At 48.1% G+C, this 288,358-nt stretch overlaps 1 protein-coding gene and 2 long non-coding RNA genes across 16 annotated transcripts; 2 read left to right on the forward strand and 1 right to left on the reverse strand.

Annotated features, from left to right (window-relative positions):
* Positions 1–48,845: 48,845 nt before the first annotated feature.
* On the reverse strand, positions 48,846–183,692 carry AFDN (afadin, adherens junction formation factor). Of its 14 annotated transcripts, none has more exons than XM_057527525.1 (34): positions 183,267–183,692; positions 144,192–144,387; positions 140,865–140,977; positions 139,007–139,167; positions 135,838–135,998; positions 128,732–128,889; positions 121,910–122,021; positions 120,587–120,754; positions 113,598–113,692; positions 112,079–112,341; positions 105,989–106,058; positions 102,338–102,456; positions 99,497–99,558; positions 99,166–99,371; positions 97,190–97,210; positions 96,308–96,453; positions 95,885–95,979; positions 95,209–95,474; positions 93,306–93,449; positions 91,642–91,840; positions 87,561–87,664; positions 85,466–85,552; positions 72,930–72,995; positions 72,669–72,742; positions 72,172–72,290; positions 70,552–70,746; positions 69,861–69,952; positions 69,344–69,529; positions 66,568–67,494; positions 64,516–64,551; positions 58,359–58,475; positions 54,765–55,044; positions 51,622–51,706; positions 48,846–50,796 (listed from the first exon to the last, which is right to left on the reverse strand). In XM_057527525.1, the coding sequence occupies exons 1-34, from the start codon at positions 183,369–183,371 to the stop codon at positions 50,643–50,645; spliced, it is 5,382 nt and encodes a 1,793-aa protein (XP_057383508.1). In that variant the 5' UTR covers positions 183,372–183,692; the 3' UTR covers positions 48,846–50,642. The 14 variants fall into 14 exon arrangements, with proteins under 14 accessions (XP_057383508.1, XP_057383506.1, XP_057383507.1 ...); XM_057527523.1 differs by having other exon boundaries at positions 139,007–139,170; XM_057527524.1 differs by having other exon boundaries at positions 140,865–140,980.
* A 36-nt stretch (positions 183,693–183,728) lies between these two features.
* Positions 183,729–185,857, forward strand: LOC102998273 (uncharacterized). Its single transcript, XR_451324.2, has 2 exons — positions 183,729–183,862; positions 185,148–185,857. It is a non-coding gene; the product is annotated as an uncharacterized LOC102998273 (long non-coding RNA).
* Positions 185,858–255,473: 69,616 nt separating this feature from the next.
* LOC114238350 (uncharacterized) lies at positions 255,474–256,606 on the forward strand. The gene is made up of 3 exons (XR_003623743.1): positions 255,474–255,555; positions 255,705–255,801; positions 256,440–256,606. It is a non-coding gene; the product is annotated as an uncharacterized LOC114238350 (long non-coding RNA).
* Positions 256,607–288,358: the final 31,752 nt, after the last annotated feature.

Below are 288,358 nucleotides of genomic sequence, written 5' to 3' on the forward strand. Positions count from 1 at the left end.
AAGCTCAGCTCAGGAACCTGCCTGCCGGGACAGACAGCCTGGTGCGGGACAGAGCCCCCATCGAGTTCCCCCCCATCGGCCCGGAGCTTGAGCTGGTGAGGGCCAACGTCGTCAGGTCACCTCGATCCCCAAACCCACAGCCTGATGCTTCAACAGCCCCGAGGGTCGCCCACACTTCTTCTAACTCAGTCGGGTCTCTGGCACCTGCAACCAGGAGTCCAGCCTCCACGTGGCCAGCCAGGGCGCACAGCCCAGAGCAGGGGCGTCCGTGCAGGTGCGGTGCAGTCCCACAGCCCAGAGACCCCCTGTGTGTGCCACACCCCTAGGACCTGGGAGCCCAGCCGGAGGGGCAAGCTCCCCTCAGCCTCCCACCCGCTGAGGCCCCTCCAGCTCCGTCCCAAAGGCCAACACCTCACACAGAGCAAGACCCTGGTTGGCTTCATCCCTTCCTCTTAAACACTGACAGGAAGGGGGCCCAGTGACCCCGAGGGGATCCTCTGGGTAAAATAGGAAAGAACAGGCAGGAGAGAGCATTTTTCACTGTTGAAAGCTGAACTAATGCCTACGTAGTTCCAAGAAAATGAACTAAGGTTTGTTAGAAAGACTTGGTAATGACATTAATTAAAATCCCAGTCCGAAAAATCTATTACCTTATAGAAACAAATTCTACAATTTCTGTTTAATAATACACCACAGAAATTCTGAGAAAGTCTTCTTCATGTTGATGTACATATCAGTTTCATCGTGTGTTATTCCTAAACAGACTTTTTAAAAAGATTTTTTTTTAAAACCCTAAATAGTGTACCCCTATGTAGAAAACAAAGAAAACACACTTCAGTAAAGTTTAGGAAGAACATCAGAACGACTCTGAGCTCACCGCCTGGGCGTGCCCAGCCTCTTCATCTGTGGACCTGACTTGCGGGCACGAATAGCCAGGGCTCCCTCGGCGGCGCTGCCCGCCTGGCCCTCCTTGGGGGTGAGGCCGGCTGGCGGGTGGTTAGTAATCCGGGCATCGCCTTCCCCTCTCTGCCCCCTTGCCTGGGCCATGAGTTTCAAGTGAGCTCGAGACAGGATGGGTCAGGGACGTAGCACACACTGGCCTGAGACGGGAGTGAGGACGCCCTTTCTAGGGTGAACCCCGGGCCCGGAGCTGCTTTGTGATCTTTGTTACTGAGTGTAGGCCCTAGGCCAGTGGTTCTCCACGGCGGCTCTGGGTCCGTGAGCGTGGAGAAATGCACGTCCCTCCGCCTCGCCCCAGCCCTGGGGCTGCGATCACAGAGTAGGGTGAGGGGTGTCTGTGTTTCCACAAACCCCACGGGTGACCCCACATGCGCTCCCCTAGATTTTCTGACCAATGATGACCTACAGACCCTGGCGACACGTGCATGATTTTCTTACACGACTGGAATCATTTATATACTGGTGTGTAACTTTCTAAGCCCAAATCACAATTACAGTGTCACTCATGATGAATGCGTCACATTCCAAGGTAAAAATATGCCATTTCCTTCTTGTGCTGCATCTTATTTAACAAAGCGCCCTCCTCCCTCCCAAACCCCCCCCGCCTTCTCAGCCTGTGGTCCCCGTGGCTCTTGGGTTTGGGTTCCAGACCCTCCGAATGTGTGGCTTCAGTTCCTCCCCAGGGCTCTGTGTGATGCCCAGAGCCTACAGGTGCGCGGATTCTATCCTTCGCACGTGGCTTTCTATTACAGGCAACTGACCAGAGGCAGACGGCCGCTCGCTGGTACCGCGGGGGAAGCGGCTGTGGTAGAGGCACCGTGGTCAGCAGGTGAGATCTGGAGAAGTCGGCAGGCACTGTGGTGGCCGCCTCGCCCGGAGCTGCGGACCCCACCACGAGCGTCACGAGCCCACCGCACTGCGGGCAGACCCCGAGGGTGCCCAGGGCGCACGAACGTCCCCGAGTGACCGGGGAGGCCCACCTGCACGTCAGCCTCTAACTCTCCGCACAGAGACCTCGCGTACAAGCTAAGCGTACCCAGCTCAAGAAAGCAGCACATCTGAGACAAAATTAAACATCGTAAATCAGATTTTTACTGTTATGAGGCCTAACTGCCTTATTGTATCTCTAATGGCTTCACCCTGAAATAATCAGCTGTTTTGGAACCAGATGGAGGTTCCCAGTCTTTTCAACATCAAGCGTTCTTTTAGGTACAGCACCCTCAGGAACCTCGAGACTTTAAAATACTTTGTCTATCAAATCAAATTTATGAAATAAAAATTTAATTTACTTTCCTCTTTTAATTAATGAGATATGACAGCTAAGTAGAACTTTTGATCTGCAGGAGACAATATTTTGATCCTATTGTCTATTAGTCAAAAGCTGACAGTTTTGGATAACTTGTGTAAACTTACCGTGATTTCCTTTAGGCTTTTTCAAGTGTTAGAAATAGCTTGCAGACCCTTCCCTCGATAACTTCGAGACCGCAAGACACGGGCAGCATGACCCTGACCCTTTATCGCTTCTCCTCCCTGTGTGGTCAGTCAGGTGACCCCCCGCTTGGAGCAAACCTGATTCATGAACACGGATTTAAGAACACAGAGCTCTGAGGAGGAGATCTAATTAAGACGAGGCGCTGTGCTTTTTCACAGGAGGGTTCCTTAGTGCATTCGGTAAAATACTGATATGACAAGTGGGGCCCAAGGATACTGGGCTTAACTGAGTGACCTCGGGCAAGTCCTGTGACTTCTCCACACCTGTTCCCTCAGCTGAGCTGCGGGGATAACACCTGTCCCATCAACTCTTAATGGAGATATTCTAAAGGATTAATTAATTTGTTTTCATTGTGATTTTAAAAGCTCACTTCTAAAGCAAATTGAAAATCGTGAACCACACACTAAGCAGTGAAACACAATGGACCATCTCTCGGGGAGAGCACCGATTCGGATGACGTGGCTGGTTCTACGTGGGGCCCCTTGAAGGTGCAGTTGTTCCCAGAGCTCGGCACCTGGACTACTCACTCGTAGGTCAGCCCAGAGATCTCCTTCCCTTCCTGGGCTGTCGGCACCTGCCGCTCCAGACGCCTCTCGACACCTGTCATTGGCCAGGAGGTCACAAATGTCATTGTTATAAACTTCCATTATGGAAACTTCCACCTCGGGGCTCCTTGACGGATCTTCTGAAATCAGCCTGGAGAAGGGGCAGGGAGGGACACACAAGTGACTAAACCGTCAGAGGAACTTAGATAACCCCGTGGACAAAGTGGTTAGAGAATGATTTCAACGAGAGACAGTCCTGGAAAATGGGCAGCAAAACTCATGATTCATGAGCACAGGGCAGCATCTCACTAATCAAGACCACGCAGGAAGAAGGGAATGTCCTCCTTAAGTTGCAGAGAAAAATAACTGTCTTGGGAATACAGACGGTTGTATCTGAGTTGTATCTAAATCAATGATTTCAGCATTCGGATTCTAATCACACTCTATAAAGATACTTGAAGAGCCCAGAGCCTTGATTCAGAAGTCACCACACCCGAGTTTAATCCCACCCAGAAGCCCAAAGCAAGCTGCAAAGGCTTTGAGCACTGGTCCAGCAACTGGGCTTGTTTATTTTAAAATCTGTTCTGTTTCAGGGGAGATTGAGTCCATGGAACTGAGTCAGTTCCACTGGTATAGTGCCTTCCAACTAAGCCCTGACCATGACCTCTCTAAAACCCACCCAGGCTCTTAAGAAAACAACCACACATCTTATTTTGTTTCAGGTTTTAAAGTACTACATGCAGATTGCAGATCAGTTTAAAAATAAAGACACTACACACTTAGAGCAAAACCCCAGAGTCCCACCCCAGGGAGAAGTGACCCTGACCCTGGGTTTCCTCCCAGACGCCCACGTCCCTGCGTTGTCCCTTTGACAGAGAACACAGTCACCAAGGAACAAACAATTTCATCTTGGACACTTGCCCAGCAAAGCCTGTCTGATTTTGACTACTGTGCTTTTTCTTGTCCATAAAGACATTCTGAGCACTGGCCTGGACGGGTCCTACTCAACCATTGCTGGGTTGGGTTTTTCATCAGCATCCACAAGAGAGCTATGGATAAAATGAGCCATTAATGTCTTCTAATGATAATCAAGAAAATTGGGGGCTTCCCTGGTAGTGCAGTGGTTAAGAATCCGCCTGCCAATGCAGGGGACACGGGTTCAAGCCCTGGTCCGGGAAGATCCCAGATGTCACAGAGCAACTAAGCCCGCGAGCCACAACTACTGAGCCTGCGCTCTAGAGCCTGTGAGTCACAACTACTGAGCCCGTGTGCCACAACTACTGAAGACCGCGCGCCTAGAGCCCCTGTTCCGCAACAAGAGAAGCTACCGCAGTGAGAAGCCCGTGCACCACAACGAAGAGTAGCCCCCGCTCACCACAACTAGAGAAAGCCCGCACACAGCAGTGGAGACCCAGTGCAGTCAAAAATAAATAAATAAATACATTTTAAAAAAAGAAAATCAAAAAGACGACAATGAAAGAAAAATAAACTAAATTCTCTGATGAAAATAATTGCTGGCGAAGAGTTCAGATTTGGGTTGTTCTCAGCACTGGGGTTTGCTGAGAACATTGTAAGAAGAATATCTGTCTGAAAAGTGAAAACCCAAGGTGCGCTAAGCTACAGATTGTACATCCCCTCTGCCACACATTAGGAAAAATGCACACAGACCCCCTCTCAGCCCTCGGCTCCATCCCTCCCAGGGGCCCCAAACCTGAATTACATTTCTTATCTATACAATACCGGGGAGCTAATGGGAAAGATTTTTCTTCCATTAAACTAAGTACTTGATTTGTTTAATGCATTGATTTATTCCTCACACAAGTATTACTCAGTTAGTGGCTAGATTCTGGGAACAATGTTAAAACTAGTCTTCATTCTTGGCTTTGAAGAAACAAAGTGTTTAGTAGGCAAACGATTCCAATATAGTGTGATACATTTTATATAAAATACGCAGAGGCTCCCATGAGACGCAGGACAGGCGCTGAGCCCAGAGTCAGGGTGGAGGGAGGTGGCGGGTCGATCACACCCCCCGCCAACGAGCACCCCCTCCAGGTGTCCTCGGCCACTTTCGTCCTGTTCATCTATTCCTGCCCAGGTCCTCCTGGGTCCTGGTTATTTGTCTGTTTCTGTTCTAGACACCTTGAGGGCTGAATATGATCACGTGTGCCTGCAGCGGTGACTAGCAGGTAGAAAAGCCTTGTAAATGCCGTGGGTAAGAATGACAGCCGAGGTCACTGGAGAAGAGGCAGGCCAGCAGCCGGGTTCCCGAGGACGCAGGAGAGGGTGTTAGGCAGAAAGAACCCCAACTAGAATTTTGCTTTATTGAAAATGGCAGGGGAATACCTTCCTTTGGTCCCCTTAGCAATTTAAAAGTAACCTTTTTTAGGGTAAAGGGTTCATATAAACATCCTCTGATACCGATGCCCGAGGTTATTATGGTTTTGTGCTGCACTTTGAGTTGGACACAAACTCACCCGTGAATAGGGCTGCACGTGTTCCTTTCTGGATCTTGTCCACTTGTGATTAGAAAACAAAGAGGTAGAAAATTTTCCATGTTTGGACTATCATTCTCATTTTGCAAACGATGGCAGTGAGGCCTGGGGAGGTAAGCCTCGCCCGTGGCCACCCACTCGGAAGAACAGAGTCAAAATCCCATCTGAAGGCTCCGAATGCTATAAGACACCGAGCTCTACGGGAGCACCTGTCACAATTTAAGTTATCATTTCATGCCCAAGACTCAAAACATGAATAAACCCACTATAGAAACGAGGTGACTTAATAATGTGTCAATGTGATGTCCCTATTTGGTGAAGCTGTGTGTCCCATCTCTAGAGAGGCTGACTGTCCAAGTGTAGTCCTAATGGGCCTCTTTCCGGACACCTTCAGCAGCCTCTGTCCTGCCCTGAGTCCTTGGCCTCTGTTTGCTGCCCTCGTGGACAAGCTCCAGAACCAAATACACATGACCTGTACGTTATTTGTCTGCAAATCCAGCTTCGTCTGGAACAGACCTGTAAGCAGGTGCACAGCTCACACCACGATTCAATGAAGCAAAACTCTGCTTTGCCTGCCCCCTGGGGTCCCCAGCACAAGACGAGAAGACGGCGGTCGTGTGAGGCCCGGGGGAGGACTCTCTAACTCCCCACTATTCTGGCCCCGTTTCTGACCTGAGCGCTTCTTTCTATCGCCTCACCTCTCTGTTTCTGGGCCTTGAAGTACGCTTAGCAGGGAGGTAAGGTACCGGTCAGTGCTCGGATACCAGGCATCAGCCATGCTGCTCCACTCGCCTGGACACTTGTGAGCGTTAGCAGCGCAGGTGCCGCTCGGAGCAGCCACTTCAAATGTGGGTAAGGAAATGAGGGCCGGGGAGATGGGAGGAGTGGACACAACACCACCCTCTCACCCACTACCCATCTCTCCCGTGTCCCTCTTTCATGACACCCAGGAAAGCCACATGCTGCTGCAGCGGTCCTGCCACATTATCCCATGGTGCTACCCAACTTCCAGCAAGCATGGCTGTGGCCAGCTGAGGGGTCCCTGGAGAGAGACCAGGTGACACCCCTGGCAAGTGCCAGCGGCTCTGCAGAGAAGTTCTGACTCACACCGAAGCCTCTGTCTCTTGAATCTGAAACAGACCCAAATGCTTCACGTGGTGTGGTGTCCCCAGAGGAGGGCTTCACCCCTAAACGAGTGGCCCCTGTGTCTGGGAGGGCTGCTCTGTTCCCCCAAGCGTCCTGCCCGTGGAACTCAGGCCTGGCCCTCTGCCTTCTCGGGCCGACGAGACAGGCAGGGTCCGCAGGGCTGGCCTCATCCCCAGGCCTTCTCCATGCGCTGTCGTGGCCACACTGAGCACAGCCCTCGAGGGCCTTGTGGCCTCAGAGACTTTCAGGATGCTTGTTACCGCAGCAGCAACTCACCAGTGCTGACGGGTTTGATCTCCTAGGAAACGATCTGATTCTGAAAATCACAAGAGACAATTGGAGAACAAGAACTACCAAAAATTGGGAAATATTTCACCAAGGTTTTTTTTCAGAAGGGGTTAGTAGAAGTAAATTAACAAATACATCTTTCATGTGCACGAATAATGAAAGAATATTGGTTTCAAGAGGAACCAAAATATCAGGCTTTTGTGGGACTTCTTATGTTTTGGCTCTGATTTTAAGACACAAAAGGATGACGTAAGAAGATATGGAGACAAAACCTGAATTCCAGGGGTTATAGGAGCACAGAGGGCCAGCTGGCTCCACTGAACACCTGCTGCAGGAGACGCCTTCCCTCCAGGGGCTGACAGGCTCTGGGGACATACGGCACGCACGCAGGGTGAGCCATAGCTCTTACGAAATGGTGAGCAAAAGTGAAGATGAGCTGGGGCTTCCTTGGCGGCACAGTGGTTAGGAACCCGCCTGCCAATGCAGGGGACGTGGGTTCGAGCCCTGGTCTGGGAAGATCCCACATGCCTCGGAGCAACTAAGCCTGTGTGCCACAACTACTGAGCCTGAGAGCCACAACTACTGAAGCCCGCGCACTTAGAGCCTGTGCTCCACAACAAGAGAAGACTCCGCAATGAGAAGCCCACGCACCGCAACCAAGAGTAGCCCCCGCTCGCCTCAACTAGAGGAAGCCCGCGCGCAGCAACAAAGACCCAATGCAGCGAAAACTAAATAAATTAATTAATTAGTTAATTTTTTTTTAAAAAGTGAAGATGAGTATCTCACACCGGGACTCCCCAAGGGCGGGAGGTCAGTGACCAACGGGAGGAGACACTGGCACCACGGCCTCCTGGACCACTCGGGGCAACTGTTACCGGTTTTTTCTAGCAGTGACTGTAGTGGGAAAATCGTGACAACAGCAGGGGACGTGCCTCTGTGGCTCCTGGGGCCGCGTTAGTGGCACAGGAGACTCTTCAACACACGTTCGCTGTCACCCCACAAAGAGGACCAGGCGTGTCTGCTCTTCCCAGGCAGGAAGCAAGGGCAAGCCCACAGGTTCTCACTCTGCCCCCTCCCCGCTCTGTCTTGCATCCGCCACCCTCCCTTGACCGGGGAAGCCGTCTATAGAGATCTCCTCGAGAAGTGTCGTCTCACTGATAGAATTTCGACATAAATGTGTCATAAGCATTTCTAGCATGTGTGGTAATAACGCCCAGGAGTGAACGCTCAGCAGTTCTGAACGTGTCCTGATAGAGGATGGGACGTGGCCTCCCGCACAGTCACTCCCACCACCTGCGTCTATTGTATCTCTGCTCGTCCTCACCGCCCGCCGGTACCTGAAGAGTTCTCCAGCGGCTCTGGGGATGACGCCTGAGTCGCCGAGGGCTTCCGGCTGTGGGGCCGGCTCCCCCTTGGAATGCGGGCCCAGCGCGGTGAAGCTCTTCCCACTTCCTGTCTGTCCGTAAGCCATGATGCAAACATTGTACCTAAAACGCAAGCCGGACTTCAGGACAGAAAGACCCACAGTGGGCCTAGTGCCATGACTGGACTCTCAGAAGAGTGCCACGTGGGAGAAACTCCTGAGCCCACTTCCCTCTGAATCCTCTGTGCCTCTGTTCCTGAGAATCCGGGCCTTCATTTAACTGCAACTGCCTTTTGCATAATCCACCCTTGTGGTTATTTGGTTACACATTGGATTAAATCATATTCACGTTTACACACACACATGCAGCTTAGCGTTACCTGTTTCTCGCAGGTGTCTCCACAGTTCCTCGTGGGAGACCACGGCTGGTGCTCGTGCCCTCAGAGCCCACCCGAGGGTGCCCTCCTAAGACAGGCCCTCCTCCTAAATTCCACTCATTCGAACTTTCGGAGTTGCCTGAAGTAAGCTCATCTTCATAAACTCAGGCTAACTAAAATGTATATGAAATGATATAAAAGTTGGCATATTTTCTTTTGATGCCCTAAAAATATTTTTCCCCATTACATTTATGATTGCCAGTATTGCTGACTACAGTTAAACTTAAGGTTGTGAAGTATTCTTATACTTTGTTTCTCCAAGGGCCTTGGGGTTTTCATTTCGGCCAGACTGTGCCGACACGCTCTCAGGGCCAGGCCGGCCTGCCCACCACAATCCTACAGTTTGGGGTTATTCTGGTGCCTGCCCACCACAATCCTACAGTTTGGGGTTATTCTGGTGCAGCTTACTTCACAGAAGACAAGAACCATTGAAGGATCCGTAAGTCTTCTTCCATTTGTGCTATTAGCCCAAGACGTCAGTGAGAAGATGGGAAACACCTGAAGTAAGTTTACGATACACGTTTATATGCTTGGCCGTGAAGGTGCAGGTGATCCTGGCCCACAAGTGGCTGAAGCTAAGCCCCGACCCCCTTTCGTGTCTCCTGGGAGATTAAACATCCAAGCACAGGCCCCACCCGGAGAGATTCTGATTCCACTGATCAACCTTTAATCAGACCCCTCCCCTCCCCCAGTCAAACAAAGGCTGTGGCTCTGATAAAATGACTTCGAAGAGTTCTTATGGGTTCTGACCTTGAACGGTGACACGAAAAGCCCTAGAGATCCTGGAGGCCTCCGCCTCCAAGGCTGACTGTTCCCTGAAAAGATGATGGAACCCATATGTGGGGGCGAGAACTGATCAAAGCCCTCTCTGCTACCATCCTGTGTTTTTTTCTTCCGGAACTGAAGAGTCTCCAGGCATTTAGAACATAACCCCACAGCATTCCACATCTCTTACACCTTCCCCGAGAGATGCATGTGTATTTGGCGGGGGAGCGGGGGGATGTCTTTGACTGCAGTGGGTAAATGAGCTCTTCAAGGGATCTTTCAAACCACTGAGGAATGCAGAGAGGAATGAACTGGCCCAGGACTTAAAATATGCCATCTGTTTCGTATTTATTATGGAAAAGGCAACTCAGGCAAAGGTTAACTCATTTTAACCACGATGCCATTTTTTATTTCTGGAATCTGCTTAATTAGATGCCTACTTAGGAAAAAAAGAGAGAGAGAGAGAGACTCCTATCGTTTTCAATGGAAGAACTTTTGTCAGATGGACATTAAAAACCCCAATATTCCAGAGGAGGAGCCGGGTAGGTGTGTGCAGTTGACAACACGCGGTTTCTGTGCTGACCCGACCTCTGGGTCCGCGAGCCTTCCCTGTACCCCATGATGGCAGATGCTGCAGCGCTGTGGTTGGATCCAGCCCTATAATTACAGCTCCCATTTTGTTGGATTTGGCCGTGCTGGACAAACACAAATGCATCTCCTTCAGGACGCTTGATGTCAACTTCTCCGCCAAACCGAGATTCTTCAAAATGCCCCGAAGTGGAAAGTCTTGGCTTATTGTGTGTCAGTTAAGTCGACAGAGCTGTGTGCTTTACTGCTGAAAAGTGACCCTTATTCCTAGGTCATGGCCACTGCCTTGGAAACCAGTAGTAGTTTCCATGGGGAAAGGCTCCTTCCCACAGGGACAAGCCCCTTGATCTACTGTCAACATTGTTAACAGACTTTAGAAAAGCCTGAAACGTACAAAGAATCCCAGAGTGAAGAAAGCTGCTGCCATCTCAGTCTTAAGGCAGCACGTGATGCAACTGAATGATCATCTGGACCCAAGGCATATGTGTTCCTTTAACAATTATTCCTCAAATCGCCTTTACGTCTCCTCCTAGGAGAAGGGCCATGGAGGCTGGGCTGTGGGTCTGCTCTACATGCACATAAAAGGCTCAGACGCTCATGTTCAACTCTCGTGTGTGGCACGAATGAAATCTACTTACATTTACATGTAGCTGTGATAATTGACCTCAGAAATACTTTAACTCACCCATCTAAGAAGGACGTCAGAAGGGGACACACATCCTCAAACACCGCGTTCTGAGGTTCTGCTGGACCATAAACTCTGAGAGGCAAAGTGAAAATGATGCATTCTTGGAAGAAAAAGAGATGTACTTTACTATCCAAATACAGAAACCTGAGAAACAAAATATCCTTATGTACTTCTCACGTGAACCCCAACAGTCAAGATTCATACATTTTTAAACAATGAAAGATTAATTTTATTACTTTTCAAGCTAACAGAGGTTAAGAAAGAATGAAAATTGTTTCCTCTGCTATAAAAATGTAATAAGCATAAGCAAAGTTATAAATGCTTGCAAAGCAGAAAGAAAAAGCAAGCAAGAAAAAAAGAGAGGATACCATATAATTATCCCATAACTAAATTAGTTCCACTTAAGTGGGTCCAACAACAAGGATGTAAAAATCATACTCCGGCAATATTTGACATGTAATACTGAATTTTTATGTTCAAGCTCTTAAAAATATTGTTCTCCTAGGCCCCAGGTTGGTTCAGCCAAACATTAATACACAAAATGGGACTGGAATGCCGGCTATGACAGGGACAGTCTGTGTGTTTATAAACATGTACAAATAAACCCAAGTAGGAAGTGGCTTCCAGAAACCATGGTTCATTGCACAGTGTGAAACAAGATGGGAACAACGCCCCAAGGGCAGAGGCAGCGATGGGTCGCCCATTGCTGACAAAGCCACAGTGTGTCATGTGTGAATCGAATATACTTAGATTTCAAGCTTAGTTTTCTGAAATACAGGTTTTTACTTAACTGGAAGCAAACTTTTCTTTCATTTTCAAAATGTGTCCTAATGCTCAGTTGAGCCAGATCATGTCTAGAAGCAGGACTGATTTTAAACTTGAAGGGCCTTCCTTATAAAATGCTGCTTATTATACATGATGAGGAGGGCTTTTTTTTTTTTTTTTTTTTGCCGCGCCACGCGGCATGCGGGATCTTAGTTCCCCGACCAGGGATCGAACCCGCACCCCCTGCAGTGGAAGCGTGGAGTCCTAACCACCAGACTGCCAGGGAAGTCGCCGAGGAAGACATTTAGAACAAGAGGGACAGGGCTGAACTCTTAAATTAACTTTTCACCAAAAAAGTCCCACCAAAATACAAAAGCAGGAAGAACAGTGAATGAGTGCAGTCTGTGCACCACCAGCTCCTACAATCGCCGACTGTCCCCAGCCTCACCTAACAGCCACCCCTCACCCCGGAGCCCTCTGAAACTGACCTCAGGTCCAGCTCGTCCATAAATGTTCTGTATGCATCTCTAAGGGATGGTGACTCCTAAAAATCATCACAATGTTACCATTGTCACACTTTTACAAATTAACAGTAATTCCTTTATATCATCCAAGATGAGGGTAGTGTACACATTTCTCCAGTTCTCTAATAAGTTTATTTATCCTGTCAGTTTTTTTTAATCAATTTATTTTATTTTATTTACTTTATTTTTGGCTGCGCTAGGTCTTCGTTGCTGTGCGCGGGCTTTCTCTAGTTGTGGCGAGTGGGGGCTACTCTATGTTGCAGTGCGCAGGCTTCTCATTGTGGTGGCTTCTCTTGTTGTGGAGCATGGGCTCTGGTGCGTGGGCTTCAGTAGTTGTGACTCGCAGGCTCTAGAGCGCAGGCTCAGTAGTTGTGGCGCACGGGCTTAGTTGCTCCGCGGCATGTGGAATCTTCCCGAACCAGGGCTCGAACCCATGTCCCCTGCATTGGCAGGCGGATTCTTAACCACTGCACCACCAGGGAAGCCCTTCTTGTCAGTTTTTAAGAATCATTGCAGTGGTTGAATGTCTTCATAGCTATTCAGGGGTAGCAAACTTCTTCTGAATAGTAAATATTTTAGGCTTTGTGAACATCTTACTTAAAGAGACACTGGAGCCTTTCTCACCAACAGGAGGAAAAGGTGGCAGGCCTGCCACTGCACCACTACTCAACATGGTACCAAGTCCTCGTTAGCTAACTTGGGACACGAGGATCACAAAGCAGAGGGAACCACTGACAGCTTAGAGACGATACGGCCGGACACCTGGGCAATGCAAAGTCACATGCTGAAGAAAATTACCAAATCAACCACAGAATTTAGTAAAGTAGCAGGTTGTACAATTCATGTATAAAACCCAATAGCATTCATATATACAAACAAAATGAGCTCCCTGATATAATGGGAGAAAGACTGTATACATGATAGGAAACGAGAAAATAAAAAACCAAGGTGTAGATTTTAATAAGAAATGTCTAAATCCTTTATGAAGAAAACCATAAGCCACTCCTGAAAGACACATAATTCAACTCAATGAATGAAAAGATATGCAGCACCATGTCCTTGAATATGAAGTCCCAATAAGATGTTAGTTTTTCCAAAGTTAGCTTATTAACTGAGCTGAATGCCCCCAAAAATACCACATATACTATCAGTTTTTTTTTTCTGAGGCTAGACAATTTGATTATAAAACTTATTTAGCAAAATCAAAGAGCAGAATAGAGAGGAGAACCCTGGGGGAAGAGCAGTGGGGACGTGGAGCTTGTGGTGGAGCCCATGCTTCGGGGAGCGTGGTCGGCACGTGGTGAGTAGACAGACCCTGGGGCAGGAGAGAAAATCCAGAAACAGACACAGCCGCAAAGAGCGATGTACTCTCTGAGAAAGGGGACGGACGTCCCAGGTTAGGGGGAAAGACGTGTTTTAATAGGTGGTACTGAGGTAACTGGATAGGCACATGAAAAAATAAAACTGGAACCATTCCTCATACGGTTCACTAGGTCTCATTCCAAATGGGTCATGAGGTTTGATTAACGTAAGAAACCGGGCCACAGCAACTGCTAAAGCACACAGGTATATTTGTCTATTACCTGGCAGCCTTCATAACGACAATTAGGTTAAAGGGGAATAAAAGACTTTTGCATGGCTGAAAGATATCAGAAGCAAAGAAAAAAATACAAGTGACAAACTAGGGAAAATAGCTGCAACTTCAATCACTGACAAAAGGTTGATTTCCCTAATATATCAAGTGCCCCTAAAAATAGAGAAGAAAAAATTTAGAGTATAATAGAAAGAGTAGCCCTTATATTCCTTAAATTTCTTATATATTCCTTCTATTAGAAATCCTTTCTGTATTTTTATAGGAAAACACCTAGAGATATGAAGAGTTCACAGAAAAAAAGAAATGCCCCCAACTCAACCACATGAAAGGACGTGGGGTCTGACTCACAAGGGAAGCCATGGAGAGATGTGGTTTCTCGCCGCAGCCGGCAGCCACCCCGAGGCCAACAACGGGCCCCCTCAGGGGAGGGATGGGGAAGCGGGTTCTGACAGGCAAGCTAAGCAGGTAGAGGAAAGGCAGGCCCGGGTGGCCGGGGGAGGCCGGCCCTTTCTCTCCTTCTCTCCCTGGCTGCTCTCGGTCAGCTGACTGTGGAGACCCAGTGGCCAGCGCACCTGCATCTCTGTGCTGAGCCCCGCGTCCTCTGCTCCCCGGCACGGTGCCCACGTGCAGCTCTGACCGTGGGGACTATCTTCGCCTTACCTGTGCCCGTCGTACCTAATAGGGTGTCTTGCCCATAACCGGGGGTCAGTCAACGCTTGAACTTGAACGACTACACGTAGAAATTACTACAAATAAGTTGGTAGATACATCACGGCATAACCACACACAGTAAAAGAACACAGCCAAGAGGCCTCCAGCTGCCTGATACACAAATTATACTCAAAACAATAAAAGTGACTTATTCTTCCCATTGCATTTTGGGTCAATTCCTGTTACTTTTAGTTTGCTTTTTTTTTAAATAATAATATTTTATTCTACTTACGAGACCACTTTCTTCTGACCATGGAGCCATTTATAGTTTCCCAAGTGGTAAAGCCCGTGCTTTCCCCTGCACCCACGTTTACTTTTAAAAAGGAGTTAAGTGCTGAAACTGTTGAGATTTTCCTTCAGAACTGAAATAAAATATTGTGACATTTACCAGTTCCATAAAAAGCTGTTAGAAAATAAACAGCGTTGTTGTTTGCTAAGACCCACATGGTCCACCACCTGTAAAGTCAGCTGATCCTGAGTCCCGAGACTCCAGAATCAGCCCTGAGTGCAGAGTTAAATTTCAGTTTTTCCGCTCACCTAGTTGTACAGCAAGTTACACACATTCCTTCCTTCCCCTTTGGGCTCAGCCCAAGCGCCACAGCGAGGACTCTCCCTTTCAACCTGAACCCTGTGTATGGCCACCGAGACGCCAACCAAGGAGGATGTTCCCCTCTCAGCTGACGGAGCTGGTGCCCCCTCCCCGACCCCCAGACGCGGCGGGTGACCACTGGCGACTTCCCCGCCTGCAGTGGCCGCGCGGCCGTCTCCTCCTCTGCTAAGAGCTCGGCCACGGGCAGCTGTGGGAGTGGGTGCTGCCACATTTGGACACTGCAGGGTCTCCTGGTGCGAAATGCTGGCATCCCCAGAGAGGTGATCCTTTGCTGTCCCAGCATCAGAGGGAAGATGCCCCGGGAATCATTCCTTGGCCGCATGCGGTTGTTGACTCAGCCTTGACTTCATCTGAAGCATCTTGATTGGTCCCCTTCTCCACACCTGCTAAGGGGCTAGCTCGTCCGCCACCCAGGCTGATGCAACGGCCCCTGACCATCCCCCGGCTGGTCACTCCGTCCCAAGCCTACGGCCCTTCTAGCATACTCTTGACATCGCTCCCTTAGAGGTATTTCCAAAATGCAAATTAAACAAGGAGGGAGTGGATGAAATCACTGGGGCTGGAGAGAGAGGTTTGAGGAGGAACGAGTGACGCAGAGTGTGTCACCGTGGGGTCACTTAGGTCCTGATGGCAAGTGACCCGTTGGATGTGTCCTGGGAGGTCCTCTACTAGCATAATGAACACCCTGAGTCCCTTCGGTAGGGCGGATGGGGGTGGACACCAGTCACGGCGGCTTCAGCAGCGAGGGAGAGGTGGGCTCGGTGATGCGGGCCTTCGACCACGGCACAGCCGCCGAGATGGCCTCCTCTGATGGACACAGGGAGGCGTGGGTGCCTGGGTTCTAACCCGCTTACCAGGGGAGTCACTGACTGAGACATTGTCTCTCCATGGAGCCCTCGTCGGACGCCGGAAATCTGTTTCAGGAGGTGTAATCCCGATATAACGCCAGCGACGTCCCCAACGGCAGTAGGAGCTCTTACATCCTTTCCGCTCCCAGACTCTGGAGGAAGGTGGGGGAGGGGAGCTCAGACGCTCACCAGGATCGAGGCTCTGACGCAGGTGGGAGGCCCGGGCCCCCGATTGCGGGCTCCTGGTCCTGGACTCTGTCCACCTGCCCGGGCCCCGCCCCGCTCCACCAACCGCCCCCAGGGCGCACTTTCCTTCTTCTGTTGCCTGATTATGACACTGCTCCTTTAACATCAGGCCAAAATGGAACCCTAAGGATGAACTGCCCAGAACACACCCCCCAAAGGGTTTTACGGGTGTCCTCAAATGCCTACGTTTTAACCATAAAGAAAAACAAGCGAAAAATGCTAAGGTTTACAGTGTCTCACCCAAAAGCTCAAGGGACACAATATGAGGAACATACAAAGCCATAAAAACAAGCCTGAATCCAAAATCTCCCTACGACCGTTTAGAATGGCATCTCACAGTGTGATCACTAGATTTTAAACAACGTCTGAGATGATTCCAAGAGCAGAGTTTAATTTTCCAAACACAGCTTCAATGTTTTCCCTGCCTGTGCACACCCCACAAACAAGAGTCTTCCCCTTGGCCTTTTAGAGTAACTCCCTCTTATCAAAATCCTCAAGCTCTTGACCGCTAGGATCCTTCCTTTCAGGATGCACCTGGGCTGTGCAGAGCCATGGGTCTGGACACCGGGGTTGGTCTCCAGAACTCACTTACAGCCTCCGCCTCACAGAATGGCTCAGACGGAGTAACACGGCAGGGGTGCCTGGCTCAGAGCCAGTAATCAATGCAGGTTATTTCCCTTACGTTTAGCTGCTGTATCGTCTATTTTCTTATTTGTATCCAATTCCTTAGGAAGCTTTCAAAGCATCTGGGGCATAAAATTCTTTGGCATCAACTCAGTCATCAAGTTTTCGAGCTAAAAGTCAACTTGAATCCAAATCCCACATTTTCCAGAAAGAAATCTGAGGCGGAGGTAAGTGAACCACATCCGGAAGGAAAGCCCAGGCCTCTGCTTCCCCTGCAGGTTCTCCCCAGCCCCTGCCTCTCTCAGGCTGTCTCAGCGTTTCTGAGCCTCTGAAGTCTCCCTCGCCAAGGTCAGTGGGCCTCAGTCATGCCCTGATCCATGTGCAGCAGGGAAAGTTAGTCTCCACCTTCCCGGGGGGGGCGGGGTAGGGGGAGCGCTGTGACGTCACAGCAGGAATCGGAGCCCTCCCTTCCCTGCAGGCAGCACTTGGCACCACCTTTGGGGGTGCACATCCTTCTCCTGTGACGGGCCCTGAGTTTGCAGACCTAGAGGGATGATCCCCTCCTAGGAGGGGACGTCGAGTACCAGGGCCCAAAGAAGACGGCCTCCAACGTGTCACCGCGCCTTTGCCGGGCACCTGCACCGGTATGGATAAGTCTCAGCAAAGCCAAGTTGAGTATAAAGACTCAGTCCCCCCAGAATACAGCTAAAACCAACCAATGGCTTCTTGCGAGCAAATACAGACAGGTCCATACCGGGTGATGGATTCAGAGATATTTGGACATTATTAAAATAAATATGCAGGCACAGACTTTGAATCACCCTAAATTTCCACATCAAAAAGCTGAGCGACCAGATGGCAAAACCAAAGACCCACGATATTTACTATAAAAGTGAGTGACCTGCAGACCCCGAGCGGGTGGGGAGGTGGTGGCTGGACGTGAGATCGGGGTGGACCCACAACAGCAGCAGGTCCCCCGAGACCCTGACACGGCAGTTCCCATGGGGTGGGATTGGAGTAGCTCCCGTTGGGCAGAGATGGACAATTCGGGCGCCAGGACTACTGCTGTGGATGAAAACCCACCCATACGCTTTGATCCACAAAATCATAATGATGCTCAACATAAACCTTCACCAGTGGCCACTGCAGGAAGCCAGGAACCACCTCCTCGTCTGAAAGCTGACCAATAACCAGGGAAGAGTGGAGCGTCGTCCCGCCGTCCCTGGGTGACGGTGCTGCGGGAGGACCAGGGCGTGGGGAAAGCAGCTCTTTAAGGGGTTCCAGGAAGAGGTGACTGCACCACGTCAGCACGTGTCGCATCCTCGCTGTTGATGCCACCACCAGAGCTGCCACCTTCCCCCTTGGGATTGAACCCGGTCTGGCCAAGCCTCGGGGTCCACCTGCCACTCCGCCATGCACAGAGGACAGAGGAACAGGCTGAGCGGCAGCAAGGACACGTCGTGAGCATCACGCGGACGGTGCGAAACCCCCAGGTCCTGGGCCCCGACTGCTCCACAGACAAACCACAGGGAAGAGAGGAGAGGGGCGAACCAAAGGCCAAGAAGACTTAAGGACTCAACCTGAAAGCGGGCGAGACTGAACCATGCTGTTTGGGGAGGTGCCCTCGGGCAACAGACCACAAGGATCTGAAACCGGGCGCGTCTGACCAGGTCCACGCGGTTTCCACCCCGTTCCCCAGCAGCCACGCCGGGTCACACACATCCTCCTGCCCGGAACCGGCTCGCCCAGCGTCCAATGCCCATGTGGGCCTTCCCACCACAAGCACGAGGCAGCAGACAGGTGCTTCCACGCTGCAGGACAGCGGGATCCCTCCCGGGGTGGCCATGAGGACAGACACCAAACCAAAGCCATTTGCACCAGGACCTGTGACCACATAGTGAAGGGCACAGAGCCGGGGGGCCCAGCTGGGTTGTCTGTCTTGGTTTGTAGGCACTTTTCCACATGTCCCGTGAGTGTGGAACCTTCTGGAAGCCTGTTCCTAGTCTGTGCTCTGAATTCCAGCGGGTGATCCATCTGTTGATCTGTCGACTGCTCTGCGTGTCCACTGTCGCCCTGCGCACCTCAGCTCGGAAAGACGGGCAACCTGCCGCTGGGGTTGTTTACATCTTTCTTCCTCTTGTTTGTGAATTTCTGCCTAACGGGCAAATCCGCTTCACTAGTTGGTTCTCGTCTTTGGGAACACGATGTCTGTCACCTTATAGCTGCTATGTGTAGGACGGGCGGCTGGGGCTCTGCCCGGAGCACCCCTGTCACTCATGGCTGGTCTTGCACCTGCATCCCTGTCCTTGTCAGGGCCAGGAAAGTGACACCCACTCCCTACCTCCCCAAATCGACCTCTGCTCACAGCTCCCTGGCTTCAGTTGTAAGGCAAAGACCACACGTACGGTACCGGACACCAAGTGCCAAAGGATACTAATACACTTCTTATGATGACCTCAGAATAAAGACGCTTGGTGTAGTGCTGATGGCAACCAAGAGGGTTAGTTCCAAGCACATCGCTCATGATACTCATGTATGGTACACAACAAGCTTCTTTTTTTTTTTTTTTTTTTAAATAAATTTATTTATTTATTTATTTATGGCTGTGTTGGGTCTTAGTTTCTGTGCGAGGGCTTTCTCCAGTTGCGGCGAGCGGGGGCCACTCTTCATCGCGGTGCGCGGGCCTCTCACTGTCGCGGCCTCTCCCGTTGCGGAGCACAGGCTCCAGACGCGCAGGCTCAGTAATTGTGGCTCACGGGCCCAGCCGCTCCGCGGCATGTGGGATCCTCCCGGACCGGGGCACGAACCCGTGTCCCCTGCATTGGCAGGCGGATTTCTAACCACTGCGCCACCAGGGAAGCCCAACAAGCTTCTTTTTAACTTAACTACTTAACTTATGTAGCAATAGTAATTAATCCTGTTTTACTGCTAAACTAATGAGAGAACACAAGGGATGATGTTCATTTCCTATTGGAGTTTTTTTTAAGCAGCTGTAAGAATAGATTTATTAATACTTTTGTGTGTTACTAACACATGTTATTATGTAGCTCCTGGTTCCTTCTGCTTTCACAGTGTGGTGGTGACCGAGAGGGGACCCTGGGCAAGGTTCCTGCACGTCCAGGTGTCCTCCTATACCCTATGAGATCAGGAACATGGTCGGGGGAAGGTCCGCTCTTGCAGCTCCGTGTGCGTATGTGTGTGCGTGGATCACGGTAAGGAGGGCTGAGCAGCATTCCACTGTGTATGTAGACAGATACCACGTCTTCTTTATCCGTTCCCCTGCTGATGGACACTCAGGCTGCTTCCATGTCCTGACTATTGTAAATGATGTCTCTATGAATATTGGGGTTCAGGTATGTTTTCAAACTAGGTTCTTGTTTTCCCCATACCCAGGAATGGAATTGCTGGATCATATGGTATCTAATATAACATTGTAAGTCAACTATACTTCAATGTTTAGAAAGGTAAGAAGGGAAAATGATTCTCAAAAATAGATGCTGGTAGATTTCCACAGTGGCTGAGAGGGGACAAGACAAGAGACAACACCGGGCTCGCCCATGGACCGTGGTGTCCACTTGGCCTCAGGCCATCCCCTAAGGCTGAGCAGGGCCTCCTAGAAGCTTCCCGGCTGCAGCTGTGTGCAGTCTCCCCTGTTCTTCAAGATCCCCGGGTAAGGAACAGCCACAGATTTCTTCAGAACTGGTATAAAACCTCTTTGCTAATTCCAAATCTGCTACCAACTAGTTATGTGACCTTGAGCAAGTCGTTTATCTTTTTAAAGTCTCGTTGTCTGCCGTCAGCCAAATGCGCTGGTGTGCAGGCTAGTCCTAGAGGGGCCTTACAATTATATGGTTCGTTGAGTCTGCGGATCTAAAATTTGGGTTAAATTCTTTCATAAAACAAGAAAATATTAGGAACTTTCACTACAGTAAAGGAAAACACTTCTACAGGCATTACGCAAGAGAAGAGCATTTCCCAAAACAAACTGGTATAAAACACAGCCTACGCCACGTGTACACAGAGCACTGTGCAGAAGACTCGGCCGAAATTTCTGGAAGAATAGCAACGTCCTTCCCTGAACACAGGTGATGAGGGACAGATCCTTTCCGTCAATCTGATTTAAAGATATAAAACAACCAATCAGTAGGAGAAGAAAATGTAAAATATAGAGAATCAGTTTGAAGTAAACTGATGGAAACTGAAACAATTTCTTCCTTAAATCCTTATAATACCTTAAAAAAATCCAAGTCTTTCTCTGCCCACAGTCTGTGAAAGCCATACTTGGTATTATAACAATTTTCAATTCCTCAAAATGGTTCATATTTGAGAAACTAATCTTGATTCTAGCAAAGCCCCTTTTAGACGTAGAACTTTACAGCAGGAAAGAGCAAAGCTTCAACCGTCCTGGAGAAGTAAAGTGACAAGAGTCACACATTCGGCCCGTGACTCGGGTCTTATTTCCATGGAAATCTCTCTGTCACGGTGCGGATGAGACACGCCAGGGCCCTGGGATGAGCTACGTGGTATACTGGTTTGGTATGATTTCAAATCCACTTGCTGATGGCAAAAGTGAAATTGTTTTCCAGAGTGAAGTTGTTTTGATCCCACAATGAAGTTGCTTCTAGAAGTGAGGTGTTTTGCTGTAAGGATGAGGTAAGCTGTGTCAGGGTGCTGTCCTATCATCTTGTCACTCATCCAGCGGCCGAGGGGCCCCTGCTGGGGGATTCTTCTCCATAAGAACAGAGGAGACAGCATCTTTGGGGAAGGGACACTTGGGACCATCCAAATGTGTCCCTTCTGGACAGGCGGCCTTTCGCTGACCCAGCTCCGGAAGATTTTGGGGCAGTAGCTCCGGCCGAGGTGAAGGCTGGATCCAGCCACGTGCTCCAGCCACAGCGACTCTGGGTTTGTGGCGTGTGGTTGGTGAGGCCGCCCCTCCCAAGAGCCAGCTTCTAGAAAGGCTCACCTCGATCTGCACTTTCTTTCATCCCCCTTGCCTGGAACAATGTGTGATCAATCTGTCCTTTGTTTGTAGTGTGTTACTTCCTTACTGGCTTTTTAAGAGACATTATCCTGTGTGCTATGGGCTTATGAAATTATTTTCATTCCCACAGTGAACCTGGGTTAAGTAAATTATTGGCAAAGACAATCTCAGTCTCTGAGGATAATCTGCCCAGAAACAGAACAAGCTAGAAATGTGCGTTTCATCTTTTTAGTCACTCATGTGGCAAGTACGTTTGGAGAAGCGTCTGTGCCACACCCTTAGCAGAGTCTCCAGGTGGACAGAAGAGACGTCAGCCTGCCTGGACCAGCCTCAAGGTCTGGCGACACAGACAAATTTAACAAAAGAATCATACGAAATACTATGAAGAACCTCGAAGAAAAATGCAGATACGGTGAGACTGTATGAGAGAGTGTCCTCGTTAGACTGGACACCAGGAGAGGTCTTCCTGAGCCCGTGATGCTTACTGTGAGGGTGGGCAGGTGAGCCAGGTGGGTGGGGGGAGCATCGGGCCAGGGAGGGCGTGTGTCAAGGCTCTGAGGCAGCACAGGGCTTGTCGCGTTCAAGGCCATCAGAGGGACAATCGAGAATTCGGTCTAGAAAGTTTATGTCTGAGACCCGAATGAGCCATCCCAAAGGCTCTCACACAAGCCAGGAATCTGTTCTTCCACAGTTGATTATCAAACAAGCAGGTGCAAACTAAATGAGAAACGCAAATGGGTAACACTGACGGCAGTCCCTGAGAACTAGGGCAGGACCCGGACTCTCCAGCTGAGACTGATTTTATTCATAGGCTGAATCCAAAACGCTTCAGTGTGGAATTCGATTGCACGTTGAGATGAAGTGCTGTGCTACACGCCCAGTACAAACGCAAACTCTCTTTAGACTTTTGGAAATAAAAACAACGTGGGAGCCAAGAGCTACAGTGTCACAAAACAGTTCACTTGCGTGCTCAGCAGATTTAATGATATGAAGTCTTTTAACAAACAAGTCAATGAAAGTTAAAAAACAACTTGGATTCTGCTGATTTTCTAAAACATAATCCAAAATGCCCCAATCAAAAGAAATTTTCTTATCATGATGGGTAAAATATTTTTTTAAACCCTCAAACTTCTGAATTTGAAGATTCCGTGGAAATTTGACAGGGACGGGAGGGCCCGTCAGGACGATGAAGATATAACCAAGCACAGCAACAGGGATGAGCCTCCACCGCGTGCTGGGGGCAGAGGGGGGAGGGGGAGGGGGAGGGGGAGGGGTGGGGAAAGGGGGGAGGGGAGGGGAGGGGGAGGGGGAGGGGAGGGGAGGGGGGAGGGTGGGGAAAGGGGAAGGGGGGATGGGGAAGGGGGTGGGGAGAAGGGGATGGGGAGGGGAGGGGAGGGGAGGGGGGAGGGTGGGGAAAGGGGAAGGGGGGATGGGGAAGGGGGTGGGGAGAAGGGGATGGGGAGGGGTGGGGAAAGGGGGTGGGGAGAAGGGGATGGGGAGGGGTGGGGAAAGGGGGAGGGGATGGGGAGGGGAGGGGTGGGGGAGGGGAGGGGAGGGGGAGGGGGAGGGAGTGGGGAAGGGGTGGGGAAAGGGGGGAGGGGTGGGGAGGGGAAGGGTGGGGAAAGGGGAAGGGGGATGGGGAAAGGGGTGGGGGGAAGGGGATGGGGAGGGGTGGGGAAAGGGGGAGGGGAGGGGGAGGGGAGGGGGAGGGGAGGAGGAGGGGGATGGGGAAGGGGAGTGGGGAAGGGGTGGGGGAGGAGGAAGGGGGTGGGGGAAGGGGGAGGGGTGGGGAGGGGGAGGGGGAGGGGGAAGGGGATGGGGAAGGGTGGGGAAAGGGGAAGGGGAGGGGGAGGGGAGAGGGAGGGGGAGGGGTGGGGAAGGGGGAGGGTGGGGGAGGGGGAGGGGTGGGGAAGGGGTGGGGGGGAAGGGGGTGGGGGAAGGGGGAGGGGTGGGGCCGATATCCTCCCACTGAAAGCTCCTTGCATTGACCAGGATGCCCTCAGAGCTTGGAAAATGTAGAAAAGGCAGTAACTTAACCACAGATACTCAGTGTCTTCACCTACGGGTGAGGTAGTAAGACAGTCCCCAGGACCCCCTCTAACCCAAACTCCTAATAATGAGGATTAATTGGTCTCCTTCTTCTCACGTCAATAATACTGGTACTGAAGGAAACATACAGGCATAAAATGATAGAAGAAAACGTACTTAAAAACAAGGAATTTTTAAAGCGTTCGTTTTATAAGGAAGTTTACAATCAGCTACAACAATTTTCACGGCTTCCTTGTAAAAAAGCCATCAATCCATTAACTGACACTACTTTAAAAAGAGTTGCTGAAGTTCACGATGTGTCACCATAATAAGACTGATTCAGACGACAGGCCTTGTGGACGAGGGCCGGGATTTAGAGTAACCAAGACAGGACAAAAACACCTTCAAAATGGTCATTGTCTTCTAGGGGGCCTGGGACTTTCACGTTCAATGAAAATGATCAATAGTAACTAAAACGTTAGCATTTCGTATGCTTTCCAAATTCATTTTGTGACCGTCATAATAAAGCTAGAATTAAGTATAAGCGCAACATCTTTTTAAACTTTTATTTATGGAGATTTTCAAATATATACAAAAATGGATGAAGCAGGATAATGAACGCTCACCCAGCATCTTTAACTTTTGGCCAATCTTATTTTATATATATTCCTACTCTACCCGCCTCCCTGTTGTCTGGCATATCTTTAATTAAATATCAGACAACATATCATTTAATTTCAGTCTGTATATCTAACTGATAGGACCTTTTTTAAAAATATAACCACCAGGCCATTAATCTTACCTTATAAAGTTAAAACCACCCAATACGTGTGAATTCTTCCTTGGAGACATTTTGTCTCCAAAATGTCTTGGCAGTGGCTCCTTCAAGTCAGGTTCAAAGGAGGCCCCACCACGGTGGTCCTAGGCCTCGTAAGCCCCCTGTCCCGCAGCACCCTCACTCCCTCACTCCCGCCTACTGACGTTATTCATCAGTTAGAGGAATCAGGTCATTCGTCCTGCGAAATGTCCCCATTCTGATTTGGCTGATTGTGGATGGACGCTGAGATTGACCAAAGGCAGCAGCCTCAGTTACGGAGGCCGTGGGTGGCCTACGGCATCCACCTCCAGCCCCTAATGACCGTGAGGCTTGCTTCCAGTGAAACCAGAGTGCTTAGGCGGTCCAGAGGGCTCCCCCCACCGTACAGATCCCGTCAGCCCTAGTGGTCTGACACCTGTTGATGACCATTACCTAGAGTCATTAGGGGTTTCAGATCGTGATTTTCTAATTTTATCATCTACTCTGAGTTTATTCACCAGACTCTCCTAATAAAGAAGAATTTTCCCTCATCAATGCAGGAAAGGCATCACAATGCTTAATTCTTTAGCATTTTTTAGAATAAAGGACTGATGCTCTAGCCCTCTCCCAAGGTGATCCATGAGATTTTAAAATAACAATAACTATGAACTGAAGGTTTTCACAGGAGTGTGTATTTCACTCTGCTTCAGGCACTTCCTAACCTCCATTCTTCTATCCGACGTCTGGGGGCGCCCCGCTAAGTGGGTTCTGCGTCCTCTGACACGACCCCACTGTCCTGACACGTCACTTCCTGTCCGGCACAGCCCTTCCGGCACCCGAGGACCCGTGCCCACTCGAGGAGTCCCACAGCCCCGTACCTAGAGACCACAGTCTGGGGTCCCCACTGCCACTTCTAGGCCTTTTCTAGAGATAAAGATAAGAAACAGGTGGGTTTTAAAGGGAAAACACAATCATGACTTCATAGTAGAAATACCTGTTTCAGATTTAAAACTACTAAGGTCATACTTAACTTTATTAGTTTTATGCTTGTGTGTCTTTTCTTATGCTACAAATTTTAGGACTCACACGCGCACTGATTGATTTGGGGGCTGGAAAATTAATGAAAGCGAAGTGACTTTCCTCACGCTGAGCTACAAGTGAGCAGCCTTATGGGTTCACGTGGGAAAGTGCACCCAATGCCTCATTAACTTCCCGTCTGATAGAAATCAAGAAACAGAAACAATCTTTTTTTTTTTTAATTTGTATTTATTTATTTATTTATTTTTAGCTGTGTTGGGTCTTTGTTTCGTGCGAGGGCTTTCTCTGGTTGCGGCAAGCGGGGGCCACTCTTCATCACGGTGCGCGGGCCTCTCACTGTCGCGGCCTCTCTTGTTGCGGAGCACAGGCTCCAGACGCGCAGGCTCAGCAGTTGTGGCTCACGGGCCCAGTTGCTCCGTGGCATGTGGGATCTTCCCAGACCAGGGCTCGAACCCGTGTCCCCTGCATTAGCAGGCAGATTCTCAACCACTGCGCCACCAGGGAAGCCCAGAAACAATCTTCATTAACTAAGAAAGCATGAATAAAGGAGGAAATTCTTGTACATTCATTCAACCTCTGAATCACTCTCAGTGGTGGGGATATTTGAACCATCCAATAGAAAGCTTCCAAATACAATGTGTTAGGAAACTTCACTCACATCATCTACTGTGTGGACCACTCCTCCAGACACAGAGCTGAGGGGGTGAAACAACATTTAAAATACACATTACGGGGCTTCCCTGGTGGCGCAGTGGTTGAGAGTCTGCCTGCAAATGCAGGGGACACGGGTTCGAGCCCTGGTCGGGGAAGATCTCACATGCCACGGAGCAGCTGGGCCCGTGAGCCACAACTACTGAGCCTGCGCGTCTGGAGCCTGTGCTCCGCAACAAGAGAGGCTGCGATAGTGAGAGGCCTGCACACCACGATGAAGAGTGGCCCTCACTTGCCACAACTAGAGAAAGCCCTCGCACAGAAACGAAGACCCAACACAGCCAAAAATAAATAAATTAATTTAAAAAAAAAAACATAAAATACACATTACGATGGAACTCTTTCTGAAGTCCCTCTGTTTCTCCAGCATTGGGGTTTATTTCCTGCTTCCTCCCTTCTGTTCCCTGACATCTTCTCGCACCCAGGTCTCGATTTTTCTGTCCTTTTCCTATCTTCATCCTCCTCCCTCCTTTTTACCTTCCCTTGGCATTTCTTCTCTCATACCTCTGCTTTGTTTCGTATTTTTGTATTCCCTAGTTGTGTGATACATGTGTCTATATTTAAATACCTCACAAATGTACAGCCTGAGGTTAGAAGCTTGGGGGCGACTGAGACAGAAGGAAAGTTATACCAAGGTCTACGCCTTCAGGAGCTCAGGTATTTGAAGGCAATCATGAATCCGGAAAGAGGCAACATGTTTCAAAACTAAAATTAGGGACTTCCCTGGCGGTCCAGTGGTGAAGACTCTGTGCTTCCACTGCAGGGGGCAGGGCTTCGATCCCTGGTTGGGGAACTAAGATCCTGCATGCCAACAGTGCGGCCAAAATAAATAAATAAATAAATAACCTAAAATTAAATGAATGTAAATAATATAGGAGCATAAAAAATAGTTTACGAAGCCTCTTGTGAACCTTTGCGAAGTTGATCAGCTCACGGCAGCGCCGTCCGACAGAGCTTTCTTGTGATGATGGAAACGTACCACGTGAACTGTCCAGCAGCGCACCTGAGATGTGGCCAGTGCAACTGAGAAACTACACATCTAATTTTATTTAACTTTTATTCATCTAAAGTCACAAAACTACATGTGGCAGGAAGCTACCTTATCAGGCAGCACAGAAGTAGATTAATAATGTGACAGGGCACTCCGTAAACACCACTCCAAAAGCACGTTCACGGAGACGTCACATTTTAGGACCACTGACTGCTGGATTGCACTGCTGTACTAGACACGTCCTATTGTCAGGACCAGTCAACAAAGGATGCTAAGGACTAAAGAAGCAAAATCAAAGTCTTGAAGGAAAAAATGTTGCATCACCTTTGAAAGATACAAATTGGTTGTTTCACACTATAGGACTGACCAAGCTTTCTAAAGACTTTCTAAAGTCAAGTGTTAAATTATATTATATGAAGATAGGTGTGACTGGGGCTAGGCCCATAGAGAAGAGTGAAATTTGGACAGGGTAACGGGAGGGCCCTGAGATAACACAAGCAACATGAGCAAAATTATAGAAGCAGGAACGAGCACTCAGTGGTCAGTGTGAACCCACTGATGGGCCTGACCTGATGGAAGTAGAGGAAACCTGCAGGATGTACGGGACGTGGAACAGGCAGGGGGCCTGGAGTTGGGAGTTGCGACGACAGACCACGGAGTGGAGACGTCCACGGGAGATTTGTTTCATTGGGGAAAGAAGGAAAAGTCAGCAGTATGATTTTCCAGTAAACAAATTTCAGATAATTTTGTGTTATTCCTCAATACCATCGAAAGTTTCTCTAAGTCAGAAGTATTAGCCGAATCAGCACTAATGACCTCCCTGCACCTCTGAAGGGTCTCTGGAGGGAATCCAGAGGGATGCCCCCTGCCGCATAGAGGGGAAGGACCAGCAAGTGCCTGGCCCTGCAAATCACTAAAAGAAGCCTGACCCCTCGGCCAGCAGAACCCCTGCAACACCTATCTTTCTTGCTCAGATATTTTGGCCACATTCAGCCACATTCCAGAGGGTCTGCTACTTATTATTAGCAAAGCAGCTCTATCCAGAAAAGAGAACCTCACCCAGAGCACTGGAATATAGGAGGCATGGGAAATTGTTGCCACTTCTATACTTTTTCCCTTAAAACGCATGCGCACGCGCGCGCGCGCGCACACACACACACACACACACACACACACACACACACGGTGTAAAAGCAAATTACCTGTTCTGTAAAACCGGGTCTTGAGATTCATCATCAAAAGGCAGCAGAGGACGGATCTGACAGTGACCTCTGATATTGCCTTTCAGCCCCTACAACAAGAAGAAGCTTCCGGGCTTCCCTGGTGGCGCAGTGGTTGAGAATCTGCCTGCCAATGCAGGGGACACGGGTTCGAGCCCTGGTCTGGGAAGATCCCACATGCCGCGGAGCAACTGGGCCCATGAGCCACAACTGCTGAGCCTGCACGTCTGGAGCCTGTGCTCCGCAACAAGAGAGGCCGCAATAGTGAGAGGCCCGCGCACCGCGATGAAGAGTGGCCCCCGCTCACCGCAACTAGAGAAAGCCCTCACACAGAAACGAAGACCCAACACAGCGAAAAATAAATATAGCTAAATAAATAAAATTTAAAAAAAAAGAAGACGCTTCCCCGTGGGCACAGGAGCCGCACTGAACTGATGGACCATTTCCTCAAAGAAGATCTACTGAAAAACGTTTCCCCAAGATGTGAGCACTGGAGTTCCTACGAAGCCTTGACTTGTGAAAAAACCCCGTGGAGCAGTGAGTGTCCGTATTATTTTAAGCTTTAAAACAGTTCATCCTTACGTTTGTTCACGTGGCACACTCGGTTGGGTGTATCAAGACGATACCTTTTAACGGCATCCTGGGCTAAATCTCTCAGGCATTTCAGGAGGTTTCTGAGACGTGGTACCTTTGCTCATTATCCAGACCTTCTGAGGGGCTCGTCTCAGCGCTGAGACGTTGCAGAGACGGAAACAAAGACTCAGACCCGGGCTGAACCTCCACCCGGCCCAGAGATGAAGCCGCACCTTCCTGCATTCTGGGGACTAGGAAAGCTGCGGCTTATGTCATCTTAGGGATGAATTCATGTCAAGATCGTGGTGAGTCAGGCACATAGACGTGGCTCTGCTTCCACCAGGCCGGGCCTGGGCCGCTCTGACGACGAGCAAGTCACCGTCCCCGGGCGAGCTGCGACTCACCGCTGCACAGCGCTTCCCGGGGCTGCGCTGGCATCTTCTACCCGCTGCCCTCTGCCAGCTCTGGGGCCACACTGCAGGGGCCCCTTCCTCCTCCACAGGCCAGCTTGTCGGAAACCGCTCGGCGCCCTCCAGAAACCACACTCCCCCCTCCCCCCACGGGCCCTCACTGCTCTGGGCCGCGTCCACCATCGTCCCGAAACGGCTACAATCTACCCAGCCTGTTTGTGCCCTTCCTGAAGCATCGTGTCTGGGATGAGAAGCACGTCTCTAGCTGCGGGTAACGGCGAGGAGCGGGAGCCTCCCCCCACTTCTGGCACTCGTACATTCTTCCGTCCACGCAGCTGGGCAAGCCACTAGCTCGCTCGGCAGCCACGGCCGTGAAGGCCCAGGGCCCGGCAGGGACCCCACGGACACCCTACGCCCTTGGTGCCCAGGGAACTCTGGACCCACCCAAGGGAGCCGTCAGCTCCTGCCCCGTCCCTCAGGCTATGGAGACGTTCCCGGGAAAGCAGGAGAAAGAGCAGGAGGAAGGCAGACCCGCCAGAAGCCTAGCCCTGCCCCAAGCCAGAATCCCGAGCGCCGACTCACAGGACAGAAGAGACTTCGGCAAAGGAGGGGGAGGGACCAGGCAAGGGAGGCTGGGACAAAGTGGATGGATGGGTGACGTCCGGTGACCTGGGAGGTTATTACACCTGTGGAGTGACGGGTGCCACCTCCCAGGAGGGGACGGCCGCCTTCACGCCATCTGCGCCTGGGCGGCCAGAAGCCGGTGGGAGAAGCCTGGAGGGCGAGGGACAGCGACCCCAGAGGGGGCTTGTCATCCAGGCTTTGGCCGCAGTTGGCGAGAGGGTCCACTGGCGACGACAGCGCAGATGGTGGTGACGATGTCAGTCCCAACGTGTTCATTTCTACTTAAAAACTGACTGCAGGGCTTCCCTGGTGGCGCAGTGGTTGAGAGTCTGCCTGCCGGTGCAGGGGACACGGGTTCGAGCCCTGGTCTGGGAGGATCCCACGTGCCGCGGAGCAGCTGGGCCCGTGAGCCACAGCTACTGAGCCTGCGCGTCTGGAGCCTGTGCTCCGCAACAAGAGAGGCCGCGATAGTGAGAGAACCGCGCACCGCGATGAAGAGTGGCCCCCGCTTGCCGCAACTAGAGGAAGCCCTTGCGCAGAAACGAGGACCCAACACAGCCAAAAATTAATAATAATAATAATAAATAAATAAATAAAATTTATAAAAAAAAAAAAAAAAAAAAAACTGACTGCAGCTCAAGCAGTGCCACCGTTGCTGGCGGGACCGCAGTCTCTCTCCTGCACCTGTGCACTTGGCATTTTGGGGACAAGTCAGTAGAGGCTGCCACTCTAACCTGTTGAACTATTTTGATATTCAACATATTTGCTATCTATTCCTTTCAAACTTGTATCTTCAAACATAATCAACCTGCCTTTTTATTTCCATCAAGTCACATGTAATTAGGACCCAAAGAATCAGGGGCAGAGCCCAGAGGACGTCCCTAGGAGCCTCACCCTGTTGTCACCTGTGCCTGGATCGCTGGCCGGGTGGACGGGGGCTCCTTGCGGGAAGGAGCTCTAACCCTGAGTTAGAGCAGCTCCCGGACGGGTCCCCAGCCCCCTTCCACCACCCCCTGCACCCAGTGCACCCTCGGCACCCAGGCCACTTGAAATGCAACGTGTCAGCCTCGTAGCAGGACACGCGTCTCAGGACGGTGGCCCGTGGACGCTGACCCCATCCTCACAGCCCGCCCCACGGTGTGGACGGTGGGGGGGGGGACGCGGAAGATTCCTGGGGCGCCACCAGGTGGGGGCGGTTACACCTGCGGGCGTGAGGTCCAGGGGTTTCAGGTCACGATGCATCCTGGGTGAGCAGGGCGGGGTTCTCAGGGAGAAGGCAGAGGGGATTCCACAGAACCAGAGCCCTCGCACATGCCCAGGGGGACCTCGCACAGAGGGCCCGGATCAGCCGCAGGGCAAGGTCGTGAAGGCCCCCCTGAGATCAGCCCAGAGGGAAGGAGCATTGCTCTCGGTGGGGCGCGGGGAGAGCAGGAGGGCGGGGGGCGCTTCCCAAGCCGGGGAGGCCGGGGCTCAGTCCTGCCTGTGAGCTGGGCCGGAGCTCGGGGCTGAAGGAGCCAGGCGCCCACGCCCCAGGCAGGCTGGCTGGCGGACCTGCGGGACCCCTGCCTCTGCGTGAAGCAGACTGTCCTTGGTCAGGGTCCCCGTCCTACGTAGGTAGCAGAGCCGTGCGGTGGAGGCGTGCTGCCCGACACTGTCTCAGGAAGACAGTCCCAGTGCTCACCCCGGTAACTCCTGCAAAGCCCCCAAGAAGAGGAGTGAAGCTCCTGTGTGTGTTGTCTCAGCTTCTACAAAACAAGAACGTGCACGACTAATACAATGCCTGTGATTACTAATCATCACAGCATAACCACAAAGCTTCTGTAAAATAAGGACACAGCCTTGACACAGTCAGACATGAATTGATCATGAACTAAATCTGTTCAAAGCTGACATCCTCAATCACAGACACACGCACTGTTGCCGGCCGAGGGTGTGGGTGACGTACATGCCTGGGCTCACTTCAGACGTTCGGAGCCAGGAGATCCGGGCTTTGCACTTTGCAAAGCAGCACATGTGATTTTACTACTTACATAGTTGGAGTATTTAAGAAGATCAGGTCTGTCTCCCGCGTCCATAGGAAGCAAAGCTCATCCCATGGTGAAAAGCTCGCCTAGGACGTTTTTCCGCCTGCTGTTTACTTCCTGTGACTCCCGCCCTCCCCTCCTGGGAACAAAGCTCTAATCTACTATCCAGACCACCCCCTGGAAGCCAACGGATCCTAAGCCATGGGGAGAACAATGCACGCCAGGGATATAAATGTGCACAATGGAATTCCAGGCACATGAACACTACAGTTTCCAGAGACCTTTGGGAACAATGCAACAATGCAACAAAATAGTATCCTACACGTAAGGTACTCTTTCTTCTTCCTGAAATTACTTGAAGGATTTTTGGCTTGAGGACAGGTCCATGGAATGAAAGAACGGAGATACTACTGTTTAATATCACTCAACTCATGGCACCTTAACTGAACTTAAATAGATGTTCTTTGTCTCTTTTGTTAAGTCTTTTCTTGCTATAAAATGGAGATCACTTAAGTATGTTTGGGAAACATTTTCATAAAACGTCAAAATTAAATTGAATTAAAGTATTTTTACTATACGGAATGCAGATAAAGTTATATACTTTATTCAGTGATGGATTAATTTTAGCCAGGTGGAAGAGAATGAAGAATTAGTTCTATATAAACCCATTCTAAACATACTAAAGCAGTTCATGCGGGGTAGGGGTGGGAACCCAGAACAAATCACCCCTAAGGGCAAATTAATCCTGTTTACAGATGGTGTTTCTGTTGTTGTAATAATTTTTTTTTTTCCTTCTAATCTTTACCCTGGTCACATTGTTTGTAACAAAAGGTGAAAAATGCTCTTAAAAGCATCCGCCTTGGAGATCTGCCAGCGGATTGTGTGGAGAGTTTTCCAGCTTCTTCCAGAAGGCACGGTGGTTTGAAAGGAGTTGCTTTCTTTGATGACCCGCTGTATTAATACCACTTAATCAGACACATACAAACCAGTTTTCTACCATTTGACATCGAAATGAAAATGAGAGCAACTGCGATGTATGAAATTCAACGACCAGGTAAATGCAGCAATTCATCTCATGGCCAAAATGCATTTTCCTTCCTATTTTTGCTCAGGACCCCAATCATGTTTTGAGGCTTAGCCTTCTATGTAGTTTTAGAAAGAACTCCCAAAGTGAACTCCATCTACAATTGATTATAAAAATGGTAACAATTTTATAATTTAATAAACAAGGCCAGATCAGTCACTTGGAATGGAAAATCTATATCTAATACGCGGAGGGGCTTTACTTCCTAAAATTAAGGCTTCTTTTAATTCCATAAGAGTAGATCTACTGTGATAAACCATAATGGAAAAGAATATTTTAAAAGAAGAATGTATATATATGTATAACTGAATCACTTTGCTGTACAGCAGAAATTAACACAACATTGTAAATCAACTATACTCCAATAAAAATAAATACAGAGTAGATGTATTTTGACAGGCATGACTTACACAATTCACCAGAAGATAATCACTCTCACTGCTGAACAGCAGCATTCATGGTGTAAATGAAGACTGACTTCCAGGGAAATTCTTCCTACCTGGGCAACGCGACAGGGCTGGGTCAAGGCCGAGCGCGCGTCTCCACCGACGCCCCTGCCGCCCGTGAAGAATGCGCACCTGTGCGCCCTCACTGCTGTTCTTTCCAGTTATTTCTTGGCACCGTTGCCCAGAAAAAAGCAAAAGGTGATTTAGAGCCTTGGAACTGAAGCAGGTGCCTTTCCTCTGCGGGAAGAACACGTCTTGATTGCCCGCTGGGCCCCAATCTGCCCACAAGGCGCCACCGCCACCCAGGCCGCGGGCAACCTCAGCGGCCGCGGGGCACTGGCCACCAGAGCAACCCCGCGTGTGACCTGGGCTGGCCCCACAGGGCCAAGGTCAGAGCCGCATCCGGGGGCTGGGCCTGAAGGCCCCGGGCAGGGCCTGGTGCACGGGGAGCAGCGCTTGGAAAGGCCCCGGAGGTGAGGGGAGAGGCCAGCGGCTGGAAGGACAGCCTGAGAGGCCCAGAGGCTCCCACGGCCTTGCTGGCGGCGGGGGGGGGGGGGGGCAGCGACACACCTGAGGATTTAAGGATGGTGCCGAGCCAGCGGACGACTTGTAGCCCAGGTCCGTGTTGAGAAAGATCACTCCAGGTGCTTTGTGGGGAGGACGGGAGGGAAGGGGCAGACCGCTCAGACTACGGACAGAGGTCTGTCCATGGTGGCCTGGACGTCAGACTGTCACAGTGGGGACGGATCGATGGATCAAACCCTCGGGACGGGACAGGAACGAGCCTCTGGCCTGAGCCGCTGGTGGGGAGATGCCACAAGGTACTGGGGCAAAGGTCATGAGCTTGGGATTTCGCTTCATTTTGTTTGGTTCCCACTCTATTTATTTAGGTGTTTATGCTCTCACACTACATCCTTATAAGCCAGTGAACATTGCAAACAGTTTCTCCCCCAGAACTGCAACCACATGTTCCCGTACAGTGACAACACCTGGTTAAACTACCAATACCACCCACCCTCATGTCATCACCTGCATAATAAGACAGAGTTACCATGTACCCAGCCCTGAGATGCACAGCTCAAAAGCCATATGAGATACAGGATACGCGCTCACTTCGTAAGCGGGAACCCACTTCTCATCTTCGGGAGGCGCAGAGGGCAGAGGCATCTGGGTGGTGACGGCGGGGGGAGGGATGCCATGTGACACTGTCCATGGGGGGCAGGCGGGGGACACAGAAAATAATGCCAGCCGCAGGGGGAGGCCAGGACAGAGGGCCCAAGGCACATGCTTGGAACAGTGGACATGGAATCGTGAAGGTGGAGCCAGGACTGAGCTAGGACGGGAACCAGACGCTGACCCCTGCGCCAGAAGCCCCTGCCAAGGGACGGGTCTCAGTGGCTGAGCAGCCGGGGTTACAGGGTGGGAGGCTGGTTCCCGCAGGAAGGGCATGCCCACCTCAGTGCTCCAGGGACGCAAGCTGACACAGGTGTCCTGACCTTGGAGAGGCAGGAAGCCCGACTATGCAACAGGAGGCCAGCGTCTCTGCCAGGAGGAGGGGATACTCGGCAGTGGCTGGGTGAGCAGAGACGGGAGAAGAGCAGAGAAGATTTCAGATGCTTCTCATGGAGGGCGCACACCAGGGAGAGGCAGGAATCAGACTGGATGAACACAAACACCGTCACTCGGGCAAAGGGTCCTGGACTTACTTTAGGCAAGTGTGAAACTGAAAACAGGAGTATTAGTCCCGGGCAGGAAGAGGCGCCCTGGGGAGGTCGGTGGGCAGGAAGGGCTGCAGTAACCAGCGACATTATCTTAGGGTCAGGACGACAGCTGTCCCTGGCTGCACGGTTGGGGGTGAAAATGAGAACACCATTTCGTGGCAGAGTCCTTAGTGCTGGACACGCCATCCACACACACACCGTCCGCTCCCACTGCGGTTCGGAGGGGCTGAGGCAACGGTGTTGGATGCTGGGACGGTGCAGGGGGTGTGGGCCACAAACATGAAGACATTCTGTTATTTAATTATCAAAAAAGAATATAGGGGCTTACAATACAAAGGCCCCAAATGTTGCAGACTTCACCTGGCATTCTGTAGCTAATGGTCTTAAACGTAGAACAAACATTTTTCTTGGTCTCAGTGATGCTTGGAAAAATGGTTGGCATTTCACATCTACCCCCCACTGGTAGCACATCACAGACAGGTCTGAATAGATCTACTCTGTCTGCGCTAACCTTGCAGACAGACGTGAAAACCCCAGAACACGGGCTGGAAGTTTGAGGGGTCGGCAGCTACAGCCACAAGGGATTCTGGGTAGAGTGACCAGCGCTGGCAGGTGGCCTGGGTCCGGGACGCCGGCCTCACTGGCTGTGAAGCGCCGTAGGGGTGTGATTTCAGGGTGTCACCTTCCGGCAGCTCAGGTCCCGGCTGGTGGCTGAGACAGGTCATGTCATAAATGTGCCCAAAGTGCCAGAAAATCACGAGCTTAAAAATGAGCTAATAAATTAATATGTACTTAATTTAAGAGGTAGTAGGAACAGCCCTAAATTAATAGGCAAATTTAGTGCACCGATTTTTGTCGCGGAAACTCGACAGGGTGATTCGAGGGGGGCGAGGAGTCGGAAGGCCGCCTCCACCAGGAGGCCCTCAGGAGATGCCCCAGGGGCCGAGTTTAGAGAGGAGGAGCCCCACGGCGTGAGTCACCTGACGGCGGCGCGTTCCTTTTCTATTGCCGCTGCAATAAAGCGCCACGACCTGGGAGGCTGAAACAGCAGACAGACAGACGTGTTTTCTCTCCGTCTCGGGGGCCAGACAGCCAAGATCCAGGTGTGGGTGCAGCCGCACCCCCTCCGAGGCTTGGGGGTCCTTACTGCCTCTGTCGCCTCTGGGGTCACCGACGCCACCACTGCGTGTGTTGTGTCAGCCCCCGTCTTGGGTCAGCGTCTTCAAACACCTCCCGGCTTCGTCTTCACGCTGCCGGCTGCCTCTGTCTTATAAGGACGCTTGGGAAGGCACTGAGGGCCCACCTGGATAACCCAGGATCGGCTCCCACCTCAAATTCAATCACGTCTGCAGAGACCCTTTTCCCAGAGAAGGTCACATCCACAGCGTCCAGCATTGGGACCTGGTATCTTTGGGGGTCACTTTTCAGCTGACCAGAGGCAGCAACGGCAAATCGCGTACAAATAAAACGAGTCAATATCCACCGAACGTTCCCCATCTGTGTCCCCTTGTTTTTCAAAGTGAAGAACTAACCTGCAAGGGAAGGTGGGCAGAGGCGTCTTTGAGGCCTCCCCCCAACCTGCTTCTCCTTTTGGTGAGGTAGCCAGATGACGTGGGCAGAATCCTGCAAAGGTTTATCTTTAGGGGCGAAGGGAAAGTTCCAGAGTTGATTGCAGTGGTGGGGATGCAACCACAAACTTACTAAACACTGAACCGTACGCTTAACTTGAGTGAATTTCTGGTACCTAAGTTATTCCTCAATAAAGCTATTTTGAAAAGCACAGGTACCTCATTAATTTATTACTCACTAAATACTTGTGAGCACAGAGATAATAGGAACTTAGAACTTAAGCTGGTTCAGTATAAGAAGATACTTTAAACTTCGACTAAAGGGTCCTCACTGGGTGGGGAAAAGGAAAAGTACAAGAGCACCTCAATTGCTTTCTTCTGCAGAGACTGAAAACAAACTTGGGCGCTGGACATAGTTCAGCTCAATCCCAAAACATGTAAAAATACTACCTCCGCCAATTTCAGATGAAGAAAGGCATTTTCAGTTTCCAGTTCAACTATTCTCTCTTCTTTGGCCTACATCCAAGGATCCAGAAAGGAAAATGATCAACGTCAGTGAAATTCACCAGCAGTCACTTCCATCCTCACAAAGAAGACTTACGTCCCAGGATGCAAGCACACAGCCAGCAAAGAACGAGGGAGGAGGTGGGCTGGAGGGGCACCTCGGACCCTGATGGGCGCCCAGGCCCTGTGTCCACATCCCCTGGCCCCAGGTGTGGGTCCTAGACCAGCAGCTCCTGGGACTTGCTAGAAACCCAGAATCCTGGACCCTCCCACCCCAAATGGACCCGAGTCTGCATTTCAGTAAGTTCTCCAGGTGACCGTTGTGCGCATGTAAGTTTGAAAGGCACGTTCCGAGGACCCTGCTCACCAAAACCCACCATTTCTTTCCTTTTTTTCACTTATTCAAAATACACTTGTTAGAAATCTATCAGGTGCCAGGCGCTTGTCCAGGTGCTGTGGAGTCTGCACCCCCGTGGAGAAACAGAGGCACACGTGGATGGAACAGACAAGCGGGGACAGAGGCGGCTCTGCCAGAATGGAAACAGGGTGATGTGAGCGCGGACAGGCGGCCCCCTGAGAGGGAGGGGGGCTGAGGGAAGCCCGCACAAAGGCCCTGCAGCGGGAGTGAGCTTAGCAAGCCAAGGAGCAGAGAAGATCAGCCAGCCTGAGGCCCAGCGGGCGGGCAAGGAAGAAGGCACTGCAGGGTTTTAGGCAGAGGCGGTTAAGTATTAGCCGCGTACAGTAATGCTGAGAAAGGCAGCACCTGGAGGCCTTAGTGGAGAGGAAAGCACCAGTTCCCAGGAAGGCAGGCTCAGGTGTGGTCTCTCCTGCTGGGGAGCCCTTCTCCCCCAGGCTGCTGACACGCAGCTCACAGAGAACTGGGGTCACTTCAGGACACTCTCTCTGTGATTGGTTGGAAAACCAGAAACCTCGGAGCCATCTAGGTTTCTGTTATCACGTTCAGTCAATTTTACCTCTTAAAAAATAATCCCTCGAATATTTCCCTGGGAGTCCACTTAATTCTAAGATCCCACCACCTCCTACCTGTACAGGTGCAGTGGTCAGTGCCCGCCCCTGACCACAGCTTCACTGAGTGACAATTCACTCTCACGCCATTCGGCGTGCTGAGTGGACAATTCAGGTGCTTTAGGTATATTCAGGGCTGTGCAACCATCACCAAAACTAATTTTAGAATATCCTCATCACCCCCAAAAGAAACCCACACCCCTTCACCATCACCCCTAACATCCAACCCTGGGAAACCACTAGTCTACTTTCTGTCCTTACAGATCTGCTAATTCTGGACATTTTACATAAATGGAATCCCACGCTATGTGGTCCTCGGTGACTGGCTTCTTTCACTTAGCACCATATGCTTTTAAGGCATCACCGCGCTGCAGCATGCATCGGTATTCCATCTCTTTTTATTGCCTGATAACATTCCATTGTATGGAGAGGTCACACTTTATCCACTCATCAGCTGAAGGACATTTGGCTTGCTTCCTCTCTTTGGCTAATATGAATAGTGCTCTGACATTTCCGCACAAGCTTTTGTGTGGACATATTTTCCTTTTGCTTGAGTACACACCTAGGATTGGAATTGCGTACAGTTACTATGTTTAGCATTTGGAGGAAATGCCAGGCTGTGTTCACTTTACGTCCCCACCAGCAGCGTGTGAGAACTCTAATTCCTCCGCCCCTTGCCAGCTCACCCTCTGTGGTTCTGACAAGTGCCCTCCTAGGGGGTGTGAAGTGGTACCTCACAGTGGTTTGATCTGCATTTCCCTGGTGGCTGGCGATACCGAGCATCGTTTCAGGGTACAAGCCTTGTCCTTCTTTGGTTACATTTCTTCCAAAGTATTTGGTTACATTTCTTCCAAAGTATCTGGTTATCTTTGATGATACTGCTGATTGCTATGGAATAGAAGTACACTTGATTTTTGCGTATCGATTGTGTATCCCTCAGCCTTGCTGACCTTACTTATTAGTGCTAATAGGTTTTTTTTTGGGTTTTTTTCGGGGGGCAGGGATGGATTCCTTAGGATTTTCTATATGTGAGATCATGTCATCTACAAACAGAAATAGTTACTTCTTCTTTTCTGATATAGATGGCTTTTCCCCCCATTATCTTGCCTAATGCCCTGATTAGCACCGCCAGGACGACGTTAAACAGAAGCGGGGAGGACGAACACGTTTCTCTTGCCCCTTTCTCCATTAAGGACGATGTTCACTGTTTGTTTTCCTTGATGCCCTCTATCAGGTTGAGGAATTCCTTTCTATTCCTAGTCGTTGAGTACTTTGGTCATGAAGGGGAGTTGAATGTTGTCAAATGCTTTTTCTGGGTCTATTGGAATGATCATGGGGGTTTTGTCCTTTATTCTATTGATATGGTCTATTACATTAACTGATTTTTGTTACTAGATCAACTTTGCATTTCTGGGATAAATTTCTCATGGTCATGATGTATAATCCTTTACATGTATTGCTGGATTCAGTTTGCCAATATTTCTTTGAAGTTTTTTGCATCTATATTCATTAAGAGATATTGCTCTGTAGATTTCTTGAAACGTTTTTGTGTGGTTTTGGTATCAGGGTAATTCTGGCCTCATGGAATGGGAAGTGTTCCTTCCTCTTCTATTTTTTGGAAGTTTGTGAAGGGCTGGTGTTAATTCCTTTTTAAATGTTTGGTAGAATTCCTCAGTGAAGCTGTCTGGGCCTGGGCTTTACTTTGTGAGAGATTTTTGATTATTAATTTCTTTTTTTAAAAATTTATTTTATTTATTTATTTTTTGGCTGCGTTGGGTCCTCGTTGCTGTGCGTGGGCTTTCTCTAGTTGCAGTGAGCGGGGGCTACTCTTCGGTGTGGTGCGTAGGTCTCTCATTGCAGTGGCTTCTCTTGTTGTGGAGCACGGGCCCTAGGCGCAGGGACTTCAGTAGTTGTGACACATGGGCTCAGTAGTTGTGGCTCGTGGGCTCAGTAGTTGTGGCTCACGGGCTTAGTTGCTCAGTGGCATGTGGGGTCTTCCCGGACCAGGGCTTGAACCCATGTCCCCAGCATTGGCAGGCGGATTCTTAACCACTGCGCCACCAGGGAAGCCCCTGATTATTAATTTCTTTACTTCTTCCAGTTCTGTTCACATTTTCTAGTTCTTCCTGAATCAGCTTTGGTAGTGTTGTCTTTAAGGCATTTGACTATTTCATCCAGGTTGTGTAATTAGTCAGCAATGTTGTTCAGAGTGTTTTCTTACAATCCTTTTTATCTCTGCAAGGTTGGCAGTCATGCCCTCTCTTTTATTCTTGATTTTACTAATTTGAGTCTTCTCTCTTTTTAGTCTGTCAAGCTAAAGGTTTGTCAGTTTTGTTGATCTTTTCAGAGAGCCAACTTTTGGTTTCGTTGATCTTCTCTATAGTTTTCCTGTTCTCTCTTTCATTTATTTCTGTTCTCATCATTATTTCCGTCCTACTGCTAGCTTTGGGTTTCATTTTCTTGGCTTTATCCAGTGTCTTGAGGTGGAAGGTTAGGTTGTTGACCTGAGACCTACCTTCTTTTCTAAAATATAGGTGTTTACATCTGTAAATTTCCTTTTAAGCACTGCTTTGGCTGCATCACATAAATTTTGGTGTGTGGAACCTTAATTTTCATTCATCTCAAAATATTTCCTAACCTCTTTTTTGATTTCTTCTTTAATCTCTTGGTTATTTAGAAGTGTCTTATTTAATTTTTACATATTTGTGAATTTATCAATTCCTTGTCATTAACTCCTAACTTCCCTCTACTGCAGTAAGAGAACATTCTTTGTACGATTTCTGTCCTTTTTCATTACTTCAGGCCCGGCTACGGCCTCGCCTGTTGTCTACCCTGAGCCCACCCTGCTCCCCACCCAGCCTCATTCACTCGCTCCCCCGCGGTTGGGGGGCGCGGTTCCTTCCTCACCCACCTCCCCAGGACTCAGCTCCACCAGCTCTGCAGGTGACGCTCCCTGATGGCTCAGGCGAGGCCCCCCCCCGGGCCGCACCAGAACCGCTGACCACACGGAGTGTCTCCCCTGGGCGGCGTTTATCTGTTCCTCTCATAGTTTACGTTTCCTTTGTGTTTCCTTTTGTATTAATCTTTCTCTGATTCAACCGTGCACCCCAAGAGGGCGGAGGTTAGACAGCTGTTGTTGCTTGACTGCCTACATTTAGCACAGTATTTAGGCCACATTCAGTAAAGGGGGGGGGGGGACGTCCCTGGTGGGAGGGCAGAGGAGGCCCGGGAGGGGGAGGCCCGGGAGGGCGTAGAGGGGGAGAAGTAGGGGTGGGGCGTGCGGCCCAGCCGCCCACCGCCCAGCACAGAGCGGGAGGCCCCCCTCCCCTGTCGCTGACCTGCAGCTGCCTCGCCCGCAGCTCCCAGAAGACCCCCCACCGCCCGCCCCGCCCTAGCCTGAGGGCCCCGCATGGTTGCCAAGGCGACGCGGGGGGGTGAGTGGGGGCCTGGGTGGGGCGTGGGCGCCAGCGGCGGGGCGGGGGAGGGGTCCCCGGGGGAGGGATCGGAGGTAAATTTGCAAACCTGAGGACCAGCTGGCCAAAGCACCCGAAGGAAAAGACACAAAGGAAGCAGAGCGCCGGGCGAGGGGGGACAGGCCCCCAGCAGAGGCCCCCGGGCGAGGGGGCGGCCCAGCAGAGCAGCTGTCAGCACACCTGCGAGGGGACAGGGGGACAGGGGACGGTGTGGGTGTGGCCCCTCCCAGCGGCCCCCTGCGGAGCCTGGCGGAGGACCGAGGGGCAGGACCCCCTCCACCCCAGACCCTAAGAGCTGGGGTGACGGCTCACCCTGCAGGGAGCCCGGGGCCTCTGGGGGGTGAAGGTCAGCGCAGCCCCCTGCCTGGCCTGCCCCTCCTCCACCCAGCAGGGGAGGTGGCGGGTCCGGCCCGAGGCCAAGTCCAGGGGTCTCGGCTTAGAGGGCGCCGGCCGTCCAGGTTTCCCTCCGTCTCACTGGGGCTCCTTCTCCGTCTTCTCAGCCACTCTCCAGCCTACAAGTGCCACCTGTATCCTGCGGACATCCACGTCTGGGTCCAGCTTGCCCTCTCCCTTGCATCATAGCGCCCCAGGGGATGTCCACACAGATTCCCCGCCCGGCCCCCCGCAGCCCCAGGCCCCTGCTCACTCGGACCCCAGCCTCGGACCCGGTCTTCTCGTGGTCTCTCAGCCACATCCCATCTGTCGACTGACCCCACTGGACGCACACAGGGATGGCCCCTTCACCACCCCATCCCTGCAAAGCCACCTTTGTCCATGGCCTGATTGTTACAATAGCCGTCTGTGGTCTATTCTCGATGGGGTGCATTTAGAAGTCTAAGGTCACTTCCTCCCAGCAGCCTCTCATTCTTCTGGCATAAAACCCAAAGCAGCCTGGGGGGCCTGGGCAGCTGCTCCTTCCCTGCCCACCCCCGGCTCTGCCCACGCCCCCCAGCGCTCTCCGCCCACAGTTCTCTCCAGACAGTCCCAGGGCTCCCTCCCACCCTCTGTCTGGTCGGACCATCCCACCTGAGACTCCCTAGCCGCTCTTATCCTGCTGCCCTGTTCTCAGGGCTGGTGGCCTCTGGCAGAGGAGATGCAGAGCTCCTTGGTCGTTGCAGCTCCAAAGGACGGGGGCTGATGACTCCCCAGAGGCTACAGTAGTGTTGGCATGTAACAGGAGCTCGGTTCAATTAGTTATTCCGTGGAATAACTGAATCAAACATAGAGGCAGCAGGGGATGGAGAGGACCTGCCAACAAGCTACGTGCTCATCTGCCACAGTATGTTACTCAGAAGAGGCTGCCTAGAGAAGATAAATACCCCGAGAACGGTATAGAGTTGGGTGTAACTGCAGCAGATGTGCTGGGGGGATGCACTCCGGGGGCTGGCAAGGCCACTGCGGAGCGCCTGCTGGCACTGCCTCGTGAGATGCAGTGTGGGCACAGGTGTGATGTGCACGTGTATGGCCCACGTGTGTGTGCTGTGCACGTGTGAGACAGCAGTCGTGCTCCTAGAGACCTCCCCTGGGTGCCTCGGGGACACCTGCGAAGACGCTGCATGGGTTTTGGCAGCAGGGCATTGCAGGGAACCTAGAAGCCCGTCACTGGGTGTGAGGCCACACGTGGCCACCGTGCACTGCCTGGGCCTCTGGCCTAGAGAGAAAGGACAGCCTGGAAGGCCACACACAAGGGCATGGACTGTGGAGGGAAGTGGTGGCCGACACCATCTCTGCCACTCACACCCGCAGCACTGCACGCGCTGCCCCCCACAGTAAGCAGCCCCGGCGGCCCTGTCTGGAGTGGGGCGCTGCGAGGAGAAGCCCTGTGTGAGCAGGTACTTATGTGCCGTGGACAGAGCGGTATCTCGCGCATTTTAGGTCCAAAACGAAAAGGAAAAAAACGCTTGCTTTTCCCTTTAGGTAGAAGGACGGGGGCGTGGGGAAGACTGCAGAGGAGCTGTGACTTGCTTTGTAAGCCTCTCTGCACGTTGATTTTTTTTTTTTTAATAATATAAGCACTGGCTTATTTTTTTTAACAGTTAACTTTATTTTATTTATTTATTTATTTATTTATTTATTTATTTATTTATTTATTTATGGCTGTGTTGGGTCTTCGTTTCTGCGCGAGGGCTCCCTCCAGTTGCGGCAAGCGGGGGCCACTCTCATCGCGGTGCGCAGGTCTCTCTTGTTGCGGAGCACAGGCTCCAGACGCGCAGGCTCAGTAATTGTGGCTCACGGGCTTAGTTGCTCCGTGGCATGTGGGATCCTCCCAGACCAGGGCTCGAACCTGTGTACCCTGCACTGGCAGGCAGACTCCCAACCACTGCCACCAGGGAAGCCCTGCACGTTGATTTTTATAAATGGCATGCATGCATTTCTTAAACAGCATTAAACCAAAAAAAAGCAGAAACATGTCACTTAGAACCTGGTAAACATTTTTTCAACAGTTATGTAATTGCAAGCTTATCTTATTTTTCTAGAGAGAAAAAAACTGATGCCCGGGAAGATGAGAAATAAAATTTGACCTCTTATGATGGTATCTGTATACCTCTAAAAGTTTGCAAGTGACTAGAATTAGGTTTTTCAAGATGGCATGCAACCCGTGCAAAGAGTGACAGCCCGTGACAGCTGGGGTCTTGGGCTCCCGAACGCCCACTCCACGCACTGAGTCTGCGGACTCCACCCAGGTTTCCATGCTCCGGGTCACCTCTGCCTCTGCACTGCTTGTTCTTCGCAGAGTTTACAGAACGATTCGCAGGGATTCCCGGGAAGCCAGAGGTCCCGGCACCGTCTGCCCTCAGCCCCGCCGCAGGCCCTGGCCCTGCGCCTGCCCCGGTGTTCCCCGCAGCCGCCGGAGGCTGTGCTCCCAGAGGACGAATCCCAGTGCCGGCAGGAAAATGTTTGTCCCTTGTCCTGGGTCTTCAGTTTGGGGCAGGAGAGAGCATTCAGGTGAGAGGTAGGAAGGAGAAGTCTCTGGAAAATCCCTCCAGTCTCTGAGCAGAGCCTCAAATGGTAGGTGGGATTTTGGTACAGTGATATGCCAGGAGTAACTTTATTCCGCCGGGGAGGAGACAATACCGAGTTCTGTACAACTTTTATTTTATTCTATTTTTTGGCCGTGAGGCATGCAGGATCTTAGTTCCCTGATGAGGGATCAAACCCACGCCCCCTGCAGTGTGAGCACGGAGTCCTAACCACTGGACCGCCAGGGAAGTCGCTGTGCAAATTTTAAATTGTCACCTTCAAAGGAGTAATAAGCCTTGAGAGTATATATTAATTTCCGGCAGATAAATTGTCATTGTTTTTCATATTTAAGAGCTTCTGAAGTCTGTGCCAGTTGTTGCCATCAACTGATTAAGCTGGAACCGTTTGCTAATGTTCTCTTAGTTTACATCAGCAGCTCAAGAAGCAAGTGCACTGAAGCGTCCAGTAGTGTGGAGTCGGGCAGCCAGGACCAGCCCAGGGCTCCGGGCCCATCTTCTGCTGACTTGCCCTGTGGGCCTCACACTGTCTGGCCCGGACCACCAGCCAACAGCGTGAGCCGAACTCCTGGCCTCGATTACCCTGTGTGTCCAAATACGAGCACGGTTTGCCTAATGTAACGCAGAAGTTGGATTCAGATACACAGAAAAAGCCCTTTGACGTGAAGTTATTAATAAACAGTCAACACCAGTGGCCAACACTTAGGAATGCCCGTCCGTATTTTAGCACGTGGCCTGGTCACCAGGCTGCTCAAGCACATCCGCCTGCTTCCGTCAGCACCGGCCCTTGGAGCCCGGTGACCCGCAGGTGCTCGGCACGGCCGGTCCACACGGAGACAAGCTGAGTGCAAAACACACTCCGGATCGCCGGGCTGCATGAGGAGGACGTGGAATAGCTCACGGATCCATCTTACACTTCTTGGATATATTGGGCAAAATAAGTTATTTCACCCATTTTCTAAGTGGCTACTGGAAGATGTAAAGTTTCCTAAGTGGTTAGCAGCGTGTTTTACTGCACCCTCCTTTACCTTAGGACGCGGGAACGGGGTCGCAGAGCTGAGGTGCCGGCCTCAGTGCAGACCCGGGGCCCGTCTCCCACCCAGCGCCCCGGACCCGGGTCCTCACCGCTCCCTCGCCCCACCCTCGCGTCTTTGTGCTGCAGCCGGCGCCGAGGAGGAGGCGCCTCGGTCCCCGTGGCAAGGCGATGACCTGGCAGTGACGGCCTGGCACGTGACAGATGGCGGGCAGGGGTCGTGAGCAGCGCGGACCAAGCAGAGAGACTTCTGTGTGTCTCCCGGCTCCACGGACAGATGGGCGCTCTCCTCGATGGGGGAGGGGGGTAAGCCTGATCCAGCTCCTGCTGCGTGTGCAGCGACACTGCATTGCCCGAGCCCCCCGTCCCCGCCGCATCTGGAGCTGAGCCCCGGCTGCACGTCACCCCCACGCTGCAGCGGCTCCGGAGCGAAGTGCTCCCACCGCCGCCAGGCGCGGCTACTTGGCATCACCGGCCCGAGGGTCCGCTCCCACCGCCAGCCCCGCCGAGGGGCGTCTCTCTGCTACGGGGGCCAGACTCCGTCAGCGCCGTGCTTGCCGGATGCCACCCGGGAAAGTGCCCGCGAGACGGAGGCTCCGTCCTGGTCACCCGAGGGCGGGACCCCCATCCGCAGGCCACTCTTCCCCCCGAGTTCCTGGGGTTGACTGGACTCCACTCGTGTCTTTGGTTGCCACAGGAGATGGGGAGCCTTTCTGAGAGGAGACCTGAACGGACTATTCAGGGGGAAAGCAAGCGGCACCCAGTTTCTTCTGTGCCATCGCTTTAACTGTATTAAAGGTCAATTCAACAACTGGGAAGAATGAGCAAGAAACACCACCGACTACCAGGAGAGACGGGTTCACTGAAATACGTCAAACTCTATGTCCCAAGATCGGGAGGCTTTGGGACAGTTTCCATGTCCGTCAGTAATCTTCAAGTACTCGGGTAACGACAGGTAAAGAACAGAAATCAGGACAACCAACAAGGAGGCCCCGATCCCCGGCGACGCCTCACTCCCTGTTCTGGACACGCCACGTGGCGCGTATCACACCTCCTGCTCAACTCAGGCTGTCCTCGTGTTTGGGCCCATCCCCACGGAGGAAAAACCTGGGGGAGACAGGGCTTTTTTCAGGCTGTACAATTAACCTAGTGTTTTTCAGGTCTCTCCTTTCTCTGTTGTTAGATTACTTAATGTTTCATACTGTGTTTTAAAAATCCCAGTTTGAAGTTGGAACCATTGTCACCAGTTTAGATTTAGGCCATTTGCACCTGTCTTCTCCATAAAGAATAAAATACAAGCTTTACAAGAGCAGTAAAAAATGAGGCTTAACCCACGGAAGACACGTGAAGATACTGCCGTGGCCCTGCAGACACCCTGCCCACGCTCCCTGGCAGCACCTCCATAAACTCTGCCGACTTCCCCCCTCAGCTGTGCCCCCGCCCCCGGCCCCTCCTCTTCCCCATCTCCATCAGCAGCCCATCGTCCACTTGGTCATTCAAGCTGGAAACCCGCTGTGGGCAAGCCCCAGACGTGCGTGGTCCCCGTCACCCCGCAGACGCCGCCTGCCCTTTCTCCCCACGGCGGCCAGAGCCGCCCTCAGGAGGGCGCTGGCTTCCTCCCTCACCTGCTCAGATCCCACAGGAAGCTGCATGCCCACCCCGCGCCCCCTGGTCCCCCTGCACTGCTCTGCCTGGGCTCGGGCGCCCTGGCCCGTTGCTCTGAGGGCAGCAGCCTTACCTCAGGGTCCCCTTTTGCCTGTAACAGTCTTGTCTCCCAAAGGGAGGGCTGTTTTCTCAGTCTACCATCTCTGTGATTTCAACTGGGTCCTTCTAGTAAACCTTCCAAGTGCCCTGGACATCTTCTTTATGCAAATTCATAGTTACTATGTTTATGTAAACGAACTATGTATTCCTGTCTCCCAAGATCTGCTTTGGGATACCTGGGTGACCAGGGACTCACAGGTAGGCACTCATATTTGTTGAATAAATTGTGCAAGAAATTGGCTTTTATATCCCAATTTCAAGTTGATTATGTTATCTTTGGGGTTACATGACTTCTTTGAATAAACTGGATGAATACAGGCATGAGAACTGGTCACTTTTTGTACCTATTTCCCTTCTGCAAGCCATTCCACCTCAGTTTTGCCAGGGCCTAATGTTACCCTAAATGTATAACTAAATCCTTGAAATCAGCTTTCCACAGGCAAAGCAGAGAGGAAACCGCTGTCCCACGGCCACACTGGAAAGCTGTCCGGTGCTCGCTGACCCAGCGGACAGACCCCTGGGGGGCAGAGTCATTACTGCCATTAAAAGCAACAGAACTGTGGCCCTGGGATGAAACAGAATCAGCATTAACACCGTCTTTTTTAAGTTTTCGTCCTCCCGACTGCAAGTACCTTTTTGGGCGTTAAAATATACTAAAAGTGAACACTTCCAGTCCCAACACGTTACCAGCCGGTGCTACGAGAAGGTCTCCCGAGTTTCTACCACCGAGATGCCCCTTCCTTCGGGAAAGTCTTTCCTGAAACCCGACAGCCCCGCTCAGAGGCCACGGTGAAGGTGAACTGGACACGCAGGCGCCCACGAGCGCCCGGTGGGCGGGCCCCTGCCCTCAAGCACGTGGCACAGGCATTCTGTTCACACACGGGCAACGGTGGGAGGGCGTGGCTGAGCAGCAGCCTCGGTGCCCGGCAGGACAGAGCGGCCGAAGCGCAAGGCCAGTGCTGGACGCCCGCAGGCTGAGCGCTGGGGCCGCGGAACAGGGGACCTGGGCCCTCCGTTCGTCCGGCCGTGCGAGCGGGACGGAGAACGTCCTCCCGACTCGGGAGTGATGCCCGGTGGGCGGATGAGTGGACGGGAGGGGGAGACAGGGGAGGCGGACTGATAGCACAGTCTTTTCAGCACTGTCAAAATAATAGCAAATACACTTAAATACATACAAAGTTTATTAAAAATAGGTTGCCAATGAAATACAGTAGAAATGGAAAACTACAGCAGTTCTGATGTCTTCTCCATAGTAATGCACAGTTATGAAAAGCACTTTTACACATATTCACATTTGACCTAATCGTCCAAGGACGGCCAAATCCACGTGTACGGGTTTACAACCACACATACCAATATCCCTGCGTGTAAATATTTACATGTTCTTGCATGTACTTAGGTGTATTTGTTGTTTTTCTATATATTAACAGAATAATAGTTCACCTGCATCTTCTTCTTTAAGGAAGGTGTGGATTTAGTCCCCAAAAGGCTGCCAGTGTTCTCAAGACGTCTGGGAGAAGCAAGCATGCAAATCCTTCATAAACACTTAGAACCACTTCACACTCTCTTACTTAACAAGGGAAATGGTAAAAGCACACTTCCAAATAAGAACCCTGACAGACACAGAAACTATTTACACTCGCATTTTAATGACTTGTCATAGAGCTCTCATGAAAGCGTGCGTATTCTCCTAACACACATACTGGTAAGAGAACAACATGGTACAGAAAAATCATCTAGACCCACAGCAGGGCTTGTCAAATAGAAAATCTGCTCTTAATCACAAAGTAATTTACTGTTTGAACATCACATAATATAAAACAAAGTGAGGTCCGTTTCCCCAACACCAGCCACGTATTCACAGCTGAAGAAGTGACAGTGGTAACTAATAATTCAATACATGAAAATTAAATAACTCTATTAGAATGTAAAAAAATAGCCTGAACTGCCATACGAACTTTTCTTACAGTATTTAAATTACAGATGCCATATGCAATCGAACCCCTTCCTTTCCCTGACAGCAGATCGATGTAAATCCAGTTCTTTTTCAAATTTTAAATTTGAGTTGTGCTCAAGTGTCACCTACTAAGCTCTCATTCTTCTTAGATATTTTTGTTCCTATTCATGTCAACACTGTTCCGTAAAGATGTCCTCTTTTATAGATTCCCTTGGAATATATGAAACAGTTAACTTTCTAACGTAACTGCCATCTTCAAAATCACCAATGACTTACTGGTATAATAATAATCTGATATTTATAAAAATAAAATTTCCTAAGCTTAAATCCTCAAAATTTTCTTCTTGGAGAAACTTGTTTTAATCAAACACTAGAGCTGATCCGGAGGGCTGTCCCTGTAGGGAGCCGGATGGAGCATCTTACTTAGAGGACGCTTGGGTCTGGGCTGCTTCCTGGCTGCAGGGACAGGACGCCAGCTCTGGACTCCTCAGCACACAAGCGCGTCTCCGCGTGGTCTCTCCTGGAAGGTGAAACCTGACTCTCCCGCAAAACAGACTGCAGGTGCCGCTACACAGTGCAAACGACAGTCTGGGGAGTTCAAGCTACTCTGTCTGATAAGCGAACATAAGGTTTCAGAAAAAGAACAGAAATAGGACTTCTTTGTGCTCCCTGGGGGAAGACAGGGGAGAAGAAGCATCTCATTATCCTCTACTGCCCTTCATTCTGCCCCCTTTCAAGCCCAGACTCTAAAAGAGAAACACTAACAGAAAAAGTTATCTTCGTGGGAGTCAGATAATTAAGAAAGCAGACAGGGTCTAAATTGTAGAAATGACACTCTCTTGGTAAAATAAAATGGAATTTCTTAGCGCTGGAACGCTTCCAAATGCCAACGCTTCTAGAAACAGGAATCACCAGTGGCTTGGGAAGGTGACCCGCCCCATCCTTCAGGCAGGCGCAGCCTGGAAGCACAGCGAGAGGCCTGGGCTGGACACAGGGGCCTTCCTCACTTCGTGTTCAGCTCGTTCTCCAGCTCTGTTAATTTGCGAGAGGCTTTCACTTTATTGGAGACGTCGTGGCCTTGGGAGAAGAGGCGCTGGCGTTCTCTGAACGTCAGGTTTTCCGGGGCTCCAGGACCCCCAGGTACATCCGCGTCTTGGCTGCATTGGAAGGAAATGCAAAGGGTTACTGTTCAAAATAGGAATAACCCATCAATGAGTAGCTAAGTTTACATAATGGGCAATTAAGTAAAATTTTCTAAGGGAGAGACGCATTCTTTGTTAAATTTTGTCATACCCCTGCCTGTGGGCTGTATTTAAACCCATGTAGAAAAAGGGCGAAACGTTCTCCTCACTAAAATGTTAACTTCTTCCAGTCATACCCAACTCTCAAAAAGCTAGTAACTTCAGTTTTAGCAAGCAGATAATGCTCAGTAGTTAACTGAAGAGGTATAGTTTTAAAATCCAGCATTTTAATGAACCCTACATGTATCCGAGAGGCATCTATCAATATACTAACTTAATAAAAAGTTACAGGAAGATGCTAAAGATTTTCTGGATTAGTTCAACGTCAATGACTTAAGAACTGTTTGGGCATCAGCCGTTCTGACTAAAACCTAGTTGAGGACGTTCCCTGAAGACAGACGGGGCGGCCTTTCGTCATCCATCAGGACACCTGGGCTTTTTGCCCTGGACTTTTCGACCTTCTCTGGTGGAAGCAAACAGCAATGTGTCCAGCTGCTTCTAAAGTTCTGACCAGAAAGCCTGGTACCTACGCACCGTCTGAAGCAGAACTATGTTAGCAACAACACAAGATAAACAAAGCCTCTGTGCTCACACAATTCTGTACAATGAGAAACACCTGAGCTGACAACGAAGTCTGAAATTTCAATCCAGCCTCACAAACAGTGGTGCAAGAAAACAGTCCTTAAGGACAACGAGACACTCGTCCGGCACGACTTCAGTTTTAGCAAGCTTTAGCAATACCTTTTAGACAGTTTCTCTCTCGGATCCCGATAAACGTCATGGGCCCCCATCAGTGTTCCAGCAGATCCCACGTAAGAGTTTGGTCCTTTTCCATAAAAGGAAAAGTCAAAGTTAAAGTACTTGCATTATTTCCAAAACTTCACTCATGATGAAGATGCAGTGCTCGTGACGTCTTTAAGTCCTGAATAAAGAAGCAGCCAAAGGCTCTTCAAATCAGTAAAGGATCCATCAATTGGAGGGACTGGATCCGTCACATCCCTCAGTGGCCTGAGCAACCCAATCAGGACCCTCACAGGTGCTAAGTACCTGGCCTGCTGCCTTTTATTATTAGAGAGGAAACCAGCCTAAGTCTTAGGGGGGTAACAGCCAAAGAGTTCAAATCAGGTAAAATGTGTAATTATCATGAATTCACAATAAAAATCCACAGAAGACTGACTTAAGTGGGGAGATAGCAAAATTTTTCAGACACTCCTGACACTAAGAATTTTCTTACAAGATCACAGAGAGCAAATGTAACCCAAAGATTAAGAAGTAATGCTCCTCTTTTCAGGACAGCTACTGAATTGTTCCCCCACAAAATAAATGGCTATAATTCTTAAAACAAAACTTTTGGGAAAAAATGAGGTACTAAAACCCCCTAATGTTTGATACTAACGCTGCATATACAAAATCACTGACAAAATAAAAAGGAGACCTGAAGCAGCACGGTGTGACTGTCAAGACACCCGGCCTATGGCCCGGCCAGTAACTGTGGGCGAGTGACATGGGCCGGCCTGGGACCAGCCCCACCTGCTCATCTACTGCAAAGGGCTGTTGAAGATCAAAAGAGATGATGCATGTAAAAAGCTTCAGATGCATCCAAATATGAGGTAATAATGCCGCTAAGGATGTACGATTAAATCAGTACCAAGGTATTTCAGTTAATTGTTAACATCAGCAAGAAAATGTCACACTTTGAAGAATCTTTTGCTTATAACCTAGGGTGGAGGAATAAACGCTCTAAGTACTCAGCAAACACTGACAGTGTCGTGCACTGGATTTAACAGGCCACAAAACTATCACAACATTTCAACACTAAAATTATCCTTTTCAGACAGGCTGAACAGAAATGAATGTTTATGTTTCTTTCCTCCCTTTATAAAAGGAGCGTGTGATGTGCAGCCACGTCTGATGCGTCCAGGACGGAGCTCCGCCACTCCTGACAGGTCCCCCCACGCACTGCATCTTCCCTCATGAGCCAGCGCAGGCCACCGCATCGTGGCCTGGGAAGCCATCCTCCGCAAAGACTCAAAAGATCAAAGAGAAACACATCTCTAACTTAAAGTAATCTGCTCCGGGCCTTTAGATAAATTATTTGCAGAGTGGAAAGCTTTCAAATTTAATTCTACATTTTTCCTTCATTTTGCTTTAAAAACGTTGTGTTTTATCTTTTGAGCTTTGATTTAAGAATACTCGCTTCTTCCCACTGGTGAAAATCAATTCTTGAAAAATTTCAGAATTTTTAATCAGAAAATCAAATAGTTTCAGCTGACTATATACGAAGTGACACTACACATTCTTCCAATCGTTTTCAAAGAGCTTTAGGAAAGCACATTTGTCACATGCTGCTATGCTAGAACTTGACATCATTCACTCCAATCCGTATCCCAATCCTACTCCTCACAGCATTAGGGCAAGAACCAAGCCCCGGCCACAGAGGCTCAGGGCAGAGGGAGGAGCCCAAAGGGCGAGACGATGGGAGAGAGACGGCGGGTGCGAGGCCAGAATGCAGAGCGCTCTGCACTTTGCGAGGAATCTTCAAGAAGCAGGAGCGACGAGACGCAGGGTGTACCCTGCTCCCATGTGGTACTTGTGGTGTGAAACAGAATAAGGGTTAGTGATGTGACTGAAAGCCCAGATGGTTAGAAGTGACACCTCACTACAGTATCCCTCACCAAACCTCCTATTTATCTGTGTCACGACACTCACAAGATATCTGAGGTTCAGCCTGTAATCTGATGCAAGGAGACTGATGGCATCTTGCTTCAAAAATTGCTATTGTCACACAGGTATTTAAAGGTACCACATTCCGGATAGTTGCAACAGAAATTTTACAAAAAGATTTAATGTTGGCTTCTAAGTGACTCGACCTAAGGATTACCTACTAAACTTTCCAAGTGAATCAAAGCTCTGACTCAGGTGGCAAGAAAGAGCCTAGTAAAACTCATTTACCTAAGAGTCACGGTTACTTGAGTTTGATTATTCAGTTCTTTTAGAACTGCCAGGAGCCCGATGCACGGACTCTGCAGAACCGAGAAGACTCAATTTGAGAATATTTACTGCCAGCCTCCCAATGTTGTTTAAAGTGGCCAGATCAGGCTGAAGTTTGAATCTTGCTAACGCGTAGTTGTACTTTCAATCTGACTTTCAGTGCTGTCTCCAAAGCTGATTAGGAACACGGGCCTGCAGCACCCGTGGGTGCGCTCTGCGGTCCACGGAGGGTCACGGCCAGAGGCAGCCGCACGCCCCCGGGGCCTGGCCAGCAGGGCCGGGACGTGTGAGCGTGGGAGGGAGCGGGAGGGACGGGGCCGGCTGGGGCGGGGGTCGCCTCACACCCAGCCCGACAGGGCGGCTTAGCCGGTAACACAAAGTTCTGCGTGTGTTAAACAGCTGGAAGTACACAGGGGCCGACGGCACTAGCGACAAGAAGAAATTTAACTGTGGACACCGAGATGCTCGACCGCGCACACACTTATTTGAGGCAGGGGACGAAGGCCGGGACCAACAGCACTTCAAGCGGTCAGGGAGATGGAGGAGGGCTGCCGCCGCCAGCTGGCTGAGGAAACGGGGCGGTTTCCAGTGCAGAGATTACTGCAGGCGCCCTGAGAGGGCCTGCCCCAGAGCAGGAGCGCCGGCCTGAGGCTGCGGGTAGAGCAGATCACCAGGCCCAGCCCGGCGATCCAGAGACGGCCCCGCTCCACGGCGGGCGGCGCGTGCCCAGCGGAGCGGAGGGGCCGGCCGGACAGACGGCAGAAGCTCGGTTTGTTGGGAGGGGGCGGGCGCAGTACCGCCGGCAGCGGCCGGGGGGTGGGCTGGAGAGAAGATGCCATCGCAGGCCGGGTGCCGGGCGGGGGAGGGCCTGGCGCTGGAGGGCGCGTCCTGACCTGCCGGGCCGCCGTCCTCCTCCTCCTCCTCCTCCTCCTCGGTGTAAGCCACGAGCTTGGCAGTGTACAGGGCGTCGGGGGAGAGCACCTGCGCCTGCAGGTAGGAGGCGGTGCGCTGGGGCGGCGGCGGGGGCCCGGGGGCCAAGGGCTCGTAGCCCCGCGGGAGCGGAGGGCGGCCCAGGCCCAGCTCCTCGGGCTCCAGCAGCTGGCGCTCGGCCTCGTCGTGCTGTCGGCGCCGCTCGGCCTCCAGGCGGCTGTAATACCCCTCCTCCTGTCGCCTCTGTGGCAGGGGACAAAAGCGCAAGGTCAGCGGGCGGGAGGGGACGGGCCTGCCCCGGGTCCCCCAGCACCACGGCGGATGGACCCGGACACCGTCTTCCCCTGGGACTCGAGTCTCCGACGCCAGACCGCGTGGGGACGGGGGAGGGAGGAATGAAGGAGCTGTCAGGGCCCCAGCCCCAGGTACCACATGGCTGTCCCATCCAGGGTTCGGCTGCGGAACTCGCCAGCCGCTGCCCTCTCTCTCTCTCCTTCTGTTGCCGGTAGGACAGTAACTTACCTGTCACTCCTGAGTTTAAAGACAAAGGCACACCAAAACTAGGCTGCAACTGCCTTTCTACAGCTGCCACTTCCAGAAGTGCAGCCCTGCGTGCTTCTCCACCGAACCCCGGTAAACTCAGAAGAGCGGTCCTTCCTTGACAAGAAGGACGTGATCACGTCACCTGGCTGACTTCTAGGTATTCAGAGGGAAGCGAATAGGAAACCCCAAACTGTAAAAAACAACACTCATCTTTCCAAGGTCACAAGTAACCAATATGCTTTCCATGGTTCTTAATTGATATTTCAAATCTTAACTCCCTGCCAGACAGAAAATTGAGAGAGCCAGGCAACAAGATATTCAAATATATTTTGACACAGACTGTACATTTTTTCTGACATACATCTGCACAAACTACAGTTGACAGTGTTAATTTAACATTAAAAAAGGTAACAGCACAGTTTTGTTAAAGATTGACAAAAGTTGCAGAACACAAGAAAAAAGTGAAAAAGAAAGGAGATGAAAGATCAAACAGAATAATCTGCCTTAACTTGAGGAATGTTCAATGTACAATGTTCAATGTACAGAATGGAAGTACAATGGACTTTAAATTCATTCAACGGAAGATGACTAATTTTAGGGGCCTTGCTGGCATTAGGATTAAAGTTTTTAGTCCCCATTTCACTCTGCACACTGTGTCTTCCCCCTACTCTCTCCACACACACATACACACGAGTACACAGTGGGCAAAGCTTCACCTTCTGAGGGAGAAAACGCTAAGAACAAATGCCAGCCTCAATCCTGGCCCTGGGCCCCATTTCTCACTTTATCTTCTTACACTATGTTGAGACACCCTGAAGGAAAAACATTTTTACCTTATTTTCTACACAAAATGAGCATTCTCTTAGAGTGGGACATTGAATATGGAATGACCTCTGCAGAGTTTAAGTGGAGTTGTGAGAAATTTTAGTATTATGTGAACAAAGCTCACTTGGTAACATTTTAGGGAAACCAAAACATGTTCTTTCAGTTACACTAAGAGCAGGTATACAGTCACATGAACCGAGAAGACTTCATTCTACCCAAAAAGTGAACGGCACGTTTTCCTATGACAGAGCAAACCCATCAATTTTAGACATTCTATATAAAAAATAGGTTATTCGGCTTCTTTTTACTCTGAGCGCTCAATTATAGAAGCAGTTACCCACACACAGGTGCATCTGACATGATCACAAATTGTGAGAATGCACACCGGAAAAAAAGCAAATAACCCAGGAGTTTCCCAACGTGGAGAACACGGCCTGGCCACCTCCCCGCGGGCACTACTCCCGGGTGGCCGAGGGCTCAGGCAGAGGTGGGACAGCTGAGGGGCCCAGCCAGGAAAGCACCCCCCTGCGAGCAGCCCCGGGACAGCAGCGCGACAGACACTGTAAAACCCGGGTCTAGCGGCCCCAACTGTGGAAACCCCATTTCCTTAGACGCATCACTGGCTCTGACAGGCTCGAGGGGAGCCTCACCACGAAACCCCGGGCTCTGGGAACAGCGCACAAGCTCGAGGCACAGCCGAGAGCACGATGACAGGAACGGTAAAGGCCAACAGACTGCAGACATGGCTCGTTTCAGTGCAGGTGTGCCCACGTCATCCACCTGGCTCGCATTTAACCGAGTCATCCGTCACGTCCACGGTCTTACTCTCTGCCTGTCGCGTCCCCACAGACCCTGCCACTACCAGGGCCCCCAGGCTCCCTCCTGCAGCCTGGGCTGTGAGGGTGCTCGCTGGACTTTTCCCACCGGGAGCCGTGGCCTCAGAGCTCCCGCCTTCACGGAAGGGAAGTAACGGAAGGCCGGCTTCTCCCACACCTCGTCCAGGGACCGGCCGGCCCTGGAGAGACCCGGAAGCGAGCCCAGAGCCGCGGTGACGCACCCACAGACGGCAGGGCCTGGAGGGCAGCGTCACCAAGCGCCCATTTCTCAGGGGAGCTCAAGTGTGCTGTCATGTTAAAAGCAATTAAAAGGATTACCTGAATCTCAGAAACCCACAAATGGAAACAAAGCAATAACTCAGAATATCTACCAGATTACACACTAAATTAAATTTCCTTGTATAGTGTTTTCTATAAGCCATTTGCTCTCTTTACCATTGACCAGAATTAAGTCATAAAATAACCTATTTGAAATCCTTAAGGTTAACAGAGTGACTTCCTAGTTTCCTGTCCTTCCCACGGCCCGACCTCCCTGTGAACAACTGGACACTTGTCGCCTTCACAGTGACAAGCTGGACCCCGTCCAGCAAAGACCAGAGCCCCGAGCACACAGAGGCCCCACAGTCCACAAGCTTGAGCGACAAGACTCGGAGGAGAGGGAGAGGGGGAAGAGCCAGGAGGGGGAGGGGAAGGGGGAGGGGGGACAGCCGGGAGGAGAAGGGGGAGGGGGGAGAGCCAGGAGGAGAAGGGGGAGGGGGGACAGCCGGGAGGAGAAGGAGGAGGGGAGAGAGCCCGGAGAAGGGGGGGGGAGAGCCCGGAGGAGAAGGGGGAGGGGGGAGAGCCCGGAGGAGAAGGGGGAGGGGGGAGAGCCCGGAGAAGGGGGGGGAGAGCCCGGAGGAGAAGGGGGCGGGGAGAGAGGCGGGAGGAGAAGGGGGAGGGGGGGGAGAGCCAGGAGGAGAAGGGGGAGGGGGAGAGCCCGGAGGGGGAGGGGGGAGAGCCCGGAGAAGGGGGAGGGGGGACAGCCAGAGGAGAAGGGGGAGGGGGGAGAGCCGGAGAAGGGGGAGGGGGGACAGCCTGGAGGAGAAGGGGGAGGGGGGGGAGAGCCAGAAGGAGAAGGGGGGGGGGAGCCCGGAGGAGAAGGGGGAGGGGGGACAGCCGGGAGGAGAAGGAGGAGGGGAGAGAGCCCGGAGAAGGGGGGGGAGAGCCCGGAGGAGAAGGGGGAGGGGGGAGAGGCGGGAGGACAGGGAGGGGGCGGGGCTGGCCGGCGGGGCTCCATCATCAGGAGCGCCCCCCCACCCCCCCACCCCCCCCCACCCCCCCGCCGCGCAGCCCCAGCCCTCAGGGCACCAGGACCTTTTCTTCGGCCTCACGTCGGCCCCGTTCGTGCTCCTCCTGCCGGGCCCGCTGCTCAGCCTCGCGGGTCCGCATCTCCTCCAGCTGCTGCTGCCGCCGCCGCTCCTCGTCCTGCAACTAAGGACAGGGCCCCTCAGTCTGCGCCCGGAGCGTCCCAGCGCCAGACACAGGACGCGCACACGACACGAGCACACGCACAGCTGAGGACAGACACCAGGCGGAGGTCACGGCGGACACCAGAGCCCGCCGCCTAACGACTCTGTCCCCACCGCTCCAGAACTACGCTTGCATCAACTGCGGCTCAAAGCGGGAGGGCTTTATCCTGGACGGTCACACGTGAAACAAGCACAGTTCCTTCACTAGAATAGACTCAGCTTCGGCAGCTCACGTGGAGGCAGAGACGGACTCCAGCGCATGGAGCCGTGAAACACTCGGCCACCCCCGTCCTCCGCCCCAGTTTAGTCTCCACTGTGAAGGTCAAGAAAGACTCCCCACTCTCGCGGGCCGTGGCAGGTGAACACTAGCCTCTGGATGCGGTGGGGTGAGGCTCACGTGGCGGCAGAAGCTCCAGCGGGCAAGCGGCCTGCCTCGCCTTAGGGACCAGGCTTCTAGCTTTCCTCCCGTCCGTCCTGGCCCTTTGCCATCCGTTCCCTCTGGGTCCCACCCCAGACTCCAAGAATTCCTTCCCAGTTCAGGGATCCCCCAGAGTCTGATTCACAGAACGTGAAGCTGAAATTTGGGAGGAACCTCATTGGAACTCTGTCCTGCTACATGTCTGCCAAGTAACTGTCCATTCTGTTCGAGCACCTTCAGCGTCTGGGGCCTACAGCCTGCCTCCCAGGACAGTGTACTCCATTTTCTGGTAACTCCTAGTCCAAAAGCTTTCCTGCTGTTCTAAAATCCATCACCTCATCGCTGTCTATTTTTCGTCCTTCAGGTTCTGCCTTTCTGAAATAATACAAAACAAATTTAATATCTGTCCTTCATACCATTCAAATACTTAAGGACACCTTCAAACACCTAAAGACACATTCTACTCGGCTTTCAGCTCCTGTACCCTCCTGGTCACATTTCTCTGTACAGTACAGGTCGAAAACGCCTTAGGGAGCCGTGAATTAAAAGCGCATTTGACTAGCAGAGAACTCTTTTTACCATGTCCGTAGGCTATAGCTACTTTTGTAGTCACAGCCTAAGGTAATGGCGACTTGGAAAAGCTCGCATTCTCCATTTACTTCTTCTCTGTTCCAAGCCTGGGCGAGCGTGGCACAAGAGGTGACTCAAAATTTTAAATTAAAATAGCACTGAGGCCAGTTCCTCTAACGACTGCAGGAATCCCTGACATAAAATCACTCAAGGTGTACTTCAGCATCTATATAATCACTAGTTATTCTATAGATTATTCATAGCAAAACCAGAAAATGTTAACTTCTGGATCTGAACTGTTGGAGTGTATTTTTTTCCTAAACGAAAACAAAAACAAAAACTGAACAACGTGACTCTTGCTTGGTTTCTGTGGAACAAAAACTGTATCTGGTGGGAAAGTAACTAACTTGTGTCATCACGCTTTTTCATGTCAGCGAACAAAAATAAAACACCTCAGAAAAAAATTAAAATTCCCTTCTCAAGGAGACAAATTAATTTAACTGCCTCTTTAGTATACTCTAGGTATAAGCCCAGAGGGATGCTAGGATAATTATTAGGTTTTCGAAGTTTTGTAGCAGGAGTAGATGCTAATGATTAAGAAGCAAAGAAGCACGGAAGCAGTCAGAAGTGCCCTGCTGCGTGGAAATGCAGAGGAAAGGACTCACCACGAATTTTAGAGTCATCAGCACAAATTATGGGAAACAGCACCCAAATAAAAATAACAAAATAAAACAGCAATTGATCACATTAAACATCTACAGAAAAGTAATTTATGGAAGAATGTAAAATTGCATGAATGCAACAGAGGTGTTTCTGTTACCCAATAAAGCAAAAACTAATTTCATTATGTTATCAGTACTTTCTAGACCTAATTAAAAACAAGTTCTGAGCAAGAAAAGCAGTGTACACTGAATTAGTTCTTTTAAGTTAAATAAGAGTATAATTTTAAGAAATCAGAACAATTTCAATTCTCATAATTAAAGGTACAGAACTCTATCTTATAAATCTATAAACAGGCATTTTCTCTTCAAACCCTGACGGTGGTAAACAAGGAGCCCTCCGCTTGTGCTCAGTTTCACTGGTTTCTATTTTAAAGTAGCAAATGAACCAGTGCTGTTAGAACTAAGGCAGTTTCTTTCCACTCCTGGGTAAGCTGTTTCACGTATTTTCATTTTCAAAACACAGACTGTTTTGTTTTTCAAAAATATGCTGCTTTACTCAAAAAAAAAAAAAAAAAAAAAAGAGAAAAGAGACTCTCACTTTTCCCCCACATAAGAGACCCCCCGGGGGTACACTGAGGTGTACGGTCACATCTCACAACAGTTAAAGGGTACTTCAACCTAAGTCGGGAAGTTAACGGTTCTGAGCGCCGCTGACTGACAGGGCACGAACGCTGTGAGGTTACATGAGAAGCAGACAAGCTCGCTGCTTCACATTAAAGGAATGAAAAGTCGCATGCTATCAAAACAGTCTCCGAGGAAACTCTACTTGGGGAAACTGGACCTGAATAGACATCGTAATCATTCTTATAGAGTGAGTCAATACAGCCCAGACTGAAGCTACTCCAACCAAGAACTAGGCTGGGATTCTGAAAGCAGCACGCAAGCCTGACCCAAGGCCTTGCGATACTGAGGCAGTCCGAAAAAAATAGTTAAAAAAATAGTATGTTGAGATGTGTATGTTTACATTTTATACTTTTGTACCACAAAAATACGGTAACTTGTATCTTTAATTTCATGTTGAAATATCTGAATACAAAACGGGGCCAAAACATCCTTTACTTCTTGACATTTTCTCTGAAAAGCAACTACAGGTCGGTTAAGCACGTTACCCTTTCTCTCTGCAGGCCTTTTTTGCTTATGCTGCCACCCGTTAAAAATACTCACCCTAAAAAAACTTTAAGGCCCCCAGATAAAGAGGCCCCCTGATAGGCCACTTATTAGGACAGGACTCTGGCGTCCTGTCCTAGCACTCGAAGCTTCCTGCCGCGTCTCGGGGAGGAATTTCCCTCTGGAGGGAGGGCCCTCCCCGTCAGCAAACAGGGGAAGGGCTGCCGCTGGACGACACCAGCTCTCGGCCCTCAGTCAGTGGGGCTCCCTTCCCCGGGTGCAGGCGTCCCCTTCTTTGTAACTGAAGGAACATGATTCTGTCCAGAGTCCTAAGGGAAGACCTACAGGTGCTGGCCTACTCCAGTGGCAGAGACAGGTAAGAAGTGCGGCTCACAGCAGCCCAGAGCAGACATCTGAAGTTCGCCTAGGGCAACTGTTCTCCCCTGACACAACCACAGGAACTTTGTGTTCTACTCCCAAACGCACACATGCTGGTTTGAGTATGAACTGATTTCTCCTCCTTGAATAAAACTGACGCTTCCCGAAGGGGGGCTGTGTCTACCCTCCAGCCTCAACATCCTGGGCAGGGTCTCCCATCTGAACAGGCCGAGAACGCTCTGCTGCCTTCTGAGACAGGCCCCTCTGCAGGTACCACTCTCCACTAGGGTTCCTACTGATTCTTGCTTGAAGTTGCTACAAAGCCTCTAATGCAACTGCTTCCATGCCTGGGACGCTCCGGAAGGCCATGGCCAGTTTCTACACGAAGGCCAAACAGGAAGGCAGCCCACAGCGTCTCTGAAAACACCCCTCCCTGCTCTACCCAAGGGGGAGGGATTCTTCCCGTGAGCTCTCGGGTCATCTGAGTCGGAAGATGAACCACTCAATTGGCAGCAGACGAAGCTGCGACAGGCCAGCTGAGAGACCGCTGGTCTCGGAAGCGTCTCCTTGAAAGACGGTTCGCAGTAACCGTTTTATGAGCAGCAGACATTTTCGTGAAGCACAAAGAATACTAAATATGAACCCAGAATATTCTGGTCGTGATCTCGACTCTCAGTCTACACAATATCGGGTACTAGGCCTGCCCTGCTCGTCTGCGCACATCGCAGGTGGTCACGAAGGACGAGAGGGCCGCAGAAGCGGCCACCCAGCCGCCTAGAGCAGCGAAGGCTGAGCTCCCCTCCTGTCTGCAGGGGGCAGGACCGGCCGCCCCTCCTCTGAGGTCAGCAGGGTCGGCAGGCGCGGCCGCAGCGCCGGGGGCGGCGGGTGGGCCCGGGAGGCGTCCTGCGGGCCGGGAGACCCGGGGCGCTTCTCGAGGGGCAGGGGGCCGCTGCGGGGTCGCGGGGCTTCTGCGACCTGCCGGGCGGCGGCGGCCACGTGCAGGAGAGCCTGCAAAGGGAGCACGGCCCGAGCGAGCGAGCCACTCCGCAGGTGCTCAGGGTCCGAGGAAGCTGGGAATCCCTCCGCAGGGAGGGGAGAGGCGCCATGGCAACCGCAGGCTCCCCAGACCGGCGACTGGGAGAGACTGGGAGAGCCGGCGCAGCGGGGAGGCCGCAGGGACAGCTCGGGTCGGGGAGGAGGTAGGTGAGCGCAGGGGAGGGCGGCCCCGGGCCCACGCGGGGCGACGGGCACTCAGGGGCCGGGGACCACAGCCGCCAGGGCAGCCTCGCCACCTCTCTGAAGCTCCCATTTATCCCACGCGTCAAAGCCTAGGGAAAGGCCTTACAGGCCGCAGGGGCAGGGCCCTACACAGGTGGGCACACGCCTGCACCCGGTCCCCATCGTCCCCGGGGGGCCCGGTGCCTAACAGCCCCCGGGACAAGGCAAGAGCTCAACCTCTACTGGGGACTCAGGCTAAGAAATGCTCGGAAACATGGTGCTGCCAGTCAGCATAAGCACTCGAAATAATTATCTTTTAAAGGAAGAAAAACCCCGAAGTACGCCTTTGAAATAAAAATCTTAGTGCACCCTTTACCCTTGGGTATTGTCACGCACCTGTCACCCCCACGCTCCCCGCCCCCCCCCCCCCCGCCTGCCGCGACACAGGATTCTCTTGGAGCCGCAGTAGGCGCATGTCAAAGCTGAGGCCCCAGGCCGCCTGGCCTGCACACGTGTGACAAGGACCTGGTACCTGAGGAGACGAGTGGGACTGACTGGTGTCCCCCACCCCCTACCATACGGACACCTTAACACACAGAGAGGCGGGGAAAGAAGCAGATACTTCTTATCTCCGTCTCATGCGGAGAAAAACGCAAAGCCCAGAAAATACGCCTCTCAGTCATCGAGGAGAGGAGATGTTTTCAAGAGAGGTTTCCCTTTGGAAACATGCTATTTAAATTGAATAAACAAAACACAACAAAAAAAGGAGGGATGTTATTTGGTGAAAAGGCCATTAGAGTCAAACCTGGATTCAGAGATTTTTTAAAAAGTATTGTCAGATACTGGCCTTATATCATTTAAAAGCTGACTATCAATAAATGTTGACTTAAAATCAGTATCAATACACCAGAGCATGAGTGTCTGGCAGATGACAGAGGTACCGTCCTCGAGCATGAGGGGCACTAAATGACCAACTCAATTTCCCCAATATGGACATAAAACACATTACAGTTACAGCAGAATGCGACCTCAAGTATTTTTTGGTAATGAACTGGTATGGCCTGTAAACTAAACTAAAATCATGTGGTGTTACTGAAGAAAACACAGAATAAATGTTTACTGGAAATTCCTCTTTCTCTACCAATAGACAGTTACACCCTAGACAGTTACATCTTAATTGGCAAACAATGTCAACACCAGCTGAATTGAGCTTCTAATAATGAATACTTAAAATGTATTTCTAATGTAACAAGAAAAAAATAGATTACTCACTGCAAAATTTCTCATTTGCCCATGTATTTATGAGTACGTTAAGAATACAGAGTACGAATTCTATGACTAAAACTGAGTAAAGGTCAAAACCATAAACAAACAGTAAGTAACACTTAAAAAGTAACAGAGAAAAGCAAAGAATAACTAAATCTAAACACATTCAAAGGCATGCTTCTAGAGTCAGGGAACTACAGATCCTGATCTAGGACACCCCTGAGAACCAGATCTACTGAAAACATAAAACCACCACCACTAAAAGGAAAAAAAGGAAATCAAGACAGGAAAAAAGTACCCAAGGGAAAGAAACAAGAACATACCAAATCTAGAACAGAGATTGCTGGCATAGCAGTCTGCTGCAGGTAACAGAGAAGGAAAAAAAAAAAGAAAGATGAAGTGTGAAAAAAAGGTTCAGTTTAGATCTGTATCCGCCACCAGCGTATCTTGTGGTTCTCATGCTTCATCTGTGTTTGAAGGACAACCCAGTGAGAAAAGTAAGGAAACTACAGACCAATTTCCAGTATTCAGAAATAGAAAAATGCCCACATGGTATTAAATCCTTGAGCTTTATTATTAAGACACACAGAAACTAAAAAGAGTAAAATTTCCCTTAGCTCTCTTATTTGGAGACTAAGATATTAATCTTAAAATAAGTAATGATAAACACACAGATACTTTAAGCTATCGTAAAATATCGTAATTCATACTAAGAGGCTTTGAAATACTCAGTGTTTTAATCATTTGGAAAAACTGACAGACATTCAATAAAATTTTAGCCTTCAGAGAAAAGAATAATTATAGAAATATTGCAACGTGGTTTCTAACTTTTCCCTCAACAGTAAATATTAATGACGTCCACTTATTTACCACGAACATCAGCTTTGGATTCAGAGCTAAGGCTGCGGCAGAGGTACGCCTTCTTGCCTCGCATTGTGGGGACAGAGCCCCAGGGCCACGGCCACAGCAGCCTCTCGCGGAGCCCACCTGCAGCGCGTCCACTAGGACCCGGGTAGAGCAGGGGTGGCGGCCGTGACGGGCACACAGCTAACCACCTACAGACGGGCCAGAGTGCTGACCAGAAGGTGGAAATAGTTCAAAGGATCCTTATGCTGAAAGTAATCAGTTCTTCATCAAACAGTTGCTCTTTCAAACTAAACAGTACTGATGGTAAATACAGTTGTTGAGGACGTTTACTACTGATGACTTGGAAAATACTAAAAAAAAATGTAATGTTTATCATTTAGACCTTCACTTAAGAAACTTAAGTTTCCTCAGAGGGATTCCAGCTGAATTTTGGACCAAGTTACATATACGTCTGCTTGAGAACACGTAGCTAACAAGAAGTGTGTGCAGTGACATTCCAGGAAAATAATTCACAAAGCAAAGTGAAAAGGCATCACAGTGCCGGCTCAAGGCACTCACTGCCGAGGGTCTAGGATTGAATTTCATCCTGAGCTGGAAAGATTCAAGGGTCTGATGGGACAGGAGACCCTTGGTTGAGGTCTCCAGTACAGATGGCATCAGAGGTGGAATTAGAAACAAAATCCAAAAGACAAGAAGGACATGCCCTTTGCGGTCTTTTCTCAGAATACTGCATTATATCTGGGGAAAAAAAAAATCACTAAAGTGCATTAACGTAAAATGGTCCCTAGCACTCGCTGCAAATTAATACCAGTAAGTGCTTCTCTGTCGACAACTCTCCTGATACACAGGGTAACAGAGAATCTCAGACGTGGCATTTTAACAAGCGACTGCGTTAACCTAATATAAATTTAAATTTTCTTCTCTGACTTGACACAAAAGGAATAGAAGTTATTTTTATAACATGGAGAACCATGAATAAAATCTTAAGTTCTCACTCTCTTTAAGCTACCACTGAAATAGAATTGCTCAGCACTTTAATAACACTCAGAGTCTCCGCCTATGTGGGCCGTGACGTCGGACCTGACCCTGCAGCTGTGAACCGCCCCTCTGCTACCCCCGGGGAGCACGGACCATGGAGACCAGGGGCCGCCCGTCCCGGCATGAAGCTTCAGGGCACAGCACGCCTGCCTCCCTGTGCCGTCGACGGCGGCAGAGCGGGGCAGTGAACAGCCGGTCCGGCCCCCAGAGCGTGAGAGACGTTTACTCTGCGGCCGATGAAAGACACGTTGCCAACCCCTGATCACGGCGATCACGGGTTATTAACGCGTCTTCCCCACCCACGCGCCAGCCAGCCGGCCGCAGCCAGGGGGCGCCTCTCAGCGCGCACGCCCAGAGCATCGGGCCCCGCGCCGCAGGACAGCAGCTCCGGCCACGCCCACGCCCCGCGGAGGCCGGGAGGCCGGGAGCCCGCGCCCGCGTGCCCGCCCGCCGCCCGCCCGGCCCGTTACCCGCGCTCTGCGCTCGGCCTCCAGGCGCTGCATGAGCAGCACGGTGTCCACGTCGTCGTCCTCCTCCTCCTCGTCGTCCTCGTCCTTCTGCTTGGACTCCTGCAGCCGCTTCTGGAACTGCCACTCCAGCATGAGCTTGCGCAGGCGGTCGCTCTCCTCGGCCGAGCGCTCGGCCTTGCCCTGCAGCTCCTGGATCTCGCGGCTCAGCAGGTCCACGATGTGCAGCTGCTGCTGCTTCTCCAGCTTCTCCCGCGCGTCCCGCTTCCAGGGGTCGGGCGACAGGCTGTCCCCCGAGGCCAGCTCCTCCCTGCTGACCGTGATGTACTGCAGGTCCCGGCGCTCGATGGTGCGCGGCTGCTGCTGGGGCTGCAGCTCCCGGATGACGGTGTCCGGGCCGCGGGCGGGCGCGGGCGGAGCGGCGGGCGAGGGCGGCCCGGGGGGCGGGGGCCCGGGGGGCGGCGCCTGCGCCCGCAGCTGGCCCAGCCTGCGCTCCTGCTCCCGCCGCCGGCGCTCGCGCTCCTCCTCCAGCCGCGCCTTTTCCTTCTCGTACCAGCGCTGCTGCTCCTCCCGCTTCTTCCGCTCGGCGGCCACCTGGGCGCCGCTGGGTGGGGGCGCGAGGGGCGAGTCCAAGGGGACTCCGTCCCCGTCGCCGTAGTGCCCGGGGGGCGGCTCGGTCCGCACCGGCGTCGAGGCGGCTGGGGTCTTCCAGCGCCCAGGGCCGCTCTTGGTGAGCGTGGACGCGGGGGTGCCCGCCTTGGACGGGGGGCCCAGGTGCTCCTGGCTGGACGTGCTGGAGCCCAGCGAGGAGCCCTGGTTGAGCCACGCGTCGCCGCCGTCAGACCTGCGCTCCATCGCCGCCCCCACCCTCTGCCGCTCCAGGTGGCACCCGACATCCTCCCGGAGTTCCTCCTGGGACCGGGTCACACGCTGGAAAACGAAAACGGGAAACCGTTATGTTTCAGCCACCGGCAGAAGTCCCTGAAAGTAAACAGTTCAGCTCCGGAAGAAAGGAGCGTTAGGGAAAGCGTGCGGTGAGCGTACAGGACGGGCTGAGGCTGCCCGCAGCCAGCGCCACTCCCGCGGCAGCGCTTTCCCAGAGGACGTCTGTTCTGTACAAAGCTAAAGGGGAAAAGGGAAAGCGGCGCGTCCTCCCCGCATCCATGGCCAGACAGCGAAATGCACGGAGGCTCGGGCGCTCCACGTCCAGCACCGTCCTCGCTCTGGGGCCTCACGGGCGTCTGCGCTGCGGTGCCGGACACGGGCTGACGTTGAGCAGAGGAATGTGCTCAGTCCGGTGTCGTGAAGAGCGACAAGAACTACTTCTCTGCAGTACAATTCTAATTAGCATTCAGACTAAGTATCAAATCCTGGCCACGGGATCCATCCGCGACTTTCTGAGTCCCGCCAGCTGACCGCGGGCCCAGGAGCACGTAGACAGAGCGGGGCGCGGCGACGGGGAACGAGCCTGTACCCGAGTCTCAGAAAGGCGGCGGGGTAACCTGCGGGACACACCCGCTGCACGTGTACGAGACAGTGAGTACGCCTGCCTCCGAGGCTAGTCTTGCGCGTGGAAGGGGCATGTCTGAAAATAGCATGATGTGACAGAAAATGATCTGCTACGATGTCCCAGCCAAACAGCTTTTTTTCCAGCCCTAGTGAGTAGAAATGGAAGACACAGATCTGGAAAATAAACTATTTCCCTTTTCTCAAAAGGCACACCAAGAACAAAAAAAATGAAATATATCACTTGAAAAACCAGCAGCCTGATAGAAAAATGGAACACTTACTTCCAACATTTTCTCCAGCTTTGCTGCTGTGTGTGCAGAAGCACAGCCTTCTGACGACTGGGCGCACGACCTACAGCCCACGTAGAAGCACGACTAGACTGCCGGCTACGCGTGGAAGGTGCTTCTCGAGCACAAAGCTTTGCAGTTCGTGCATCCAGACTACACGCCTGCTAACCCTCGGAGTCCAGTGATAACCGAGTCATCCTTCGCTTTCCTCGAAGACTTCACTTCGCTGCTGGTGCCCACTCACCGCCCCCCCCCCCGGTAAGTCCTGTCAAATTCTCAGTCATTTCAACATCCACGCAAGTGACCCTTCAACTCCCTGGCCCTCCTCCGGTGCTTATTACCCACGCTGTGAGGCAGAGGCAAACAGCACGCACAGGCCGTAGGCACGCAGGTTCCTGGTGCTGTCCAACCCCCGTACCTCCACGCACGGAAGGAGGTCTGCCTAAGGGCGAACAGAACACGCCAGGCGACTCGTGCCCAGGGCCATCAGACGGGGGTCCTCCCCGCCTCGCTCACGCTGCCCCTGCAGAGACGACCCTCCTCGGGCCTCTTACCCTCCGGGCTCAGCTCAGAACCCAGCTCACGTAATTACGGTCTAGGTGAGCATCCCACCCCAGCTTCAGCTTCACGGGCGGAACCACGGCCGTCTCAGCTTTCCCGGGGCGTGGAACAGCCGCCGATGCGCGCCGAGTGCCGGGGACGCCTCCTGCTTCCCCCCCCTACCCTGCTCGCTCTCCAGGATCAGTGAGCCTCGCCTACAGACCCTAGTTAGCCTTCAGTAAGAGAGCAGAGAACCGCCTTTCACGCTCAATAGTCTCTCCTATGCCCGCTTTTCCTCAGGTGACCCCAAAACCCATGAGAGAAGCAGGAACAGGAGCAGTGCAGCTCTACAGAACGTGTCACCTGTGCCTCGGAAGCCCCTCCGTCCTCCCGCAGGCTGGTCCCCTTGAGGGCCCAGGACGCGCCGGAAGCCCCCCCCTCACCTGGGCTGCAGTACTGGAGTGGCTGCTGTCCGTGTGCACGTGGGGCTTCTCCTCGTAACGGGGCCACTGGTCCTGAGGCGGAGCCGTGCGGTCCTGGGACTTGGAGGCCGGGAAGGTGAAGTACTCCCTGGTGTAGGTCTGCGTCGGGATGGGGTAGGCCTCGGGTCGGGGCGGAGGGGTCAGCTCCTGCAGATGGGGAGAGGGAAGGAAGCTGAGCTTTCCGCAGTCTGTACCACAGACTGACCTAATTTCCAATGACCTCTTTTAAAGTAGGATCCGCGTATTTTAAAAACGGTGTTAAAAATTTAAAGTGTTCGATCCTGTACTGAGAATAATTAAAAAACATTTTATTTTGCCCCGACTTACTAATTTAAAGCTCATTTACCCATTATATTAAAAATTCAAAACCCAAACACTCAGGAACCAGAAACAATGAGAACATTTTCCTAGATAACTCAGGCCCCTGGGGGAACCCAAGGGTCTGCTGTCGGAGCATCTGTGTGCTCACGTCTCAGACCTCAGCGCAGAGGTTTCCAGTGGAGACGGACGTTATCTTGGCCGCTGTCCCAGAGGCATAGGCGCCTTTCCCGCCGGGACTAGGGGGCTCCTCTGTTGGTAGAAAACAGGAAAGAAAGCTAATATTAAACAAACAAGCCCGACGTAACATCGTGAGAGCTCTTTACGGGCAGTAACCTCGCGCCAGGCACGTTCACGCCGCCAGCGAGGTGTCGAGCACGGACACAGAAACAAGCGCGTGGAGGTGAGGGCTCACCTCGCCCACTCCCGCCTCCTGAATCATCAAGAGCCCGGAGCCACGAAGCTGTACGTGCGAACCTGGTATCTGGGGCATGTCTCCTACCGCTGCTGCTTCCTGCTGACAACCCTTTAACACCATAAAGACCGTCTGCTGCCCCGCGGGGCATCCACCAACCTGCGCTCTTCCTCATCAGTGTACCTGCCCAGAGCGTCCAGGAATCAAAGTTCCCGGGCTAGTTTTTATCTCCTGTTAGAACCTTAGCTGTAGCATCTTTCATGAAAAACACATCCCAGTTAGCTTATCTACGCAGGTAATAATGTTCTTTTAATGCGCAGCAAACCCGGGGCACCCTCCTCCCTCTGGCTGTGAGCAGGCACGTGCCGGGGGGTGGGCAGGCGGACGGGGGGGGGTGCGTGCCTCGACGGGAGAAGGGCCGCGAGGCTCCTCTTACTTGCGACGTTGGGGCTGGAGCGGTGGTCAGCCCTGTTCTTCATCAGCCTGTCGTCGCCGGGCAATTTCTTTGGTTCACTGTATTCTGCCCAAGGCATCTGAGGGCTCTCCGGGGACCCGTTTTGAGCTGAATTATTATAGAGCTCAAAACCTTCACTCTTTGGTCGGGGTTTACCTGATCCACGACGATCTGAAACTGAAATCAAAACACCTTCAAGATCTGTTCCTTTGTTCAAGATCTTATCTTAAACACTGTTTAGTTTTAAAGGAAAGGTGAATCTACAAATATTTAAAATTCCACAAGTAAGAATCTGTTTTTACCAGAAGAAATGAGGTGACTTTTATATAAAAGTAAAATCTTTCTAAAGAATCTCTAGGAAGTTTTCAAAGAAAGCAACGTTTAAGGGTCACTGATGAGAAAAACACTACTCTTTCAAAGCTCATTTTCTCACAAGCTTACCTGCTTTAGATAACAGGATTACTGTTAAAGTGACTTCTTTGGCTGCAACATAAATACACTTCCCTCACTTTTAAAAATGTGCATTAACTCCTTTCATCACTCAGGGCTGTTGTCCTCATCGTGAACCGCTGTCACTGCCGTGATTACTCACTCCTTACTTTTTAGCTTTCCTGTCCTTTCGCTCGATGGCCCTGACCTATTATTTATTCCAACAGTTTCCCTCGTTGGTCCTAAACTCATCATCTAGTTTGCTTCTTTCAAATGACTATAAACTAAGACATTAGACAACCAAGATGTTAAGTATCATGTCATGAAAAAAGCAAAAACACAGTGCTGTGTGAAGGCCTTGTGTTTGCCTGGTCCAGGCTCTCAGTGCTTCAGCTGCAGTCACTATTAGGCATGGGCTCTGGGCTCGCCCAGGGCACCGGCTCTGGGGATGCACACAGCCAGCCAAGGACATGCAAAGTATGTGGTGATTTAACAGACAATGGGAATCATAATGGTTTTCCCCTGGTTTCTCAACTAATTCTTTACAAAGCCCCACATTTATATTGATTTTATTCTGAGGTTTTTGATGTACCTACAAAAACTGTGGTTCCCACCAACAAATTATTTATTCAAAAACTGATCTTTTTAGTTAAAGTGAACTCTCTACACAACAATCATGCCCTATCTCAGGGCATGCAAGACTGAAACAACTATTCATACACACGCGTGTAAACATTCCTTCGGGAGAGAATTCTACTCGTTCTCTGACGGCTTTACATCCCGTGTCTGTTTGTCTGTCAAAGATGAAAAGTCATTCCTCCACTTACTACCGACCAAGTGCCCCAAGTGCTGGCATGTGGAACATGTGGGGTCCCCTGCAGTCACCAGGCGTGTGCACGTCGTCAGTGGCTCTTGGGGGGGGGGCCCTAATAAACTACCACCACCGTAGCGCGACTGGCCCCAGCAGCCCATGATCTAGTAATCCCGGGCACCGCGCTCAGCCTCGCGTCCTTCTTTAAAGCCAGGGTAGTAACGACAACAGGGCCTATTCCAGAGTATTAGAAGAGGCCACGACTGGGAAAAGCCTGGCACACGGCGGCTGATCGGTAAGCATGAGCCACGACAGGCAGCAGTCGATGGAGGCGGCAGCGCCCCCCGCCCCCCAGTCCTTACTTCTCTGCATCATGGGGGACGGCTGATTGAGCAGGGTAGCGAGACCGTGATAAATGGCTCCTTGCTTTGCTACTTCCAGCGTCACCACGGAGCTTGTCCTTGTCATCAGTTCTGCTGCCCTGGGAAGAGAGCATCACAGCTGTAAGAGAAGTGATTCAGGCACCTGTCCTGTCACCACGGCAGCCTGTGGACAGAGCGAGGCCAACACGCCCGCCGGCCTCACCCGCCAGCCTGAGTCAAGTTCTGACAGACTCCCTCCCTCTGATTATCAATAAGAACAGTAGATGATTTCCAGAAATTTCAACAAGTGCTAAGTAAGAGTCAAAGAAATGTATTCAGACTAAAATACATAATTTTCATGTACACCAAGACTTTTACACTTAGAGAGGAAGGGCATAGTTTTTAGCATGGTTTTTCGTCTGCCAATTCCAAAATTTAATATGAAACATCCCTAAAAAGTGCTCTTCTGAAGCTTTAAACAAATAAATAAACGATACCTTTCTTGCGAGAGTCCTACCAGACTGCGTCCGTCCACACTGAGGAGCTGGTCACCTGCAGCCAGCCGCCCGTCCTGGACACACCCGGAAGGCATGTGGACAGGACGCGGCGGGGGGACGGCAGGGGGAGAGGGGAGAGGAAGCCAACGATAAGTACGCTCAGACTTGGGTTTTCCACACGCTAAAGCATCCACAACACCGCCTGTCGTTTGTTAAACACACGGCGCGCTGAGAGCTGGCCGCTCTAAGAGTCATACCCACCACATCAGCAGCACCTCCTTTTACAACAGACTTGACGTAGATTCCAAGTTTGTCTTGACCAGCACCCTAAACAAAAACAAGGTGGAAAACACCGCACTGAAAATACACAGTAAGAAACGTAAAAATAAAACATGCATATAGATTACTGCAAGAAAAGTCTTAGCTCTTGTTTTTACATGAAAATTAGAATTGCAGGGCTTCCCTGGTGGCGCAGTGGTTGAGAATCTGCCTGCCAATGCAGGGGACACGGGTTCGAGCCCTGGTCTGGGAAGATCCCACATGCCGCGGAGCAACTGGGCCCGTGAGCCACGATTGCTGAGCCTGCGCGTCTGGAGCCTGTGCTCCGCAACAAGAGAGGCCGCGATAATGAGAGGCCCGCGCACCGCGATGAAGAGTGGACCCCACTTGCCGCAACTGGAGAAACCCCTCGCACAGAAACGAAGACCCAACACAGCCATAAATAAATAAATAAATAAATAAATAAATAAATAAATAAAAAAAAAGAAACTGGGATTAAGAAGCGAAGCAGTGATGGGTCCATATACCCATCTTGACATTCATTAAAAAAAAAAAAAATTAGAATTGCAAAAACTATACTAATAGAATTAACACTCCGGTAAATATAAAGAAACTAACAGGAAATGCACCTACTTTGTCTTTCCAAATTAGGAAAAACTACTCCTGAAAAATCAGTCAATTACCAGTCAGCTGGTGAGGCGACCACGACCGACCTGCAGTCCTGAAGGCAGAGATGAGTCCTGACAGCACAGGTGTACATGGGCCACGCTCACAGAAAGCGCTACTACTCGCCTGAATACGAAAAGCAGCTCACCAGCGGGTTTCTGCATTCCAAAACTTACCCACCTCCCCTTACACCCTTATTCTTTACACACATATAGTTTAAAATCTAAAACAAGAAAAACCTTCTTGTGGCAAACAAGAAGAGGGACTTAGGTAGAGACAATTATGCAGAAAATACCCTACATTGCCGCAGTTAATGGATCACGCATTGTAACCCTAAGGAAGTCCTGAAGCTACAAGCACCAGCCCACGCAGCACGCGCGCGCACGCTAGTTTCATTGCATGTTACATCACGGACGGGCAAGGAACCTCCGTGAGGCGGATGTAAGAAACAGATACAATTGCCTTACAGAATCGCCCGTGTTCTATTTGGACGTTACAACTACAATGTAACATCAAACTTTTAGATAATTTATGAGGGCCACAAAAGGAAGCATTCATACGTATGAAACGTCATTTGTATGTCACTACCAATATTCTGCAACTGAGAACATATTTCTCGGCTCGAACCTCAGTACTTATGAAATACTGTATCACAAAAGCAAAAATACAAGGTATCACAGAACGGTATAAAGACAGTTCAACAAATGACTTAACTGACACCAATTTTCTACAACACTCTGGAACTCCCAAACTTCCACTTGAAAACGCATTTTTCCCTTTAGTTACCAGAACAGGTTTAAAGAGGACAGTCGACCCACCAGCACTGCTAGTCGTCGCCCTGCTCCCGCCTCAGGGGAAACCCGGCAGAGGTGCCGTTCTGTGAGCCTAGAAGCACCTACCGCTGACCTCCTTCTGAAGACCATACACATTGCCTCAGCGCAACAGCTCCACTCCAGGTTTCCTGGGGTTACATTCCCTGGGAGCTGAGTTTAGAAAAGCTCTACACAAGGTAAGTAAAATCCGAATTCTCCTCAGCAGCTCCTGACCCTCTGGCTGAGGTTTCCCGACTGTTCCCCTCAAGACCCCTCTCCGTCTCTTTCTGTCTGTCTATCTGTACGTCGACATCCACCCACCCTGCCTCATTACACGTCTCCTGCCCGGTCCAGACACCCAACCACACACCCCGAGGACTCAGCTGGCCCTTCTGCCTCACGTACAAAATTACTGGGATACTGGGGAAATACTGTACTTTTTTGGGCACATTTGAAATTTCACACACACACGTGTGTGTGTACATATATGTATATATAATCACTCAATAAACGGGAACTTTCTGAATTTTAGCCTATTACTTAGCAAAAAAGCAATAAATACAGCTTTCACCTGACTTCCCTTATGCCAATATGGTTTCCTTGAACCTGAAGACTAAGACACTCCGTGGGACACTACTTCTAGGGCAGCCCCGCTGCCCCATTTGTTAAAGTGGGCACGCCTCCTTTATTACCTGATTAAATGACTCCTTCAAATAATATTCTATACTTTGATGTAATCTATGATGAATTACCTAGTTGGGCTGTTTGAATAACAACTGCGTTCATTCCGCAAATGGTCACTGCCTGCCTGTACCGCCCTAAGCTCTCTGCGTACGTGAATGAACAAGACAGACACCTCCCCACGTCCCCTCCCCCAAAGGAGCTTATATTCTAGAGGAGTTTTCTTTGCGGTTGTCAAATAATATTTCTGACCGGGGTACTGAAAATCCCTCTTTATCTTTTTCTGCAAACGCTGCGTGATCATTTCCTTGTAACTAGGCCAGATTTTTTTGGAAAGGTTCTAAAAGCATAGTTACTTTTTTCTTCTGCTCTCTGTTTGACTGATGCGAAAGCAATGCTTCTAAACTTCAGAATCCCAGATTTTAGTGTGAATGGACACACTACATTTTCACAAGTATTATTTTTTGGGAATGCGATACTGTCCTTGTAATTTAGATAATAAAAATTGTACTTTTAATAAGATAGTCAATCACCACTACCTTTGACAAAAGAAATCTCTAGCAGTAATACCCGTAAGACAGTATTTTTAGTAACTGATGTAAACAAAATACCAAATACATATTTGGATATTTTAAAACAATAAATCAAGCCCTCCTCCCCATTTCTGGTATGAAGGATTATTATTAATAAAGAAAAAAAATCTCATTTATTTAGACAAACCGTGATAAGAAAACTTTAATCTTTTTAAAGTCACAAAATAGAATGTATAAGAAAACCACGAAAATACTGTTCTGCTTCCTCCTGATAAACCAAGAACTCGCAAACGCGCTTTTCGCCGCATATCCGTCAGGGCCTCTGTTAGTCACAGCTTTCCCTCCAGGAAGATGCCCTGGCCGCACATCCACGATAAACTGTAGCTTCACTACGTTACTACTTCCCGTCTTCAACCTCTTCATTTAGACCAGTAATCACACACCTGAGGGTAACCACCGAGCTCTAGGATTTCACAACCGCTCTGTATTTTAGACAACTAATACACAGGCTTAAATTCAGCAGACTCCATATGAGCTGCGAGTAGCACTGAAATAACCCAAAGTCCTAACGTTTTTAAATAGAAAATTTATTACGCATTATATGCAATATGAAATTTAATAAATCTAAGTTTAAGTATTCAAGTAGCCAATCCTGTAATAGATATTTGATAGCATCATTTAAAAAATTTTTTTATTGAAGTCACATCTTTAAACAAGCATTAGTTTACATTATAAATTTCAGAAAAATTCTGGCAAAATGAGGAAACTCTCCTTATGACTGACCCGCTGGCCCCCTCTATCCAACCTGCCTTAGAAACTTCCCCTTCCGGAAGCGCATGTCTCCAACAAAGCCCTCCTGACCCAGCAGGTCACCAGCTACCTGTCAGTGAGCAGAAGCCGCCTGCACAGGGCGCCCAAGTTCAAGTTCAAGCACACCACGCCCACCTGATTGCCCTGCACATCCCCCCTGCCACCCCCGATGCCAGGTCCTTGCTTTTATTTATGCTGTTCTCACCACACAAAACGACTTTCTGATGCAATGGCTCTGCCAAAATCCTTTTGTCATCGGATCCCTAGGCCCACCTGCCAGCCCACTCACCTTGCCAAGGCCAGGCAGGATGTGACCTCTTGCTCGCTCATGTTCCCATGGGATTTCCTGTGTTCCCTCAGACGGTTACAGGCAGCTCCTCCCCCAGCTCCCTGCCAGGGCCGCTTCCCAAATCCCTGCAGTCAGGCTACGACAACGGGGTCAACTCCTTATTTTAAAAACCCTCTCTGGGGAAATCCAGAATCTTACTGAATGAATACGTTAGCAGGCTAAGAAGCAGCTGATATGTCCATTATCTGTGAGCTGGCAACATAACACTGATAGCACTGCGGAACTACTGGTGTAAAAAGTTAGAAACCTCAAGCATTTCTGACTGTGACACTCGGATCCACCACTGCCAGGCAGCGGGTGATGAGGAAGGCACGGCGCTGAAGAACTGATGGACATTACTGTCTCGCATGACGGGAAGTTATCTAAATTCTAAGTCACAGCGCTCCTTTTAATTCCAAGTAAGTTCAATTTATGCTTCCTTGTCACAAGGAAGAAACGAGAGGTCGTGATTATTAGAGACCTCAATTCAAAAGACCACGAGCATCTAAAAGCTCTACTGAAGGTTGGTCATAAAAACTGACTTTAATTAAAAGTCATCAACAAAGCACCATGAAAAAAGATTATCTTTTAAAAAGACTCTCGGGGGTAGGGAGGTACATAAGTAATATTCGAAGACAGGGGTCCCCAGCGGCCGGGCCGCACAGCAGGAGGTGAGCGGATCCTCTACCCCGGACCCCCCCACTGCTCCGATCCAATCCCACCCCCCGCCCCCGCCCCGGTCCGTGGAAAAACTGTCTGCCACGAAACCGGTCCCTGGTACCAAAAAGGTTGGGGACCGCTGCTCTAAGAGGTATCCAAACTTTGGTTGGCATTTGGATCTTCCAAATGTGGTCTCGACCTCACACTATTTACCTAGTGAATACGCCTTACTTAACAGAGCACACTGCCTGCATGTCTGTCAGCGTGTCCCCTTCTGCAGGCTGCCTGTCTCTGTGGGGAGGCCCTTCCCTCTTTCCAGGCTGGATCCCTCCCATCTCTCCTTATTTGAATCTTATCTGTACTTCGTGGGTAGCTCACGGCTATAAACTGGCCATAAAAATATGTAAATGCAACCGCTCTACAGATAAATTACAGTTCCACTGGTAACTATTTTAGAAAAACAAAATCAAAGATGAATGTACCACCTGGAGATGAAAGAACTGTAAGGAATTTCTAACTCTCTCTCTGAAATCGACACGGATAGTTACTTTCCACCCCAAAGACCGCAATCTTTGAGCGACGCTGAGGCGATCCAAGGTCTCAATCTGGCCAAAGCAGCCCTGGCTGGAACGGCCCCCGTGACTGGGGAGCTGGGGAGCTGTGTGGGTCCCTGCCCGCTACCACCTACACTGGGAGCAGGTCAGCTCGCGGGAAAGACGTAATCGTTCCTTAACATTGCAGAGCTCTCTGCCACCCACCCCACTTCATCTGAATAAAAATAAAAACGTTATAGACTACGATAAAAAAATGAATAAAACAAAATTTATTAATTCCAGAAATATTAAACCTCTTATGTCTTATTTCTACACAATAATGCACACACTAGCCCAGTAAGACTGAACTTTAAAAAAACTTACTAAACAAATTCTATTAAGTTCCTCTTTTATTTACATATGCACAAAGTTAAAATTCATTTTATGGTAATTCTACTTTTCTAATTAAGAAATAAAAACGGAGTCCACAAGTCATACCTTTTTGCTGCTACGTATCAAGGCAGCGCATCCGTCATTAGAAGAATATAAAGACGAGCTGCCTGAGCACTGACCAAAAGCCCACGAGAGGAACATACGCAGGGAGCTTTCCAGACGCTCACTCGTGAAGGTACGTGAGGCGTGTCGGGCGGGACAGCCACGAGGCCCAGGGGCTGCTGAGCGCTGGGATGCAGCTCGTGCAAACCGAGACGTGTAGTTCAGTGCGAAGTGCACCCGACTTCAAAGACTGAGCGTGCAAAAGAAGAATCTGAACTATCTCACAAACGACTTACACGACCACACGAAACCATAACCGCATAACAGAAGACACACTGTTAAAGGTAATTTCAGTTTCGTTTATTTTTGTAAATGCAGCTAATAGAAAATTCTGAATCACCTACACGGCCCACGTACTCTATTTCTATCGGACAGCACTGCTCTAAAACTCTAAGCTTCTCATAGTATATCTATGTTATTAGTAACCAAAGATACTAGCAATAATCTATAATTAGGCAGATAACTGGGTAAAAACAAGATCTAACTGCAACACAATATATATGCTAACATTATATGTCCTGATTTCCAACCATGAGAAGAGAACCACAGTATAATAAGTAAATATATAAAGAGTAAAGTATTTTAAGAATTACTTGCCTAAAGTTGTCTAAACCGGCATTTGAAAAGATATTATTGTATTTTTGTCCATGTTATTTGTAAAATTAAAATGAACACAATAAGCATAACCACTTGGAATTATCCATTCCTCACCTGACAAATCAAATTCCTTTTTAAAAACTGTCTTCTGGAAAGCAGTTATATGTTCCAAAGGCATCAGGAATTATGAATTTCACTAGATACGACTTTGGAATTAAATATTAAAAGTACATTTTAAAAAATCAAAACCACATTTTCCCTTCCAGAGGCACCGAGGAGAGTCACACGCAGTACAGCACTTGAGCTGCTGTCTGGCATTTGTGGTCTTTAACGTAATTTCAGGCGGGTAGAGAATGGTGACCACACACAGCAGCCAGGGGCACAAAAGAAGGCAGAGGGCTAGATCCTCAGTCCTGAAAAAAGCAGTTAAAGTGAAATAACAAAGGTCACTCCTGTGTGATCTCAGTATTTAACCTTAAAATGCATCTTGAAGCTGCTTTCCTTTCCCTTAAAAGGGAGAGAAGGAGGCTTGAGGAGAAGGAGTCTGAGAGGAGGAGGAGAGAAGGAAAGGGCAGAGGTTGAAGGGGGTGAAGCAACACCACACCTGGAATTTACCTGCAGAATAGGTACACGAGAGAACAGCGGTCAGCTGACAAAAATGATGCCCGAGTAGAAGGACAGACAGCAGAAGCCACACTGCGCTTTCCCCAGAACCGAAAGAAACACGCACCTATCAGTCAGCTGCCTTATGCATCCGATGAGAACCGGCTACAAGTTTAGAAAAGGCTGCTCCCAAATACCTTGTTTGCTCTAAATCTTCTAAGGCACCTTGGGAAAGGCTGAAGCACAGGTGCTCTCACCTCCCGCTCAGAGAGACTCAATCAGAAGCAACCCCGCTTCAAACATTCCAGCTGCAATTTCTGAGTGAGTGTGGGAGTGTGATATGAGTTACAGCATAAAAACATCATTAAAACACAATCCCCCCCCCCCCCAAAAAAAAAAAAAAGGCAGCAGCAGGAGGCAGACAGACTGGCCGGCCACAGCAGCCTGAGTTCAGCCTATTGTTCCCGGCGTGGAAACAGCCTGCTCTCTGGCGAAAGGCTTTCAAACAATCAGTGGGCTGGGCTGACCTGAGAGCCAGGAGTATTTAAAACTCATCAGGCAGATTCAGTACAATGCTCTGCCTACCCGCCCCTTTCTCAGTGTTTGGAGCTGCTTTAGTTCTAGTCAGACAAGAGTTCTGATTCATAAACTACTAAAATTCAGACTAGAGTTTTAAAAACATTGTCAGGCTCTCTCTTTTTGGTAGGAGTTACCTTAGTTCTGAAACAATCAGTTTTCAAACTCATGCCTGAGACACTCTCCCCCCAGCAGCCTGGACGGCACTCGCGGGGTAAGCGCCCTTTCTGCCAGAGAGGCTCCAGGGTCAGCTCTGCGCATCTGTCTACCGTTTGCATAAAGCACAAACAAACAACACCGTGTCATCTATCTCTTCACTCTCCGTAAAGTAAAGGAAGCAAACCACAGCGATTCTGGACTGGGCCCTACAGACGGGCTGCAGGAGGCCTCGGGGCCCGGAGGCGAGGGCGCACGACCCAGGGTGCGAGGAGGGTTCTCCAGGGCGAAGGGGCAGCTTCCCCGGGAGCCTCGGAGCGTCTGTAGCTCAAGAGTGAGACAAGGAAGGTGACCCGTCGGTCCCTGCACGGCTCAGGCAGGTGCCCCGGGGCTGTCTGGGCCTCGCCAGGCTGGGCTCCTCCACAGCCAAACCCTCCACCCGGGGACCCTACAAATACCGCCGTTCTCTACGTGTACCAACCACCGCGTGAAAAGATGGCTCTGCTTTAGAGGGTTAACATGACTCTTCCGATTACATTATTTTATTATTGTAATTGAATCCAGTTATTTCGGTCGACCCAAGATGTTTGCACGTAGGCCGTTACTGTAAATGTAGAGGTAAAACACTGTTCTTTTATATAATTTATGATTAGGACAAAAATATAAAACATTGTTTCCAAATTCACAAGCGACAGCCACGCAGGGCACTCGGTCGTTTCGCACAACTTAACGGAAAGTTATTCCTGGCATGTCCACGGGAGAAACTGCAGTCACCTGGTACACTTTGGAATTGATCTTAAAAGGGAACTGAGAATTTCCCGACTCACTTCTTTGACTAGGTCTTTCCCACCTGGTCTCAATAAAGTCACTAAGGAACACAAGGGTGAGGGTCTCAAATTCCTTAAAGGACTAAACTTGTAGTTCAAACTCACTTTTCAAGTGGTGAAAAGGCAATATTATCAATAAACACTGCTTTTATCCTCTCCTTTTTAAGGCACAGGAATTTTACTTTGTGTTTTAAGCTAAGTAAGTAAGATTTTAAAACTTAAAAACCGTATATAGTCAAAGCACAAACTAAGATTCAATTAACCATTCATTTTTAAATAAAATAGTAAAATATCCTAAGTACCTTTCAAATTGTCACTTGTATGTTCACTTTTAGAAAAAACAGGTTTTGGAGAAAGCCTGCAGTAAAAAGCACCTAAAACGGCCAAAAAGAAGTTGCATCGTGGATATTCCTGCACGTCCTTGGCAAACTCTACAGCAGCAGCTACCAATATTTCAAGCAACTTCCACCGTACCGTAACCAGCAGGAGGAGATTAATGGTTTTTTCTTGTATAAAAAGTACATAGAAGCCTTACACAGTTTCACGAACCTCAGGAATCCACAGTGCTGAGCTGCAGAGCAGTCAACATCTGGGTATGTAATTACGAGCTCCCTACACGGCGGCTTCACGGGCAAGCGAGTCCCGGACAGGCTGAAGCGCGTTACCGTGGAGGGAAAGCAGCCTCTAAAGAGACCAGCCACGGCCACCACAGCCCCCGAAGAGACTCACCACAGACTCTGCTCTCCCGACGACAGAGAGCCACATCTTGGTCCCTCGGGCGCACCAGCTTCTCCCGCTGAAACACAACCGTCCACCTCCCCGGGTGGCAACAGCGGCACACAGCTGGCCTCTCGAGGCTCGCCACCACGAAGCTGAGCTGGACGCCACAACCCGGACGGCACCGAGCAACTCCAGCCAGACCGATGCAAACTCGGACTCTTACGTAACCGGGCAAGCTCAGATTTTCGTTTACTCTGTACTTTATTAAACTTTAAAAAGAGCTAGAAAAATAAAAAGGAGGGAACGGTTTCTATTTTAAAAATCCAAGTTAAACAGGAAGCACCGTGCCGGCCCTCAGCTGAGTGAGAAGTAGCGCCCCAAACTTCCCCAAGGCAGGGTTTCACAGAGTGGACGGTGCACAACGGTTCCAAGGCATCTGGATTCCATCAAACAGCCGCGGCCTGGAAGGGGCGTCGGCGGGCTGACATCAGAACCCTGCCCAGGCTCATGGCCGCGAGGCCACACGCTAATTAGGAAGAAGTAAAGAAGAGCGGAGCCGAACACAAAGGCCACAGCAGCTCACAGAAAGGACCAAAACACACAGACGCAAGCAAGGGTGACGGGGGTAGAATTTAACACGGCGGCCTGCAGGCTCCTTTCCCCAGACTCGAGGTGCGGCCACGCTGAGCGTGTGGGGGGGAAGCGCTCTGCCCCGGGCCGCACGCGTGGAGCGGGGGGCAGTCTGAGCCCGGGCGCCCGCCACGGAGGACGCCGAGCTCTGCGAGCAGAGGCCCTGCACCCCGGCTGCCCGCACTCACTGCACGGCCTCGGAGTCCCCCGAGGCCACCTGCGCTGTCACGCGGGCTGACACAGACCTAGCCGGGCACCAAGCACAGAGCGCTGTTTCAGCAACGTGTGTCCATTACAGGACGTGTTCACTCTTGCTCAACACTGCTTTGCGAGCACCGAAGAGACTACAGCTCAGCTGGAGGAAAAGCCACGGAGTCCACAGGTGAACTGTTAGAGTCGTGTCTCATTTTAAGAACAGACATTGCCACACTTTTCCATGCCTGAAAACGGCACGCCGTCCGGCTGCTAGAGCATGCTCTTACCCCCTTAGAGCAGCCCTATGCCTCCGACCCTCCCTCCGAGTTCCACCCACGGGTACCCAGCGACGCATGCGATAGCGCTCGCTTGTCTAGCTCAACAGGCATCCTGCTAGCTCTCAAGTCTAACACGCTCAAAACTGAGCTCTCGATTCTCTCCCTGCCGCAACGTGCTCCTTTTCAGGAGCCCCACCTTCAGTCAACACTCCCACACGCCCAGCTGCTGAAGACAGACCCGGGATACACTGATGTTTCTCTCTTCCACTCACTACATCCAGTTCAGCAACCAAGGTGAAAGCTGCCATTCAACGAATACACATCCGCGCCCAAGATGCACCAGAAGCTGGCAGCCCTGCAGCGGCGGACGAGCCGGGGCCCGGCTGCCTGCAGGGGCGTCGGTCCCAGCGACGCCACACTGCTCCACGAGTAAACGTGCTGCCGCGGCTGCCTGGCCTCCGTCTCCGCTGCCACCTCCTTCCCCCACTGAGCGGACACTCCTGCCACTTGCAAAACCAGGCGTAGCTCCCTCACTAGCCCCTGGCTGCACTTCTGAGCCCCTCGGACCACGCTCCCCAAGGCAGGAACAATAAACTCTCAGGACTGCACTCTGATCCCACCACGTCTTACGCGAGCCCTTCAGCGGCTACTCCCTCTAAAGCCTGCAACTGCAGCAAGCCCTTGGGCTTCTTGGAATCAGTCTCCTGGGGACCCGGCCACACGCCTCACTGACCACTGCCCTGCCCGCTTTCCCGCTGTGACCACACGCCCGCCGAGCAGTGTCTGCCCGCCTGGGCCCCGTGGGGGGCCTGCAGACCCTGCTCCTCGGCGTCCGGTCTCGCCTCCTCTCGGGTCACCTCCAAGGGCTCCCCTCGCCTCCGCGCTCTGGCCCCGGGGCCGCGAAGTCTGCGCCCGCCCCTCCACCAGGCTTCACGGCTCACCCTCCGAGGGCCAGCGCACGAAGCATCTCCTCAGAGGGCCTGCGCTGATCCCGACTACGCTGCCAGGGAGAGGGTTTCCTGCGGCTGCTCTTCACCCGACCCCGGCCACGTGCTTGGGGCGACGGAGCCCTGGGGCTGGCGTCCCCTGCTCCCGCCTCTCACCGGCAACCGCGGGCACGGGAACAAGGCTGGACGGTGACCCTCAGCCCGGCTCCTTGTCCTAACTGCCCACCGACGCCTGGCAGCTGGGCGAGCCCAGAGGCCAGCCAGAGGGGGTCTGGGGGGAGCCCACGCGGGGCCTCACTGCCTGCTACACTCAGGACTCGGGCCAGAGGGGAGGGCCCAGAGACACTTAAGTAGATCCAACTTAAACCTACAGAAAACAGGTAGCTTTGTATTGGAAGAGATAAGGAGAATTTCAAATCTCAAGTAAGACAAGCATCTGAAATAACGATTTTTATATACATGTATACATGTAAAAATCAGAAAATACAGGGGTTACATTTTTTCTGTATACTGGAGTGTGGTGGGGTAATTTTTATCCTAATAAATTTTTTTTTCCCTGAAAATGGGCATCTGACTCGGTGAGCAAAGAGGAAAACAGTCTGCAGCCTGTAACTTCCCGCTCACATCCCCCAGTGTTCTGAGCTGTGGGCCCACCCGATCACGACAGGCTGCAAACGTGGCCCACGAGCAGGACCGCGTCGGAAGGGGTGAGCGTGAGTCCCGGCCTGCGGGCCTGGCTCCTTGGCCTCCCTGGGTGAGCCCAGGTGATGCGGTGCTTCAGACCCAGGCTGCCGTGCCCCAGACCACACCTGCCTTCCACGTGCTAATACAAAGGCTCAGCTCCTCTGGCTGCTTTAGTCCCAGGGCTGTACTTCCTCCTGCACACCAATGCCCTAGAGTCTCGGTTTCACCATGTCCCTTTCTTCTTCCAAACCCTTTCGTTTCTCTGAGAAACAGAACACCCCACCTGTCAATCACAGTCTTTAAAACGAGCGAAGCGCCTCTTTCCCCTCCGCTCTCCCCGGACAGGGCCGTGCGGAGCTCCCTTGCTGCAGCTCCCACGTGGTGCCCGCACGCGGGTCGCGGCCTCCAGGACCCCTGCTGCCAGGAGCTGCAGCCTGCGGGGGGCCACGGACCCGGGGGCCCGCTGCACACAGACGCGGGAGCGGGGTGTCGGGCCCCTCCCGCCCTGGCTCCCCGGGAGCACCCCCTGCCCAGCTCGGGGAGCTCGCACCCTGGCCCGTCCGCGGAGCAGTCACCCCGGGAACGCAGCGAGCCCGGGGCTCCATTCCCACGCCCTCGCCCCCTCCCAGGCGCAGAACCAGACGCGCAGCTCGGCCCCGACAGCTGCTGGCCCAAGACTTAGAAAGGATGAAGGCCGGCAGCTCTGCCACCACCTGTCCCGCCCTACCTTTGCTGCGACAATGCTAAGGCCCATTCCGTTCTGCTTTTTGAGGGTCACCGTGATTACTTCTGGTTCTTTCCTCAGAGGCTGAGCCTAAGGGATGGAAACAGAACTTTACTACAGGCCTGAAATGCAAGTACCGCCATTCGGTCATTCGTTTTCTCTCCGGTAGTGGGGAGAGGAAACCAACGGAGAGTGGAAAAGGAAACAGTAAAAATCAATGAATACAGATACTCCTCATGGAGTAATCTGGAAAAGTAAATACCAATAGTCTTGACTCCAGAGCCTTAAAGATGAATCATCACAGATGCTATTTATATGTTATTTAAAGAACTTAACTTATAAAATACAACTAACCTTGCATTACTATCACATGAGAAGAACCTGATCATAAAGACCAAATTAAATTTTTACTTTATTATCTTTCAGCACCAATTACTAGGTGTTTTTTTAAAAAGAAATCTACGCTGACTTTACACTGTCTATGGGGAGGACTGCAAAGACAGTGAAGACAAAGATGACCTCACATCTCTGTCTCCTGGGAAAGTTCAACAGCAAAAATACAGCAGCCACAGGCTTCAGACAGGGGGACCCGAAGTTCTGCATGATTCTGTGAAGCCCGTGGCTGGGGAGTAAGTTACTGACCAATAAGATAGGCCAGTTTTTGAACAGATCCACAAACAAATGAGAAAGTGAAATTAGCCACTGAAGTTACATGTCCTGTACGTGTCAAGCCTCATGTGAAAGAGTTAACAAAAGTAAAGAAGAAAATTCCCAGTGCCCACACTGAGAGAATTTAGTTAAATACATAAGTATGCAGGCACATGGCCAAGAAATGGTAATTGTACACATGGCTTGTTAATTTAGAACCAAAGTCTGGATGAGAATATTTTAAGGGAAATAAGATTAGGTGACAAAGCTTTTTAAAATATCAAGACCTGAAATCTTCTCAGGGATCCATGAATAAACTAGAAAGTTGAAAAAAATCAGTGATTCCATCTAAGGTACTTGTTTTCCTATAAAATCTGGGAATTAGAAATTGCTGCTATTACTTGCTAGTAGCTAAACAACAGCTAATAAAGAGTACTAGCGGCACATTCACTGTATCAGTAGTTAAATATGATCTATTTGGCGTAACAGCAATCACCAACTAATTCAATTTTTGGAGATGCTCAAATCTAAAGTTTGCTACTAAGCAAAAATACTTTGAATTTAATATACAAAACACACCTCACACTGTTCACCTTACATTAAGTGTTGTCACCTTACATACTCTTGTTTTCTTAGAAATTAGGTAAGTATTAGGCACAATGTTTTGACTAAGGAATAAGTTAGGACACCACAAGGAAGTTTCTAAAGCTTCAGAAGACTCGTGGCTGTTTTTCATAGAGGAGAATCCCCAAATCTTGGCCCGGGCACACCGGTATCAGGGCCAGGGGACTGACTGCCACGTCCATCGCACGTAACACACTGACCCCGTCCACAGTAACCTGCCAAACGTGTGGTCACATCTGCTTGGCTCCTCTGAACCCTTACGTGGCTTAAGAGGGAATTACACGTTTAAGGTAAATGGAACGGAACAAACAAGTTCTAAAAGGAAAAATTTCATTTGTTTGTATTTTTCCTGGAGTGACTTGCTAGTGTACATAGCATACGACAACTCTGGTCTGGCATCACTTTCTAAGACACGGAAAAGCACCCTTTCTTGTTTAAAACTCTCTGTGGGAAGCAAGGCAGAATTTTCCCTAAAATCTATGAGGCTAGTGAATGCTGGGATGACCGCTCTTTCAGAAAGATACAAAATGTTAGTAAATGGTTTGGCACACATTTAAGACAAGGTAGAACTGAGTAGAAAAAAGAAAATACTTTTACCAAAGAAAAATTTTCTAATAAAACCCATTAAGACTACCATATTAATATATTTTTAAAATAGGTATTATGGTTGATGCAAATGTGGGTATAAGTATGCTTTATTTTTAAAAGTACCATTTGTTTACAGACAAAACTATATAGACGTGGCCTGAAAATAAAAAAAAAAATTTTCAAATCATAAGGAACACGTTTCCTTTTCTTGTCCATCTGTCATTCTCACAATACTTGCCAGTTCTGTGTTCTCCCGCATAAGGTGACTCTCATAATCTGCACCTTCAAAATATATTGTCCAAGTGCCTGGTGAACGTGGGTGAGGAATTAACCTGCAAAATCCTGGGGAGAAAATAGGCAAACTGTTAAGAATGAAAAGCACACCACGTCAGACCCATCATCTTCAACAAGGGAAGCAACAGAAAGCAGCAACTGCATGATACCTAATGACAACATTTATTTTTCTTAATTACTTTTACTCTCTCTGAAAACTGAATTATCAGACATTTAAAATTGCGTATTTGCTTTGGTCCAGTGGAATTTCAACACCAAGCAGAGAAGTGAAATTGGTCTCCCCTCTTCTTTATTCCGAAGACTTCTTCCCTTACATCAGTGAAAAATTACAGAAGTGCACTGAAATCGCCTCCTTGCAGATTGGTCTGCTCTGCTCAACTAAGAGAGCCTCAGTCACACCGAGAATCTCTAACACAGGAGACGAAAGAGGGGCCAGAGAACGGCACCAGCACAGACGTCTGCGCACAGGCTCACACGCTGGGGTAAACGATTTATTCCACTCGTATAGCAATTCTGGGGTAGGACTGGCCTCCTTCTCATCACTCTTTGCCCAAATTTTCTGACAAGTCACACTCACTTAAATTTCTTCCAAACGAAATTTAGAATCATTTTATACTGTTTTAAAGAATATCTCTGATATTTTCATCAGGGACAAATGACATCTTTACAAAAGTAAGCCTATGTCATTCCTCATTTGTCAGCTCTTACAGAGTTTCTCAGAGATTTCGTGACAGAGTCAGATCACACAGGCCCTGCACAATTCTTCTGTTCTCCAAAGTGGTCTTATTAGCAGCAGCTAACAATTACGAAGAGCACACTGCTTGCCAGACACGCCCTGGTCCCGATGACCTGGGCGCTGGGCGGCGGGCGGCTGGGGTCCTGGCTGGCCCCTGCTGGTACCCGCATCCACGCTAGTGTTCCACCAGCAAGGGTCACTTGGGCTGTTATCTTCGGACAGTTATGAGGTTGTTTGTGGTAGAGGGAAAAGAAGACGTCACAAATATACTCAATTAAAATATGGGTACAAATTATTTTTACTTAGTTTTAAGTCCTTTTTTTTTTTAAAAAAAATCACTGTTTCAATCCAGTTTCATTGAAATATTACCTACAATTTACTTCTCTTTCCCATGTTTTAGGGAATCATAATTATCACGGTTTTGAAACGTCAACAGCTGTAATTTTCTAATTTTTTAAACATCAGGTTTGCACGACGTCTGGACCATGTGCACACAGACGGTTTACTTTCTCAGCATCAGAAACGCATCTCAGGTCAGGTGTGAGTCCGTGCTGGCTTTATGGCTTCTCTCATAGAATCGTATTACACGAAAACGCCAAAGGAACATAAATTGAGAGCACACAGCGGTTCTTTATTTGGCTTACAAAAAATTGAGCATGAAGCATTAAAACCGCTGACGTCATAGAAGAAAACACCCAGTTGTCTGTAAGTCTTATTTAAAAGCAGCTTTGTACTTGGCTGCATTATCATCTAAGATGTATGAAACAGCGTGGGGCTGCCTAGACCATGAGGAAATACCACACACGCCCTACAACGAATCATTCGGGAAAGCCTAAGGGGAAGTCACGGAGAAAATGGCATCATCCGGTCAGGACCGCACTGCCCCCAGGCTGGCAAAGACCTTCTCCGCAGCACCTACTGTGGAGCCGGCAGCTGGGTACCCAGCACGCCTAGCTCGTCCGACGGGTGCTGGTGAGTCAGACTCCGCAGGCTTATTCACAAGGTCCTGAAGAGCAGCCCTGCCAGCACGTGGCCCCAACGGCCCTCCGCCTGGCACTGAGCAGGCGGAGACCAGGGACGACCGGCAGCCTGTCCTGCCGACTCCCACTCCAACACGCGGACGGACGCACGCGGACGGCGCAAACGCTGGTACCAAGCATCACCACAGAAGGGGAGACCCACGGGCGGGGAAGGCGGCAGCCGTGTGAGGGAGAGGCTGAGCCCCCAGACAAAGGGGTGCTGGCTGGAATTTCAGAAAACAGGGCCACTGCCAGGAGTCAGGCAGCGGGAAGCGGAGCAGACGCGGGGCGCGACCACCTGGGTGCACAGCACACGGTCCAGTGCCGGGAACACGGCTCGTGCACTTGCAGGCAGGGGGCCAGGACTGGCAGGGGGTGGCGCCGCGCCCAACGGCAGGCGACGGGGACCTTCGGAGCAGGAGAGCAGGCACGAGCCCGGCGGTGAAGGCGCAGAGCTGCTGCGTGAGTGCTGGGGAGCCCACGGGAGCAGGGAGGACACCCCAAAGCAGCCCCACGGCCCCAAAGCGGCTGCCCCGGCCACCACCTCCCTACCAGGCCCCCGCTCAGGCCGCTGCGGCTCAGGGACTCCCGCTGCCCGACTGAAGCTCTCTCAGACGTGACCACAGCCCGCACCCCTTCCTTCCGCCCGCTCGTCCCAGAGTCAGGGCTGAACTGAGGGCTCTGCCGGCCCACCCCTGCCCCCGCCCCTTCATCCTGCACACACACGGATGCTTTAAGAACCACATCCCACCCTGCCTGTGCTTCTCCCAGGACAGCACCATGAGCTCAGTCAGCGCTCCTGGAAGGGTCACAGACACACCTGCCAGCTGAGGTACAAACACATTTCGTTACAAGCAGCAGCCTTTATAAAATGAATTTTTTAAAACGATCAAAACCTTTGAAGATGTAAAGACCTATTGTGGTGAGTGAAACATTCACTGAAGTTAAAAATCACACTCACTAAGTTTATATATTTATATATCTACGGACCTTAATTTAAGCAAATAAAAAAATAATAATAGAAAAGTTAACTCCTAAATTTTGCATCTCTTTTGCTACTCATCTGAGCTCCACATTACAAAAAAGCAGCAGACTAGAAGTGAAATCTGGTCTAATTTAAAAGCTCGTGGTTCAGGTATAACTGTGGTACAGGCAGACCTCATTTTATCGCGCTTTGCAAAGATTGTTTCCGCTACAGATTGAAAGGTCTGTGGCAGCCCTGCATCAAGCAAGGCTATCGACGCCACTTTCCCCACAGCATTTGCTCACTTCATGTCTGTGTGTCGCGTTCTGGTAATTCTTGCACTCTTTCAAACTTTTCCATTATTATCATGTCTGTTACGGTGACCTGTGATCTGTGATGACTAAGACTTGTTGAAGGCTTGGGCGGTGATCAGCATTTTTCAGCGATAAAGTACTTTTTTACTGAAGGCACGTCCACTGCTTTTCAGATGTAATGCTTTTGCACGCCTAACAGACGGATTACAGCACGGTGTGAACGTAACTTCCACACATGCACTGGCAACCAGAGCTTCACGCGCCTTGATTTCCTGCGGCATCCTCTTCATCGCCGTGGCCTGGAACCAGACTCACAACGCCTCCGAGGTCGGCCTGCGTCTTCCTCGGCACACATCAACAACAGAGTGGACAGAGGGCATGGAGTAAAAGCGGGAGACGCGCTGCGCTGTGCCCAGGCGTCGGCATACACGCGTGTGCGAGCCTGGCGTCGTGACGTGCCCGGGCTCGCCCCCGTGCCACAGTGCCAGGGGCTCCACGCTCAGCACCTGCTCAGTCCTCAAGACAGCCCCGTGGGGTGGCACTGTCGACACGCCCACTGCACGGGGGAGGTCCAAGGTGACAGAGGTCAGAGCTCAGGCCGTCTGGTTCTAGCGCTGGGGCTGCTCTGGACGGCTCTGCTCTGGGGGCCCCAACGAAACTTACGGTCCGGGTCTGTAGGACAGATGGAGCTCCCAGGCTCACACAGAACCCAGAAGGGAGGAGAGCCACGGTCCCCCCTGCTGTGACGGCGACACGAGGCGAGCAGAGACGTGCTCCCGGGCACCGGGGCAACACCCGGGACCCCGCGGTCAGCACGCTTCTGACCCCACCTCCCCACGGGACGCTCCCTTCCAAGCCACCGGACCCCCAGCTTCTTCAGAAGCACACAGGGCGCACACAACACGGGTGGGCTGACACACACCAACACACGCGCGCAAGGCTCACTTGCACGCGGGCCAGCTCGGGTGCCAGGCGTGGGCCCCGCCACCCACCTCTCTGGCACAAAGGGTCCAGAAACTCCTGCAAGCCGTTTGGGATGTTCCTGACGACGTCGCAGGAGTAGCCGTCCTCGGGCAGAAGGAACGGCAGCTGCAGGTCGGGGTCCTCCTCCAGCTGCACCTCCCGCCCGTCACTGCGTGCCAGCTCGTCGGCCGTGTTCTCTGCCACACCAACCACGTGCTCCATCAGGTCCTGGTTGGGAAGCAGACACAGAGCTAAGGGCCCGCTCGGCGACGGGCGCAGCCGACCAGCAGCTGGTAGAACGACGTCCGACCACGCGTAGCGTGGCTACCTACACACACGCAGCGAGGGCGGATGTATCAACGGTTCAAATCAGCTCATGAAGCAGTAAAACACTAGCACAGCACATACTCTGAATATGTCAGCTACCATATTAATTATTAATTTCAAAAGATCTGTAGTTTTAAATAGAAAGAAATTGCTCGATCACGAGAAAACGGTCTTTCTCCCTTCTCAAAAATAATTTTTTCCTTGCACAATTTTTTAACATCCAGTTGCTAATAACCTTATTTTTATACTTAACGACATCGGAAAAAGCTCACACAATGTTACATGTAAAAAAAATCAGGACAAAAATACCTATTCCCAGCTTACGCAGAGGTTATTGCCTTATTATGGGTTTATGGGTGATTCTTGTTTAAAAACTTTCCGTTAGGGAGATAACGTACACACAGGACGGTTCACAAATCCTGACTGTACAGCCGAGCACGCGAACACTCCGCCCCCACCAACCAGCCCGCTCGGGGGACCGAACCACACCCACTGCCCCCACCACCGCCCTCACTGCCCTGACCTCCGTCCCCAAAGTCTCGGCCACCCAGGCTTCTAGCCCGCCTCCTCCTGGGTCCCCAGGCCCGTGCAAAGGGAAGCCCAGGGTGCAGAGCTGGCATCTGACCTCCCGTGTCGCCGTGCAGCACGTTAGGCTCCTTTCCCGGACTGCGACACGGTCTATTTGGGGACAGGCAGTGGCTTCCAGGTTTGGGCGATGCTGTACCTGTCTTCTGCAGGCATACACCCCACACTGGAGATCAGTCCAGCCATCCAGTTAGGTTGCCTCTCTACCGAATTCTCAGGGCAGCTGCGTCCAGCCGAGGCTGACTGTGGCAGTGAGCGCACGCAGCGTTCCTCTCCGTAAAGAGCCAGCTGCGGCACGTACTGTCTTCTGTCTCACCCTCGGTCCCTTCTAGGAGGCATCCCCAAACAGCAGACTCCGTTCTGGACAAGAACCTGGGTTTTACCGGGCAGACCCCTCTGCACAGGTTGGGAGGCCCTGCAGCTGCTGCTGCTTGAACACAAGGATGGCACTCGGGGTCTCAGGTCACAGCACCGCGCCCGAGAACTCAGACGTCAGGGCAACTTCCTCACTCCCCGGCCCGGCTTTCCAACCATTTTCCAACAACCTCATTCCCCGAATTAAATCCCTTTCTACTTAACATGCTTATGTAGTTTCTACTTCCTGCACCGACCCGTAACTCATACAGACATCAATAGCAAAAGTGACCTCGTGAGATGACCAAGTGAATTATCTTATTTACTAAAGAAATAAGGGAACTGATTACATAAACTTTCCTTTTTCTCCACATTTCCCTGTGCAGACACGGCCCGCGTGGAGTGGCAGTGTGGTGTTGTCACTTACTGTAGGGACAAAAGGCTCATCGGGTGCACAGTGGTAATTCTGAAGTAAGGCTTGAAGTTGCAGTGAATTTAACTTGAAGCAGGTACTGTTTATACTTGGGATGTCTTCGGGTGCGTACTTATCCATCGTGAGCAAAGTGGTTGCCTATTTTAGAATAAGCAACATGAAATATCATGATTTAAAAGGATTTCATAAATATTCCCCTCTACATAAAATTTGTAAAACTGCAATAACTTGCTAATTTGATTTTGAAATGCAGGGTGTTTTTAAGAAAATACAGTTCCATTAACGTTACCTATATGTGTTAAACTGAACTCAAAGCATCGTAAAGGTTTTTAGATGAACTCTTTATTAAAATATATATTTATAATGAGACTCAATAATTTATGTTCAGAGAGCATTTAAAACTTCTTAGAAACTTAAACATTTATATAACCATTAAGATCACCAATTACTAAGGTCTGAGTAAAATACCATTGTAATGACTTCTTTTTTAAAAGATTTATTTATTATTTATTTATTTGTTTGTTTTATTTATTTATTTTTGGCTGCGTCGGGCCTTAGTTGCAGCACGTGGGATCTTCGTTGAGGCACGCGGGATCTCCCGTTGTGGTGGGCAGGCTTCTCTCTAGTTGTGGTGCGCGGGCTCCAGGGCGCGGGGGCTCTGTAGTTTGCGGCACGTGGGCTCTCTAGCTGAGGCGCACGAGCTCAGCAGTTGTGGCACGCAGGCTTAGTTGCCCCGCGACATGTGGGATCCCAGTTCCCGGACCAGGGATCGAACCCACATCCCCTGCACTGTAACGTGGATTCCTTCCCACTGGGCCCCCAGGGACGTCCCTGTAATGACCTTTTTAATAACGAGCTGATTCAATCCAAGTAAGAGGGCAGAAACCTCTTTCGAAACGAAATCTTTTTAAGAGACTGAGAAAAAAAATACAAAATTATACACTGTAATAATACTAAAAAAATGTCCTAGGGTATGAGGCTCTAGATACTCATTTCCTTAACTGTAAAATACCAGTTCCTAGTCTTTGAATACCTAGGAAATTCCTAGAACTGGTTAAGCCATTAGGACATGGCTCTTCTGTACTCCTTTGTTCCTTTCTTCTTCTCTTGCTCTGTTCCTGGTGATTTGATGATTTTCTGGAGTGGTGTGCTTAGATTCCTTTTTCTCTTTATCTGTGTACCTGCTATAGGTTTTTGCTCTGCGGTTACCTGGCTTTGTATTCTTAAAGAGGCAATCGTCATCCATTTTCAAATTGGAATTTATCTTTCAGTATGGAGCTTTATGAAATATACCTTACTATTCTCAATTTAAAAAACCCTTTAAGGTATTTATTCTACTGAGTGCCACCTGTTACGGGCTGTACTGCGTCCTCCAAAATTCAAATGGGGAAGTCCTAACCCTGTTTACCTCAGAATGTGACCTTATTTGGAGACACGATCCTAACAGAAGGAATCAAGTTACATCAGGTCAGTAGGTCTGGCGTCCTTATAAAAGGCGGGTGTTGGACACAGATGTGCGTCCAGGAAGACAAAAGGCAGAGACGGGGAGTGGTGGTGTGTCCACAAGCCCGGGGACACCGAAGACTGCCAACAGCCAGCAGAGCCCACGGAGGCCTGGAGCAGATTCTCCCTCGCGGGAACCAGCGTGCCCTGACCTTGCTCTCAGACTTCTGGCCTCCAGAGACGATAAATTTCTGCTGTTTAAGCCACCAAATCTGTTGTACTTTGTTCAAGCAACCCAGGCAAACTAATAAACCACCGTTTCATTATCCGTACATGTGAAAAACCCCAAAAGGAGGGTGCTGAGTTCCGCGGAGTCCGCGTTCCCCCCGTGACAGAACCAGAGACGTGTACGACAGCGCCCGCTGAGCGGGGAAGCGGGGCCGGGACCACCCACCTGCACGACCCTGCTGAGGTGACAGTCGGCTGCCAGCTCCAAGCCCTGCTTCTCCGCCCAGGCCTCCACGCGCCCGAGCCGCTGGCGGATGATGACGCCCCAGTAGTGGGAGCACAGCCCCGACTCGGGGTCGGTCACCAGCCTGTTGAACAGCCACATGTTGACGAAATGGAAGAGCTGGGAGAAGAGCTGGATGGTCAGCGCAGCGTTGACCCGGCAGCGGCGCAGCAGCGCCATGGCCCCCGTGAGCGTGTGCAGCACGTCGTCTGTGCAGAGAGACGGCACTGCGTCACCGAGGGGGCTCCAGAATTAGCGGTAAACGCGCGTTAACGTCTGCTCAACCTCTTTAGGGCAGCAATCTCATTCCAACAGGAAGCAGAGACGTGGTCTCGAACTACCAGTACGTAGCGGTGTGAACTGCATCTACTTAAGTTCACCCGGACAGACTTCTGGGAACGTCTGATGTCGCACCAGCGTGATGCGACAAAATGAGAACTCTTCTTAAACAAGACACATTGATGGTTACAATTTATTATTTAAAGAATGCGAAATCCAATAGGATGTCTCATTTACTTTCATAATACCTCCCTCTCACATACAGCAAATATTAAAATGAAGCTAAACAAGCAGGAGAAGGAGGGAAGGAGGGGACGAAGGAGAAAAAGAGAATCCTAACCTATTTTTGGTCTTTGCAGACTGTTCTCTTCGGGGTCGTCCAGAAAGGCTGGCATGTAATTATTCAGTTCTGACTGAAGACAGTGAACCAGGTATCTGAAAATACATAAACAATTTTAATAATCTCAGAATGACGCCCTGCTATTATCAGACATAATATCACAAGTGAAACAATTTGTACTGTTTAGAAATATCTTCCATGTAAAAAATATATGTAATAGTTCTACTCTCAGGATTCTTGAAACATAGATAATTGAATTAAATTTATTAAATCAACACATCTTGCATATAGTTATTTATGCTTCTTGATATCCATCTTCAATTAGGGTAAATAAAAACCCTTAAAATTAGTTTTGAAAATTTAACCAGAAAACATGATTTAAATCTTTACAGAACAGTATCATCTCCAAACACATGTTCTTACTTAAAGGCCATTTGAACCAAGTGTGCTAGAACATCCTGGGCGTCCAACGTGATTCGACTAAGATCTCGGTCCTGCTTTATGAAGTTGAGAAGCTCAGATGCATTTGCCATCCAGAAAGCAAGTGCCCCTGCAATATTCTTCTGTTTCTGTAGACAGAACACGTTTCCATAAGCAACCACAGGACAAACAACAATAATAAAAATAAAAAGGAATGCTCTTGAAAAGCTGCTGAAGATAGACCAGTACCTTCCCATTTTCACCAAGGTATTTACCACAGATACCAGATACTTGCAGAGGAATTTGGGTACATACATAGCAATGGAAAGTAAAAACCCACTGCAACTTCTTAGGATTCATGTATAGACACACGGATCTAATGAGCTACAATTTATGGAGTCAGTGGGGGAAAGGAGGTATCAAATAATACAACACCAAATCGGAGATTGTGCATTATCTGGTAATCTGTGAAGTATACACACATGTATCCATGGTTACCCAACAGCCACCCTGATACTCGAAGTCACTGGCTTGGACACCAAGCAACTCGGTATCAAGTACTGATCTATCGTGTCATCTCCCGACCACATGTGCAGGCCAGGCAACCTCAGATGAGATCCAAAGAATAGGAACCAAGGATAAACAATAAAGAGAAGAAACAGAACTTCTGTCATTTCATATCCACACTGAAGTGCATTAAGCAAAAGTTATGAAATGCTGATAAAGGTTGCACAGTCAAAAAAGGATTTTAGTACTGCATGTTCCAGCTGCCAAATGAGTGTTATGAGCCTCGGTCCAGTTGTTGTTGTACTTTGACATGGAAGCAGCATGAGAAACTCAGCTAAGCCAACACAGCCAGGATTGGCTCCCAGCAGTATGTCCTACCTGATCAACCTGGTCTACTTCCTGGAGAAAAACAGACGCGGGGAAACCAAGCAGAACGAGAGAAAGAAACTTGTAAACAATCATGACAGTTAAAAAAAAAATCAAAACACTAACATGAAGGTACGACATGAGGGTACGACATTTAGTTACGTTATTCCCATGTTACACACTCATTTACAGTTCTGAGGCAGCTTTGGAAGTCTAGGGCATAAACGATTAGTTTCATGTTCTTAAAACTGGCACAATAACGAAGGGAATTCCTAGAGTTTATCTATAAAGAAGATGTTACAATAAACAAATGAATACACTGATCTCTTTAAAAGATTTACAAAGAAAAGAACTTCTTAACATCTCTTAACAACGTTGCGTGTTTGAGACGACTTAAACATACACAACTTGAGAGTCTATTCTCCTGGATCAGTTAATAAGAATGAAGAGACGAGAAAGACCAGCAGAAACAGTAAGAGCTGAGAACTTAAAAATGTATTAAAAACATATTATTTCTATACTAGAAAGGAGTAACTTGTTTTTTGAAAGTAGGTTTTTACAAATTAAAGAATTTTAATTATTCCATAATTTCTCTCTAAAAATTGAAGATTTTTAGATCTCCAATCACATACTGAACCTAAATCTGAAGTCTGAAAGGCTTGTCCTGATAATGGTGATTTCACTGCCTAGTTAAGAAAAGTCCATCAAAAGTCGTTTGCTGATGGGAGTTTGATAATTTGAAATCCAAGCGTGATGGAAGACAGACAATGGCTCTGATGACAACTGGAAAGGAAATCCACATCTGTCTATAAAATAATAAGAGTAACAAAATGGTATCCAAATAAAACGACTTTCCTTTTTATCTACTTCCTCACTTGGGTAAAAGACTCATAACCTCCTCAAATTCATAGGCTAACCACTCAAACATAAAAGAAACCTTTCTTGAAAACGTTTGGCCTTTTAAAACAGTTCTGAGGGAATTAAAAGACTAGTTTGCCTCAAACTAGTCTTTTCTAGTTTGAAAAGTATCCTGACAGGAGAAAAACAATCAAACCATCTAGCCATGTTACATGACCTTATATACCTAGAGTTTCACAGCTGAATAATAAATAGTGTTGACAAGTGATTTAGGAACACTTTTTAAAAAAATCTGTAAATTTACTTTTAAGGACTTTAAATCTCCAAGTTACCTAAAAGTTTGGAAAACTGTCATGCCAATTTTATCAACTATAGACAAGACAGTACTAAAGGAAACAAACCATTCTGCCAAGAAAATATCCTTGTTTCCTGAAAATTTAAAAACTGGTTTATGAATTTGAATCTGATTTGCATCGTAAGTGAGAAATGTCACGATGTCCATTATACCTACACAAGTGCTGTCAAAACACCCAGATGCTAGCTACCAACATCCTAGCAGGCTCATTATAAAAGAACAAGTCCTTCTTCAGAACCACTGAAAAATTCCAAGACGGTGTCAGGAGCTGATGGGGCGGGGAGTGGAGAGAACCCGCTCGGTGGGTGAGGGGTTTGCCTGGAGTGACGGAAAAGCGATGGAACCGAGTTCAGGAGGCTGCACAACACTGTCAATGTACTGATGCTGCCCAGCTCCTCACTTTAAAATGGTTCCTTTTATGGTATGTGAATTTCACCTCAGTAATTTATCATTATTTTTTAAATTCTCAATGCCTTCTCACAACTAGTGTAATTTCAAGGGTCTTTTTCATGATCATTATGTTACCATGTACAGTTTCTCTTCCCGTATTTTAAATTTTGTAGGGAAGAAACAGAAAAGAAGTTCACATTTCTTTTCAACGTTTAAAGCTATACAATTTCTAATCCTACTTATGTAACTTTCGTCTTAGAAAAAATTCTTAAGATGAAGTCCAACACGTAAACAAATCTGAAATGTTAAAAAAAACTAACTTAATTGATTTAAAAATTATAAACGCGGTCACTGAACTGGCACGGCTTTGCAGGCTGGCGCTTACCTGAATGACCCCTTCCATCATGCTCACCATCTTGTTGACAATGGCAATCACTTTGTGCGTCCGTTCTGCGGGACTGACGTCGGGTCTGTGCTGGCTGGACAATACATACCGACATGCCATATATAACACGTATGTAGGTGACAACTTAAAATGGACTGTAGAGCTATTAGTGTAATTTATAATGGCAGATAAAAATGAATCTTCAGCTGTGAAAAGATTTCAAAGAAGAAGAAGAAGAAAAAAAAAAGAACAAAAAAAACCCCATGAAAATCAGATGGAGAAAAATGGAACAAGAAGTAATTCACTACCAATGGAATCTGAAATTACTCACAACTTTCCCTGAATTCAATGCTTGCAGGCAGTATCAGGTCAGGCCCAGAAGTGTCCTGAGTTCTGAAAGAGGAAAGTGGCCATTTCTTAAAATCCAGTCACATTAGCTAATAACATCACTGACAACCAGTGCAGATTTCTGCAACTATTTCTTAAATGTCTATATATAAAATTTTTTCAAATAATACACAGCCCGATGACTGGTTTTCATGTAGAACCTATTCAAATGTTCAGATGAGTGAACTGGGAGTGACCGCGTCCCAGCTCCTCACAGAGGTCAGGTCCTTGAAGTATCTGCTTCCGTCAGGAGAACAGATCTGACCCTGTTTCTTTATTATTGATGAAGACGTCGTGTGGAGCAGAGAGACCAGGCTGCCAGGCACCTGCTGCCGCGATGGCTCAAGTGACAATGAAGAGACACTGCTGGGAGACACAGAGAAAATCTAAACCACACTGAGCTTGAAACTGAGCTCTCACACAGGAAAAAGAAAAGTGTCCTCAGAGCTAGACATCGCCTTTCTCTCCCAATAAAGGTTAGACACGTGACCCCTGCCGGTCCAGGTCCCCTCGGCCACTCAGTGTTCGCGTTTGTACACGCGCACAGCGACCACATAGTAGGATGACTAACACAGCTGACTACAGGTCTGCAGGTGCAGACGGGCGAACTAAAGTCATTCCTTTCCAACAACAAATGTTCTGGTCCCTCCGTCCTCATCTTCTCCACGCACCAAGAGATGAATAAGGAGAAACATAATGTGAGTTCATTCAAACTATCATAAACATGAAAAGTAAAAACAAAAACCTTCTTTTCACCAAATTACATGCTTCAAAAGTTTATTATCCAGTCTATGATTTATTAATTTGGATTTAACTCAATAATTTAGGTATAAAAATGCTCTTAGAAACAGAAGTAATTCAAAAGCTCAATTATTTTAATATGTCTTTTGCATGCTGCCGTATTTGTAAACATCTGAAATTGTAGCTAAGCAGTTATTTTCAATTTAATACCCATAACGTGAACCTGGATAAATTTTACCAATTTTTTTTAATGCTTCATCACTTCAACAAATCTATTAAAAATAAGAAATTTAAATTCTCATTGAAAAAAATTTAAAAATGTGTCAGTGATACTTTAGAAGTCTTTTCCATCATTCATAATTTTTTCCTTGACTAAAGTTAGTATTTAATAGCTCATGAAAGCCACTTAGATTTTTATGACCACACCAATGAAGAACTGCTTATACTAACAATGTATTATATGCACGAAAAATACAGAGACTGAAAATGGGAAGAACCATCTGTTTCCATCACTGTCTTCATATCAACAAAGCAACACATATTTATAGTTCCAATAAAACTTAAACAAGTCTTAGCAAAACAAAAGAATATGACCTTGCAAAAAACTTAATTAAAATATATGCTCACAGGAAAAAATAATTTCTGACATACAAATAATCATCATATGGCTATTCTGGCACTATATTACCATATATTTACTTATTAACTATATTAATAAGTTAATAAGTATATACTTATTAATTTTGCATACCCTAAAAACATTATCCTAATCAATCTTCCCCTCCCCTATCGATTATCTGCTTATTCAAGTATTTATGGGCTAAGAACTCTGATACACACCTCTTGATCACCTTACAAGTAAATGGAGGGTAACTCCTTATAATACTAATTCACCGTCTGAACGTCTAATTCTAGAATACACTACCAAAAACAAGCATGGACACAGAAACTAGGCTATTTGTTATTATATCTAAAAAAAATTCGCCATGTATAATGATTCATATTGTAATTGTAAAAAAATTCACAAAAAAATACTGAATAATAACCAAAAGCCCATAATAAAAATGAGGTAAAAACTTGAGATTCCCAGATGAGTCTACAGATTTAATTACTATGATGAATGATATTAAAATCTTATAATGTACAGTGCCCTCTGCTGCAAGACAGAAAACTTAATAACTGTATCAGTCGCTTGTCACCAAACTGGTAAGTGACCTGCCTCAGCTAATGCCTTGGTTACTGGATCTGTGAAAGGGAACAGGCAGAATGGCCTCATCAAAAATCTGAATAGCACCAAAAGTCGAGCGTTCCTGGCTCCACTGCTGATAATCACAGTACTCACACCACGCTCCCCTGTTTCCGTCCGAGCAGAAGCGCTCAGCACCTACAACGAACCACCACGCTTTCCAACACTGACGCAATTGTAGAAGCCACAAGGAAAGAGAATTCTGACTTAAGGTGACATATATTTAAAAATCTTAAGGAGAGGAAATAACAAAAGGTCTAAGTTCCCTGTTCAAAAACACTAGGCAAGACCGATGCCAGCAGAGAAAAAGATTCATCTCCGGCTATCAACAGGGGGCCATCAGAGCGTGAGACAGAGTAGGACGGCACTCCGGAACTCTGGAACACTCAACTTCAACGTCATTTTTGGCTCTGGGTATTTTTAAACACGTGAGGATTTCCTCTAGAAATGGGTAAAATGATTAGTCTTATCTAAATATCAAAATGATCAAATATTAAAATCCTACAAAAATTCCCTTTCTCCCTGTTTTTACCAAGTAGCACATTTAACATCGAAACATCTTAATTCAAACTGCCTCCCGTTTCAACTGGATGAGGCCACGGCACGTAAGTGAGGGATAGAACTGTCGATGAAGCATTTTTTCTTCAATTCAGTAACATGAAAAGGAAATAACCTTAAAGTACTGCTAACATTCTAAGAATGTCAGCTAAACCTCTAGGGTGAGAAGCCTTTAACCCAAACCCTCTCCAGGGTTTCACTTTCACTCCCTTCATAATGAAAAAGGCACCCACTTCCCACCTGCTTTCTTGCCTGCGGTCGTCCGGTTGCTGCTCCACTCTGACCATGGGCTTCACCATCCCTCGCTCGGCGGTGCTGGTGGCAGACGGCCCCCTGTCGCCGTCCAGCCGGGAGGAGCTCTAAGTCCAGGGGAAACACAGGGCGTTTAAACACAGCACGCGGACCAACCACGCTTCACACTCAGTCAGCGTCGCGGGGAAGGCAGGCGGGGGACGCAGAGGGACAGCAGAGGCCAGGAGGGGCCCGGCAGTGCCGAGGACGCCACGTCCACAGCAGTGTGCCCAAGAGCACAGTCACCGAGAGCATAACAGCACACACGGCCACTTTCCCCACCTGGCTCTAAAACACAGGCACGCAGGCACGGGGCACACACACCGGGGCCCTGCAGAAAGTACAGTAATAGCAGCGGCCTGACTCCACAAAGTTCTCTTGGGTCAGGACACAGTGGACAGGGTATGTGCACAATGTGAGGAGGCAGGTCTTTGTTCACTTGTGAGTTTTAAGGAAGGATGTAAAAATTCACTCATCACAGCTCAAAACCTAGTGAAGAATTCAGTACAGAAACTGGCTTACTTCTTGCCCTTCATCAACACAGGGAAAAGACACCTGTAAAGCAACCCAACACAGGACATTTAAGTCCCTCCAAGCAGTGCCACTCCTAGCCAGCCTGTGGCTGACAGAGGGATGAGTTACCGATATTCAGAAAACAATCAGAACAGAATCAATAAATTTAGGTAAAAAATCCACTGCAGCAAAAAATTTATGTAAGACTTCTTGCTACATCCCTTACTGTAGAAACTGAGCACAGATAAGTAAATAAAAATCATCCTGGCCTTACCAACCAGAGATTAACACTGTGAAGGATGACCTTTCCATTCTTCATATTTCCCATAAACGACATTACACAGCCTATACTCTGTAAAAGATACTTTTCTTATGTTGTAGACATCTTGTAATATTATTTTCATGTTACAGAATTGTAATGGCTGTATTAACATTTTGATGTCTGTTCATCAAGGTTCATTAAACCAATTTTTATTAGGTTGTTTAAAATGTTCATCAGTATAAAGTGTCAGGATAGCTGTGCTTGTGTGTGTGTGTGTGTGTATATATATATACATCTATACACACACACACACACACATATATATATTCACACACAGTAATTAATTACTTCGTTAAGGTACAGCTACAGAAATAAAATTGCTTGGTCAGTGGATGGCAGTATTTAGACTACAAAAAGTTGTTATAAATGAATAATGGTAAGGCAATGAACAAATAAATTGATATGTTTATAAACTAACATGTTACAAAACCACTTTAGCTGTTTTCAAATGATTTTTAGAACAAATGCTCACAAAACAGCTGAAGGAAGCAGGAAAGAAAGGTGTGTATCTGTGTGTAGAGAAGGATTTAATCATGTTAAAATACACACATGAACACACACATGAACACACACATGCATAAAAGAGTTCAGAAAAGGATCTACCAAAATTTTAGCAAAAGCCAACCACGAACTGTGGATGAACTGTTTTCGTTTTTTTTTACATGTTTTCTCAATTTAACCAAGTTTTCTATATTGACTATGCATTTTTATAAGAAGCAAAATTTTTTATAAAGAGGGTTATTATACTGGGTTCTGAGAGTACTTATTCATTAAATTGCTTAGTAGATCTTTACTGAGACTTTTATGTACTACTAGGCACTTTTCCAAGCAGCAAAAGCGCAGCAGCGAGCACGCAGGCCCCGCAGCGAGCGCACAAGCCCAGCAGCGAGCACACAGGCCCTACTGCCCTCACAGAGCTCACACTCCACAGCCAACCAACAAACAAGCAGCGTCCGGTATCAAGGCTGCACAAAGAATTTCAAGGACGGTGTGTACTAGCGCCAGGGCGCTCAAGGAAGGCTCCTGCATGGAGGAGACTTCCGATGAAGTCCGAGGTAAGAAGGGGCTCGCCGGGGGACAAGCAGCGGAGAGGGCGCCCCACGAGAAGCGGGCCCACCCGGCCTTCGGGCGGGACGGGGGCGGGCGTCCCGGGAACCGAAGCAGCGGCGGCACGTGCTGAGCTGAGAGGGAAGGGGGCCAGGCCCCCGGAGCTGTGGGACACGGAGCGGCGACCGTGGGCCAGCGGGACAAGAAACCTCCCGGAGGCTTCGGAAGCAGGGCAGTAGCAACGTCTACTTCACGTCTCTAATCCCTCGGCCCAGCTGCCGGGAGGAGAATGACGGGCCGGGGAAGAGCAGAGGAGGGGCTGCCGTCTAGGAAGCTCTGCGGTCCCTCCGCCACGGGACGGCTGCAGCCTGAGCCAGACTCTCCCGGGGACGACAGCGAGGACGCTGGAGGACGGGACGTCGGGCCCCGAGGTGGGGAAGGGTGAGGGAGAGAAGGTGCGTGAGAAAGAAAGTCTCCGTCTGTCTCAGCTGAGTTGAATGTGACGGGCGCTGCAGAGTCTGGGGGGTTGGCGCCCAAGACGGGAGTGGCACGCACACACAGGGCATCCAACTGTCTAAGGTCAGCTGGGGAACAGGTACCAACAGAAGAGGGGGGCCCGAGGTCTGAAGCCTTGGCCCCCAATTTCAGAATCAGGCGGTGGCGGGGGACCCACCAATCAAGACTGAGGAGGAAGGTGCCCTGAGACGGGGGCGAGAGAGGCGCGGGGGCGGAGGGCGCGCACCCGCTGGGTGGTGCTGGCAGCGCCGAGACGGACCACGCGGGACCCGGAACCGGGGGCGTCGGTGCCCGAAACAGGCGCGTCCCCATGAACGGGCAGGGGTCAAACGGGAGCGGGAAAGGAGAGGGAGCGCAGGCCGCGGACACGGCCACCGCCGATGATCCCTGCCAGAAACCGTGCTGAGAACACGAGTAGGAAACGGGCAGTGGCTGGAGAGGACAGGGAGGGTTTTAAAAACCTGTCCCGGTGCCGGGAGATGACCCACACGTGAGCAGCTCCTGCCCCCGAGCCTGGGCCCCCCGTGAACGGCGCGTCGGAAGGAGCAAGGCCGTGCCCGCTCCAGAACCCCGCCCCAGCAAGGCCTGGAAGCTCTGGGCTTCTCGTGAGGCACTAAGACGGCCGCCGCCCCCGTGGAGAGAGATGGGCGAGGGGTCCCGGCCACCAACCATCGCACACAAGGAGCCACCAGCAAGACCGGCAAGCAGACTGAGTCCAAACCACTCCGCACAGCTACAAAGAGACGAAAGGACGGCTGATTCAGTCCACCAAGCTTGGGCGTGGGGTGTCACCCAGCAGTCGCCAACCAGAACGGGGACAGAAGTAAACCAACCGTGCAAGAGAGAGTGCGCGGCGCCCACGGACGCGCAACGACAGGCGGCAGCTGGGACCCAAGCTGAGGCAGGAGGAGACGGAGCCCGTTATCCTGGGGGTGACCTGACCGAGAAAGGCTGGTCACACAGAGGGCAAGCCTGGGACACACTGCTTGGGAGAGAAAGCACAACCTCCCGGCCTCAGGGGAAAAGACAGTCTGCTGTTCACGTATCACCGCGGGAAACCCAAGCGGTTAGGACACCCACACGTGGGCCACTATTAAAGTCCGTCTGTACAATACTTCTACGAGTATGTTACCAACAATTCACCAAGGACGTCCTGTTGTGTCAAACACACACAGTCCTGCAGGCAAGAGACAAGCACCCACCTTGCTCGCTGGTAACGCTGCTCCACTGTGAACATCTCCTCCTACATCAAAAGTTGTCTCCTGAACAATTCTGTCGAGGTAAAAAAAGGAATACATAGAATTAGTAACTGTCCAATGATAAGAGGTAGTCTCTTCTCTAGAATACAAAAGGAATAGTTAGCTAGGTATCCCAATGTTCAAAGATCTTCAAGAAATCACTTTACTGTCAGAATGTGAACTTAACGAATTAAAAAAGTACTGTAACTTTATGAACTTTTCCTACCAATGTATACTGAATACTCTCAAGATCAGATTTTTGAAAACTAGTAACAAAAAATTGACAGGAAGCATAAAGAACAAAAGAGAAAGCTGTTCCATCAGTGAGTCTCTCTAGGCTGCAAATGGCATGTAAACACAGCACAGACGCCCGAGGTGCCAGGAGCCCACGTGTGGACTCAGGGAAGGCCGGGCTGGGAAGGGGGGTGGAGTGGGCGTGAAGACAGGGCACAGGCCCAGCTGACTCCTGCCTGAAAGCCAAGCTGAGGGTTTTTTAAAAGCTCACGGATACCACTATTAGGCTACAAATAAAGAAATGGAGAAATGTTTGATAATGTCAATAATTAGATCCAGAGTAATTCTAAACAGTTTTTAAGAATATCTCAAAAATACCAAAACTGTTAAACTTATCATTATGAAAAATTAGTTCAGAATATAAACAAAATCTCATTTTAAAGAGTCAGCAATCTGAGGCAAGCTACAGCTCTTCGGCACAAATGAAGGGTGAATGCAATCCATTTATTCCAGTTCATGAGAGAGGCCCAACCAAAGGGGAAAAAGAGCCCTAAAACACCTGTTAAGAGGCTCATACACTGTGATCAAGTGTGATTTATTCCAGGCATGCACAGATGGTTCAACAGCCACAGATCAATCAATGTGGTAACACCACGTTAACAAAAAGGAAGGATAAAAAAATCACATGATCATCTCAACATATGCAGAACAAGATTTGACAAAATTCAACAGCCATTTATGATAAAAACTCTCCACAAAGTGGGTACATTAGAAACATCCCTCATCATCATAAACACCATGTATGACAAACCTAAGCTAACATCATACTCAACAGTGAAGAACTGAAAGCATTTCCTCTAAGATCAGGAATAAGACAAGGATGCCCACGCTCACCAATTTTATTCAACAAAGCCAGAGCAATTAGGCAAGAAAAAGAAATAAGAACCATCTAAATCAGAAAAGAAGGGAAACTGTCACTATTTGCAGATGACAAGATGTTACATACAGAAAACCCTGAAGACGCCACTAAAAAAAATTTGTTAGAATAAGCCAATCCAGTGAGTTTGCAGGGTTCAAAACCAATAACAAAAATATGTTGTGTTTCTATACACAAGTAATAAAATATCAGAGACATTAAGAAAACAATGCCATTTACAGCCACATCAAAAAGAATAAAACACCTAAAAATAAATTTAACCAAGGAGGTGAAAGACCAGTACACTGGAAACCCCAAGACACTGATCAAAGAAACAGAAGAAGATACAAATAAATGGAAGATATTTGTTATTTTGTGCTCACGGACTGGAAGAATTAATATTGTTAAAATGTCCACACCACCCAAGGCGATCTACACATTCAGTGGAATCCCTATCAAAATTCCAACGGCATTTTCCACAAAAATAGAACAATTCTAAAATCTGTGTGGAATCACAGAAGACCCCAAGCAGTGAAAGCAACCTTGAGAAAGAACAAAGAAAAAGAACAAAGGACAAATCACTCCCTGATTTCAAACTATATTACTGTACAAAGCTATAGTAATCAGAACAGAATGATATCAGCATAAAAACAGACACACAGATCAATGGAACAGGAAAGAGAGCCCAGAAATAAACCCGTACATATATGGTCAATTATTCTATGACAAAGGAGCCAAGAATATACAATGACAGAGAATATATAGGACAGTCTCTTCAATAAAAAGTGTTGGGAACACTGGACAGCCACATGCAAAAGAATGAGAATGGATCACTACCTTACACCAAACACAAAAATTAACTCAAAATGGATCAAAGGCTTGAGTAAGATCTGAAACCATAAACTCCCAGAAGAAAATATAGGCAGTAAGCTCCTTGACACTAGTCTTGGTGATGAGTTTTTGGATCTGACAAAAAAGTAAAGGCAACAAAAGCAAAATAAACAAGTGGGACTGCAGCAAACTAAAAGCTTCTGCACAGCAAAGGAAACCTCCGACAAAATGAAGAAGCAATGTGTGCAAGGGGAGAAAATATTTGCAAACCATATATCTGATAAGGGGTTAATATCCAAAATATATAAAGACTTCATACAACTCAGTAACAACATCTCCTCCCAAAACAAAAAACAATTAACAAACGGGCAGAGGATCTGAATAAACATTTTCTAAAGACATACAGATCACCAACAAGTACATGACGAAATGCTCGACATCATTAATCACCAGGGAAACGCAAATCAAAACTGCAAGGAGGCATCACCTCAAACCTATCAGAATGGCCATCATCAAAAGGACAAGAGGTATGTATCGGTGAGGGTGTGGAGAAAAGGGAACACTCGTGTACTGTTGGTGGGAATGGAAATCGGTGCAGCCACTGTGGAGACCAGTAATGGAGGTTCCTCAACGATTAACACTAGAGCTACCGTATGACCCAGCAATCCCACTGCTGGGTGTATATCCGAAGACAATGAGAACACTGACTTGATATGATATCCTCACCTCATGTTCACTGCAGCCTTACTCACAATAGCCAAGATATGGAAGCAGCCCAAGTGTCCACTGATGGAAGAATGGATAAAGAAGATGTAGTGAGTGAGTGTGTGTGTGTGTGTGTGCACGCACGCACACCTGTATCTGTGTATACAAACTCACAGGAATATTATTCAACCGTAAAAATGAAGGAAATCTTGCCATTTGTGACAACATGGATGGACCTTGAAGAAACTGTGCTCACTGAAATAAGTCAGACAGAGAAAGACAATTACCATATGATCTCACTTATATGTGGAACTTAAAACAAGTCAGCCATAAAAGGAATGAAATTTTGCCATTTGCAGCAACATGGATGGACTTGGAGGGCATTATGCTAAGTCAAGTCAGACAGAGAAAGACAAATACTATAGATACCACCTGAAAAATACAACAAACTAGTGAATATAAGAAAAAAGAAGCAGACTCACAGACACTGAGAACAAACTAGTGGTTACAACGGGGGTGGGGAGAAGGGCAGTACAGGGGCTGTGGGATGGGAGGCGTAAACTACCGGGTGTACCACGGGCTCAAGAATGTGTTGTACAACGTGGGGAGCAGAGCCAATATTCTGTCATAACTGTAAATGGGAAGTGACCTTTGAAAACTGTATATAAAAAAACAGTAACAACAAAAAAGCCAAGCTCACAGATACAAACATATTGGTGGATACCAGAGGCAGGGGCGTCCGGGTGGTGGGGGGAATGCCAAAACGGGTCAAAAGGTACAGGCTTCCAGTTTTAAAATAATTAAGTCCTGGGGATGTAACGCACAGCACAGTGACTACCGTTCGTAAGACTGCGCGGCGTAACTGAAAGCTGGTAAGAGAGGAGATTCAAAATTTCTCATCACAGGAAAAGACTCCGCAGAACTATGTGTGGCGATGGACGTAACTAGACGTACTGTGATCATTTCACAATACATACAAATACTGAATCACTATGTCACACACCTGAACTAATATGCCAGTTATAGCTCATTTAAGAAATACACATACATGTCTGAAAAAAAGGAATACATGAGTTATCTACCTAGAAATCTGCGTAATAGTTTAACATGAGAACAGTATTAATTTTTATAAAAAAGTAAAGTCCGTTCTACTTTATGGATGTACGTGTAAGTACTGGTATATTCAACCACTGAGCAGTTTTGACTAGTTTTGCAGGAAAAAGATGCAATAAAAATAAAATGTCACAGCAGCACTACCCCTCAATGAGATGTTCGCCACGTCCTTACACGATCTCCGCTTTCAGCCAGAGACAGGATGAGAATTGACAACCGCAGGCCTACAGAGCAGGAACCATTAAGGCAAAAAGCAGTAGGAGACGGATGTTCTCACACAGAAAAACATCACCTGCAAGACTGAAGGGCCGACTGCAACAGTGAGACAGAGACAGTTTGTAGAGCTGTGTTTATGACGGTAACACCACCAACTAACACCATCAAAATAAATATGATATAAAACCTAGAAGTAAAGCCCAGCTGCACATAAGAGGCAGTAATCGTAGGCACTGCTGAGAGACGATACACAACACACCAGAAGAACTGCTCACACGGTAAGTTCTCTGGAGCAACTTCCGAGGAGTCAGTGTGAGGCCATCAAGCAGGTGGGCTTTACCCTGTCCAGGTGTCTGGTGCTGAAAGGAAGAACTGGGGCGAAGGAAAGCTGCTAATTAACATGGAAACCATTGGAGCAAGACGATCTGCTGAAGAGAACAGCCAGTGGGAAGGTCGTGAGGAGGGACAGGAAACGGGGAGACGGCTGATAAACAAACACAACTTGAAGAAAGGAATTTTAAAAAACTGGTCCTGCCAGACACAGAAGGGAAGGATGGGCTTATCGCGCGTCCGGTTTAAAGCTGGAAGACAGGGGTCTTCCTGTGAAGTGCAGACCCACGCCGGTTTTCTCAGGGACCAGGAGCACGGCCATCTGCTGAACGCTGGCACTGAAGGCGAGAGGCTGGGACGCCAGATCCCCACACCTGCACGGCAGTCCCTACATCCACCCTGCTGATGCGAACGTGGGCGAACCACGGAGCGTCCACCTGGGAGAGGTGTTACGTCTTATCTGCACCAACCGCGACTGCCCTTCACCCTTCTCCACCACCAGGACTCAATGCGGACAGAGTGAGAAGAGAGGCCAAGACGTCCTCAACAGCCTGGCAGCAACCATCAGGGTAGAACTCCCAGTGCCGGCAGTGAGCTGGCGAAGGGCCAGCACAAGGGAACGACGGTAACGATCCCCACGTGGCCCCAGCTGGAAGCTCTGAGCGGCCAACCAGAGGCTGGTCACGCAGGAAACCAGGGCAGAGGAACAAGGAGGACCCCCACCGGCATGCTACAGGGCGGGGGAGAAGCTGCTGCCCGTTTTCCCCAGATCCACACCCTATCAACCTGCAGAGTGGGCAATAAAGTCACTGGGCAGTATATTCATGAAAACAGTGTTAGTATCAAAAAGGAAGTCTTATTCCCTCCCCCTCAGAGAAGTTTTCCCAGGCAGTAAGGAGTTTCCTTTCCCAGCACCAGGCCCACGTTGCAAGTCCTCAGACAGGCACTAGGTGGAGCCAAACACCTTGAATTCCTTAACAAAGAACAATGTGTTTCATTACCAGTAATAGAGAAGGTACACCTCAACAAAAACACCTCGGTGACGTAAGGCTCATTACACAGAACACCATAATTCAAATAAAGTGTTGTTTTAAAGTATCAGCTGGGGCTTCCCTGGTGGCGCAGTGGTTAAGAATCCGCCTGCCAATGCGGGGGACACGGGTTCGAGCCCTGGTCCGGGAAGATCCCACATGCCGCGGAGCAACTAAGCCCGTGCGCCACAACTACTGAGCCTGCGCTCTAGAGCCTGTGAGCCACAACTACTGAGCCCACGTGCCACAACTACTGAAACCTGCACACCCGGAGTCCGTGCTCCGCAACAGGAGAAGCTACCGCTGTGAGAAGACCACACACCGCAACGAAGAGTAGCCCCTGCTCGTGGCAACTAGAGAAAGCCCATGTGCAGCAACGAAGACCCAACGCAGCCAAAAATAAACAAATAAATTTATTTTTAAAAAAGTATCAGCTATAAAACAAAATTTAAAAATAATTTAAAAACCAGCCACAACTTCCAATTTCAAGACAAAGTCAAGACCTTTCTTTCTTCTTCTCTGAAACCAACCCAAATCAACAAGAACCTGAACCACAAACTTTGAATTTTCAAAAATTAAAATAAAAGACAATAAAACGCATCATCTATGGCTAATTCGTATCATTTTCAGCATGATCACACCACTCTGGAATCCTTGAAGGTGACGGACGCTCCTTACCCAGGCCTCTGTCTGGGGCCCTTCGCCATCAGGCCTCCATCCACGGACCTCTTGGGCAGCGCGTGGTCCTGGCTGGGGTCCACGAACTTAAACACGTGGGACGCCCCAAACTGCACCTTCATCCCGCTGTGCAGCATCGTCGTCTCTGAGATGCGCTGCCCGTCCACGTAGGTCTCAGCATCCATGCTTCTCGGCGTGACCGTGACCACTCCATCCATGTTTGTGAGGTCGCAGTGATGGGGCTCGATGCCTGAACCAAACAACTAAGAAGAAGGGAAAATCAAAGGGACTTCCATCATCAAGTACAGAGGGTTTAAAAACTGAACTTTAAGACTGTGAGTCCCCCTTTTATGATAAATATAATCTAATAAACTCTGGATTTTTGGTGCTTTTAGGGAATTTTCCCTGAATTTATTAATTAAACACTGTCAAGATAACTGAGTATTTTCACCATCCAGCAGCTTGATTTAAGGGGTACTATAACTCTGCATTAAAAAGCATATGGGGGCTTCCCTGGTGGCTCAGTGGTTAAGAATCCACCTGCCAGTGCAGGGGTCACGGGTTCGAGCCCTGGTCCGGGAAGATCCCACATGCCACAGAGCAACTAAGCCCAACAGCCACAACTACTGAGCCTGCGCTCTAGAGCCTGCGAGTCACAACTACTGAGCCCATGTGCCACAACTACTGAGCCCGCGTGCCACAACTACTGAAGCCCATGCGCCTAGAGCCCGTGCTCTGCAACAAGAGAAGCTACTGCAATGAGAAGCCCGCGCACCGCAACAAAGGGTAGCCCCTGCTCACCGCAACTAGAGAAAAGCCCGCGCGCAGCAAAGAAGACCCAACGCAGCCAAAAATAAATAAATAAAATAAATAAATTTATTAAAAAAAAAAGCATGTGGTCATCTTGAATATTAGACAATTAATGGGTAAATATACACAGATCATCAGGGCTACAAATCCCTGTTCACCTGTTTTACTGCTGTGCTGAGGAAGGGGTTAGAACTGAAAATGGCATTAGTAATCGGGCCCCTCATTCCACAACTGAGAAGTGAGAATACAGAGAAAGGGACATCTGCCCAAGCTCAAGCCCCAGGAAGCGAGCAGCCCTGACCTTCCTAACGCACAGACACGCTAAGCTCTGTTCTAATCCAGTCCGAGCACTGCGGCTCAGCTAACATTTTCACTACACTTCACTGAACGCCTCCTACTGCATGTGTGCGACCCAGTGACAGGCACTTCCATGTACGTTATCCCCCTTAATCTTGTACTCTTGAAACAACCTATAAAACCATCACCATCTTTTGGAGGAAACAAACAGCCCTGGAGGTCTGGGGGTGGGGTGGGACAGAAACTCACACTCCGCTCTGTTCACAATGAAGCAGAGAAGTGACCCAGAGCAAGCAAGCTGCTTACGTTAAAGTACAAAGGCTTTCACTCCCTCCCGCTCACCCACAGCGCGGCAAGCCCGCACGCTGCCCTACGACCCACCGAAGCGGCACGGCGGCAGCAGGACACGCACCTGGATGGAGCCGTCGTCGAACTTCTCTGTCCCGACCTCAGTGACACTCAGCTGAAGGCGGTAGAGCTTCGGCTTGTCTCTGGAGTCGGAACCATCTGCGGCGAGAGAAGGACAGGGCTTCACTAGCCAAGTCGAATGTGCTCATCATGTTATTTGAAACGAACAAGCAAACAACAGGTTACCTTTGAAGCAACACTACTGTTCTCAATTCTCAGGATTTCTATTCAAAGAACTCCCCAAATTTATATCCTGCAACTTAAGTAACTGAATACACAAAATTCAAAGTAAGACATAAGCACATCAGCTTCTGTTTAAAATATAATTCAAGGTACTAACACCGTCATTCATACCGATGTTTTCTTATCACATAAAAAAATGTTTCCCCATCACATGGTCCTGGACTCGTGTCTGATTCTAAAGAAGACAGGGAGACCCTCCTTCCAGACCGGACCTCCTCACAGAGGAACCACCGATGGAGGGAGTGTGACCTCCCAGCTCACCCCGGACCTCCTGGACCAGACCGACCCCGGGGATGAGGCCCCAGCTCGTGTCCCCACATGATTCTGATGGCCACCACTGGCATGAAGTTCCAGTAAGAACTGCCGTGAAAAGTGCTCACCTCCACGGAGTGGAACTGGGGTGAAGGACAAAAAGAGAGACTGAGTTTTTTATTTCTGTGTCTTTTTATACTTCCGGGAACTGCTGAGATTTCCCCCTCGCCTGTGTATGACTTTCTCTGATGGGCTGGCTTTGGGGGGACAAAGCGGAACCACAAGAGCCGCGATCCCTGCCCACTGACACCCGGATGTGCTCCGCCTCTGCTCGCCTGCTGACCCACCCCACCTAACACAGAGGGTCATCCTGACCTCAGCGCTACCGCACAGGAGGAAACGGGCCTCGGCATCCACGCACCAGGACGCCATCTCAGGGCCGTGACAGCAGCAGCCTTGCTGCGCCCATGCTGTGCAGGCCCCCGCTGCCCCAGAGCCTCAGCGACTTCAGAATCGCTCACTGAGCTGCAGTTAAAATCTCTAGTCCCCAGGATCAGGAGTGTAAACACCGCAGTGCACACAGAGTGCAGACCGCTAAAATCGTAGTGTAGTGTGGTCTCCGCTCTCACAGACCAAAGACACCAGGAACATGGCTGTGCAAGCTGTTAGAACGGTTGCCAATTTGAGAGTGCACAAGATAACACGCTAACGACAAATTTTCAGCAATCTCTGAGATCTGGGTGAAGGTAAGATGAGACTGAAGCAGCATTCGAGAGACACCACATCTCACAGGCACTAAAAACCGGGCTTCACAGCACATCCTCATCAGATTTGGTGGCAGCTGAAGCCTCATTTAAACAACTTTATTTCAACTCCAAGTACTGATCCAAAACGGGGCCTCAGAATCACGTGGGGCTTTCCCTGGGCAGGACCAGTTCCCTTCTAGACCCGCTGAGCCCAAATCCCTGAGGGACGCTTATCATTCTGCTGGCTTTAAACACCACAGGCAGCCCGAAGGACAGTCCTTGTCGAGAAGCATTCTCTCCAGCATCCACAGCGCCGCGAACCACTTCGTCTCAACCCCACTGCCCATGTCTGATGAGGGTTTCTGCTCCCTCACCTCTCCCAGCCCTGAGCTCCCAGGCGGCTAGGTCTTTAAAACAATCTCTCTACACCTGGTGCCCAGTACAGCGTGCGGGCCACAGCGTGCGCTCAATAAAGCGTTAATGTATTAACAGTGAAGAATTATTAACTAAAAATGCGGAAAACAGAAAATGCAATACGGTCACACAAATTTATACAAGTGAATTATAAAGAAAGCAAAAGAAGCAAGTAAGTGATCAAGAACAACTGTTTCAATTACAATGTTTAAAAAAACAGAAGAACATGAAAAATATGTCTGTTTAGGGGTGAAAGAAAAATCCACATTCGCTTTCTTCTGAATTTTGAATGCTTCTGAAGGGTATCTTGTGAGCTAATAAATGGGTATTATATACTTTTCTGCATCAACATTTACATCCACAAATTTAGAAATATAAAAAGGGAGAGATACAAACTTTCTCAGTCTCTCCTTTCTCACCTTTCACTGTAACAGAAATCTATCGACAGACGGATCAGAAGTAAACCTTCCCAATCCCTTCTTTCTTTCTGCTTCACAGTAATAATAGAAAGCAAAGATACCTTTACAGGTATACCCTGAATAACCTAAACGATGGCCACTGATGTCATAGATAAAACGGAGTTCTGGGACCTCGAGCAGAAAACAGAAACGGGGAGGCGAGTCATGTTCACAATGGAACTGACAGCTTCTTATAGATCCAAGGCCCCTCCTTAGTAAAAGCACAGTCATCCCACAGGCAGTAACAAACGTGTAAAACTGTGGCTTAAAACAAAAATCTTAAAATTTTATCCGCTTCCGCAACAGGGATTCTACAAATGCTCTATTTCTGGCTCAAGTGCTGGGGCACATTTCTCCTCACTTGAGAGCTATGACAGATCCGGAGTGCCTCTGAAGGCGGAGGTAAGTCTTCCGAAGGGTGGTAACCCTACCACACAGACGAGTGCTTCTTCCAGAGGCTTTAAATGCTATTTAGAAACATTCTATACTTTTGCCTTAAAAATACATAACACATTCATATGGTGCGAAATTCAAAAGGCACAAAAAGGACATGGTGAAACGTACCCTTCCCCACCTTGCCCCCTGCGTAGTCCTCCCCCCAGCCAGAAGCAAATCTTCAGAATCTATTTTATGCGTATATAATTAAACAACCCGATACTCATGTTCTTCTTTCTCCTGGCTTGCACAGGCGTTAGAATACTATTTCGGGTTACCAAACGGAATACGCAACATCCAGTCAAATGTCCAACATTTGGGACACACTTAAAATAGACCACTCTGAGCAAAGCCTAAGAATGTTTTTCAGGGCACTTTTGGTTTCACTGCACAGCATGTCCACACATCCAGACCTGCTTCTGCCTCTGGCTGCCCCCAGGGCAAACCTCTGGGCAGCTGGGTGGACGACGGCCTGGGGCGGCTCTTTGCCGCCCGCTTGCGAATGGAGGGCGGGGGACTCACGCGTTTAACGAGTGCTGACCAGTGCTTCTGCGTCCCAGGCGCTGCGCTGACGCCAGAGGTTTGCGGTGAGAAAGTGAGCTCACGTCCTGGCCCCCAGAGAGCTTACGTTTTAGCGAACCAGTACAACAGGGAAGAAACTGTTTTCGGTACATACCAGGTAAAAAAGGAAACGTATTTGTCTCTCTATTTGCTCCATTCTTTTACAGTATGAAAGTAACCAACATGTGAAAACGTTAAGGAATCCTTTTCAGGAATAAAATAACAACAGAAACTTGTCTTAGACTCTACTTCATGTATTATATCAAAATAGGTACTAAATATCCCTTGTTTCCATTTTTCTTTAAAAGAACAAAAAACCAAAACTCCAAGTTTGGTTAATATCCAATGAACACCTGTATGATCAGTTTGGAGAAAATTCAACACACCGATATAAGATGCTGAAAGGTTGAGTAAACTTTATATGTGAGAAAGTTGTGATTGTTACATTCGACATGTAAAAATGACCCTTAAAATATAAAAACAGACAAAGCAAGTATTCCCATGTACTATTTAAGATGATAGACTCTAATGCACAAAATCTGAGAAACAAATTCCAAGTAAGAAGGTACAGCTCTGCCAACCAGCAATGAATCTCAAGCAGGAGAGCAAGCAGAGGCCAAGGACACCCTAAACCTGCTCATGATGGCAGCGAGCGCCTCGCGAGAAAGATACAGACACGAGCGGCACTCGGTGTTCCTCCTCAGCCTCCTGGGGTCACCGGACACGTGGCCCCGATCGGCGCTCCCTCCCCCACCCACCACCCCCGCTCTCCTTCTGTCTCCCCCCCCACCCCCCATCCGCACCTCCTCCTCCCCCTGCGTCTCCCCCTCTTCCTCCTGGGGGCGCGTGGGGTCGAAGGACAGGAAAACAGCTCTCTCCCTCCTTTAGTCCAAATTCTCACTTAAAACTTAGCCTGAACAAAGACACTGGACATTTCTGCAAAATAAGCTTCTATTAAATAAAATGAATTCTGGATACGGAAGAATTAACTAGACAGGGATAAAATGAAAGTACATTAACCTCTTTAAGAAAAGTTATCTATGTTAACTGAAAAGCCAACACACCCAGCACCTGGCCGGCTAACGCTGTTCTGCCCGTGAGGCTGACCGGGCTTGAGAGAAGACGGCAGCAGGAAGCACAGCATTACCTTTGGAAGCGTGCCAGTCGTAGCAGGCAAAGCGACCCCCTCTCCCTGGGGTTAGCATGCATGCGCAGGACCCAGGTGAAGGCGGCAGCGGCAGACAGAGGCCATGCAGACGCGTGCAGGGGAGAGAAGGAGAGGGTGAGCTGCAGGGAGGCGGCCGTCCAGGGGGAAAGGCACGCCCCGCCCCAGCCCTGGGCTGGGGGACACGGCAGCCGTGCTCCACGCGGCATGGGCAGACTGCTGAGGGGACACCGAGACGACAGGGAGTCCCCGAGCAGCAGGAGAGCGGCCGTCAGTCCATCACAGGGAGACCCAGCCGCTCCTTCCGCTGAGGAGCACAGCCCAACCCAGAGCAAGGAACAAAACGACCTTCACCCTCGTCCCTCCAAAAGACAGCGGAAGCGCCCACCCACATCTCAAAAGCCTCCAACGACACCTACAGGACCTCGGCCCGAGCCCGAGGACACGTGCTTGGCTGACAACGTGCCCAGGGAAAGAGTCGTTCGTAACCAGTCAGCATCCACGAACACAGGGAAAATAAGTCCACTTCACTCCGCGTGCCGACTGGGCTCGGTCAGCAACGACACCTTAAAAAGACAGCGTGACCTGGTGAAGAGAACAGCTCTGGAGTGAGACAGACCCCGGCCGGCATCCAGGCCTCCTCCACCGCACCTGCTCACCTGCTCACCTGCGAGTGCGGCGCGGAGCTGAACTTCGGGCACCTCTCCAGCGGGCAGCCCCAGCGCTCGGGCGCGTGAGGCTGACGGGGGTCCCGGCTGCCCAGCTATTCGGACTACGAGTCTCTCGGGAAGCAACCCGAGTCACCTACGTACCTACTGCACAGCCTAAAGCAGCAGCTCGGTAAACGCTGACTAAAGCAGCAGAGGGCGGTGAAGGAAGCCGTGTTTAACAAGCGTCTGACAGATGCTGTTGCTAGTACCTGGTGACAAGTAGGACACAACTAGCATTTATCTCGGATCCATCAGTTTCTCACACCGACAAAAAACTTCTACATGTTTTATTACCCGGGAGACCGTAAGGATGAAATAAGCAGTCAAAACAGCAATTCTCACTAGAATACAAGTTCCCAAGGTCAGAGGGTTTAATCTGTTTTGCTGGTGTTCTTCTATCTCCAAGGTCCAGAACAGTGTCTGACACATAGTAAGCATTCAATAAGTACTTGTCAAATAAATAAATGGATGAATTCTCATCCTGTCTCTGCTACCCACCCAAGTCAACTTTCCACTATTCATTTGAAAATTATCCTATGTCAGTTGCTATTTATCAACTCTCTCTGGGTTAATACTCCTATTTTCAAAAATTTCCGTTTGGGAGAAAACAATCATTAGTTTCTAGCACGTAATGCAGAATCTTGAAGGGCAGACCCAATGCCCAAAGATCCTAAAAACTTCTAAGTTCAAAAACAAATGGCTGTCCTCCAGCTGCCGTTCACTGCCTCGGACCACTGAGCGCCAAACCCTCACCACTATCACGTCTGCAAACCGCTGTGAGAAACCAAAGTCTCATGAACTTTCAGCCGGAGAACTGAGAGACCAGGCAACATTCACATCTCCCTCACAAACAGCTCATCAATTTAAAAAACCTTCCAACGTAATTAAGCGTAAAAACTACTACTTGCAGCACACGGCCACGGACTACTAATCATGGCCTATCAGTCAGAACAACAGCATTTCCCCCAGATCAGTATAACACAACCCAGTCGTGCCACGGAGACCACTGGACCACAAGTACCACATCTAATCATCAGTTAGTTCTAATCTTGTGAACAAAAATAAATACTCAAGAATCAAAGAGAAAAACATAATTCCCGCCCAAGGAACCACAGATTACCTACATAACCAGTTTGTTTCTAGCTAACTTTTTCTATAATTACTTACTGAGCTTTATTTAAAAAGCAGTTCTGGGTGGGAGGGACAACACTCTCTTCTTCACAGCATTTTACAATAAAGGTCACATACCATCATTTTAACCAAATAAATAAGAAATGATGCAGTTCAGCTGAATGGTAAACAAACGTGTCACACATACACTAAATATGTGTACAAATACGTACACTACATACGATGTATGTGTATAAAACATTTCCTTAAGAATGTCAATGTATTTCTCTACCTGATGGCTAAGTTATAACAACAGCTTTAGCTTAAGAGAGCTCAACAAACGAAATATTTAGAAGGCTACCATGAACATAAACTTAGTCTATTATAATTTTAAAACTAAGCAAATATCACTCCTCTTACAGCTGGACTTCTTAGATGTACTTAAATTCATAGATATTCTTTTGACATTGTTCATACATTAAGCAACAGTGTGATAAATACACACACACCTGCCTCTATGAAGTCTGTCCTAAGAGGAGTACATTTCAGTTTGTCATTTTTAGTAGTTTAAGTATTTTACAGGGTTATTTTGGAAAAAAAATTTTAAAGGGAGTATATCATTTAAACTTCTTAAACTCTCTATATTCACTATTTAAAATTTTGTTTTTCAGTATTCATTTCTGTGCATGTGAAGTTTATTTTTAATGCATGAATATACATATCCTATAACCTTAATTAAGGGTTTTTGTTTTTTTAATAAATACCATCTTATGACGGCTACTTTTTTAAATAAATGATCTTAAAATAAGGTTGTCAGTCAAAAGAAAGACCAGTTAAATAACATTCATTAAAAAGAATAAAATGCAAAGCTGAGAATGCACATTTGTAACGCCTCTCACCTGGGCTCAGCTCTACAAGGTAGGGCAGCTTCTCCGGCGGGAGTGCAGAGCCGTAGCCAGACCCATCAACTCGCTCCTTTCCATGCAGGGGCTTCCCATCCACGTGCTTCTGGCTTTTCTTGGGGATGTAGTCTGGTGGCCTCCTCTTCAGCTGAAAGACTAAAATCCCTAGAACAGTAACACTGTAAATTATCAACCAGACTCGAGTGTAGACGGCCAGCTGACTGGCAATCAACTGTTCAAAGATTTATCACGAAAATGTAATTTAATAACATCTCCCAGGGAATAATTAAGTAAAAGCTTACCCAATTTACACTTTCCCTCAACAAAGGAAATACTACTCTCTTGACGTGTTCTTGAAAACTCTAGCAAGCAATTTCCAACGATTATTTAAAATTAACACCTACCCAAGCATAGTACATGCATGAAAGACAACACTCCAGTTTCAGAATAAATGAATGTTTCTATTGGTAAAGAACCCTATGATCAATAAATACATTCATACACACATGTAATAACACATGCACACACAAATACACATACACGTACATTCTTAGTTAACCTGATTTTATTTAATTCAATTGAATTAACTCAGAATTCAAAGCAATCTGACTTTAATAAAGTGTAACTTTATACTGTCGAGAAAAGGTACTAAGCAAGTGTATGTTTAAAACTCGCAATCCACATTCAAGTATGACAGGATTAACTGGCAGTCAGTTTTTATGTCTTTATTAATGCAAAGGCCCTCCACTGAGCAACAGGTAGCTTAAGATGTGTATCTGAAAGCAAGAAAACTGTTTCATAAAAAACATACCTTTAAACCCTCACTGCTTTGACATGATTAGGAGAAATCGTTCGGATGGTGAAGAGTCTGGATGCATTACATGAAATGACTAAATCACTAGATGGCATTTAGGGCTGAAGGCTATTTTCCCTATCACGACAAATCCGTCCAAACATCACCAGTGCAGGGGGTCAGCAGGGAAAGGATCCCGCTGCTGACAGATAACCATCTCCCACGTCCTGACACGGGGCGCAAGTCCAGCTTCTTCAGGACACGGCACTCCTGCTGCCACAAAACGGTCTGTGCCGCGTCTCCCGCTAGACTCACCAGCAGAGAGCGGCCCTCAGGATGCGGGGACCCCCTAGGAACCACCCAGCAAGTCCAAGAAGGGGGCAGAAACCTGCACAGCAAACAGCCCTCAAAAGACGCTGCCACGCGCACCCTCCTACACCTTCCCAGTAAGTTAAACGACTAATATTCCAAGTCGGAGTGTAACGCATCACAGAGGTACTTCTTTGACAAATAAGACTACTCTTTACCTCTGTCATTCGGCCACTCCCTGAAGATCTGTAAAGGACACTCATCATCATCAAGGATAATTTCTTCAGCAGCTTTCTCATCAGAATGCTGGGCCCCCGGAGGAAGCATCACCTAGGAGGGAATAACAATGAACTGTGACCACACCCGAAAAATGAATTAGCAGATATTTAAAAGAAAGAATTTATTGTTTTTGAGGAAATAAAAAAGTCACTGTAGATAGAACTAAATTGGTCAAACACAATAAACAATTCTCAAAAACACGGACAGAAGTGAAGGAAAATCGTTTCCAATTAAAAGCTTAGCCAGCCGACTGGACCGTCTTCATCCACCTGCTTCTATGCTCTCCGCCCTGCTCCCCGCCCTGCTCCCCGGCCCATACTAGTCTGAGTCTGCTCTTTGACAAACTCTCTTTTGGAAAGATTGCATGCAACAGTCAACCTGCACGTAATTCCTTCAGGAAAGGTGACTGCAGAACCCACCTTTCATAACCAAACTTTTTAATACGGTAGTTTCAGCTAACATGTAACCTTTTAGGATAACCATCACATAACAACACAAGAGATTAGCTTTCTTTTTCTTGTAGAAAATTCGTTTTTATGATTAAATTTTAATCAGATCATTTAGATGTATTACTGGGCCATTGATTCAACAAATGCTTTAAGATACTGCATTCACCACACTCAAAAATTTGTAACACTGTATTACTCTTTAGTCTATGTTTTTACAGCAAACGATTTTTCTCAATCGTTCGAGAAAACCCTCTGTAACACAGAGAAAAGAGCCAGTGACCAGGGGTCAGTCTCCGACGCCCTGCTGACTTCTGCCCCACCGCTCACACCAACCAAACCACGGTTACAGAAAATAGGAGACGCCAGTCACTGGCACCTGAAAATTATTTTCAACCTGGAGTTAATGTAATAATGTTATCCTAATAGACCTTACTCCCAATTAGATCATCATGCGCATACACCAAATGGGTTAGACTTCCGTAGAACTGCAAAACTTCTCTCTGCACTGCTGCAAATTACCCTAAAAAGACAAGTTTATTACAACACACGCTTATGCTAAAGTAACCAACCTTTCCTCACAGCGTCTTGTATTAAATGTAGTGTAGTGGGCTTGGAACACACACTGCTTCAGGATCTGACCCTCACTCATCTCTTTAGTCGCAGTCTTTGTCATGTATCCTCATAGATCCAGTCACACAAGAACTCCTCCGAATTCTCGACTGGGCCATGAAATCTCATGCTTCCACGATCCCTTGTGCCTGAAAGGCCCGTCCCCAGCTTTCGGGTCTAGCTAGCGTGCCCTCTCACCTCTCAGCCCAAGTACAACTCCTCCAGGGAGCCTTCTCTGACCTCCGTTCTAATTTCAAGCTCCTTGCCTGTATTTCTTTCTCGGACTCTCTGTCTCCCTTTACTGTAACGTCTTTTGAAGGCAGCTCTTATTTTTGCATCCCAGCACAGTATCTAACAAATTAGAGGAACCTACATATTTACTGAATAATTCACTGAATAGATATAATAGATGAATGAATGAATACGAAAGAGCTACATGTTACATGATGGATGAGATGGCAAGGAAACAAAGGATTTCTATCTCAAGGCTAAAACAATAATCAACTCCTAATTTATCCTGCCGAAAGCTTGCGAAAGAAGATGCGCAAGAACAGAGAAGAACACCAAAACGAGGCGACCCTCAAAAGAAATCATCACATGATCTCAACAGGGACTGTCAGTAAAAGCCCAGTAACTTCATGACGCTGAGTAACGTGTTCTTTCACTTTCTGATGATTTTCATCAGTAAAAATACGGCAGAAATTAAAGAAAGGAAAAAAATGTCATAAAGTTCGCTACCACATATCCTATCGAATGCACCTTTATGGAACTGAGGATTATTTAATAGATTTATATACACTTAAAATTTAACATTCCCCCTGGCGAACACTTGAGCGATCCCAAGTGTTCGGCAGTGGTAACTAAGCTCCTGCCCTTGGGCTCACAGCCTAACAGGGACCCAGCTGGAAAAGGGTCAGCCCTCTGTTTAGCAACGCAGACCCTATTTATACCACTGTTTTACTGGTTTTATCCTAAGAACAATTTTTACAGCAGTTATTAACCAAAACTATGAGGAACATGTATCAAAATCTACCATTATCCATGGACACAATTATTCTTTAGGTGTAAATGTATTTTCCATACATACACTAATGCTTGCTCCATATTGCTATTTCTCCTGAGCAGGAAAGCAAGGAAGCCAGCATGACAACAGGGCCCCCCTCTGTTTCAAACTCACCTGCAGGAGGAAAACGCCCAGCGTGGCCTGAATCTCAGGTTCTTTCCCTTTAGAGAGAATGCGTGATTATCCCGATGACCTATCCTCCCAACCTCGCCCTCCCAGCCCCTCCCCAAAGTAAGGCAGGTTTTCAGTCTCTTTCCTAATAAGACCAAAAGAAAGAAAAGGTGCAGCAAAAAACAAATACTCGTGAGCAACCATCTATCTTCCTCCACCCTACAACGAAATGAGCTTTGCTGTATTTCTTTCTGAATTCTAAATAACACAGGCTCAACGTAAACAACTCAAATACAGAAAAGCATAAGGAGGAGGGGAAAAAAATCTGTGAGGTAAGTATATTTTCCTGATCATGCTTTCTATAATTATGCATTTATTTTACATAAGAAGGTGCATGGCTTGATCACATGTAACATTTTAAAGTCTTCTGTTCCTCTCCCTCCCCTCACGTAGATAGTTAAGCTGGTGTGTATCCTTCCTACGCATGTACCTTTCTTGGTGCTCACGTATACATACACACAGAATTTTGTTGTTTGGTTTTATTGTATGGTGACTTTTTCCAAAAATAGGGTATTTTATAAAACGTAAATATGTCAAAATGTTTCATAATGACAAGGTATTCAAAATATTCCTTAAGTGATGAGTATTTAGTTTATTGCTATAACACAACACTGGGGAAGAAAGTCTTTACAGAAATACACTCAGGAATTTACTGGCTATTTGTTTATTTTGACGTTATAAGTAATATTTACCACCGTACTTCGAAAGAATATTTTCAATCTCAGACAGCACCTCCACTCTGAAACGGGTGCTGCGGAGGATGGCCACACAGTGATCCCCCAGACGCTCCTTCCCCGTCGCCGGGGACTACCTTCTGCCGTGCTAGAGTCTGTTCTGCGATACCCTGTTTTTCTCTTTCTTGGCCTCCGCCATGATTTTGCTGGAGAATGTCCTCCAGCTCCTTACTGAGAAAGGCTGCGCGAGTGGTAAATTTTTGCCGTGTGTGTCTTGAAACGTCTTTATTCCACCCACCCAATGCTTGACTGAGAGTCTGGGCTAGAACTCAGTTCCCTCTGCATCAGAAAGCCCTGCTTCACTGAATTCCAGAGTCCATGGTTACTGCTGAAGTGACTGGTGCAACTGTGTCCCCCAACCCTTTATACAAGCCCTGAATCTTCTTCTTTGGGATCATTATCCTCTCTTTTTCTCTAGTTTCCTGCAGTTTCACTACACCTTGGTTTGGGCCTTTTTCAAAGCAACTGTCCCATTAGTTAGTGGGCCTGACTTTCAACCTAGAGACTCAAATCCTTCAGTCCTGGGAGATGGTCTAGCATTGTTTCTTTGGTAACTTCTCTCTCTCCATCTCCTGTTGCTTTTTCTACCTGGTCCTCCCTGGGCTAAATTTTGAGATATTCTGCACCGATAATCTAAATTCCCGACCCCCTCTCTTTCTGTCCTCTGGCAGATTTCCTCCGCTTGCTCCTTCATCCCTCCATCGACATTCTGCCCCCACCCCCTATTTACCTGGGCTTCTCGGTCCCCAGGAGCCCCCCGCACGCTCTCCTCCCTGAGCTCCGGATGCACCATCCGTCCTGCCGCCGAGCCTCTTAGCTTCCCCACACTTCCATCTGCTTTGTCTCTTGTATCTCCGGGTTCTCTGATCTGTCTGTGTTGGTCTGTCTTTCATTTTAAAGGCATTTGCAAATGTCTATTGAGTCTGGGCCGTCCGCTCACACGGACAGCGAGTCACAGGAAAGCGGACGGCACCGGCGAGGACGGCTGCTGGACCAGACGTCCGAAGGTCAGCTTCCGTACAGACCTTTCTTCTCTGACCAGAAAGTGCCTTCTGGGAGGAATCCTTCAGTCTTCTGGGCGCAGCCTTCCCCTCCATCCTCCTGCTTGTGGTAAAGACCCTGCTATGCCAGTGACCCCCAAAGCCAAGGCCTCCTCCCCCATCGGTTTTACTCTGGCCTTCGGATGGAGAGACGACGCAGTAGCTGGATGGGAAGGCAGTCTGCTGGAGGCTACTACTGCTTATAAAAGCTTTCCACCCAATTTGTTTTCAGCCCAATTTTCAATGCCGCCTCAGAACGTGCTAGAGCCCCTCATGCCTGAGTCTGCTGGGGGCTGGGATACAGGCAGCTGCGTGCTTCCCCTCGGCCGGCCCCCTCTGCAGGTCCAGCAACTTAGATACGAACCCGCCCGCTTCCTCAAAATCTCATCGACAACGGCTCTGCCAGCCCTTCACTCATCTCTTTGTCCTCGCGCACGTCCACAGGGCTTTATTCCTTTACTGTCATCTCAGTGGAATAAAAACATCCGTTTCCTCATCTATTTCCAGATGAAAACTGGGCTTTATTCATAAAATTACACATCTACCAAATGGTTTTTCCAACTGAATATAAAGTCTTAGCTTTTCAGCAAAAAGAAAAAAGCCATAAAACTCAAGGCCTTTTATTTAATTCTCTCTGTAGCAACACTAGAAAACACTGCTGAGAGCTTACAGAAGACCACTCACTCTGTCCACAGCCTGGAAGACTGAACATTGTTAGGATTCTGATTCATCTACAGAGTCAATGCAAACCCAGTCACAACTCCAGCAGGTTTTATGTAGAAATTGATAAGTTGATTCTAAAATTTATTTGTAAATGCAAATAACCTAGAATAACCACAGCAATTTTTAAAAGCAAAAGGAGAAAGCAAAATTGGGACTTTATATGATTTTAAGACTCACCATAAATCCACAGTAATCAAAACAGTTTGGTGTTGGCGAAAAGATATAAGATATATAAATGAAACAGAATAGATTCCAGAAATAGAACCAAACATATATGGCCAATTGATTTTCAACAAAGGTGCCAACGCACTCAGTGGGAGAAAAGAAAGTCTTTTTTCCTCTATCTGTACAGAAAAAAATGAGCATCGACCCTAATCTCACACCATACACAAATGTTTCCTTGAAATGGAACACACAGACCCAAATGTAAGACCTAAAACTATGAAACTTCTAAAATAAAATATAGGTAAAAGTGTCTGCAGCCTTGGAGGAAGCGAATTCTCATACAGAAAGTACAGAGCACTAAAAAGTTAACAAGTTGGACTTCAACAAAATTAATAAATTGTTACTCATTGAAAGATACCATTTTAAAAATGAAAAGACAAGCCAAGCCACAGACTGGGAAAAAAATATTCGCAGTACATGTATCATACACAGGACTTGACATGTATATAGATAGTCAGGGAAACTCAAATTTCTTCCACAATGAGATACAGCTACACCCATCAGAATGCCTAATAGTTAAAGTGGTTGACCAAACCAAGCGCGGGTGAGGGGCAGAGCAACGGGACCTCTCACACATGACTGTGGGGAGGCGAATGGTATAATCAGGTTGGAAAAGAGTTTCTTTAAAAGTTACACGTGCGCCTCCTATGGGGCCAATCACTTGCGTATTTACTCAAGAGAAAAAGTGCTTCTATGAGAGGACCTGCACGTGTATGCTCACAGCAGCTTTACTGTAAGAGCCAAACGCTGAAAACTGGAAACAATGCAAACTCTATCAACAGGTAAATGGATGAACAAAGTGTGACATAGCCATACAATGAAACACAAAAATACAAAGAGGCGTAAGGAAACTTCTGAAGGTGAAGGAAATGTTCATTGTGCTGACATGCCCAAACTGATGGTATTATAAACTTTAAATACATGTAATACATTGTACTTTAATTATTTCTCAATAATCTTGGTGAGGGCAAGAACTAAAACCACCACTTTCATTATTTAATAATCAATTGCTAAGATGAGAGAAAGAAGGATATCTTCTTAAAAAAATCTGCTTCCAATGAGATTTTGACAGAAAAATAATGGTTATAAAGAAGTTATTATATACTTGTGACTGACTTAAAGGTTAATAATTTTCCAAAAAGTTTGTCTTAGAATAGAAAATCTGCTTGATTTTACTTAGTGTCACCAATTCAACTCTGAGGCATAAAATTTCACTGTATTTCTTGAGTACCAGGGTCAAAGATACACCCTTTATCTCCAAGAAATTATGGATGACTACTAAACCTATCAGCCAAATGTTGGTTAATGATGAACAGCAAACCAAGATTTATTTAAAGTTGGGTCGTTACGACACATCTTAGTAAAAACCCTAAGAAAAAAATCATTAAAGCAGATTTTACTAAAATAAAATTGTTACCTATATATATGCAAAATAAAAACTGGAAGGATATATATCAAAATGTTAATAGCGCTTATCCTTTGGTATTAAAACTATAGAGGATTGTCTTCAATTTGCCTTTTTATACTTTTCTTAGTTTACAGCAGGAACACATATTACTCTTGTAATGGAAAGGAGAATGTTGTTTCTTATATATATTTATGCATGGTTTCAGTTTACCAGATTCTAAGTGACACAGTGTGGAGAAATTCAGCCTAAGTTTAACTTCATTTAAAGACTATCTTTCCATTTAAATGCAAAGTTCTAGCACGTGTAATATGGGTAAGTACCGACGTGGCAGGTACTCACGCGGGCAATGCAATAATCCTTAGGATTTTCTTTCTCCAGACCGTACTTCTCTAAAGCTTCAGCCACAGCGAAGTCTGCAGGATCTGTGGTAGACAGCAGGATCGTCTTGTAGGGAATATTTGGTTTTAAACTATCGGCATAAATTCTCAATGTTCCACCTGAAAAAAACATTGTGACATCTTTGATCACAACTTTTATTCCAATAACAGAGATCTGTATACTAATTCTATCCCCACTTCCTGGTAGGTGACACATACTGGCAGGGACATGCTGACCCAGTGATCCTGTGCTAGACAGGGTGAGTAATTCTGTGTGACTAGGCTGTTTCTGTCCTCCCTTCAAGCCTACGCAGTTTTTATAATGACGAACTGATGTCCACTGTGGGTAAAGGACAGAAAGGGAAGAAACCCCGGAGTCTCTTGAAAGTGCTGTTCTTTCTTTGATTGCTTTCTCATTGCCTTACCTATACAGCGTTAGACATCTACTTTCCCCATTTCCGCTACTTCCTGACCAACAATCTGAAACTTAAAAACCCCAAACAATATTAATCCCACTAAATAACTCAGTTTTTTAAAAAGTGAACCAGAAATCAGGACATTTCAGGTGCTGGAGTCCAAACACATTTCATAAGGAACCTGCCACCAAGGCACTGGGCTCTATATACATTTCCAGGTGCTGCAAACCAGAATGTCATTTCTAGCTGTGAACTCATTTGGGAGGAAAGAAAGTCAACTAGAGCAGAGCAATTTGGATATCCTTAGCTTTTCTTTTTGTTAGTATATTTCTTTTTAATGCAATCCTACATATGCTATATTACTGACATTTTTGGTGTCATAATTTGCTTTTTACTTATGATCTAAGATTTTTAAGCCCTAAACTCTTAAGTCTAGCTGAAAGACTACTGGGGGCAGGCAGGCAACTCAGGCAAGGGGCCACAGCCCCATGCTACGTGCGACCTCGGGGAGGCTTCCCGACTTCCTTTCCTCACCTCTAAGTTAAAGAGCTAGATTAAACATCTGTGGATCTCTTGAAGCAAATTCTAAATTTCTAGGACTCCTTTTTGCCTCTTCTGAATTCTAATGCAGTGATTCTGGCTACTGAATATTTCTCACGCCCTCGTTTTCAGTAAGTCGGGCACACCCTGCATTGTGACAACTTGACTACAATAAAATAATGCTGGTCTTTTAAGAATAATCAGCAGTGACACGGGGAGGGGGGAGGGTAAGCTGGGACGAAGTGAGAGAGTGGCACGGACATATATACACTACCCCATGTAAAATAGCTAGCTAGTGGGAAGCAGCTGCATAGCACAGGGAGATCAGCTCGGTGCTTTGTGACCACCTAGAGGGGTGGGATAGGGAGAGTGGGAGGGAGGGAGATGCAAGAGGGGGGAGATATGGGGATATATGTATATGTATAGCTGATTCACTTTGTTATACAGCGGAAACTAACACACCACTGTAAAGCAATTATACTCCAATAAAGATGTTTAAAAAAAAAAAAAAAAAAGAAGAATCAGCAAGCCCAGGCTGGTATTAGACTGCGGACCTGCTGACACAGGCCAGGGGTCAGGCTGTCTCCAAACTCACAGGGATTAAGGCCCCCCCACCGCCCGTCCCCCCCCCACCGCCCATCCCCCCCCCCCCCCACCGCCCGTCCCAACGCTGAGGACGCAGCACAGACTGGTCACTGTCCTCGGCGCCAAACAGCTTGCAACCTGACTGCGGGGTCGAAATCAGGGGGAGAAAACGAACAAGAAACAACATGAAGACATAAAATATGATATCAGAAACACAAAACGTAGGGGAGGGAAGTAAAAAATGCAGATCTTTTACAATGTGTGTGAACTAAATGACTACTAGTTTACCACAAGTAGATATAGATCAACATATACGAACCCCATGGTACCCACAAATCAAAAACCTACAATAAATACACAAGAACTAGAAACAAAAAGACACAAGAGTACCACTAAAGAAAATCATCAAAATACAAGGGAAGAAACAGAAAGAAGACATGAACAGAGAAGTACAAAAACTAGCAGAAAACAAGTCATAAAATGGCAGTAAGTACATACCTATCAATAATTACTTCAAATGTCAATGGACTAAATGCTGCAATCAAAAAACACAGGATGGCTGATTGGATAAAAAACCACAACCACCTATGTGCTGCTTACGAGAAATTTACTTCAGGGCTAATGACCCATACAGACTGAAAGCGAGGGGAAAGAAAAAGGTATTTCATGCAAGCAGAAATGACAAGAAAATGGGGGTGGCAATACTCCTATCAGACAAAATAGACTTTGGAGCAAAGTCTATCACAAAAGACAAAGACGGGCATTATAAAATGATAAAGGGATAAATACAAGAAGAATACTCAATTCATATATATGCACCCTATACGTGAGCACCTAACTATATAAACAAATACTAGCAGACATTAAGGGAGGAACTGACAATAACACATTAGTAGCAGAGGACCTAAATCCCACTTACATCCATGGACAGATTAATAAGTAAATAAATGGATACAGTCTAATTTAAGAGGTTTTTAGTTTAAAAGCATAATACCATAGTATCATCACAACAGAAATACATACCTCCCAATTTCCTAAGGAAGGAGAGATAGAAGAAAAGTTAACATTTTAAAATTCTACCATCGACTAAAATCTGTTTGTATAAATATACATTTCAGTTCTAAAATTAAGGGAGGATTATTCCCCTCTTCAGAAGATGAAGAAAGAGTGGCCCACGGAACACAAGGGTCCCTACCGGAACCAGCTCCAGACTCCGTGTCCTAGCACTCCACACCTCCAAGGCTGTTCACAAGAAAACTGAGGCAGAAGGGCTGACTCCCAAGGGCATTCTGAGGTCAATTACACTTGGAAGACATCAAGAAAGTAAATACATCTGAGTGTTGAAAATACTTTATGAGCTCTGGGGCCAAGGCTTGTTACAAGTCGTGACTTCTGATGTGCTGTGAAGTGAGTCAGACAGATCTCTTTAAGTACGTCATCAGAACTTGGGGAACCAATGCTCGGGTTAACAAGACAGGAAAATTACAGACTCGGCTGTTACTCTCAGGGAACCTTACCCACCCGTGACAACATTCTTCACCAACCTGAGAGCTAAGCTAACAGCCTCAGTAGGTTATAAGGATAGAGTTTTCTAAGTTGTTTATTAAAAACCAACCAACAGGACACTTGAACTTACTATATTTGACTGCCTTAATATTAACCACAAACAGCTATTCTGCCAACAGTATCCAGTTTTTTAGGGTTTCCTAGGAGCTTGTACAGAAGAATGTTCCTTCCACCCAACCATCCCTGTAACAGACAAGCTCTACTCTAGTGGGTGTTTTGCTGTTTCTTCCCCTAATTCTCTGGAGGTTATGTTCCTGTTTTCTCGGCCTACTTCCCAACAATGGCCGTGTATTACCTGTATACTTCCTACCTCCACCAAATCTCTTCCATGCCCACGATGTTGCATTCCCAAGAACAGCTTGCTCCCGAATCTCTCTCTCCACCTGGCACCGCTGACTAGTACTCCGCCACCGAGCTGGCAGCCTAAAGGCATCCCCCCGCACCACGCCGGCCCCTCCCAAGACACACAGACGATGCCCGTCTTCTCCTCCGGATGCTCCTTCATCCACAGACCCACATCCATCCTGCTCAAAGCAGGGCGTCATCCTGAAGGCCTCCTCTCCTCAGAAAACTCAGGCTGGTGCTGCTTCCAGATCATCCTCTCTCTTAACATCGCTCCCGCTTTTCTCTCTTCATGGCCACTGGCCCCGACTGAGCTCAGAGACTCGGTCCTGCCGGGGCCACACAAGCCTTCGAAGGGGGACACCTGCTTCTGACCACAATTCCCTCAAGTCAACCCTCGATTCTGCTCTCAGAGTAACCGCTCCAGATTGGAGGCCTGGGCTAAACTGAAAGCGTTCTCAATCCCTAGCTTAAAACTCTTTCAGCGGTTTATGAACCGATCGTATCAAGTATTTCCATCAAAGTACCCCCATTGGCACAGGAAAACAAATGTGGATCTCTGGGGACACAGGCGAAGTTACCTGCAAAGAGTTTCCTGCTTTATCTTAACAACATACGTAACGTTGCATCCTGACCCACATTAAAGACACACTTTTTATAAAAAGATTTTGTTAGGTTACTTATAAAAACAGACACTCTAAGCCAGCTATCCGTAGTCTGACTCACATACCCCTGAGCCTACACTTGAATATCCCTCAAGGGGCCACTGAGGAGGTTACTTCCGGAACGACGCCAGACTCCTCCCCGTGCTCGGAAGCGCGGTCAACACGTGGCAGGTACCGCTGAGCGTTCCTCTCGCCCTTCCTAAGACTTTTACTGCATTTCTCCCTCCTCACCTTTGTAGTTTCTCCCTCCTTTCTCCTTACTTTCTTTTTCTTGTCTTTTTCAATTCCTGATTGAATAAGACAGAATATATACAAACAGATAATCATTTAGGTCTCAAAAGCCATCTATCAAATTATTTATAGAACTAATAAGTCTCTCAGTGTCCTAGTTTTTTTGAATCACCGATACTATAATTCCCATGAAACGTATAATTAAGACTCAGTTCACACAGGCACAAAGGGTCAAAACAAACATGTGACGCTAGAGAGACAACCAGGTTTCAGGGCCGGCTCCCACCGTGGCTGGTGCTGTATGACACGCCACCCTAACACAAAGCTCTGAGCGAGCTCACAAGAAATGGGGTCACCAGCAATCTCTGTCAAGTGGGCAGAATCAAGCAACCACGCATTTCAGAACCATGGTCCACAGACTACCTCGTGAGTGGAGATAAGGTAAGAGAGACCACTAATAAAATAGAGAATAACGCCGCTCCCACGAGTATGACGCAAGTGAGGGCACAGCTTCCCCTGACAGATCCAACCTGCTGCCACATAAACATATCGGATAATAAGAGGGTCTGGATAGGGACTAACACCCTTTGACTCAGCCTTGGAGCCGAGAGAATGGCCCACAATTAAGCAACCTTCCCAACCAAAACTGCTATAAATCCGGCTTCAGAGAAAAGCCGCCAGTCCCAACACTCAAACCCTAAAACTAGTGAGTAAGCTAGCAGGTGCGCAGCATGCAACAGGGTGACGCTCCGCCCTTAACTGCTTGAGTGCAGCGCTCCAAAAGAGCCACAGAGGCGATGACTTACCAGGTCACACATCTTTAGGAAAGCCTGGATCAACGATACAGCCTTCTAATACAATGATTTTTTTTTGAAACAAATGATTATGCTATTATTTTTTAACAAGTAAAACGACTTTATTTTACTTGCTGAGTATAATTACAGGTTAATTACAAATAATAGTTTTATATCAAATGGCTAAAAATACACAAAACCAATTTATAGCTCACAGAGTAGTCATGTGTTTTAACTTCTCGTTTTAACCTTTATTTCCCTCAGCAATACAGGGTGATCTCCAGGAAACATCACAGTGGGACATGTGTACAGGATGTTGCCTTTGATTCAAGGGGTCCACAGGGACAAAAAAGCTGGACTTCTCTAAATGTACCTTGTTAAACAACACTAAATTTTAAAGAAGCAAACCTTCAAAGTCAAAAGGAAAATAAAACAAATAAACTTAAGTGCAAATCAATGTGGGTATATAATCACATACACAGGAATCAAATATGCGATTTCAAACACAGCACAGATTTCACAAAAGGCTTAAAATGTTTTCAGTATCATATTGTTATTAATAATAGCCCTATTTTGATTTTGGTATTATAACTGATTAATATAATTATGTTGTAAATAATTATTCTGTTGTTCTTAGGAGGAAGAATTTCACCTTGAGAAAAGACACCCAGATTTTCTAAAATCAAAGTAGTAAAAAACCAAGTATTTCCTAAGCTCTGTCCGCTAAACAGGCTTAGAAGCAAAGACTAACCAGTAACAGGGAGCACTGCTAGCAACCAGATACTCATCCCAGCAAAAGGAGCAGGAATCCTCCGGGGAAGAGCCGACTCCTAGGCTGGGGCAGGAGAGCACGAGGTGAGCAGACACCCCATCCTACAGGGAAGCTCTCAAGATCACTGGGCCATGTCACAGACTCGGGTGCCAGCTGGATGACAGCCCCGCTGGCTCGAAGCGACCATTCAAGAATCAGCAAGGTCAATAACCGCGACAGATGGACAAACATTGAGAAGCTTTATATCCATGAGCTTATTAAAATTTTACAAACCACTGCTCACCTGCGGATGACACTAAGGTGAGTATTTCTGTCCCACCGCCTCCCACCAAAAACCCCAACCCTGTATCTGTATCTAATCAAGGAAAACAAGAGGAAAAAAGCGGTAAACCGCACAACAGGATGCCGTCAGCAAAACCTACAAGACATTCAACCTAGGGTTTTAAAACAAACCAACAAATAAGCAAAAGTGAGAGGTAAAATACAAGAGAGGAGAGGGGACTTTAGAATGAAAGACATAAAAGACAAATTAACCAATTGCAAATGCAATATTTAGGTTTTATTTGTATCCTGACTCAACTAAAGGAATTATCTGAGGCAATCAGGAAGATCTGAACAATGACCAGGTATCTGATGATTTTTAAGAAATTACTGTCAATTCTTCTCTATGTGATAATGGTACTATGGTTTGCTTTATTTTTGTTTTTGCTTTTTTAGAATTGTTACCTTTCAGGAAAATGTATCAAAATATTTATGGATGAAATAATGAGAAAGTTGGGATTTGATTCAAAAATAACACAGTCTGGGAATGAAAGCAATATCTGTAGAAGCAGAGATGAAACGTGTTAATTATGAAAGCTTGCTTGGTAATAAACACATGGGAAGTTCATTATATCTCTATTATTTTGTATATATTTGACATTTTCCAGAATTAAAAAAAACAACAAAAAAACAGCCACACTGGGGATAAATACGTAACTAAACGTACTGAAGGCAAAACTGACTTTGCACCAGACGCACGTGGCGCCCACTTGCTATGAACAGGCTACGTCACCCATTAACTGTACTTATTCAAGGCCTCGTGCATACATAAAAAGGATCATTAAATTAATAGACTTCACAACAGATATAACAGAAAAACAATTCAAAGTCTGCACCTGAATCAGGTCGCCCATCTGAGCTCCGAAATTCCTGCATTCTCTTTTCCAGTTTTTGTTGTCTCCGTCGTTTCATAACCACCTCGGGATTAGAAATTGTTCGGGTAAAGCTAGTTTCAGGCATGTCTTTGTAAACCTCAGCAGCCAGTCGAGAATTTTCACTGTAAGGAAAAAACGGCAATCACAAGATTTTTTAAATTTTATATTAGAAACAATTATACTGAAATCATACAAAACTCAAAATGGCAGATGTTATTTGGCTACATAGTTCTGCCATGTACCATTCACCATGTGCTAATTACTACGGATAAAGAATAAACTTCCTCTCAATACAAGCTAAAATACTGAACTAAGCAGAAATTTATAATTACAATTTTATAGTGAGTTTCTAGAACTTAATTATTGAGTATTCATTAATAAAGCTAGAAGAAAAATGTATAAATTATACATTTCAGTTATCTCTACCACGGTTATCTTAAAATAGACTAAATGAGGGATACAACATGCCAACCACTAGAAATAAAAGACTGAACATACTTTAGTTTAGTAAAAATCTGTCTTCAAATTACAGTAAATCTTGAAGAACTCAAACAGCCTGATTTTTTAACAACTAAGAGATTTACCACCATTCACTCTCTTGAAGCTAAAGTTTTAAAAGGAAATTGCTCCAAAAGTTCCTATAACAAGTCAACTGTATAGAATGATGAGTTGAAAACTAAATATTTAGGTAAGATTGATATGCTTGACTAAATTTTGATAAATATACTTTAAGGATGCCATTTTTTTTTTTCCACACACACACACTGTATTTTATTTTTACAAGAGATAGATAGACTGACACCAAGCATTGTACATGGATGACCACAACAAAAGCAACAATGATTGCAATTACCAAACATGAAACACACTTATACTATGTCATAACATTGACATTCAGTCCAGTAATCCTCCACTGTAACAGCTCCTTTACTTTGCAGTGAAAATTGATTTGTATATTCTTTTCCTCTGAGTCCTTGTGGGATTTTTTTTTTTTTTTAATTCAGACAGAAAGTCACAAAAATTATACTCATCCTCATCAGTTCACTCAGTCCCATGTAATTAATTTCTTTTTTTTCATCTTGATATTTTGTTAGCACTTTTATGAGTTCATCAGTTTTTCATTAGAGTTCTGAAAATGCTTATTCATTCAGTTCAGCAGTACAGTCAGTTACCAGAAACCTGTACTTGTCAGAGTCTTTTCCATGAATTTCTTGAAGATGAAACTCTTTTATAGGAACATATTTGAAGGATGCCATTTTTAAAATCATAAAATAATTTCATTAAGTCACTCAAGCTTCGAATCAATCAAGTTAAACTTAACTCATTTTAAGTAGCTCATTTCCTTAACACAAATAATTTATCCCCCTATAAACTAAATAGAACAAACTGTAGCCGAAGTTCTGAACTCTGCTTTTCCTTGATATTTTTCATATATGCACAATCTATGTATACAAGTTCTTTCTCTTGCATAAATACACTAAGTAGAGCCTTACTATGTAATACTATAGTCAAGAGTTCATGTGCATCCCATAGGCATCTCTGCCTAACAGATTAATATCTAAATCCATTTGGATGCACTCTACAATGGGCTCAAATTCCCCTCTAAAATAAACTCCCTTCACCGACAAATGGTTAATATCCTCAAGACACACACAACACTTAGAATCAACCAAAAAATGGAAAAAAGACTTGAAGAGGTCACCACAGCAGCAGCAGAATATAAACAGTTAATAAACGTGCAGAGCGACATCTACCTTGTTAATGATACAGTAAGCTCGAGTTATTGAAGGTCTCACATACTGCAGAGACCGTACTCTGCTCTGTTACACTCAGCAGTACTAAGGGTATGGAAATGAGAGGGCACGTGGGCTGTGGAGACCTTTCCAGGGGCTGTCTGGCAACACAAGCATCCCAAGGTGTCTCTGAGCCATTCTTCCAGAACATTTCCTTAGGAAATATTCACCTGAGTCCTCAAAATTGTAAAAACAAGGATATTCACTGGAGTATCATTTATAATACCAAAAAAACTCTGTAAACTATCCACAAGTACATGAAAAGGGCTGGTTTCATAAATTATGGGAAAACTATATGATAGAATACTGCACAATCATTTAAATTATTTAATATGTATGTTTTTTGGTGAAAAAATATATATTTTGACTATGTGTATTTATGTGAAATACATATAATTTTAGTGGAAAAATGTCATGTGAAAAGTTCTGGTTTCAAAAGACTGATTATACTTGTTTAAAAACTCTCTACATAGATATATGAAGCGTACATATTTGTGTCACATAAACAAACTACGGCTCTCTTTGGGTTCATACGTGACAAGAAACTCCTTTTCCCTTTCTGGCAAATCTACCTACTCTGACTTTCTAAAATAAGCTGTAAACAGAATACTACGCCATCAACTCCAAGGCAAGGAAGAGGCCTAAGAGAAACCACGGTAACAGAATGAACTGAACTGAACGCTGACGAGGCCGCACCGAGGCCGGGAGGCTCCGCGTGAGGAGGAAGGCCAGCTTCCGCTCACGTCTCCTTTCCGTTACAGCGAAACACAGCGGTTTCCCTTATTCCCTCAGCTCCGAGGTCAGAAGCTCAAACCCCTCCAGACAGGTAAAGACACCGGTGATGGGGTTGCTGGGAGAGAATAAGGAAGCGGGGCGGGCGGGGGCTGGAGTGAGCCTGATGGTGCATTCGAGCCTGAAAAGCGAACACCAGCTTTTCTCACTGGCCTCGCCAACCTCTGATCAGGTGTTAAGCGTACCCGAGGTGTCTAAGAATCCACTGCTGCCTTAAGGACCAAAACAACGGCAATGAGAAGAAAGGCCAGGCAGAGGTGAAGAGCACCCTGACACCCACGGTCTCCCCAGGAACAGCAATACTGTCCGTCAGGCCGCATCTTTAAGAAGACCGAGCACCGCGAGGCCGGTTCTGTGAGCAACGCGTGCTGCGCAGTCGGAGCCCCACCGGCTTCCCTCGACGCCGCGGAGCCAGCACACGCCCAGCGCGCTCCACTGACACGCACCCTCTTCGGCCTTCACCTGGTAGCTCAGTGAGGTCCGCTGCACGAAAAACACTGGGCTTAGAACACAAAGAAACAGGAATATTTCCTAAATTAACTTACGTGTCATCCCCATGGAAAGGTCTATCGTCTCGATCAGACGCCTGCCTCATTGCCTCTTTTTCTCTCTTCTTTTTTTCCTTCTTTTCTTTCTTTGAGAGAGTTCTCTTGAAGTTCTGGATAACACCTTCTTTTTCCTGCTTTTCAGGTCCGTTACTTTGAGCCTTCTGATAAAAGTAACATTATCACTACACTGGCTATGACACAGAATGACATAAAGCTGTCTATGGCTTAGCTAACTTCACCTCACACGCTGCGGCCAGAAACAGAGCCACTGGAACAGGGGAAGGTCTGGGCTGAGAAATGCTCTTTGTCTCGATGGGCCGGCAGTTCCGTGAGTGTACTGATCAAAACTTACACATTCAAGATCTCATTTCACCGTGTGTAACTTTTATCTTAATTCAAAACTAATAACCAAGGAAGCAAACACACAAGAAAATCCAAACCCAGTTAGAAAACTGGGGTTGGAATCACACCAGTTTATTTATTATTTTTAATAAATAAAAATCCAAATAATTTACATGAAGTAACTTAAATAAAAGGAAACTAATGAAAATATGGAAATAACTGTTTGAATCATCATCTACTTTAAATATGTCTTCTTTAACTTCAAAAGAAATGTTAAGAGTAGCCCTAATAAACTGGCTTTTATGAAGCAAAGTTATAAGTATTGTGTTTGTGCAAAAACTTTTAATTTCTTTTCCAGATCGTACTTATTTGTTTCCTTATTCTTAATTTATAACTTGGCCTGCCAGCCGATGACACAGAGACAGATTATTTTTTATATGACTTCACAGGTTGGCTGGTAAAGAATCACGGAAAATAAAAGATTATCTTATTGGGAAAGAAAACTGCCCTCTGCTTTGTGAGTGAGCATCTCCGTTTCCCTGCAAGCTACTCCAGCACCCTGCTGTCATCCTGACCCCAGAAGAGTTCTACTACATAGCAAGCAGGGTCTGTGGCTCTGTGAAAAGGTACATCAGCTGACAGCATGGTGCAGAAACAAAATAAAACATGGACACACACACACACACACACACACGTTTCCATTCTTGTATCATATGTATTCGCCACAAAGGCAATAAAAGTCCCTGGAGCGCAGGAACAGGAACACACAGGACACGGCACAGACAACGTGAAAACCGCTGCCGAAAGTAAATAATGGTACTTTCCCCTCAGTCTGCTGGGGCCAAAAATTAAATACAAGATTTTTCTCAAAATATTCTTAACCTCTGCATTTGCTCTCACTTGTCAATACTGAATTCTAGTGTAAGAGGCCACTTGACTTAAAACAGAATTATAATTATTTTAAAATTGTATCAATATTTCATAGTATTCCACATAAAAAGAACAGTAGCACAGGAATTCCAGACATCCTACTACCTGAGAAAGTTTTAGACTCACTCCATTTCATCATCCAAAGAAACTCAAGAAAGTTTACTAATTTCTAACCTTACACATATAACATGAAAAGGGTCTTAAATATGCCTTATTAAGTTGTATCTAAAAGTTCACATATAAATAGGTTATTAAAGTTTTATTTTCCCATCTGATTCTTATTAAAACCTATTTTGACTTTATAATTTAGGGAAAAAAACCTGAAGCTGATTTGAACATTAAGCCTCTTAGGAACAAAAGCTTACATAACTCTTCTTTGAAAAGGAAGGAGTAATATTTTGGATTATTCAGTGAAACAGAGGATGAAGCAGGGAGAAGCTGGGCTACTTTTAAATTATGCTCCAGGACGGGGGTAAAAGGGTAGTTTCGGGAGAGAAGCGAAACAGAGAATGAAGCCCTCCGACACGACACGCGGTCAGACACAGGCCAGGCACAGCACGGCCGAGACCCAACAAGGCCTCACCTTAGCAGGAATGGCATCGTTCTCATTCTTAAGAACAAATCTGCCCTCTCGATCATCCTTATTCCAATTCAACTGCACAACAAGGGGTTTCTCGTCTATATCCAATCTTCTTTCTTCTTCACAACATGAAAAGAAAAAAAAATAAGCCCTGGTTATCTAATGGCACTAGCCAATACAACATTCTGATACACATTAAATTTTATAGACAAATAATACCTAATTACCTTGATTACTTACCGATAGGCTGAAGTGTAATTCACAACGTGAAGTTAGAGTTCCAGTGACTAATTCAGTATTTTGGTGCTACTGTATGTGTCCTACCACGTGTCCAGTGCCAGACACGGACCAGGCACAGCCTCCTGACAACACTTAGAATCTAACCCAGAAAATAAGAGAACTACACATGGACTAGAAAAAAGCCTAAGCAGGGCTTTGCCATACGTTTGTCTCTATAAATCAAATTCTCTCACATACAGCTGGAAAATACGGAAATGATGCTAGTATCACACAGACGTCCCACGGATCCACGGGATTTTCCTTCTCATGTTCACGTTAAGATGCTGTCAAGAAACGGCGCCACCGTCATCAGTCTGGAGGCGATCGCTGCGCTCTCCGCCCTCCCCCTGTACCTGACCCTCGTCTCCAAATCGCACGCGCCTCGACCCGCACAGCCCCTCCCACCTTGAAGCACCAGCCTTTTCTCTGTCGATGAAGTGCTATGTTAAGTGACTGCTCCCTTCCTTATCAGAAACCTGACAAGCCTCACGGCAGCCCACTGAGGGCCCTACACAGCCTGACCACCTACTAGAAGCTGAGAGCTGGCAAAGACTACCCAGGTACACGCACACAGGATGCACCACAAGGAGGGCAGCAAAGACAGGAAGCAGTGAGACCAGAGGGGGTGGATTACAATGGTACAGGAAGCAAGAGTCAACGGGGCAAACTGAGAAGATGGAGATTTACAGAGGCTTTTAGTAAATATTATAGGTAAACAGCAGTGTTAATGATCAGAATACAGGAGAAACAAATTCCAAGTCATTTTATCAACTGAAAATATGAGAAAAGAGTAATAAATCACATACTGGATCAAGAAGTTTCAAATTCCTGCTGCAAACCAAAATTACCAAGTTGTTCATGCTGCAGAATTTGCACTAGATCAAAATCCCTCATGGCATATTTTTTAGAGAACCAATCTTAAGAACAACTAAGTCTAAATCATAAAAGTCAAACGAAAGCAAGGTGAGCTGCCCTAAAGCATACGTGCCCAACAACTGCACGCAAATATAATTAGGGCCCTGCCACAGCTTTGTAACTTCAGGTATCTTCGGCCTTACGTTAGAAGAGCAGAACCCTTTTTACCTTTCCAGTTGATCTCACACAAGGAACCCTAACGCAGAGAAGGGATGAGAGCGGCGCTCCCACGGTGCCGGGCCAGCGCTCTGGCTCACACACCAGCCGTGGCGTCCAGCGGCTCACTGAGTAGCACGTTACATTTCCAGGGAAATGAGCTGCACCTGCCGGATGCGGCAGGAGCTGCTGGTCCCCACCAGGTCGCGCACTGTCCCACCAGGGTCACGTCGGGCTTCCCACGGCGCTGTAGAAACAAGCGCTGCCCGCAAACCAATGTGAACAGGAAAGGAGGGCACTGCCCCCGCCCAGGAGCTGGGCAGGACCCAGGAGGCACACGTGCCCCGTCAGGGAGCAACTGTGATTAAGAACGGAATGAAATTTTCAGTTTTCCTTTCATTTGATCTGCTATTTTTTCAAACATCCACCAAGCTGTTAAAGCATAAATCCTGATGAACTTGTCTGAATCTATGCAGTAAAATGACCTGTTAGGTATTTCCTTTGGCCTAGGGATGCCACTAAAAAAATTACTGACACACTAAGGGCTCCGTGACCCGAAAGAGATTGAGAACCTGCATGCCAGGGCCTGCTCCTGTCTGAGACCCTGGCGGGGTACGAAGGTGCAGAAGGCTAGCCTAGCCTAGTGGTCACTACAGGGGCGGGGAAAGACACGGAACACCTCCTTCTTTACACACCTTCCTTGCGTTTTCATCCCTTACAAGTAACGTATTTTACTTTTTAATTAAAAACAAATCTAGCAAAGAAAGTTTAAAGAAAAAATGTTCTTTAAAAAAAATCAAACCCATTCCATTTTTAGATCTCAAATCCCAATCTTAGATAGCATTCCAAAGACCTCACTTGGCAGTTTTCAAATGACCCAATGGTGCAGCAAGAAGAGGGCTGAAAGTGAGAAATACTTTCTTCCTCTTTGTAACCTATTTAAAAAGATTCTGAGGTAAAAGGAGAACTCAACCTCAAAAAAACATCCAAAATTGAGACCATCCGCTATTGTCAAATTTAGTTTGGGTATTATTTATGTAGGTGATACCCTAGTAACCTTAAAAGAGTGATAAACAAATACAGCCTACCTAATACAATACTGGTAGCATTTGGTGACACCTGAATTCCACACACTACAAAAATTTTAGCCCAATTTCAAACGTACAAAGAAAGCTGTACTTTTGAAGATAAGAAAAATAAATTATGTTCAAACAGGTTTTGTGGCTGAAACTTAAACAGGTATTCAAATTGGGCTTGTACTATATACAATCCTTTGTTTACTGCATTAACTGGAATTTGTTATTTTTTTTGTTTAAACAGGTGACTCAGTACTTCCAAAAGCACTCAAAAAATTTTATAAATTTCTACATTTCTAATCAGTTCAACTTCAATTGCCATGTGATATATAGGATACTTGCAGAAATTTCAAATTTTAAAACAAGGAGAAATTACTAACTACATAAGAGAGTTTCCTCAAGATGCCCTAATTGTTCCCAAAGAATAACGTTACTGTTTCACATTACAAAAATATTACAGCAAGTATGATTAAAACACTGGGTTTTACTCATAAAATACTGTACTCATAAAACACTGGGTTATCATTAATTGTAATATTATAATCTATGCAGAAGAGTTACATGAAATACTTCTCCAAAATTAAGCAGCTTACTGTATCATCAATGTATGTGACAGATCTGCTGGAGAACTTCAGTTATGAAACGTTATGCTACTTATCTTTGGAGAAGTGAGCATATGTAAAACTAATCTATTCATTCTAACTCCCAACAAATGCACCTGCTAGGAACTTATGAGGACATTTCGCAGACATACTCAAGTTTTGCCAACCTGTTAACTGCTTCCCCAGCCCCTCCAGAAAAAGAAAGAGGGGGTCAGCAGTAAAGCAGGGCCCCCGGGACAAGTGACTGTGATAGTCTCAAGATGAGCATATATGGCCGACAAGCCCCATCTGTGTCCACTGACCTCCGCTGACGTGCACTTCATACAGGGAGTACTTGGGTGATGACAACATCCGCATGTCAGGGCGGAATTTCTCCGCGAGCGTTTCCAGCACGTCCTGAGTGGTGGCGGTACTAGACACCCGGATACATTTTGTTGCAAAGTTCCCAGCAGCTTTATCTTGAAAATAAAATCTCATCACTCCATGGAACTCCAAATCCTAAAAGGAAAACAAAATGATACATTTTTGGAAAAACAACATCCTAAAATGATGTCTTCAAATTTAATTATGTGACTTGGGACGAGTTATTTACAATCTGTCTCCTCTTACGCGTCTCAAGTATAAGGTAACGGCTGTAGAGCACCTGACGTCAGAGTCTTCAGCAAGCGCCAGGCACACCCGGACAGGCATCGTTTTATCATGTCTTTATAACAACCCAGTGAAGTAGATACTATGATCAAACCCAATTCTCAAGATTTGGTCATTAAAACTCACTAAGTTTGAGTGTCTTGCTCAAGCCGTTATGTAGCAGATCCAGAATTAAACCCAGATCCACTGAACTTTGAAGTCCATGCCTATCTGTCCCTGAGGTCCCATCCCATCCTGAAATTACAAAGCCTAAATGAAGAAGAGACTGTTCTAGAAGCCAAGGGGAAACGTTAACCCCAATCCCACCAGGAATGTGAATAAATGGAAACTCAACGTTAGCGGAATGTAATTGTAAGTCATTTTCAATATGAACTACTTGCCCCAAATCAACAGACACTATTTAGATTTTTCTTAAAACCTTACTTCTAGAGAAAAATTCGACAGAGTGTCAACCAAAGACTACTTCAAGGCAGGCTGAAGCCCACGCAACTGTGGAAGGCTCCTTCCCATGGCTTCCTTTTTTTTTTTCCTTTTCAATCAATTACGAGATGGTTATTTAGACCCTTTGCTATCACCATAATAATAAGACTCAGCAGTTCACATCCCACAGACTGGGAACCATCGCATCAGAGCGAATCCGTTTTTGTTTGGTAGGTTACACTTTATCCGGGGATGCGAGAGGATGAGGCCCAGGGTTCCTGTGTACCCCGTTATTCCCTTGAACACAGAACAAAGCACAGCTCCCCGCAAACTTCCGAGGAGCACCTGCAACCCCGAGGTTGTGTCCGGCCTCCTGCACCAGAAAGCCTCGGCCGGGGCGCTCCTCAACGCTCGCCTTTCTCTCCCCGCCACAGGCGACACACCAAGTCTCTCCACCTGCAAATGTACCCAGAATCCATCCAACATCTTGCTAAAACCCAGCCAGATGAATCAGTCCGCGCCTTCTTCCCTGCAGTGGCTTTCGCTCTCAGGCGTCAAGGTTTTCCCGCGGGGCTCAGGGACCACCACAGTCAAGCTTCTGTCCATGCCCCACTCCACTAGCCTAACCTTCCCTGAAAATTACAAACTGACAAGTATTTATTTGAAGAAAAGTAAGGCAAATGGAATATTATTGATAGAATGGGGTTAATGGTGTAACCATACGAAAGTCAAACTTGAAAAACGAGACTATAAGGCACGTTTCTAGCCCCGAAGCTTTTACTGTGCTCGCCCAGACCCTGCCCACTGGGTCACCCGCCCGCCCTGTTCCCCCTGCCCCGGGGAGAAACACAGGTAAGTGAGCATGTGTGTCAGAAGAACACCGCTGAACCACAGACTCTGGGATGAAGTAGGGCCACACTTAACAGGGTGAGAGCTGAGAGAGCTTAATGAATTAGGAGTCTTCTTTGTCTGGCTTGGGCCAAGCAGCAAAAAAAATTAGGCTGATATCCTTTAAAAATAAATATCTCCATCTCGATGTTAGTCTGGCAACCCTAAAAGCCGTAAGTAAGGATGCACGGGAGAGATGCCCCTCAACTCAGAATCTGTACGCAGGTTCCGGTCAACACCAGTAACAGCCAAGGCTCACTCGGCGCGCGCTCTGCCCCGGGCACGGCACTCAACACTCTCTACATGGCTCCCTTGGCCCCAGGGTCCCCCGGGGGCCCAGCCCCGTGAAATCACTCAGGGACCCCCATTCCAGGTTTCACTCCTCCTACCGACCAACCTCCTCCACAGGCCCCAAGGACAGCACTTCAGAAAACAACACTTAGTCTGGAAATCTGGTTACAAACATTTAAGTTTTTATTACGGGAGTCACATTTTTATCCCAGAATTGCGATCCTTTCACCACCGCCGCCCTGAAATCATCTTTACGCTGCCCCTAACAGTCTCCGCTGAAGGCCCACCCTTACACCTCTCTAAATTACCCTCCGTAGCACTCAATCGTTTTGATAACTGGGTCGTTCTAAATACATCGTGTGTGATGAGAATAAAACAGCTAGATACACCTACAGGTCCCAAAAGACACGAAAGCACCAGCTTCTCTGAGAACTGTCAACAAGTAATTCCCAACTACCAGATACTGAAGGAACAGAGGCAGCATCTGTGGCTGAGAGGGACTGCCCACCCCAACTGGGCAAGAACACAAAGGAAAGCACCTAGAATGACCAGATCGAGGCAAGCCTGGAGACAGTCTCCCGTATCCTTGGTCACCCTCATGAAAGTCCCTCACATACAGATTACTACCCTTCATAGGTAAAAAGAAAACTACAAATATTAACCCTCCATTATTAATGTGGTTCAGCAACTGATCTTATATAAAATGTTGAGATAAAAGGTTTTTTTTTAAATAGAGTAAACCCAAGGTTACAGATACAGTTCTCCAGCAAGCAACAGCTGTCTACAGAGAAGTAATAATATTTCTACTGATGTTTTTAAAGAAAAAATTCTCCAGGTCTGTTGAGCCTAAATAAAGCAGTCAATAAAAACTACCTTTGATTTAATTTCATTTGCACTAAATAAGTATTAATAAATAACTATTAATTTAGTTTGCCTGGTGACCTTGACATCACACAGGAACATGTGAGTAGAGTCGTAACCGGGATAGTCCCTTAATAAATTAACACATTAGCATTCTGTTCGATTATTCAGCTAATTTTGTCTGGTGTGAATAAGTCCACAGAATTTTATCAAACCTGAGAATACTGCTAAAATCAAGTTCTTGAACCTAAAAATTGGGCATGTAGTGACCAAACTAACACACAGTAATAACTGTAACTAATATATATTATGGTCTACCATGTGCCAGATACTGACGGTTCAGCATTTAATTCCCCAAACTAAGGGTTAGGTACTACCATCATCCCCACTGCACAGGGGAAAAAAGAAAAAGGAGGTCCAGAGAGGCTAAGCACATGAGCTACAATCACACAGCCACCACGTGGCCGGGCTGCAGGCACCAGAGGAGCCCCGGAAGAAACAAGGGGACAGCTGAGTAACCGAGAGCGAAGGTTCAGAGGGGCTGCAGACCTGGACAGCACGTACTCAGCTGCAGGTGTCCTCACGGCCCCCACTCCCCAGGGGCCCAGCCCGGCGCAGGGGGACACCCGGGGGAGGCACAGCGGGGCAGAGGAGGGCAGGCAGCCCGGCGGAACAGCTGCACCTCTGAGGGAGTCTGCATCACCCACGTGGGCTCGGACGCCCTCAACTACAGAGTGCAAGCGCCAGCAGTGCCTGGGCCCCTTCCTAAGGTGACTTCCTCTCAGCCTCTCCACAGACGGCAGCTCCTCTGAGATGAGGAACTTTCATTCGTAGTTCAGGTCCTCCCTCGGTCTCTAATGCTTCACACATAAAAATCAAAACACATTTGAGTCAAAACTTCCAGCAACAATGTCTGACGCCTCCAGCTGTGGTTGTCTGTTCTCACCTGATCAGAACTCTGAAAAACAAAACTTTACATTTGCAATCAATAGCCAGCTGGAATTCCGATGATGCTGCAGCCAACACGGCTGTAATTTTATAAAGGCAAGTGTTTCCTTAAAAAAGGTTCCTCCCTCCTTAGTGTTGGCTACACCTATTACCCAAGAGAAAACAGCATTTAAAATAAAAGCACTGGGACGCCGCTGGGGGCGCAGTGGTTAAGAATCCGCCTGCCAATGCAGGGGACACGGGTTCGATCCCTGGTCTAGGGAGATCCCACATGCCGCGGAGCAACTAAGCCCGTGCGCCACAACTACTGAGCCTGCGCTCTAGAGCCCGCGAGCCACAACTACTGAAGCCCGCGCACCTAGAGCCCGTGCTCCTCAACAGGAGAAGCCACTGCCATGAGAAGCCCGCGCACCGCAACGAAGAGTAGCCCCCGCTCGCTGCAACTAGAGAAAGCCCACGCGCAGCAATGAAGATGCAACGCGGCTAAGAATAAATAAATAAATAAAAGACTTGACCTTAAAAAAAAAAATCTTTAAAATAAAAGCACTGCTGCAGGGCCTCCCGTATCTGGGTGAAGTGCTGCCTGCTGGCAGTGAGTTTTCAGGGCGAAACTTCTGTCTGGAGCTGGCGGGACAGCAACCACTCCCCTCTCGTCACCTGCGTACCGCGTATCCATCACAACAGGTCAGCGCGGAGGGAACAAAAAGACAATGTAGCAATCACTTGGTTCCTTTCCTTGATGGTTACTTTTCCTGACAGGAGAACACCTTTCTTTTTTTCCTCAAGGTATACACTCACCTTTACATAAAGTCTTCCCTGAGAAACAAGATCACTGACGATTACTACAACAGAAATGCAATACCACTTGGGGTTGTGTCAACCACTCTGAAACAAAAGCATTCTCATGTTTATCAGAATACAACAGACAAAAAAAAGAGAGAGAAGGCTTATTATGAAATTACATACTAAAGCGCCAAAGCAAGGAACCAAGAGTTAAAGATGAAGACCTGCTTTTAAATATTTTATCAATATCTCATTAGTTAATGACATTGATAATCAATCGGCCTTCTTATGCAAACAAGCAGAAACTCACCAGAGCAACCGCAAACCTCCTTTGGCTCAAGCTAATCAGAGCTACTTGCTCTAAAGCTTCAACAGGGCAACCGGGCTCCACTCAGGCTTCTTCTCCCCACTTTCAGCAGTTATTTGAAATCCATGTCTTAGCCTGTAGCACAACAATGCTACCTGCAAACGGGTAGTCAGCTTCCCAACCCTCATGGAGGGCACAGCCACTGACAGGACCACCGCATTATCACACACACACACTATTCCCAGGGCTGGTGCCTCCAAGACAGGGGCAAAATGTTAGAAAAGATACAGCCGTGCCTTCAAAACACACATCACTGTACATAAACCATCAACAGCACAACGGCCATCTGACTCACGTTGTTAAAAACAGGAATAACACTTGAATGTCAACAGGTTAGGTAGAGAATGGAAGAAATACTTGAATATGGGTTTCTGCAATCTTACTTGTATAAACACTACCTTTTAAACTTGTATGAACTATTTTTTAAACCAGTACTTCAAGAATACTTTTTAAAATTACATGCATTTCATTACCTAAAACTTTTGCAAGACAAATACTCCTGAAAGCTTAAAAGAACTATCTGGAAAGTACCTTCACCCACCTCTGCCCACGGCAATCATTTCTGTTTCATCACCCGGCCTCCGCAGGGCCCTGTCACCGCGTGACATAAACTGGCCGGCAGGCACACCTCACTGCACTGCACTTCACAGATACTGCAGTTTTTACAAATTGAAGGTCTGCGGCAACCCTGCGTTGTCAGATGATGAATGGTTAGCATTTTTTAGCAATAAAGTCTTTTTTAATGAAGGTATGTACACTGTTTTTTCAGACATAACGCTACTGTGCACTTAACAGACTACAGGATCATGTAAACATAACTTTTATATGCAACCGGAAACCAACACAAATCCGTGTGCCTCGCTTTACTGTGGCATCTGGAACGGAACCCACCGTGTCTGCAGCGGGCCTGAGCCGTCATCTGAGAGCAGCTGCTCTGACCCAGCAATCCTCACCCAGGAACAGTTTATACCTGCACACGTCTAACTGGTCTTTATAATAAAATGATTTCAGTACATCTTTCTGTCTGAAAATAAAGGCAGAATCTCTAACACATCACAAGGCACACCTGTTGGATGTGAGCCAACTACTGTTCTCCTAATATCTTGAGGCTAGTTTACCAAAGCTGAGGAAGACCAAGTCCACTGAAAATGGGAAAAAGTCATCTTTCAGGATAAGAGTAAAAGTTTTCTGGACTAAAAAACTGATGGAAAACACACACGTCCCACAGAGAGAACACACGCAGATTGCCACTTTTAGGAACTCTAACAAAAATCCATCCAGTATCCAACCACGTCAACATTATAAATAAGACAATCCTCTGCCAGAAAACACAGCCTGCCATGAAAACCAATCAGCCAGCGTGTTTTTTTTTAAAGGCCACGGTAATCACTACCAACATTATCTACTTAACAACTGCCTGCTCACAGTACAAGACCACGAGCCATGAAGTCTGCTGGCTTCCAAGGCAAGTTCCATCTGTGCTTCCGTGAGACTCCGATGGACCCGGAACTCTACCCGCCCTCAGTCACCATTATAACGGGATCAAAAAGTCAACGTCTTCCCCACGGTCCTCTTAGAATTTTTAATCTGTATTTGAATACCTACCACACAACATACATTGGGGAAGCGAAAGATATGATGACTTAAAGAACACATTAAACCCACAGGACCAAAGAGCAATAATCACAAATGTGATTAAAGACCATTTTTATTTCTCCTGTAACCTTTAAGTACTGCGCTTGTACAAATGTAAAGTGCAACACAGAGGTAAACAAAACAACCCTCAAAGCCACCTCTCTAGTCGGGGGTCTACCCGACTTTGCCATGGATCCTTCGGCAGTCTGCTGAAGCCTATGCAACTGTTCTCAGAATAAAAATGTTAAATGCATAAAATAAAATACAAAGGATTGCAAAGTGAACAATTACATTAAAATACAATTATTAAAATATTTTTAAAACCTGTGACATAGTAATATGAGTGTTCTTTATTAACATTAAATAAGGCCTAGATCTTATTTTATGCATTTAAAATTTTACAACTCCAATTTTGAAGTAGATATGAGGATAAACTCATAAATGAAGAAAATGCTAAATTTCAGTTAGAGGCTAATAAAATTTACTGAAAATTAAGATGTACTTATTTTCTCATCCACGTTGAAAGATCCCATGGGATGCATTCATAGACCTCAAGTTAAGAACGCCCTGGAACGACTCCAGTGATAACAAACGCACCATCTAGCCAAGCAACGGATGCTTTCTTTGTGCAGCTCGACAGCTATAAAGTACCGCCTTATACAAAAGCAAGATTCATCTCATGTCGCTTTGCCAACTGCTTAACTTCGCCTGTTGTTGGTATCATTTAGAGCTGTATTCAACCCGTGGTTTATGAATGATCATTCTTTTCCATTCACTGATGACGTGAAGCAGGGCAGAGTAAATTTCCCAGGCACCACGCGCTCTGGGCGAGGAGACTTCAGCTCCAGGCGTGCTCCTGTGCACGCCCTGGGCTCCTAGGAAAAAGGCACTCCTTTCTCACTACCGGTCACGGTAAATGGGTTTAGATGGAGAAAAGGGCTTCTGACGTTTTGGGCTGGATTGATTCCTCGCTGTGGGAGCTGTGCTGTGCTCTGCGGGCTGCCTAGAACATACCTGGCCTCTATCTACCGGATGCCGGCAGCACCCACCCAGCTGTGACAACCAAAAATGTCTCCAGATACCTGCACAGACTCCCCAGGGGATAAAACTGTCCCGGTGGGGACCCATGACTCAGAATAAGCCTGGAACCTCTTCCACATCGCATTCTAATTCCCATTCATCCAAGTGTTCTCTTTCCTGGGACATAATCCCAGATCCACTTACTACTGTGTTCACTGCTCTCCTGAACACATTCATGTTCTAGCCTCCAAGCCTCAAACAGTTTCCAGACTTGATCACAGAACTCCAGGTGTGTCTAACCAGCTGCAAATATACTGCTAATTCTAATACCATACCTGTAATGAATGCAATTTAAGATGACATTAGCTTGTTGGAGACCACCTAATACTGCTGTTTCACATGAGGTTCCAGTAAAATGACAAGTCTTGAGTCACTGCCCCATTAGTCCACCCAGTAACCTTTCCCCAGCTTGGCACTAATCTGTTAAACAACAGCCTTTGGGTAAAACTAATCACCTGGTTCCTAATTCTTCTCACTGTACTTAGATCCAGCCCTTAAACAGAAGAACAGGATGAAAGACATTGTTGAATTCCTTGATAAAAGTCCAGACACATCATGACTAATGCATTTCCTTGATCTACAAATCTGGCAGCCCTACTCTCTCTCTCTCACTCAGGCACACACACAAAATGACATCACTGTATCCACTGAGCCACGCTGGTTCCTGTGAATGGGATTACAAAGCTTTCCAACCCCAGGATTCAGCTTCCTTTTCAGTCTTACCATAATCATAGAGAGCATTCCTATGAATAGTTTAAGTTCATCTCTACAGTGTTAGTATAAATAGTTTACACATTGCTTTTAAAACTTGTGTAATAAATAAACATCTTTATGGAAACCCACATTTTAAAAATTATAGGTGTCATCATAAAGCAATTTAAGAAATGTTAATAAACTTGTCTACATAAAAATAAACTTGATGGGACTTCCCTGGTGGCACAGTAGTTAAGAATCCGCCTGCCAATGCAGGGGGACACAGGTTCGATCCGTGGTCCAGGAAGATTCCCACATGCCGTGGAGCAACTAAGCCCGTGCGCCACAACTACTGAGCCTGCGCTCTGGAGCCCGCGAGCCACAACTACTGAAGCCCGCGCGCCTAGAGCCCGTGCTCCACAAGAGAAGCCACCGCAATGAGAAGCCCGCGCGCCGCAACGAAGAGTAGCCCCCGCTAACCTCAACTAGAGAAAGCCCGCACGCAGCAACAAAGACCCAACGCAGCCAAAAATAAAAATAAATTTAAAAAAAACCCAACAACTTGAATTTGGCACAAAAAAAAAAAGACACACAATAAGTGAAGTCCAAAGACCAGTGACACACTGGGGAAAAAGCATTTCAAACTTACATGACAGAAATATATATAATGTAATATATAAAAAGTCTCTAAAATTTGAGAAAAAAAAAAAATAACCCATTTTAAAATGGGCAAAAAAAGCCTCAACAGGTAGTTCACAAAGAAGTGAATATGACTCAAATATAAAAAAGGTTGAACCGCCTCATTAATGATAAAACAACTTCAATACTTTAAAATAAGATAATAAGATGCCATTTCTCTATCAAATTGGTAAAAATCTGAAAGTCTGACAACATCCTCTATTTGTGGGGCTGGCAAAACAAGGCACACCAAGGAGCAGAACTGTGGCAATATTTGGCAAAATGAGATACACATGTACCTTTTGACACGGCAATTCTACTTTTGTGGATCTATCCCAAAGATACATTAGCAAAGTTATTCATTGCAGCACCATTTATAACAGCGAAAGTTTGGAAACGATGCAGCAAGGTATACTGGTTGAATAAACTCTGGTCCCTTCATGGAACGGAATAAAATGGTGCCACTACAAGAAAGGAGGAAACTCTTCACACTGTGACAAGGCGCAGAGCACAAACACACAGTTCAGTGAAAAAGCAAGGGGCAAAACAGTACACATGGTATGCATCTTTCATGTGAAAGGACAAGAAACACACACACACACACACACACACACACAAACATGCACACACACACACACAAACATGCACATACACACACACACATGCACATACACACACACAAACATGCACATACACACACACACGCGCGCACACACACACACACACACACACACACACACACACACACACACACACACACACACACACATGATCAGATCTGCAGAAAGAAACCTTCCCTAAAGTGGATAAACCAAAATGTAATAAAAGATGGAAGCAAAGCCTTTCTAAATCCACTTTATTACATAGCTTCAACTCTGGACCCATTTAATTATTTTAAATGATAAAAATTAAAATTTAAACGAAAAGTAAACACTAAAAATTTAAAACAAACAGAAATTAATGTCTAACTATATATGAAGTTGGTCACACTGCCATACAGAAAAAAAAGACTGATTTTCAAGTGATCTTAGAATAGTGTTTTGACTTTACATTCCTAGTAGACTCTATTCTAAGGATAATTATTTTGCGAAAAAATGTTAATCTTTATTCAGAAGCCCTATTGTTAGTAATAATATTAGTATCATTATGTCTAATACAATAACTACATGATAGAATGAAGCAAACGAGTCCTGTGTTAATATAGTTACAAACACACAATTTTCAATGTAAGAGAAGAGAGACTTTTAAAAATCAAAGTAATGACATATAAACCCAGTAGGGCCAAATTTGAACTGGAAACATCAGTAGAAACTCATGGATTATTTTTCCCCACAGAAAAGTATCTTCTAGCTCTTGCCACTGAAACGGTCATGAAGCAAAAGACATGCTGTAAAAATAAGCATCTCTAGCACCTAGATTGTCATCTCTAAATACTATTCTCCACTAAAATGAACCCAGGTTCCTTGGAGAAATGGTTTAATCCAGGTATAGGTCACAAAATGGACAAGATGAGTTTGGGACACCTTGTTATGCCATAAAACAAGGAAGTTCTCAAAAAAAAAACAAAAACAAAAACCCTCTAGCCAAACAAAAGGTGCACCTGGCCAAATTTGGACAATTTGAATACCAGCAAGAATAATGGCTGCAACTGACAGAGACACAGAATCCATGAAAATCCTCAAGTTTATAAAGACAGTAAAGAGAAATGAGAAAACCCAAACAAAACCACAATCACTGTTACCACTGCAGGTGACAAGGGCACCAACTCCTAAGTCGGATAATAAGCAGTTAAAGTCAAAGAATTAATCATTCCTTTTGCCTTCCTGCAGCTTAAAGGAGGAAGATGTGTTTCTGTTTTTTAAAGAATTCCAGCCAATAAGTGTGAAAGAAATGACAGAATTCCAAAGTCACCATTTTTTAACCCTTACTTGATTTAGGCGAAGACTGGCGCTGGCCAAGCCAAGGACAGAAAGGCTGAGGGGACCTGGCACTGAGGGTGCAGAGGTGCAGGCTGTCCCAGTTCCTCCTCTGCTACCAGTACAGGGCCCAGGACACACACGGCACTGCTTACGAGGCCCTGCTGGATCCCGTCCCGGCTTTGAAGCTACAGAAACAAGTCACGCTCCACCGCCCACCCTTGGAAAAAAGAAAGGGCCAGTCCAGAACAGGGACGTCCTACAGGAAAATTAAGCACCGTTTTTCTCAGCAAGTCTGACGTGAAATAAAAATGGGGGTGCGAGAGGGGTTAGAATGCTCTAGATTAAAAGAAACATAAGAGAACTAAATATAACGTGTGGACCCTGTTTGGATCCTGATTCAAATAAATTAACTGTAAAAACACATTTTCGAGGGAGACAGGGAAATCTGAGTATGGGCTAGATATTAGATAATAAGGAATTATGGTTAACTTTGGTGATAGGACTACTGTATTTATAGTTAAATTTTTTTGAGATGTACACTGAAGTAGAAGAGAAATAATGTTAGTTTTTAGGATTTGCTTTAAAACACTTCAGCTAAAAACAACATAAAATAATGAACTAAGAATGACAAAATTTTGAAAATTCTGAAGTCTGGGGGGGTGGATATAAGTGAGTTGTATCTACGTTTGAAATTTTTCCTATTAAAAATATGAAAATAAGTTATAAGTACAAACTAAATAGTATTAAATACAAACCTGTTTTCATAAAAAGAGACTCTGGGAAAAAATCCAAAGAAATCTGGATTAACCACGTCCCTGAACTCAACCTCAATATTATAATATCCAAAAGAAAATCCAGAAAGATAAATGAGGAAATTCTCTTTTAAAACCTGCTTCTTATATCTGCACTGAGTCTTAAGTATGTGAAATATTAAAAAGAAGTTTCTAAATCTGAACAAGGGTAATGCACCATACAAATTATATACAGAAACTGGTAGACTATCATTTACTGTATTTACAGTAACTTTCATATCAAAGTAAATACTCAAACTATGACAACTGATTCAAAGAAGCTTCCTATAATCAAAATGCTTCCATCTGAATCTTTTTAACATACTAAAAATTGAATTCACAGTACTCAACCTATTTTGATTAAAAAAAAAACCGGGCTTCCCTGGTGGCGCAGTGGCTGAGAATCTGCCTGCCAATGCAGGGGACACGGGTTCGAGCCCTGGTCTGGGAGGATCCCACATGCCGCGGAGCGACTGGGCCCGTGAGCCACGGCTACTGAGCCTGCGCGTCTGGAGCCTGTGCCCCGCAACGGGAGGGGCCGCGATAGTGAAAAGGCCCGCGCACCGCGATGAAGAGCGGCCCCCGCACCGCGATGAAGAGAGGCCCCCACTTGCCGCAACTAGAGAAAGCCCTCACACGAAAACTAAGAGACCCAACACAGTCATAAAAATAAATAAATAAATAAAATAAAGTATTAAAAAAAAAAAAAAAAACCCTCAAGCAACTTACGTAAATTAAAAATATCTTCAAATCTCTACTGTAGTATATGCTGCATTAGTAAACAATACATTTTGAAACACAGGCAGTTTTTTGAGTCCTTCCATATCTTATATAAGACACTTGAAAGGGGGTTGGAACAAGGTAGAAAGCACAAATTAGAAACAAAATAATTCTTGGATAGAGGGTGCAAAAGCAGTGACATGAACATTACTGCCTTCTAGTTGGGATTTATAAAGAAAACAAAAGACTTTGTTTTGGTACAAGTGTCTGACGTTCTCTCCCCTGCTATGATGAGGGATCCTGAACTGCGTATTTGGTGCCAACCAGTACCTCCTGATTGTACTTCCTGTTTCACTCTTCGTTATCAAATGACCACAGCAGATTGGAATGTCGTTTGGTACCCGGCAAGAGAAAAACAAAAAGGTAACCTGCATAAATCAGTGCAGAGACTTTGGAAAGGAACCATACTGTTTACGAGTACTTTTTTTTTTTAATTTATTTTTTTTATACAGCAGGTTCTCATTAGTTATCCATTTTATACATGTAAGTGTATGTATGTCAATCCCAATCTCCCAATTCATCCCACCACCACCACTTTCCCCCCCGTGGTGTCCATATGTTTGTTCTCTACATCTGTGTCTCTATTTCTGCCCTGCAAACCAGTTCATCTGTACCATTTTTCTAGGTTCCACATATATGCGTTAATATATGATATTTGTTTTTCTCTTTCTGACTTGCTTCTCTCTGTATGACAGTCTCTAGATCCAACCACGTCTCTACAAATGACCCAATTTCATTCCTCTTCATGGCTGAGTATTATTGCATTGTATATATGTACCACATCTTCTTTATCCATTCGTCTGTCGATGGGCATTTAGACTGTTTCCATGTCCTGGCTATTGTAAATAGTGCTGCAATGAACATTGGGATGCATGTGTCTTATTGAATTATGGTTTTCTCAGGGTATATGCCCAGTAGTGGGATTGCTGGGTTATATGGTAATTCTATGTTTAGTTTTTTACGGAACCTCCATACTGTTCTCCATAGTGGCTGCATCAATTTACATTCCCACCAACAGTGCAAGAGGGTTCCCTTTTCTCCACACCCTCTCCAGCATTTCTTGTTTGTAGATTTTCTGATGATGCCCATTCTAACTGGTGTGAGGTGATACTCATGGTAGTTTTGATTTGCATTTCTCTAATAATTAGTGATGTTGAGCAGCTTTTCATGTGCTTCTTGGCCATCTGTATATCTTCTTTGGAGAAATGTCTATTTAGGTGTTCTGCCCATTTTTCATCTTGTTTGTAGTTTCCTGTGCTGTGCAAAAGCTTTTAAGTTTCATTAGGTCCCATTTGTTTTTATTTCCATTACTCTAGGAGGTGGATCAAATAAAATCTTGCTGTGATTTATGTCACAGAGCATTCTTCCTATGTTTTCCTCTAAGAGTTTTAGTGTCCGGTCTTACATTTAAGTCTCTAATCCATTTTGAGTTTATTTTTGTATGGTGTTAGGGAGTGTTCTAATTTCATTCTTTTACATGTAGCTGTCCAGTTTTCCCAGCACCACTTATTAAAGAGACTGTCTTTTCTCCATTGTATATCCTTGCCTTCTTTGTCATAGATTAGTTGACCACAGGTGCATGGGTTTATCTCTGGGCTTTCTATCTTGTTCCATTGATCTCTGTTTCTGTTTTTGTGCCAGTACCATATTGTCTTGATTACTATAGCTTTGTAGTATAGTCTGAAGTCAGGGAGTCTGATTCCTCCAGCTCCGTTTTTTTCCCTCAAGACTGCTTTGGCTATTCGGGGTCTTTTGTGTCTCCATACAAATTTTAAGATTTCTTGTTCTAGTTCTGTGAAAAATGCCATTGGTAATTTGATAGGGATTGCAATGAATCTGTAGATTGCTTTGGGTAGTATAGTCATTTTCACAATGTTGATTCTTCCAATCCAAGAACATGGTATATCTCTCCATCTGTTGGTATCATCTTTAATTTCTTTCATCAGTGTCTTACAGTTTTCCACATACAGGTTTTTTGTCTCCCTAGGTAGGCTTATTCCTAGGTATTTTATTCTTTTTGTTGCAGTGGTAAATGGGAGTGTTTCCTTAATTTCTCTTTCAGATTGTTCATCATTAGTGTATAGGAATGCAAGAGATTTCTGTGCATTAATTTTGTATCCTGCAACTTTACCAAATTCATTGATTAGCTCTAGTAGTTTTCTGGTGGCACCTTTAGGATTCTCTATGTATAGTATCATGTAATCTGCAAACGGTGACAGTTTTACTACTTCTTTTCCAATTTGTATTCCTTTTCTTTCTTTTTCTTCTCTGACTGCCGTGGCTAGGACTTCCAAAACTATGTTGGATAATAGTGGTGAAACTGGACATCCTTGTCTTGTTCTTGATCTCAGAGGAAATGCATTCAGCTTTTCACCATTGAGAAGGAAGTTTGCTGTGGTTTGTCATATATGGCCTTTATTATGTTGAGGTAGGTTCCCTCTATGTCCACTTTCTGGAGAGTTTTTATCATAAATGGGGTGTTGAACTTTGTCAAAAGCTTTTTCTGCATCTATTGAGATATCATATGGTTTTTCTTCTTCAATTTGTTAATATGGTGTATCACATTGATTGATTTGTGTATATTGAAGAATCTTGCACCCCTGGGATAAATCCCACTTGATCATGGTGTATGATCCTTTTAATGTGTTGTTGGATTCTGTTTGCTAGTATTTTGTTGAGGATTTTTGCTTCTATATTCATGAGTGATATTGGTCTGTAATTTTCTTTTTTTGTAGTATCTTTGTCTGGTTTTGGTATCAGGGTGATGGTGGCCTCACAGAATGAGTTTGGGAGTGTTCCTTCCTCTGCAATTTTCTGGAAGAGTTTGAGAAGGATGGGTGTTAGCTCTTCTCTAAACGTTCGATAGAATTCACCTGTGAAGCCATCTGGTCCTGGACTTTTGTTTGTTGGAAGATTTTTAATCACAGTTTCAATTTCATTACTTGTGATTGGTCTGTTAGTATTTTCCATTTCTTCCTGGTTCAGTCTCAGAAGGTTATACCTTTCTAAGAATTTGTCCATTTCTTCCAGGTTGTCCATTTTATTGGCATAGAGTTGCTTGTAGCAGTCTCTTAGGGTGCTTTTTATTTCTGCAGTGTCTGTTGTAACTTCTCCTTTTTCATTTCTAATTTTACTGATTTGAGTCCTCTCCCTGTTTTTCTTGATGAGTCTGGCTAATGCTTTATCAATTTTGTTTATCTTCTCAAAGAACCAGCTTTTAGTCTTATTGATCTTTGCTACTGTTCTGTTTGCTTCTATTTCATTTATTTCTGCTCTGATCTTTATGATTTCTTTCCTTCTACTAACTCTGGGTTTTGTTTGTTCTTCTTTCTCTAGTTCCTTTAGGTGTAAGGTTAAATTGTTTGAGATGTTTGTTGTTTCTTGAGGTAGGATTGTATTGCTATGAACTTCTCTCTTAGAACTGCTTTTGCTGCGTCCCATAGGTTTTGGATCGTTGTGTTTTCATTGTCATCGTCTCTAGATATTTTTTGATTTCCTCTTTGATTTCTTCAGTGATCTCTTGGTTATTTAGTAACGTATTGTTTAGCCTCCATGTGTTTGTGTTTTTTATGTTTTTTTCCCTGTAATTGATTTCTAATCTCATAGCGTTGTGGTTAGAAAAGATGCTTGAAATGATTTCAATTTTCTTAAATTTACTGACGCTTACTTGATTTGTGACCCAAGATGTGATCTATCCTGGAGAATGTTCCATGCGCACTTGAGAAGAAAATGTAGTCTGCTGTTTTTGGATGGAATGTCCTATAAATATCAATTAAATCTATCTGGTCTATTGTGCCATTTAAAGCTTGTGTTTCCTTATTAGTTTTCTGTTTGGATGATTTGTCCATTGGTGTAAGTGAGGTGTTAAAGTCCCCCACTATTATTGTGTTACTGTTGATTTGCTCTTTTAGAGCTGTTAGCAGTTGCCTTATGTATTGAGGTGCTCCTATGTTCGGTGCATATTTATTTATAATTGTTATATCTTCTTCTTGGATTGATCCCTTGATCATAATGTAGTGTCCTTCCTTGTCTCTTGTAACATTCTTTATTTTAAAGTCTATTTTATCTGATATGAGTATTGCTACTCCAGCTTTCTTTTGATTTCCATTTGCATGGAATATCTTCTTCCATCCCCTCACTTTCAGTCTGTATGTGTCCCTAGGTCTGAAGTGCGTGTCTTGTAGACAGCATATATATGGTTCTTGTTTTTCTATCCATTCAGCGAGCCTGTGTCTTTTGGTTGGAGCATTTAATCCATTCACGTTTAAGGTAACTATCGATATGTATGTTCCTGTTACCATTTTCTTAATTATTTTGGATTTGTTTTTGTAGGTCCTTTTCTTCTGTTGTGTTTTCCACTTAGAGAAGTTCCTTTAGCATTTGTTGTAGAGCTGGTTTGGTGGTGATGAATTCTCTTAGCTTTTGCTTGTCTGTAAAGCTTTTGATTTCTCCATCGAATCTGAATGAGATCCTTGCCGGGTAGAGTAATCTTGGTTGTAGGTTATTCCCTTTCATCACTTTAAATATGTCATGCCACTCCCTTCTGGCTTGTAGAGTTTCTGCCGAGAAATCAGCTGTTAACCTTATGGGAGTTCCCTTGTATGTTATTTGTTGTTTTTCCCTTGCTGCTTTCAATAATTTTTCTTTGTGTTTACTTTTTGATAATTTGATTACTATGTGTCTTGGCGTGTTTCTCCTTGGGTTTATCCTGTATGGGACTCACTGCGCTTCCAGGACTTGGGTGGCTAGTTCCTTTCCCATGTTAGGGAAGTTTTCGACTATCATCTCTTCAAATATTTTCTCGGGTCCTTTCTCTCTCTTCTCCTTCTGGGACCACTATAATGCGAACGCTGTTGCGTTCAATGTTGTCCCAGAGGTCTCTTAGGCTGTCTTCATTTCTTTTCATTCTTTTTTCTTTATTCTGTTCCGCAGCAGTGAATTCCACCATTCTGTCTTCCAGGTCACTTATCCGTTCATCTGCCTCAGTTATTCTGCTATTGATTCTTTCTAGTGTATTTTTCATTTCAGTTACTGTATTTCATCTCTGTTTGTTCTTTAATTCTTCTAGGTCTTTGTTAAACATTTCTTGCATCTTCTCAATCTTTGCCTCCATTCTTTTTCTGGGGTCCTGGATGATCTTCATTATCATCATTCTGAATTCTTTTTCTGGAAGGTTGCCTATCTCCACTTCATTTAGTTGTTTTTCTGGGGTTTTATCTTGTTCCTACATCTGGTACATAGCCCTCTGCCTTTTCATCTCGTCTGTCTTCCTGTGAATGTGGTTTTAGTTCCACAGGCTGCAGGATTGTAGTTCTTCTTGCTTCTGCTGTCTGCCCTCTGGTAGATGAGGCTATCTAAGAGGCTTGTGCAAGTTTCCTGAAGGGAGGGACTGGTGGTGGGTAGAGCTGGGTGTTGCTCTGGTGGGCAGAGCTCAGTAAAACTTTAATCTGCTTGTCTGCTGATGGGTGGGGCTGGGTTCCCTCCCTGTTGGTTGTTTGGCCTGAGGTGACCCAACCCTGGAGCCTACCTGGGCTCTTTGTTGGGCCTAATGGCGACTCTGGGAGGGCTCATGCCAAGGAGTACTTCCCAGAACTTCTGCTGCCAGTGTCCTTGTCCTCACAGTGAGCCACAGCCAACCCCCGCCTCTGCAGGAGACCCTCTGACACTAGCAAGTAGGTCTGGTTCAGTCTCCTATGCGGTCACTGCTCCTTCCCCTGGGTCCCGATGCGCACACTCCTTTGTGTGTGCCCTCCAAGAGTGGAGTCTCTGTTTCCCCCAGTCCTGTCGAAGTCCTGCAATCAAATCCTGCTAGCCTTCAAAGTCTGATTCTCTAGGAATTCCTCCTCCTGTTGCCAGACCCCCAGGTTGGGAAGCCTGACGTGGGGCTCAGAACCTTCACTCCAGTGGGTGGACTTCTGTGGTATAAGTGTTCTCCAGTTTGTGAGTCACCCACCCAGCAGTTACTGGATTTGATTTGATCGTGATTGTGCCCCTCCTACCGCCTCATTGTGGCTTCTCCTTTGTCTTTGGATGTGGGGTATCTTTTTTGGTGAATTCCAGTGTCTTCCTGCCGATGACTGTTCAGCAGTTAGTTGTGATTCTGGTGTTCTCGCAAGAGGGAGTGAGCGCACGTCCTTCTACTCTGCCATCTTGAACCAATCTCTGAACTCCTGCTGAAGGCAGAGACTAGGAGGACTTTTAACAGCACTAATCTAGCAAAGGAACTTAGAAGGGCAAAGTGACACTGATGAGAATAGCTCACTGTTCAACTGAGGAGTTTTCTTAACATAATTGCAAATGAGAATTTTCTGAAAAGAAGCAATCACTGAAGTCGATTCTCATTCTGCTCACCAAAATAACACTTTCAACTTCTATTCCAGAACTGTCCACAATGAAAATAAATATTCCAAATATGTGGGATATTTAACTATAACACATATATGAATATACTAAAAACAAGTACATTCTGGAATAAATTCTTTAGATAATTAATGGACTATGTTGTAGGCATGAACTCAAAGACAAAGACACAGATATGAAAAAAAAGTGTCAGCTTCCGTGAAATGAAAGCCTCAAAAACCACTGATTCTATTTTTATATATAAAGTTATACTATATCTTTTGAAGAATATATTACCATTTCTAGACAAAATCAGAAACAGTAACAAATAAGAATTCTTTTCAATCTAAAATATGGAATACAGAATCAACCTAAAACATACAATGGGGCCCCACAAATAACCTCAACTGATATAAGGCTAAGCAAACAGATCTGAGTTTCTGTCCTGAGATGAACAAGGAGGATGGTCTGCTGGAGCAAAGAAAGCAAAACATGGAAAGGAAGAAAAATCCAAACAATAATGATGATAGAACAATACAAATAGAAGAGCACCTGACACATGAAGGTATGCACCCTAAAAGAGTCTCCTTGGTTCAGAAGTAAAGTAGCTACCTTGAACGAAGTGCTTTCTTTACATCATCTACTTCAATTCTAACGGCAACCCTCGGAGGCGTGCGCCATTATCTTCCTGTCTTACAGATGCTCATCTGAGCCTTAGAAAAACTAAGGCACTTGACCCAGATCTCACAGCTAGTACCAACGGGTCAGAACTCTTACTCAGGAAAACCTCAAACAAGAGGCCATACTTCTAACCACCACGTGAAGCTATCTCTGACCTTGTTGTATAAAAGAAGGTTGTAACCCTCCCCACTTCCAGCCACAGGCAGACTCAACAATCGGTAAGCATCCCACTACATGACAGATAACGCAAATGTGTCAGCATTTTCTGACACACACTGAGTTTATAAAAGAGAAGTCCAAAAGGGAAGGCCAGAAACACCAGCACTGAAGCACTGGGCTATAATGGGGGTGGAGGGTCGGGGGAGTCCCATATTGCAAAGAAATTCTAGTTAGACTAAATACCTGAATGTACAAAGTTAAACTGTAAAACGTTCAGAATAGAACATGGAGCATATTCATCAAACAAGAGGGAAAAGGTCTAACGAAAGTTTAAGGAAAAGACTGATGAACCCAACTACATTTTAAAGTTTTTAAGTCTATGTGATAAGACATTGTAAAAAATAAAAAACTATAAACAAAAATATATTTGCAAAATATATAATGTACAAAAGATTAATATTCAGAATTTATAAAGATTTCCTACAAATCAAGTAGAAAAATACAAACAGCTCACTGAAAAAGATAAGAACAAAATATATATAAATAGGTAATTCAAAGAGAAAATCAGAATGACCACAGACATAAGAAAACAAGTTCACTCACTGAAATCAGGTTAATGTAAGTAATAATTATTATTTCATATATTCCAGCTTACAAAAAAATTTGAATATACTGAGAATGTGAGAAATTCTGAGGTCTGGAATGTAAACTGGTATAACCATCTCAAAGACCATCTCAAAGACCAATTTGGCAGAACCTGGTAAATTAGAAACTGTGTATGGCCTCTGACCGGGAAATTACACCTCTAGATATCCTCCTAAACACTGTCATTAGCACAGAAGGAAACACGGACAAGGGGGTTCTGTAAATCCTCCTTTGTAACACGGGACAGCTATGAACAACCTGATCGTCCCTAGACAGGAGCAGAGACAAGGGACAGAGGAATACTACACAACAGTTCAAACACACCAACGACTCTCTCCGGTCCTCAGGTCAGTAGTTATCTCTGGAGGCCGAAAGGGAGAAGGAACTATAACTACTAAGTCCTTGAATTTTCTGAGCCTCATTCAACTGGAAGAGACGGAGGTAATAATAATAATACATCCCTTGTTGATCTGGGAATTAAACGGAGGAACAGATTGGCTGTGCATCTAAACCACTGCTCGGCGTGTAATATGTCAGAGGCGTGGCCGCGACAGTCACTCATACAGGAGACGGGCCGGGAGGAGCGCGTGACCCCCCAAAGCGCTACCCCCACGACAGAGGACCCCCCCAGGATGCCAACTGTGGTAGAACCATGAGTCTCCTAGCCAGAGCTCTTCAGGACAAGAGTTCCCTACAATTTTCCAGTGATAATTCTCAAGGAATGGAAAGGAAGAAAAGGGAAGGAACTGTCCAGAAGGGAGGACAAAATAAAAACCATCACCACAGGTCAGATTTCCAAAGCTGGGACACCAACCAGTTCAAAGGTAAAGCTCACTTCACAGTAATGTTTTTACGCTATATTAAAAATGTAAATATTCAGTAACACGGGAATAACAATCTATAAACGTTTCAAAAAGAAATGAAAACTAATTTAGTAATCAAAAAAGACTCAGAACAGACCTTAAGCCTAGGGGGTAGAACATTTTTATCTCCAGTTAAATCATCACCATCATCACCCCCTCCTCCTCTTCTTCTCCCTAACTCTAGGCAATGGGGGAAGAATAACGAACAAAACTGTCTCTGTTCTCACGGAACTTAGAATTGAACAGGAGGAGATCACAACAATGACAGATGGTGATACAAGAATTAAGTAAGGCAGAGGGACCAAAAGTCACTGGGGGATGTAAGTGGAAGGGGTACTTGAACAAAACCTGAGCCGTAGGGAGGGAACGTTCCCAGCAGAGGGAACAAGAGCAAGACCCCAAGCAGAAGCCTGGTGGGCACATCTGAGAAACAGCGAGACCACTGCGGCTAGAGCAGAATGAGACGGGAAAATACAGCATTAGACCTTCTCAGAAAACAGCATCGTGCTGGGCTTTGGAGGCTGAGGTCCACTCTGAGTAACAGCAAAGCCACCTGAGAGCCTGAAAAGAAAACTGTATTATTAACTTAAGGTTTAGAAGTGCATCTCTGCATGGAAAACAGACTGTGAGGGGGGCAAAGGTAGCAATGGGAGGGAAAAAAAAAAAGGCAAGAGGTTACTGGAGCAACCCAGGTGAGAGAGGAGGCCCGCCTGGACGGGGCCCGCAGCAGGCAGCGGGGACGCCGAGGACGGGCGGGACGGTGAAGACGCCTGGAAGGCACAGCTGCCAGGTTCTGCGCGGCATGATGGAACGGGAGGTCTGCGAGCCGGAACGGGGGTAAGGCTGGGGCGCGAGGAGCGAGCCAAGCGGAGGGCCAGCTGGTGCTGGAGGTGCTGGAGCTGGCGCTCAGGCGGGGAGGCCGCAGGGGATGCAGGTGTGCGCGGAGTGGGGAGTCAGCACTGGGGCCGGACACGTCCCTTCAGGGCAGTGACCACATCTGCAGATATAAACGGGGCCGTGCCGGCACCTGAAGCCCTGAGAAGGAAAGAGCTCCTGTGGAGCAGAGGGGGGGTCACAGCCAGACCTGGGCGCTCCTCCCCGCGGCAAAGGAGAGCTGACCAGACCCGGAGGCCAAGTGCAGATGGAGTCGGGCGGCAGGGGGGGCGGGGGGGTGGGGGGGGGGGGTGGGAGGTCGGAGGGGCGCGAGGTGGTGACGGATCCGGCGGTTTGAAGGTCACTGGTTTGGGTGAAGTCGAGGGTTGAGCAACTTAGGGTGAAAAGCAATGACAAAGTTCTAAAATTTAACTTTCATCTTTAAAATCAGACAATTTAAATTGATAGCAAAGTACAGCTGTACTTCATGGTTTTCTTCTTTTATAGGTGGCTGGTCACATCAACCAAATTACCAAACCGGCAAAATAATCATATAATTACTGATTGTCTTAACGCAGAATCGGTCGGCAGAGTTAAACAACATTTGGTACACACACACACGCGCGCGCGCAGTTCTAATGATGACTTTTACAAAGAGTGATTCCCCTGAAAATGCCATTTACTAGGCATCCAATATGCTACCTCTCCCCCAAATCACACAGAAGATTCTAAAAGGTAACACCAGGAAACAAAACCACCTGTTTTTTTTTTTAATGCTAATCATCATTTTTTAACATTAATTTCCTTACTGTGATGTTTATATAAATAACATAAATTGAAAAAAATACATACCATATCACTAAAACAAATCAAATCAATTAGAAGCAAGTTTTAAGTAGTCAGATAACCTTAACTATTTACAACTAACAATAAAGCTAATTTCTGCAAAGCTCATGACTTAGTTTTGAACTTCTAAAGTTCATACTCTGGTTTTTGGAAAAGGTTTTGTTTAAGTTCATTTACTGCTAAAAAGGAAAAACATACCCCTAAAGTTCATTCTGAGAATCTTCTCAATGCAGAAATAAATAAAATCATTAAAGTAAAATTAATTTAGCATTTTTATAGTTATATTGAAAACTAGGGATATAAAGCAAAACTCCAAACTAGTTAAACATTTAAAGACCTTAGAAACAAACCCATCTATGTGCAAGCCTCCTTCTGATACTATAAAGTCTGGTGGTGGAGAGTTTAATAGATTTGAGCCTGATCTAAGAAAAAAAGACTGTCCACACGCTTACAAAATATGGTAATTACTAAATGCAAAAGGAAAGAGATAGAAGCTCTCAGCTGTAACTCAAGCTAAGATAGCTACAATTTTAAAAACAGGTGCTCCCTTGATTTTTTAGCTACTTTTCAAGTACATAAAAACGAAGAAAGAAATGAGCCAATAAAATACATTCACTTATGGATATAAAATTAGAAGACCAAAATGACTAAGTAGAAAAAAAATTTTTTTAATGCAGGATAAAACATCACTATGCATTTGTACAAACTGAAAAGATTAAAACAAATATCCCAACAGAAAAAGGGATACTTCACCTAAAAAGTATAATGGCCAGAGAATTCGTGAAAGATGCTCCACCCGAACCGTGAACAAGGAAATGTGAAGTTTGAAACCGATGACTTTTCAACTGTCAGACTGAAAAAAGACTGGTTCCCAATATACAGCATTAGGTAAAGGGTCATACCCACAACCACAGGGGTATGAACTGCAACAGCCTTTTAAGGTAAGAATTCGGCAAAGTCTATCAAAATGTTCTGTGTGTACTGCCCTTTGGTGTAAATTCTGCTTTTGGAAATCTGTTTTATAGAAATACAACTACAGAAAGAGATGTCTGCAAAACGTTCACAGGAACATTACTGAAACATTGTATTGCAGAGCGTGAATAGTATGACTAGTACACGGAATATTAATCACAAAGCTGTCAAAAATTAAGAGAATTTTATACAGGTGTTATAAAGGTGTCTATAGCTTCCTTTTGAGTAAAAATAAGTCCGTTACTACTCACCTAAAAAGTCGTACTTAATTTTAATTCTTCAACAGCCACTATCCCAAGGAGGTTCTGCTCCTGGGGCCAGTCAGACACTGAACCGTCAACACAAACGTAACCACAGAAGGTTCTAACTAGAGATCACAGCTCCAGGTGAAAAGCAGCGGCATTTTTCCGGAAAGAATCTATTATTTCTTACGATGTGCTGTCAAGTCGTTAGTCTCTGCAATGAGCTACACGTTTTAGAAATTCCTTAATTCCTAGAGTAAAATCACGCTAGGCCCCTGTCTTCTTGCAGAGACCCCACAGCAACTCTGAAACACTCGTGGCGCAGGAGAGGAGGAGAGAAGACGGCACAGGGGAAGCGGCCACCAGGACACCAGCCCTCCCACGAACCACCCCCCCGCGGTTCCCGTGACCCAGCAACACCAGCAACATGTGCCAGTACCTACGTGAGCGCGCCGTCTACAGTCGATGTCTTAAGTGTGCTGTCAGCTCCGGCCCACACCAATCTGCCCGCTAGATCTCAGGATAATGGTCCCATACTTAATTACAGGTCTTTTCTGAATTAAAGAAATAAGGAGGGCTTCCCTGGTGGCGCAGTGGTTGAGAATCTGCCTGCCAATGCAGGGGACAAGGGTTCGAGCCCTGGCCCGGGAAGATCCCACGTGCCGCGGAGCAGCTAAGCCCGTGCACCACAACTACTGAGGCTGTGCTCTGGAGCCCGCGCGCCTAGAGCCCGTGCTCCGCAACGAAGAGTAGCCCCCGCTCGCCGCAACTAGAGAAAGCCCGCGCACAGCAACGAAGACCCAACGCAGCCAAAAATAAGTAAAATAAATAAATTAATTAAATAAATTTATTTAAAAAAGAGATGTTTGTACATGTTTTAAAAAAAAAAGTAGAGGATAGAGTCCAACGTTAAAATACTTACAACGCCAAGGAAGAAGAGCCAAATGGAGTCACCCAAGGGAAACCAGGGAAGGTGGAAATGCACAAATACCATTACAAAGAAAAAGCGGGGGGCAAATAAATTCTTCTGTGGTCCCACAATGGGCAACTGGTTTTGGCAGTTAGGAAACCAAGGCTACCTCGAGAAAAGCAGTTTAGCAGGCTAGGAGGACCGGAAGCAAGAAGGCAGGGATGAGATGAGTTACAAGGCGGCAGATCACAGAACAGAAAGCTCAGCACGAGACACCTTCGCTCCAAACCTTCCCCCTGGGCTGGACAGCAATATGCTCTTCTCCGCTACTGGACTTGGATGGCCTCCAGCTCTCCGTATGCTCGACCTCAGAGAGTTTGGTTCTCAAGCTTTCTGTCCTAGGTCCTTTCTCTCCTGGGGCTCGCCCAGCCTTGGCCACCTTCCACCCACACCCTTCTCCCCCATCCCCTTCCTCTTAGCTGTCTATGTAGGAAACTTCTACCTGGACATTCATAAGCACCTCAAACTCAATACATCTCAAAGACAACTTTTTATTTCCCCACCCAAATCTAATCTACCACTTGTATTTTTTTTTTAACTCTGGCTAAGGGTACTACCACCTACCTAGTAGCCAAGTACAAACCTGGGATGATCCTGGACGACTTTTTCTGTTAAACAATCTCCTTGCCACTCTCCAAGTCCCAACTGTACCTCCTCAAGTTTCATCCTCTCCTTCCACGTGAACTGTGGCCTTGATCCCACAGACACACCTGCCATAAACCCAGTCAGCCTCCTGCCTCCAGGCCCGCTCTCCCCTTGCCCCGTAGACTCTGCCGCCAGCGAGGGCAGGCGCGCTCGACCGCAAACTTCATCGCCTTCTTTCATCTGCAACGTTCTCACCTTGGCTTACAAGGCCCGTTAAGAAACCAGCCCTGTTAACACCTGCAGCCCCACAGCCAGCAGCTGGCACCTTGGCCCAGACAGGCCAGCGGGCACACTCGTACGTCCAGACACACACAGACACACACTAGGCCACGCTGCAAAAACAAATGAACCCAAGAGCTCAGTGGCCACAACTCCAAAGTTTCATTTCTCTCTCATGATCACTCTGTTCCAGCCTTCTTCATCAGCCCCAGCCTGGGACACACTAATTCATGGAGAAGGGAAGAGCAGTAACAGAAGCATGGATTTGGGACCTAAAGCCGCTGCTCAGAGTGGCATGTCACTGGCCAAAGCAAGCCACGTGGTCAAGCCTGGTGCCAAGAAGGCAAGGCCCTACGATCCTCCTTCAGGGAGGAGCAGAAAGTAATGAGGAACAAGCCAGCCTGCAGGTCACCAATGCACCTGCGTGTTCACGGGCGCAAAAACGGATTCAAACAGATTGAATACTTTTAAATAAGTTTTCCACCTTTTCTACAGATTCCTCAGGACTCAGAGTAAACATTTCCTAAAATGAACTCAGCGAAGCTTTGCTGACCTGCCCTCTAGGAAAGGTGTGGTGCCCACGTGCTCCTCCGGCCTCCACACCTGTTTACTGTGCCCCGCCCACGTGCTCCCCCGGCCCCCAGGTGCTCCCCTGGCCTCCACACCTGTTTACTGTGCCCTGCCCATGTGCTCCCCCGGCCCCCAGGTGCTCCCCCGGCCTCCACACCTGTTTACTGTGCCCCGCCCACGTGCTCCCCCGGCCCCCACGTGCTCCCCCGGCCTCCACACCTGTTTACCGTGCCCTGCCCACGTGCTCCCCCGGCCCCCAGGTGCTCCCCTGGCGCCTCCAAACCGGCACACAGGTGTCTCCCTTGATCGCCGCCCGGCAGGTATCAGATGAACACGTATTTGCTGCACTAGTAACGCTCTTTGCCAGGAACACCCTCCCCTGATCCACAGGGAAAATTCCCCATCATCTCAAGACCCATCTCAACAGTCTATGAAGAGGCCCCTGCCCCTCAGCATCCCAACAGAGCACTCCCCACACTACTGCCATGCCTTTCAGTCTACCTGCCACACTAGAACGGGAGCTGCTTGAGAAAAGGCTCAGGTGTCCGCTAAGCTTTGCGTGCTCAGCACTTACGCAGCGACTGGCACGCAGCAGGTGACCACTGAGTGAGCGCCATGGACATGCGGCGGCAGAGAGGGTCACAGGTACCGCGTGGGAGGGCCAGGGTTCTACCTCAGGCCCAGGCGCTGTCGGCACTGCGGGCTACAGCTTAAGCTTTCTTCTTAGGGCACAATGGGGCCATTATGCGGAGTCTTGTTTCCCTTCCCTCCCTCAGATAGAGCATTTCAGCTTCCTCTTGTGTAGGCCCAGTCCCTATAAACAAAGCCTAAAACATAGAGACACTCAATAAATATTAGTCTGAATGAATGAATACTGCATTAGCCTACGACAAACCCAAGAGAAGTGTTTAAATGCCATAGTTTTAACAGGGCTAAGCCACTAAAAAAAGAAACAAAAACAAATATGCCACAGAAGCAATTTCTCACAGCACTCAGGCCCTGAAGTAAGTGCATAACCATTTCCAAAATTTTTGCTCACAAGTTCATAGAAGCAAACAAGAATTATCATTGTACTTAATGTAAAATCTGTAATGCTTCTCAAGAATCAAGCTGTTGATACCAACCACATGCATTTGTAATTACATACTAAAGATAAAATGTCTAGGCGCAGTGGTTGAGAATCCACCTGCCAATGCAGGGGACATGGGTTCAATCCCTGGTCCAGGAAGATCCCACATGCCGCAGAGCAACTAAGCCTGTGTGCCACAACTACTGAGCCTGTGCTCTAGAGCCCGCGAGCCACAACTACTGAGCCCGCGTGCCCCAACTACTGAAGCCCGCATGCCTAGAGCACATGCTCCACAACAAGAGAAGCCACCGCAATGAGAAGACCATGCACAGCAATGAAGAGTAGCCCCCACTCGCCTCAAATAGAGAAAGCCCGCGGGCAGGAACTAAGACCCAACACAGCCAAAAATAAATAAATAAATAAATTTATTAAAAAAAAAAAAAAAAAAAAAGATAAAATGTCTAAAAATGTCATTACACCAATAAAACGGAAACATTGCTGAAGCACTGGAAATTTGTTCAGAAGCTGTGCAAACCACAAACAAGTAATATTTAATAGTTCAGGTGCCACTCAGTAAAAAAAATTAATGATAACTTTAAAGTTAAATTACATTTTGTGCTAGAATATGAATCACAAGAATCTAAAGGCAAATGCAACATCAAACTGATACAAATAAGGAAAATATGATGGGTGACAACTTAAAGTTACATGCATCTAATCACCCTGTAACACTAGTTTAGTGAGTACACTTAGTTTGCTGTCATCACAAATTGGGTATGCTAACGCGTGGTTCCCATAATCAAATACTCAGCCTTTGGCTCATAAAAGAAAAGTACACTTAACTTCCCACCGAGAAACTTCCTCCACGCTTTACTATTTCTTTCAAGAAGAGAAAACGTAGGCTCATGACAGAGAAGTAAGTGTGTATGATCTCGAAGGTCCACTATACTGTTCTCCAAAACGGCTGTTTTTGTCTGAAATTCTCCCTTCCAGTTTGGGAATGGCAAATATTTACTCACTAGACTAGAGGTTAGTTAGAATCGTCAGTAACCAACAAGGAATTAGCTCTAGAAGACTCTGTTGAAACTCCAATGTTACCTGGGGGGAAATTGCTAGGTAATATGTAAACAACACTTCATGAAGTTAAATTAACTGAGCCCCAGCAGTGAGGAGAACAAACAAGTTTTGCTTGTCATTTCATCTGAGGCACAGACCAGGAAAGGGCCGGGGCTACAGCCGGGATCCAGAGTAAAGTGTAGAAGAAAGGCAGTGAAGGAGGCTCATCAAGAGGAAAGGGGACGAAGTAAACCGGTGTGGGCAGACGGCAGGACTCCAATCACTGCCCTGCTGCCATTAGAGGGTCTGAACTCAGCAGTGCCCAGAACCTCAGGGAGGTAGGGCCTACCTTTCCTTCCCTCGGGCACAGGAAAGCTATCAGTGAAGCTACCAAATTCTTGGTTACTGTGCAAGATACAAGGTATCCAACAGTCTGCATACAGTTAGAAAATAAAATATGGCTGCACCACGTTGACTACAGAACACAGAATCACCTGTCTCAAAGATAAAAGATACAATAGGGCTTTAAAAAGTCAAGATGAAAATCCACACACTCATGTATATGTAAGATATGCATACGTATGCACATAAGGCTTCACTGTATCATGCCTGTGGTTCTTCCTTAAAATTAAGCTCTAAACTGTTCTGTTTCTAAACTGCAGTGATCTTCACTCTCCAAATTCTCATCGTGGTTACGGGAAGGCTCTAGAGCCAGACTACCTGCGTTCCGATCACTGCTCCCAGCTTACCAGTTCTATACCCTTGAGCAAGTCATTTGATCTTCCTGTGCCTTGGTTTCTTCACCCAAAATGAGACTAGCAAAAGTACCCACCTCATAGGATTGCTATAAAAACTAAAAGAGATAATACATGCAAAGCATTTAGACTAATGTCATGTGTATAGACACTATACATTCACGAAATGTTAAGTATTATAACTGTTATCAGAATAACCTACGAAGCTTTTAAAAACTGGATTCCTGACAGACCTGTCTGATTAGATAATCTAAATAACATGATTAATAACATAACATGATTCAGTACTGGTTAAAATGCAAATAATTAATAACCAAATGCAACTAAATATACATGTATACTTCAAGCGCTTCCAAATATTCTAAAATAAGCACATAATTTCCATAATAGAAAAAAAGCAAATGCATTAACTCCTTGATGTCTAACAACATTTTCGAGAATATACTTCAAAAGTAAACCATAAAAGAACATCATAAATGTTTTTTAGTGCTTTTCCAGATTTACTGGTCTTAATTTTACCGTCCTCGATATTCCCAAAATAACAATTTCATGAAGGTAATAAAAAATTATTTTTAAAAACTGAAATCAACAAGTTTGGCACAAAAACACCTTAACTGTACTATGAACTCAACAAGGTCACCTTTGCCAAACTAGAATTAAACACGCATTTCAAAATATCCGAGGTCCTAAGTATGAAAACACTGTCTGTCTATGGCGCTCCGGCCAGGCTCCTCCTCTGAATAAGCAGAGCTCAGCTCATCTACAAAGGAATCAGTCACAAAGTCACTTATTCAGCAATTCAGATTTCTTATCTGTATTTTATTACTCTGGTAAATTAAAACAAGATGTCTATTAATAAACATGTCTCACTAAGTGGTTAAAAACAGTGCACCATCAAAATAATTTAGTAATACTATCAGTAGAAAGGAAATGGTCACCAAAGCTTCAAAATGAACTTACACCTAGCCATGAATGAAGAACACAATACATCTGCTGCAAAAGAAGTTGCCACTGAGTAGCTAAATTAATCTTAAGTGTTGCTAATCTTTAACATAAATTCAATATTCTAATATTTTGTTTTTACCATATGCATTTTAAAAAGTAGTATGTTCACCTATTATTTATAAGCATTAAAATTTCGTATCATGCATGGCGAGTTTTAAAATATAAATACTACCTGTGCTGCCTCTCTCTCAGGAGATATATTAAAGCTAAGGGAAAATACTGTTTTTTGGTTAAAAACAGTAGGAAAAAAACATCTTTATGGGATTCCCTGGTGCCGCAGTGGTTGAGAATCCACCTGCCAATGCAGGGGACATGGGTTCAAGCCCTGGTCCGGGAAGATCCCACATGCCGCGGAGCAACTAAGCCCGTGCGCCACAACTACTGAGCTTGCACTCTAGAGCCTGCGAGCCACAACTACTGAGCCCACGAGCCACAACTACTGAAGCCCATACGCCTAGAGACCATGCTCTGCAACAAGAGAAGCCACTGCAATGAGAAGCCCACGCACTGCAACGAAGAGTAGCCCCCGCTCGCTGCAACTAGAGAAAGCCCACGCGCAGCAACGAAGACCCGGCGCAGCCAAATATAAATAAATAAAATTTAAAAACAACAACAACAACAAAAATCCTTACACAGTCAGTGGTTGGCATAATGCAGAGCTGATGTTTGGGAAGGAGAGACTGGAAAGGACAGACAAGCGCCTGAAGACATGAGCCCACATCAACAACACACCCACCAACCACGCTACTTGGAAGATTAGACGCCACTGTTGGGAGTGGCCCAGGTCATAGCCTGAGTGAGTCAGAGTAATAAAGCTTCACAGTCACTGCTTTAGCTAGGTTATGACCAGTACCCTTCAACAGCAAAAATGTAAATGCTTGCAGCCTATTCCTGATCACTAAAAATTAAAATAGGTATTTATAAACAAAAATTAAGCAAATATATATGTAAAATAAATTAATATTATGTTAAAATCTACCTTTCTATCATAATAAGTCTTACGTTCACACTTTAAATGTTACATATGTTAATTTTATAGCCCTAGTTGGAAAATACCATGAATACAGACTTTAATATCCACCTGAGAATGTATTTTAAAAATCAGCCCAAACCAAAACTCTTAAAACCAATCACTAAGTATTCTAGGGTAGCAGCTCACAAACTGTAATCCAGGAATCCCTGGGGTCCCCCCTCAGACCCTCTCAGGTCAACTGTGAGGTCAAAACTCTTTTCCTACGAATACTTAGGCAGTATCAGCCTCTCTCACCACGTTGGCATTTATACTGACGGTAAAAAGTAATGGCAGGTAAAGCTAATAGCACGTTACCGCAAATCGAGGCAGCAGCAGCAAACTGTCCTAATGGTCCATGTATTTTTCACTGCTATGCATTCACACCTAAAATAAAGGCCAGTTTCACTTGGACTCTTGAGTATATTTGTTCAATATCCTATTTGCCAAAATACGAAGTGCACATAAAGAACTTCTACTTATCAGAGTCCGATGGCTCTCTCAAGAAAAAGCACGTGTGCGACTGCGTAAACGTTGTGAACTAAGCCGCTTTTTTCACGGAACACCATTTCCACCTGGAAGGGCTGCTGACAAACTACAGTTATTCGGGTGTGGATGTTGGGCCTTTTCTCAGAAACAAACGAAGCGAGAGCCCGTTCCTTCAAGTGCTGCCGTGGCAGGGCTGCCGGCAATAAAATCTGAGCTTTGACATAAAACTAGGCGTTTTGAAAATGTGTCTCCACCACTGAGCTTGAGAGCTTCCCAATACTTAAGAGTTTTCTAGTCAGTGATGATATTAACAATGTGATAGTTTTACATTGTTTAAAGAAATTTATCAACATGTGGAAAATCCACACGGCTCAGTGAGCCAATATTTTCCAAATGGTCAATGCATGATGGCATAAAACCACGCATGGGTACGAGATCCATTCAAAGTGCAAAACAGACAAATGGATCTTAATGTAACAGAATATGAAAAATATTTAAAACAATCTTCCAAAGGAGAACTGTGTACCAGAAATGAAAATAAAATACTTAGGTTCAAACTAGAAATCTTCATATAACTGATTCTTACTTTTACTACCAATGTCTCTTAAAAATAATCACCCCAATAATCCCCCCCAAATACTTGCCAACAAAAAAATTCATTAAAATGAAAAATCTAATGTAACATAACCTAAGAACTCATTAAGGAGCTCATGTAAAATCATGGTATGTTGTAAACTTCTGTAAAACCACGGTAGATTTTACGAGCATTTCTCTACAAGTCTGGAGCACTCAGAAATTTATTCAGATAATAATATCAATACCTACCTAAAAATAATGTATTTGAAAGACACCTTCCCAGGGTATACATTTTATACCAAGTATGTATACAGGAAGAGTCATGCATTTTAAGAATACAGTGGTTTTTAAACATCTGATCGTATCCAACGGTGACTGTATTGCTGCTCGCATTTCATTTTCTCTACTCAACATATGGAACTAGACCAGATTCAGAGCAAAAGGGGGGAAAACTGGCAACCTCCAGCCTCAGTACCAAAAGCTGATAACAGCAGCACAAAAAGAAATTATAAGATAGAAATTCTGTTAGTTCTCCTGCAAAAATCAGGAAATATAAAGTATAATAAGTAAGTCACCGTGGAAAGTACCACTATTAGCAAACAAGGGTAAAGAGAAGGTACATTCTTTAAAGGAACAAATGGTTTAAATTTGCCAATACCAAAGTCTGATTTTTCTTTAACAGAACATGTGTGAAATCAAGCAACAGAGAACTGTAAGCTATGATTCGGAATAAGACACACCAGCTAGACTGCTCTTAACCAATAAAATACCCAAACGATAGTAACAAATGAGCATTTTTTTCTTGGGTCCTATTTTTGAGGGTCAAACTCTCTTCTACTCTGAATAACAGTGAAACTCTCAGGGGGAGTTTTAGGAAGCTGGGCGAGACTTCTCCTTCAGAAGCACCTGTCCCACTGTTTGCACTGCCCAATGGTAGCAGAGCCACACTCCACAGTGACATGTCCTCTTCCAGCTTGCTCCGTCCAACCGAAATGGAAAATGGCTTTCTTTAAAAACACAAAGAAGTGAATGATCCTGTCCAGCGTGCCGAGATCACAAATGGGCACGAACAGCACTAGTAAAGTCAGGGAAGTCCAAAACCTCAGGAATGGAAAACACAAACAATTTAAGCAAGTTCATCTTGTTCACGCTGAGAGTGAACCCCCCCCACGCCTGTCATCCTGGTGTGATCAGTCTTCACAACAGTGCTCCATAAGGTCAACCCAACTGTAACGCAGTGACCGCCCTGAGAAAGCAAAGCGTGCTGTGCGTATCCAACCTAGAAACACGACAACGCAAACGACAGCGACAAAAGTTCACACCTTATTTTCTGTAAGCTACACGACTTACTTTTTTCCTTAACATTAAACTTCTTTTGAGTGAAAACAGAGAAATTTTGGCTATTTTCCAGTCACAGTAAACTATTCAATCTCGGTTCCTGTAAATAATTTCATTCATGACACAATTGTAAAACTGCAAGTATAAAATTCAAATTATCCTTATCTTTTGGGATCAACTGATACTGGGAAAATACTTCCCTGGCTTCCACGTGAACTACTGCTACTTGTCTATGTACTTACGTTAACTTTATGAAGGACACTCACTTCCTGAATTAAATGTATTATGGCTCTGGTCAATCACCTATGCCAAAATGATAAGTGAGCTTTTATATTTTTATTGTTGTAGAACAAAATCTCAACCAGATGACCTGAGACAGACCAGCCAATACGCCCCCACCAGCCCTCAGCCTGCTTTATTTAGACCCCGTCCATGACCCCAAATATAAGGAAAAGCTCCAGCTCGTGCACAGCTCCCGCAGAAAGACGGTCCACCCTGACAACACGCCCACACCTACCGTCCCCTCGTACCTGTGGGACGCTGACCGGAAGCCACCACTGGACTCGCAGGGCCTGCCAGCGCCGGCCGACGACTGGGGCGCCCCCAGACCTGGTCAGTGGGTCTGTGGGGTGTGGCTCACTGCTTAGCACCGAACTTACAAATGTAAGTACAGGTCCAACAAAATTTATCTCCGTCCTAGGCATCGTCAAGGTGAAGGAGCGTATCCGAAATACAATCAGCCAGGAAACTAATAGCAACAGCAACATTCTGAACAAAAATCAACAGACTCTACCTAACCTGAAAATAATTTTCAATTAAGAGGTCAGTTTACTGTTCCATAAATATTACTCATATATACATTTTTATGTATAATAAAGGAAAGCAAGCTAATATCAAAATAACTGCTATATTATTTATTAGCATTTTCTGATATTACACCCAGTTCAAGTCTGGTAAAACTGTTTATAAACAAATTAATCTACGCCACCAGAATAATAACCAACCACTAATAATAATGCTTTATACACTACAACTGCTCAATTAAGTCCTTAATGACATAACCCTAAACCCTGTTCTCTTAAACACCCCACCAACTTGGTACCATATCCGGATCTTCTGCAAATCAAATTTTTTCATGAATATGAAAGAACCACTTTTGCTATTCTACTATTAACCACAATCAAAAATTGATAGTTCTAGAAAAGCCTACACTTACAACACTTACATTCCATTAAGTCCATAAATTGCATAAAGTAAAATTATTTTTCACTGGCAGGAGCACAGCAAAGTGAAGCTAGTCAAGATGCCGCTTCAGTTACAAGGTAAGGAAGCCATGTGAGACAGAGCCTTGACCTCATACCCACAAACATAAACTGTAACCAATTATTACAGGAAAAAAAAGTAAAGATTTTTTAAAAGGAGCAGCGATGCCTATAAATACTAAAAACACATCACTGGCAACTGCCTGTCTCATTATACATTAGTCACCAGAAATACGGACCTTCTAAAGTACCAACGTTTAATAATACAACTGTTGTTTTCAAAATAGTTTCAAATGTAGTTAAGTTGTATGATTAAAGCATAGTCACAACCTAAGCATTAGTCTGAAATATAGATTTAGCTCTAAGTTATGCAATTACTGCTACTTCATCTGAAGACTGCCTACTCCACCTCTGCTGACAAACTGGAAGTTATTTTTTACACACACCTCTGGGTAATATGAATCACCACATTACTTCTCAAGATTAATCAGAATACTAAAATATAACATATTTACCTTTAATAAAGAATATATGGGTATTCACACAAATTCTAGGTTACTTTTTTCCCATCAATGCAAAAAGAAGGCAATGAATTCAATAAGTAATAAAACAAATGACTTTAAGAAATGTCTCATGAAGTGAAGTGGTCAACTACCTAGCATGGTTTTTGCATTTAGGTGTAAACTTTATGCAAAAGAATAAGACTTGAAAAGATAAATCTTTAAGATCCTAAAAGACAATTTCTCTAAGTTTAAAAAAAGCATGTATCTTGTTTTGTCAAGAATAAAGGTACACACAAAGGAAGCCATATATTCAGTATTCTTTCCACAAAATATTTACTGAGCACCTACCATGTGACAGCCATAAAACTGTTTAAAACAATAAAACTCTAAGCTCCTGCCTTCATGCAATCAGAGAGGGATTCAGACAAACCAACGGCTATAATAACAAAATTGGGATAAGTTAAACAACAGAACACCAAAAAACAACACAGAGACCTTTGGGTAACTAGAGAAGCCCTCTTCTGAGGAGGTAATGAGATTAGGAACAAGAACTCTGCCATAATAAATAATCAGAAATCCCTAAAGGAAATAAAGACTTAACATCAAAAATAAGAAGAGGACAGACAGGACTATAAAGCTCTCAGACGCATTTATTATGAGCTATAGTTTCCCATAGTAATCAAGATATTAATTCAGCTTAACATCAATCTCCTGGTGAGAAAACATCAACTTTAAGTTTAGATCATCAACTCTCATTTTAAATTCCAAAAGGATCTGGGATCCAGAGTGAGGAAGGGGTTGAAAAATACACAATGATAAAATATAACTTGCTTTTTCTTTGGAAGCCCTCTTACACACAAAGGTGAATATGAAGCAAACTTAACCAAGTTGATTTTAAAACATATTCTAATGTTCTTTAAAAGTGAATGTAACCCGAAAAGCCAAGTTTATCATCTTCCTAAACATAGACACCCCAGATCAGTGGTTATCCAAGGCTGCCTGAAACCAATCACAGATGATCTATAGTTATATAATTTGATAACAGATATTGATCACTGTAACCCCAAAAAAAGCAATCAAAAGATAACAAACCACAACTAAGCTCTCATATATGTACATAAAAAAGATTATCCAAATATATAAATATAAGGCTTAAATCATATTCCTACAAGTCAAATTCTGCAGTAAATTTGCTCAACATTTACTGACCATAATAAAGGCCAATATAATGCTTACATTCTTATAGAAAACTAAGAACAATGACTTGTGATAGACAAATTGAGTAAAAATTCATTATTTCTCAGATGGCAAAAAACTGCAGACAACAAATTTTAGATAAAGTAAATCGAAACTGTTGGCCTTAAAATAGTGATTTAGAGAATTATTAACCTTAGTTTTTACCTACATCATAATGAAAAATACATGCTAAATGTGAAGCTTAAACTTCCAAGACCACAATAAACTTAATAGTATGCAAAGGTTCTCCAGAAAACAAAAAGTAAAGTGTGAACTAGGTATTAGATAACATAAGAGCTAAGAAAATAACATACAGGTATTTTAAAAAACCAACTTATTTCATTATGAAGAGCTTTCTAACATAATCCCGGAGAATCATTTCTAAAAATTGAAATGTTCAGATATAAGTGGGGAGGAGAAACTACTAAATGAAATATATAATCATTTCCCAGAAATGTCCTTTAACTTTTGCTCAACACGTGTGCACAGCAACTTTTCACCCACAGAATAACTAGGAAAAGAGTAGCTCTCCAAATGAGAGGCCAGTTTTACTTTAATAACTACTCGTATATCTAAAAAAATAGAGAAAAAGTTTCAATCGAGTGCTTAAAAATATTATTAATAAAATCAATTAACTCTAATCTGTTTTTAATTCAGGATTTTTAAAAATGCCAATGCAATTTAAAATCCCAAAGAGTAAACTGAATTACCTATTACTAAACTGAAAAAATATTCCTTTTCACGACCAGACTTGGGAAATCTCAGAAAAAAGAAAATTATAAATAGGTCCATTCAAACAGAAAAAAACAACTATCTACCACAATAATATTTTACATCCGAATTTTTAAAGCCAGAGATAAGAAAAATGAACTCATTATTCTGAAAGACAACATAATCCTGAAGGCCAAATTACTGCAGTCACCTTTCAAAAGACGTGCTAATAAGCCTATGAATGAACACCTACCTACATATTATCAATTTGCTTACTAGCACCTAACTCATAAAATCATTAGAGAAGGTGAGCTGTGAATCAGGAGTAAGCCAGTATCGGTGTGCAAATTGGCAACCTGAACCTAATAATTCATATTAGTATTCAACTAAGGAGTAAGATAAATGGCTCTGCCCAGGAAGACAGAAGAAATGGATCTTTCCCACCACAGGCAAAATCAAGACGCTGAAAAGGTGAAGGTCAAGTTTACTCAGAAATATAAACTGGGGTTTAATGATAGGGATTAAATTTCATGAGAGTGTTCAAATTTGCCAAACAGGATTGCTGCCCAAAAGCTGGCATTTTAGTAAATAATGCTAACTTTGAACTACCAACTACAACAAATCAGAAACAGATGCTATTAAAATAATTTCCTAAGAGGACGTAAATCCTCTGTAAGGTGTATTTCGTGTGGCTAAAGTCTGTGCAACTACAGCCTGAGAAGCAAGCACAGCTCTGAGCGCTCATTGGGATGAATGGGTTTTCAGGGTCCCTCCCTGACCCTCACCTCCACTCCCATCCCCCACCTCTCCCAGACCGGCGGATGGGGACGAAACCTATTTTTTTTTTTTTTTTTTTTTTTTTAGCTGTTGGGAACTCTTTCAGCAGCTTTGCTATAAACAACTACCATTGTCCCAGGCCGAGAGCAAGAAAGATTTCCTCCTTTTCCAGGAGCACGCCCAGGACCGGCCACCACCGCCTCCCCCCGCCCAGCCCCTCCCCCAGCCCCCCTCCCCCTCCCTCGATCTTCCCCCCCTCCCGCGGTCCGGGCCCCCTCCCCCAGCCCAGGTCCCCTCCCCCTCCCCAGCCTGGGTCACCGCGGACGCGCGCACGGCCGGCGCGGGGAGGGGCGCCCTCCCGTCCACCTGAGCGCAGGCAGCGAATGGGAGGAAACCTTCTTTCCATGGGAGTTCAATTCCGGGCCGCGTTATCAGCAGAGCCGCACAATTGGAACAACTTTCCCGATATTTACTTTACGCTCCCGGCCGCCAACCCCCAAGTTCCAAAACCACCACGGCCGCCGCGGTCACATGCTCGCGCGTCCCGGTGACAAAGGTCCGCGGGCCCAGGCCGAGCGCCGCGACCCCGGCTGCGGGCGGGGAGACCCGCGAACGACGTCCCCGCCACGCCCGCCTCCCCCGCCCCCCGCCGGGGCACAGGTGACCGCGCTCCGCCCGCGCCTGGCGCGGCCACCCCGGGTCCGGGGGCGCGGCCGGCGCGGGAGGGGGTCCCGGGGGGCGGAAGGGCGTCGCCGGGGAGGGGGGGACCCCGGCCGGCCGCGTACCTCGGTGGGCTGGCTGATCTCGAACAGGTCCAGCCGGTTGGCGTTCCAGTGCTGGATGATGTCGGCCAGCTTCCGCCGCTCCTCGTCGCGGCCGCCCGCCGACATCCTCCGGCCGCGCTCGCCCGCCCGCCCGGGCCGCCGCGGGGTCGGGGCCGGGTCGGGGTCGGGCGGGGGGCCACGCGCCTAGGTCTGCTGGCCCGGCTCGGGGCTCGGCCGCCTCGGCCCCGCCGGCCGGCGCCCCGCGCTCCCGGTTCCCGGCTCCGCGCGCCCGGTTCCGCGCTCCCGGCTCCGCGGCCGCGTCCGGCCGCCTCAGCTCTCGAGCTCTCGGGCTCCGCGGGCTCCTCAGCCGCCTCCGCCGGCCCCGCTCCCCGCTGCAGCCGCCTGCCCGCCCCGCGTCAGCCCGCCGGCCGGTGTGCGCCCCGAGCGCCCGCCCGCACGCGCCGCCGCCCCGCCCGCCGTGCGCGCCCCCGCGCCCGCGCGCCCGCGCCCGCACCTCCGGCCTCCGCTAGGTGATGCTGCGCCCGCCTGCGCGCCGCGCCGCCCGCCGGGCGGGGCTGGGTTCCGACGCTCGGTACCGGGTCCGACTCGTGAGCCAGGTTCGGACCGTATCGGGTTCGAGCGGGCGGTACCGGGTCAGGCGGGCGGGCGGCCGGGTTCGGACGGTACCGGGTTCGGACGAGCGGTACCAGGTCCGACCGGTGGGCGTGGTTCGGATGGGCGGTACCGGTCCGACTGGTGAGCCAGGTTCGGACGGTGGGTTCAGACGGGCGGGCTGGGTTCGTATGGTACCGTGTGGGGACGGGCGGTATCGGATCCAGCTAGTGGGCGGAGTTCGGACGGGCGCTGCCGGGTCAGACGAGCGGGCCCGGTTCGGCTGGGTGCGCTGGGCCCTGGAGGCCGCAGGGCTGGGACTCGCAGAGCCCCTCTGGACGCTGATCGCACGGGGCCCCGCAGCGCCCCGTTCCCGTGCGGGCTCCAGGGTGACTCCCGTCTGCTGGGCCTTCCTCCCGAGGGGGGGCGCGTCTGTCGTGGCGCTGCGGGTCCCCCCGCCCCGGGGCTGGACCCCCACGTCGGTGTTGGTCCCACGGTGTCCGGTCGGAGCGGCCGCCTGGCTGCGTGTGGTTCAGAAAACACGTCTTCTCGCAGCACCAGGTTGCAGCCGTAGGTGACGGGGTCCCTCGAGGTGCCCCCGGGAGCGGGGAGATGCTGCCTTTCCACGGCGCTAGAGCCTCCGAGTGTCCCGGTGCCTCTGCAGACCTAACATTAATTTCAGCAGGAAGTTTCGTGCATTTTAGGAGTATTTATTTCATTAGGTGTTTTCTCTTTAATTGCCTCTCCCCCCCCCCCGCCCCCCGCCAAAAAAAAAAAAAATTTGGCTGCAGAACACCTGCCGGCAGACATTTCCCCCGTGCAGTGCTGGGCCAGGTGAAGTCAGTCTCCTGCGTTATCTGTGATGTGTTAAAACAAAAACCTTGGGGGCTTCCCTGGTGGCGCAGTGGTTGAGAGTCTGCCTGCTAATGCAGGGGACACGGGTTCGAGCCCTGGCCTGGGAGGATCCCACATGCCGCAGAGCGGCTGGGCCCGTGAGCCACAACTGCTGAGCCTGCGCGTCTGGAGCCTGTGCTCCGCAACGAGAGAGGCCCGCGCATCGCGATGAAGAGTGGCCCCCGCTTGCCACAACTGGAGAAAGCCCTCGCACAGAAACGAAGACCCAACACAGCCAAAATCAATCAATCAATCAATCAATCAAACATACGCATCTGATTCAAGATCATTAAAAAAAAAAAAAAAACCTTCATCTCTGAAATACCACAGCTAAGTGATGAGAACAGTGAGCTGCATTTGACAAAGCCTCTTTATTTTTGTCATTGTCTTTTCCAGTGTGAGATGATTTTTCCCTCCACCAATTGGATTTCTTCTCTTCTGGGAAAGACGAGAATTCTACCATCCCTGCTGGGTTCTGTCTTCAGCTCTGTTTTCTGCGGCACTAGTACAGTTCAGCTTCATAAGGAGGCTTTTCAGCAGAGAAGCCTGCGGGGTTGAACCAGTGCCATGGGGGAATGAATTCTTCAATAGATCTCTAGCCTCCTTTCTCAAAATTAAAATGTGGTGACTTGCAGAAAAGCATATGTATATAAACGACACATCCGTGTTCTGACATTCTGTTCCTTTATGCTTTTTAGTTCCTGTGCTTCTTTATAGACTCAAGTTGTTTTTTGTTTTGGGATTTTGTTTGTTTGTTGTGGTGAACACCACGGTGTCCATACAGCTCAGAACTGTCCAGCTAAGTTCCACACATGCCATGTGGGTCATCAGCTATAGTGTCAGCTGAATTCTAACCGTAAGAACTTTATTCCTGACTATGCTATTAGCAAGAATGACTTGGCTCTTAGAGCAAAAAATTAGTCTGCAAAGCTGGCAGTTAGTTTGCTGGTGTCTGAAGTAAGTACATGTAGAAAATTCAGTATTGCTAGAAAATAAATATGGGCCCGTGCAGTGTTGTTTTTGTAATAAACGTGTAGCATACATGAAATGCCTACAGTTTGATGCAGGACACGTAGAAGGCTCTAAATAAATGTTAGTTACTAGTGTTTTCCTGACTCATTAAAAATCCCCATTGGTATTATGTGTGAGTGGCGTATGAGTATACAATTCATAGTAGGTCCCAACCAACATTAGTTTCTTGACAAAGGTTTAAAAGCAAGGTGAGACCCATAGAATACGTATGATTATTAAATCATGAAGACTCTTAGAGCTGCTATATTTAGGCCATGAAAACCTTCAAACTAACAAATTCTTCTACTAATTGTAAGAAATATACTGAGCCATATGTTAATTTTGTAAGTACACATGCTATCCATCTTCTATTCTCATGGCACTGCTGAGTTCTGATACATTTCAGAAATCATATTTAAGTGCTATTTAAGAGATGCTGTATAAAAATTAAGTCACATGGGATTTTTTTATTAAACCTGCTGTGTACACAGAGGAACTAAGGTGTGGGGTGAGAGACCAGACCAAAGGTAAACAAAGCTTCATTGGTGAGGTTTAAATCAGATTTTTTTAATCTTGAGTACCCATTTTAAAAATTTATTTTGCAGTGTATATATTTACCTTTTGGTTTTCTTTTTTTAAAGTATTATTTTATTTTTAGCTACACTATTAAGAGCTCCTATTTAAATCAGCACTGATCTACAAATAGTTCTAAATATCTCTAAAACTTAAATCTACTTAAAACCTTGCAGTATCATGTAATGGGGATAAATATATAAGAACAAATAAATAATGAAAACTTTTAAGTTCTGGTTAAGCTTTGAACATTTAAAACTATTTTTTGAAACATTATGAAAACCAGCTTCTGAGACCAACCAAATGGAATAAACTTATTCCTGCTGCAGTTTTCACAGGCTCTGGAAAATAGAAAATGCCAGGGAAAAGATCAGGAGCTTAATCCATCTCAGAAGAAAAAAATGCTACAAATATATTAACAATATTTAACTATATTAGCTATATTTAATGACCTATAGGTCATTTTCTAGCCGCCAATAGATTTCATATTTCAGTAAATTAACCAAATTTTAAAATATTTCATCCTGTAATTGTACAAAGCATCTTATAAGCTTTTTATTAGCTATATCAATTCAGAGGATGGTCTTTAAACAAAAATTAAAGGGATATAATAAAGGTTCAAATCGAAGAATTTCTAGGGTAGACTACTTTCTTCAGTAGCCTAAGCAAGTGAAAGTTAATTTAGTTAGCTAATCTAGAAAGTTAAGTAACCAAACTCTTCCTTTGCCTAACCCATGACTAAAAAGGTCAGTGTGGCTAATTTAGTTAAAAAAAAAAAAAAAGAGAAATTCCAGAGGATAAAGTCTCAAGAAATAAGTAGGGTATGTGCTACCTTATTGGATAAATGGAGAAATGTATCTTTAAACTCTTCTTCATTATATTCCAATGTCCCTGATATTTAGTTAAATTTTAGGTTACCTAATAGAATTCTCAGGAAACAAGATTTCAGAGAAAGAAGAGATATTAAAAAAACCCCTTAAAATAGGAAATTAATCTTACTTGTTTAAAAAAATAAATATTACTAATGCAGAAAGACTTCTGTGGTTAAATGTGTTCTCTAGCATTCTATAACCTAAGATAATGCTGAAAAAAAAAGCCAAATCTAAAACAGTTAAATAAGATATTTGCACTGAATACAAAGAAAATAGCCCATGTGTGTCTGTCTGTGTGTGTCCATGTGTGTTGCGTGTGTCCCTGTGTTAAATGTGTGTGTGTGTGTTAGAGGGAGAGTTACAGCCCGTGAACGTTGCTCACTCCCCTTGCAATGTGTTGGAAAGCTGCTTCATGAACCTTGTTTTCGTCCGCAGCCCCTGGGGTCCGGACCCATCTCTTGATTTTTGACTCTGTCTCCGCTCCCGGTGCTGAGTGTCGCACAGAGCTTTGCGTGCAGCGGGTGTCACACACATCACCCCAGCTGGGTGAGCATGGCGTGCCGAGGGGCCACTAGCACATGGCGTCCACAGCTGCTGGCAGCTCCCGGTGGGCCGCTGCTCAAGTGAGGGGTCTCCACAAGGGCAGTTTCCTCAGCGTGGAGGCCTTGGGAGTTTTCCATCAGCCTTTCTCTTTTCTCTTGACAATAGTCCCAAAAACTGGGGCTAGACGAGGAAAGTGCCTCCCTCATTCCTGAAATTGAGGTCTCGAGCTCCTGAGCAGCCTTTATAGGACTCTATCAACTGGCTGTCACTGATGAAACAAAATGAAAAAAATGTAGGCATCATTATGGAAACCAGGTTCTAAGATGAACTAAATGTAATAAACCTGACTCCCGGCCCAATTTTCACAGACTCCGGAAAATAGAAAGTATCAGGAAAAAGATCAGGAACTTAATAGACCTAAGAAGACAAATGGTACAAATATATCAACTATTATTCTCTGTGTCTCATGCCCTTTCTTGCTAGAAAACGGGTATTTATATATATATACAATACTTGTAATACATTATATTATTTATATAAATATAAGCATATAAATTTTATATAATTGTGTGATACATCATATATGCTGAGGTATAGCATATACATAATTTTTTCCTGGAAACATTTTTAAATGCAAACTCCCATTAAATTGTACTTAAACAAATAAAAACATACCAAATGAAGGGAACATGTACTATTAAATGCTTTACCAGCAGTAAAAATAAGAGAAACCAGAGAAGGAAGTGTTGACAAGTGTCTTGTCCGTGGGAAACCCAGGAGTGGGACATCCCCAGACTTCCCCCAAGCCGAATCTCTTCTTCATCCACCAGCATCTCTGGAAATCCGAAATAGCACATTTCAGGTGTTTGCTTTTGGAAATGCAGTGCAACTTACGCGTTTTTGAAAGTGCTGCTGACGTTTGCAGCAATTCCATGCGAAGTGAAAAGCTTGGGTAAGGCTCCTGTCATGATGGTGTTGTAAGTCTGTGCTCTGAGGCTCCCGTGCCACACACATATACCTGCTCTAAATATACACGAGTGACAGACGAAAAAGAAGGAGAAAATGTAAGTTTAGAGGGCTCTTGAAACAATGTGACCATCTCTGAGAATCGGTGTCCAGACACAAGTGCACAGTGGTGAGAGGGGCCGGAGGGGCCATCCTGACAAACCCAGGGGCCCAAAGCAGGTGGACGCTGCCAGAAGCTGGGCTCCTGTCGGGTCGTGGGCACCAAAGTGCTCACGGGGAGGAGAGAAAACCTTGATACAGCCTCTGGCCTGGAGCTGAGCTGAGCCCTGCAGTGGCTATATCTGGGATGCCTCCGGTCAAGATAACACGACTCGCTCCAGGAGCAGGGCCCCCAGTGGACCAGGTCCAGGCCTTCGTTAGCCAGAGGCGGGGGTGAGCAAAGGGGCACAGCGAGAGAGACCATGGGAGAGAGTCCCCCACCTAGGTTGAGCTGACAAACCCAAAATGCCAATACCCACGTGTAAAGCGAATGCTAAAGGACCGTCAAAAGCAGCAATCTAAAGATGAACTCACTCCAGACAAAATAAAAGCAATAGAACAGTCTAGAAAAAGCTTTAAATGTTTAGGGACCTTAAGGGAATATATGATGGAATAAATCCATAAAAAGGGATCAGAAATTGTGAAATAAAGAACCCACAGAAATAAAACAAGAATGTATTTTTAAAGAACCAATTAGAAATCCTAGAAATGATCCATTTAGGGGTTAACATAAAAGACACAATAGAAGGAAGAAAAGTGCTGAGAAACACCTCTGGAAAGTAGAATGGAAAGAAAGATTTTAAAAAATAAGAGTCTGTAAGAGACAAGAACAATAGTCTGGGAGAGGTCAGTCTCATCTCATCAGAATTCCAGGGGAACAGAGGGAACGGCAGAGAAGCATAATTAAAGCAATAAAAGCTGGGAATTTTCCAGACTGTGAGAAACAGGAGTCTTCAGATTAAAAGTGCTTTCAAACGTGGAGCAGGATGAATGAGACTAAATCCACACCTGGACACAAAGTAGGGAAACTATAGGGTAAAAGGTCAAGGTGGAAATGTTACAAGTTACCTGGGAATGGACTGAAAAGGGGGGGAAAAGAGTAGTATCAAAGAGTGGACCCAGAAAATAGGTCCCTGGTTTTGGGGGAGCAAACCGTATCTGAGAACACTTCTAGCCACTTGCTCACTTCTCTGTATTCTAAATGCCCTATTTCAATCGAACCATTTCCACATTTTGGCGTGTGTGGGTGAGTGATCTTCAGCAATACCACAAAGATGTAGGTGAGCGCACACGGTACAAGACACAGGCAACCTCTGTCATTAGAGCTGTGTGGTCGGATCAGAATTTCCTGGGGAGTATTTTTTGCAACTTCCTTATTACAGAAGCATCTCAGTGATACATGCAGGCATAATAAGAAGCCCCTCCTCCGTCCCCACTCATCACCCAGCTCCAGCAGTTACCACAAGCCTGCTTCATGGACCCGCTGCCCTCTTCCCTCATCCCCGGATTACTTTAAAACAAAAACCAGACATTGTGTTGTTTCATTAGTGTTTCAGATGTATCTTCAGAAGACTAGAACTATTAAAATATATAGTCCCCTACTATTATTATACCTTGAAAGCAAACAATAAGAGTCATCAACTATCGACTCAGTGTTCACATTTCAGAGGACTTTTTAAACCTATGTGTTTCCTCAGCCCAATCCCAGACACAGGACCAGCATGCGGAGTGAGTCCAGGAGCCTGTATATCTGAAGTCTCCCTAAGTGATTCTGAGAGTCAGGGCTGATAATTGCTGGCTCAGATGACTGTTTAGGTCCTTTCTGACCTTGAGACTATGACTTTTCCAATGTCACACATCTGCGGTCACACCTCTCCTTTCTCCTGGGTGAGGCTGGTTCCATTATATCGCTGAACTAGCATGGAAGTCAACTTTATGCATGTGATCAGAGGTGTTAGAATGAGAAAGCAGCTTTGGGGAAGGAGTCAAATTCCCCAGTGTGAGATCCATCCCTTACACGAATTGTAGGACAGTGAACGGGATCCTTGTAGCTCTCGGAGGCTCAGTTTCCTCAAGCAAAAAAATAAACTTCTTGATGGCAATGACCTGAACAACACACCTAACGGAGCCTTTAACAAGGTTTAAGTTAAAGTAAGGCACGTGAATGTATTCTCCAAGTGTCCATGGGTATAGGAATGTCTTCAGTTTAGATTTGAATATTGGCACTGCAGGGGATAAAAAGGTACATGAGAAAAAGGAAAGTCCAAAAAAGCTTTTTTTTTTTTTTTAATAGACTTGAATGGGAGTAAAACAGTACAGAAGTATTCATGCTTATGTATGTGGAAAACAAGAAAAATCATTAAATTTTAACTTTGCGTATTTTAATTATTAAAAGACACTGCATTAGAACTTGTATTTGCTCAGAATGTCGCAGTAAGCCTTGGGAGGATTTCAAGCCATAGAATTAAAGAATTAAAATTATCTGACTGTATTCTTGTTTGGGCTATGTGCTACAATTGTTTTCATTGCAACACTGAATTTGGTATGTTACATACTGTAAAATTTTAAACTTCTAGGTGTAGGGGAAAACAAGTGCTCCTCTCTCCTCTCCTAAATTACTAAGCCACCTTTCCAGCTGTTTTCCATCTGCAGGAGTCATGGCGTCTTGCGGCCAGTTCCCCCCACCCTCCCCTCTTCCCCCCCCCACCTCCCCCCCATCACATGGCTCCTCTGAAGGCCTGGCTTAGGGGCGTGTCACTCTGATCTTAGCGTTGTCCCTGACTCTTCCTCCTCTTTCATTTTCTATATCCTACTGGGCTCCTCATCCTAGCGGTTCTTTCTATGACTATCCCCTCCTACTGGGTTCTTTGCTGCATCCTCTCCTCAGCTCAAACTGTCCCCATCTTCCCAGCACACTCCTCTGATCACGTCTCTGTTCACCCTAAAAAAACCCTAGCATCCGAGGTGACTCAGCCCAGTTCACTTTCGTAGCTCAGTTTCCTACTGTTCCACGTGTGAGTTCCCAGCAGATCGTCCCCCCCCATCTTACAGACACGCCTCTGCCGCTGCCTACCAGCCTTGCTCATCCTCCTCCCTCCACCGGGAATGCCCCATCCAGACCCACCGGTTGAAATCCTAACCATCTCCCTTAGACTTTAGCTCTGTGGACTGGTTTCGATTTCCCTCTCCTAAGCGCACGGAATGTCACCTTGCACGTGTGATGCCAGCTACGGCCACTTGACTTGTTTTGGTCAATGGCACGGTGTAGACGCAAAGTATGTCTCTTCTGGGTGGAAGACCCAGTGAGTGACCACCCAGCCCCGTCTGCCCTGGCTGCAGTGACTGAGTCCACGTAGGGGTGAAGGTACCATGAAATCGATCAGCCGGTCTCAGCCCTGGCTGACCCTGCAGAGTCCCTGGGCCCCGCAGTGGCCGTTACGCACTGAGATCTGGGGCCAGTTATTACTAGGGCACGACGTGGCCTGTCTTCGGTACCATCGACTTCCAGACCCAGGCCCACGCCCTCACAGAAGTGCTCCCCGCTGACCACGACTGCAGGCCCCTCCTCCCGCTGGACCCGTGCAGGTGGTCTGTACCTCTGTCTGCAATCGTAACCCAGTGTGACGGAGACCACGGGCTCAGAGTCGCACAGACCCCTCTTTGAATGTCAGACTGCTGTTGGGCACTAATGTCCAATTCTCTTTCTGAAACCCAGTTTTCTTGTCTAAATAATTGACATGATGCCTCAGAATTGTGAAAAATGAATGAAACTACAATCCTGCAATCATATAGATGCAGTGTTCCCTAAATGGGAAACCTTTACGTTGACATCGTTTTCTCCTCTTGGTATAGAAAACGCACTAACCTTAAAGTAATTTCAGAGAATAAGATTTTATTTTTATCTCTCTGTGATGTATAGAATAATTACAATACTGCACAGATACATTTTTCTGCCCAATATTTTCACCAGTTTGATTTTTTTTTACCAGTTTGATTTTTTTTTAAAATAAGGCACAGATATTGATACATATTTATTTTTTAAGGTAGTTACCAAGGCAAACCATAACTATGTAAATAATTTGATTATATTATTACACAATAATATTATCTTTTAAAAATAAATTTTAGATTGAGTTTTCACAAGAAAAATCAACTTAAAAAACCAATTATCAGGGCTTCCCTGGTTGCTCAGTGGTTAAGAATTGCCTGCCAATGCAGGGGACACAGGTTCAAGCCCTGGTCCAGGAAGATCCCACACGCCATGGAGCAACTAAGCCCGTGTGCCACAACTACTGAGCCGTGTGCCACAACTCCTGAAGCCCACGTGCCTAGAGCCCACGCTCTGCAGCAAGAGAAGCCACTGCAGTGAGAAACCCATGCACCGCAACAAAGAGTAGCCCCCACTTGCCGCAACTAGAGAAAGCTCACACGCAGCAACGAAGACCCAATGCAGCCAAAAATAAATAAAATTAATTTATACAAAAAACCCCAATTATCAGAAAAGATGAAAATCATAGACTGAAAAATTTTAGTTGCTCATATAATGTGTCCAGTTTCCTTTGACCTGAGTATTTATTTTGAAAAGTATGACAATTTTTGGTTTCAAGGGTTTTTTGTTTGTTTAATGCAGACTTACTTAAATATCAAGATCAAAATGAATAAATATAGAGTAACTCACATTTTAGATTAGATTGAAGCAATTTGTTGTTTAGATACAAAATTCTTTAAAATAATTATGTATTAATACGTCCCGAGACCATGACTTTTTCACTAGACTAGCAGGAAGGCACAGTGCGGTCAGGAATATATTACTAACTAAACAGTATTAGGATTAGGTACTATGTAATTTGAGTATTTCATGGTTGTAATTCCCAGGAGAAGCTTAAGATATCATTAGCATCTTTTAAAACATTAATCTCAGCAGCTAGTTATGAGAGAATTTTCTATGATTCTGCCCTTTCATTTGCACTGGGATTCCGGAAACAGACTCTTTTGGTTTAATAACAAGAGTTTTTTCAAGAAGCACACAGTTTATTAATTTCCCACACAGTTATTAAATAAAGAAGACAGGATTACAGTTTGAGTTTCAATTTATAAATATAGTAAACTGGCAATAGAGTAAAAAATAAACTTCTAGAAGGCTCTGTAGCCAAGAATATATATATAACAAAATATCCAGCAGATATATACCCAATTACAAGTAAGAGTTATGTTCTACCTAAAAACTATTTGTTAAAATATAGTAAATTCATGAATTTACTATAGATGCCCATTCAAAGACAAATGCAAAAAAATTATTTTCTTTAGTTTAATAATTTGGTTTACTTGTTGCAAGGCAATTATAAGGAGTGGCAAGGCAGGGTGAATTCCTGCTTTAAAAAGGTACATTCTAAGTACTTTCAATTTTCTACACAAATCTACACCATCACAAGCAGCCCCTATTCTGAGGTCACATAGACTACAGATTAATGTGAACGAATGTTAATAATTTAAGCCAGGAGTTGGCAAACTACAAACCTGTGGGCCAGATTCAGCCTGCTTTCTGTTTTTGTATGACCCACGAACTAAGAATGCTTTCACATTTTTAAATGGTTAAAAAAAAAATAAAAATGAGAGGTGACATGAAACAAAATATTAATTCAAAAACCTAGATATATGGTATTAGCTAACAAAGAGATATTAAGTTACAGAAGTAAAAGAGGATGAAAGTGTCCACTTCTCATCAGATGGGACTTGATTTCACTATACTTGCCTTGTTGAAACCAAGAAGACATCAGATTCACAGCTGTTCTTGGAGGGCAGTGATAATTAGCCCAGAGAAAGTGTTCTAGTCCAAAATGAGATTCTCAGGGTTTTCTACTGGCAAACCAGGTATCCAGTATTTGGGGATATTTATAATTATAATGCATTCTGAAAGATCCAGCAACTGCTGACTACACCATTTATTGAAAAAAAAATCCTTCTACTGCTGTGCATGCTGCCACCTTTGCCATAAATCAAGTGTCCATATGTGTGAGTCTGTCTCTGAACTAGTTATGCTGTTTCTTTGGTCTTTGTGTCTATTGTTACACAAAAAAACTGCCTTAAATCTGAAAAATGACTGTGTATATATATATATATATATATATATATATATATATATATATACACACACACACACACATATATATAACTGAATCACTGTGCTGTCCACCTGAAACTAACATGACATTGTAAATCAACTATACTTCAATTTTAAAAAACTGCCTTCGTTACTGAAACTTTATAATAAATTTTGACATCTGGTAGACTAAGTCCTTCCACTGTGTTCTTTTTATTAGAAGCCATCTTGGCTCTTCTTGAGCCTTTGTGTTCCCAAGTAAATTTTAGAATCAGCTGTAAAATACCACAAAAAAAAATCCAGCTGAGATTTTTATTGGGGTGGCATTGAATTTATAGATTAATTTGAGTAAAACTGATATAATAAAAACATTTCTAATCCATGTACATGGTATACCCCTCATTTAATTAGATCATCTTTACTTTTTCACAATAATGTGTAGTTTTCTCTGTGTGGTTCTTGTTCATCTTTTTTAAGATTTAGTCCTAAATATTTGATATTTTTATGGTATTGTAAATGATATGTTTCCAGCTGTTTTCCAGCTGTTCTATTACTTGTACATAGAAATATATTTGATTTTTAAAATAGTGACTTGTGTTTAACAACTTTGGTAAGTTCATTTATTCATTCTAACAATTTTTGTTTTCTACATGCACAATCATATATCTGCAAAGAATGGCAGCTTTGTTACTGCTTTTCCAACATTTATATTTTTATTCCACTGGCTAGAACTGATAGTTTAATGATGAATAGTGTTGGTGACACCAAACATTCTTGTTTACTTCCTAATCTCAGGTGGAAAAGTTTCAAAATTTCACTATTAAATATGTTTTTAAATTCTCTTTACCATGATGGTGACGTTTCACTTTATTCCTACCTTCAAAAAATATCTGTTATTGTAAAAATGAAATATAAGTTTATCCCTAGATGCTAAGAGATTTTCTTTTCAAATCATGAATGGATTAAATTATTTCACATGGTTTTTCTTTATCAAGTCTATGATTACATAATTTTTCTTTTTAGAAAAAATAATGTTAATATGCTACTCCCAGGAATGAACCCCGAATTTTGTGACGTGTTATCCTTTTTATACTTTGCTATATTTGATTTGCTAATACTTTATTTATAAATTTTAGATCCATATGCATGAGGAAGTTTAGCCTATCACTTTAGTTTCTTATAATGTCCTTTTAGATTTTGATGTCAAACTTATGTTAGTCTCATAAAAATTACTTGGAAGTGTCCCCCTTTTTCTCTTCTTTGATCTTCCCTACCCCTCTTTAAACATTTGGATTTGACTTAGGCCTGGAGTTCTGTTTTGGGGTGGAGGGTGGAGGTGGGGAGTGGAGGTGGGGATGTTTTAAGTTCAGATTTATGTGCTGAGATTTATCTGTTTCACTAATCCTTTCAAAGAGCTGAGTCTCAGCTTTATTTATTAGCATCAGTCATCTAAGGGGGACATGAATTCTGGGAAACGTTGAGTGTCTGGTTGAGAATACAAAGAGACTCAAATTATTGGAGTGGAAGATGGGCTTTATTGATATTTTTCAGGAAGTTCAGCAAATTTTTTAAAATACTCACTTTATTGAAATATAATTCACATACCATAAAATTCACCTTTACATGTGTGTAGTTCAGTGGGTTTTTGTATATATTCACAGAGCTGTGCGACCATCACCGCTAATATCAGAACATCCTTCCACCCCAAACCTATTGGCAGTCAGTCTTCACTTTGCCTAACCCCACAACCCTAGTAAACCACTAATCTTTCTGTTTCTACTTTCATGCCTATTTTCGACATTTCATTTAAAAGGTATCATACAATATGTGGTCTTTTGTGATGGGCTTCTTTCACTTCACTTAGCATGTTTTCAAGGGTCATCCTGTTGTAGAACAACTTTGTTTTAAAATGAAAAAAATTACCATACAAATCCTATAATATGATCAAAATGTAACCATTACTATTATAGTATTAGACTTAGTTATCCCTGCCCAGTGTGCTTCATAAGGTGCTAATATTCATAATGAATTTTATAGATTAAAACATTCTCGCCTTAGTTCATTTTGCTGAAAGGAAAAAAAAATCAAGTTGCAGGATAAGTTTGTACAAATAATATTTCTAAAATGCATTCTTAGTCAATGAAAAACATCTTCCTAAATTATTAAATGTAACTTAAAAATCGGCTAATGTATTTTGTATGATATAATTATTAAATTGAAAGCTTTAGTTAAAAATAGAGTATAACATATCTTGCTTTTCTATACAAATTAAAAATGTAAAACTTCACAGTTAATCTGAGAAGCTTTAATTTGGAAACATTTATGTCTGAGGTTTCATGAGATGTCAAGATTCTACTCAAGTCTGGAAGAAAATATTTACAACACATACATCTGGGGAGGGGAGAAAATGAGGATTACAGTGGATCACAAGGCAGTATCTTGACTGTGGTGATAGTTTCATGGGTGTGTACATATGTGAAAACTAAAAAAATTATACTCTTTAAATATGTGCATCTTATCGTATGTTAATTATACCTCAATAAAGCTGGCAAAAAAGATTCTACCCTATCTGAAACCCAAATCATGTCATATATCTAGGAAATGTCATGCACTTGGTCAAAGTGGTTTCCTGTGTGGTTTTCACTTCTTGAAGTAGTTAGACTTAGGCAAAAATCTGGCCACTTTTTTCTTTCTGATCCTTTTTAAGACCAATTTAATTTTGGCAATTTCGCTGCTTCGCTTTTTTTAATGGGCACATATAGCACAAACGTTTTAGAAGTAAATCAGTAGTCAATATTGGGAATAAACCATACATTTCAATTGTATAAAATCTTTCTCCATGTCTAGAAAAGAATTGTAATCTTTAAATTTAAATACAATTTTTTTAAAAAGTGTTTTCTGGTAAGAAATCCCTGCAGAAATGCATACATAATAATGACTTAGAAAATTTGTTTATAGACCAGAAAAATTTTTTCAATTGGGTTACCAAACTATCGAGAAATATAATATTATTGGCTTTACAAGAAAAAAAATTGCACGGTGTGCCCAAATTCAGGTGCCCGACCATGTAGCATTAAAAACGGCCTGGTCTGAAGAGTCAAAGATTTAAGGGGACACAGGGGTCCCTGCTTTGCCTTGCTTTCCAAAGCTGGGACCAAACCCAGTAAGGATGTACCCTGTCCCTGCTACAATTCTGATTCTCCTGCTGGTTTACTTTCTGTACTTCATGTCCTACATGTGAAAAATGCAGAATGGTAGTGCTAGGCTGTGAGGCCTGTTTAAAAGGATTGATGGTAATAGGTCTGTCATTGAAAAATCTACATGCTCAAGGAGCTAGGTGGGAAATCCAGGAGTTTGTGGTAATAATGCCTTTTTGTAATGACGAATTGCTCTCTCGTGTGGAAGGACGCTGTCCAGCTGTCGGACAGAGATGACCTCAGGGGTCAGACCCACTGGCACTGGAATCCTGATGCTTCAACGCAAGCTCTGTGACCCTGAGCAGGTTGGATGCCTCCTCCGGTGTTTGATTTACGAGTCTGTAATAACTGGAAGAAGATTGCCCACAGTCGGGAGATGACTGTCCACGGGTCTCCTGTGAGCAGACGCACTGACAGCTTTTGTGACAACGGTCTTTCCCAGGATGGGAGTAGGGCAAACAGTCTGGGGAGATGGAGTGTCTTCCGCCATCTAATCTGCAAGGGGCAGGTTCATTCGCTGTTGTTTGTAATAGGGATAATGTCTCCCTCTGGGGCAGGGGGCAGGTCGTTTGCAACCCATCATAAAAGACTGGGGGTTCCTAAGCGTGGAACTGGTCCACTGGGACACAAACCCAGGATGTGCTGCATCACCTGTGTGGGACTTGGGGGTCAAGGGGGATAGAGGTAGGCATGGAACTCATGCTGCCTGCTGTGCTGGGAGCAGTAGAGCCCATTGTCTCTGAGCCAGAAGGCTTGTGTCTTCTGCCAGCATCCTTGGCGCTGTGCCAGGCTAACCTGTCAGCTTGCACAGAGGGTGAAGTCTCGCACACCTGTCGAGACAGGTGCCTGTCGCTGACACCCACCTTCGGGTTATTGGGAGGATGGGAAGAGGCACCAGATCACCTTGGCAATTGCTAGTCTCTCAAAAATATGCTTCCTTCCTCTCTGACACCAAGATTTGGTTTTTTTGACTGTAAATAGGTGTCAACTCATCATTACTTTCTTTCAGTTTTCAGTTGGTACCTGTAATCATTAGATTCAAGTTCCACATCCTAATTATATCTATGGACAAACAGCCAGATGAAAAGTAAAAGCATTTTCTGGCGTTTTTCTCTTAGCTCAAGTCAGCTGTTCAGATGTCTCCAAGGATAGACTAAAGCTTTCATGTTCAGGTGGTACCCGAGTATCTGGCATGGGGTGCCTATTTTAAGTGTTATCCATCGAATGTACACCTTATACAGCACAGCATGTTTGTAAGAAAAAATGCAACCAAAGAATGTCCGTCGCGCATTAATTCTGTCTTGTTGTGTTTTCTTATTGTAGTTTACAGGAAATAGAAGAGTAGGCTATGAGTAGATTATAAAAAGGAAAATGAGAAATCATTCTCTCTGAGAGGTACCAGCTACTTGCTCAGGCTTGCCGCAGTGTGACATGGGACTAACTGTGGAGCGTTCTCGGGAGTAAATTCTGCGAGAGCCTCACAAATACTGTGGCGATCTCTTCTGTTTCTAGCTCCTAACTGAAGATCGGACACACTTCTCTAACTTCTATGGCCTCATCCGTGCCTGCTGGGCCTCTGCCCGTATTGGATATTGATCTTATGCCACGCTACTACACCCACAAGAGTTACAACGTTTAGAAATTCTTACCAGAGCTTCTCGTAAAACTTTCACAAGGAAATCATGAAATATTAAACCATGTGAGTTAGCATTTCTTTGTCAAAACATTTTATTGTAACTTCTGTTTAAGGAAAGCATCCAAACCACCAAATTCTGCTTGTGTTTAGTTTCATTGAACAATGTCTTTATAAAGTGTTTCTGGAGAGTTTTCTTTCAAGACCCACTCCCAGAACATATGCCCTTGGATGTGATTTGCAGTTTGTTGGAGAAGATTTGAGTTTCCTTTTTAGTCTGTGACACATTTCCACATCCAAGTCCCTTGTTTACATTTATGATGTTTATGGCTCTAGCTGGGGAATACGCAATGCTAACACAGAACGTGAAGATTACCTTCTTTGTTATCTGAGAGCAGCGGTTAATATGCTGTTTAGGCGAGAATAGGCCAGAGGTGCCTGACAGAGGCGGCCTGGGGTCAGCCAGACCCCTGCCCTGAGTCCAGATGCTGTGCAAGCATCGCTATTTTCCCCTCACTCGGTTTCCACGTGTGTACGCTCTTCCACACAGACAGTCCTGCCATGGCCACATCGTGTGGTCTCGCTGCTCCCATCCCGGCCCGTGCTCCCCATCCTGGCACTAGGCCCCGTGGCATCCATGTGAGGACTGGCTGTCTTACGGATGCTTTAGAAGCAGGATTCTATTATGCTCAAGGCCTGACCTAATGAGGGTCCTTGCAAACGTATCAACAGTGGAGGACGGGATGAAGCAATTCATAATTCTGTGAATTCATACTTTCTGGCTATTCTCCATCTGCCTTCCCTGGCACCTGCTCTGTGCCCCGGGAGGCTGACCTCTCCCCTGACTGTGTGTGAACACTAGGGAGCACAGGCTGGAGGCTGCGGGGAAAAAGAGAGCGCGGGGTCTCTCTTCCCCCTGCTTGCTAACTTTCGGCCATCTGGCAGGGGCTTTGTTCTTCTCGAGCCTCCACTCCTGCCAGGTGGGCCTCAGGATAGCCACCCTCTCAGGGTCCAGCATCACTGGTCCCTCCCCTCCTGTCTGGGAGCAACAGTTCCCCTGTTGCTTAGTTCTGAGATGTCTAGAAGCTTCACTCCACCCATATATATATACATATGCTTTATTGAGATATAATTCACATGCCACACGATTCACCCGTTTAAAGTACACCATTCAACGGTTTGGGCTACATTCACAGAGTCGTGCAGCTGTCACCACCATCAATTTTAGAACATTTTCATCAGCCCAGAAGAAACCCTGCACCCACCAGCAGTCCCTGCCCCGGCCCCCAGCCCCCGGGCCTCTGGCCTTAGGTAAGCACTGATCCGCTCTCTGCCTCTGTAGATTTGCCCATGCTGGACATTTCACAGAAGAGGACTCCTCCAACTTTTCCCCCTCCCTCTGTGTTCCCATAACCCTGTATAAATAGTCCCTCCATAAAACTCTCTTCTGTTAAACCCTTTGCAGTGTGCCACCTTTCGGGCCAGGCCCCCACTGGTTCAGGTCTGCTTGCCAATTTGGAGAAACTGAGCTCCCAGCTCTGGCCATCAGAGGCGGGTGATGCCCTTAATAAAGAAGCAGAAGCAGAAGCCCTCTGGGCTGGAGTCGCTTTGATCTGCCACAAGATGCCCGCCAGGCAGGGAGATGACGATACTGCTGCTCAGGAAAGTGGTGTGGCCACAAGGCTCCATCCCAGAGCCCCGCCCGCAGAGGCCAAGCTCAGGACCACAGGAAGCCGGGAAGCTCCCCAAGTTTCCTTTGCTCCTTGAAAAGTATGAAGACGCCCAACACCTGCCCAGCCCCTGGTCCCTGTCACTCTCCCAGGCGCCTTCAGCTGCATCTTCTGACGCCCTTTAACTCTCCCCACGTCCCCATCTCGCCAGCCCACCGCGCTCAGCACAGCAAAAGGCTGTCTCTGGTCACACAGCAAACAAACCCAAGTTTGCGGGAAGAGGAGCAAAGATCCAAGCCAGCGGTGGAACCATGGCCTCTTGACAGGCGGGGGCATCTGTGGGTTGACAGCTTTTCTGCTGAGTGTGGAGTTAGGAGAACAGTCCGGATGAATCCCTGGGCGGATCCGGCCTTGACGGGCAGGTGGAAGAAGGGAAGTGCACAAAGGAGGATGAGGGAGAGTGAGGGAGATACAGGAAGCAGTTCGGGAAGGATCAGGGCAGGGCCCTTAGGGGGCCATGGTTCTTGGGGGGGTGTGGAGGTGGGAGCTTGCTCGCAGGTTTATCAGTTTAGGAAGTCGTGGGTGACCAGCAAGGGCAGCTTCTTTAGGGAGTCAGGTTTGGTGAATTTTATTTCCCTACTAGTTGGGGGGCAGGTAATCAAATTTCAGCTTTTTGGAGTGTGAAGGGAAGTGAGGAAGTCGAAACAGGAAATGCAATTTATCAAGAAGTTTGGTGGTAAAGGCAGCAGAACAGGGAGAGCAGAGCCCACGGGTTTTGAATGAGACACAGTACAATGCGTTGGTGATGGCGACGGGGCAGCATCAGAGGAGAGGAAAATGCTCAGGACCAAGAGGACCGGGACGAGGAGACAGAGAAAATATGAGAAAAGCATCCGCCCTCCGTAGTTGCTGCTCTGGCGGAGACCCTTCTGTGTTCCCTCCCAGCCAGGGTGGGCGGGTAGCAGGGGTTTTCTAACAACAGCAAATCTCAGTTTTGATATTTTCTCTAGTCTCTTTATCCTGGTTCCTCTCTCTGTCCTGAGCTTTTCTTCACTCTCTCTAACTACTTAGCCATTATGTGTCTTAGCCCACAAGATGAGATCTGAAATCTAGTAAAGGAAAAGTACAGCAAGACGTGGGAAGAAGAAGAAAAACTATGAAAAGCAAATACAAAAGATTAAGGTAATTGAAGTCTGGAACCATTGAATGTGGGTACGAAGACCCCTCTCTAATTCAGTGGCTCTAAATGACATAATTGTCCAAAATTTGACTCTCCTAACAAAGGCACTGAATCACACACATGCAAAAAGGTTAAACTGTTATGCGTTTAAGAATGCAAAAAGAAGTTTCACATATTACAAACCATCTAAAATAATTTTAAAAAGTATTAGCCCTTAAGGGAGTGAGTTTCCATTATTTCGAAAAATAGATTGTATGAAACAGTTCACTCTCGAATAATGCCAACCAAATAAATTGTCAGTAATAAATGTTCACAAAACATATCAAAATGTTCACAAAAGGGGCAGGAAGGAAGCAGCTGGCTGTCTGGGTGACACAGCCTATGGCATCGAAGCCCTGGGGCTGCAGTGCCCGTGCCTGGAAGCCACCGTCCAGCCTTCATGAGCTGGACCCCCGGGGTTCCCTGAACTGGCCAGTGCCCCTTTTTAAAGAAAAAACATTTTTTTAAATGGACGACTACTTGCCAACTTGAACAACTTTAAACTTGGTTCATTTTGTTACTAAATTAAATATAGTTGTTTTTGGCAAGTGTATTCATTCTTAGTAGTTTTGCCTTTCAATTTTCCTCTGTAGACTAGTAGGTATAAAGAAAAATGTTTGCAGCTTGGAACCCTGCCCTGACACCAAATGCAAGGAGCTTTCAGCGAGGATGTTGTGACGTGAGATCCTCCCTTCTTCAAGGAGTCCTCTCTAACCCCATTCCGTAATTGTTTTCTTCTGCTCTGCTTTTTCTCACTTTTGTTTCTGGTGAGTGTATGCTCTGGTCTAGAATATAAATGGTTCAAGCCCCAGATGCACACCTCCTCACCTCCATCCTCAGGGCCCTTTACATGACACTAAGCGTGCTATGGGTGTCTAATTCATACTCAAAGACACGATCTGATTGACGTATAGAACGCTGGCCTGAAAATGAGGAAAGCTGGTCTATTTTGAGCTACGATGTACCATTTCCATGACCTTCGGCACACCGCTTATTGTCTCCACTTCACTAATAGCTGACTGAGAATTCTTAACTGAACCAGAAGAAGGCACCCAGTGATGTAATGAGAAGATGTTATAGTGGCAGCAGTGTGGCCAGGGCAGCAGTCAGCAAGGCTCCGAGAGCTGATATGGGGTTGCCCTGCCCTCACTGGAGACCCCCGGCGTCGCTGAGAGTCACAAAGACTGTACCCCAATTCTCTGGGGTGCTAGGGCATCAGAAAGGGTTGGCCCACTTAGAAGGAGGTGCCAGGAAACAGTCAGTGTCCCACTGTCCTTCTGTGTCTGGCACAGGCCTCTCTTGTTTCCTCTTTGCGGCTAAGACAGCCTCAACCCTGTCACAAAAGGAAGTTTCAAAAGAGTGAAGGTTACCATTAGAATTTGAATCACCAGGAAATGGGGCAGAACTTGATGTAGCACATTCCAAAGATGGGGAAAAAGATCTAGTTATTAATTTGAGTCATACTCCTCAAGAACAAATTCACATGTTGAACAATTTGGACAAATGAAGGGTGAAGATTAAATAATTGTATCACAACCGCACACCCACTCAGAACCGGACTGAATAAACCCTATCATAAAGGGGGACTTTTCAGAACCACAGATAAATTTGAGTTCTATTTCACTTGGATGGTAAAAACCACTTAACCTCTGGAAATTTCATTTAACCTCAGAAAGTTTTCCCTCTTTATCAATTAATGGGATGATTTGATTTATTAGTCAATCCTACATTCTTCTATAACCTTTTCTTGAGAGAGAAAGCCCCACATTCGGTACTGAACGTCACAAGGCACTTGTACCTTTCCCCTGTCTCATCGGGACCCTTGGTGCCACCCGTCAGGCACTGTTCCTATTTCCATTTCAGAGATGGAAGCTCAGGCGCCCAGCGCTGGAGCTGCCCGTGGACCTGGACCCAGTGATGCGACCGCAAACCGAGGCCTGGCCTGAGGGGGGTCAGGATACGGCGATGGTGAAGGTCATCTCTTAACCGCAGAGGCGAGGTTGTTTCTGATTTGTAAGACTGCGAGTCCTTTCTGGCTTGTCCTCTGGGAACAGCCTAGAATCTTCCCACCAAGGTTAACATCACAGAACAGCATGGCTGAGAAGAGCTCTGAGATGATTTCAGCTCACCGCTTCTTCTACTGCCAAGTCAACAGCAACAGTGGATGAAATGCCATTAAAAAAGCAACAGTAGTTGTTTCCCAGCAACTTCTTCCGAGGCGGGGGCTGTCTTGAGCCCCTCTGCGTGACAGGGCGTTCTTCCTGGGGTCTCAGTCATCACTTCACACTTATAGCAACCCTTACGACTGTTTATGTGATTGTATCACCACCACATTGCAGTCTCTTGAAAAACGGAGAAGGGCCTCTAGAATTTTCTGCAGAGTCTGTGTTCTTCAGTCATTTCAGGAATTTTCCAGAACGGATGAATTAAAAGTCTTCTCTTCTGTCGTCGTCACGTAACAAGAATAACACCGTTTCTCATGCAACACAGCACAGGGACCACTATTACAGAACACATTTCATTTCTCCCTTCATAACGGGGAAGCGTGCATTAACTTTAGAGTGGAATTGCCTCTTTCTGGATTCACGACCTTGGGACGCCTCCTCCTGAACGTTTTTCCACCTGCTCTGACCTCCACCACCTTTGTCTAGATGCTCCGGATCGTCGCTCTGTTCCTGCCAGCAGCCTGAAGACGCTGCACCTCACAGGTGATAGCTGCCTGGTCCTCAAGCATCGTAACCTCCTTGTAAAAGGGACGCAACAGCTCTGCTGTCGGGGCCGAGTGAACGGACACCGATGGAGGGTAAACAGTAGACGCTTAATAAATGTCTGCCCTCCTCATTTCTCAGAGCAGAACTTTCCCACTTGATTTTTCATCTTCCCCTTCTCCCTCTACCTGGATGGTAACAACGCCTGTGAAACTTCATTTTCTTAACTAAAGAAACGAAAGAAATGCATGTGATTTCGTCTTTCAGTCCCCGGAAGGAGCATTTGGAATGGAAGCGCGTGATGAGATGGGGCCAGAGCGGAGCTGGGGAGGAGATGCACTCCCACGCCCTCCCTTCCCAGTGACCGGGAGGCAGGGTCCCGCAGGGCCAGGGGATGGATGCTGGGGATGGGACGGTGTTCCAGGAGGAGGGGGTGGCGGGGAGAATGGGGACCTCCTCGTCCTTTCTGTAGTCGATCCCTGCCCCATTTATAACAGTGATGGCTGACACCTGGGAGCCGTGCGTGCTGATCAGAAACGATCCTCTGAGACGCTTCCTGGGGGCACCTGGTCGGCTGTCTCAGCCGGGGCCCGCCCGTGCGCTGGACCGTGCAGCCTGACGTCTGTGAGGGTGGACGCAGTCCTGGGCGGCAGCACAGCTGAGGTGCTGGGCGTCCTCCTGCCTGCTCTCTGGGCTCATTCCTGCCCCAGTTTGGAATTGCTCAGTCATCTCCTGATCGCGTGGGACGGGGCTCCCTGCCAGGGCCTCTGTGCCCAGCTGCGAACGCATCCTTTCTCTGTGCTGCAAGGGGAGCCGGCTGACCTCTCCACCTGCCAGCCGTCCATGGGCCTCGGCTGCGCTTGTGAAAGAGGCAGGCTCACACCCGGACCGGCTCCAGGCTGCTGGGCAGGGATGCTGGACAAGGGCTTGGTTCTGAATATTCTACCACACTGGGCCCGTCCACGAGAATCGGCCAGCACCCTGCCTGCCTGGCCACTGATGGCATGTGTAGGAGGTGCCCACAGGCCGTGAGGCGCAGGGCTGAGCTCGCTTAGCTGCTGCCTTTGCCCTGGCAAGACCACAAGGGCCCCTCTTCTCAGACAGGGCCCGGGGGTGCTGAGAGATGGGACCCCCTGTTCCAGGCAGGACCCCTGCAGGATGCCTGTCTGCTGTCCCCGCCCGTCCAGAGCAGCTGTGAGGTTTCTGAGCACCTACTACAGAGGCTTGGGCCGTCTTTGTCCCGATTTCTTCTTTTTGTCCTCAAACAGGCCAAGGTTCATGACACTCTCAGGCGAGGGCTTGGTACTGATGATCTCCAGCTCATTGGAGCTGCGGTCTCCAGTGAGAAGCATTGTCGAGATGACCAAATCCTGTCAATACGGAGTGTAGGCTTGGTGGTTTGGGGGAGCAGGAGCTAAGAAGGGTCTCGGCCGGGTCCCTCTGAAAGCAGGTGGTTTATTTGAGAGGTGAGTGAGGGAGCAGGAGGGGGCACGGCAAGGGGAACAGGAGCAAGGGCTGCCAGCAGAGATGTCACCGCTGCAGGCACAGCCCTGCGTGGGACGCACCCATGGGACACGTCCAAAGCAAGACCCCCCCGCCCCCTGCTCCCTCGTTTGGGGCCGTCTCTGCATGCAGGGAGCCCCCCAGCTTCCGAGCGGCCCCGGCACAGAAAAGTGGGGAGATGTAGGCTGCCCCAGCGCCGTGGCTGGCGACGAGAAACAGCCAGTAGGAGTGACCTTGGCCCCAGAGGAGCGATCTGCAAGCAGTTTGCTCCAGTTGTTTGCTTCATGAGCTGTCTGAATATGGAGAAGAGTCTCTGATATAATGGTTCCGGAATCTGGAACTGTATGCGTTGTTCTGGGCATGGGGAAACCGCAGAGGGGTCCAGCTGCCGCTGCCCAGATAACCACCTGCTGGAAAAACGGAGGTCTGCTCTGGCTTCTCTAGCTCCTGTTTCTCCTCTCTACCCCCCTCCTTCCTTCCACTCTTTCCCCTTCAAAAATGCTTTTATGCATAACATATGCACACCAGCACAGCACCAGAAACTTCCACATGCCAGAGTCTGTCACTTGTCTAAATGGTAGTGATCAAACTTTCTTCAACCAGGGATCACCTCTCCCTCAATCAATCTCGCTCTCACCTATCTATGTATGTATCTATGTATCTATCTATGTATCTAGCTCTGTATCTATGTATCTATCTATCTGTGTTTTTATCTCTCTCTCTCTCTCCATCCATCTATCAGCTATCTGACTTTAGCTCTGGGAATCTTTATACTCTTGTATCCAGTAATGAGCCGCTCTCTACCTGCTTAGCTCTGTGATGACAGTGAATCTGTGTAGGGCCGTAAATGTTTGGAGGAACAGGAATAAACCCTCTTTGCTGAGTGCGGTAGGAAATACTAAAGCTGTATGAGGGGACCCTACCCTGAAGGTCCTGGGACAATGAGCCTTCCATGTCCCGGGACCTTCCGGCCACAGGGCTGCTGCCCCCTAGGGTGGGTGCCAGGGCTGGGGGCTGGTCCACACACGCCCGAGTGTTTTCTAGGTCACGGTGGGCGAGACAGTTTTCTCAGGGAGCTGTGAGCGGGGACACCTGCAGAGGCTGCGGTGACCGCGGGTGCAGAGGGACAATTTTGCAGCGTACACGGGAAAGAACGTGCTCCGGGTGCTGAATTACAGAGTCACACGGAGGGCGTCCACCTCCCCTGAGCTTCTGTGTAACTACAATTCACTTATCAACTGATGTTTGTTGGGCAGAGACACTGTGTCAGGCAGGGCACGTGATGGTCGCAAAACAGCGGGTGGAACCATCTGCCCCCCAGGAAGCCCCAAAATCACACGGACAAGTAGAATAGAGACGTGCAGTGAAAATACAAAGAGTTCCATGACCAAGAACGCAGGGAGTGTGTGTTGATGGGCATCAAGGATCTCAGGGTAGCATATGCTTTGGCAGTTGTCAGATACGGAGGGTTTTTAAGGAGAATGAGCTAAGTTAGGGGGAGGGACCAAGACGGGTGGAGGGTCTCAGAGCCCCAGGCTGCCTCGGGTGCTGGAGAAAGTCTACTAGGATCACGGTGGTCATACTTGGCATCTAATCGGACCTTTTAGAGTTTGCACCGAAAACCCAACAACAGGGCTGCTTTGAAATTCTGAGACGTCAAAAGTGAGGACTTTGGTCACATTCTTACCAAAAATTACTTTGAGTATCGTCAGAAAAGGAAAGAAAGTTGTGGCCTCGGATGAGGCCATGAAACATGTATGTACAGCGCTCACATGCGCTTGTTTTCAAAGGGTTAAAGGAAAATATATGAAACACCCACGTTTCCTGGCTGGGCCGCACACCTGGGCAGGCCCAGGAGGGACGTGGTCCGTGGCCCTGGACTGCCTGGTGCTTTATTAAGTGGGACCGTCGGGAAAAGAGGCAGATGGAGGGACAGTTTGTTTCAACAGGTTTTTGCCTTTTAGGCATGTAAATTCTGCCGTTAAATATGCATTTGCGTATCTGACCGCTCTGTGGAAAGCAGCCCTTCTGAGAACCGTGGGCACCCTGTCAGCAGATGCCTTGGGGGTCTTCTGATCTGTGTGACCCACGCCCTCTTTCCCATTGATTTTTAAAAATTCTTTCACTCCTTATGGAAATATGACATATAGAAAAGTGTACTTAAATCCTCAGCGTGGTGAATTTCACAAACCCGGCATCCCTTCATCATCAGGGCAGATCCAACCCGCACCCTTGGACCCCAGGGCCTCCTTGGCCACTTCCAGGTCCTGTCACCAACCCTACCCCCACAAACATTGTGCTGACTTCTGAAAGTTGTTTTTTGTTTTGCTATTTTTTGTGCTTTCCATAAACAGCCTTTCATTACTTTTTAACTGTATATTTTTCTGTTCTTTAATTTTACTGTAAAACACACTAGAGATGATATTTTACTTTTGCTTAGAAGTGGAGATAAAGACAGGATACAGTGTCAGCTAAATGCATATTCTTACTGCAAACCCCAGAGGAATCATATTGTGAAGACTCAGCCCTAAAGCCTGCGCGCCTGAGAAGGGCAGGAAGGACAAGGTTGAAGCGACTCTGTCGTAACCAAGAAACAGCCCACAGAGGTCAAGGTGAGATAGCGTCCTGACATCTTAATTTAAGCAGAACAAAGTCAGCATCTATCAAAACAGGCGTCTCAAGAACTCAGGCCTGCACAGTTCCCAGCTCTGGTTAACGCAAGAAGGCATGTGGCCCGACCCACGTGGTAGGGCTGTGTCATGGGGGAAGCTGTCACCCACGAGCTCCTGAGGATGAAGGCCGCGTCCTCCTAGGTGCCCGCGGGTTCCTGCAGGGCCTCAGGGACCGACGGCTCCCGGGAATGAGTGAAAACTCAGGCGCACTCCCACTCCTTCCCGTGAAACCCTCCTTGCAGCCTTGTCGACGGGCGGTGGACGTGGCCAGGAAACGGCACCTTCCCTCTGTCCCAGCTCTTTTTTCTTTCTTTTTTTTTTTTTTTGTTAATTTACAATGTTGTGTTAGTTTCTGGTGTACAGAAAAGTGATTCACTTATGTACATATGAATATATATTCATTAGTAATATATATATTATTTTTCAGATTCTTTTCCATTATAAGTAATTACAAGACATTGACTATAGTTCCCTGTGCTATACCTTGTTTATACTTTATATACAGTAGTTTGTATCTGCTAATCCCAAGCTCCTACTTTATCCCTCCTCACTCCCTTTCCCCCTTGGTAATCATAAGTTTGTCTTCTATGTCTGTGAGTCTGTTTCTGTTTTGTAGATACGTTCACTTGTGTCACCTCTGTCCCTGCCCCGATGTCCCAGCTCAGACCTCCTGTGAGGAAAGGGTTACCAGACAGAGCAGAGGAAACACGGTGGGCTGGGCAATCTGATCATCAGATGCACCATGAAGAATTTCAGCATCATCCAGTATATAACAGCACACGAGCACAGTAAGGTAGTATACAGCACAGGCTAACTCTAGCTGGATTTAAGAAACTCCCTGTGGTTTCTCTGAAGCCCGAGGTGACAGAGGAGCCTGTGATTTACCCATGGCCTGTGCGGACCCTGCTCCATCAACAGCCCAGGCTGGCCGGGGCTGATGGTGGGTCCCTGAGGGCGGGAGGGAAGGGCCGCTCTTCCTTGTTTGATTCCATGACCTTTTGTTAGGGTGGTGGTCAAGGAAAGCCTTCGTGCCCTTGGGTGAAGCAGGCCTACTGCAGAGGTGACAGGTCAGGGCGGGGATGGGAGATGGCATCTTCCTGAAGACAGCGGGGTGTGAGGGGGGGTCCTGGTGCTGGCGGGGCCGGGGGGCGCGGTCCCGAGTCTCTGGCTGGGGGTAGGGACAGAGGATGGAGGGTGAGGCCGCATCCCCCTGGGCCAGGGACAGAGATAGGAGCCTTGACCTCAGGAGCTGCTTTGTCCACAGGATGCCAGACAGATCCACGTGGCGTTTGAAGTCACCACTGGTTAGTCTGCTCAGGCTGCTGTGACAAAGTACCAGCGACTGGGGGCCTTAAACCGCAGAAATTCGCTCCTCACAGCTCTGGAGGTGGGAGTCCAAGATCCAGGTGCCGGCAGGATAAGCATCCCGCTGCGGTCCGGGGGTCCCTTGGTTGGCAGGGGGCCGCCACCCCCCACCACCTCCCCGCACACGTGACCTCTTCTTTGTGCCAATAAGCAGGGAGAGAGCGAGAGAGGTCTGGTGTCTCTTCTTACGGGGACATGGATCCTGTCGTGTCAGGGTCCCATCTTTATGACCTCACTCTCAACCCTAATTACTTCCTTCTAGGCCCTATTCCCAAATACAGGCATACTGGGATTTAGGGCTTAAACACATAAATTTGAGGGGCACAAAATTCAGTCCACAGCAACTACTGAGTCGGGATCTCTGAGTTACTCCTGAAAAATTTCAAGAGCCTTCTCATAAGTCCTGTAGTACACGCTCCCTTGCTTTAGAGACTTGATATCTTGTTGGAGAGACAAGACTAAAACATCTAAAATAGATAACAAACTCAACAAAACAGCACAAAGGAGCTTCACTGAATGTCTTCAGGGTCCAGGTTCAGAACTATACTTTATTGTTAGGATGTTTTATAATTTGCAGCTCACAGTCTAGACCCCCAGCATACAAGTCCTTTTCTATAACATTTTACATTTATTCACTTGCATCTTTGTACAATTTATTGAGTTTACCAATAATAAAGTTGCATTTCTCTTCAGATATGTTATAATTCAGATTTTTAATGAACTAGATGGGCCTTACTCCTATAATTATAAATTAATGAGGTTTGATTACAATTTGCTTTAATCGTGCATGAAAGTAGATAATCAGGGAAAAAGCAGGCATTCTCTAAACCAAGCCACTTTACAATCATGAAAATCGTCTAGTTGAGGCTTCCTATTTTGTAGATGTGTAAACCGAAAGAGGATTTGGCGAGAATTTTGCTGAGTGCCCCTCGTTCCTGCCTAAGTGTTTAGTGTTAAGTGTCTCCCGCGTGCTCCAGGCACAGTGCGGGAGCGGACGAGAGGGGAGCCTGGCCTGTGTCTTCACACCCTGAGCCCAGGGCTGCTGCCTGTGCTTCCCTCAGGCTGTCCTAACCTCCCTGCAGGCCGGCCCTCCCTCAACCCCAGCCAGAGGAGACCCTGCCCTGACGGCTGGCTGCACTCAACTGGTCTCGCCACTGACCTTGGCCATTAGCAGGATCTCCTGGAAACATTCAGGACGATCAGCTTTGCATCTGTGGGAGCAGCCGGCACAATGCGTCCCCAGGGCCAGACCAGAATGCACGTCGATCCTCCCCTGTGGGCCCTCATCACCGCTGGGTGTTCGATTTCCTGCCAGAGAATAAAATTGCCTCAGACACAAGGGCCCTGGGACATTGGCCTCCACGCTTCCATCGCATGCCCCTCCAGCACAAAGCACGTACATCCTTCCCAGTTATAATTTATGAGAAATCAGAGAGTCCAAGGTTAAAACACGAGGTGAAATACATGCAAGGGGCCACCCCTCTGACGTGGGTGAGGCGGCCTCGAGCCTGGAGTGTGAGAGCTCTGCCCCCGCGTGCCTCTGGCCTGGCAGCCGGGGGACCTGCTTTGAGCCCATTTCCTTGGGAGGGAGATTAACTGACACGGCATGGGCCAGAGATTCCAGCAGCGTGTGTTCCTAGTTATATAGATTTTCTCCTATGAAGCACATTATTTTAGGAGGTTTAAAAACGAAACGTTAAAATTTCCACGTAAAGAAGGAAAAAAGATAAAATTAAATTTCATGCAAAGAGAAAAATTTGTTGATCAGATTATGTTAAACGCCACATAATCACGCGGCGACCCCTTCATGAAAGGCTGAGTGACACCCCCCCCAACGATGGCCACAATCACCATCTGCTCTGGTGGGGATGCCCCGTGATGGGGACAGATCTGCCCTCCAGGAGGTCAGGGTCTGGAAGGAGGGGATCTCATACACAAGCTGTAATAACGGGTAGAGAAGTATACGTGTTTGCAGAGAAATATGCTTACCCTAAGAGTCCATAGCATAGGTCAGTTATGTACCAAGTTACGAATTCTGCCTTGTTTTTTTATTTGTTTTGAAGACGTGAGTTTATTTTAACCTCAGGAAGACTCTGTTACCACTAGAACCCAGCAGAGAACAAGGCCAAGCCACTGGATCAGGGAATGTTTTGGGGCCGAGGTGGCCTGTGATTGACACGAGAGGGCCTGTGGGGAAAGGCCGGCCGAGCCGCGTGCGGCCCGCACAGGAGAAAACTCTGCGGGGCAGAGGCCCCCGCTGGGCAGTGCCCGCTGGGACGTGGTCTGTGAAAACACACGCTTTTACCCAAGTTCCAACGACCCACTGGTGCCCACAGCACTTGAGCGTGTGCAGCCCAGGTAAGCCCTTCACCTGCTGGTGGCTTCTGGCTTAGAACAACCTCCCAGCGTGTGTTCCTTTGGGCCCTAAACACACCTGCTGGGAGCTGAGGACATTAGCACCTCCGTGACTTCGGGGTTTGTAAGATTCTAGTCTGCAGTGCAAGTTACCGTCAGGAATTTGAACCTTGTGCCTTCTGAGCACCAGGTACATGATGTGCTTGGTAAGGATCTACGGCTTTGCACCTGAGATTTCGAGCTTAACCGGGTGCTGGATGAAGACAGGTGGGGTAGGCATCAATGCGGAAAAGAGGATCTACAGCCGGAATGCAGAGGACAAAGAAATGACAGCAGACTGTGCTCAGGGAAGCTTTGATTCTCAGGGTTTAAGTGATGGGTTGGATTTTGATAGAAAGAGAACACAAATTAATTTGAAATAATTTTTAAACAATTAGAACTTGATTGATTATAAGTTATTAGTCACTCAATAAATATGCTCTTTATATTGTTACCAAGGATGTCTGGTATTTTCACCACTCTGGGAAGCAAGCTCTGTCAACATTTCAAAGCATATCTCATCCCAGATTAAAGACTTTATTTTACATTTAAAAAATAGCCCCCTTTTCCAATTACAAATGTAATGAATATGCATTATTGAGAACTTGGGAAAAATAATGTTTTAAATCAAAATAAAATTGCCTGTTAATTCTGCTATCTAGGGGAAAAAACACTATACTTTGTGGATTTTGTTTCAATCTTTTCTCTATGCGATAGAACTGGGCTAATACAGCATACTGGTGATTCTTAGTGGAGGGGTATACATTAGAATCAATGAGTGAACTTTTAATAAATACAGAGACACAGGGACTTTGACACACGTTGCTGGGGAAATCATTGTGATTTGAGCCTGCTTTTTTCTCTTAACTTTGTCATAAGCGTTTTCCAGGGTCAATAGATAGTTTCTAAAATCACGTTTATTTAAATGGCTGGATAGTTTTCTACCAAACAGGAAAAAACATAGTTAATTCCTCCCATCTCTTGTTTTTGAACATTTAGGACCCATTATTGTTTTTTTTCTTTTTCTGTTTCGGTTTTTTAATAAATTTATTTATTTATTTTTGACCGCACTGGGTCTTCGTTGCTGCGTGCGGGCTTTCCCTAGTTGCGGCGAGCGGGGGCTACTCTTCGTTGCGGTGCGCAGGCTTTTCATTGCAGTGGCTTCTCCTGTTGCAGAGCACGGGCTCTAGGCGTGCGGGCTTCAGTAGTTGTGGCACACGGGTTCAGTAGTTGTGGCTCGTGGGCTCTAGAGCACAGGCTCAGTAGTTGTGGCGCACGGGCTTAGTTATTCCGTGGCATGTGGGATCTTCCCAGACCAGGGCTCGAACCCGTGTCCCCTGCATTGGCAGGCAGATTCTTAACCACTGCGCCACCAGGGAAGTCCCGCCCATTATTGTTAATAATGCCGCACAAATATCCTTTTATCCAAAACTTTGCACATTTCCAATTCTTCCTTGGATTCACAGAACTGGAATAAATGGGTTATAGCATCTGAAATTGTTAAGTCTCTTGGTAAATTTACATTCCCTCTACCTGTGTTTGAGAGTGTCTGGTGTATCAGATCTTCACCAAAAAAGACCCTTGTCAAAACATAATAAAAACCAAATAAAACAATATTTTCAATGACAGACCGATTTCTCATTGTTTTGATAGACTCTTCTTTGAATTTTAGAGAAGTTGAATACTATTTGATGTACTTGTTATATACTTTTAATGATTGCCAATTAATTCCCTGTCTCCATTTTTGTCATGGGGATTACCTTTTACTTACTGGTTTTTAAAATAATCAAGTATGTTAGAAATATTAATGCTTTTTCTTAATGTATAATACAAATATTTTCTTCCAATTTTCATTTGCTTTTAATTTTGTTAATTGAGATTTTGACAGATAAAGATATTACATTTTTAGGTAAAAAAATCTGTCACGGTTTTGTTTATGGGTTCTTTCTTTGCTTTTGTGTGTTAAAAAGAAACAGCCTTTCTGGGAGTTCCCTGGCAGTCCAGTGGTTAGGACTCAGTGTTTCCACTGCCGTGGCCTGGGTTCAATCTCTGGTTGGGGAACTAAGATCCTGCAAGCCGTGAGGGGCGGCCAAAACAGAAACAAAAGCAGCCTTTCTCCATCAAAAGATCACATAAATACCCAATGACGTTTTCTTTTTTACATCTGACTTCTCATAGTTATTATATATAAACATAATATATTATTACATATTATATAAATATCACATAATATAGTTATTATATAATATATATAGTTATTATATTTATATAATCTCTTCACAGTTATTAATGAAATGACGTTCTTTCTGAGACTTTTTTGAGTAACTGATGCACCTTGAGTAGTGAAAGTGAATGAAATTGGCCTTTGGAGGAACGTGGTCCGGGACCTGCACCAACTTCACTAATGTTCATATGCCTGGTACAGGCATGCTGAAAGTTAAGTGCATGCAAATATTTTGCAAATAAATTTTTTTAAAGGTTTCAGTTCTGAGCAAGGCCCTAGTGAGGTTGGAAGAGTGGGAAAAAGTTGGGGTGGGGTGTATATTTTGAGCATTAGATTCAAAGTAGTGTAGATTATTTCAGAGGGTCGTTTTGGCTGTTGCCTGGAAGGAACTCTTCAAGGGAAGAAGTAATTGTGATCAGTCTCTGCAGTTATAAACTGACATTCCGCAGATCAGAACCTGCTGAGGTATTGACAGACACTCCTGCCGCTGGGACAGGTGCGGGTCAGACTCGGCAGCTGAAATTTCTGCTGGAGGTGACCCTGAGTGCAGCAGCATGGTGACACAGGCGGGGTGCTATCTGAAAAACTCACCCCAAATTAGCCTTTGTTATTAGGGAAGGCAGGGCTTTTTCTTTCTCTCCTTCTTTTGAAAGCCTAAATTATTTGGCTTGCTTGTCCTTCTGGCTCCAACAAGTGGGTTCTGCTGGGGACACTGCAAACAGCCACCTCTGTTTACCAGGAACCATGGTTCCCTGCTGGGATCTGGGAAGTTAGCTGGTGTGTCTGATCTTATGCATACAGGACCCACGCAAAAATTAAATGTAGATGAATATTTTTAAACATTCGCAGGTGAAACACTGAAGGCATTGATTAGAATAATTTGGAAAGCTCTCAAGTCAGTGGTCGGTGGAAGGTCCAGTTTCGGAGATGGATGTTCGTGCTGGAGTCTTGGCCACGGGCTGGGGTCAAAAGGAAGGCAAACCCACGTTATCACACAAACACCTGATTTCATGAAATTCAGCCTGAAAATGGAAGGCAAGGAAAATGTATTGGGGAGAAAAGCCTATTTATCTTACAATAATTATGAAGTCACACAGAAATATCAAGAGAGTAATTTGGTAGAATTCCTAACTCAGGACCGATTTGAAAATATTCACTTTTCATAAAGTTGGAGTAGTTAAGGAAGCTGATTTTCATTATCAGATTTTATGTAAACCTCTAGGCTTCTTACTGGATTTAACTCATTTTCCCATCAACTATTTTAAAAAGGTAAGTTTAATTTTCAAAAACAGAAAGCTCTCCTTTCTGACCCAGCATTAACATTAGCAAATACATTAATCTCTGAAGTGTTCTCTTCCTTATGCTTTCAAAGGAAATGTACAATAGAGGTGTAAGCGAATTATTTCTTTGAAAAGGGCAAAAACATTCCCTGGTGTGCAGAAGAAAAAAAAATAGGTGAAATCACTATTAGGTATGGTAGCTTTTATTTGACTTGAAATAGAACATTCTGGTGCATCCTTTTGAATTTATAAAATGTGTCCAAAGATGAGCTTTTTTGAAAAAATGGCTCTTTTTTCCCCTGCAGGCAAAAATGGCTCCTGGCCTTGGAGAGAGAATCATGCAGTGAACTAATTTATGTTTCATCTCTATCCCGATTTTGCTGTGGTTCTTGCACAGATGAGAACTGTGGGTTCCTGAAACCAGAACAGCCCACATCACTGAATCTTAGAGTTCATAGGAGTCTGAAAGAACCTTCTTTCCTCTCCCCTCCCCTTCCCTCCCCCTCCCTCCCCTCCCCTCATGCCTTCCTTCCTTCCTTTGTTCTTTCTGATCAGTACTTACTGAGCACCTATTGCCTACCAGTCTCTGGGTTAATCTCTGAGGATCCCAGACACAGTGTCTGCCTTCAAAGAATTTACCATTTGGTGAAGGAGAAGCAGATGAATAAACAGAGAACAGAATTCAGTGTGACAGTCTAGGCTACATCCTGATTCATTTCAGTTGAGAAAAACTATCTGTTCCAAACGACAGTCATCTCTCCCTTCATTTATTCATTTATGCGTGCTCACTTGCACTCGTTCAGAGGCAATTTCTAGAGGGTGTAGGAGGATTTCTCAAAAGGTGGCCACACCTATCTATTTAGCTCACCCCACATACTCTTCCTGAAACTTGCCATGGAACTGACCTTCCTTCCTGGGGAGGTGAGGGCCAATGTTTCCTCCCTCTGAGCCCTTGTGGGATCTGGTTGGTATCCCATCCAGTGACTTTGGTGGAGGTAAGGCTGTGGACTTTGGAGGCTAGGTCATCGAAATCAGCAAGCTTCTGCCCAGCTCCGTCTCTCTGTTGGACCCCCGCCCTGGGAACCCAGCTGCCATGTTGTGAGGGAGCCCAGGCCACCTGAAGAGGCCACATGTGGGTGGTCCAGCCACCAGGCCCCCAGCTGACACCAGCGTCCGCTGACTGATGGGAGTAAAAGAGCCTTCAGCCAATTCCAGCCCTAGCTATCACGGAGCAGGGACAAGGCATCTCACTGTGACCTGACCCAGAGAAACAGGAGACAGCATCATGATCATGGTTGTCTTTAAACCACCGCATTTTGGGGTAATCTGTCATGGGGCAACCAATCACGAATACAAAAGAGTTATAACAGTTTTTAAATAGTTCATCTTCTGAAAGCTTAGATTTTAGTTGTAGGTAGAAGATACACTTGTGAAATAGTTAATGAACAGGCGTATGACTAACTTAAAATGAATAATTCAGAAAACACTTGCCTTTCGTGCTCAAAGGCAGGAGATGGAAGTCAGCCAATCTTTGGGGAAGGATTTTGGAGCGTGATTTTGGAGTCCTGGGAATTCCCTGCAGACACAAGGAAATCTGATTAAAGCTTGAGTTACGGCATGACAGGGCTTTTAGGGAATTGCTGTCCTTTTAGCCGCAGTGGGGGACAAAGGAAGGGAGCTAATATTTATGAATGATAGGTTCTTTACATATATTCACTCCTTTAATTTTCGCAGCTGTCTGATGGGTAAGTATTTTAACCCCTATTTTACTGATGAGAAAAACTGAAGTTGATAAAGTTTTGCTAATCTTCACCAGGTTAAACAGCTAGTAACAGAGCTGGTGTTATAATAGAGGTCTGACTGACATAAACTTTTTTGGTTTTTTTTGAAGATGATGTGAGAAATGGAATTAACAGGCAATAGTGAGAGGGGTCAGGTTGTGAAGGGCATTGGGAGTGAGATAAGGAGTAGAATGTAATAGTCCAGGCCACTGGTTCTCAAAGTGTGGTCGGTGGGGCCCTGGGGAACCCTAACGTCTTCTCAGGTCTGCAAGATCAAAACTGTTTCATAATAGTACTCCATGTAAATATAAAGCTGAAAATAAAACTATATTCGTAGTAAGAATATAAATGTCATTTTCCTTTGTCCCCGTGTTGACAGGTGTCCTGATGCAGAACTCCTGGTGTCTCAGGACCACCCAGGACCACCCAGGACCGCCGCTCCCTGTGTGGGTGGTCACTGGATTCTCCATACTAAGCACTTTGGTGAGAAAATTGCCAGTTTCACTTAAGAATGTGAAGCAGTAAAAATGAACCTCATTACGTCTCAACCATCGAGACCTTACATATCTTTAAAATTTTCTATGTAATGAAATGGGACAGGCGTGCACAGCCTTCTCCAGAAGCCGACACATCATGGACGGGTGACTTGAGGGCTGTTTGAGCTGCAAGCTGAACTCTCCACTTTTCCGTAGAACATGTTTTTTTACTTTAAAGAACAAATGTCAGAATAACTTGGGTACTTGGCAGACATTTGCCAGAAAATGAATGAAGTGAGCCTGTCTCTTCAAGGGAAATCACTGACAGTGTTTCTTGGCAAGGACAGAATTTGAGGCTTTGGGTGAAAATTAGAAATGAGAAAGGGCAATGGAGAAAGAAGCCCGTAGGTGAGACCTATTTCCAAGGCAGAGATGATAAAACTTGAAGAGTAGTTGCCCCGATAAGGGGAAGGAGGGATATGCCTCTGGAAGTTGAAACTTGTGATGGTTAATTTTGCGGGTCGACTTGGCGAGGCTATGATGACCAGTTGTTTGTTCAAACACCCTCCAGATGTTGCTGTGGACGCTTTGCATAGATGTGATGAACCTTTAAATCAGCCAGCTCTGAGTAAAGCAGGTGACTCTTGGAATGTGTTGGGCCTCATCCAATCAGCCTTAAGCGCAAAGACTGTGATTTCCTGAAGAAGGAGGAATTCTGCCTCCAGACTGTCTTCAGGCTCAAGACTGTAACATCAACTCTGACCTGAATCTCCAGGCTGTTGACCTGCCCTGTAGATTCCAGACCTGCCAGCCCCCCAAGTCTGGGAATCAATTCCTAAAATCTCTCTCTCTATATATGTATGTATTTCCTCTTGGTTTTTCTTCTCTGGGGAACATGTTTTTTTTTTTGCCGTGTTGCACAGCATGTAAGATCTTAGTTCCCCAACCAGGGATTGAACCCCTGCCCCCTGCGGTGGAAACGCAGAGTCTTAACCACTGGACCTCCAGGGAAGTCCCCCTGGGGAATCTTGACTAACGCAAAACTGAATTACAAAAATAAAACTTTGGAATCATTCATATAATTAGGCAAGCTGTGGGCGATGCCTTAAGGGACAGGTCACCACGGCACTGACCGGGGAGAGCGATTTGAGGTCTGTCAGCCACCAGCAGGGCTTTGCCGGCTGGTTGTTCAAAACACAGGTTGTCAAGCCCAGCCCAGGCCTTTCCTTTTCCTTTTATTAAGGTTTGAGAAGCACGACCACAGCACAGACATTCAGAGTCTAGACTTTGGAGTCAGACTTGGGAACTCAGCTCTTCGCCGGCTGGTTGTCTAACCTCAGCTGAGTTACCACCTTGGTGCTGCTCAGTCTTATCACCTAGGGAACGGAGGAGAGGACACGTCTTGTTGGGAGGGTGAAATGACGTTGGATGACTTGTGGATCTAGAGCTGCTTCTGTGGCCCGTGCAGCAGTGTTTTGTGTGTATGACTTTCTGGTATCGGGGATGGAGAGCTGCGGAGCAGGGGTCTGCCCCCAGGGAGCCCTCCCGCCTACACTGGCCTTTGCCAGCTCTGGTCCATTGAGCCTGTGCAGTGCCGAGACCACCTGCTCAGTGATTCAGTCCTTCACCCGCTTATTCACCCACCAAGCATTTGACGAGGGCCTGGTTCATGAAGCTGCAGAGTTATTTTCTGGAACGCGTTACACATCTCCTCTACACGTGTGGCCAAAGAGCCAAGGCCACGTACTTTGTTTGGATGGGCCCGTTGATGTGTGTGGAAGGAGGGAACACCAGAAGGGGCTTAAATCTCATGATGTTTGACCCTCCCCGTTCTCTTTGTTTATATCCGCATATATTTGGCTGCGTCGCATGGCATGTGGGATCTTAGCTCCCTGACGAGGGATTGAACCCGCACCCCCTGCACTGGGAGCCCCGGAGTCTCAACCACTGGACCAGCACGGAAGTCCCTCCCCATTCTCTTTGAACAGTGATGGCCGAGATCCCTGATCTTGAGCCCCGAGTGCAGTGCTGGCGCCCAGCAGGCGCAGGGATGCTCGGGTAGAGATTCAGAATCCGTGCACGACCACCTGGCTTCCAGTGGAGTCTCCGACTTTCATCCGTGGGCATAAAAGAAAGTGAGTCTCTTGAAATAGCGTAATTGCTGGCACGGCAGCTGTTCAGACTCGGAGACGCAGCCTCTCTCTTTTGAATACGCGCCTCCGCGAGCAGGTGGTTACTGGGACAGCTAATGTGGGCACTTTGCCTCTCAGGACGTGAAGAAGGGCGGACAGAGGGAGCAGGCTTGCAAGTGGAAGCACCGGTGACTCACCAGCGCCCCAGGGAAACGTGACGCGTACAAGCCATGAACAGCTGAAGCCCGGACGCCGTGTCCTGGCCCAGGAGGAGAAGGTGTGTATTTCAACCCTTGGATATATTTGTGCTTGTAAGACGATACCTTACGCATCGCTGGGGAGGCTCGACTGAATCTTAGGGGACAGTTAGGCAGCAACAAACTGCAACCTGGCAGAGAAGTAGAAACTCAGACGTGAGGGGGCCTCGGGAGCTGGAGGAGTCATGTGACGATCCTTCCTTCCAGAAGCTGGTTCCCCCAACCTGCCTGTTTATCGAAACCATAGGGACACGCCTGTCACTCTAGGCCCAGCTCAGATGCACCTTCTTCACAGCACCGTCTCCAGGCCATTTTAGCCTCAGATGCAGCTTTTCTTCCTTCTGTAGTAATGTGATCCCTGCCACTCGTGTGGTATTAATCATTCACTGCCTTATACTAATAGTCACTCTTTTTATTGTTCACATCTTTCTACTTTTGATTCACCACAGGCTCTTTTTAATAGATTTTTTTTTTTTAATATTTATTTATTTATTTATTTATGGCTGTGTTGGGTCTTCGTTTCTGTGCGAGGGCTTTCTCTAGTTGTGGCAAGCGGGGGCCACTCTTCATCGCGGTGCGCGGGCCTCTCACTATCGCGGGCTCTCTCGTTGCGGAGCACAGGCTCCAGATGCGCAGGCTCAGTAATTGTGGCTCACGGGCCTAGTTGCTCCGCGGCATGTGGGATCCTCCCAGACCAGGGCTCGAACCCGTGTCCCCTGCATTGGCAGGCGGATTCTCAACCACTGCGCCACCAGGGAAGCCCCACCACAGGCTCTTTTAAGCCAAGCACTCGCCTCATTATCTAGAATGTTTGCTGCACTTCAGGGGCCTCTAATAACTGGTCCAGGAGTTGGAGGAGAGGGAGGCCGTGCGATTGGGGGTGAGGACTCGTGGGCTTCGGAGCAGACAGGCCGGCCCCGGGGCCTGGCCTTGGCCTTGCTTTGGAGCAGGTTGCTCGGCTGTCCTGAGCTGCTGCCCAGGCTGTACCGTGGGGACTCCAGCGCGCACCTGGCCTGCCATGCGGGGAGGGGACAGGCGTGCAGTGCTCTGCACAGAGCACGGTGGGCACTGCTGGGAAGAGTTGGGGCAGGAAGCCAGGAGAGGCCGGGGAAGTGGCCGCACCAAAGCTTGGCGGGGCCAGGGGCCGGGGGCAGACAGGACGAATCGGGCGTCACCTGCCTGCTGGGTGAAGATGGCACGGAAAGGCCCCAGAACCAGACGAGCGAGTTGGTGACCCGCGTGGTCGGTAATTGCGAGGCGTGTACATTCCTGAGCGCGGGAGAGGCCGGATGGAGGGCCGGGCATCTGGGGGATGAGTCTGGCTGTGGCTTTGGAGGGGGAGATCCTGGAGGGGTGGGAGGCGCTAGGGGTTGGGCTGTAAACTGCCTGGACTGGTGGGGGGCCGGGAGGAGCAGGGAGAGGAGTTAGAGGAGGAGGGGGATGGGGTCCGGGCTGCTGGAGCCCCCGCTGCCGCTGGAGACCCAGCTGGGGCTGTCGGTTTCCTGCAGTCACGGAGCTAGGGTGGTGGTGGTGATAGAGAGGGGACGGGGGTGTTTCCACAAGGGAGGATGGCGTGTTTCTGTGCAGCTGAGCGCAGCCTTGGGGGCCGGGTTGGTGCTGATGTTGGGAGGACCTGCCGGTCTGCTGCCCGTGGGTGACGGGGCCGCACGGCAGGCTGTGAACATAGTTCCCCCTTATCCAGTGCTCAGGAGCAGAGGCGAAAGGCCACTGGGAAGCGAACATGGTCCTGAGTATATTACAAGCACTGCTTCCCATTCAGAAGCAGCTGCCATTGGGCCAGGGAACTGAATGATGCTGTATTTAATAGAACTAGGGACAGTCACACCACTCCTACCTGGCCAAACTGGTGTGCGTACGCAGCGCACCGGTTAAAACACGTTTCAGCCCACCAGGCGGCGTGTGCTTTGTGTGAGCTGTGTATTTTACATGCACAGGCCAAACAAGCCGGTTCTTCTGTGCTGGGTTCACAGCTGGTGACCTAGTTCACCTGCATTTATTTAAGGCGGATACTTTTACATATTGACCTGGAGCTGAATTTGGCTCATTTCCATTTACCTGGAAACGCCTTCCCCAGTTTTTTAATTTTCTATTTCCCACCCATCAGCATGGGTCCCTTTACTATTATCCATAGCAAGAGCGCTATAATATGTTAAAATGACATCCCAACACGTCCCTGGATACAGCGATGTCGGGCTCAACACCCCTTCCTCCTCTGCCGGGGTCCTCAGTAGCAGACCCGGTGGAAGCCCGGAGACTGTGGAACCGCTAGAGACAGGGGAGTGTGTGGGCACGGGCTGGAGGTGGCGGCCACTGCAGGAGAGCCTCAGTGCTCCCGGGCCCGTGGTCCACGCGGTCTGCAGATGCGTGGCTGGGTGATTCTGTCCTGGAGGTCGCGGTGACGGCAGGTCTGACGTTGACCCCGGAGCCCCCGTCTCAACGCCTGAAACGTCCTCTAAGCCTGCTAAAGCCCCTGCTCCCCACTCGCCTTCGAAGAATAGTTACAGCAACTCTCCTATTTCTATCAAGAATCCTTCCCAGTTTAGAAAACCCTATTCTCTGGATTTCGCAAAACAGACTTTCTCACTCCAGTGTAAACAAAATAATCTCATTCTCTATTTGTGGGCCAAGCTGAGAACTAAGTAATTGGGAACAGAAATATGTATGGCTTAGATACCATGTGTCTAGATATTTAGGCAGTCAAAAGACACAGCAAGAAATTCCAAATCTGTGTAATAATTGTGGTGTTCATCAATCCTATGGCAAGATTAGTCAGCAAATTATAGAGTTAACTGATAATGGCTTCACTATTTATTCTCCCGCATGCCTTCTTCTGTTTGGATGCTGGGAAAATGCCCACGTGGAAGCAACAGAAGAAACAGAACATTTATTAAAAAAATACTTGAATTGGATTGTCAGACCCCCAGTTAGAAGAAAATTGACTGAGTCAGGCCTTTAAAGGAGAAACCAGGGGAATGAATCACCAAGTTTGCAATCGACCCTAAAGCATGCAGATAGGAAGTGTCGGGAGGATGAAATATGACAGGAAGGTTCACGTCTGGACAGATGGACACCAAATGCCAAGTGAGTGCCACTGAGAACGAGCGTCTGGGAGAAAAGTCCAAGCAGCGTCTGCAGCGCTGGGCAGGCGCTGCATGGCAAGAGCAGCTGATGGTTACTTAGTGCCGAAGACGAACCAGGCGCTTTGTATACATTTTCTCATTTCATCCTCAAAACATTCAAAGAAGGAAACTGGATAAAGGGACTTGAGAATTTTCTTTGGTCCATTTCCTAAAAATGTTGATCTAGTGTGCTGGGGTGGCTAAAACAGCCCAAACTACATGGTGAATGATGCAGACCCTTCCCTAGAACAAGACATGCAGTCTGGCCACGCACCCAGAGAGGCATGACGGAGGCAAGGTCCATCACACGTTAACGCCTTGATGACCACAGAGCTTGCGGTGCATGCAGAGCTCTGTGCTAGAATCTGGGGGTGGTGTGAGGACAAATGATTATAGCCAACTCTGCTCTTCTAGTTGGATGAAAAAGCCATCTGCACGTTCTTAAGGACAGCCCTTGACCATAATCTAATAATCGTCCAGCTGAGACCCAGCTAGCATGCCCAGATATGGCCATGCAGTAACCTATTCTCAAGAAGAAACTGTTGGTGAAAATACTGAAATATCTCCCCAGTGGTTGGTAAATAGCTTAACAGTATCTGTGATAGTGGTAATATTTCATAATGATATAAACTCTGATGCAAACTCATTATGGCCATGTAAACTTGTTACAGCCATTACAACTTCTAAAGATAAATGGGCTTCCTATTGCACTGTTTCCTGAGAAACTTTTGGTTTTACTGCAGTGGTGCATTGAACTTCTTATGTAAGTAGTAACTGCAGATTTATAATAAAATATTATAAACACCGCTCTATTTAGGTGTGTTAATGCTCCCTTTAAATCTCACAAGCATGCATCTTCTGAGTCTTCAGAACAAAGAAGAAATGATGTTAATGAGATCTGCTGCCTGGAATATCTACTGATACCATGTAAACACCAGGCTAGCTTGGAGCAGGATTGGATATTATGCAAGAATGCATTAGAAAAGCTCTATTCCTGGAATTAAAAACAGGTTGATTATTTCAACAAAACTTGAGTGGCCTATTGATACTGATATAAATACCGATACAAACGGTGCCAACGTTTGTTAGAAATGAAAATGCTAATCACCTACATATTTTAGCACAAGGATAAACTTGTTCTGTTAAAGGCATAGTTTATGTAAAGAATATTTGTGATAATTAATGTGGAAAAATTTAAAAGAATATCATAATTCAGTTTCATGTAATAAATATTTAAAATAATAAAAGCATAAAATTTTTATTAAAGGGTATTGATAAATCAAATAAAAAACACTGAGAAAGTACTATCATAATCTTTCACACCACCCACTCTGTGGCTAAAATTAATCAAGCATTTCAGACATGAAATATCTACTAGAACTTCAAAAAAAAAATAACATTGATGTAAGTGGGTCATTGCAACCTAGATTTTCGACACTGCTAACTGAAAATGTGCATCTATTGAAATGTGAAAACAACTTCTAGAAAAACTTACAAACCAAGCCAGCAAAATTTCCATCATTGTTGGTCATGCTTCATCTCTTTCACTTAAGAATGTTGTAAACATTTATTTGAAGTGCAAAATCAGGGCTTTGAAGATAGTTTAATAGTTTGGTTGATTTCGTGGTTCTGGAAGGGGTGGATGTAGCTACACATCAATCATTATTATTAGTGTTTGAAAAAATAATTTTGGTGGAAAATCTTCCTATAGAGAACATATTGGGTACGTATAATCAGCCATGTATTACAATTACACTGTAATTGTAGTTTAATTGTAATTAATTGGAGAGAGAAAGTGTGTCACTTTGGCTAAATTTTTATTTAGCCAAAATTTCCAAATGTTTTAATTTAGATCGTCTAACATGACCACATTCAATTATATCTGGATGATATAATAAAATATGTGAATTGATCACCTTATAGCTTTTCTCAAAAGCTTTATATTTGTTTCATATACCAAGGAAACAGCAGAGAGAATTATAAATACTATACCTGAAGAGCTAGGAATAGAAATGAAGGAAATTAGAAGAATATTTGGATCTGAATGGGTACCCTGTACAGCTAGAGGTATTACAGCATTTAAAAAGAGTATCAAGGTAAGTTCAGCCTCTCTAATAAAATTAGTGAACTGGGAGAGGATAAACATTTAAATATTGGCTTTAATGCACACTACTCTCCAACAAAGGTGTCAGTATTTTCTTTAGCATTAAGAAAGACATTTCAGTTATTAAGGCAAGGATGAAGAAAGCTTTCAGACATATATTCTTGAAGGTGGGAACTTCCCTGAGAATTCTATTTAAAATTTCAAAGCAGTCCTCACTGTCCCCAGAACTCCTGAACCCTCTTCCCTGCTCTATTTTTTCCCCCATAGCTCTTATCATCTTTAAACTGGTATCATTTTCTTTTTTGCTATGTTTATTATTTATTTTCTTTCCTATACTCTGTAAGCCCCTTCAGGGCAGAGATTTTTGTTAATATTACTGTTGATTTTGATCACTGATGTATCCCATGTGCCTAAAATGTGACTTGCCCCTGGTGGGTGCTGCACAAATATTTCTTCAGTGAACGAACACAGAAAACAAATAAATGAAACTATGAAGGAAAAGTAGAAGATTATATTCAAGGGAAGAAATAAGATATGAAATTTGAAATGAAAACATACAGTAGCTATTCCAAGAGGAAAAACTACCAGCTTGCCTAATAAATTATGTGAAAATGCACTTGTGGTTTAATGAAAAAAGTGTAAAAATAAAATGAAGTGTTAAGGTTTTTAAATTTTGGAATTCTGAAACTAGGTCAAATGACATGTGTGAAGTTCTGTGGAGAAAGAAAATTCAGCCAGCTAGTGAATATGACAATCCAAGAACCAATTTTCAAGATTTAGTTTAATAGAGATATTGAACACATGAACATGTCAGACAGTGTTCTTAGAGCTGGAATATTTACACGTAATGGTGTTAGTGTTGCAAATGCTCACACGGGGTTCTGTCCTATGAAGCATGTCAAAGATGTTAAAAGAACTAAAGTCGCCTAAAGATGGTGTAATTAAGAGGGAAGCCGGAAGGATTTTGGGGTTCCCATGTCAATCGTGGCTCAGTCAGAGGCATCTTATAGGGACAGCTGTGTCGAATAAAAGTCACGCCCAAGTTTTTAGATGTCTGTTTTTTTTTTTTAAATAAATTTATTTATTTATTTATTTATGGCTGCGTTGGGTCTTCGTTGCTGCACACAGGCTTTCTCTAGTTATGGCGAGCAGGGGCTACTCTTCATTGCGGTGCGCAGGCTTCTCATTGTGGTGGCTTCTCTTTGTTGCGGAGCACGGGCTCTAGGCGCACGGGCTTCGGTAGTTGTAGCACGTGGGCTCAGTAGTTGTGGCTCGTGGGCTCTAGAGCGTGGGCTCAGTAGTTGTGGCGCACGGGCTTTGTTGCTCCGCGGCATGTGGGATCTTCCTGGACCAGGGCTTGAACCCGTGTCCCCTGCACTGGCAGGCGGATTCTTAACCACTGCGCCACCAGGGAAGTCCTAGATGTCTGTTGATGATTTGGAAATTATTAGGTTGGATAAACAATTTGCGCTATAATTCCTACATCTTGGTAAATGGTTTCATATATAAAGGTGTTCACATGATAATTATGTAGTTTAGAGAATGAAGGGGAATATATTGTATCATTTTAAAGTATATGTTGGTTTACATATTAAATTGGTCTACCATTCAGTTAACTGTTTTGATGCTTCCCCACTGCAGAGTGTCTAAATGGACGGGACCAGGAGGAATGGTTTATAACAATTGATGGGCAGGCCTTCATCCTTTCTGAAGACACTCCCATCCTCAGGGACCACCTACGTGCCTGTGAGGGGGGCCGGATGAGTGACAGAGCCCACAGAGGGCACCAGAACGATGAGGAGGCTGAAGTCGTTTGGTCTGGGATGTTCAGGCTTGAGGTGAGGGTGGTATCTGCGTTCACGGAGGTCAGGGTTTGAGCACCCGGAGAGGAGAGCAGAGGCTGGTCCTGTGTGTGGGGCCGGGGGCAGGGAAGCTGGGGTTGCTGGAGCACTGGTCCCGAGGGCGTGCAGACGGCACTCTCGGGACCGGGGCCCTGGCTTGACGGAGTGGCGTGCATCACAAGGCTGGGTGGGCAGAGAAGAACGAAGACCACGCTCCGGGGCTTGGATCTGGTCTCGTAGGCAGAGAGACTGGGGGAGGAGGGGGCGGTGTGTAAAAGAGGTGCTGGGAACGCGGGGTCCGGGTGGAGAGGCTCTGCAGAAACGAGGAAAGGGGCAGGGGCGCTGGGTCGTGCCGAGGAGGACAGGTCTTCAGAAGCCGCAGGAAGAGAGGTTGGGTGGAGGAGCAAGGAGGGGACAGGGGGGCAGATCCGGCACCGTCCACGCGGCTACAGGAGAGCCTGGACCACACGTCTCGTGTAGGCGCCCTCGCTCTGTGGGCCATCGGGAGACGGGGGAGATTCAGCTACCTAGAGGGGACAGGCGACGGTGAGAGGGACCCTGGGGGGATGAATGGCCACAGAGAACAAAGTTCTGTTGCCAAAGTCTCGGAAATCTCGGAGGGCGCAGGTCTGGGACAGGTCACCCGCCAAGTCCTCCGCCGGAGGATGCGCCCGTGCCCCGGACCTAGGCGGCCCGTGTGAGGACCGGCTAACAGATGTGGGACCATGGCCTTCCTGGCTGTCCCACCACGGAGGCTCCATTCGCACCTCCGCGATGGGCATCCTGCACATCTCGGTCCCGACCCCGGGGGACAATCCCTGTCTTCTGAGAGAGTCGTATTCTCGGGTAACAGGATGCAAAGCCACAGTTCCGGGCGTCGGCGCCCTTGTCCTCTCTAGGGGCCACATTTGGATGATTCCACCTCCCACTGGGAAGCGCTGCCCTGGCGGGACCATCGGGGGCTTTGCTGGAGTCGGATGGAGGGCGAGGAAGGGGGGCTGAGCGTCAACAAGTGTGGGCAGGACTGTCGGGGTGTCCTTCCTGGGAGGGCATCGCGTCCTTCCTCTCAAGTGGGGTCGTCGTTGGAGCCCCGCCTGCCTGTGGACTCTGCTTAGAAGACCTGCTTCTGGGGTCCCGGCGGCTCGCCGCTTCCCGTGCGTGGCTCAGCTCGGCCCCCTGGTGCTCCTCCTCGGTCACCAGGCACTTCCCGTGAGCCTGGGGACAGGTGACACGAACCCGTGTGTGGCTATCAGGTACACAAATGGGGACTGTTTTAGGGCAAAATGTTTCACTGCAATGGAGGCGAACGCGTCTCGTGCGTGTTTAGGAATAACGCCGTGTGGGGGAGCCGTGCCAGACATATTTCTTGTGTTACAGCCCACGTGTTAAAATGAGCCTAATTCTGTATTTCTCGAGTCTACATTTGGTCATTCATTCTGCTTCTTCAGCTAAAACTTGGTCCCCGTATAAAACTAAATAGAACCTTGGTGTACTATTCTGATGATCACAGAGAGGCATTGAGTACTGAGAGATGTTATCTCCTGAAAACGAAGGCTATTCTACCGACAATGATAGCAGCACCATCTCCCCGAGGAGCCTTTCAAATACATCCAAGTACTAATTACAGAGTCATAACCTGAGGAAGAAGAGAAAGGAATCTGGAAAACTCCCATGTGCATTTTTAGACGATTCTGACAAACTAGAGAGGAAATAACTGGCCACCAAAGGTGCCAGGGTCAAGGACGAAGCCGCCAAGTTGAAGCCAGCATCTCTCGCGCCTGCATCACACCCGGGCCTGTGGGGATGTTTCCCCAGGACTATTCCCTCGAACGCTCCGCACAACCCCACACGGTGAGTTGAATACTGGAGAGCCTTTCACAACACCATCAGGGACCACTTTGGAGAAAAGTCCAGGGAGCTCTGAGCGGCTGACGTGTGCTGGCCGGGCTCTCCGTGGTCCTTTCTGCGTGAATGATGCCACCCGCGCCCCTTGACCGGACCAAGGACGCGCGCCCAGGTGGGGTCTGCTCAAGAGGGAGACCACAGGACCCAGGGTGACTTGCTGTGAAGGTCAGGTGGCTGGTGACCAAGCAACCCCGTCAGACCTGTTCTGGGAAGTCGCCCCTTCCCTCTAGGCCGGCTCCTACGTGTCGGCCTCTCCACAGGGCCGAGCACAGCCCCGTCTCAGAAGGGAGACCCCACCGGCAGGAGGGCCCTGAGCCATCTCTAGCTCCCAGCTACCCTGGCGATAACCGCCAGCATCCGGGAGCGTCGGGGGATGGTGCGGCCCTGCAGGCTGACGAGCCGACGGAGGCAAGGTCCTCAGAAGTGCCCGTGGGGAGCACGTCGGTCACTCAGCCGGCGGCTACCACTAAAGAAAATAAACAAGATGCCTGCTGAATCCACGGGCACTGTGTGCGTAAACGCCATACTGCTGTGGGGAAGGTGTTGTCCTCCCCAGTGCACAGGTCGAGACCTGAGCTCCGGGCGGTACAGCAGCTGGTTCAAGCCGCTTAGGCTGACTTCGAAGAGCGTGGACCCATCAAGCTGGAAGTACCACCCTGCCCGCCTCTGATGGGCCTGGTGGGAACCACAGCAACTCCGCCGGCGCGGGTGGGAAAGCAAGGGTGTGTTCACGTGGGTCTACACAGGTGCCACAGGTGCCCGCGACGCTCAGGTCACAGCCGGGTCACTAGGGAAATCTTGCCTAAAATGAGTTACAATCTGAGGTTGTGGACATCAGACTGATGGACCCAGGTCACCAAAAATGGTAGTTAAATCAGTGAAACGGAGATCAAATCCGTCCACTGCAGAGCAGGCGGTTCCTGGGCATCCCTGGGGGGTTGGAGCGGGAGAGCGGGGGATGAACACGCGGTTCATGAATGAATGGCAGAGTCGGGTTTGAGGAGGACGTCCCGGTGGCTTCACGGGGTGCTTGTCCAGGTGCTTGCCCCCCACCGAGGCACGTGTCCCGCTTCTCACCGGCCTGCGTCGGGTGGGGACTCAGAAGCATGTTCCCTGTGTCCTCACAGCCCTCGGGCCCTCGGTCTCTGGCTGGAGGAACACAGCAGGAGGACGGGAGCCCCCCTCCAGGTCCCCTCCCCTGCCAGAAGCACAGAAACCTGGCCGAGGTAGGGCAATCAGGAAGCCCCCACCCACCTGAGCACCATTTCCCTCCTGGAATCCGCGCTTACCCTGAAGAGCCCCGTCCTACGCCAGTGAAAATTCCCATAGAAAAGTTCCATTCAATTTGACTGGGTTTTCACGCACAAACTATGCCTCTTAATTGAGGCCAAGGTGTACTTTTCAGTCTTGTTTTCTGTCCCGGCTGCTACCGCGTGATTTGGAGCCCGGAGGGCAGAGCCTGGAGGACGAGATTTTCATCCCGGAGACTGATTTTATGATTAAGTCAAATGTCATGTGCCGGTGAATTTCTTTGAAGATGGCTACGTTTGAGGTAACTAACATAGAATTAGAAATCCACGGGGATGGAGCGTAAATCCAGCCGGGAGTTCTGCCAGGATTCAAAGCCTCTCATCTTAGAAATCTATTTTGGCAGCAGTACGCTCGGCTCTACTCCCTGCCTGCAGCTGAGAAACAAAAAAGGCAAGAGCGTCAGCAGGCAGATCCTTCCTTTCCATGTCAAGCAGCTGATCAGTGTGACACAGCAGCGGTCTCACCCCGTGCTTCCCCTCCACGTGCAGAGGCCAGCTCAGCTACTTCCTCTCCATCCTTCAGGTTGAGTTCAGATGCCGCCTCTTCCAGGAAGGCCGTCCTGCCCAGCCCTGCGGACGCCCTGGCGTCCATCACAAGCCTTACTGTCCACGTGCAGTTGGAGCGGCTCCACAGCCTTGCCAGGTAGGCACAATTTTCCTAATATTTTCTCTTTTTTTTGGCCACGCCGCGAGGCTTGCGGATCTTAGTTCCCCGACCAGGGATTGAACCCGTGCCCCCTGCCATGGAAGCGCGGACTCCTAACCACTGGACCGCCAGGGAAGTCCCATATCCTATTATTTTCATCTTATGCCCAAGGCACTAAAGTAATGGGGAAAGTAATTCCAGCAAGGCTGCACGACTTGGAAGTGCAGAGTCGGCTCGCAGACCTGCTCTGTGTGCCTCCGGAGTGCAGGCTTATTTTTTAAAAAATTTTATTGAAGTCTAGTTGATTTACGTGTTGTGTTTAATTTCTGCTGTACAGCAAAGTGACTCAGCTACATATATATGTATTCTTTTCTGTATTCTTTTCCATGATGGTTTATCACTGGATATTGAATAGAGCTCCCTGTGCTGTACAGTAGGACCTTGTTGTTTATCCATCCTGTATGTAATAGTTTGCATCTGCTAATCCCAAACTCCCAATCCATCCCTCCCTCACCCCCTCCCCCTTGGCAACCACAAGTCTTTCTCTGTCTGTGAGTCTGTTTTTGTTTCTTAGATATGTTGATTTGTGTCGTATTTTAGATTCCACATACAAGTGATATCACATGGCATTTGGCTTTCTCTTTCTGACTTACTTCGCTTAGTATGATCATCTCTAGGTCCCTCCATGTTGCTGCAAATGGCGTAATTTCATTCTTTTTATGGCTGAGTAATACTCCACTGTATGTATGTACCACATCTTCTTTATCCATTCACCTGTCGGTGGGCATTTAGGTTGTTTCCATGTCTTGGCTATTGTAAATAGTGCTGAGTGCAGGCTTATTTGGTACCAGTGGGTTTCAACGTTTTTGCAAGGCATGGAACTCTTTCTTCAAATAAGGTTGAAATGGAAATCCAGTGTATAAATCCGGGAGCAGAGGAGTTCTGGTGAGCTGGGGGTGGGGTGGAGCTCCGGAAGCAAGTCCTCACCCTCTTCCGTTGCAGTTCCTTGTGGAAACCCCAGGATTTGAACCCCTTTCAACAGCACCGAGCTGAAGGTCCTGGGGTGGCAGGGGAGGTGTGGCTTGGGGCTCAGCAGCTCATGGCTGAAACCGGCCCAGTGAGGTTGACGCGGCTCTACCCGCTTGGAGGCTGGGTTCTAGTCCCATTCTTGACTGCTCTGGGGCGAGTGTCATGGACCACTCCCGACTGGTCAGGGGGGTGGTCTGCATCCTTTATTCAGCCTTGATGTCCCTCACTCTCAGGAAGTAGGGGAAATCATCTTGCTGTTGTCATCCACAGCTGTGCACATAAAACTGAATATTTAAGGCCATAAGAACAGAATCTGAGTTTTATAAAATGACTTGATTTACTAAAGCGCTGGGGCGTAAGGGTGCCGTAAACCTTTCTACTCTGTGCCTCAGGCTCTGGACTAGGCATGAGCGGAGTCCATCTCAAAGGGCTGCTCTGAGCACAAAATGAGTGGCTGCAGCCAAAGGTTTTAGAACAGAGTCCGGGGCCCAGTGGGCACTTTTATTAGGCAGGCTGCAAGAAGCCACAGAATCGGACAACCCCAAGGTGTCAGTTTCTGCTCCTTCTACACATCCACTGGGCATCAGCTGTGAGATCTCTGGGTTTGCATTATCCTCGTTCTGGGCCCAGGACGCCAGAACCAGTGGCCAGAGGAAAGGGATTTGCGTGCTGGAGGGTCTCCTGGGTACCAGTGGGCAGCATTAGCTGCCATCTCTGCACTTAATCAACATGAGCTATTGTTGCTGAGAAAAGCATAGCTAGTCAAGCATTCACCTAACAGGAGAATGGGGATCTTGAGATATGCAATATATAATATGGATGTGATAAATAGTGACCTTGTTTTAAAATCAGAAGGAAAAGCAAGATTACTTTTCATTTCTTTCATTCTAATCTTTGCCCTTCAACTTTGTCCCATAGGTAGCAACATTACAGAAGCTTAAGGTCGATCAAGGCCAGTACAAAGAAACGAAAGGTGAGTGTAGCTTTACAGAACTCAATTTTAAGATTGTGTTTATTGGCTGTATGGAAAGCCCCCAACAACTGTGCATATTATCTATTGATCAAAGCTGTTTCCTCTCTTTTGCACCAGATGGAAACACAAAGACTCCTTTATGTGCTGGCACTCACGCTGTCTCCTGGCAATCGCTTGTGTGCTGACATTTGAATTTACGCTGGTGGTAACAAGATTGAGAAATAGCTCATAGTTCATCGTTATATTTGCAACAGAGCTTGTCCCGAGAATGTGAGTTTCACTTGTCAGAGAATACGATGCCAAGATGGTGGAAAATTAAATGTGTTTTGTTATAATTTCACCAATCAATGCAGTCGACCCCTTAGGTCACTCTGGTCCTGGCAATTGATGACCAAATGTCTAATTAGTTTCCTTCCATAAATGAAGTTCATGCTTTGGCAAAAATGCAGTGTTGTCCAGAACTAAGGTGAAGCTTGGGAGATGAGAAGAAAGGCTTTCCTGGGGGAGTGTAAGGATGGTGTGAAGTGCAGAGATAACAGGTAGAATGAGGGTGAGGATGGGCCTAGAGGGGGGTCAATAGGGAAGACACCTGGGGAAGCTTTCCTCCTGGGCCGCAGAAGAATGCGCACCAGACCTCAGCCTCTGTTTCGTGTTTTCTCCATGTGTGTAGACGAATACATGGGATAATACAGACAATAGGCATGTCGTCTCCTTTTCCTCCCTTTGTCATCTTGTTTGGACTCCTGCCTAACCAGTATCCTATAAGACTTGTTAGTGATAGATACATATATAGGTGGTTGGATGGACGGAGGGACGGACAGATGGATGGATGGTGGGATGAATGGATGGTTGGCTCGGTGGATGGATGGACAGGCAAACAGATGGAAAGAGGGATTAACGGATGGATAAACGGACGGGGGGATGGATGGTTGAATGGAGGGATGGATGGTGGGATGGATGGATGGTAGGAAGGATGGATATACAGACGGATGGACGGATGGATGGATGTGTGGACAGGTGGACAGCTGACTGGATGGGTGGGCAGATGGATGGTCGGGTGGATGGATGGACAGCTGGACACAGAGTAGACAGCCGGAACCTAGTGTTTTGTATTAAGGGAGGCAGTATAGCCTGGAGGTTAAGAGCAAGCCCTGTGGAGCTGCACTGCCTGTGTCTAATTCCCAGGGACCAGTATACTCACCATGGCCTTGGGGGGCTTTGTAACTGCCCAGTCTTCTCAACTGTGGAATGTGAATAAAACCAGGGCTGTTGTGAGGATTAAGTGAGGTAATACACGAAAGCATGTGGAACGGTCTGCTGTCCATTTACGATGATTAACTAAGCGGCAGAGCCTCCCAGCCACTCGGCTTCTTTGTGTCAGCTGGGCTGGAGAAAAGTTGTGCAAACTCCACTCAGGGAACAGATCACACGGACTCTGGACAGAGGGGCTGGGAAACCAGGGATGGAGCCCAAACTTCTCCGAGTTTCAAAACATTCCTCACCTTTGATCTTGGCACTCGAAGGCTGTCAGGAAGCCCGCGGAGCCTGTGGTCTCTGGCGGAGGGTGCATGGGGCTTCAGGAAACCCTCCAGCTGGGCGACTGGCTCCCACCCTGTGTCCTAAGGCTCCGGGTCGACACACGACAGGCTCTGCTCACCGGCTGCCACTTCACCCTCCATTCATCCATTCACCCTCTCACAGATCCTTGCTAAGCGCCTACTGTATACAAGGTGCGGTTCCAGGCTCCGTCACCTCCACCCTCACCCCCCATCAGGTCTTTTCCATAAAACCATCTCCTCCCGCTCTGCTCTGTGTGGTCCTGATGCTCGCCAGGCATTCAGGTTGGGTTTGGCAGGCATGAGTCGGACACCCTCTCCCCCCAGAACCATGGGGGCAGGAACCGGTAGGTGATCACCAGGGGCTCAGTCCCCTTCCTTCTCTCTCCTGCTTAACCCCAATCTCAATTTCTTCCCTTCATGCGAGCCCTTCACTGCAGAGCTGGGAGAACCTTCCCCAGGGGTGTAGGGAGTGAGACGGGGCATTACAGCCCCAGGAGAGAAACTTGGACGTCCTACTGACACCTCAAGTCAGAGGATGGTTACCTTTGGGAGTGTGGTTCTCCGGTTATTTTCTGTGTGTGTGAGTGTGTGTGTGTGTGTGTGTGTGTGTGTGTGTGTGTGTGAGTGAGTGTGTGAGTGTGTGTGTGAGTGTGTGAGTGTGTGTGAGTGTGTGTGTGAGTGTGTGTGAGTGTGTGTGACTGTGTGTGTGTGTGAGTGTGTGAGTGTGTGAGTGTGTGTGAGTGTGTGTGTGAGTGTGTGAGTGTGTGTGAGTGAGTGTGTGAGTGTGTGTGTGTGAGAGTGTGTGTGTGTGTGTGTGTGAGTGTGAGTGTGTGTGTGTGTAGGGGGTTGTGTAGGGCCGTGCCGCGGGATAGAATAGTGAATAGAACAGGGTTGTTTGCACCACTCAGGGTCTTGGCTGGACCCCAGCAAGAGGATGACCCTGTCTGGATCTGAAGCAGAGGGGCAGCTGAATGGGGAGAGGGACCCAGAGGGGCAGCAGTGAAATGTTCCTGCCGGCTTGGAAACAGGGAAAGTAAATTGCACATTAAAATGAAAATAATCTATAAAATCACAGTGAATGAATCAGAGCAGAGCCATAAATAGAATGAATGGGGACACGGTTTCTCCACCGACCGCAGGCCCAACCGCCCCACGTCCTGTTCCTTTGCCACCTGTGCCCAGAACGGCCTCTGTCACACACCCCACTGTCATCCCCAGGGCCCCAGAGGCCTAGCCGTCTCTTGGCTGTATCACTGCATCCTGCATGGCAGTGGCTCTTTGTAATGGGCCCGGGCTGGGTAGGTGGGGACAGCCTTAAATGTCTCCGGAGAGCTTTTCAAAACGCACCAGCCTACCTGCATTGCAAATGTCTCTATTTTGAACAAATCAGCCAGCTGACCCTGCGGGAGCCCTGCCTCTACTTTCAATTGGGAATCGCTGTGGATCCCGCTTCTGGGATCATATGAGCGGCCACGCTCCGCTGAAGGCCAGGCCCTTCCCCAAGCACCACGCCCACGCTCCTGCTGCCCTGGGCTGGGAGCAGCAATTCCACCCGCCCTGCCTGCATCGTCCCGATTTCCCTCTTTCCTGGTCTTTCCAACTTGCACAGGAATGTACTGTTATTTCTCCCCTCTCAGAAAAAAAGCCCCAAATTCCTCTCGGCCCCAGTTCCCTGCATCTCCCGTCAGCAAACTTCTTAACACGTTGTCTCTCCCTGATGTTTATCTCCGTCTGACGTCAGAAACCCCCTCGTACTGTCCTGCAGACCCGGTCCGCCCCACTGCTCTGTCGCGGTCTTCTCCGCGTTGCTTGACCCAAGGCGTCATCTCCGTCTTTTGAACTTGAATCCCGTCAGCATCTGCCTGCCAGATCTCCCCTCCTCCCGTCCTCCGGGGCCTCTGGGCTCCTTCCCACCTCATCAGGCCTTCTCGGCCTCCCCTTCTGGCTGCTCCCCGACATCTGACCCTGGTGTGCTCGGCCCCGCCTCCATCCTCGTCCCTCTCTGCGCGGGGGGCAGAGCGGGGTCTCCTCTCCCCGATTTGAGCATCGTCTCTGTGCCGGTGACCCTCAGTCCAAGCTCCAGGGCAGCCCCTTCTTCGAACTGCAGACTCACCTGGGCAGCTGGGTCCTGGGTCCCTCCGCTTAGATGCCTGGTGGGCGTCTCAGGACGCATGTCCCGCCCCTCCCCAGCCTGCCCCCCGCGCCCTGCCCGTCTCGGCTGGGGCGAACCCGCGTTCCTGCTACACAGGCCTCCCTGGGCGCCAGCCCGCACCCTGACCTCCCATCCCTCACGCCCAACCGTCAGCAAGTGTGTTCGCTCCAGCTTCAGAATCCACCCAGAACCGAACCACTTGCAGGCTCTTTGTACGGATGATTGTATTTAATCTTTGAAAAATCCTTTAGACCTGTTCCTAATTTTTCAGATGAAGAAAGAGGCCGAGGAGGCCCACGGTGGCCCACATCCCCAGGGTGGTGGGCGGAGACCGTCTGCGTCCGCACTGTTCCTGCTCTGTCTGCATCCTTACCTGGCTCAGATGGGGACAGGAGAGGAGGACTTTCTCCAGGTGAAGAGTCCCGAGCTGGGGCTCTGTGTGGGCGTGTGAGAGTCGGGGTGGGGAAGCCGCGAGGACCCCCACCTGGAGTCCCTCTGTGTCCCCTCCCCCCGCAGGCCACGGGGGCTCCGGAGGGTGGGCAGCAGCTTGGACCCCAGCGGCCCCAGTCACTCGGGTGAAGGGTGATTTTTCCTGGGAGGACTTTGTGCGTCCCTTCCGGGCCGGGAGGGTTAGTCCCAGAGGGCGTCGCAGGGGGAGTGAGACAGAGGCTGCAGTTCTGGCCGGGGATGCTCGGGGCCCCTGCTTGGTGTTTGCTCACCCGGGGGGCATGTCAGTAAGTGGTTGGTGGGAGAGGTGCTTCTGGGCCGTCGTTGCTCTGCCCGCTTGGGTGTCGCCTGGATTGGGGCCAGCGGGCCTCGGTTCCCAGGTGCAGGTGGTGGGCACGGAACCAGCCCGGCCAGTGGCTGCCCAGGGAGCACGCTGGGCCCCCGGCTCATCACGGCTCCACTGGCCCCGTACGACCTCTACATACGGTGTCGGGCTGAGCACAGCGACCGTGAGACGTGGGGCTCACCCTGGACCCGCTCGATCTCAGGTCGGCACCCTACTGCCCCGGGACCTCTGTGTCGCTTGGATTTCATTAGAAATATTCGTGTGTTTCCAACCCTCCACAACGACTCCTGCCCTCAGCGGCGGTCCCCGGCTCCTCCTTCCCTCTGCCGGGGGCCAGGTGAGAGGAGGCCTGAGGCCTGAGCCTCGGGCTGTGCTACAGCTGGGGGGTGACCACGCAGGCCTGGGGTTCCGGTTCCGCAGACGGACCAATGGGCCTCCCAGGGCCTCGTCCAGAGTCACTGGTAGCCACTCACTTCCTGGGGGCCTGGATGACAGAAGGACTCCAGCCTAAGAGGAAAGGGGTCCAGGCTGTGATAGGAGAGGCGTCCTTGCACCCTCTGGACCCTTGGCCGGTGCTCTGACCTCGGGTACAGAGCACCAGCAAGGCCTCTGCACCACCCTAAGCTGGGGGGATGGCAGACACGTAGCAGACGGTCGCTGTGCTCTCTGGAGGGCCTTCCCGGACTCACATGCTTCACTTGTACTGGAGAGACTATGACCGAGCGCTAGAGCTCGGGACGTGGAACTGCTGACTTCCTAAAACCGACCCGGGATGTTTAGGGGGACATCGAATAAAGAACTGATGAGAACACTCTGTTCACCATGGTCAGCAGGAGCCGGAAAGGTCTCCGCAGCCCAGATGATACGCAGAGGCGAGAAGGGATGAGGAAGGTCTCTGTGCCCCGGTGGGGAAAGGCCTTCGGGACGCGATGCTGGGCAAAAAGCAGACGACAGACTGTGGCGGGGGGGGGGGGGTGCGGGGTGGGTAAGAAGATATATTAGCATTACTTTCATTTGCTTAAAGAAGCACAGAAGATAGGCACAAACCTAGCACAGGTGGCTAGTTATACGGGGAGGCGAGGGGGTTGGGTAGACACATCCTTAAATGTCGCTGGAATATTTGGACAGTGTGGAGTAACACGGTTACGGATTAAGTCACAGCTCACGACCTGGGCCATGCTTCCCGCGCTCTTCTCTGCCCGTGGCGGCCCTCGAGGCCCAACTTCAATGCTGGCTCACCCCTCAGGCCTCCAGTCAGGGCTCATCACTCCCTCCCAGCAGCCCCGCAAGGCACCGCCTATACGTTTATTAAAACATTTATCTCATCCCGCCCCGCGTGAGTTAGTGATTATCCTGCCTGCCTCCTCCAAATGATAGAGTTCTTGAGGGAAAGACTCGTGTGTTACTCATCACAGCGCTTTGCACGGAGTGGCTGACAGAACAGATATTTGCTGGGGAGTGAATAATTTAGGGGGGCCCCAGGAGGGCTCACACCTACCTTGTGTGGTTCTAAAGCTGCGTCAGTGACTCGGATTCTCTCTTGGATGAACTGGGATGCTGGGATCTCTCAGTGCCAGTCTCTGGCTTGACCGTGGAATGCCAGGGGCACCCTGGTCTCCCAGGCCATGTTCCGTCTGACCTGAGGCCGTGGGCCGGAAGGCCCCCTTGATCCGCTGAGCCCTGTCCCAGGGGAATGGCCGTCCTGTTTCCAATCTGAGGGCAAAGGACTTTCCTCTCTACACAGATGTGTCTACACATGCCAAATAATTTGAGAATTTCATCAATTAAAAAAATGTAACTTCAGCTAATGGAAATAGCAATAATAATAGCTGATGAGACGTTTGAGTCGATCAATACCTGATTAACTTGATCCATCTCTTGTGCTCAGAAACACTGAGGCCTTCTTATGTGAGAGGTGGAGACGGCTGAGTGGCCAGGTCACCCCAGGCAATGTGGCCCTGGGCCTAATGAGAAGTGAAAGGCTTGGGAGGGTTAACCAGAGGGCCTGTTCGCGCTAAGCGCTATTTCCAGAAGATGAGTGACCTTGCAATACGGCTGCTTAGCTTCCTGACAGCACTTCCCACCCTGAGACCCTACGCAGCAGGGGACGGGCCGACAGCCTTTCCGGTCTGCATTTCGCCTGCCCGTCTCCTTGGCCCCTTAAAGAATGCGGTGTGTGACCCCAGAACACCAAGGCCAGGTCTGGATGAAGCTGAAGCCTGCTTTGGAGACGCTCTTTTACTCCCAGTGATTCATGGAATTCTGACCTTCCAAGGCGGGTGGGGCTTTTCCAGCTCCTAGTACGGAGCCCCTGGTCCCTGGGGGCCCGCGGTTGCCCCCCGGCTCTGCAGCGGAGCTGGGTCCTGGGGGCTGGCTCCATCGGATCTGCATCTTCCATGTAAATCTCACCTGTCACCCAAGCCCCATTTCTTCTGTCTGCTTCGTGCCTGGAAATCGCCCCCGTTACTGAAGGTACGCACTGCCCGGTTCCCGCGCTCGGGTCTGCAATCCTCGCTGAGGAATTCCTGCACTTTCGTGTAAGTCTCCCCTCCCAGGCGCCAGTGAAGGAGAGAGTAGCAACAGCAAGTTAGCAACTCACGTTCGATGAGGGCTTCCTGCACGTCGCGCACCGGGAGCTGCGGCACAGCCTGTGTTAACCCTCGCGTTTTCCCTGCCACGCCCGACGAGGCCCACGGCTATCCGCGTTTTGCAGGTAAGATTATTGAAGCACAGAAATGCTGTCACCTGGCCAAGACCGCCCAGCTCCTAAGTGGTACACACCACACAACACCCCTCCCATGCCCGCCTTCCCAGGCTGACCCCAATGATGTGTTTCATTGCCTGAAGCATTTTGTTAACACTCTTCAAAGGGAGAAGACCTCTTCTGAGCCCATGCCTGAGTGTTGTTGTAAACTCGTAAAAAAAAATCATAATAAATAAAAACCTGTAAGTCAGTTTTAAAAGCTCAACGTTTCTGACCACGAAGCTGGAAGTTTGCAGAGGTCACGGCCCGTGCTGCGGTGGCTCAGGGCTGCAGGTACATGGGAGCTTGTCTGGGAGGAGGTTTGCTGAGCACAGCCTGCCCTGGTCCTCCACAGGAAACACAGAACAGGGAGCGCCTCCACCTTCCCCGACGGGGGCAGGGGCCCTGAGCCTGCATTCAGCATGGGCCCCGCAGCCTCGGCGCCGGCCTCGCGGAGCTGGTAAAAATGCAGAGTGTCAGGCGCCCGGACCCACGGGCTCAGAGTCAGTCCCCGGACCCACGAGGTCCTGGGCAAATGACCCTCGAGAGACAGTGCTCTGAAGCGCGGTCTGAATTTCTGAGGTCTTTCTGAGCCTTACATTTCATGGTTCAGGTTCTCTCTGGACTCTGGGGGTGGTGAAGCCAGGCTGGGCATCTCGTCGGCAGCGTAACTGCTGGCAGGGGGCTACCGCCCCCACCGACTACTGCTGTCCGTGCCCAGCCCTGGGCGTGAGCCACGGCAGCTGCGTTTTCTCCTTTTGTGGATTAAGGCTTGAGATGGCTTGGGGTCTTGTTTGTACTTTTTCTTAATCACTATTTAAAAGGGCTCTCAACTGTTTATTCAGCAATAAAGCTTGTGGGGCAGCAGAGCTGAAGCCAAGGGCTTGCCCCGAAGTGCCTGGATGGGTCAAGGTTAAGGATGGGTGAGAAGGTCAAGTGTGGCCTCTGGGTCATGGGGGTGGTGAAAGGATGGGGGGAGGGCTGCACTACAGACGGTGACTCCTGGGGCCTGGGCCTCTGCATGGGCCAAGCGCCTCGAGACTGGATGCACGGCCTGCTTTAGGGCTGTGGGTGGGCGTGAGGCTTAGTGGGGCCGGCAATGAGGCAGCCGACGGTTTGGGGGAGAAGGCGAGCTCCAGTGGTCAGTGCAGCCAGAGAAAGAGGGTCAGTGAAAATGCAGCGCTTCCTCTCCGTCCAGTTAGCTTTGGCTCCAGGCAGGGGTGGGCGAGATGGACGGGGCAAGCTGTGACCCCCGCCGCCTCTGGTTCCTGACCCCGTGGTGCAGGTGACGGGCCGGGGAGGAGGGCGGGCGGGGACAGCTTCCTGGTTTTGCCCCCTTTGGGACAGGACACCGTCTGGGACACTGTCTGGTGGCCACGCATCTTTCTGATCGTGCCCCTCTCGACGTGGCCTGTAGACCCTCACGCCCCAAAGTGCTCCCAGTATAGCGAGTGGACATGGGATCCAGGAGAAGGCCCACTTGGTGAACGATAATGTTGAGATGAAGGGAACGTGGCCTTGTGTCCGACTCTAGGTGTCTCAGCCCAGTGACATCGTGTGACAAGAGCGCCCAGGCCTCCCAGAGCCAATCTACATGACAGACAGACAGACAGAGGACACGGGCTCGGTCCTGAGGCAGCAGAGAGGCTCAGGGTCCTGATGCCCTTGTTCCTGCGCTGCCCCACTGTCCTGGACCCGCCTGGCCCTGTTGGCATCTCTGCTCAGAGAAGCTGAAATAACAGGCCCGTCGTGCCGGGTTTCTGAGAACAGCAGAGATAATCCCCACATGTCCTGTTGGGTCCATAACCTCAACCTCCTTTGGGGTCCGATCCTGCACCAGCAGCCCCTGCTCAGAGGATGGGTTGGCAGGACGGCCCATGCGTGAGCATCTCGGAAAACCACTTAGAAAGCAAGGAATTTGCTTTCTAATAAAACCCCAGGGAATTCAACTCTAATAAAACCCCAGGGAATTACTCCTAGTATGAATCGGGCTGCACAGAGAGCCCATCCCCTCTTCCTGCTTAGCTGTGCTTAGAGGGACCTCGGCATCTGGAGATGCCCAAGACGAGGATGAGAAGGAAGGTGAGCAGGAGGGGACAGTCCGTCATCAGCTCGCGGGGGCCTGATGCAGCCCAGGGAGAAAGTCCCCCCTCACGGCCTTGGCGCCAACTTATCTGCTTGGAGCAGATAAGACGCGCGGACTGGTCTCGGTGAGAAGCAGGAAGCCTGTCACGGGGGGTGAGGTGTGGATCCGTCACCCCCAGCCCTCGCCCTGCTCTTCCTCTCTCTGAAAGAGGAGGTGGAAAGTGGTCTCTGTTTTAAGGTTTTCCAGGCTTTTCCTTAAATAGTCACAGAGCCTAGAAAGCTCTGCTCTAGACAGGAAACAGTCTACACTGGCCGCGGAGGGTCCAGAGCCGTCTTGGTGTCACACGTGTGAGTCTGGCGTGGGATTCCTGGAAAGGACTGTCAGGTGTTTGAAACTGTGTTGGTTTTTTTATCTTTTACTTCAGAAATAATTGACCCCTTCACACCTTGCTTTCTGATGACTGCATTCACTGGGTTCATCCACGACTGCCTGAATTTCACCTGAAAAGTTCTGTAATAACCTCCTGGCGCACAGAAATCTGCTTTTTCTGTGTACAGAGGGCACCCTGGCTGAAGTCAGGGGAGGCTGGGAGCACCTGTGGGAGAGGAGGGGACGCCCCCCCCACCCCATGTAGAGCCCCCGGCAGCCTGGGTGCAGTGGGGGCCTGGTGCCCTCGCCCCAGCGCTGCTTCCACTCGTGGGCGTCAGTGCCACCCCTGCCCCTTCTCAGCAGCCTGGAGCCGAAGAGGCCTTGGAGCCCGGTGAGGGCATGTCCCTCGTTTCCAGGTGAAGCGCAGGCCGAGAGAGAAGGGACAGGCCTGCGGTCACTCGGCGGGAGGGTGGGCTGCCCACAGAGAGGCCCAGCCCTGCTCAGCTGGCGCGACTCCTGGGTAGTGCCACCGCCCAGCCTTTGCCAGCCGAGGGTCCGCTGGGAGGTGGGTGAGCACCGGGGGCCGGTGGTGTCGAGAATCCCCGGAGAGGATGAGACACACGTGTGCGACTTTTGCAACTCTGCTCCGGTGAGCAAACCTCCGGCTTTTCTCAGACTTGCCGAGAAGGACTCTGGGAAGCTGCAATGATTAGAAAACACTGAAATAGATGATTCTGAACACCCTTTCCAGCTTTCAGTTTCTGAATGTAATTTCTAAGCTTCCTGCCCCGAAAAGGAGCCATTCTCACCACAGTGGGCGTGAAGGGGCAGAGCAGTGAGTTCAGATCTGAAACTGGGGCTTGGTAAGAGAAACCAGATGGATTAATGTCATTAACCCATCCCCATCACTGAGCCTCAAACCTGGTTCTGAGGTTCTTCATGGAGAAGAACGGGGAGGGGGAGAAGGGGGTCACTGGAGGGTCCGGATGCAGGAGAAGGAGTCTGGGGTGGGGAGGGGGAAAGGGGGAGAACCCAACGCCACGCCCTTTGCTTCTTGCAGCCCTGGCATCTCCACTGGGAGCCGTCCAGAGTCCTGCCTGAACGGAGGGCCTCACTCGGAGGACTCATAAATCTCTTCTCACACACGGGCTAAGATCCCTGAATGGATCCAGCTGGGTGGGTCCCAGAAGCAGCAGAGCCAGGCCCCGACTTGGTCACTTACGTAACTTACTCTTGAAATAACAAACGCCCATCTCCCCGGCACCCCGTGGGGCGGACGTGCAGGTCCCCCCCCACCCCACCCCGTGGGATTCAAAGTCAGCGGACCGTGGACTCCGTGTCACAGCACTTCCAGAAAAGCCAGTCGGGGAGCAAAGCAGCCCCGCTGCTCCCTGCTGGCCAGGCAGGACCCACCCTCCGTCCTGGGGCCACTGGCTGGCTCCCCGCCCAGAGTCTCAGCTGAAACCCAGAGCGAAAGTCCACGGGGCCTGGACCCTAACACGGGGCCTCTCAAACGCAGGGAGTTTGTGATCCGAACCCAACCCGAGATGCAGAACTAGGTGGTCATGGCAGTTTGGACCCTCTCGAGTCTGGAGAAAAGCTGGAAGCTTTCAGATCATGAAGGAAACCAGGCACACTCCATGTCCTGATTTCCCACTGTGCCCTGTCTCAGGAACTTGTCCTGGGCTTGTCCAGCCCTAAATCGACACCCACCAGCAGGGCGGGCTCTCCACGTAGGTCAGGAAACACGCCCGTGAGGTTATGGCATTTCCCCGAGGCTGTGTGACTTGGACATTGTGGATTATTTTGCATTTCTAATAAAAAATGTACTAAGACAGATTTTTACAGGTCAGCAAAATGGCAGTTCATTAAATGTAGTGAAAAGTACAAATGATTTATTCACAAGGGTGTGTGGAGGCCTGCATACAGTTGGTAACCCAGGAGGAGAGAGGCTGTAAACAGAAACTTTTAATAAACTTGGAATCCCAAGGTGAGAATAAAATTATGCTGCCTGCCATTTATGCCATCAGTGCTTTAAAAAAAAATAAACTGTGAGCTTCTTTCCTTCAAAGGCCTTAGATGAGACTGATTTTTAGAAATGACCCGCTGCTCATGTGAGGCTGTCTGCAGCCGCCCCCTTTCCCCCGACAGACTTGTTAAAAGTGCCCACTGAGGGGACCTCCCTGGCGGTCCAGTGGTTAAGACTTCGCGCTTCCAACGCAGGGGGCGCGGGTTTGATCCCTGGTCGGGGAACTAAGACCCTGCATGCTGTGGGGTGCAGCCAAGAAAGAAAGAAAATAGAAGCACGCGCTGAAGTGGTGTCGGAATGAAGAATATAAGTCCTCTACATCTTTCAAGTGTTCCCGTTGCCTAAAATGTAGGAATGTTCCGTAACTATGGCTCTTAACCTTCTGGGATGGCCTTTGAACATCTGAAAAGCTACAAACCCCTTCCCCAGAAACACACACACAAACACGCAAACATAACTTTGCAGAAAATCTCAGGAGGTTTTCAGGTGCTGCTGTCCGGGACCCCGCGGTCCCCTCCCTCTGGGTGCGGCCTGCATCTCACCTTTAACAGCTGTCCCGTGAGGGTGGCTTTCGGACCCACCGAGGCCGCCGTCTGCACAACTCCCTGGTCCCTGGACGCTCTACACCCAGCCGAGCCTGGCCCGGCATTTCCAGGTCATCAGAGAAGCTACGGGAGTGATCTCTTCCGCGGCTCTAGAGACGACTCGTGTCTCCGAGTGGGAAGGCGGCCGGTGGGCTGGTGGGTGGTGTTCGGGTGCCCAGCTTGCCGCGGCTCCCACGGGGCCCTGGGGCTGACCCTGCCCCCCCTACGCCTGCCCAGGGCGGTGTCTGTGCACCTGTTCTGTGTGGGCGGCCAGCGCTCTGCAGTGGGGACAGATGGAGGGGCCTTTGCTCCGGGACCAAGGGCCGTCGCCTGCGGGGACACAGACAAAGGGCGACGCAGCTGCTCAGGGCCTGACTCATAGCCCGGCCGCAGCGGCACCTCGGGGACTAGATGTGCCTTCGCTCCAGAGGGAGCCCAGCAGGTCCGAGGGCTCTGCGCTTCCAGGGGGGCTTTGAGTCAGGGGTCCCTGGGCGCCCCCTTCCCGTTGAATCCCCGTCTCAGTCCCAGGCTGGGGACTCTCAGGCCCGGACCCCAGAGCCGTCGCGGTTTGGGGAAGAAGTCCACGGAAAGTCCCGGGTGCAGGGCTGCGCGATCCACGGCGCAAAGCCTCCTGTTTTGCTTCCATCTGTGTCGACGGTCAACGGATTGAATTAGGTTAAATGATGTCATCAAACAGGAAGAACGATTATCAAGCACTTGCCGCCCGTGTGCTGTGAGTTCCGTTGATTCGTGGGGCTCCCGGGACAGAGGAGGAAAGCAAAGAGTGGAGAAGGCGTCTGCTCTTGGGGTTAAGGGCCCTACTGAGACGGGAGCGTTTCCCGGGACACAGTCACACCCCCTTCACACCCCACTCCCTTTCCCTCCCGGTGCTCACGCCCACGCACACACACCTGGACACGCGCGCGCACACCACCACCAAGTCTGACCATAGTAGGAATTCAGGAAACGTGATCACATCTCCCTGCGTCTCTCTCTCTAGCCTTTGTTTCCTCCCTCCTTCTAATCCCTCTTCTATTTCCCTGCCTCCTCCTCCCTCCCCACCGCTTCTTTCTTCCATAGCACAGACATTAGTCGACACAATAACACGAGACACAAAAAGAAGCGTTTAAAAGTAAGAATTTGTTGTCTTTTTACTGAAACACTGTTAATTCCGAAAGAGTATTTTTACATAGTTTGGGTACAACATTTAAACCACCCCGTTGGTAAGCAGACATAAACTGACACTGTTCTAAATACATTATTTATTTTGTTTAAAAATTTACATGCCCATCAATAATGCATCCAGCTGGAGAACGTTAATTTGCTTCAGGCCATGCACCAAAAAACCAAATTAGACTCACGTCTCTCACTACTCCGCCCTCTGCGGTCAACACACTCCAGAATCCATCCAGAGGAGAGAGGGCAGCTCACCCACAGGACGGAGCAAACGCGCGTCTCCCTGTGCCCACCCCACCTACCTGAGAACCCTCGCGGTTTCCGGAGGTTTCCGTGCGCATCGTGGCTCAGTGTGCTAAACACTAAGCACCGAAGGCTTAGCTCTTAAAGACTTGAAGTCTGCAAAGCAATCTCAAAAGGGATTAAGATCTTTTCTGGGGGATAGATGATCACGTGCTCTCAGGACTTCAGGAGGACGGGCCAGGAAAAGAAACATACACGAATAGCTTTTTTTTTTTTTCCATATAGAAGTTCAGAAGGCTCGTCTTAAAATTGTTCTTTACTGAAAAAGCCCCAGAGCACAGGTCATGTAAAATCCAATCATTAAAATATTCCAAACTGCTAGGAGTCACTTGATAAACATCTTCCCAACCCCACTAAGCTGGGCTGGTTGTGAAAGAGGGGCTGGCCCTGGGCACACTCGGCTGTCCCCAAACCGCCCAGCTGACGTTCCCTTAAAACCGCCCCATCCAGAAGGACACCAGAGCAGAGAAGGCAGGAGGGGATGCGGCCAGGTGGACACAGATGTGGGGCTACCTTCTTCAGCAGAGAACATGACTCTGGGTACCATTCTGACATGCCTGCCTCCGTCCCAGGCCCGGGCGGGATACTATTATTAGGGTTTGGCAGAGAAAAGGCATGGAGGAATGCTGAGCCCATAATTCCTGGCCCTCCTGGGCTGTGTCATTCAAGAACTTCCTGGTTTCATTTCCATGGTTCGGCAGCAGACTCTTTAGCACATCCAGACATTTTTATGGTTGGATTCTTTGTGGAAAAGACAGGGCACCTATTTTCTCTTAAGTGGAGTTTCTCCTTTTCGCTGGGCTTCGGCAACTCTGCTTCCCCAGAGCCAAGGGCCCATGTCCTCCAGTGGGCGGTTGACACCGTGTGGGGTCAACGACCATCTGGTTTGGAACCAGAGAGCCATGGAATGGCAGTGCTGGCTGGGATCGCGGACACGGCCGGCACGAGGGGTCCAGACCGGCGCTGCCTGCGGGACCCCCGGGGAGGGTGAGGGTCCCCGGCCGAGGGTTTGGGGGACTGGAGGCAAGGGCCGATAGAGCAGGAAGGAAGGGCCTGTGTGCCAGAGGGCCTTCTTTCTTTTAAAGACAAGCTGAATATTTAAGTTTTTAAGTGAAGTTTCATGATTAAAAAATATTGGCAAACAAATAGGCCTGTGGGAGAGAAGTCCTCGCTCAGGCCCTGAGCCCAGCCTTCCTTTAGCAGACGTGACCCTGAGGGCATGAGCAGGAGGAGACCTGTTCCAGGTCCCACAGGCATGGAAGGGGGGGCCTGGGGCTAGAACTCTGATCTCTCGGTGATTAACACCAAATTCTTCCTGCGAGGCCGGTTGACAATTATTCTTTGAAACAATCACTTCTTCACAGGAGGGGGAGGTGAGCTAACTTACACGGTCAAGGCCAAGCCTACACCATTGTCCTGAGCTCTTGTTCTCTTTAAGATTCAAATATAGGGCTTCCCTGATGGCGCAGTGGTTGAGAATCTGCCTGCCAATGCAGGGGACACTGGTTCGAGCCCTGGTCTGGGAGGATCCCACATGCCGCGGAGCAACTAAGCCCGTGAGCCACAACTACTGAGCCTGCGCGTCTGGAGCCTGTGCTCCGCAACAAGACAGGCCGCGACAGTGAGAGGCCAGCGCACCGCAATGAAGAGTGGCCCCCGCTTGCCGCAACTAGAGAAGAGCCCTCGCACAGAAACGAAGACCCAACACAGCCATAAATAAAAAAAATTTTAAAAAAAAGATTCAAATATAAAAAAGCTTTAAAATATATGTTACGTTAAATAGTATACTCATATATTACATACGATTTTACTATATAGTATTATTATCATATAAGATTTGAAAATGTACACTTATGTTACAGCTGACCATGTTTGAAGGGAAATGTCAATAAATAATACCCCAAAGATTCCAGCCCCCTGGTCCTCTCTTATCTGAGATGTTACCACACGCCCATGGGATTCTTTGCAGATGATAGACAGGGATGATGGAAGACTTCTATCACTGATACTTAAAGAGATAACAGTAACCCCAGCAAACCCTCTGATAAGCAGGGCCAGTGGAATCGCTCGGAATGCCTGGAATTAGCTTTTAGTACATCTTCATCCTGACGCAGGCTGGCAGTGCTGAGACCCAGCGGGGCCTGGGGAGACTGGCCCCCGGGGCAGGGGGTGCCCTGATCTTGGCACCGGTGCCTTCATTCTGTGTGACTTTCTGTGGGGAGTCATTTCTGGCCCTCAACTCTTCTCATCTCTGAAAGGAGAAGGCTGGGCTGCTGTCTTTCCATTCCAAAGCCTCTCATCTCTGGGATCGGAGAGACCAGATCTCCAGTCCTGGACCCATGGCCTGCCACGTGACCTCGGGCAGATGGTGTAACTTTTCCATGCTTCAGTTTATCTGTGAGATACGTCTGTTTGGATTCATTGAGAAGATACAGCCGTGCCTGCCACGGGGTCCCCACCCACCATCGAAAGTCATCTGCTCTAACACAGCGTTCGCCCCAAATAAAAACTGATTGCAGAATACCAGTCTATGATGTAACATAACGGGATGCATAGAATGTGGGGTTTCACAATGACCGTGAAACCCTACACCTGCTGAACGCTGGTGTCTAATCTGGAGGGCAGGGAATCCCGTGAATCACGTTCCCGCCAAGAACAAACAAGAATCTTAACTTTCCCCCTCCAGGGCCTGGGACAACTTCATGCGCCCGTTGGAGGGTTTGAGAAAAGCTGCATAACCTGTCCCCAGAAAAAGGCACGTATGCATACACACACTAAATTCTGCATTCCACACCAGAGGGTTCAGGGACTCGAGGAAACCCACCCTGGATGTTGGTGGCTTTGGAATTTCCTCAGGAACAGTCGGTCACTTACAGCTGCCTTGGCAGTGGGTGAGGGGTTTACACTCAGCAAACTCTCTCTCTCTCCTGAAGATGTGGGTTTCACTGTGGGTGATTTAGGGGACTAAGGGTGAGCTCCTGCCATTGTCCGTGGCCTCCTAGAGGTTCATGGATCCTGGTCTGGGGGGGTTCCCATGTGCGGGACACGTATGCATAAGAGTAACACCCAAAACCAGGACAACCATCATCAACGGAGTGTCCTCTGTCCTCAGAGCCTGGGGTTCAAGTTCAGGTCCGTCAGACTCCAAAGCTACTGCCCACCACGCTCTTTAATAAAAGGAATGTTAAAAATTATGCTAAAGTTATTCTGCTATTTGGGAACCTCGCTGCCCTTTCTTCTCTTGGGTCCCCTGAGATATTTCTCAGCTGTGAAGTGGAACTCAGTGTACCCCCTCTGCCCTGGTTCTCAACTTCCAGCAGTTCTCCTGTCCCAATCTCCTCCAATTTTTGTCTCTCTCGGGGCTAGTGCGTGCAGAGCAAGGATGCTTGTCGGGGTGTCTGGGAGGATTGGGGCAGGTTGGCTCCTGGGAACGTCACCACACATGCCCTGGGCGGGGAAGCCCTGTGAGGAGAAGGGCCGGGCCTGGCCCCCACACTCAGCACTGCAGCCCAACCTGAGCAGCCAATAGGCCCCAGTTAATGGGCAGCCCACCCCTAGGCCAGTGATTCTCCTGTGGAGGGAAATTTACTCTGAAAAATCTAGTCACTATTATACTTCTCTATATAAAAGTGAGAATCACTATTGTTTTAATAATACAGATTATGCATGAAATCCCAACAAAGTCACCTATGCTGGTAATCATAGGAGAAGAGGAAGGTTCTTAACTAAAAGTGGGGTATGCCTCATGCCCCGACACTCCCTCTACCCCACCAGAAGGGATGTCTCAATGGGGAGGGAAAGGTCTGGCTGACAGGTGACATCGCTGCCCAGGGCAGCCTTCCTCGGGGCTTATTCACTTTGTCACAGAAGGAGATAGACTCACGGGGTTCATGTCTCCACCAGGAGGGGCGTTCTCATGGGTTCCTCCCACAAGTCTTTACTGAACATGTATTGAATACGTGTTCTAGGCGGGGGTCTAGGTTCTGGGTGGACAAAGGTGGACACTACCTGGTCCAATAGGGGAGACACACGTAGACCTGCACTGATGAAGGATGTGGTGAGTTCTGCCATAGGTCGGGGGCATGGAATGCTCTAGAGCTCAGAAGAGGGACATTTCGGGCGGTGTCCTGGAGGAGATGCAGGTGTACGGACAGGTGCAGAATGCAAGGAAACCAGCCAGGAGAACAAGGGGGAGAGTGATGGGGGGCGTGGAGTTGCGTGCGGAGGGGTATGAGCCACTGGGGGCTCAGCATGGGTGGGGATGGGGAGCAGGAGAGGCCACGCATGGGCTTGGGGACCCAGAGCAATTTTCAGCTCCTTAAGTGGCGGGATGTGTTTTGGGGCTGATCCTAGAGGTAACTGGGATGACAGATTAGGGGGAACAGACTGGAGGGGCCTCCGTGGACCAGGAGAGTGACGTGTGGCTCCCGTGGGAGAGGGCAGGGCTGGAGGAGCAGCGTATCGGTGACTATGACCAGGGAGCGGGGTGACTGCTCGCGCTGAGGACGCTGGGTTGACCCCGCGCCCCGTGGCGAGCTCTGCTGGGGAGCTGGCGATGCAGCGGTCGGCTTCCCGGCCTGTCATCCTGCTCTGCAGCTGCAGGTTGGGGTCTGGCACTGCCTTCCACGAGGGGCATGCCGCACAGACAGGTGAGCACAGGTGGCCCGTTCTGGGCACTGAAGGGATGGAAGGGGGGCTCAGCTGGCAGAGGTGAAAGGGCGGGGATTGGTCCGCGCTCGTTCACGCTGGCCTGTGCTTCTGCAGCGCCACCCTGCTGGTACCTGCTGCTCCGCATCTCCCCCGGGAGGCCCAGGGAACCCTCACCCCGTGTCCGTTGTGGGTGGACCGCGGGGCCCCAGCCCATGATGGGAAGCAGGCTGCTTAGGCCTTTTGTCCTGTCTGAATAGAAATCATGAAACAGCACTTCACACCAGAGGCCTGACGACACGCACGTCCTCTGGCCCTGGTGGCAGCAGCGCTGAACTGTGAAGACTGGCTGGGCTGGCGGGGCCAGGTCGGGGGCTGCGGGCTGGGGTCCGTGAGCCGAGCCGCAGGGGACCAGGCCCCAGGAGCTAGGCAGCCGCTGGCGGGGCCAGGGGCACACACACCTCCACGAGCAGGTCGAGAGAGCTCAGCGGGCAGAGGATGTGGGGAAACTTCTCCTCTACAGGAACCAGCTGACTGAGCTGCCCACCCCCAGTGACCCCAGGGGCTCCCAGCTGGTCAGCCGACCAGGCGCCAGTGTAGTATCCAGTTAAGGGCGTGGCTGCAGGGTCACACGGCCTGGATACGAATCCCTGTTCTGCCCTTTCTTGCTGCGAAACCCAGGCCTAGTTACTTAACTCCTCAAAGCCTCAGTCTATCCACCTGCAAAATGGCCTTCTGCAGCAGTAGCACTGCCGTGAGGATTCTGTGGCCCTGGGGACCCTGGGGACAGGGTCTCCTCAGCCCCGGGGAGAGTCCGTCGCCCGGCACTGGCTTGAAACTCAGCCTTAGCTCCAGCTACGTCACCGCCCAGCCGGAACTTTCCCTCCCTCGTGGGTGGGGGTCTAGTGACCCGCACAGAGCAGGCGCTGATTAAAGCAGGCGCAGGAACGATGACCCGACAAAGCTGTGCATCTTTGATTACTGACCACGAAGCCCGGCTCTGGGATGGTCGGGGTCATGGACGCCTGCAGCCCCGCCGGGAGGGGTCTGGGTCCTGCACCATCCTGGGGCGCAGGCCGGTTCGGGGGAGCAACCGCACACCAGGCCCACGGCATCCCTGGCCGGTGGGCTTCTGTGCGCTGCCTCCTCACCCCTGCCCAGAAGCCGGGGCGTCCGGCGGCACGTCCCCCAAAGGGACGCTCCGTCCCCCAGGCTGCGTGCTGAGCTCGGGTCCCACCCCGGCCACAGCCAGCGCCCGCCACGCCCCTGGCACCGCGGGGTTTAGGCTCAGACCCCACTGCCTGAGGCTGACTGGGAAACCGCCTTTGGAAACGCTGTAATTAGACCCAGGTTGCTGAGGGGCACCGGGAGTTCAGGGGACGGGGCACTGGGAGGTCGGGTTTGTTGCGGCGGAGCGTCCGGCGGGCCGGGGTTGAAGCGGCCCCTCCCCCAGGCTGATGGCAAGTTCCTGCAGGAAGTTGCACAACGTCCAACCCGGGTCCAAGTGCACACGGAGTTCAAAGACGGAAAACAGTAGGTTGAGTGTCAGTCTCTGAGGGATGAATTTAGGCCATTGTTTAAAATCAGATGTTTGGTCAGAAAGCCCACACTTGTCCAAACACTGAGAGGAGGGCCGGGACCCACAGTGAGTCAGCGAGGGCAGCTCAGGCCGGGAGGGGCCCGTCCTCACACTGTCCTTGGAAGATGTCCTGTCCTGCAGGCAGAGGACCAAATGCCGCTGGCATTTGGGTCAAAGGTCTGGGAGGTCTTCCGGGCACACGGGTTCCTGTCCGGCTCAGTCCCCCGTGCAGCTGGGGCCCCTCCCGGGAAAGTGTCCTCGAGCCACCAGCACCCCCTGCAGGACTGTTTACCCACTGGGGTTACTCACTCTGGTGACCCCGAAGGGGGCTGTGAGGACAGGTGACACGGGCAGCCAAGGTGACAGGCGCTGGACACTGGTTTCCAGGCCAGTGGACGTGGAAGTCGTCTGTGCTAGGATGCGGTCACTGACAGGGCTGGGGCGGGGTGTGGGTCCAGGAGTCTCCGCCTCCAGCAGCTGGGTGCTCGATGCAGCAAAGCTCCCCTGGGGGAGCAGGGGGAGGGGGGCAGGCTGGCGTCAGGACAGATGATGAGCACAGTTTGGACCATGTTGGACTTGCAGCCACTCGGGGCACGTGACGGGAGTGGTGGGTGGGGCCTGTGTGTGTGGTTTGAAGCTCAACGAAGAGATGGGGGCTGGAGTCACTGATTTAAGATTCATCAGCATTTAGATGATGGTTCTGGAAAGAGGAGGGCAGTGGGGCAGTGACAGGGGGTGGGCGTAGAGAGAGGGCAGCCGGGGGCGGCTCTGAGAGGCACTGCAGGCCAGGGCCCAGCTGGGGGGCTGAGAAGGGACAGCCAGGGAGACCACCGGTACCACAGAGCGGGCCCGCGCTCAGGACAGGCTGCTGAAGCGGGGACACCGCGGGCGCCTCCGGCTGGAATGACTCGCTTGGCGTGTCGAAGTGTCCATTAGGGGCTGGGTGAGCTATTTTAGTCCGTCTGATGGAGAAGAGCTGGGAACACACACTGACCACTGATTAGATGTAGTTTGTTGGGTGATGGACTCCAGGGCGAGGAGGGGTGATAACCAGCGTCCCTGGCATAGGGAGGACCTGGGATAGCGGGGTGTGATGAAACGGCGTCAGCCTCGGAGCCAGAGCTCAGATCCCCGTCCCGCTCCTCGCCAGTAGTGCACAGTGCTGCACTGGTCATGAGGCTTCAGCCGCCAGACACAGAGGTCAGCTCTAGCCAGCTCGAGGTGGGAGATCTGTCCATCCTCCCCCTGCCCCGGCCTCTGCAATGGCTTTGTTCACTGCTCGTGGGGGACAGGGCCACCCCGGGCGGGGGTGCCAGAGGGGAGAACTTTCTCCCCACGGGTCCTACTGGGTCTCCCCTGCCCTTTTCCAGTGGGGGGAGTGGAGGTGCAGAGCCACGTGATGACAGGTCAACACGGAGAGCGAGGGGCTTCCGGAAAGGGTGACGCTGGACAGACAAAAAGTCCCAGGTGAGCACACATGCATGCACGTTTTCCAGTGAGGAACGTTGTGTCATGTCCCGACCTCAGTACAGGGCACCTGCGTGGGAAGCGAGCGCTGAGTGAGATCACACACGTGAAGCTCTGGGTCCAAGGCCTGGACCCTCACCAAGCGGGGGCTGGCAGTGTCACAGCGGGATGAAGGGCGCTGGGGAGCTGGTGTCGCTGGGTGTTAAGGGGCGCCGGCGTTTGTGCAGTGCACACCCTGTGGCACCGTCCAGGACGGCTCGCCGTGGGAGCTCCGGCTCTAGATGAAGACGTGGCGGGGAGAGCGGCCTCCGAGCTGACTCGGGGTCTGGGGTGGATGGACCCAGAGGCCTGGTGGTCCAAGCCTTCCAGTCAGGACGGAAGAGCGGGGCCCAGAGGAAGGAAGGCCTGAGTGAGGGAGGACCCAGGGCAAGTAGAGCCGTGGGGTCCGAGGACCCATGTGCCTGTCCGGCTGGTGTTCCTGACCATCCATCAGCTCCGGGGAAGCGCTGCGTCCCCAGAGCCCTCGGCCGTGCCCATGCGCAGGAGTGCTGGGTAATTATTTACCAAATGAATGAGCTTTATGGCCTAACGTATGAGACACATTTTGAATGTTTCCTGTTTCATTTCTTCCTTGAAAGAGGCCCGCGAGGAAGAGACAGGGAAGGAGAGAAAGGGCCCGTTTCTGCGTCGAATATCCCTCTCCCAGCCTCCCCTGCATCCTGCTTGACAGCCCCAGAGCCACCACTGATGCAGGCGCTTCTGAATGTCTCATCGCAACCCTATTTCAACGTTGATTTACAGTCAATCACCACTTAATAAATATGTTCTGGAAGGTTTTTTGTTTTTTTTTTTAATTATCTAAACACAAGTTATAAAAGGACGGAGAGCATTTTCCTCTCTCAGCCGCCCTAACAAGGAGCTGCCCTCAGCCAAACGCTTTGTTTGGCTGCCCTCAGCCAAACGCCTTAAATAATATCTGGGCTTTTCATGTCATCAGCTCAGTAATGACCTGTCTTGTCACAATTGGAAAGGTATTGTCCTGTAAAATCCTCATTCCTGAGCCAGAATTTCCTTTCTTCTTTTGAATTCAGGGTGAATTCTAGCCAAATAAACAGCTGTGAAATCTGGAATGTCCCATTTCTGTTTTAAGATGAGAGTCTCTCTGTGAGGCTGGATTAGTGACACTGGCCCGACTGCTCTGGGCGTCTTACTAATTAATTCGCAAATGGGAAGAGAATTGGCACACCAGTTTGCTCTGCCAGTCACCCAGGGTTTCCTCTCTGCATTTCCTATCGAGACAGACAGATTTTAAACGCTTGAGCAGCTCTCAACATCGGCTTAGTAACCGGCAACGTAACCCTGAGCCACGCGCGGGGGAGAAAGAGATGCCCGCCCGCACCTCTGCCACACAGGGCTCTGAGCGGGCTCGACTCACATTCTGTACGCAGAACCCCACCATTCCCCGTGGAGGAAAGCAGGTGACAGAGAACGTGGGCTTAGGGCCTTCATTCTGTGCCAGGGGACTCCTACCTAGAGAACAGCTGAACCCACGGTAAAGTACAACTTACCAAATAGAGCCAAAGTGATGCTGGTGGACATCTCATTTTAACGGACTGTGGAAGCAGAGCTCAGCGATGTTGACCAGCACGTGAGGATGGTGGGGAAGGGTGGCCCTGGGCCCAGCAGACCAAACGCCCAAAGGCCTGAGTTCCTATTTCCTCTGCCATTTAATAGTCTGGTGTGTATGACTGCAGGTGATTAAGGCAGCCTCTCTGTGTGTCTTCCTGTTTGTAAAAAGGAGGATGGTAGTAATGCACTGCTTGTGAAAAATCAAATATGATGATGGGTTTGAAAACACTTTCCAGAAACTGCTCAATGTACAGTATATGCAAATTATAGGTAAATTACTATGATAAAAGATTATTGTATTGTGTTATTGCTGGATAAAAGTTTAAGATCGGTAAAACCAAAGGCTATGACAAGGTGCACTTACATTGCAAGAATAACCAAAAAAAAGAACAAAGAGGGGAAATTTGCCCTTCCAGATAACAAAATGTAGTATGAAGTTATTTGAATTAGTGCGGTGCAGGAGTGAAAAAAACATTATAATGATACAGAATGGAGAGTCTAGACTTATTTCAAATTAGTAAGGGAAATTGTAGATTATTTAACAAATGGTACTGGGACAATCACTCATCTATTTTTGGGAAAAAGTTTCATTCTAATTCATAATATTCACAAAAATAATTTTCAGTTAAAAAACTGAATGTTATAATGAATGCAAATAGATGAGAGAGTGTTTCAGTTTTCAGGGATAGGAAAGGCCTTCTTAAGCAAGACCCAGAAGAGACAAAGGAATGAAAGACTGATAAATTTGACCACAACAAATTTGTGCTGTTTAATTTTTTTCAATAGACTTTTATTGACGTGTCACATACATGGAGAAACGCTCACAAGTCTGGGACTTGCTTCAATCAGCGGGTACCACGTGACCTCGAGGCTGTGCTGTGAGAAGTCTGAGGCTTCTGCTGCCCCAGGCTCGGAAGGCTCCTTCTCGGAACCACACTTGAGAAACCCCAGGTCACGTGCAGGGGAAGTGAAGAATGAGCAGCTGACAGCCACGTGTGCGCATGTGTGCATGTGTGCGCGTGCCGTCGTGAACTTCCCAGCTCAGGACTGCAGCCGGAAAGTGAGACTAATACTTGATTGTTTTAAGCCATTATGTTTTGGGGTGCTTTGTCATTCATCAGCAGACCACAGAAACACTCCTTCCCCTCCGGCTGTGCAGAGCCGTGGCCCGTGGATCTTTCAGGACTCTATTCCATCCCATTGGTGCGCGAAGCTGTATTCCTACCAACACCACAGGCTTTCGGGGGAGCCGACGCTTCTCCATTTACGGAACTGCAGCATAGCGGGGGTATGACTCCTGATCCTTTAGGGTTGGCGCTCGTGGACCCGGGATAACTTTCCCTTCTCCCGTGGAGGAGGAGAGCGCTTGCCACAGAAGGACAGACCAGCAAACGCCCCTCCATTTGTGAGTAGAGAAAGCCAGCCGCTCGCCGGGAAGGTGAGGTCGTGCTGGCCTTCAGGCACAGATGGATCCAAGTCTGGTCAGACGGCAGACTTAGCAAAACAACAAAAGCAAACCAAACGAAACCCGGACACCCAGTTAAATTTGAATTTCAGATGAAGAATAAATAACTTTTTAGTGAAAGTACGTCCCATATCTGTTCTTCACCTGAGATTCACCTTTATTTGGGCAATCTGTATTTCCCGGCCACCTCAACCCAGGGGCTCAGACACGGGTGCTCCGCCTCTCTCTCCTTATCTCGAGGGCTGCTCCCTGTTTACGGTCTCATTCTGTAAACATCTGCTTCTTACCCTCCCAGAGGAAGAGAGGCCTTTGTCTTCCTCCAGCTGCAGGAAGGCCTCAGGGGGCGAGGTAGCTGCCCACCCCTGAACCTACGGGGGTGGCAGGAGCGCTGACCCCCAGTAGGCAGCTGTGGGGAGTGGGTTCGGCCTCGTTCAAGCCCCACCCAGTCGGTTCCCCTCGGGAGAGGGGGGTTCGGTTGCCCGAAAACAGTGTAGGGAACATGGTGTCAGCTGGACCCCCGATCTCCTACGGGGTCACGGCCTGCCAAAAACCGGGCAAGGTTCAATCCACTGAAGTCATGACAACAAGCGTTGCTCTTGTTTCTAAAGGATTTTCTCTCATGTTAGTTCTTTTCCCTGGTGGTCTAAAAGAATCCTTCTGGGTCAGCAATAACGCGCTTCTTTCCCATTTTGTATATCTGCGCAGCCTGCGGTGTGGTCGGTCCTGGGGGGACGGAGGCTGGGAGGCTGAGCCCCACGAAGATGGAAAGTCGATGCCAGTAATCACAGAGGATGTAGAACAGGAATTTGAACTTCTGCTCCAGAAGCTGTTATTACATTTAAACTTGGCAGAAAAGCAGCCACACTGGAAATTCATACAGCCAACGACGAGAATAATAATAATAATTATAATGAAGGCATGTTCCGGGGTCAGAGCCAAACCACCTGGGAACCGCGGAGTCCCGAGCTGCCTGCACCTGGCAGCGCCCTCCTTAGCACGCGGCAGAGCTTCATTCACCAGGACGTGTGTTTTATTGCGAGCTGCTCTGTGGGCAGATCTAGGGATAACGCAGCGGTGGCCTCGTCCCGAGTCTCCAGCACAGCGGGGCGCCGGTGGGCAGGTCGTGACAGGAGCCATGGTAGGCGAGGAGGGGCTCAGCTCTGTCTCTCCCAGTCGCCTCTCGTTGGGACCTGCTGGGAGGGAGAAACCCCAGAATGTTCCAGACCAGGGCCCTCAGCCCCCCTGTGCGAGGGGAGGGGGCTGCGAGTTGAGATAAACCCACCGCTCTCCGCAGGGGGAGTTGGCGGGGCAGGACAACGTGCAGACGCCGCTGTCCCTGCCGGGGTGGTTCCTGAGCGCCGAGGGACACACGCCACCTTCCAGCCCCTCCTGCGACAGCCACCGCCCTCACGGTCCCCGCGGCAGCGCTGTGGGAACAGGCTGCTGTCCATTTCAGACCCAAAGTGAAAGAGTAAAATAGAAATGATTTTAACCCTTCTGCCTGCTGAGGGAGATCCCACCCAGCAAGGTTTTTCTCAGAGCAAAGCCGTCGGGCTGAGGGGCGCGGCGGCCAGAGTCCCGGGGGCCAGGCTGCCCAGTGGGGGCACCCGCGTGTGCACCCGGCTTCTGGCATCTTCCTGCTGAGCCGCCCAGGCAGGCGACTCATGGCTCTGAAGCTTCATTTCTTCATCCATCGCCCGTGCAATCAACACCTTCATCACCGGTTGAAGAGCAGACGGAGAGACTCGCTTTCCCCGTCCTCCGCATGCTCGTCGCGAACCAGAGGGTGGAGAGGAGAGGCCGCTGTGAGCCTGGCCGGCGGCCCGGGGGGCTCTGAGCCCCCAGCAGGCTGTGTTAACGGTTCATTTCCATGCACAGAGCTTATGGTCCTGCGGTAAGATGGGAATCATCTATCATGCGGTTGGTTAATAAATAATACATATATGTATAATTCAGGGCTAAATTATTTAGTGCAAAGTATAAATACTGCAGGAGTTTAGGGAAATAAATAGCTGACTTTTTAATAAAATTTTTTAGCTGTATCATTTAGGATTAGGTTCAGATGCACGTAGCAGAAAACATGTATAAGAGAGACTTGAACCAGATAATGATTTATTTTTCTTTTCCATAAAATGAATCTGGAGGTAGGCTACTTAGAGTTGGTTTCTCACACCACCCTTCTCCCATTATCAGGGATATAGGCCTTTTCTTTCTGCTCCAGATTTCCTCATGGTTGCAAAATGTCTATTGTGGCTGTGGCCATCATGTCTACATTCCACCTAGCTGAATCAGCCACCTTTAGATAGCTTTCCTGGAAGCCCCATCCAACAGCTTCTTACATGGCCGTCCTTATAGCAAGAGCTGGGAAGTATGTTTCACAGAAGACATGTTTCTGTTTCCAGTTTGCAGGAGTTTTGTGACCCAAAGGAGAAGAAGAATTGCTCTTGGATTCATGGTCGTGGGTGCCTGGAGCCAGCTCCTGACCCTGTGAGATACAAAGCCTCTCTACTCCGTGTTCCCTCTGCCGGGTCCCCTTTCTCTCCACCTGTGCCCTTTCCCCCCGTCCCTCTGGGTTCACCTTGGGCTGCTCCTGTAGAGAAGCTGCAGCCCAGGGTGTGTCATAGGCTTCCGCACGGTGGCCTGCTACCTGGACGTCCTGGCTGTTGGCCCAGCTAGCCGTCTCCTTCTGCCGGTGCCCCCAGAGCCGCCGCAGAGCCTGCATGAGTCAGGGGTCTTCAGGCCCTGAGGGACTGTGTCCTGTGCCAACAGCGGGCGTCACCTGCTCTGAGCCGCTCTGTGAAGGCAGAGGGGAGAAGGGGGCTCAGGGGCTCCTGGGCCAGGCAGCTGTGAGTGAATCATCATTATTTTACCAAAAGCCTTTTTGGTCGTGCTTGTTTTGTTCTCAACACTCTAATTCAGTCGGGCTGCCCCTTCACGGATCACTAACTCACTGGGGTCATGACCATCTTTTGCATAACAGAGGACATTTTTGACTGTGTGGTACCTTCTCAGATGATTTTAATTGGATGGAGATGACAAGGTTCTATGTTTATACGAAGCTTCAACAGGGCCCTCACGGGTCCACAAGGCGACAGGACATTGACACCTGAAGAAGAAATCCTGGGTGAGCACCATGACAGCCAGGCGGGGACTACAGCATTGATAGACTTTCTCTTCTTTTCTTTCAAATATAACTATTGTATTGGTGAGAATGCTCTATGTACGAAAAGCAAAAATTCATCCCAAATCTTGTCGCCCAGAAATCGTCACTGTTCATGTTTGTTCAACATCATTTCAGAGATTTCCAGTGCATATATTCTCAGAGGAAAGTAGATAGACATTCTTACAAAGTTTTACAAAAATGAGCTCAATGGTTTAAAAATATATATCATTTATTAGATTTCATATAACTTGTATTTAACAAAATAAGATGAAAAGGAAGGAAATGTGTAAGTTTCGTAAGTGACATTAGTTCCTAAAAACTCTAAGGCTCAAAAGAGTGAAGCTAAAAGTTGGGATTAGGGTCAACTTTCTTTTTTAAATTTTTTAAAAATTTAATATTAGGGGCTTCCCTGGTGGCTCAGTGGTTGAGAATCTGCCTGCCAATGCAGGGGCCATGGGTTTGAGCCCTGGTCTGGGAAGATCCCACATGCTGCGGAGCAACTAGGCCCGTGAGCCACAGTTACTGAGCCTGCGCGTCTGGAGCCTGTGCTCCGCGACAAGAGAGGCCGCAACAGTGAGAGGCCCGCGCACCGCGATGAAGAGTGGCCCCTGCTTGCCACAACTAGAGAAAGCCCTCGCACAGAAACGAAGACCCAACACAGCCAAAAATAAATTAATTAATTAATTTAAAAAATTTTAATATTATAACTTAAAAAACCCATTGATTTCCTCCTTGCACCTGCATTTCCCCCGCCCATTTTCCTTCCCCACGACTGCTGTAGCTTTTCCCACTTTTACAGACTTGCATTTTACACCGCCAGCTTTTGCTCTGTGTCCATGATTGCACAGTATTTAGCCGCAGTTCTTTCTGTATTCAAATATAGAGCCAGTGTCCTTTTCTTCCAGGCTGTTTCATACTTAAGTTTTTTAAAAGTCTTGATTCAACTGGTGTTGGTTAAATTTTGGGGGTTAAGTATTCTTTTTCGAGAAGGGCTGGTGGGTGACACTATTGACTGAACTCTTCCCTGGTGGAGAAGGAGAACTTCTCGGGGTGTTCTGACCCCTGAGTGCCTTTCCCAGGGCCTCTGACACCACAGTGTCTTCTGACCCGAGTGCCCCTGGGGTGGAGTCTGAGGCTGGCCTACACTTTTCCATCTTAGATGACACAGACATCTACCTTTCTGCCTGGACACTCGGACAATGTGACTTATCCTTGAAAGTCAGTAAATTCAGATAAGTCTCAGGGATCAATGGTTGTGAACCAATTTTTCCTGGAACAGGAAAAAGTGCCCTTTAAATCTGCAGACTTGTTTTTTCTTTGTTTCAGGAAAATCTTCCCAGTAATATATTTTTCCTGTGTACTCGTTTTCGTTTCTGATAGACCAATTGCCCTCGTGTCTGGCTCACGTCTATGTCTAGTTAGGTCGAGCCATATGGAATTGCCATTTTGGGCCATTTTTAAACCTACAAACATGGCGTTTTCTCCTGGTTCAACTGATCATCCCTTTCTTACTGTTGCTCTCGTCTTTGTTCTCACTGTGTGAATATCTCTGTGAAAGGCGATTAGCTTGTCCTCAGTGGAACTAATTAGGTGTGAGCTGTGTTGCCCGCTTCCTTGGGGTTTTGAATATAAACTTTACCTCTCTAACAATGAATTATTGGCCTCAATCCATTTCCGTATCTCGGCAACTTTTCATTTTATTCTGTTGTCTCATTTCATCTTTGAATTCATTTCTCAGTCATTTCTGATTCTCTTTATTTTTAGCTAAATTTCATATAATTTATTATTGAAACGTTTTTCCTATTTCCCAGAGTATGTTTTAAGAGTGGGCATAACCTGTATGTTTTGCATGCTGTCTCCCCCTCTCTCCTTCTTTTTCTTTTTCCTTTATAGCTGTGATGTGTTGAGTGGTCCCTGTGCCTCCCTCCCTCCTCTCCCCCACCCCACCCCTTCTGTCTCTCCCTCTCTCTCCTCTCTCTCTCTCTCTCTCCCTCTCTCTCTCTCTCTTCCCCTCTCTCTCCCTCTCTCCCCCTCTCTCTCTCTCTCTCTCCCCCTCTCTCCCTCTCTCTCTCTCTCCCCCCCCCGTCTCTCTCCCTCTCTCTCCCTCTCTCTCCCTCTCTCTCTCTCTCTCCCCCCCTCCCTCTCCCTCTCTCTCCCTCTCTGTCCCTCTCCCTCTCTCTCCCTCTCTCTCCCTCTCTCTCCCTCTCTCTCTCTCTCTCTCTCTCTCTCTCTCTCTCGCTCGCTCGCTCGCTCACTCGCTCACGTAGTGGGGGGCAGGTCTCTCTGAATCGTCTATGTGCTTAAATGTAAAGTGAAGCTTTCCTCTGAGCGTTGGGTTCTGTATCCTCCCTGCTCTGGGGCTGCTGGCAGGTGTACCTGGGGGCAAAGGTGGTTATTGGAGCTGAAATCTGATCCTGGTTTTGTGTATTTTGTTAAGAGCCTAGAGTCATGGCCTATCCTAGTTCAAGCAAGTTCTCAGCAGGGCCTCTTCTCCTGGGTGTACCCTCAGCCTCTGCTAGGACCGGCCTCCCTTCCAGCTCGAGCCCCACCCGGGCCGTTTGCACGTGTGCCGGGCCTCCTCTGCGGGGCCCGCTGCCCCTGCCGGCCTTCTTGCTCCAGTTTCCGTCCTCCGCTCAGATCCACCCGAGATGAGTGGGGCAGTCCGCCCTGGACAGCCACCTCTCTCTGCCCTTCCTCGGGCTCCGTGGCTCAGGGCCAGGGGGTGGGTAGAATGTCGGTCCTCCTCCGGGGGTGGTCAGGGGCCCACAACACAGGAGGAGCTGGGCGCTGACCTGGGCCGACTGGGCCGACCTTGTGCCAGGCTGGCTGCGCTGGACCAGTCCCCGGGCGGTGGGGGCCACGCTGCCCCTCAAAGGACGGGCTGGGCTCCCTGATGCAGCGAAACCACTTTGAGGCCCGAGGAGGGGCTTCCTGGGCCCAGCGGCCCAGTGGAGGGCTGGTCCTGGAGACCCCAGGGACCACTGACGCCTTCCTTGTCTTTTTAACAAGAGTTCCTCCTCCTTTGGCCAGGCCTGCACTGAGAGGTTACGGGAGGTGGAGTGATCTGGATCGGGACGTGGACAGAGAACACTGCCTTGGCCTCGTGTCCGGCACACGGTGACACCGGGACAAGCCCTCGCGGGCACCACCCCACCTGTTCCCTCAGGAGAGCCTTCCAGAAACTCTGGGAAACGCTGGCCGTCCAGTTCCCGAGTTGATGGCCTCCCAGCCACTTTGTTGGGTAACCTAGGGGTGGTCCAGAGTTCCTTTCCCCTTTAATCCTGAGGACACACTCTTTTAGAAAACAAAGCTCGTTTCGCATAAAAAAGTAGCCATTAACTGGTCCTAAGCTAACCTATTAGGAGACTTCAAGGACTTGTTGGGCGAGAATGCCTTATTTGGAACAAACATGTCAAGGAAGGTTTCTGATGTTCACACCCAATGTACGGTGGATGTGATTGCGTTTCATTCTTGCAGGAACGTGCCTGGTGAATCCCAACCCGTGCACGTGTCATGCATTTGCCTAAAAGACAACCAGGCAGTTTCCAGGTGCCCAAAGCCTCGCTGGCCACTCGGAACATGAAGAGGAAGGGGATGTGGTCCTGTCTTCAGGGCCCCTCCCTCCCAAACCCCATCAGACCCGCCCCCAGCCCCTGGGGCTCTCAGCTCCACTCCCCGTGTTCCCGCACCCTCCCCAGCACCCGCCCCCCAGAGCGGTCGGCCCTACACCTCACTGCTGTCCATGAGGGTGAGTCCTCAAGGGCATAAAGCAGATGCATCGTTTGTGTATCTTTGAAAGACTTTTCATGTTAATAAACTCTCACATCAGGAAAATAAAGTTCTCGGTGTGGCCCCAGGTCCCAGCTTTTTAATGAGCCAGTATTGTCACCACATCTGCTGCATGCGGTTGGGACTTGCTGTCCTGCTTCCCATTTAAGTTGCTGGACTTTTATAGACGTGTGTCTCATGTTCTCAATTAGCTCTGAGCTTTTAAAACTGGGACTGCATGATACCACAGTCCTCATTTTATCCCTCCCGCGCTGGTCACGAAGGAGTGAATGAATGGGCTTGCGAGGGAATTCCTAGACCCCAGCGTATCTGCACAATTTTCTCTGGATCAGAGTTTAGGAAACCAGAGTTATTGATGCTAATGGCTCCCTTCTCTCGCTTATTTTTCTTTCACTAATGTAGAGAACACTGACTTTAGGGTCAGACCGGCCTGGGTCCAAATCCCAGCTCTGAGACGTGTGAGCTGTGTCATCAGGTCAATTACTTGACTTCTCTGAAACCTGCTTTCCTCCCACCCCCCTTCCTCCTTCTGTCTCTCTCCCATCCAGAGTTTTAGCACGAAAGTCAAGACTGACCCAGGACGGTTTGGAAGAGCTCCCTAAACATGTCGGATAAACAGCCTGCCCATGCCTGCACCCCTGCTCTCTCTGTCCCCGTGGGATAGTAGGAAAAGTGGGGCTCTTCCCAGGCCACGGGGCAGGTGCCGAATGCTCTGGCATAATCTATTCTTGGAGCTGGGCCACAAAACAGGCCCAGGAGAAGGTGCAGACGGGATTATCCCAGAAGGAAAGAAACATCCAAGTGAAGTTCAGTACGTGCTCCCAAGGGTGCCGGCCTGGGAAGGCGCAGCCTGGATAAAATACTGGTGCTCTGGGGCATCTGCTGGCTGTGCAGGGCTCCTGGGAGAGGGAGGCGGCCCTGGTGGGTGGGGTGGGGGGCAGTGGGTTAGGCAGCCTGGGTTGCCTCTGGGATATTCCTACAGCCACTCAGGTGACATCTTCTGGGGTGTAGAAAGGTCTTCAGGGGATCCCCGGCCACACATGCATCCTCAGTGACTGTCCAGATGCTTTAAGCTTTCGGCCAGTTTTGAACTGGGGCCTTCTGATTGCCGTGTTCTTGCTGGTTTGCTGAGGGGCTCACGGGGGATGTCCCGTGGCCCTGGCACCCGCCCGAGGCCAGTGACACAGCTCCGTCCGTCCACAGTGTCTGAGAAAACAGGCTGCTCTGGCAGAGGCCAGCCCGGGAGTCCTCCCCACCCCTTCCTTCTGGAGGCGAACAGCCAGGGTGACACTGACCTCGTCTGCAGCAGCTGCCCCCCTAGCGCGCAGCCTGGGTATCATCGCTCAGCCCCCCAGTGCTGTAGCGTTCTCCTTGTCACCGCCGTGCAGGCACCTTGACAGGTTAAGTTAGCAAAATGCCACGGCTCTCAGAGCGCGACACTCCAACCACAGCTCCTGAGCCTGACTTCACGGTCCTTAAAATAGAACCACGTCCCCGTGGTCGCCGGGCTGTCGGGCCCTGGCTGCCGGTGCCGCCTCCTCAGAGATGATTATCTGAGAACCCAGCTGTGCTGAGCCGCTCCGGCCACTCGTTCCAGACGGTGCCGGGCTCTGCAGAGGACAGCGAGGCCACCCAGCAGACCCCGCAACACGCGTGTCCCTGAGCCTTCACCCCCGAGCTGCCCACGTGGCGGCGCCCAGACGGGTGAGCGAAGAACGTGGCACCGGCTGTTCCCAAGGTCGTGTGGTTTCTTCTGTGGTTGTCACTATGGCAACAGATAACTGATGAGAAAACAGTAGTGCCTCCCAGACATGCTCGCTGTAGAGCATTCACTGTAGAAGGTATAATATTGTACAAAGTGGGAAAAGTCACCCTAAAGCCCACCAGGTGGAGAAAACTATGATCCACACCTCCATGCTCCGGATAGTTTTCTGAAAGTGTATTTAGAGCAAAATTGAGCAAAAATCTTAAAACTAATCAGTATTTTCCTGACCAACTTTGTGTTCCTTTTTGCTCTGGCAACTAGGAAGCTCTTGATTAAATTTTCAGCCTAACTTCAGAAACGGGGAAGAAGCTTACTTAGATTTCTTTTGTTTGTTATTCTTCTCCCTGGTCTTATTTTTACTGGTTTATTTTTTTCTTTCCCTTCCCTCTGAGTTCTTTATTTATGTTTTAACTTTAATCTTATAATGTGCATTCTCTGTAAACGTCATGCAATAAAATAAAACAAAGTTTTGCTCAAACAAATTCGAGTGAACCAGGGAGCAGTGAAGGGAAGAAACCACCCCGAGACTGTTTAACACCTTGAGATTCATTTTTATTTACCATTCCTCTCTTCATGTCTTGAGTGTTTATGGCAGACCCAGGACACTTGGGTCCACACGGTGAGGAGGGAGCTGCCATGGGAGCCCCGGAAGAGGTGTAGGCTGATCTTTGCGTGAGGGGTTGGGGGACGCGGCCAGATGGGGGAGAAGGGGGAGAGTATAGCTTGTCGTAGAAATCAGGAAGGAGGCCTGGAGGGGACAGATGTGATGGTGGAGAAAAGGCCCGTCCGAGGAGGTGACATCTGATCCGCAAGATGTACTGTGAGAAGGAACTTTCTTGCTCTTCAAGAAGCTTCTGGAAGCTTCCCGAGGTCACCCTCAGGAGCTCGGAGAGTGTCTGAAGCTGTCGGCGCGGCCACGTCGGGGCCACACCAGGAGTTCTGACGGCAGTGGTCCTGTGCCCCCAGGGAGGCGGGCAGAGAGGCGGCCGCCCAGTTACCTCAACCACAGGCTGCCGGAGGGGACCGCAGCAGCTCCAGGCCTCAGCCCGGTGCCCGGCCGTGTCCTGAGCACTGAGATGGGCCACATCCAGACACTCCCCAGAGACCTGGGGAGCCTCCCCGCAGAACCCAGAGAACAGCCCGAAGGAGCCCAGTGCCCTGGGAGCTGCCCGCTGGGTGAGGGGCTGGGAGGGACTTTCACACGCTCTCCCTTCACCCTGGACGCCTGGGAGGAAGGAACCCAACATAGGCGCCCGGGGCGGAGGCCGGGGAGGGATGGGCAGCTACCAGCCGTGTCACAGCCAGAGAAGCCTGGGCCATCAGAGGCAGAGAAGAGGCCGCTGTCCTGCCAGAGGGCAGCGCCCAGCCCTGCACCTCTGCCCTCTCGGTGACACCACCCGCCCTGGGCTCCGGCGCTGCCACGTGCATGCACGCACACCTTCACACTTACACACACACACACACACACGCCCCCTCCTTCCCCCTGAGCCTGAGCTCCTTCTGGCAGGGGGTGGGTTCTCACAGGGTCACAGCCTCCTGCACGTTGTCTCCAAGGTGCCCACACGAGACCCCGTGCAGTGTGAGGGCCGGAGCTCAGTGTCAGCCTCCATGTGCCCAGCAGGGCCCATCCTGCTCTCACAGCAGCCGGGCTCAGGCCCTCACCACGACACGGGGGTCCCCTGAGCACAGACACACCGCGAACATGCCGTGGGCTCTAGCAGCAACAGAAAGAATCTTAGTGGGATTCCAGCTCTTTATGTTTCAGCATGAGTTTGTGTGCTCTGAGTTTTTGGTGATTTTTAGCATGTAATCCTGAAGGAGGATCGTGGGCTCTGCTTTTAAAACCTCACATTTCAAAAGCCACCTGCTACTAAAACCATCTATGTTCTTCTGGATACTCGTTATAATGAGTGAAGACAAAATAAATTAAACTTATCAAATATTATTTATTAATATTTTCCAAGATACGTGTCTCCCAAGTGTGGAATATATGACTGGTAATTTAGAAAATAACTTTAGGTAGTCCATGTATGAATGCTTTTATCTTTTTCTAAAATTTCTTTTATTAAAGTATAGTTGATTTACAATGTTGTGTTAATTTCTGCCTGAGCAGCAAGTGACTCAGTCATACATATATACATTCTTTGTCATACTCTTTTCCATTATGGTTTATCCCAGGATACTGAATACAGTTTCCTGTGCTCTACAGTAGGTCCTTGTTGTTTATCCATCCTATAGATAATAGTTTGCATCTGCTGACCCTGAACTCCCAAACCATCCCTCACCCATCCCCCTGACCCCTACCCCCACCTAGGCAACCATAAGTCTGTTCTCTATGTCTCTGAGTCTGTTTTATTGATATGTTCATTTGTGTCGTATTTTAGATTCCACATATAAGTGATATCATACGGTATTTGTCTTTCTCTGACTTACTTCACTTAGTATGATAATCTCTGGGTCCATCCATGTTGCTGCAAATGGCATGATTTCATTCTTTTTTATGGCTGAGTAGTATTCCATTGTATATATGTACCACACCTTCTTTATACTGAATGCTTTTATCTTAATGGTTATTTGTTTCAGTGTGTATTAGGAAAAGAAAATACTGCAGACCCATGACCTAGCGGTTATTTTTGCTTAAGGAAAAAGCTATACTATGTTTTTAAGTTAAAAAGTGAATCAATTTAAGGAAAAATAAAAGGCAATGATGCTGCAAGTGGTAAGAAAATATGGCTGAAATTATGGGAAAAAAATACGAAAGTTGGAGAATTGTAAAGCATGAACAAAACATGTTCTCTAACTGAGGAGCTGATTTCTCACAGTACACTTCTTTTTTTTTTTTATGGTTCCCTCCACCGGGAAGGTTAGGGAAGGTTGGCAGTTGATCCCTGAAGCCCCATCAGGCCGCAGCACTCTTGCTTTTATGGTTCTAGGACTGTGGGTAAATGGGTTTTAGCCATGAAAGGAAATAGGTGGTGCCTTCAGCTACAAGAAACAGAAACTCTGACTCAAACTGGCTTCAAAAGAAAAAAGGAAATGTATTACCTCACACATCAGGAAACGGGAAGCCCTGGGCGGGCGTGGGGTTTGGATGCCGTGAATCAGTGGTTCAGCCCGGCCATTGGTCATCCACGGCTCTCCATCCGAAGGCCGGTTTCCCCCGTCGCCAGACGCTGAGAGCTGCAGGTGCTGGGCTGCGTCTTCCACGCCGGCCCCAGGGAGAGGGCCCTGCCCCAGCGCGGGACTGGGGATCCTTCTCTGCACTCTGACGAACTGTTCTCCCTGCAGGACCTAAACTGTGACCGGATGGGGTACCGGCTGTGTGCCCAGAGGCTCACCTCTGGTCCTGAGCCCTAGACCCCAGGGCTGCAGACCCCCGGCTGGGCTGGCCCACTGCACCCCCTGCCGCAGGAAGATGAGATTACATGGGGAGGGGGTAGAAACGGGAACAGAATCGTGATTCTGTATCTACAAAAGGAAAACAGACTCACAGACACAGAGATCAGACTTGTGGTTGCCAAGGGGGAGGGGGTTGGGGGAGGGATGGAGTCGGAGTTTGGGGTCAGCAGACGCAAACTATTGTGTAGAGGATGGATAAACCACAAGGTCCTGCTGTACATACAGCACAGGGAGCTACATTCAATATCCTGTGATAAACCATCATGGAGAAGAATATGGAAAAGAATGTGTATATATGTGTAACTGAGTCACTTTGTTGTACAGCACAGGGAGCTACATCCAATATCCTGTGATAAACCACCATGGAGAAGAATATGAAAAAGAATGTGTATATATGTGTAACTGAGTCACTTTGCTGTACAGCAGAAATTAACACAACATTGTAAATCAACTATACGTCAATAAAATTTTAAAAACTGTGGTTCTTTCAGCGGGAGAAAGTGTCCCCTGTGGATGGAGCTGGGGGGGACAGATTGCCCACCCTCCTCCTGTGTTCTAATTGGTGGAGACGAGAAAAAACCCAATGGAGGCTGGAGAATCAGCTCCATGAACAGGGCGAGTGCCTCCTAGCCCCAGAGAATGGGGCGCTTTGGTGAAGCTGGATTGGGGAATCTAGCTGGCACCCAAGTTGGGGGCCTCCTACGGTCTCCCCACCTCTAGACCTGGGGGCTGATGTAAAAGCGTAAGCTCTGCAGAGCTGGGCCCAGGTGGACCCACCTGGCCACCTGCCCTGTGCCTGGACCACAGACCAGGGCACCCATGGCCCGAGGAGTGGGAGGCAGGTCTGGGCCCCGAGCAGGAAGCGGGGAGCCCTTGAGGGGCAGAGACGCATGGCCAGGAGACGTCCAGTGCCAGACCTGTCGTCTGTGCCGCTGGCTCCTGACCGTCAGGCAGGTGCAGAGCATCCTGGCCAGCGAGCGCCTCTGTGGGTGGGGACGGGATAGCACCCAGCCCGCCTCCGGCTCCTGGGCCCAGCCACGTGGCCTTTCCTGGGGATGGTCAGTGCCAGTGCCCGGCTCCTCCCTTGGGTGAGAGCCCGTCTCCGAGGAGACCCCCGTGTCCTCCCTTTCCGATGCCCACTTCCCACTCTCCTGGCCTGCTCTGTCTTCCGCTCTCCTTCCTCCCAGTGGGGTTCTTGCCCACTCACTCCCTTTCCGTGTCTCTCAGCTGCTGCCTGGCGTGTCCAGCCACTTGTGACATCAAACTCGGGCAGAGCTCTGATGTGGCAGGTGGTGACTGTCCCCCGCGCACGTCCCTGTCCAGCAGGGCAGGTATGTTTAGCAAGTCTGTGACCCTCCGCTGGACACAGCAGAGTCTCCGGTTGAGCACCCCGTCTCTGGAAGTGGACGGCCTGGGTTCAGATTGCAGCCTTCCTCCCATGTGGACAGACTGGTCACATGACCTTGGGAAGCCTCGTCCCTGCCTTACGTCTCAGTTTCATCACCTGGAAAAGGGAACGTGGGCATTACCTTGTGTCATGTAGTACCACAGGCATTAAATTAAAGAGGGCTCAAAGCTCGAGAGGCTGTAAATGTCCCATGTACATTGTAATCACTGCCCCTCCTTCCATCCCTGCGGTGGGGCAGAGTCACTGGGGACCCACACCAGGAATCCCCTAGCAAAGGCTGTGAGCATTGCAGCCCCTGGGTGCCCATCACCCTGACCTATTGGAAATTAGTGCTGTCTTTAACACCCTTACCAAAAAAAGAAGAAAGAAAGAAAGAGAAAGAGAAAGGGAAAGGAAGGAAGGAAGGGAAAGAAAGAGAAAGAGAGAAAGAGGAAGAAAGAAAGAGAAAGAGAAAAAGAAAGAGAAAGAAAGAGGAAAAAGAGAAAGAAAAAGAAGAAGGAAAGAGAAAGAGAAAAGGAGAGAAAGAGAAAGAAAAAAAAATGAAAGAAAAGGAAAGAAGGAAAGAAAGAAAGAGAAAGAAGGAAAGGAAGGAAGGAAGAAAGAAAGCTGGAAAAGGAAAAAGAAGAAGCATCCCTGGGGCAGGAGCAGGACCGTTCACACTCTGGGCCACAGCTCAGGACGGAGGCCCGTGGGCAGCCGTGACTGCAAGAACAGTAGCCAGCAATCTGGGGATGACGGCCCGATGGCCTTGCCTCAGATTCTGATTTGGTCTAATGATGTGAACATTCTCCTGCTGTTCATTCACTACACAAACCTTTTTAGAGGACTCGATGGACGTGGTGTAAGGGTGGTGATGGTTGTGAAGATGTTATTTAAATTATCTCGTTGGTTTTATTCATCAAGGTAAAAGTAGCTTTGTTCATAAATACTATGATAATTGAAATTAGCTTTGAAGTTATGAGTGCTATTATAGGAATAAAATTACCCCGTGGTGTACAATCAAAACAAATTCTTTCCCAACACAAAAGGAAGCCTTTGCCAAGTGCATTTTTCACAGCCCACACCCCTCCTCCCTGCAAAAAGGCCATTAAAAACAACCTTGGCACTGCTTAGATGTGTAAGAGTAATAATCCTGAAAATTCTGGGTAGATAAACAGATCAGATAAAGCCCAGGGTGTCAGGGTAAATCCTTTCTTATTACAACGGACAAGAGCAATTTAAAAACTCACATAAAGATAACTTTACAGTAAAAAGCCCTCTCTTTATTACTTTTTTCCCCTGTCTGTACAATAAATACAATCTAGTGAAAAAAACAATAGAGAAGTGGGAAAAGATTGGAAAATAAAAATTTCCATAACCACCGTCCTGCCCACATTCCATTCAAAGAGCCACAATCGGAGCCGGCAGATACCCTTCCTGTTTTGTTTTTCTGGGCCTGAACCGAAGCAAAGACAGCATATGAATTAATTCTCCTGAAACTGGATCCTGTTATACATGTGACTCTGTTACCTTCTTTTACTTAATAATATGTCTTGGACGTCTTTCCACATCAGTGACTACAGATCTACTTTATTCTTTTGAACAGCTGCGTTGTACGGCTCTACCAGGATTTATGAACCAAGCCTTGGTTGATCCACATTTGGGTTTCCCCCAACCTTTGCTATTTTATCCGTGTACACAAATCTTTGTGAATTTAGGTGAACGTGTTTGGGGGCACATTCCTAGGAGTCAATGTGTCCTCTCCAAGCCCCCTCGGAGAAGGGAGGAGCGGGCAGGGCTCCGTGGGGCTACACAGGAAACAAAGGGCTTAGTCTGGGTAGCAGCCTGTAGGGTCTGTTCCCCGGGGCCCGAGAGGCTGGAGGAGGCCCGTACCAAAGAGGAGAGGGGAGGCTTAACTCTGGCCTGCATAAGCACACGAAACAGGAGTTCACTGCGCAAGAAGACCCTGCATGTTCTAGACCCAGATCATCTGTCTGCTCTCGTGGCTTTAGCCGTTGCTCAAGGCCCTGTACTGGGACCGCCTGGGACATGATTCCCCGGGTTGCAAGTCGGCTCTGCCACGTGGATCCAGATGGTTCCCGTGAGAACACGGATCTGGGCTCTGCTGTCCATCTAACAGGTGAGTTTACTTTGTATGTTTGCTGCGTTCCTCGTGGATTTGGACTTCCTGCGGCCAGCTTTGTTGGTGCTTCTATTTGCCGTGATCTGCCTTGCCTTTCTTTAGATATGGGTTTTTTACCCCTTATGGAAATGATCAGGTTTTCTGAAATGTCCCCCCCCTTTTCCTTCGGAGGCTAGAAGTTGTACGTCCTCTGTCTACCCTTCCTGTGCTGACTGTGAATGTCTCAGCAAGCCCACTCCGCTTAACAAGACCTGAAATAACCGGTACCCTGGTCTGAAGACCTCAAGGAAGTAGGGATACCTGGGCTGCCATCTCCCTGGTATTGGGCTAGTTTCACATTGCTATTAACCGCCTAATAGTCATTATGGTTCGTGTTATTATGATGATGGATTTTACTGTCAGTGTTTATTTACATTTACCACTGTTTTTATATGCTTCTTGGCCCCATTCCTACCAAATCCCATTTTTTCTCTGACTCTAATTTTCTTCTTAATGAATGAAGTTCTTCCACAGTCATTTCATGGGGGTCTGCAGGTGGATCTCTTTTGGTCTTTGTCTGGAAATAGCTTCTCTCTCCCTGTTGAACGGTAGTTTAGCTCAGCGTTTATCAGTCCAGTTGCAGTTAAATTATTGTTTTCTGGTGGTTGTATTTCTTTTTCTCTCTGGTTGCTTTAAACTTTTTCTCTTTGTCTTTGATGTTATTCAGTTTCGCCTTGATATGCTGTGATATAACAACAAAACAATGTGCAGGCACACCTCGGAGATACTGTGGGTTCAGTTCCAGACCACCATAATAAAGTGAATATCAGGAAAAAGTGAGTGACATGAATTTTTTGGTTTCCCAGTGCCTATGAAAGTTATATTTACATTATGCTGTAGCAACTTCTGTTACTTCTCCTAAAACAGAATTCTTTTATTTTCTCCATCTTTCAGAAAATTCTGGTGAGTCTGGAGCCTCTAGTCAGCTGTGATCACCTTCTTGGCTCTGGCTCTGCAGACCCCACTGGTCCCACCGTTTCAAGAAAGACCAAGGGAAGGGAGGGAAGAGAACTAATAAATATTTTTCAAGAAAATAAGAAGGAGAGGAAGGGAAGAGGGAGAGAAAAGTGTAAATTTTTTGTTCTCATCCAGGGTTCACTGGATTACACTCTGAAGTTAAGCAGATGTTTAAGGAAGTTTTCCCCGGGCTTTAATCCCCGAGGCTGTATATGAAATGCAGCCGCTCTGTCGCCTGTGCATACAGGTGACACCTGGGCAGGGTGTGTAATGAGGGCAGGTCTTCTTCTCCTCCTTTCTCTGCGCACGACGTCCCTCTGCCTTCACGCATCTGTCCTTACCGAGGATAAGTCTGAGGCTGGTTGATTTTTGTCTTTGTAGATACTCTGTCTCTGATGCCCAGATGTCCGTTATATTTACGATAATCTTTTCTTGCCTCATATTCTCCATTCACCTGTCTTGTTAATATCCAATTTGTTCTCAGTCCTCCCCCTCCCTCTCCTCCTCCCCTCCCCTTCTTTTTCTGATAAGGACCTTTTATAGGTTCCTTGCTGGAGGGTACCCCCTTATCATCCATCTTTGAACAGGGAAGTTCTATTCTGGCCTGCTTTCTCCCCAAGAATACTGTTGCTGGCTTCTGTCTGCCTGGACCATGTTTGAATTGTTCCCTTAAATCATGGCCCAAGGGCTGTATATTAAGAATTTGTAAGCTGTGTTTGAAGTCAGCTCTTTGGGGATTTGTTGCCATGGGGAGCTGAGTTCTGGTGATCAAGAAGCTTCTGTCAGATCTCCTGGGTCCTCTGTCACGGAGAGGGGGAGGTGAGTGTGCATGGGGGGGTGTGTATTAGGGGGTGTGCATGGGGGTGTGTGTATTAGGGGGTGTGCATCACGGGAGGTGTACACTGAGAGCCCTCCTGAGGTTTCCTCGCTGGAGGAGGTCTAGGTTGTCTGAGGCCCCACTGCTCACAGCTCTTTGCTGAGTTCGTCGTATTTAGTGTTTCCGCTTAGTTCACTGTGAGCCCCTGAGAACGGACGAGCAGATCGTTGCTTCGCTGCCTTTCAAGGATCAGGGCAGCAGTATTTCAAGAAAGACCTTATTGATTTAAGGTAGACCATTTGGTGACCTGATGTTGGAAGGCCGTTTGTTCCAAGGATATAATGCAGCTGAGAAGACACACATGCAAACTCAGCCATGGGTGAGACAGTAAATAGACCCAGATAAAGTCCCCGCTCTTGTGTCAAAGCCTCGTATTTAGAATAGTTCAGCATTAGTTTCTTAATAAGGATAAGAATATGAATTAATCTTATCAAGCTGATTCCAGACCAAGTGTACAGTGTGGTATTTTAAATTTGACCTGTGGCCTTGGTGATGTTGACAGCAAACTTGATGTAAGAAAATGAAGATGTTCTGATCTGATGCTTTATTTAAACGAGAACCCGGCTTGGTGCACACGGCAGTTTCCACAGCATATCATGACGCTGCAAACCAGAAAGTCTGTTTCGGGTCTTTAAATCTATTCCTAGGTGTGCAGACGTGTACTCTGTTGCAGTGGGAGGTCCTGGAGCATGAGCCTGAAGGAAGAGGAGGCATCAGAGAGGGTGGGAAGCACATCCTGCCTCTGAGCAGACAGGCCATTTACCACTAACAAGGTGAATCCAGAAGGGCGGTGGTGACGAGGAGAGAGCTCCAGGGCTCGTCTCACTTTCTGTCCGCTGAGCAAAATGTTCAAAGAGTCCATTTAAACTCTGAACAAAATATCACCTTCAGAAGCACAGGAAGTGATTTCGTTCTTAAAGCTTTGTATTCGCCATTGACCCAGGAAATCTGGTGGGTGGTTAAGTGATCCCTGAAATCTAGGTTTGCGCAAATGTCCTCATCTGGTGCCTGAGACTCCCAGTGCCTGGTACTGACTTTTCCTGTTTTCTGACCCGTGTGGTCAGCGGCTGGGGCCCCGTGAGCACACACGGAGCAGGGGGGGGCCTCAGGTGAAGGTTCGGCCTCCCCCTCAGGGCCTTGTTGGACAGTGCTGGGTCTTGGGGGTCCCCCAGGGGCCACGTGGCCAGGAGAGCCTGGACTTCATTTCTGAGCACATCGCTGGGCCGCCCAGAAGGCCACGCCCCTCCTGCCGTGACCGCAGACACTCTCCTCCTAAGTACAGAAGGAGCCGCGGCTCCCGGCGACCCCAGGAACTGTGGGCCGGCCTTGGGATTTGGCCTGGACGTCTCTCCCCACCTGCCGCGCCGCGCTGAGCAGTGTGGCCTGGGCGGGGGGCTGGCTCCCCGGGGCCGCGGGGCAGCAGGACGTGGAGATGCGGCCGTCTCCCCTGTAAACCGTCGCAGGTGTGGGTGTGCGGAGCAGGTCGCCGTCCTCTGCACAGAGACGCACGGGCGTCCACGTCCACGCCACGGCCGCGCCCGGGCCGGGGAGAGCCTCATCGCCTCTGACCCAGAGACCTTCGGGGCTGGCAGGGCTGCGGCCGTCCTCGGGGGCCAGAGGGGTTCGGAGGGGCTGCCGAGCCAGGGAGGAGAGGGCCTTCGAAACGGGCGATCGCCCTGTGATTCCCAGCTCCGATTAAGGGACGTCTCGGAATCAGAGCCTGATGGAGGGGAAGAGGAAGCTTCTACAGAAGCTCACCCACACGCTGGGATGACTTAACGGGAAGAAGCCTGCCTGAGCAGCCTGATGCCCGTTGACTGAAGGCCTTGTGGGTAGGACAGGGGAAGCAGTCTGACTTTTCCATAAATCCCTTTGTCTGTGTGCTCTTCCTCTGGGGGAGCTGCACGACAAGACCTCGCAGCAAAGGCTGCAGGAGTGGCAGGATGAGGGCACGGCTGGGACGGAGCCCAGTTTCCAAGCTGAGCCACCGCCGTGCGCAGTGCCTGGAGAGGGGCCGAGCGTCACGTGCAGGGCATCTGGAGCCAGTGCGGCTGGACGGCAGCGTGGCGCTCTGGCGCCCTGGCCAGGGTGAGGCCCCATCTTCCCAGTGGGAGAGGAGACTCTCACAGCGGCCAGCCTCCGGGCAGGGGCCCGGGGGGACACCTGTCCTCACCCGCTAGCAGGGCCTGGTCTGCAAACGTCACCGCGTGGCGACCAGCTCCACCACCACGCACTGAAGTGAGTTCAGAGCTCAGACATGCCATGGACCCTCAGATGGCAACACACAGGTCTTTCCAGGGACACCAGGGAGCGCAGGTGAGGGGATGGGTTCCACCCGTGGCAGAACAGGGAGGGCGGGTGTGGACCCCGGCAGAGCGGGGCTTCGTGGCTCTTTCTCTGGGAACCCTGAGTCCTGAGCGGAGCTGCCCTCAGGGTCTCTCCATGCGCCCACCTCCCGCCGTATGTGTGTGTGAGATTCAGTGTAGAACAGACCACCCCCGTGACACCACAGGGAGGGGAGTCCAGGCGAGAGCCCGCGCTCCTGAAGGCTGATGGCAGGAACTCCTGGAGGTGCTGTCCCAGACCCTTCTGCACACCTGTGACACCGTTTCATTCCAAGATCCCTTTCCACGTTGCTGATCTGATTTCTGGAAACCGTCTGGATTCCTCGAGAGCCGATCCTGCCTCCTTCTGTTCTTTTTCCTGGATCCTCTCTCGTCATGGAAACTGCACTCTCATCTGAAGGTTCAGGGTCCTGGATCGCAGGCCGCCCGAGACCCCTGCCTTCCCTTCCCAGTGAATCCCCCGCAGTGCTGGTGGGTTTTGCAGACGCCAAGCTGGACCCTGAGCAATGCGACCCTCCCTGCTGTGGGCTCCACGTGAGCACCCTTGGCCCCCGTTGGCTCTGCCGTGTCCTGGCGTCTGTCCCACTCACCAGGACAGAAACCTGCTTCCCACGTAATCATGAAACCCACAGCTCAGGCCACCGAAAAGGAGGTGATTTCAATGAAAGCCCAGCAACCTGGAGCCCCACGCCTGCAACAAGGAAGGACGTCTGATGCATCTTTGATTCCTCTTCCTCTGGGGGCAGGAGGCAAAAGGCTTAGAACGCAGGCTCTCGGCCGTTCTCTGCCCTCGTTCTGGGGAAAAAGGGCGGCCACTCCTCCAGATCCCACGTGCACGCTCACATATACACACACCCCCAGGTGTACACACATTCATGTACATGCACATACTTGAATACACACATGCCCACACACATGCACACACACCCACATATACATACACACAAATGCACATTCATACTTGCACACTTGCATACAAACCCTGACGTTTTCACATACACTCACACAAACACGCACTCTCACACGCACCTATACACATACATACACATAAGAACACATTCACAGGTACACACACTTGAATACACACATGCACACGCTCACGCACCGTCACATTAGTCACTTCCCAGCTCAGTAAGTGAAACGTTTCCTGCTCTTGACCAGGAATGAAGGGAAACTGTGTGGAGGGGCCGGCCTTTTCTGCATCACATCTAACTGTGCGCTGCCTGGGCCACGGGGCTCAGGGGTGCAGGGACGGAGGTGTGGGGTGACCAGGCACCTGTGTCCTTCCTGGTCCCTGCTGGGGTCAGAGGCTGGCAGGGCCTCGCCCACCTCCCGAGTGTCCCCGCTTCCTGCCTGACTTCGAGCCGACCCAGCGGCAAGGAAGGGGCGGGCAGCGGCACTGGTCAATCACACATGTTTGCTTATTAACCCGGCCTGCCTGCTCCGTCTCCCGTTTCCCCACATGTCCAGCACAGCGGTCACTATCCCTCTTCCCCCTTCAGTAGGCGCCACCACGAATTCTTCGTTGTCAGCCATGAATTCTTAAACTGCATCAGAGACTGGGGACCACATTTACATTTCCCACTCAGTCAGTTAGTGCAGGCCGACACACACCAACGTGGAACGACAAATGTGGACTCGTGTGTGTTTCATTTTGGGCAAAACCGTTTCATGGTGTCGCTTTGGTATAGTCAGCAGGAGCTGTCACAGGAAGTTTTTCTCGGAGACGGAGATGGAGTGAGGGCGGAGGGCCAGAGGGCGTGGGAACCGCAGGGACAGACGTCTGCCCACAATGGTGACAGGCTTCTGCCCGGAGGGAGGACGCAGCACCAAGCACTGAAGAAACATTCACAGGAGAGCCTTCTGAGATGGGAAAACCCACACGCCCACTGTGGTGGACCTTGACCTCCCGGCCAAACAAGAAACAAGGCTCTCTTGTCCTCACGTCCCGAGAAGTGGCTGGGAGAACACGTTTCGATTGTGAGCTTGGTGCCAAGAAAGACAAATCCTTGCTGGTTTTATTGCAGCGGAAAGACAGGACCCCTAGGGCCTGGTCGTTGTTGGTGGAACCTACGGCCAGCCAGCGAGCCGTACCCCTAAGTCCATGCCGACCTGGGGCAACTCCCCACCCCGACAAATGCTCCCTGGGACACCGACCTTGTCATCAGTCAAAGTACTTTTTGGATGATCAGTATTTTGTTAATCGAACATGTATTTATAATAAAATGAAAATACTAAGAACTTTGTCCCAACTTTTGAGGGACTTGGCAGATTTTGACCAAATGTGTTTTGAATGAGAAAGGTCACCATGCATCTTACGTTTGTGCATCACTTGGTCATCTAGTAACCGATGAGGCTGGGAAATTAAAGTGTTTTACCTTTAACCCAGGAGCTGACCGCACAGCACACGGGGAGGCTGACTTACTTCCCCTTTATCTGAGCTGTTCACGGGCGCCTCGGCCGCTCCCCGAGTCCCCAGGAGTCCCTCTAGGGCTGGATGGGGCCTCCCCACGCAGGCTGCCCTGAAGCCTCCAAGGAGAACCCACCTGGACCGTGGAGACCAAGGTGAGGGCGCAGGTGGCGCTGCTCTATGGCTGCTGGCTGAAGCAGAGCTCTGCCAGGTGCCCCTGGCGTGGTGACTTGCTCTGTTTCTTGCTGAACTGTTCCACACTGAGGCCTCCCTGTGTCTTCCAGCCTCTGGTCAACTCTTTCCCTTGGAAACCCAGTCATGGGACCTGGGCCTCATCTTTTCTGTTGTGGGAAACCGAGTCCTCTTCCAAGTATTTCTGAGATTTCTGTGTTTGTGGGGTGGGGAGGGGCAAGTGGGGGCTCAAGCTCATCCAGATGCTTCCTGGACCAGCCAGCAGGCTGCCAGGCTCCTCTGTCACGGTGACATTGCTCTGTGTGCTCTCCCCCCAGAGCGTCCCTAACACGGAGCTGGGTCCACAGAGCCGCTCCAAGGTGGGGTGTGAAGCCGCCAGCACAGAGCAGGGAACGGCTTCAAACTGCCGACTTAGCATCACGTCACGCCCCCCTGACCCCCCCATTTCTGCCACAGGAGTTGCTCTGCCTTTCCCCAGGAGTCCACTCCTCTCCACACCTCCCGGTCCTCGTTCTGGGCTGTAGCTCCGTCTCCCCTGAAGTCGCTGGGGGCTCAGCCTGCGTCTCCCCCAGAGCAGGTGGGTTTGCGTCTCTCGGAGCCCTTCCTGGATGGGCCTGACCCCATGTTCTCACGACCCAGAGCTGCTACCCAGTAAAGGGGCCACGTTCCCAGCTGCGCCACCAGGAGCCCGAGACCAGCTGAACGTCCCTGTCGTGTTCCCTTCAGACGGTCCCCTCTCCCTCAGGCTCTCTCCCCAGCTCTGAGCTCTGGAACAAGCCCCGGAGTCATGACTTCCTTTTCCTGCCGTCTCCGTGACGCAAGCTCAGTGGCCGTGACGTCCAGTGGGCAGCAGTGTCCAGGCCACATGGGCACTGCCAGTCACCCTCTGACGTGGCCTCACCTGGGGCCAACCTGGCAGGGACGGCAAGTCCTTCAGCGGTCAGGGTCCTGAGCTGGTTAATCACACCAGGACCTCACGGCTGGGCAGTTACCATCGGTGCAGATGCTCTGGGGCCGGGAGGGGACTAACCCAGGCCACCACGTGTCCTCCAGGCTCTCGGGACCCAGCGTAGACTGGCTTGTCCCTCTCCTGAGCAACACGGGGCTCTCTTAAACGGCCCCCCAGATCCCAGATTGTCCTGGTGGAGCTTCTCATTCCACGAGTTTTGCCCAGATCACTCAGATCGGGTCCCAGTCCACGAATTCTGATTTCTGCAGACTAGTTCCTGCTTCTGCCTGGGGACCACCTGCTTCTGTAACTGACACCGTCTCCGGACAGAGGCCTGCAGGGCTCACGCTCAGGCCTCGTTGACCTCCCTGGGCTCCTAGGGGATCCGGCAACACCTCTGGAAATGTGGCTCTGGGGTCTACGTGTGCTGAGACCCAGTGTCGGACAAGGCAGGGGAGCTGGGCTGCCCGGGCACCCCTGGCTGGGGGCGAGTGTCCCCCATTTGGAGGATGTGCCCATGGGAGGGAGGTGAGGAGGGGCCCCCACTGCCGGCAGCGCGGGCAGGCTCCACCCCTCCTGCAGAAGGTACCGGACACAGCGGGAGGATCCCTGATATGGTGTCTGCTCTCCCTGGGCAGACAGGACGTACTTAGGTCACCAAGAATGATTTCTGGCTTATTCAGTCAGCGTCCCTGGTGCTGATATAACTGAGGGGCCACTTACAGGAAAGATTTAACGCCTGGGTCCACCCTGAGCAAACGGCGTGCGGCAAGATGAAGGGTCTGAGCTGGCAGAGTGGCCCACTGAGACTCTGGGCGCCTCGAAATCCTCCGCAAGGGCTTTCCAACCCCCGCGTGATGGAAGAATAAAGGGTTTCCAGGAGCAGCTGAGGCTCGCTTCCCTGGGTCCTGGCAGGAGGGGACTGTTTGGTTCCGAGGGATGCGTGTCATGCTGCGGGGGTGGGAATTCATTTCTGAACACCCTCTGCTTGTCTACAGACCCCAGGCCGCAAAACCCTCAGACCTTTTGCACGATCTCTTCTCTGTGATTCTTAAAAGGGAGATAATTAAAGACTGATGCGGAGGGTTCGTTTATAGGAAAATACTCATGCAGTACACTCAGCTACCTACGCTTTTCCAATCGCTAATGCTCATACACATCCTTTTACATTGTCTGGCTATCAGAAAGGTCCAGGCTTCTCGCCAAGGGGTGTGATGGCACTATTGTCCTCAGGCACCTCCCTGCTTCGTTTCAAAACATACTCAGTCATTGTATTCAACATAATCCACTGCATATGAGTTCACAGCAACCTCAGAACATGAGTTGGTCTTAATCTCCCAAAATAATGATACAGAGAAGCACCAGCCACAGGACTTTTGCAGGAAACAGGAAACCCAGGGTGCCTCATTCTGGGGGGAACTTCCTCCAGTCTTGTGAGCCAGATGAATCTCCAGCAACCTCTTCAGTTTTGAACCCCAAGGAGCCAGGGAGGGGCGAGCCCGCATTTTCTGTTTTGTTGATGTTCCAGCAGAAGTATCTGTCTCCCAGTTGGTGTGGATTCCAAGCCGCTTTTGGACCCTGTGCGATCTGCAACCCTTCATGGGCCACAACCCACGGGTTGCCTGGGCACGAGCGCCAGGGCGGCTGAGGGGAGCCCAGGAGGGCGGTACCAGCACCACCGACTCCGAGGGCGCTTTGATTCATACGCTAAGGAGCATGGAGTTGGCTTTAATTAGTGTGAGAGAAAGTGGTGCAGCTGCCTCGGGCGCCACAGCCTGAATAGCTGTTTAAAAATAATCCTGCAGGGAAAATGCAGCCTGGGCTGGGCCTCAGTGCCGGGAAAGCCGGGCGGGGCCGGGGCCGGGGAGCTGCGGCGTGCGGGGCTCGGGGTTACGCCCGGAAAGGCAGGGGTGGGCTGGCCCTGGCGAGGTCCTGGTTCCCGAACCTGCCAACCCCGTGAGCCTCCGTGTTCTCCGTGTAACGGGGGTGAAAACACTGCTGTCGGACGGGCGGGAGTGGGCACGCGTGTAAGGGCCCTGGTGCGGACTTGGCGTGTGGTCCCTGTGGCCACCGTGCCGGGGCTCTCCCCAGGGAGACGGCAGGAGAGCCGCTGGGCGCTGGTGGGAGCCGCAAAGGTGTGGCTTGTGTGCTGGGCTCCCTTCACACCCGGCAGCCTGGGGGGAGCTCAGGGCGCCTGTGCAGGTGGGAAGCTCCACCTCCCGCTGCAGGCACGGCTTGGGGCCTTGCTGTAGCCTCTGTTGCTGCATTTACACAGCTTAAATACTTGGAAGAATTCTCTAAGTGTATTGAGCCATGTTCCTATCAAGGTGACAGATGACATCTAAATGCTACGTGATAGTACCGTTTCCATTAGAGGGGGATGTGGTAGGCACGTGACTTCATTCTCCTATTGCTTTTGGTCAGTCGGCTCCACCACGCCAGGCCTGCTGTCCCTCTTACCCTGCTCCTCACAGAAACTTGCACGCAGGATGTTTATTCACGTGCAAAAATCCGGGCTGAACTAAAACAGGCCCGGTACACAGAGTCAGCAGGGCACTATAGCAAGTATGTCTGGATGTGTGTGCCTGAAGCAGGTAGGCAGGTGCGTGACCGCCTCCGGGCTGCAGTGCTGGGGAGGGGATGCGGTCAGCGGGACTCCAGATGCAGGGCCGCCTGGGGCTCGTTTGCCTCCTGTTCTGGGCCAAGCGGCAGCTTCTGGATCCGCAGCCCCTGATACGGGGGAAGCTTTGCGTCTCCCTTGGTGCAGGGGCAGCTCTTGTTTGCTCTGAAGGAGGAGGGTCAGTTGTGAATAAGCCGGCCCGTGGGGAGGGGAACCCAAATCAACTTTGGGACTACAAATCGGCCCTTGCCATCTGCCTGTACAAGGATTAAATCACGAGCCGCTGCAGCTGCTGACCTTCAGCACCCCCTGAAAGGAGCTCAGGGTGAGAGCAGGGACGAGGTCTTCTGTGCTCTGGGAAAAGCTGGCAGAACAGGCCTTCAGATGTTAGATATTTTCAGGAGAAGATTTTAGGAGCCCAATGCTTGCATCTCCTCGTATCTAGAAAAGCAGTAAAATCATGAGCGGTGACGTCTGCTCCTCGTGACCAGCAGCCGGCCTCTGCCACCACGTGTGCTTGATGCACGGGCCCCTCTTCTCTAAAATCGTACATAACGCTGACCTTCCCCCGGCCTCTTTGGAGCGGTTCCTCCGAGCTATCTGAGATGCTGTCTCCCGGGCCATAGTCCGTGTTTTGCCCCAAATAAAACATAACTCACGACTCTCACATTGTGCATTTTCTTTCAGTCGACAAGAGTGTCACTTGGCCGCTAGGGTTCCTGGATTTTGTTCCGCACCAGCCTCGCTTCTCCTGAAGGGATAAGCTGACCGGGGTTTCCCAGGACTGGCCTGGGCTTGGGGAGACGGGTCTGGCTTTGTCTAGGGCCACACTGCCATGTTTTAGGTAGCGTCCTTTCTGTGGACAGAGCAGTCAGAAGTTGAGTCATCGTAAAGCTGTAACAGGGTGATAGCTCCACAGCACAGTGTGTGCAATGAGAAGATGTGGGACAGAGGTCCTTAAATAGCGCCTTGTTCATATAATCCCCCCCTGTTCACACACAAGGTCCCCAAGTTAGGGGCCATCAAGTCCTCAGTAGCGGCAACGGCAGGATTAGACCCCAGGTTCCCTCCCAGACCCCACAGCTGCTCCTTCTGTGTGTTTCTAGTGGGATCAAGTGGTGAAAAGGAGGCAAAGCTTATAATCATCGCTGAAGCCGAAGCATCAGGGACTCGTGGGCAAACGATAGCCCAAGACTGCTAATTAGTGGGTTGAAATCAACGCGGCCCGTCCAGTGCACCGTGAGCGCTTTCTACCGACAAAGCAGGTGCTGCAAACGTGTTCCTCCCGTCAGGGTCGGGACACAGGCCACAGTGTGTCCTGGCAGCAACGATCTACAACCGTTATATGTGCTCTGACGACGCAAGTGGGGTGATGTGCAGGGGACACCGGCTCAGCCTGCAGCTGAGGTGTCAGGATCCCCCGGGAGGTCTGTGGTTAATCTGGATCTCCTGGGAGTGGGTCCTGAGCAACAGTATGTTTTATTGATGATCACTGGGTGGTCCCACCGTTCAGCCCAGTTTGGGAGCCATTGCTCTGGAGACATGTCATTGGCTGGAACCCGCTACCATCCTGCTCGTAAATAACTCACTGCATTTCTCATCTGTGCGATACGATGTCATGAGACGGAAAACACAGCCCTGACCTAATACTCAGTTTTCAGGGAAAAAACATGACTCATGTTGTATGTGAGATGCACCCTTTCCTCAGAAACATTACAATATGAAAATGTACATGTAAGAATCAAGGAAATATGATATTTGGACAAAAATTAATAATATAAGCTTTCCAAATTTAGGTATATCTTCAAGGCAGAGTTAATACTTGAATGACAAACCCAGATTCCACATAAGCTGAATGACGGGAGCCAGGAGCTGACACCAACCAGAGGAAATGATAGGGGGAAACGAGCAGAGACGTTCGGAGGATAAAATGCACAAAACGCAATATCGTGAAGCAGCAAGATCTCAGAGTCCCAGCTGACTGAAATTCTGAGTGATTTTGTGCTGAAATGTAATAGCTAATAGTGTGTCAACCAAACACTTACACAAGTGTTATATATGTGTGTGTATGTGTACTAAAAATGTATGTCACACACACACACACACACACCACAGAACGTACTGAATTCTCCTGAAGGAGAAAAATCAGACTTGGAGAAACTGAGTCATTACCTAAAGATCACACGGTGGGCTTTGGACTCGGACAACCTGACGCCACAGCCTGCCCTGGAGTCCTGAGAAAACTACTGCTTCATACTAATGTAAAACTTCGTTTTCTTTCTGGTAAGTTTAAGGTCAGACCTCCTGCAGTGCTCAGGCACCATCTGGAGTATTACACGAGTCCTGTCAGTCATCTTCCTCCTGAGTCATGAGCCTCAAAGGCCATGGACCCCGTTAAGTCAGGCTCCCCGGAAAACGTCCAGAAGCAAATGCTCACTGTGTGTCCTAAGGTTCACTGCGTCCCCGAAGTCAGTCCTGGACCAAGTTCATAACCTCGTTTTACGGGAACATCACCGACCTCCATCCATCCTCAGGGCCTGGCCAGGCTGATAAACATTCTGACACCACTTCTTAGATGAAAGAGAGAGGGCATTTTTGATGTTTATCTTGGAGAAGAAAGAGAAAAGGTATGTAAGAAATCTCAGAACGGTTTCCAAAAATTTCCCGAGTTATCATATGAAAGAAGTTGCCGATACAGTCTGTGAGGGACCAGAGGGCCGAGCCAGCAAAGACCAAGAGGTAGAAATTATAGGGAAATTTCACCTTCACAAAACGGATGACGTTTCCCCAATTACAGTTGCCTCCAATGGATAATTCTAATCACGAGTGACAGGAATCTCTCCTAAACCCTAAATCACCTAAATCTGAACCAAGTCAAGCAAAGGCTTGGAGAGAGACTGGAAGGGTTAGAGGGGATTCCAGTGAAGGGAGTGGGGCTAGGCCTTCTTCTGTGATGTTCTTGTCTCTGAGAGCTTTCTGTAGATCATAATTGCAAGCAAAATAAGGACAGGGACCGTGGCTATTTCGTGTATTCCTATACACCCAGAGCTCAACAAATCACTCATAATGGACAAATGAACCGAAGCCCCTATCATGTAGACAGACATGTAGGGTAAGAGCACAGGTGTTGAATCCAGGCAACCTTGCATTGAATTCAGCCCCACTGACACTCCTAGAAATGCAGCCTAGCTTCAGTTTTGTATCTTGCTGTGCCTTGTTCTTCACTGTATAAAGGGTAATACTAATAATACTGCCCATCTTGTTAGGATTAAATGAGATAGTCTAGGTAAAGTCCTTAGGACAGAACCGGGAGCAAAATTTAATTCGCAATGAACGTTCGATACTGTTTTTGTTTAGTACTGCAAATGTCGCTGTTTGTCCATCTCTCTTCAGGTCTCAGACCCTTAGAGAGAGCAGGTCCCTTGCCT

This window comes from Balaenoptera acutorostrata, chromosome 14 (assembly GCF_949987535.1).
Source record: "Balaenoptera acutorostrata chromosome 14, mBalAcu1.1, whole genome shotgun sequence".
In the NCBI taxonomy this organism is placed as follows: domain Eukaryota; kingdom Metazoa; phylum Chordata; class Mammalia; order Artiodactyla; family Balaenopteridae; genus Balaenoptera; species Balaenoptera acutorostrata.

Excerpts from the sequence above, each read along its gene's own strand:
- AFDN (XM_057527522.1), bottom strand. The coding sequence starts at position 183,371 with ATGTCGGCGGGCGGCCGCGACGAGGAGCGGCGGAAGCTGGCCGACATC. Across the intron at positions 113,693-120,586 it reads CCTTGTAGAGCTGAGCCCAG|ATGGTTCCGACTCCAGAGAC; the intron begins GTGAGAGGCGTT and ends CTCTCGCCGCAG. Across the intron at positions 93,450-95,208 it reads ACCTCAGCAGGGTCGTGCAG|GCAACCACTTTGCTCACGAT; the intron begins GTGGGTGGTCCC and ends ATTCTAAAATAG.